This window comes from Cuculus canorus, chromosome 16 (genome assembly GCF_017976375.1).
Source record: "Cuculus canorus isolate bCucCan1 chromosome 16, bCucCan1.pri, whole genome shotgun sequence".
NCBI lineage: Eukaryota > Metazoa > Chordata > Aves > Cuculiformes > Cuculidae > Cuculus > Cuculus canorus.
This window is the reverse complement of record NC_071416.1, coordinates 15,323,600-15,611,957: the sequence shown is the minus strand read 5'-3', so window position 1 is coordinate 15,611,957 and position 288,358 is coordinate 15,323,600. Positions and strand designations below refer to the sequence as shown.

At 43.0% G+C, this 288,358-nt stretch overlaps 4 protein-coding genes and 1 long non-coding RNA gene across 14 annotated transcripts; 2 read left to right on the top strand and 3 right to left on the bottom strand.

The window, feature by feature from the left end:
• The first annotated feature begins 64,371 nt into the window (after positions 1-64,371).
• Positions 64,372-112,903, top strand: LOC128853808 (uncharacterized). Of its 4 annotated transcripts, XM_054081483.1 has the most exons (6): positions 64,372-64,482; positions 64,563-64,644; positions 74,742-74,900; positions 76,018-76,211; positions 82,937-83,053; positions 112,598-112,903. In XM_054081483.1, the coding sequence occupies exons 3-6, from the start codon at positions 74,779-74,781 to the stop codon at positions 112,762-112,764; spliced, it is 600 nt and encodes a 199-aa protein (XP_053937458.1). In that variant the 5' UTR covers positions 64,372-64,482; positions 64,563-64,644; positions 74,742-74,778; the 3' UTR covers positions 112,765-112,903. The 4 variants fall into 4 exon arrangements, 1 of the variants encoding a protein (XP_053937458.1); XR_008452588.1 differs by lacking the exons at positions 64,372-64,482; positions 64,563-64,644; positions 112,598-112,903 and adding exons at positions 78,890-79,008; positions 109,814-110,793 and having other exon boundaries at positions 74,747-74,900; XR_008452586.1 differs by lacking the exons at positions 64,372-64,482; positions 64,563-64,644; positions 74,742-74,900; positions 76,018-76,211; positions 112,598-112,903 and adding exons at positions 76,405-76,472; positions 78,890-79,008 and having other exon boundaries at positions 82,937-83,036.
• NFATC2 (nuclear factor of activated T cells 2) lies at positions 85,336-179,835 on the bottom strand. 6 transcript variants are annotated; one of them, XM_054081477.1, is made up of 11 exons: positions 171,899-172,287; positions 162,034-163,060; positions 160,496-160,664; positions 143,587-143,789; positions 141,274-141,446; positions 130,759-130,899; positions 116,228-116,283; positions 115,217-115,343; positions 112,929-113,624; positions 89,783-89,870; positions 85,338-85,474 (listed from the first exon to the last, which is right to left on the bottom strand). In XM_054081477.1, the coding sequence occupies exons 1-10, from the start codon at positions 172,035-172,037 to the stop codon at positions 89,827-89,829; spliced, it is 2,775 nt and encodes a 924-aa protein (XP_053937452.1). In that variant the 5' UTR covers positions 172,038-172,287; the 3' UTR covers positions 85,338-85,474; positions 89,783-89,826. The 6 variants fall into 6 exon arrangements, with proteins under 6 accessions (XP_053937453.1, XP_053937457.1, XP_053937454.1 ...); XM_054081478.1 differs by lacking the exons at positions 89,783-89,870; positions 171,899-172,287 and adding an exon at positions 179,768-179,835 and having other exon boundaries at positions 85,336-85,474; XM_054081482.1 differs by lacking the exons at positions 89,783-89,870; positions 171,899-172,287 and adding an exon at positions 179,768-179,804 and having other exon boundaries at positions 85,336-85,474; positions 162,034-162,543.
• LOC128853809 (uncharacterized) lies at positions 171,795-180,907 on the top strand. Its single transcript, XR_008452589.1, has 4 exons — positions 171,795-171,914; positions 173,123-173,314; positions 173,758-174,066; positions 180,741-180,907. It is a non-coding gene; the product is annotated as an uncharacterized LOC128853809 (long non-coding RNA).
• Positions 180,908-194,222: 13,315 nt separating this feature from the next.
• ATP9A (ATPase phospholipid transporting 9A (putative)) lies at positions 194,223-254,232 on the bottom strand. The gene is made up of 28 exons (XM_054081348.1): positions 254,086-254,232; positions 243,345-243,489; positions 242,900-243,013; positions 239,488-239,596; positions 232,902-232,960; positions 232,250-232,301; positions 231,574-231,668; positions 230,302-230,382; positions 228,877-228,952; positions 225,717-225,793; positions 224,995-225,155; positions 224,082-224,224; positions 223,220-223,332; positions 220,187-220,399; positions 214,772-214,933; positions 210,423-210,515; positions 209,703-209,786; positions 208,711-208,881; positions 206,693-206,791; positions 206,319-206,408; positions 206,036-206,180; positions 205,457-205,521; positions 204,549-204,704; positions 203,162-203,226; positions 202,233-202,341; positions 200,914-200,971; positions 198,797-199,000; positions 194,223-197,621 (listed from the first exon to the last, which is right to left on the bottom strand). The coding sequence occupies exons 1-28, from the start codon at positions 254,151-254,153 to the stop codon at positions 197,485-197,487; spliced, it is 3,144 nt and encodes a 1,047-aa protein (XP_053937323.1). The 5' UTR covers positions 254,154-254,232; the 3' UTR covers positions 194,223-197,484.
• An 11,445-nt stretch (positions 254,233-265,677) lies between these two features.
• On the bottom strand, positions 265,678-280,234 carry SALL4 (spalt like transcription factor 4). 2 transcript variants are annotated; one of them, XM_054081939.1, is made up of 4 exons: positions 280,082-280,234; positions 269,802-272,336; positions 268,863-269,170; positions 265,678-267,767 (listed from the first exon to the last, which is right to left on the bottom strand). In XM_054081939.1, the coding sequence occupies exons 1-4, from the start codon at positions 280,149-280,151 to the stop codon at positions 267,345-267,347; spliced, it is 3,336 nt and encodes a 1,111-aa protein (XP_053937914.1). In that variant the 5' UTR covers positions 280,152-280,234; the 3' UTR covers positions 265,678-267,344. The 2 variants fall into 2 exon arrangements, with proteins under 2 accessions (XP_053937914.1, XP_053937915.1); XM_054081940.1 differs by lacking the exon at positions 280,082-280,234 and adding an exon at positions 279,380-279,468.
• Positions 280,235-288,358: the final 8,124 nt, after the last annotated feature.

The following is a 288,358-nucleotide window of genomic DNA, read 5'->3' as shown; positions in this document are numbered from 1 at the left end:
CAGTGGGATCCTCTTTCTACTTGTTGGAAGGCATTAAAGCAATACTCTGACTTTTCAGCACATTCGCATCCTAGCCAAGCTACAGTTGCTGTAATCAGTCCTTTGTGTTTTAAAATTACTTTCAGACTTTGAGTGGATAAAAACCTGCTTTTTTTTTCCTTTCTGAGCTAATATACACAATCAAATAGATCCTGACGCCTTTTCTGTTGGTGCCTGTTTCATAGAACTGTAGAATGTCCTGAGCTGGACGGGACCCGCAAGGACTGAGTCCATCTCCTGTCCCTGGATAGGGCAACTCCAACATTCACACCACGTGTCTGAGAGCATTGTCCAAATGCAAAATATTTCAGTGCCCTGGGAGTGCTGGGTCGGCACGGAGCTCATCCCAGGGCTCATCAGGAGCTGCCCTCTGATCCTGAATGAGTTGAAGCCTCCAAATACCAACAAGGAATATCCTCTAAAGGTATAGGGATTGCTCATTTCCCTTATTTCATCTGTGAAGTGTATGGAGAGTAAAAAAGTAGACATCTCTAGTGCTTCAAAACTGGAAAAACTGACTCTTAAAGTAAGTGTTCAGCCTACCTGGTCTGGGGCTTTCTTCACTGTTAGTGCAGATTTCAGACCTGTGATAGACCACCTCTCTTGGGAAATCTTCCTTTCGTGGAAAGAGCTGTTTAAAAACCCAAGATTTGGGGTGGGGAGCTTGCTTGCCAGTTTAATGAAATCTTTTGGTACTGGGAGATAAAATTTATTCATAGGACTTGAAGGAAATAAGCTGCAGGATTCTAAACAGCTTTGTCCAGGAATTGTGAAGTTACATCACACCGGTGATGCTTGGCTGATTAGAATAATATCATGAAAGAGGAAAGAAGCTCGGCTAGAAATGCAGTCAAATTGAGGGAGAGCTGTGGAGTCTGGTGGGAATTGCAGTTTGGTGTTAGAGTAACTGCTGCTTAGAAGGCAAAATAATTGAAAATTGGAGGGAGGAGAGGAAAGCTCTGTAGATGGATGCTGGGCTGGAGATGTGAAAAGCATTAGGCATCAGAGTGGAGGCAAATGCTGCTGTTTTTTTGCCAGGCAACTTTTTAATATGGGCCTTTATATATCTGAAATTGCAGAAACAAGCAAAATCAGGAAGCCTGAATTATGAGGATAAAAGCAAAGTAAGTCACTTAGTGTTAACTATGAGTTTCTTTCCCTAATAAATGACTTCTGCACAGGAATAAAACTTTTTTTGGCACCAGAGTGAAAAATATCTGTATTTGCTGTAAGAGCAATGAGGGCAGAGAGCAAACAAATGAGGTATGCGATGTATCTCAAAGGTTCAGTTTCGGTCAGTTGGCAATTTATACTTCTTCATTTGGCTTCTTTGTCCTAATCGGATGAAATCTGATGAGAACTGGCTGTGCTTCTGCAGGAAAACCATGTCTGTCTTGTGAATCTCTTGTTCAACCATACCAGAGGACAGTCTGACCTGCCGGGAGCTTTCCTGCAAAAACCTGCGACTCTGCCTGGACTTTCCTAATACGCCGCTTTCTGTGCATGAGAATTCTGCTCTGGTTATGTAACTTTGTCCTAAGAGTTGGAGCCTTGGCTGATACATACAAGCTGATTAAACATCTGCTTTTTTTAAAAATAAGTTATTTGCATCCTGTGAGCGCATTGCTCTCTTATAGCACCAAAACACATGGACATCTACAGAGGGTGATGCCGGGGTTTGTGGAGGCTGGTGTTCCTGCCAGCAGAGAGCCTGCGTGTGGCCTCTGCAACAGCACTGGCTTATAAAAATGGTGACGTGGCTCTACTCTTGGGTGTCCTGCATGCTCCTGGATAAACTGAGCCCATCCGGTGGTGATTTGTATAGGATTTCTTGATGTTTGCAGCCCTGGGATGTGCTCTGTTGAAGGCCTGGAAATCCCTGGCCTTCAAATGATCAGATGCTTCTCCATCTGCGTGGACAACTTTTTCTATTGGAAGAGAGGCTAAATCAGGCAAAGCGTATTTGGATGCCTCTTTTGGAAAAATGGTTTGGTCCATGCGTTTCTAAATGACTGAAGCTTATTCTTACCCACCAAGCTTGCTGACAGAGGACATGAGAAATGCTCTGCCATGGTTCTGTGTGAAGCTGGACACTTGATGGATATATTTTTCCTCAGATTTTTTCTGTTTTGGCTGTTTCTTAGCTTACCCAACAGCTCTTCTTGTACCCTGGTTTTAGAAGTGAAGGTGTGAGAGTGACGCACTAGGGTGAGCAAGGGGACCTTCAGTTCAGCAAGTCATTTAGACTACATAGGGATTTATTTTAATATATATCTTAAAATGTAATGATAATTGTTTTAAAAACATTATTAGACTTTCCAGTTAATTGTTTCACATGTAAACTTTCTCCAAATTATGCTGATATTTTTAATAGAAAATTCATCAGCCTCTGAAGTGCTGCATTTCAGCATCCACTCTCCTCCCAGGAAGGAGGAAGACCCATAAAGAGTAAATGGTCCATCCACAAAATGCAATCTGTCAAAGTAAATGGAAGCACAGAAGTCTTGAATCAGAGCATATGGTTTTTAGCCTGAATATCTTTGTTTCAACCTTTTCTTGGAAGCTGAACCTTCCTATAGGTAGCAATAATTTTTTCAATGCATATGTGAATACAATTTTGTGCTGCTTTCCACTAGGAGAAGGAATTTCTTTCTATGTGGCAGAAATCTCCCAAGCAGCAGCAGTGGCTTTATGCAGTTGTAGAGGCTGATGCAAGACGCAAAAAGTGGAAGTATCAGACCTGATATGTTGAAGTCATCAGATGAAAATGACCTTCTCCCGATGTAGCGGTTGCTACTATTTTGAGGACTTCATGTCCTGTTGGAAATTTATTGTGACAGGAGAGACACACTCCTTCTAAAAGGCGTGTCTGGAATGCTGTGAAGCGCACAAACTTTAACGGCTGTTCACCTGAGTTATGTTTTCTCTCCAGAGAGCGATGATGAAGAAGGCAAACAATCTCCCAGTTGTACCATTTTTGATAGGGCTCTGAAGTGTATTCTTGTTTCTCATCATAAACTAGCATCAAAAGGTCACAGGAACTACGTAGTCCTTTTGGTATTTTAGACAAAGGTTTGCTGTCAGGTTTTTCAAAGCAACCACCACCATTCTGTTTCGGAGCCGCCGTTGTAGTCACTGAATTAAACAGCTTTCTTAAAGGGAAACGCGTATCTGGAATAAGGATGCAGAAATCAATGACTAGGTGTACTTTGACTTAAACCTGTTCTTGGAGATTCTTGCTCAAGAGTTTTTTGAGAACTGACTGACTAGCCAGGAGTTCCACCTGCAGAGACAGGTAAAGGCACCCACAGAGATGGGGATAAATCAGTTCTCTACAGGTGACAGAAAATGAAATGATGATCTTATCTTCCTTTACTTTGCTTTACAGAGGTTTTTTTTCTGAACGAGCTTGGTAGCCTCTGCACATACAAGCTTTTGTTAAAGGTAAAGTGTTTTCTGTTGAACTAAATAGGTTGTCAGTATTCCAGGTAGGAGATGAATCCGTTTTCAGCTATCCATGGGAAGGCTATCTTGATTTATTTATTTAAGTTTTGACACATCCATACCATTACATTATTGTGGTTTGCTACTTCTCTGTCCTCATTTACTAGAAGACTAAGGAATATTCACTAAGCAGTGAGTAAGAGCTGGAAGTTCTATCTTTATAATTAATTTGCATGAATTCACTAATTGCAGCAGCCAAGCAGAACGATAACATTTGAAGGACAGAGTTCCCCTTGAGAGAGGAAATACGCTGAGCTACAGGCTGCCAGTGATGGGGAACCAGAAATACTCACACAGATACCTAAATGTGCATCTTCTGGGGAGTCTGCATTCAGAACTTGTAATTTTAGGTTTGTGCTCTAAGTCCTGAGCATATCCACAACACTTTCCACTGCTTCTCCTGAAACCAGTGTTGTTGGTAGCTGCAGTTGTAAGATCCACTGTATTTTTCTGATGAGTAGTCTTTAATGCTCTTTCTGTAATGGTTTAAGACCTATTCAAATGAATAATGTTGTATAGGAGAGGCTTATTCAATGTTATATAGGAGAGGATAATTCAATAATATAATGTTATATAGGAGAGGATAATTCAATAACGATTCAATAAATAACATGCTCCATGAGAGGGTGGAGTTTGCACAGTGAAAGGTCTTTGTCTTTTTGATGAACACAAATTACTTAAGGTTTACTTCATTAAAGAAAAATCACCAAGAAATTGATGCTAGTGAGGCCTAATTTGGGGATGTTTTCCATCTGTTGAGCAAGTTATGACTTACGCATACAAGTTTTTTATATATGTGTAAGCAGAGAACAGAAAGCACAAAGTCCTAAACCTTTTACTTGTGCGGTACAGCCCTTCTCACTGAAATCCCAGACCATGCATCTTCTCTTGGAGGTGTATTGTCAGATACTGTGTCCTTTCTTTCACAGAGCTTTCAGTCCCCAGGCGCATGGATGATTAATGCCCATGGATTGTAATCTATCTTTCTTGGGTTTTGACGTGCACACTTTAACAGTGGTATACAGGGTAATCACTAGACTCGCAGGACTCTTGTTAGTTGCAAAATGTTGTGAAACCCAATATTGCTACTGAATTGTGACAAACCTTTTTGGGCAGTAGATCGTGCTTACTGCCTGGCCGCGTAAGTCTTGATGGTGCTGGGCCACTCTCCTGCCGAGGCTGGAGTGGGGATGGGACTTCCCTAGGCACGTCATCTGCAGTAGTCAGTTTGGCTCAGCGTGTGAAGGAGCTCGTGGGAATGGCTCTGCGCAGTGTTACAAGCTGCACTATCTTCAACAGCCTGGTAGGAAACTTGCAGCAACGTTCTCCTCCAAGGGCACTGATAATAGATGCGTAAATTATCCTTGGTAGCAGATGCCCTTTGAAGCCAGGTGGTCAGGAAATATAAGAAGAGGACACAGGGAGCCACAGCAGGTCTGTGGTGTCCAGGGCACTATTTGTGAAAATAATTAATTGCAACTCTTTCCCTAACAAAGTCTTGCATGGAATAGAACAGTTCTGTCTGGAAATAAATCTGGTGCTTTTTGATCTCTTCTGGTTAGTCAGAAGAGAAAAATCTCTGATTTGGTATGTTCTCGGTTTCCCCTTTATGCTGTCATGGTCGTAAAAAATCACTGTTGCAGACCTCAGCCTTTCGGTACTTTCCTTTTCATTCACTCATACTTGCATCTTTTCTCACTTTCATCTGTGTGTTATTCACCAGTTTGAATACATTTAGCACCCTCCTTTTTCGCTCTTGAGAATGAACCTTTACAGAATAATTACTCCCACTCATCTGCAGAGCAATCGATACGGTGAATAAACCTGGAGGCAGCCAAAGGCTTAATTCATTCCCATTTTCTAGAAAATATTTTGAAAGTAAAATGAATGGACATAAAAATAATACTTAGCTAATGAGGTGCTGGTGTGGAAAGGCAACAGAGGGTTTGCTTTTGAAGTAGCACATGGCACATATCATTAAAAAAAAAGCAACCAAAAGCAGTGGGATGTTTTGTGTGCGAGTTGCATCTAAGTGTTGTTCATCTTTAAGACTGCATGGAAACAGGAGAGGTAGCAGCCAAATGTCTTTTCTGCTCTTCCTAGGCCAGGGATAACCTCTCAAAATTACTATCAAGGAACACTGCATTATCTGCTTCTCACCAGAATTAAATTGGTTTGGTGGATCATGGTTGATGTGGAAATTTTGTCTTACCGATGTCTCTGCTTTTCCTGCTTTGCTACATAAAGACTTATTTGCCCTCCTAGATTGCCTGCAATGTCTTTTCATCACCAGTAAATACATGGAAAAGAAAGTAAGTAAAAAGAAAAAGAACATGCTGCGAAGGAGAAAAGCTCCTTCTGAAATAACCACTCTATCTTTCCTTGCAGGAGATTTTGGTGCAATTTGGTGACTGAAATATGCCAACTAAACTAAATCAGATGAATTATTAATGCTTTTCAACCGGCTGAAGCAAAGCAGGCTTTGGTGGGGCGTATGTTACTTCAGTTCTCAACATAAAAATAGACTCCAGGCCTCAAAGGAAGGGGAAGCTTAAGAGACTATTTTTCTCAGTGCAGTTTTAGTTCTGTTATGTGTTATTTTGTCAGAGTGGATAGGGTGGATTTTTATTTTGGACATAGTGGGTGCTCTGACTGAAAAAATGCTTCTGTTTCCTTTCTATATGTCACAAGCTGCCTGAAATTAGAAGCCCTATATTTCTCTTATTACATCCTCAACCAGAAGAAAACCAATGGGTGTATATATGGCTGTTTTGCAGATTCAGTTGCAGATTATTATACTTCTGCCAAGCAACTACGTGTCCTAGTGAGAGGGGTTGCACTTCATTAACAACTCAAAGTGGTTGAAAATCAGTCTCGCTCTTTTTTTTAATAACTCTTATCACTGTTGATCTTTAATTAGCTTAGTTAATTTGAACATAGCAACTCATACCCTAACGTTTCAAAGTCACTCTGCTGCACGCCCGTGCCGAAGGGCCGCTGTCAGCAGCCGTCCCGCGGCATTGCTGCCTCCCTGTCCCGTTTTGGTTGTAATGCTTCCCCAGAGCTCCTCAGGCGGTGCAAACCAACCATGTAAATTCTGAGTTGGATGGAATAACACTCTTCCAGGGCCTTTAGAAGCATTCCAGTCTTAAATAGTTTTTTTCACCGGGACTCTTTCCTGCATAGGTGTTGTGGTTCAACCCCAACAGGCAGTAGATAGTTCTGTTGGCCAGCAGTTAATCTTCTAAAGAGAAAGGAAGGAAATAAAAGGCAGTGTAGGACAGTGGTGTTGGAAGTTATAAATTGCTGCTCCTTGGACAAATTCAGGATGTGTTTTCTTTCATATCATTGTAGCTCTTGATGAGATTACTGCATCACACAACAGCAACAGGGGTTTATATTAACAAAGCAAAGTTATTTATTGCTCTGAATGATTTTTTTTTTTTCCTTTGGTTGTAGAATGTCAGAAATCGATCCCTATCATACCTATTGCGATCTCTCCCTCAGTACATTTTCTTGATTTACATTGCTTTTCAATTGGGGAAATACACATTTACTTATTTTTTCCATGGTGTGCTAAACAGATCTATTGTTGTGTAGAATGAGACTTAACATTTATTTCCATTAAAATTTCAGATGCTTTTTTTTGGAACTAATAGGAAGAGTCAGATTTTGTCAAGTTCTTTGCTAAGTATAATTTCTTAAACTAGGGATTTTGCTATCAGCGTTGGGATGTGATATAAATTTACTCATACCTATTTTCTGTGCTTCCATAGTGACATGATAATGGGTTCAGCAAAGCCAAAGGAGACAGTATTTTCTAGTTATACTGAATGGCATTTTTCATATAGGATGTGTTGTGTGGAGGACACAGTGAGCGTTTTATGTACGTGTGTGAACAAAAATAAAGGCTTAGGTATTTATGCTGTTGGCAGTTTAAGTAACTGGTTGGGTCTGTAGAACTTGAGAGTGATGGTAAACATATTGACCTTATCTGTGCTCAAGTGAGATCAGATTTGCCATATATATTTTATTAAAAGCTGTCTTTTATTGCACAGTCCTGCATTTTGCGGCACTCCCAAGATGCTGGTTTTGAACACATTCATTCCACTTGAGGTAGATGATGACAGGGAAAATCTCAGTTTGTTTCATCTTAAGTGTGTTTTAGTCTTTTCATTCTAAGACTCTAAGATTTATGGAGATTAATAGTAGAACTTCCTGATATGCTGTGCAGTCGAGTGCTGTTGTCAGCCTTGCCCTTCTCCCGTTTCAGTCTATCCTCACTCGCAGGTTTTGTGAGGCGACTGACATATTTTGAGATATTTCGAAATTCCACATGAATGACTTTATTTGCTTCCTTATTGTTTTGAATTTACCATCTTGCCAGATATGCTAACATTTAAGTCCTCTTTCAATTTACACTATTAAGCCATAAAGAAAACAATCAAATACAGCAACTAACAGTGGATTGTCTTTATCTTCAGCTTCTGTGTTTTGCTGATATATATTATTTAGTCTTACAACCTATTCTAGTCCAGATATGACCCTTTTCTTTCTCTGTGCTTATTAAATGCAACAAATAATAAACATTCATGAACCCCTGAAGAGAATTCTGCTACCAGGTTTTATTTTTTTTTTGTGATTAACAAACAGCTTTGCTCTAAATGGAGGGACACTGATAACAGGAATTACATTCCGCGCATGAAGGAGCTTTGGATCAGTTCTAGGCATATGATCCACTTATAGTGGTGACTTGTCTTGCCCCAAGTAAGGAGAACTGTGATAACAATTAGACAAAAAACTTGTTTCCAATTCCTGCACCTTTGTTTTCATCTTCACCTCCCACCTTTATTCTCTCTGAATTTCAAGGCTTCACACCTGGTCTTGTGTTAATTGCTCCTAAAAAATATCTCTTTATTGAAGGAATCACAAATCTTTGGATCTGCCATAGCTGCTAATTAAAGCTGACTCTTGCTGTTAGCGTTGTGTTACAGAATTAAGCTTTTTCTTTGATTTTATTGTCTCTCTTCAAAACAAAGTAAGGATTAGTCCTCGCAGAAGCATGTTTCAGCTGCAAAATGCTGTGGAATTGTTTTACATGAAAAATGTTTATTTTTAGGGAAAAAGTGTAAAAAGTAAAAGCTTTACTTCAAAGTAAAGTAGTAGAGATGATGTGGAAAAGGCTACAACAACCGAGTCACGGCAGGTCACATATGAAAAAAACAGCCATTTACTGCATAGCAAATGTTGCATTAAGGTTTGTGAAAAGCATTTTGGGGATGACTGTGAAGACTGTATCCTGGTTATTTTTGCATGTACTATGGGTAATAGAGTTGTGCATTTCTCCGTGTATACCGACTTCAAGACTGCAGCTCTGCTCTGCAGTCCTTCCTTATGAACCCCAACCATTCCTGGGTGTTGGCCAGGGGAGACTGTACACATCGATACGCTGGGCAAGTGGTAGTTTCACTGTGCATTTTTATATGTACAGGACATGTATGAGATGAAATAGCTTTCATTCACGTTGGTGTTGTCTCATCCCTACTGAGATTCCAGGGCTGCTTCTGATCCAAGCGTGCGATGCCAGCACAGAAACCCCAGGCAGATATCACGTGCACTGATTTAAAGTCTGGGATCAAAGAAAGAGGCAGCTAAGGTTGTATGTTTTATAACTAGTTGATATAACAAGAATATTAATTTTTCAAATCTTAATTTAGGTCTAAAAAAACAATTGTCCCATGGTTGTTTTCCTCTGTTTTGTTTGGGTTTTTTTATGTTGTCTTCATTTTGGGAGAAGTTAAAACTTTTTGTTTAGAAAGTTTTAAAATACCTCTTCTGCCCACTGCCTTCTGCCTTTCCTCAGTCGTCTTCTGTTACGGTTTCTGTTCCAAGTTGGATGTTTAGAGACAAATCAATATTAGAATATTTTACGAACTTCGAGCTCTAAGTTGAAAAGAACTCTTGGTCTCATTACCAGTGGTTTCGCAAAATCGAAATCTGACCTTGATTTTACTTGTTGCTAATACTGATCTGTGGAAGCTTTTGCCTTTTACTTTTTTTCAAGCTCTGATCCATAGTTTGTGAACTCTTTGGGGTCTGATAACAGTTACCTACACTATTTTTAGCACCGTTTTCAGTTCACATATCAATTATTTTTTAGGGATAACTTATGCCGCTTTTATAACAGACTTCGATCATGATGTATTTTTCTCTCCCTACAATAATTTTTCTTGCTAAATGTATTTTTTTTAATTCACTCACTGGTGTATATAATATATATTCCTTAAATAGGTGTTTTGAACTTTACCTTTCATCTCTATTGATTGATATGAAATGAGATATAAGCTTTCGAGTGAGCCAGAAAGTCTGTGAAGGAGGAATTGTTGATGAAGAGATTGATCACTACAGCAATTGTAAGAATTCATTTCTTACATGGAAAGGGGGCTCAGGAGGTCAGTTAGAAGGGAGTTTGTTGCAGCACATTAACTGCAGAGGCCAAGTTTGTACCATATTTTAAGGAGGCCTCTTGAAGAAGCCTCTTATTTCTTATCAGGGGACTGGCAGAAACTTTGTTTAGCTAAAAGGGTCACTACCTAATAGCTTGTAATTTTGCTGCTTGTGCCCCTGAAATGCTGCGCTTCAGCCCCCAAATGCAAACTTTTATTTTGAAGAATTATCTATGAACAGAAATGTTATTGAATGAAGTGGGATGATAATTATCTATTATTTTGGCAATCTTTCACCCAAGAGTCAGCTGCCAGCTAAGCTTTTCCCTTGATCTATCCCCTAATCAAGAAGTTACATTAACTAGAAGTACCAGAGGATGGAGGCAGGATCCTGCAGCGCTCCCACTGAGACGAGGCTGGGTTCCCCACCAGAAAACAGGGAACCACAGAGCCCGCCCTGCTAGTGAGCTGATTTAGCTCTGACTTAAAGCTGATCTTTAAAGTACTTAGACCTTATGTGGGTCTTTAGGCAATGCAAGGATCTTTTGGAAGACCTATGATATTAACCCTATGTCCTAGCAATAGATTTAATTGTAATTCTATTACATATTACACATTCTATTACACAACATATTCTGCCCATACTTTCTAAGTGTCTCTTACAAAAATGTGTAGAACTTCAGCTCAGAGATCGTTTCATTTTAGAGATACATTGGTTTACATCACGCTATATATCTTGGAAAAGCTCTTTTTTGGGATGAAAATCTCTGAGTATATAGAAAGACTTGCTATTGCTTGACACGCTTTCAACTCCCTTGACTTAGTTGGCTTTATAGGTAAGTCAGAGGTTACCGATAAAGTTCTACGCAACCTGCAACTGCTTGAAAAACAAGGGTTCAGATTTTTCATGTGCATTAGTGTTATTTCCTAATGTACACATACTCTGATTTTTCATGCACTTTGACAGTAAAACTTATGCATAATGTCTTGCTCAATCGGCAGGCACAGCTCATGGGCCCGCATGTACCAATTGTGATGCTCTGGGTAACAAAATAAAGCTGTTTGTGTGCATCCAGAGAAAATGGACACACAAAGGAGATGCCCTATCATGTACCAATATTGTGCCCTCATTTGAATGCCTTATGGGTTCAAAATCAGCTGCACAAAGCCCAGCAGTCATCTTCTTTGAGGCTGAACTTGAATAGCTACTGCCCTATAGTCACAGGTGTTTGTCATGATACGTGTTTATTTAGACTCGGATTAAAGCCAACGAGATGACTGAATGTGCTGAAAACATAATTTGAAAAATATTTAAATGAGAAATGAGTTTTTAAGAAGCTGGTTTTGTCAATTTCCTAGGCAACTTGAATATGGAATGATCCAACTTCTACATTTATTGGATGAGATTAAGAGAAGAGTTTGAAATGAAATCGGTATAGATTTCAGAGGATAAAAATATTATGATGAATGGAAAACAAATCCAAGAATGCCAAGTAAATAAAACCATTAAAAGTGGAGCAAAAATTCACATTGCTATGGATGTTCTGCCAGGGGTTTTTATCTTTGGCTGACTAATTGTATCCATTAATTACATTCAATGATGGTGGCAAATGCACCATGTTGTTTATTTTAAAGTTTAGCCCAACATGACTAGGATTAAAATGGCTGCAGGAGTCCAGGAGTATATAATAGAGATGTAATTATGTTCTTGGGAAGCTTTATCTTCATTTATCTCAGTGTGTTATCTGATGCAGGTGAGACTTGACTCTGGAGAAGAGAGTTATTAATCATAATAGAGTTTGTTATAATCCCAGTTAGCACATGGGCTTTGCTGGTAAGAAATATGATCTGTTGTGTGAAAAACAGTGTTGTGGTCTATAGGCCTGGGTAGCGTTCATGACTTCATCGCTGGGTGACTTTACTTGTGACCTGCTGTGCCTCTGTGCCTCAGTTTCCTTCTCTGTGTCCTGTGGGTTGTGACACTTGTCTCCTCCTCAATCAGCCACAGTAACAGAAGACCTTGCTGTTACTCTGGTGGGGTTTGTGAGAGAAAGCTGGGGAGGAGGGAACCGAGGACACTGTTTTCATTCACGTAATGAAGTAATTTTAAACAGACAATAAGATAGTGTCCCTTGACAAGTTTTACTGGGTTTTGATAAGAGTCATCAGACAACCTCCCAGATTCGGGATAGAACAGTAACCTGATAGGATGGTCCCCAGGTTTCTGTAGTGCCTTTGTCTAAACCTCCAAGTTGTCATAGGAGGTTTAAGATGGTGATATTCACTGAAAGGATGTGATAAAGGTCCTGCATTGTACTGCAATCAGAGGAAGAACAATGCTGTGTCTGAGAGCTGTGCTTACCATGAAGAATCCTCTGCTGCTTTCTTCCTAGAGAAATTGCTTTCTTATCTGTGGGTCTGATTATTTTTTTCGTGTGCATGTTTACAAATAAGTGTGACAGCCCTTCTTCCCTATCTTTTTTAATAGTTAATAATAAATATTTCAAGCAGTTTTGGTGTATTCTCACCAGACAGCTGGAAGTACTAACGCAGGCCACGTACCTTAGAAAAAGTCTTGCTTGGCACAGAGGAGAAATAGAGGACCTGGGCCCTCTTTCCATGGGTACCACAAAACTCGGACTGACCATCCTCATAGCTTGGTTAGCCACACAGTTGTAAGTGCTTCTGACTATAGTTCTTTTATGAATATGTATGTATTCATTAATATATATTCTGGGTCTATATGTGTGTGTATATATAAAAATATATATAAGAGGCAAGTGCATTGTAAGAAGCTGGAGTTAAATCTTCTCTGCCAATATGACATCCTGCTGGCAGAAGATATTCTATTTATGGACATTTCTTATGGTTGTTATGGTAACAAGACTGCAGTGAGTGGTCCATTTTGTGGGCAGTGCAGGGAAGGCACCATCCTCCCCTGCTTCACCTCCTGCATCCGCGCTTCCCTTGTGGCCACAGGGAACGTCCGGGTCAAACACAGGAACCTGACACTCAGTGCAGCTTTGTGCCTTTGGGCAGGGCTCCTGCTGAATATCTGGTACGAGCTGTGTTTGAGTGGGATTTGTTTATATTCCCACTTGAGAATTAGGAAATTTAATTTTATGTGGTCTCCTGAGATCCTTCTCTAGCTTCTTATTGTGGCTTCTCCTCCAGCCACCAGTTCAAAGATCTGCGATGACGTTCCTCTGTGCTCCTTCAGCTTGATCCTAGCCTTCTTGATACTGTGCTCCCTCCAGATATTTTCTTCCTGGTAGCCCTTTATGAGTTTTTTCTTCCTTTGTATTTGCCATGTAGTGGCTTTCTATCACTGATCCTTCTGGAAGACATTGGCCCAAAACGCAGCTGCAAGAACACTTGCTTGGACGCTGACCCTGGGACCACCAGATCTACAAGAATCAATTTCTATAGCTTTGAGAACAGCATGGCCTTTGAGAGGAAGGTTTCAGCTGCCTCACGTGGTCCCACAGGTAGAAAGGGAACAAGAACAACTCTTCCATGCCACTCGTTATGAAGTAAAGCAGCCCTATAAAGACAAAAGGCCCTCAGCCTCCGGAAGAACTCTTCTCCAAAAGAAGCAAATGCTGAGCATAGGCAGTAGCTTTGGCATTTAAACAAGAAAAGTGTGCTGCAAACCCTTGAAGGGTTTTACAAGGATCTGTCTGGCACCCACACAGGCATGAGGAGGAGAGTGTGTGGAAGGTATGATAGAAAATGGATCCAAGCTGCAAACTTTTGCATTGTTTTCTGGACATTATCCTTAATGTATGAAAACTTCAGAAAGTGCCCGCTGCAGGGTTTTTAAGGAGCAAACAGTGTTTCGTGGATGCCTTCTTACTCAGATGTGTTCTTTTTATCCTTTGTTTTCAGTCATGTTCTTACTATGGTTATTTTCTAGTTAATTTCTCTCAGTAGCTACGGGATTACATCCAGTCGGAGAGCCAGCACACAGCAGTCCTAGGTTTTTACTGAGTAACTGTGGAGCTGGGCACGGTTATTTTCTTATACAAATGACTGAGAGAGGAAGGATTTGCTCTTGTAATGTGCTGAGAGGGGGAGAGAAGAGAGCAAATAATCAAATAAGGACTGCAGTGTCCCTTCCATTTGGTCCTGACAGAGAGTGGGGCTTTCTTAGAATGGAAATTTCCCTTTTAGAATCTTTCTCTGTGCCCATCAGTGGGATCTCTGATCATCTTCATCATGGGTGGTGGCTGTTCATGCAAAAAAATCTTCAGTGTAATTACTGCTACTACTTAGCATCATTTGCCATGAATGGCACATGCTCATTCTTTTTGCTCCGCTGTTATCCCAAGGTCTGTGGTAGTGTAGAACTCTACGGGTAAGAAAAGATCAAAAATTTGATACAGTTCTGCCTGGGACTTGGTGACATCTGAGCTTCCTTTTGCTCTTCTTTCCAAAAGCAGAGCAATTGCCAGCTCCTCCCTTTCCTCCTCCTCCTCCTCTTGGCTTGGCTGCTTTCCTCTTCCCTATTTTGGAATGAAGATCAGCCTGAGTCAGTGTGAAGTTTGTCAGATTTGGCAGAAAATAACTCACAACTGCCTGGGTCTGCTTTTAATCACTGCTGGCTAAACTGAGTCAAGGAATAGCTGGGACAGTGTAGGGAGTAGATATATTGTAGATGAGACCTCTTGACGTTCAGCTGAACATTATCTTTTTGCTTCACGTCTGAGGTTGAATCAGAGTTCAAATTCAATAGCATTAAAATCTCGTAAATCATCTTGTACAATTTCAGTATAAGCTAGCCTGAAATCTTTTAGTTATCTGTCTTAATAAGATTCCTTCGACTGTACAGATTTGGAAGATAATGGGGGTTTTGGATTGATGGTGGCGTTAGGTCACTGAATGCTGGCTTGTGTCAAAGGCTGCAGGTCAAAACTTCCTGAGATATTGAGTAGGTTTTTACGGTTCTGGCTTTGGCCCTCACCCAGACCTGCAAGTAGGCTTTTGGGTTTCTCTTCTATGTAAGCCAGTGGCTGGATGTGCCCTGGGCTCCTAGGGAAGATTTAGAGGCTGTTCTGGACTAACCCTGCAACTGGCAAATAAACGTGGCTGGAACAGTGCTGCAAAGAACCTGAATGGGAGTCACTGAAGACCAATTCAGTGCAAACGTACAATTCTAGTGTGCCACTGGAGGAGCAGTTGAGCCCTTTTTGTTCAACGTTTCAATTAAAGTGCACTGTGACCTCCTACCTTCTGCAGATCTGCAACATTTCTTAAAGTCTGAAAACATTATGGATTATACAGATCAGTGGTGTTGGCAGAGACTGTAGTAAGAAGTATAATTTGTTTTTAATCTGCAGTCATATGCAGTTTCCAGTCTGACTTGAACAAAACGTATAGTTTTTTGTCATGTTAAGCGTAAAGGCTCTTAATCATGCTTTGCACCATCTTTCATCTTTTCCACATTAACTGTACAGCAGAGCTCATTATCATTCTTCGTCAGTAACCACAGTCTGAAATGTCAGTTTTAGTTGCTGCCCTTTATTTCACCAAGACATCCCAAATTGTACACATTTGTTCAGTGACCTGTAACAAAGTCCTGTAAAATAGGATATGAATGCAATGAAGTTCTGTAGTCTAAAACTTGCTGTATGTGATGGAGTTATCCAGGATTTCTGAGAATCCCACACAGAGAGTGCAACCTTCCTTATGTTCTATGGGAAGTTTTAAAGCTCCTGAAGTGCATTAGTTCCCCAGGCTATCTTTGACTCTGCTGTGAACGGACACCCTCTAATTGCAATGTTTTGAGAGCAGCAGGTGAAGTGCCACATGGTTCAACACAGAAAAGCTTCCCAGTGAGTTCTATTCCAATTAGAGCTCTGACACTGTTCATGCGTTTGGGATCACCAGCATGGGCTGCTCCAGTGAGCTGTGCCTCAGGCTTGCCTTGAAGATCTCTTAGACAGTCAAGGTGACAGCTGCCCAGCTTTCTGCTGTGCTATGCTGATATAAACCTGCCCCTGACCTAACTGCTCAGTTGTGCATGGACCTAAACTCGCTGCAGTCACCTCTAAAATCTCTGCCTGTGGCTTTTGGAGAAGTTGCCGTTGTCTCATCCCAGGTGGTTGCTGATGGTGATGGCTGGTACACTACTACAGTGCTGAACAGAAATGCCAGAACTTATTAGATGGAGTAATCTTTCCTGTAGATCCAGTTCTGTAGAGCATAATGTGAATATATCTGCCATGTGCTTTTTTTTTTTTTTTGAAAGATATTTTCAAGTAATTGTTTAAGTTCCAACAAACTGAGATGCACTTCTATTTGATGTGTTCCCAGTTTGGAATTTCAAAGAATAGCCCTAGCTATAATTACATTGAGTCTCTATATATTTATTAAAAAAAAATAATAACTTCATAAATAATGAATTGCGCTGCTACCTACAGTACGCTTTGCTTGATGGCGATCTATAAATAAATTGATAGAAATTAGGTGATTATCACTGGTGGTATTCATGAGAATCTCAAAGCAGATAAATAATGAATAGGAATGTCATTTACTCACTCGGCTTCAAAACCTAAGAACAGTCTCCTCATTATTCTATTGATTCAGTAAGAGGGAAGAGAGATATAAGGGAAGAAAAGGAAACACTTAAGACAATCAAACATTTCAGAAGTATCCTAGGCTCCCCAGTTATACCAATTTAGGGATAGAGAGCTCGGAAGAGGAATAGTAGTCCTTGACAGGTGGTTTAGCAATACTATCACAGCACACAGATTTATCTGGTTTAAAATTCACTGCTATGTTTGCAGCTGTGCTTCTCGTTATGCCCCTTAAGTCATCCCTGGATCTTCTGGTTAAGGACCAGATCTCAAAGACTGTAGAACAGACACAGTCCAGCAAGGTGGTCCCCTGCGTCCTCGTGGGCAGAAGGTCTCGGTGCTGGCTCTGGTCACGGGTGACAGCCTCTGCAGGCTACCTCTACTGACATCGGTCCTTTTCTGGTGTGGCAAAAGATTTGTGTTCCTAAAGAGTGCGATTGCCGTGGGTGTGAGCCTGTGCCTGGTGAGTGCAGAGTTTACTGGGGCATGGGGAGTGGTCTGGCTTTTAAAAATCAGAAGCACTAATGACTGGGTTGACTATTTAATTTTAATATTGCCATAGTTCAGACTGTATTTAAGACAAACAGTTTCTTACATTTATGTTAATGAAAGAAATAATTGGGAGAAAGGGGAAGCAGAGGCGTTCAAAGAAGAAAGGTATTTTTGTTTAAGTTTTACAAATGTGTTGGGGAGTGGGAAGTGTTTTCCTTCTGTAGTTGCAGCTGCAGAGGGCAAGTTGATGCCACTACAAGTGTGGAACTCATAGGAGAGGGATTAGATGAGAAGAGGAACAGGGTATGTTTGGCCAAGTTAGTCCTGTGGAAGTATGAAGTATTAAACTGACCGACTTTAGAATTGCTGAACTAAGAAGCAGCTTTTAGAACATAAAACCTTATTTCTCACTTGCAAATCTTGCCCTCCTAGCTAAAGCCCTCCTTTGAGCTGCTTCCCTTTGCCAGTGGTACACAGGCTCCCAAGGCAACACCTCATCGATGTTATCTCTTGCTATTGCTCCTCTGATTGTTGGTGTTGATACGCAATATAAAAAGCAACCAGTAACTTAATAAGCATAAGAGTTGTCCGTTCTTGGAGGTGAGACTAAAACCTGGATGTGATTATTGTGTATCAAAGCACAGTAGGAGGATTTATATTAATTTTGGATAGGTACTGGGTGAAGTGTGACTCTTAAGAGTGGCAAAGTGTCTACCAGTTCAGCCGTTTCTGAGTGGCTGGGAGCCAGGGGTTTTGAAGTTCTATTAGTCAAACACTGATAAAAATGCCGAGCTCTGTAGCTATCTTCCATCAGGTAATGGGTTTTTGCTATCTCCCTTTCTTTCCACTGTTGATTTCTGACTCCTGTTTATCCAGATATTTGCTTTATTTTCTGAGTCCTAGCACCGGTGGAAGAACCTCCGAGAGAAAATCAGGACAATAATTGTGCTTTGCCATCAATTCTCTAAAATGCATTTTAAAACACTGAAAATGGAACTAGATGTTTTACTGCAGAGTGTGTTTGTACATTGCAAAAAACCCATTTGTGAAGGCATGTATACCTCTAAAAGTCTGTGCCTGAGTTAAAGTGAGGACAGGAATGACACTGAGCACTTTATTTGTATTGCTTATGCTCACCTATCAGCAGTCTGGAGGTAAAAGGCCCTGATTGATGCTTTAAATTTCATTGAGGTCTTACTGCAGTTGCCTGTGTTTATTTTGGGTCAAACGATATCAATAACTTTCTCCTATTTTTTTATGTACATGATTTTTCTTATGAAGAAAACAGAATTTCCTTTTGGAAGAAAGAGTCCTTTGTTTTTGTGGTCAATGACTTTTCTCTTTCAGTCAGGGCTGACATGTCATTGCCATCACAGACTGCATAAGATTTAATACCAGAGTTTAGTTTGTTGGTAGTGTTACTTTCTGAAGATAAATAAAGAGAAAATAAAAGACATGCTCTGTGGACCAGTTTAGAGCATGTAACAAAAACAGTGGAAATTCAAGGAGGAAAAGTGAGGTTTTTTAATCTTTCATCATAAATTAAGTATGAGTGTAAATGCACCATTCTTTCAGTGTGGCCAGGCTCTCAGAAAGTTACTGGGCTTGTTTATGATTAAAGGTTGAATAAAAGTTTCCATGGTATTGGAAAAGGTAACGTTTACAATGCACTATTTAAAAAATAAATATACCCATTATATCTGTGTTGAAAATCCATTGTGGCCCTTGGAAATGAAATATCCATGTGGTGATGGCTGGCTGGTTGTTTTTGCGCAGAGCATCAATCCTAATGTGGTAAAACTGCAGTGTTAACCAGCTCTGTCTAGTTAATATTCTTCTATGCTTTGCTGCAGAAAAAAAATATTATTCTCAGTGTTCAAGCATTTATACTTTAACAGTGACGCTACCTTAGCATCTGGGAATTGAGTAGTCTTCAGTTAAATATTTCAGAAAATTTTGTCAGGCTTCCCTGTCTTCTTATGGAGCAACTCCAGATCCAGTAGAGCAGCATCACAAGTAAGGAACCCGTGTTCAGGAAGGTTCCCTTTGTTGCCTTTTTGAGCAGGACTAGTTAGACAAAATAAAAGATGTCATACTGGTAATTTTGTTCTAGAGATTTTTCTTGGTTTATCCATCTGAAGGAACTGTCTTTCTGGAAGAAATTAAGAGAAAAAGGGGATGGGCGTTAGCTGGTACCTAACCTTTATCAGGGGTTTGCATACTATGAAGAGCCAGGTGTAAACTGTGCCCTGTAATTCTACCCAGGCAGCGTTGTGGCTTTCTCCTCTTCCAGTGCATCCGCATATCCCAGTGTGACATCTCACAAGGCTCTCCCATAAAGAATTTTGAAACTCAGGGAAGCCTCATCTATGTTGGAAGTTTGAGAGGGGACACTTGGTTGTCTTTAGTGCTCTCTGCTGCTTGGGATGATGGGTATTTCACAGGATCAGACCTTCATTGAGTCCAGCCGTGTTTACACCCACTGGTATCCATGAAGCCTGGAACACGGAGCCTGGTTATCTGGGACTGTGATATGTTCGTGGAGTTTCCTTCTTGTAATACGTGCTCTGTATAGGGACAAAGATAAAGCCTCTGTGATTAGCCTGGCGCAGCAGTTGTGACCCATCAGCTATGTAATGTGCTCACTGTAACTTGAAGTTTCCCAGATATTCTGAGATCCTCTGGATGCAGAGCGCTCCCTGCAAAGGAGCACTGCTCTGGCAGTCGAGATGAGCGATCTGTAATCACAGAGTGGAGCAGAGCAGCCAGCGGAGCGGTCTGTCTCCTACCATTTTGCTGCACTTTCAGTAAAGTATTTCCTCTGTTTTCCCATGCAGCATAGATTTAGACGCCTTTATTTCTTTAAGGTTTGAAGGATATTATCTTTCCTCCTGGCTGAAACAACTCATCACTCAAATCATGTTTGGGTTCTGACATAGAAATATTTGTACTGATGTCCTCATCTCTTCCATTGCTCTAAACTGACAGAAACTTAACAACTCATTGAATGCGTTTTCCTACTTGTTTCCAGGAAAGGCACTCTTAGATCACTTATTTCAAACACTTGTGTTATTTGTAGTAAATTTATCACATGGATATGAAGCTGTCCTTTCCTTTCTGAAGAGCTGCTGGCTCCTCTGTTCCAGGACTCTTTGACAATCAACGCTCTCAGACACCCTTGTGACCATGTGCTCAGGTTGGTTGCCCCTTCTTCTCCAGGGTCTTTTTGGGGTGTGTGTGTGGGGGGGAAACACCAGCAAAGAAAGCAGACTATAGCAGCTGGGTGAGAGTGCAGTCCCAACTTCTCCTCACTTAGACAAAGATCCCAGAACTGGGTTTGTGTTACTCAGGTGTTATTTTTACCATTAAACCTGACTTTTTCTGTGGATCCAATGTTTCCATTAGAAAGCTGGAAAATCTAGGTGGAGTACATTAAACTGGGAGAAAATAAAGTTGGGGATTGATCCTCCAGCCTTCCAAATTATTGCTTAGGTCATGCATGATTTGTAAACTGGAATACGTGCTGAGGCACTCAGCGGTGCAAAGGCAATTTAAAACCTTCTGGTTTTCCATTTCTTGTAATAGTATATTTGAACCCTAGAAAGAGGTTTTCTTTTGTGTTTTGCAAGTGATGTGGTGACTTACAAGTGTGGAGTATATATTTACCAATTTGTAAGGACGTATGTGACAGCACGAAGGTGACAGTTGCAGAAAAATGGCCGTATAAATTTATACTGCAGCTTGTTCTTGAGTGGTAACCTCTTAAACTTCACCCCTTTCATTTTGTCAGAGCCCTTTTCATTTGGTCTCTTCTGTTTGTCTGGGTAGGATATTAAAGTAAATATCACTGCACAGCCATGATTACACGGTGTTGCTTGCATCCCCCATTTGCGACGGGCAGAGGCTTTCAATTCAGATGTTATTCACAAGTTGTGGCACTGAGATAGTATCCCTACAATGAGACAAATGTGAAAGGGAAAGATTTATTGTGTTCTTTTTTGGAAGCAAGGGACTGGACACACATCCTGTTTCCCTTCACAACAGCAGCTGTTCTGACAGCCAAGAATATTCTCCATCTCTCATCCTATTGAACAGCATGTGTATATATATATATATTTATTTTTTTTTACTGTCTTGAAAATTCCATTTGTAGACTGGCTGGCACAATCCTGCTTCCACTTATCACAATCTAGCTGAGCTGATAGTAAATTCACCAATCTTTAATGCACACTGGGAGGATAATAGAACAAGGCATTGTAATGGGTTCTTTATATCTTTTAACCCAAAGGAAACCCTGTTGATAAATAGTGATTTTGTTTAAGTTAGAGAAGTGCACTGCTTGTCAGTGAAAGTGGCAGAAAATCAAAGCTGCTTGCTGCAGCATTTCAGAACTAACATCTTAATCTGGGATCTTATATTGCAATTTTTATTCACACATGTGATCATCTTTATTCCCATGGAGCATCTGATGGAAGTAAGAGTTGCTGTAATTGGATCCTCTTACCCTTCCTGTTACTGGCCATGAATTTAATTGAAATTCTGGTCTTTTTAATAATTATTGAGAAATTATTATCTTTTTTTTTTTCCCTTATTGCTGCTCCTAATGTGAATATGATGTTCTTCATTTAAAAATTAAATTGAAAGAAAGCCTTTCTGGAGCATGTCTGAGTTAATCAATTAGAACTATACTTTCAAGCTGAGCAGAAGAAAATACACTGCTGTTAAAGGGTAAAGCTAGGGTCCAGCGCTGCAGTTAAGCAACTTAAAAATTCTCAGTCCAGAGGAAGGATAAAGGAAAAGAATCAATTTGATCTCAGAAATAGTGGTTGTCTGACGGCGTGGATGTCTCTAAAACATTGAAAGTAAATCCTGGTTTTATTAGCTTCTGATTTCATCCTGAACAGTCAAAAACATGTCTGTCTGCCAAATAGTGCAGTGAGTGGCAAGCTAGGGTTATGGATGATATGACTTTAATTTGCTTCAGGAAATACTCTGAAGCAAAACTTCACTATGGGAAATAACTTACTTATTTAGTGGTTACTTGTTATTTTTTTTAATGAAGTCTGCCTGAAATACGGACTAAACTTCCACGTTTGACAGGTGGGTGCCCTACTGAGTAGTATGACAAGTAAGCAGAGAAAGACATTCAGAGACGTGATTACATACCTTGGGGGCAGGGTCAGTAGATAGCATATAAAGATGGGAAGGTCAAAGGGCCCAAGGAGGATACCTCCTTGGTACATCCCTGTTTGACTGTCGGTGGAGATTTAGTTCTCTAAGGATAAATATGCTCCGCACAATGCATCTCAGTGAAGAGATAACTGAGCTGTAAAGTTGTAAATATTCTAGCATTGATGCCAGAATTTGTGGAACTGTGGCTGCAGAAAGTTAACTTGCCTTGGGAAGGAGAACAAACATTTCTCTGTAAAGATACATGAATATACACCACAGCATGGGAATATCTTCAAGGGCCAAACGTGTGCATAGCTATGAACTATTCCTGCCCTCTAGTCTATTTTAAAAAAAAATTGTCCTTCGTAGTGTAATTAACGTAATTTAAGTTTGAAAGACAATTCAGTGCTGAGATTTGACTGTGATCTGTCTTTCCTGATGTCTGAATTTTCATTTTAAGGAAGGCTTATGTCACATGAGGAACAGCCTGATAGCGATAGTGTTACTGCTGAGAAATTTCGGAAATTCAGCCAAAAAAAGGGTGACAGCAAACAGAATTAAAAATTATATTATATTTGTTTTCTGAAATGTGACTGGTGATGTCATGCTGATCAGGTGATGACGTATAGAAGAAAGCAGAGGGGAGATGAGGCTTGGACAATGCATTGCCTCTGAGTGCAATGCTGAAGAAGTTGGTGACGGGGCAATGTGTCAATATGGGACTCCAGGGAAGGAGTGGGGAGAATCAGACTGTTTTGTTCTAAACATGCCAGACGCTCTCTGCAGTTGTCGGTATGTGCATTCACATCTTATACTGACCAAAAGCAATGGTGTCAGTGTGTTGGCCCAGTCTCCTTGGCTTTCTGTTTTGTTTTCTGAAGCTGCAGAGTGAAGCGATCCTTACCTTGGCAGGTTTACGTGCAGAGGTCTTGAGTCTGTTAAGAGAAAGACACTTCACTGGCATTCTCTGTGGTTTTTCTTCCTATTTCATGTATACTATTTTGATGTAAATGCACTTGGAAGGAAGAGGGACTGCGAGTGTTGAGGAGAGAGTCAGAAAAAGAGGGCAAGGGAGAAACTAAAAAGAGTAGTAGAAACCCTAAGTTCTTGGGTGCGTTATGTGCTGCTGGAAAGAGGCATGAAACAGGGTGGCCAAAGTCATCTGTCATTGGCACAAAATGCTGTGCTGCACCTGAATTATTTCATCCTGATCAATAGAGTCTCATACACCCTTCTCTGCAATCGAACCAGGGAATTACACAGCCCCCGATGATGGAACAAAGTGTGTAATCAAATTAGGCCCAGTGTACATGCAAATTGTGAGCATTAATTAATAGGAACTGCACAGTAGTCGTTAAGTGCTGCAAGAACGTGTACACGATCCACAGCCCCCCTGCAGTGCTGTCTTTTGATAGTTAGGTTTCTTAGAGAGGAGAAGGAATTTCAGGAGGCAGCGTGTGCTGGGGATGGAGAACAGCCCTGACGCGCTTGTCTCGCCCTGTAATACCCTGAGTGTAATCCCTCTGCGGAGCGAGGCGTTGGAGCCATCCCTCTAGCAGCCCTCGCCAGCTCCTCGTCGCTCCGGAGCTCTGGCCCTGCAGGAGCTGAGCCGTTCAAACAGCACCTGGTGTGCAGAGCAGAAAGAAGGCAGAGGTGTTATTAAAGTATACGCGTAGATTTTTTTTTTAAAGGCTTTTAATGTTGCCTGCAGCTGTGTAATTGCCAGCTTTCACGTAGGCTGGAGGGGGCTGTACCTCTACTATGTAGCATTTAAAATTCTTATTCAACAGGAAGCTTTGAAAGGCCCAGAAACACAACTTGTGAGAGCAGCTAGTCCCCACCAAGAGCCGACACAAATTATCCTGCAAAGTGGTTGGTTTCTTGTAATTATTACAGCTGTCCTCATATCTTCATTTTAAAAAGCATTTAAGATTCTCATAAATGGGTTTCATGCAGAAGAACAATGCTGCAAGATCAGCTCTTGGGCTTTTAGTGCAGTGGCGTATAATTGGATCCCAGATGTCACTGTGGATTGATGCTCTGGGCTGTCTGCGCTGCTGAGTTAGAAGGGATGAACGATGAGGTACTGCTGGAATTCACTCCTCTTCATGAAGCATAGCCGTCATCTGCAGTCAGGTATCGGTGCTGACATTTACTGTTAAAAAGGCCATGGGTTAGGACACATGGAAGCCAGCTGCTTTCTGAGCTGAGAATTAGAAGCCACAAAGTGTGAATACCTTTTTAGTTTTGTCCATGTCTTCATGCTTTCTCATCCCTTTGTTCCCCCAATTTGCCAATCTTCTACTTTCTCTAAGTTGATTAAATGATTGGATTCAACAGGCCATCATTTTTAAAGCCTTCATTTTATTCTGAGGATTCTCTCACATTACAGAATTTGGAATTTTTGATACAGAGAAAAAATAACGTACTACGCTGTTAGGAGCAGGATTTATGGTATTAGTGATGGTAGATAACCCAATACTGCCACTTTTATTCTTGTGGAGCTCTTTCTATGTTACCCTCTGTGATGTGCTTTGAAAATATTGATAGTATTTCCCTAAGACAGCTAAACATGATCCTCATTTTACTGAGGTGGGGTGATTTAGCCAAGTCACTGGGTCAGACAGGCAAAGGACCACTAAAATCTATTTTCTCAGCCTGTAGTTTTAACCCTTCTTTTCACATGCTCTGCTTGCCTGCCTCGTCTCAACAGCATAATTAAAGGTCTCTGCCTCTAAAATACATTTTTTTTTTGGCTTTCTATGGATATAATTTAATTAATACCTTTTTCTTCTCAGTAAAGGGCCAGATTAAGACTCAGAGTACATAATTTCTAGCTGTCTCTTTTTGTGTTTGAATGCATCTGAGTTCATAAGTATGTTGGGAAGCAGAGGCAATGTTACTCTGATGGTAAGCCTGTCTCATCCTCCTGCATGATTTGCCACCTTTTCTGCCAGGAAAGAAGCTGCTTTTGCCTCCTGAGCTTGTGACTGTGTGTATTTGTATGCAGCTGGGTCAGTCAGCTACTGCAATCGGAGCTAAGTACACTAGAAAGCACTGGCACCTAGTGCTTTGCGTAAAAGAAGTTAATTTTTTTTCCAAAACCTTAGGCTTTTGGAAAATATTTTGCCTGCACTAGTATTTGTCTTGAGTGGTTTACTCTTGAAAACCTCCCTGATTTAGAGGACGGTTGTACCAGGTGAGCAAGGAAGAGCAGCAGAGATGAGTGAGAGGGACTGTGTGAACTCAGTTTCCTGACTTGGAAAAAACAAACGTCATCAAAGTGAGATTTGTCTGTACTCCACATCTCACTGTAGCCTGTAATGATCCTATTAGTACATTAGTGAGGTGGCTGTCATTGCAGGTTGGCTTTCTAAAACTCTGTTTTAGGGACATACCTGTGTGCTAGGTTGAAACCCTAATGAACTCTGTCCCTGACATATTCAGTTTTCTTTCATCATTTGCTTTGCTTTGAAGACGAAACCTCAAATTTGCTTTGGAGGGCAATCGTTGTGAGAAGCTGTGAAGCAGCTAAAAGCTGAGGGTTTACAGGGCTGGAAACTTGCGTTTCTTTCATATGTGCACTCCGTGAAGAGAGTGTTCCACTAGATCTCCTGGAAGGCATCCTTCCATCTCTTATACTTTTCCTTGTTTCCTGATGAAGTCCTTTCTGCTGGTGTTTGTCTCCTCTTCCAGCACGTGTGTCCATACGGTCTGTTCTTCACCGTGTGCCCTGGCTAAACCTCCCTCCATGGGTATGAGTAAGCAGTAACAGCGTTTTCTGGAGCTGCATTGTTCTGCTCCGGATAAAGATCATCTGACTTGAAAGATCGTGCAATCAGTTCTCACTCTGAGCAAGACGAGACTCATCGTGCCTCTAAGTGCAGTGTCTGAATGCTGGGAGGGGTGAATTTGAGCCAGTGCAGCTTGTGCTGCGTGGTTTTAAGTTGCTTTTTTCTTTTCTGGTGGGTTTGCTTCTTGATACATTGGAACCGAGCTGTATTTGCACAAACTGGGGATGAGAACCAACTGGGAATCTGAAATGCTCAATGTATATTTACTGCTAATTCCTGACAAGGCGCTACGCCGTTTATTTAGTTATTGCTTTTTAGACTGCTATACAGACAGGCTTAATTCTCTCTTTGCCTCCCTTGCCATTAGGTACAAGTAGAGAAACTGAGGCAAAGGCTGTTCCAGCGGCTTGTCAAAAGCCAAAGAATGAGTCTGCTATTAAAATGTTAGCGATCAGGTCTTCTCATCAGGAATTAAATTCATTAGTTCACACTGCTATTTGCTGAATTTATACCAAGATGCATAGCAGAACTTTACATAAAATCATATGTTGAAAAGTATTAATAATAAGTTGCATTACTCGCATAATTCTAATGCCTAAAGGGTGAGATAATGAAGTGCTTAGTCAGGAAAAGTCTCCGTTAGCATTTATTTACTGGAATTTTGCCTGAAGAAAAGATTAAGAGAGGGACCACAAGACAGGGTTTGACAACGCACATGAATTTATTGAAAAAATGAATGGGACACAGTGGGAACAGAACTTGAGCCTTCTGCAGCATGCAAATGTCATTAATCATAGTAACAAAAAGCCATAGCGCTGACTAATTTGAAATATCCTGCCCACTGGCCCTGTGGTGTACCGTGTAATGGGTCTAGTGCTGTTGGGTAATGACTGTGATGAATATAGTATTTAATATTTTACTTGCTGAGCTTTTTAAGAGATTTATGATCGATTCACTCCCTGCCCTAGGAGTTAGCAATCTGTATAGGGATGATTATGCAGATCTGCACTGATCTATCCAATTCTACTCGGCATCATCAGATCTATGCCAATTTATCCAATTCTATTGGGCAGATGGAATGGTATAGTTTTAGGAGAGGTGAATTTAAACAGATTAACAAGAATTTTATTGGCGACCTTTTGTTTTTTGGTTTTTTTTGGTTTTTGTTTTTTTTTTTTAAGTTTATAGACCATCTTTGACTATCTAGCGACAGTGGAAATTGCTTATAATTGTTAAAGATGCTGAAATTGGGATGCTAAATTTCATCCTACACTCTCCCTGGATTGGAGTCTTTTTGACATATGACTCATTCAGCAGCCCTCGATGTTCAATCTCCTTTGGTTTTGTTTTCCTTTTTTTTGAAATCTTCTAATTGTAATTCCGACTTCCAACTCTGAAATAAGTATTTGCTTTCCCATCTACTCCTTATTCAAGTGAAAACTGTTTTTCGTGAATCTGGGCTGCCAAGTGAGTGATCTCACCTGGAGGGTCATTCAGATTCTTATCACTTATAAATTTATAACTTATTTATATTATTTCTCATGAGACCCAAAACCTCAGGGGCTTCCTCTACACTTTCTGGGTGCCCTGGGTGCTTCTGTCTCATTTTTAAAAAACTTTCTCTTGGGATTTTAGGTGCAGAATTATTCATCCAATAATTATGTATACTCTTATCTATTTTGTCCCGTTCAGTTGCCAACATGAATGAGTAGTAGTTCCTTGACTAGCAGGTAGCAGACTTAATTAATTCTCTCCCTTATCTCTTGCCAGAGGGAGTCTGATCTTCTAAAGCATGTTTTACAATATGCCTCAGGTGCCATATCGTGAAGAAAGGCTGACAATTATTTCCTGAAATGTGCACGTACGTTCAGGTGGTTGCACTTTTTAGGAACATGGGATTAAGTGAATGTGCAGCATGATTTGTGCCCGGTGGCTGGAGCTGTGTGTGCAGACCAGGGCACATCTTTATAGAAACAGTTGACAACTCACCCAGCTATCATCTAGATGCAAGTTGCCCCAGCTAAGCTGAGCTAGGGTTCCTCGATGGGCTCAACAGAGAAGTTAAGTCCCCACGTGGTGATCCGTCTACCTGTCTTAGTGCAAGATGAATTACCCTTCAAACGTGCCTATTTTTCTTTTTTTTGAGTGCAGAGAGAGCTTAGACTCACTGCCAGCCCTAGATGAGATGTCTAAGTTGTCGATGGCTGAAGATCAGCTAGATGTAGCAACATTCTGACTCTTTGAAGCTGAGACCCTTGTAATAAGTGCCCAAAGCAATTTTCTCTCTTTTTCACTCTCTCCCTCCAGCAGAGTTGAGAGAAAAGGAAAAAAAAACCACCAAACCATAATATGTGTGTGGGTCAAACCAGGCTTGTGCCTCACTGAGGAGGTCTAATGCTCTGCGAGATGAAAAGCCTGTCTGAGGCTGGCAGCTAAATGAATTTTGATGGAGGTGAAGTGCTCGAATTCTATGAAATGGCATGGGCAAACTGACGAAAAAAGTTTCTAATGATGAATTAAAATGTTTCCCATTTTGGAAATCCTGTTTTTCACTTCTAAATCTGATGACTTGCTGTGTGCTGGCACATATAAAGTATAGTTTAAAGGGGATTTCTGGAGCCTGTAGATCTGAATGAAAAGGGCATCTCAGTCTTTTTTTCTTTTGAGAGACTTCCAATAGCCGAGAATTTATCTTCATGTAATGTCTTCTGCTTCCTGTGAAGCAGTGGTTATAACTGGAACTGTATCTGTCTAAAAGGGGTTGCAAATGCAGTAGCGGCTGGGGCTGTCCTAGTCCTCAGCAGCGAGCCCCCTTGCTTCCAGGTCCCGCTGGACTGTCCTAAGGCCAAGCAGAGGCAGAAGCCCATCAGCACTCACTGCTCATCAGTCTTTCTCCGGTCAAAACAGCCTGAGGGAAGGCTGGAAAGAACAAACCTACTGTGTGCTGGTTCTATCATAACGAACCAAGACACGATAGTAAGTAATGAGGGTCACAATGCATTGAGGCGTCAGCCGACTCAAGTTTACTGTTTGCTTGTCCAGGTCTACCTTGGATTTTGTGGATGATTACAAAAGAATGTAATGGATAGAAGGGCTCAGAGCCTTCCTTTTTCAGCCAGATAGGGACAAATCAAGTATGGAGTCTATGCATTGTATTTTGAAAATAACTAAAATATAAGCAACAAAGACTATGAAAATATCTGACCTCAGATATGTGCATCACCATCAGGAATGTTTTTGCTGAGGGTGATGCTTTAAAACCACAGTCACATTGGATAATGAGCCCAGCTGGAATTTAAAAGGTAACGAAAGCTTAGAAGGAGCGCCACATCGAAGATATACATGAAGTGAATTGGTACAAACTGTGAAAAATAAGTCTGAATTATTATCAAAGTTTTAAATTTGCTGGGATCTCTTTCCTGTTAAACCAACTAATTGAAGGACACTGGAGTTGCTCATGGAAATAGGAGTCTATTCATTAATAAATAATTTCTCTTTGTTACTCATACATATGTAAAGAACCTTAGATGTAGGCAAAGAATGAAAATCTATCAGACCTGCGTCTCATACATTGCATTTGTTGAAACCTCATCTCTGTGGGTACACCAAACAGCTCCATCTTTCAAATGAAATATACTCCTATGGCTGTGTTCGTCAAACAGTGAGAGAATGTAGCTCAGATAGAGGAAAGTGCACCCTGGCTCCTTAGATCACCTCTGACAACTATTGGGCTGAGCAAGGCTTTAAATTCAAGCAAGCAGTTTACGTTGAAGTTTCTGTTTTATGGGTGCCGCTGGACACCCAGAACAGAGTTTACACTCTTAACACTTCATTTGTCTGGATTTGGGGGTGTGTATTGTGTGACCAAGAGGACTCTGTGGCTTTTGCTCTCCAATTATACTGTGAAGAGTCATGGTTCATTTCAGGAATCTATGAAAATATCATTCCATCTTCTCTACCTAAAGCTATGTTGTCTGTCTTTGGGTTCTGCCTCTATGCTGAAGTGGACTTTCTTTTTCTTGTTTTCCTTTTTTTCTTATACCAGATTGCACTACATTTTAAAAAATAACCTTTCAAAGGAGTATATGAAAGGAAAAGAGATGAGACTGTGTAGAGAATTCTTCAAGGAACAGTGCTCGTTCCCATTCAGAATTACAATGAGGAAACATCTCTTATACAGCTAATGATGTGTAGCATAGAAAAAGCCAATGTTTTTCCCCTTACCAAAACCTTTGAACACAGACAAGCCCCTTCTAATTTACAAGTGCTTTTGTCAGAAAATCATGTATTTTAGGAAAGGTCAGTGTCTGAACTTCAGAAGTTGTGGTTAATCCTTAGTTATAAATGACATCCAATGGTTTTCTCTATACCCTGAGCTACCAGCACCACTAAGGTAGGGGAAGGAGGGCCGATGAGACAGACAAGCAGCTCTTTCTTTTTCCATCAAGCGTTCTTGGATGTGCTTCCTATAATTTTTCACAACCAATAACACTACATCCTCAGCTCTTGTGAACAGCCATGCACAATCTTAGTGTTCAGAGCCTCTCAGGGTCAAATCTTTTTGGCACGGTGTTAATAGCTGAGGTGATGAAGCCACAGCAGCTTGGTGGCGGTGAGGCTGTTGAGCTCATGGCAGCAAGACTGCTTTTTTGGCTGGTGGATTTTAGGCTACTTCTCAGATACATAGGATCAGAAAAATGGCAGCCAATATACAAAGCTGGTTAATTGTCGGAGTACAGGCTGGAGTTTCATGTAATCTAACGCTCTCCAGGGGTTGGGTTTGAATAAAATAAGAACTGATGACTCATCCCTTCATCTCAAACTGAATGAAATTAATCATGAAATTAAAACATGAGTAGCTTTTCCCCCTGGTTTTATTATTTGCACGTTTCTCTGTAAACTGTGATTCCTACTCAGGCTGAAAGCGGAGATTCTCTTAAAATAGCAGAAACTGTGCTCCCAATCCAGCTGGAAGCAGAAAATTAATAGAACTTGATAAGAAAGTCTATTTGCATGAGAATTCTGCTCCATTTAGTAGGTGTCAGTGTCCACTTTCCTCTTCCATATGTAGCTCCATTCTCATAAGCGTTTAATCCTGGAAGTACTGAAGAGTTGTTTTTCAAAGAGCCTGGGTCATTTAGTGCCCCTGCTGTTAACAAATAAAGCAAATGTATTTATTTAAATATAATATGCATGGCGTGACAGGGAACATGCAGCCGGAAGGACCGCCAGCAGTGCACGTACAGGATGGCACAGTTAATTGTGTGCTTCAGAACAAAGAGCTCACATCATAGCCATGCTGAATAACTTCATCTTGTAACGAACCTAAGCTAATTCTGAGGCCTGCCTGAACAAGAGGAGTGTTCAAAATGTAAGCTTTTCAGACATGCCTGGATTTCAATGCGTTTGAAATCTTCATCTTCATGGTACAATGAGTTTGTCACTAGGTTGAGTTCAATGCAAAAAAAATTGCTATTCCAGACCACTGCAAATCATTATTGCTTTGAAAAGGGAACAGCCACAATGAGTCTGTGTTCAGAAAGGCAGAATGAAAACTCCAGGCACTAAGGAAATTTTTGGAAGTGTTTCTAGTGATCTGTGGTAAGAATACATTGTGTTTTGCACAGAAACAGATCTGTCTCATGAAAGAGTGAGATCTTTCATAGTAAGTTACCAGAAAGGTTATGTCATTTTGAATTTGATTTAGGAAAGGAATAAAATGTTGCATTAGGGGTATTTTATCATTTCAAATCACGAATGTAATGCATCAATGCCAATGTAAATGGATTTATCGTAATATTTCTTGCACTGTTGTGTTGGAAAGTATGTGATTTAGTTCCTGACAGACCACAGAATGATTCAGACAGCAGGAGGCTGCAGAGGATTTTATATTAAATCTTAAAAAAAGAAGATTTTAAACTTTAACTGCAGCTTATTTAACCTAGGGTGCTCTTCTATTTACCTGGAAGCCTTATTGATTATGCTTGTCTCTTTGCTGGTCAAATTATATTTTCTAAATTGTGTGCTCCACTTTGGGGTTCTTTTGGTTTTGTAAAATATCGATGAGGTACAGTTAAAAATATTTCTTTACTGTTTTCTGTTGATATTTTGCAGGTTTAATGAATTGATTTCTGTTTCAATGGGGTTTCCAAACATGCTTGAGTTTGACAGCTTTTGGTTACCAGTGATTTTGTAGTTAAAGTGGATAAAGGTAGCTACTAAAACCACATGGATTATTATACTTGATAGTATTAGAAGCTGATCAGGATCAGTCCATCATTTTTAATAATGTAGAGCTGCAACAAACTCCAATCCCATCTCAAGAGTTATTCAAACAATATTTCTTCTGATTTTATCAACTGTTTTCCTGATTAGTTTTGATTAAAGAACTTGGGGATTAACTTCAGTGTTAGAGAAATACTATCTGTTTTTCTGGCCTCCTCCTTTTTATACCTTGATAGGGTACATATGTGTTAATACTGCAGCGGTGATCTATATTTTATAATTATTTGGAATTAAATGAAGTTTTCTGTGAAAGGAAGCCATCCATGCAATTACTGAGTAGAGTTTAATCTCCTTTAGAGGATGATTAGACTAAAAGCAAAGTTTTAGTGTCTGCCCATTTTTTGCTGCTGTTCTCGACTTTCCTTCCATTGCCAGTATTGCTCAGAGTCTGAACATCTTGCTGTCCTAAATTCCTACCTTCACTACGTCCTGGATAGAGATTTAGTTGTGTCTAAGAACACTGCCGATGACTATTAGTGCTTAATTGAAACTCGTGCTTTTCTTCACATAATTCACGTTGTTCCACCTGTTCCAGACATGCTGTAGGGATGCAGCCACATCCCACTCCAGGCTCTTTTTTCACCCCCGAATTACCCTGGCTGTAGGGCTTTTCTGTATAGCTTGTGAATTTTTATTCTTATTTTTTTGTCTGCGCTCCTCTAATCTACCGTAAGATTTGTACAAGAGCCTTTTCTAATATGCAGAGTAGTTCCTTTACACTGAAATGCTTTCTTGGCACTGCTTTTGATTCCAGATCTCATTTGAAAATCTTTTATTACCTGTTTAATTTCCTTTTTTCCTTCTTTTTCCTCTCGTCCTCTTTTGCTACTATTATGTTGACTTTGTAACTATTGTTTAAGCATGAAGAACATTTTAGATAGAATTTTATGAAAGGCATTCCTTGACGTGGCTATAAAAAAATGCAACTTACAAGCAAGATACGTAGTCTTTGTTATGCCATATCTTATACACTGCATCTAGATTTGAATTAAGATTATGAATATCAAAATGAAGAGGAGCCAGAAAGTGCCAGAGGGAAAGAATGGAAACCCAGCATTGAGAGCAAAGTATGAAGTTTATGATGAGAGCAAAACTTTATCCTTGTGAACAGATTTGTTATTCCTCCTCTGGCTTTGCCCAATTTAATAAAATCTTGGAGAACTTTCAGGCCTGCATAGCACCTGATTTTTAATGAAAACTGAAAGAGATTAGATGTCTACGTGCTTATCTCTTTCATAAAGTGAGCAGTTTTCTACACAGCAGAAACTGCTCCTGCATAAAAATGCCTGTGAAAGGCAGTTTTTAAAGATGTGCCCATAATATTTGTCCTTGTTTTATAGGATGTAAAGCTGCTAAATCTCATACTCACTGCATGTTCTTGGGTTCATGTTTACATTGGAAAACGGAGATTTTCAAGACATCTATATTCTGACTACTGTTGACATTGCTGTTGTGTCTCCGTGCTACAAGAAGAGCATTACCCCTCATGCCATGTAGTTTCCTCTCTGTAGCACCGAGATACTACTCGGCTATCACACAGTGAGCTGTAGGTAGTGATGCTCAGGTCTGGGAAGCACCTTGAGCTCCAAGGATTTCAAATCTCTGTGGTGCAAAACTATTAGTGTCTTTTTTGCAACTGACAGTTGGTTTGAGGGTAGGGAAGTCAGATTGTGATGCATTCAGTGATAAATGTGTGTAAACATGTTTTCACCACTTGTGGATTGGGAAAGTATTGTTTATTTAGTACTCACTGCCCCATCAGTGGCACATAGGAATAATCCTGGAAAGACCCCTGGCCTTGTGCACTATCTGCTGGTGCAATCCTGTCTTTTCCTACTAAAAATTCCCTGCTGCCCACTGGGCTCCACAGAGTCCTTTCCTGTCCTTCAGGCTGTGAAGCTCCAGGGCTGCGTCCCCCTGTGCAGGAGTCCCTGTGCTTGGCCCATAGCAGCTGTTTGCAGCCAGGCTTTGCCTTGGCTGGTGGACGCGAATCTGTACACCCGTGCTGGCAAGCAGGGGAGACGCTGCTCCTGCAGCATTTCCAGCCTCCCCGTTTCCAGTTCGGTTACTTCTGAGAGCTCCAGTGTCCCAAGGGCAGCTGTAACGAGAAGGTGGCTGTTTCCTGACAGTTTCTCAATAGGTGCAGAAAACTTCTGTCTTTTGTGATGTTTTCCTGCGGCTGTAGGCTTAAGAGTATGCACAGAGTCAGCTGCTCTGGGCATAGGCTGAGGTCCGGCACTGTGTCCGTGAGGTATGGGCAGTCAGTACTTGGCTGTTTGTGGAGTTTCCTCAGCACGTGAAGGCTGTTGCACAGAAGCAAAGTTTCACGGCAAAATATGATCTCCCAGATGAAACATCTTCAGTGACGTTTCTCTGCTTGTTTCTGACATCTGTACCCAAAGCCCCGCAGCGACCTGTGTGAGAGTTCCTTCTCTGCTGGAGTCAGGGGGACTTCTGTCTCTGGCTCCATCATCTTTTGTGGAGAAAGATCCTTAGATCGTGTATTAATGACAAAATACACGTCAGAGGCCCTGTTTAATCTCCTTCAGTGTCCAAGCGGGTGTACGTGTCCTCACCAGCGCGATGACTCCTGGAACAGGATGTTACTCAGATTGAGGATGACTGGACAAAACCTTACATAGTTTTATGTTGTTTGATATTGGTGCTCATAGCTGGTCATCAAGTTTAATTGAAAGCACTTGGCACAATCCTAAATAAAATATTAAAGCTTAAGGCTAAGAGGCAGAAGCGCATAAGTGATGTATGAAAATGTTGATTGCCAATTTCCATGTTCCAGGTGTGATTCATGGAGATGCTGTCTGGGAAGCATTTATATCCAACCGTAACAAACATAAACAGAATGACACAGTTTATTAAGCCAGAGGCAAATGTAAATGATGAAAGGCTGCTGTGTAAAACCACACTAAACATGTACCCACTACATGATGTAAACCACATTTGGTAGCTGCTTAAACATAATGTTCCTTTCATTCCTTTAATCCCTTGGTGATTTAAGTTTCTGAATTTTATGAGATAGGAAAATAATAAAATATGAATTGCACTCTTGCATGCTAATGTTCTGTTGCCAATATAAAAATTGGAAATAAAATAATGTCACCCGTAAGGATGCAGATCTCTAAATATTTATTGCCAGAAAGAGAGAATCATTTTTCCCGCATAGCTGAAAGAGGAGGACTAACCACACCTTCCTGCTTGTAGATCCAGTCACACTCTCGGACCTCTCAGGGATGCGGCACAAATGTGGACAGAGAAGGTGAAGCTGCACCAGCAGAATGCTGTGACGCTGGAGAGTCTTTCTTAAATAGAAGGGGTTTTTTTTCCAGTTTACAGAAATCTAACAATTTAGGGTAAATTTTTTTTTCAGTACGTGTGATTCTAAATGCAGAAATCATCCTGGCAGGGTATACAGGCTGCAGCCTGGCACCTGCTGTGTGTGCCGGTGGCCTTGGTTTGGGTGGGATCGATGGCCCTCTGGGTCCATCCGTGCGAGGGATATAAGGAGTGGTTTGATTTTTCTTTGCTACCTTGCTCTTTCTTGTAGGCAGCTGGCCAGGCTGTTGTAGAAAGCATAGTCTTGTGCCATTACCTTCTGATTTCTCAGTTTTAGTGTGTATCTGAATTGCAGTTGTTGTAAGATGCAGAGGAAGAGAAGCCTCTGCAAGCATGAAGGAAGCACTTAGTAGGTGGTTTTGTTTTGAGTTGCTGTTTAAAAATGGCATTGAGAAGGAGATTGGTTTCCTGTCCTGAAAAAATATTTTTACTGTGGCATAGAAAAAAAAAAGGAAGTTTGAGCTGTGTTATAGGATGAGGCTGAAAACCTTCCCAAACTTTAATGGAGACCTACCTGTTTGACCAAGGGCAGCTTCCCAAAGCGTAAGGCACTCTTTTAGGATGATCCAGAGAGGGCAGGAATCTAGATCTGTCTTCCGGACGCTCCTGGGCATCAGAACGAACATTTCCCACTCCTGGGTTTCTCTGGAAGTTCTCCCAGGGTCTAAAATGGTTCCAGATGAAACAAAAATTGATACATTACTTTTCTTTTTGAGAAACTGGCATTTTCTGAGGCTTTTTTTTCCTAGATAGGATGAAGACAGTTTAATTCTCAAGCCACAGAGGGGAGAGACTCATTTTGAAGAAAAATATATTGCTTCTGCTGTGAAAAGTATTCCCATTTATTCAACTGTATTTATTGTACTCTCATATCTCAGTTCTTGTTAGTGTGTGTTCAGCAGAAACCATCAGCCAGTTTCAGTGACAAACTACTGATTTCAAAACATATGCAGTGCACAGCACGAGCAGCGTGAGGCATAATTCATGGCACCAATTAAAAATATTTACAGTGCCGTATTTCCTATATGAATTTTAAGCATAGCTTTTTCATCTTTTTAGAATTCTGTTTTGCATAAATTTGATTAAAATTTGCAGTTCACAAATGTGGGGAGTAGCAATGTTGTCTATGAAGTGCTATAAGGGATTTGAAGGCACCGCAGGTCACCATTACTCATTTGCCCAAATCTGTTCTCACCTCATGCTCTTATTTTTCAAGCATTTGGGCTCTTTTTGTGAGTAAATGCTGTTAGATGCAGTGGGAAGGAACTGTTCCACCGAGCACTGCACTTGCTGATTACCAGGGTCCCCACTCGCTTTCTTCATGTACAAAAAAGAACATTATTTAGATTTCAGGAATGGCAAAGGGCTGAATGAAGGAAAACAGAGTGCATCCAACTGCCTTTTGTGTGAAGCCCTACTGGGCCTTGTGACAAAATGGCTTTTAAAGAGAGCTTTCTCAGAAATGGAAAAATTTAAGTGCATTACAGACAAAGGTACTAAAGCCTTAGAGAAGACCACTACATTCACAGCACTTGCAGCTCATGTTATAAACTAAGGCTATTTTCTCCAGGATTAGTAGAGGCAGCAACTCTGACTGCTGAAGAGTGACTGTATTCTCAGCCACTCAGGAGTTGTGACACGAGCACAAAGGGTTAGGGCAAAGCTAGTCAATAAGGCTTTGGATTCACACACTCCTGCTTCTTAAGAGTAGTTCTTTTAAGGTTTCCGTCCAAAACGTCAGCAGGGTTTTCAAGAACAGCTAACCTGAAGAGGTTTTTCATAACCTTGGATGATACAAATAACAGAAGAACTCTTCTTTTTAGCAACAGCTAAACAGACCTAACAACAATACCTCTTACAGCATTTTGGCTACATCTAGATCAGACTTAGAAAACAAACTTCCTTTCACTTTAACTCCCCTTAAAATGTATAGCTGCAGATCCTTTTTAGGCCATTTTAAGGCTAAGCAGTCTTCCTTTCAGAATTAATTGGACGTTAGCAGAGCGTAAGCCGTAGTTTTATGCCTATCCTTTCATAAGCCAGTCCCTCCTACTAGGGGAACCACATGCGCGGGTATTTCATTCATGGTTGTGCAGCACCTTTCCTGGCACCTGCCTTTCTTGGCTTTGTGGGACTGCGGAGCATCTCAGCGATACCAGTTGTAGGAGTACATAGCTGCCTCTGTGACTTCTTTGCTATCTTTGCCCGTGAGACGTAATGAGGGGTCTGGGAGATGTTATGTTTGCAGAAACGTTCAGAAGCTGATTATGCGCAGCTTCTTTTTCAGTGAGTATTTTTATACACCTCCCATTATAGTCATTAGACTTGTGTGGCTGTTCAAGCCCTACATGATACACATTTGTGTTTTCCTCCTACGTTTTTAAAAATAGATGTTTTGGCGTTCTGCAACATCACATTTGTTGCTGTGGAGACAATTGTGATGTTGCCAATGGAGATGTGACTTCACTGACAACTTATGAAGGAGGACAGAAACATGAAGATGCAATGTCGCCTTGCTTCTCTCCTGCTGCCCGTTTCCTAACAACCCTGTCCTGCCATTGCCCCTTCCCTTTGCTTCTGTATGCTGCATCCTGAACTTCAAGTGATGCACAAATCTCCCTTGTCTCAATCTGGGCTATATTTTGGCATAATTATATACATGTAGCGGATGTAAATTGCCTATAATTAGAGGTAGGACATAGTGGTGGTGTAATGATTTGTTGGTTCTTGCGACACTCCCAATCTCAACTGTGCTGTCCTCTCTGCCTAACAACACCCTTTGGCCTATAATTCTGTAGGAAGAATCCACCAAAAGTACAGGCACGGAGAAATTGTCTAATATTAAGGAAAATGAAAACAACTTCCTAGTTCTTTGTGTGGTCAATCCCAAAGAAAAATGGCAGGTTGAAGGGAGGGAAGGAGATGGACAGAGTGATAAGCCATTATTGCTCACGCTGCTTATGCTAAATGCATGGCAAAAATATAAACGTGTTTTCCCACCCTGTTGCCTATCCCATGGTGTTTCTAAAGAGAACTGGTAAGAGAACAGATGTGACTTGAAAGTGGGGAGAGCGGGAAAGTGTAAGGGTAGCATCATGTGGTGGTTCTGCTGCAGGAGGCCAGGGGCAAACTCTCACCTGCAGTGGGAATGTTTGTTTTGCTGATGCTGTGACATAGTGCCACGGTCAGAGTTCTCTGAAGAGGAAAATTCCAGGTCCATTGAGTAGTCCAGACCCTGTATAACCGTCCACATAGTTTTCAGTTGTGCAAAGTTTTGAAGAAGATTTTCAAACTGTGTAAACAAATGAGCTGTATTTGCCACTGGGGAAAATCAGCGCGTTAGAAGTACGGCGGTATTTCTTCCTGGCAGTGAGAGAGTCCGCATCAAAAGTGGTTTGTACTGTGATGGTAATTGGGTTTCAGCTGATTGCAGCAAAACTATGAATCAACTGCAGCCCATTTTTAATAATGAAGAACTGAAACATAATCAGAAATATATTCACAGCACTCAGCTTTCAGTGATTATCTGCAGTCACTGGTGCCTGCAGCCTCTCTTTGGACTCATGTCATCTCTCTTGGTTTTTGTGGTTTTGTTTTTTTTTTTTAGTTTAAGCATTAGAAAAGAAAATTCAATATTTAGAGCAGTTGATTTGGCATGAGATGGAACAGAATGCAAGAATTAATATTGCTCTTTTCTGTGCTTCAGTGCAGTCTTATTTCTGACGTTCTCTTTGAGAAAAGCTTCCTTTGCCTGCTCCTACCCCAGGCCAAAGTAATCAGCAGGCACTGCCAGTAGTACAGAATTTGGCAAGCCATGATGTGCTCTTGAAATCACTTGTGAAAATGGTGCAGTAACCTTGAATGCTGAGAATGGAAAACTGTATTTTACCTCTCCTGGATAAAGTAAGATACCGTGTAGTATTAACAGAAGGATAAGTTGCTATGGTGATGGAGGCTATATAAATAGATGGAAATAAATATACGCATAGTGCCTTTTAGGTATGATCTGACAAGAAGATTGTGACCTGTTTCTGTGGGACTTTATGGGATAATAGCGTGTGTGCATATTGATGCTTTAAAAGGATTCAAAGTGGTATATAAGAGGCTTTATTTTCTGTCAGAAAAAACATTGTGGGGACAGCATGTGGTAGAGTCGCACTTACTGAATCTCAGTTTTCTCCCGTATTTACTGCAGGCCTTGTGCCCCCTCATCTCCAGTTCTGAGAGCTGTGGTTATGGTATTCACGATTCCCCATTCATTTTTCAACTTCTGCCTGCAGACACTGGGCTTTGCTTAGGTCAACTCGGCTTAATAGGGTTCTTCTCTCTATGACCTTCTTCCTGGGTATTGCAGTCAGAGTTCCAAAGGCTTTTGCCTTTCTCGATTCCTGCTGTTTCTTTTGCTTTGGCTCTGCCATGCGATGTGCCTCTGCTCAGGATGCGCAGTTGTCTCAGCTGTAAGCTGGAGAACATGATATACTGTCACCAAGAGATGGAAAAGCAGTGAGCGTTTCTGATAGAGCGGCTTCTGCAGAAGAGCGAGGCCGTGCCAGAGCCCAGTGTAAAACCGCGTCCTGGGTTGCAGCTGGATTTGTAACCGCAGCTTTGCAGACTCTCGGGGGATGTGGGCGTAGCTTGCTTAGCGGGCCAAATAAATGCTCTGAAAACAGAAGCGTTTTATACAAATAATGCAATCTTGAATTTTTATGGCTTGCTATCCCCCACCCCACCACCACCCCTTCTTGTTTGGATGCTTAGGTTTCAAAGTAGACAAATATTTTCTGGGGAAAAAAGCAATGCATTCAGTTTTTTCCTTGGCTTTCTCCACATCTCCCCCCAGGTCACTGGATCATTTTCAGCTAAACCTCAGTATTGTTTTGCTTTTCTCCTCCGGTATCCTCACCTATAGGCTAAGTAGCTTGGTCAGTTGGACTCCTTACGTCCCTTATCTTTATCTGTAAAACACCAAACTGAGTTACAGGAAGGCCCTAAGCAGCATTGATGGTAATGTGATGATCGCTGAGATTAATTTTAAAGCCTTATTGACTTTCAGAATTCTGTTCATGACTCATGTCTGTTCACAGGATACAATTATAGAAGTTGCTAGAGCAATGGCATGTGTGCAGATTTGGAAGGGCTCTTTTGTTGATGTAAAGGAGACCTCTCAAATGAGAAAGTAAAAATCAAGCCTCAGATGAGACATCAGGACTTGATTTTTCTACCAGCTGGTATTTGTTTGTCTGCGTCTGCCATTCCTCAGAAAAAGCTACTGGCAGCAAGAGCTGTGCTGTGTCTTTGTGGTGCGTGCAGGGGAATCTGCTCCCTGTATTGGTTCTGCAGTGCTGAGAAGGTGGAAAACCTGCTTTCGTCAATAAAATAAGAAGATGTGACTCAAACAGCAAAACAGGAGCTGAGTAAGGGTGTTCAGCTCTGTTGCTGTCAGAGCAAGATTTAAAGTGGTCTGTGAAAGAGCAGTGAGAGACTTCGCCGCACCCTCAGAGCCCAGTGCTTGGCCACGCACCCCTCTTGCCTGCTTAGCTTTCCAGAGCTCCCCAGGAGAAAAACAACCATGAATTACTTTTCCAAAAAGGAGATGGTTGAAAGGGCACATGTCCTCTCCCAAAGTAGCTAAGCTCCAGCTCTGCTGATCCACGTCCAACGTGCCACCTGTGGGCACATATTTATTTGTGGATATAATCAGTGTTTTATTTACCCATTCCAAGTTATTTGTTCTCTCAGAAACGCTACCAGTGTGCTCGGTAATCAACTTTTTGTTTGTGTGCTTCAGCCTGGAGGTACCTTCTGCTGTAACTGAGTAGCTAGTGGCATCCGCTAGCTTTCTGCTCACCCCTGGCTGTTCTGGGATTGCCAGCAGAGCCTGATTTTCACAACCCGCATCCTGCCAGTTTCTGAGTCCTGATAGGATGCGCTATTTGCACCCAGTTTCATGCAAGACTCCTGAATGCCAGATGGGTTCTACCAGCCCTGTGCTGAACTTTAGCAAACTGTGTTCCACAGTAAGATTTTGATTTAAGACAAAAGACTTCAAGAGACATTCAGCTTTCTTTTTCAGTAGTACAGAGCTCAGTTTGATAGAAGATATTTGTTCAATGGTGCACACAGCTGCTGTGATTATGTACGCAGACCGGTAAACGGTCAGTGTTTTGGCTCCGTTGTAGCTGCGTTGGCCTGAGGTGATTAATTGATTTATTCCTGCACCAGCAGTTGTTGGGCATGTGAATCAGATGCATATTTGCATTTTCTAAATTTAGCATATGCATCCATGTATCCAGTCTGGGTGCACAATTTAGGCATATTTTCATTTGCATTTTATCACATTTAAGTGAGGGAGGTTTAGATCATTTTGAGTTGAGCAGGACCTCTAGTGGGCCGCTATGTCAGAACACTGGTATTTCCACACCCTTCAACCATCCTTGGAGGGCTTGCCTGCAAGGGAAAACTTCTCCAGTTATGCAAATAAAGTTAAATGAGTCCAGGAAAATATCCCTGTTACAGAAGTGTTTGTACATCATGTACCCTCATGGAAGGCTACTCTGGTGTTACCGCATCAGCCTGAATTCGCAACATAACCAGTGTAATTACCCCTGGAAGCAGCCTTTAAAAATCTCTAATATTGCGTTTCTAAAATATCTATCAGTATTTTTTTCTCATATCTTCCACTGAATGTACTCACTCAATGTTGAACAGGTTGTATATTATGTAGCCATCAAATGTCCTCCCATAGAGTTATCTGAGTATGTTGAGAGATCTGGACCAACGCAGTGCTGTACCTGTACTAAGGAACCTTACTGCATGTGCATTGCTTTTTCTTGTACGCTTTTGATGTTTCCATCCCCACTTATGTCCCATGTCTGCGACACCGCTGTTCCTTGCTGTACTCCTGTGCAGTGGAGCAGAATTTGGCCTTCGTGCTTTAAGCATGAGAGAGTCCCAGGAGAAAAGCAGAACATGGGTGGCAGCAGTCAGGTGCTGGAGCTCTTATTTCATATTTCAGTTGTTACAAACTTTTTTCTCAGTATCTGATTTCATTTGCACTCCTGAGAGTAGAAGAAAACTCGTAGGGGTACTGGGTTGTTTTTGAGGAAATTAATACCCAATTTCATCCACGTTCACTGCTGTGGAAGCTATTTAAGCAAAGGCAGAATAAATGGCAATGTTTGGTTTCATCAGGAATTTACTCCACTAAAATGAAAGCAAGCCTTTGGGGTTTAGTTCCAAATTGGAGCGAAGCGAGTTATGTTACTGCTTTTGGCTGTTGATGCTTTTTGCATTCCTCTGTTTTATTTCCTGATGGAAAGAACTAAACAGTGGCAGTGTGTATGGCACGCGTCTAGGAGGTTGGGAAGCATCACTCTATCCAGCTAGTGAGGCATTAGACCTTAAAGAAGATGCTAATGAAGCTTGAAATCGCATTTGCATTGCAAATGACACAATTTGTTCAGCTTCTATATGGAATTAATTTGAACTGTTTGTTGTTTTGTTCCAATTGTGCGGCTGAATAATGCAGCTGCTTTAGGTGGCTCAGCGCCGTAAAGATCTTATTCATAAGCAAGGCAGAGTAAATTAAAAGTGTGCTATGTTGGACAGATCATCTATTCAACTTTCTGACATTCATTTGTCAGCCATCTCCAAATTATCAAGCAACAGAGGAGTCCTGCTCTCCCTTGAAATCGGGAGTATTGATGCATATTCAGTTACAGGCAGATTTTTAACTAGGGCTACGTTAGGTGATGAGCCTAAAGGGTTAAACCACCCCCTAAAGTGGCTTCATTAGCTCTTTTGAGGAAACATGGGCAAGTGAGAGTTTTATTTAGTAACTGATTAGCAATAAGTGAAGTGAGTGGCCTTAGAGGAAGCAAGCCTAGGGTTCCAGGGTTTGTAGCAATCTCTTTCAGGACTGTCTGATTGCTCCAGCCACCGAGGAAAGAGGTTTTGAAGACCTCTGTGCAGCGACTGCAGGCAACCAGCCCTGGATTTAGTTAGTCCTGAGACAACGGCATCCACAGTGACTTTGTTGACAATACCAGGATTTTCATAGGTTGGAGGGCTGTGGAGTTATTTTGTTGAGGATTTTTTTTCGCTTTTAGTTGTATTTCTTATATGCTTTCTTTAAAGATAGAGGTTCACATACTTTAAGACGCCTATGAGAAATACCTTAAGGCTTTACTGTGATGCAGTTGTGTAACAGTGTGAAACGGAAGATGGATAAGTTTTCAAGAGATTGCAAAGGGAATATGTTTCGGTTACTTATGCGATAGGCAGGCGATAGGGATTCAGATGTTGGTAGCCTTCACGCTGGATATCTAGATACCATTGGACAGTTTCAGATAAGCTTTTTACATAACAGTTTCAAGTGGACCTGTTCGTATATTAAGTTTTCTGCTGCACACACATAAGAAGGTGAGGGCTTTGTGTGAGTGTATATTTTTACTTTTTTACACGAGTTTTGCATCTTGTTGAAGAAGGAACTTACTTAAATTTCTCTGTGATGTATAACAGCTTTCTTTTCCTCAATGAAAAACACTAAATAACAAAAACAAAAATGAAAGAATTACAATACTCTAGAATGATGTTATTTTAATTTATTTTCAAAGAAAAATCATTAGCTTGCTCTCTTAAATATTATATTTGGACAAGTAATCATTTTTGTTATATACTTGCAGTAACTTCAGTCCACCTTTAAATAGTGTTTTATACTCTCCTCATAATTTCCGATATCTTCATCCATCTGTACACATAACGATCTATCCTTGGACAGTGACCTTCCCAAACACGGTGTGTCTGGCTCAGCTGGCATTTCCTGTACTTTCTGAAGAGGTTTTTTGATAAGTTTATAGTGGTTCAGCTCTGCGTACAGAGACGTATATTTTTTTGGCTCTGTGCAAACAGACACTTCTGAACAGTCACATCTAGAAATTATTTAACTTCCAAATGCTCATTAAATCTTCGGTTCCTTCTGCAGGCTGTGCAAGTGCCACATACAAAATTCTGGAAGCAAGGGAGGAGGAGGAGGAACTGGATATAAATTGCCTTTCCTTTACACAGTCAGACTCTGCCATGTGTTTCTGTCTGGTCAGGCACTGTCGCTCATCCCAAGTGTCCTGTGCGATGCTGGAATGCCGCCCCATTATTAAGTTCATAACAAAACTTGCCCAGCAGAAATGTTGAGCAGCACTAGCGAGGAATTCTCATTCAACACTTTCCACATAAGAGCAGTCTGAAAGGAGGCTGATGCTTTAATGCGTTTGTGTGCCTCCCATGGCTAAAGCAAAGAGAATTGGTGTGGTGTCTGATTTAAACCTCAATTTTCACCATCTAAATCTTTTTTTTTTTTTTATTCCTGCTGCATAGTTTTAGCAAGAAATGCAAGTGAAAAATTGCTGTCATAAAAGACTCATCTGCTTTCCATTATACTGACATTTAAGGATTGCACACATTAAAATGCTCCTGTGTGCAACAGAAGAAACAGGAGGTTGAAATTTATAACAAATGGGAGAATTTTTAATTCAGCCACCCTGGAGTGGGCATGAAACCAGGACTGAGAATCAACAAAGATCTCTCTGCTCCTAACCCTTGCCATCCCTCCTTACATCTGCATATCAGGGAATTCAATTGCCAGTGCATAGGAAAATATTTTCTCAAACCGTTGTTTACTCTTTCTCTCCTTCAGATAATAAAAAAGGAAGAAGTATTGATATTTTTACCCAGTGTCAGTGTGCTCTACTCCCTGCAGGCATAACCCTGAGGTCACTGGTTTAATGTGATCTGGTTTATCGATGGCTTTTGATTGGTACTGGAACGCAATTGTTAAGAACTATTTTCTTTGAATTAGGTGATCAAATTCCTCCTTTCCTTCTAGATGGTTTCCACCTGCTGATATCTTTTGATTTCTCACAGGCTGAGGAGCTGCGTTTTTTGTGAGTGTGGTTTCTAAAAATACTGGCTGTTTTAGAATTGTGTGGCAGACAAACAGTTCTACGTTCCTTTTCCTGGCAGAGCTGGGTACAGGAGTGTTAGCATGGAATGTGGTCTTAAAAACTGCTGTTCCTGATATCTTCAGATGACCCCATGAAACCACAAGAAAATTCTTAAAGTCTTGTTTTTACAGCAACATCTCATGTCTGTCTTGGCAATTGAACCACGTAGCACAAGTCCAGGCCTGGGAGGTTTGATGCAATTCTGAATGATTTTCTTCCAGATCTCTCTCTCAAAGTTTCAGATAATCATAAAACACCTAAAACCTATTTTTAGAAAAGCTTCTTATGGTCAAGACACAGAGTGTAAAAGCATCAACATGAGGCTTCTGTCTCTTATTTTCTAGCAACCGCTTCTGTATGAAATTTATTCAGTTTACAATTCAAAGCAAGTTTATTCTTTTCATCTCCGTGACTTCCTGCTCAGCTGTTTCTTGTAACTCAAACCGTGTTTACTCAGCTCCGTGTAACTCTCCTGCCAGCAGTGGACCTGGGCTGGGGCTGTGCCTGGCGCGGGCGCTGCTGCCCGAGAGCAAAGAGAAATGCTCTCCTGCTAGGATACCACTTCCAAACAGAGTCAAACCTAAGGATGGTTAGTAAACTGTATGTTTTGTCTTAAGATGGAAACTAAAACCAGATGCCATCAGATTTTACAGTATTCAGCTTGCGGTGTTCTTCCTGACCCTTAGGCATCTTTAGCATCCATCTAACTTGTGTCAAAACCCGACGTTTCATGTTTGGTAATTACTGTCCTCTGGTTGTGAAAAGAATGTCTTTATTGCTTTGTGAAAAAAAAAGAGCAGAATACTGAAATACCCATACATATTTCTGTTTTTCATAAAAATAGAGCTGTGGGTTTCCGATTTCCAGCTCCTGTCTACTTTTCAGAGTTGAAGATTCCTATCTATGCTGAGGCGCATTGGGGAAAAAAAATGAATTGTTTCAGGCTCTCTTCAGAGAGTCACTCATCAACCCATAAAGTTCTACAATATAAAGTAGAAATTAAGCCAAATACTGCACAGCAGGATCAAATATTGAGTCCCAGTATGCATGTGGGTGAACTTTTTCATCTGCAAATGATGATGCTCCAGTTTATCACCCCACACAAGTGATGGGTTCAAGCACGTGCCACTGAATTTATGGCTCTGAAATCCTTGACAGTGGGTAGTGGGAGGAAGCGGAGGAGGGGAAAGGAAGACGCTCATAAGGAATAAAAGTGAAAGGAATGAATACTTTCACTGAACCACAAATTGTTGGCCGTTTTTGTCTTTCTGATGCATTAACGATCAATACCAACTTCCTCCTTATAGCGTGTACCCCTCTATGCTGTTGCCTATTGCTTTTCTTGCCCTGTATTCTGAGGGTGCACAACAGGAGCTGCTGACAAGGACTTGGGGAGCCATAATAAAATTGATCCACAGGATGAGTTATGGCAATCTAGAAGAGGGTAAACAGCTACCTATAACTTTCATGATAACCCCCTTCCCCACAACAAACAGTCATGGTTATGTAGATAAATGAACAAAATCAGACAGGGAAAATGCATGTTGTTGAGTGTGCTACCAAAAAAAAGTATTGTTTTTCTAGTTTGGGGTGAGTCCAGATAAAACCTGGTATGTAGGTTAGTGTTTGAACCGCATAGCAGATCGAGGGTCCTAATTCTAAGCTTGGGATTAATATCAATGAATGAATGCAGTGTAAGCCTGATGTGGGATAGGAGGCGTAGATTTGAGTTATTTAGTACTTGAAGAGGTATTCAGTGAAGGAAGTGCTACTTTAACCATTTGACAGAGGCTGTGCTAGCAGGTTTTTACAGGTTTAATGAGTTTCTCCAATGAGAAAGTTCTCAAAAACAGTTTTTCTGAATATTGACTTTGCCTCTCTAGAAGACTTTTCCCCTGGGGATTGTCAGAGGGAAAACGAGGCGCTCTCCTGACATCCATTAATGAAACACAACGGCGCTTTTGTGAGTGGGGTCATTTGCAATTCTCCTGTTTTATAGGTTGTGTTTGTTGCTCAGAGTTGCCCAGAATGAGCTTTGAATGGGTTTGCTTTCCAGTAAAGCAGGATGTTATGGAAATTGTTTATCTTCCTCGAATTATTCTCTCTTTCTTTATCGTGATTGCTTGTTGCATCGTTGTAGTGGATATTGCTTGTGAGCGAGTTAGTTATAAAGGCAGGATAGGTTTTCTTCTGGCCTTTTTGCTATAATAGATTCATCTTGTATCCCTGTCATCATAGGGCTTAGTATTGGCAATATAACCTAGGCTGTATAAAAAACTCAAATATATGTGGAAATTATATAACTCTAAAACACGTGGACATCAGCTTTCAGTGTTTTGGACACAGGATGACTTGGAATAAATAACATCAATTTTCTCTACAGAAAGGTATTTTTAGTATTTTCTTTATGATTTTATCCATATCATCAAAGCTAAAAAATATGAAATTTACCCTATGTTAAAGCTTTGAGGGTACATGAAGGTTTCATGTAAGTAATAGTGTACATATTGCTTCTGCTATTTAAATACTATTCACTAAGATTTATTGCAGAACTGTAAATGTTAAAGGCCAAATTTGTCCTGTCGCGCACCATGCAGGTCTTGTTAAATCTGTCATCAGAATCTGACCCAATAAAAAGGCTTTTGTCCAGTGTTCCAAACCCCAGCTTTTAAGACAATTAACTTGGCTCAGTGTTCTGCTCTGTTCTTAGACAGGAACCATATCACTTTGAAAAGGATTTATTGCATTCATTTGAATGAATACTGCTGTTAAAATAACAGTGGGAAAGAAAACTAAAAACAAGATGGGAGGTAAATCGGTGAAAAAAAAGATAATAAATTTTATAGGAAAAAAATAGAAGGCAAAATTGATAATCAAGAACTCTGTTCTGGTGCAGAGATGGGAAGTGTAAGTGTTTAATCAAAGTGGCTGCAAAATCTCCTGCAAGACATAGATCACAGTCAAGTCTGAGAGGAGGCAGTGAAGGGAAGGAAATCTCTTGACAGCTTCTGAATGCCTTTAAGCGCACTGTATGCTAACGGTCTCACTGCTTAAAATATTTATAAAATGTGATACTGAAGGTCTGAGAACAGAGGCTCCTGCGGCAGATAGACACATCCTCCCTTGGATCCTGTCTCGATGGAAGAGGTGACAGTTCCCAGTGCTTGTCACTGCCTCTCGCTGCCAATCCTGAGCTCTGGACGAAGGCTCCCGGGGAACTTTAGCCTGTTGAGCTTGTGCCTCTGCTGCACAGGGCTGGGCTCACCTGGCTGCCCCCATCGGCTGCACGCAAATTGCTTCAGCTTTGGATTAGCAAGAGGGAAGAAATTTAAAAGGAAGGAGAGGGGGGAAAATGTCCCTGGAAGACAGTGACAGACAGCTTAGGTGTGTCTACGCAGAGGGATAATCATGGTTAGAGGTATAACCTGAAAAGGAAGACACATGGTTTAGCAATGCCAGTCTGGGGCTTTGCCTTTTCCTCTGCAGGAAAAGATGGGAAATTTATTTCACTTTGCAGTGAAATTTTCTTAATCTTTGAAAATGTTGGAAATAATCGTTACTAGTGCGTGGAGTTGTTTAAACTGTGAGGATGAAAAGCTTCATATGTGAGCAGTGAGATGGTGTTACTTTTTTTTAGTAATAATTACATGCCATCAGTTATTGCTAACGGCCACTTGGACCCAAAGTCTTTTCCATGTAAACGCCTGCTCCACGAGGTTCTACTGGAATGAAACAACTCTTGGCAACTTGCTGTGCCGCACACTCGTGCCAAACTCCAGCTCATATGCAGGAGGCACGAAACAGGATAAAACCTCTAAGGTCCATTGCAGTAGTACAGTTTTGCGGTTCCCCAGCCCATGCATCCAAAGGCTTTGCAGTACGTGAGTGTTTGGGTTTGAAAACCCTTTGGATTCGATGAAGTCCTCTTGATTTCCTTAGCTGGCAATTCTGAGCACGCAGGAGAGGCAGGAAACTGTTGGTGGACTGTGTGCAGAGCCCTGCTGGCGGTGGCAGCCTCTTCATTAGGAGAAAGAGGGATGTATAACAACATCTCACAGTACTTAACTCCAATTAACTGATTAGCTTGAGGTAAAATCGTAGCAAACATAAGGTTGTTTGAGGTTTTGAAGTCAAAGAATGCCAGCTGTTTTCTGTTAGGAATACAAACTGTCTTGGAGGTTGTGGGAGGGATTGCTAAGGAGGAACCGCCTCAGCCCAGCCATGGCACCACATGCTCTGGATTGTGTCCAGGGAAGCTGCTGCACTAAAGTAGCAGCAGATCTGTGGGTACTGGATTCCCATCTTCTTGTGACACGTGTGCCTGAGGATGGGTACGTAACCGAAGAGAGTTTAAAGGCCTTCCCTTGTGTTTAGAAGAGAAAGGTTGGAGAAAGCAAACAAATCCAGTTGGACTTTGTGTCTGGCAATGCTGCAGACCTCTCATTTGGCTCCGGATGGATATAGTGTAACTTGGGGGTGTGAGGTGTTAATTAAAGCTGCAAAGATCATAATTCTGATCATTGTTTTCCTTATATTTTTTAGACTTCTAAGTGTGTGACTCCACAACATTGTCATCCAGCTCAGCTGTTTTGCAGTTCAAAAAGCCCTACACGTACGTTTGTTCTGCCTTGCGTACCATTAGTAAAAAACTGTTGCTCATTTTGGTATACAATCAGAGATGGACCATGCAATTACTTATACCAAAGCATTAATATGATAGGTCTAATTTCTCTCTTTATAGATAATTGTCACATCTCCTGTTAACTTCAAGAGTGCTGCTTGTGAGCCTCTGCATGAGATCCACAGCATGAAATTAGTGTACTATAAGCAAAGAATGACTCTTGCGGTATTAACTTTATCTGAGTAGATAACTGATCAATAAAATCCAGGTGCTTCTGGGAGATTTTTCAATCACTTGTTTTATTTCCCTATTCTGTTTTATTTAAGTCTTTCCTCACTTTTTTCCAGTCGATCTGCTCTGGGTTGTTAGTATAGATAATGTCTTTGATGCTGTCGGTGCCCTGTATCACTGCTGTGCATTACAAATGCAGGATGGGAGAGGACCTGCAGCCTGCTGTGAGTGTCTTTGCTGCTTCCATGCTTTCTTAGGGAGCTAAAATAAAGCTGTAGCCCTTTCATCAGAGGAAAACCTGCCTTCATGTGAACCCTTGAAAAGGTAACAGCTAATTTCTGTGGATAGTGGTTTTCCAATTAGTCAGAGGATGTCAGACGGCAGGCTGTGCAGCACAACCCTGGGGGTGAAAAAGGTGATGATAATGTTTTTCCATGCAGCAGTTTCACTGTCTGAGGGGAGCGTGGGGGTGGGAGGGCAGGGCAGGACGCAGGTGTTCCCGCGGAGCCCTCGGTGGGACAATCCCCTCTGCCCCCTTCCTCTGATGCTCACACAGATGGACACCATTCAGGCAATCCCACCTACGCTTTGCCATGGCCTGAAATCCACTGTGTGTCTGTAGTGCTCTCTGAGACTATTGGTTTGGGGTTTTTTAGGAAGACCAAGTTAATTAAGAAATATAAAAAGAATGGAAATAGGTGCAAATATGTCAATTTATGCATTTAGCATTACTCCTGTCATTTTTGTTTTAGTCTTCTTTCCCCTGCCCCCTTGAGCAGCTCACAATTATAATGTTTCATTAATAGTTCAAATGCTTGGTGAATTTTTTCCAGTAGAATGGCCTCACAAATTTTAATTTGATTCTTCCAAGGCACAACTGGATTTTAAGTGTAGTATCTACACTTAAGGGTTTATCCTCATTTAACCACCTGTCTCACAGTTTTTGATCTCTGAAGGTTGAGATTTTGATATTGAGTATGATTAAACCCCTTTGTTTTTATGAGGTTTCAAAAGCTCCAAAATATTTGTTCCTTTATTGTTCGTCGCATTGAGATCTACAGCCTCCTAACAGCCTATGACAGAATGCATGCTTGCAAATGGTAATTAGAGGCACAATTTTATTTTATGAGCTACATGAATTCAAATGTCTGTGCTTATACCCACCCCTGAGTCACTGAGCAGGGAAGGGCTGGTGATAGCCTCTGATTAATCCCATCCGGGCTGCCAGCCAGCAGCAACCCGGGGCTGGAAACTCCATCTGTAATTTCCAGCCCGCTCAGCCATGCACGACCCCCGGGATTTCGCTTTGGGGCTCTGTTATTCTAGGCAGAAGGCAAAGCAATCCATGGATTTCATACTGGTTTGAGATCCTTTGTATTTTTATTTTCCCAGATAAAATGCTGTCCAAGTACAGATGTTATTTAAAGATTTTAAGCATATAAATTTGCTGGTTTTTCTTTGTGTTTTTTGGTGGGTTTTTTTTTTTCTTATCTGCCTCGCAAATGAGAAGTTCTGGAGGTCGCAGTTCTTTTTGAAGTTCAGCTTACTTCTGACATCTAAGAATGTTGCTTGACCAGTTCTTTCAGAAATGGTTCTTTAATAAAGCTTTATTTCTAGAATCTTCTCTTCACCTTTAATCCTAGTAAGACGTTTTAGGCAGCTAAGATTTAAAATTAAGCATTACTTAATTTGGTAAAGTATAGAGTAGCAGAAGCATGGATGACAATATTAATGAAAGTAATATAAACAGATTAATGACTAAATCCAAAGAAACAGAACCCCAGCCTCCCTGCAGACACGGATATTAATGAGCTTTCCTTTGTTTCTCTCTGAGGGTGGGCAGTTTCTCCTGCTCCACCAATCTCTGCATGCTCCAAAGGGTTTGTTTACTTTGTGCCTGGTTCCAGTTAGAGCCGCAGGCAGAAACTGGTAAATACAGTGAAATATTGTTAGAAGCTGGAATTTCTGACCTGACAATGAATGTGAGAAACCAGTAACCTTAGTGGGATTTTTTTGCTTGAGGTGACCAAAGAGGAGGGAGAAGCAGTTCTGCTTTGGGGTATATATGCAAACTGGAGCCCTGAGATTGCATTGCTTGAATAGGAAAGACACTCATACTGTTTCCCAGAATCTTTCTCACTTATTGGGGGAATTTAAATATAAGGAAATGGACAAGGAAAAGGAGGTGAATTAGGGAGATTCTACCACACCAGTTCCTGGCCTGTTTTTCTGCTCAAATAAATGGGACCAACAAGTGTCTTGAGGACAAATTAAATAGAATCTTCCGTTAGATGTGCGCGGGAACAGCTACCGGGTGTTTGGCACTCTGGTGTTTCCTAATGTCTCACAGTTTGTGTTGAGTCCATCCTTCCCTCTCGATTTCAAAACAGAGACAAGTCATAGCCTCTTACAGTGATGCTGAGGCACAACCTCTCAGTATGGACCAGCCCAGAGCCTTTGTCCACTGAAAGAAAGTGGTGACGGACTGAGAACTAAAAAAACCACTGTAGTGTATAGTTCTGTGTCCATGTCTGAGTCCTGGTCAGAGAAGCAGAGAAGACTGATTTACAAATCCCTCCTATTAATGGCTTGTGATCCTATAGCAAACTCAGTCTGTATCCAAAATGAAACCTTGGGATGTCAGTGTCAGTTTTAATATCAGTGTAATTAATAATACTATTCATATCATCGAGAGATAGTCACTAATTACGCGGAAGATAATGTCCTCTTGCTAAGGCAATGGTTTGAACTTGTTTTCACCCAAGTAACTCATGAAGCGCAGTGCTCAGAGGCATCACCGCAGGGGGAGAGAGTTGCAGCAGGAGAGCAACTGAAATCTGGACATTGTCAATGTGCAGCATCGTGAGGTGGGAGAAGTCTTAGTGCCAGGGTTTCCGTAATTGAAGTAAAATCAAATTACACATCTAAATAAAGCGCTCTCATGCTTCTGAAAGGGGACCTGGTTCTCAGGAGTAAATCAATGTGTGATCAGCATATTTATATTCAAAATTGTTCTTTCCATTTGAGTTTGTCTGATGCTGGATTGCTCCTCAGCTATAAGTAAGGTTGGAGTAAATAGTCGATACCTTTGTAAAGAAAAAAAAGCGATTTATAGAATTAGGAACAAGGAGGTTCAGTCATTCTCAGTGAGTACATTTCTCTTAATGGAGTGGACTCCACATGAGTGAAAGCGTATGAACTTTATTTTTTAATTTCATTACTACTTGTATGATACTTGTTTTAAAGACTCCTCAAACAGTTTAACTTGTTGAATTTCTCCTCTATGTTTTTTTATATCAGGTCCTTTCTACCTAGATGACTGCAGAACTAGTAGGATGATGAAGCAAGAAATACTGCGTATATAAAGGTTGTTACATGGTACGGATTATAATTTTTTTCATACTATTTGAAGCCAGGTTGGATGGGGCTTTGAGCAACCCGATTCAGTGGAAGTTGTTCCTGCCTGTGGCAGGGGGTGGGAATGGAACTGGGTGATCTTTAAGTTCTCTTCCAAACCATTCTATAATTCTTCTCTGAAAACAATGTACATTGATAATAAAAATTAGTCCTTCCTTAATCCACGAATGCTGACAACTCAGCAATCAAGGGTTCTTTCTTCATCCACAAGCTTATGATTTATACTCCACAAAGGGTTACAGTAGCTGTGCAGTGCATGTCTCACACCCGTTTGCTGCATAAAAATGATGTGGTAAGAAGAAAAAGGGGTTCCCAAAGAGAATCTGGAAAGCCATCAAAGCAGCTGCTGAGTCATCTTTTGGTAGGAGCTGGCTTTCTAAAGGCTGCTTAAGCTGCTTAGGATAACTTATCCTCTTGAAATTTCAGTCAGTGAAAACTTTAAGTCTCGGATATTTCACCAGCTGTGCCTTTGCCTTCTTCCTAGCAGCCAACAGTGTATACTAAAAGGTAATGGGCTTTGGAATAGATAGTCGTGATGGAGGCAGTATCACCTGAAACCAATTACAGCTTGATTCAGACTGTTATGGAGACATCTATTAGTGCTAGATCAGCGCTCGGTGCTCTGTAGATAACAGCCTCGTACAAAGGCAGAGTTATAGATGAAAATCCCATTGTATCCCTTCTGGTACTACGTGTTCTCAGATTTTTTACTGAGCTTATCAAATCTTATGGTAGCACAACCACGCTCTGACTCCACAGCTTCGGGAGGGAGGGGGGAAGTGGGATAAGAGAGAAAAGCTGTCCTTAAAATCAAGAGATTGAATTGTAAGTAGAATAAAGGAATATAATATCCAGATCCTTACACTGGAGCCCTTGAACAGCAAGCAAATGATCCCATTACAGGGACACAGCTGGAATGAAAACACTGCGGGCCAAATTCAGCCCTGACTCAACCAGAGGCAACACATTTGTGCCTGAAGCCTGGAGCCTCACTAAGGCTCTTTGAGAGGATTCAGGTCCCTGTGGCACACTAACCTCTGCCTGGCTTCACAAAAGCCAGATGGGTGCACACACAGTGGGAGGCAGAGAGCTGCACCCTTGACCCAGCCCTTGAGGATGATGTAGACCTTCGAGTGCTTCCCAAGGACCGGCAGCAGCTCTCAGCGGAGTGGCAGAGCAGTACCTGCCAGCACCTACTGCTGCCACTTGCCTTGTGGGGAGCCTGTTCGATGAGAGCTTAATTTGATTTTAGGGTTACATTTTTCAAGGAAAATAGACTGCTCTCTTGTAGCTGGAAGCAAATACACTTGCTGTGTGACTAGCACCCAGTGCAGGATCAAACTCTTGCTGCTCTTCATCCTGAGAGACTGAGCTTAGACTTGTTCAGGGATACAGGCATGATTCCAGGAATAGGAATGTCAAGCTGGGTCACCTTCACCTTGGAAAATAAAGATGCATCTGAGTTACAGTCTGTTTCTTGAATCTGGCAAAGGGTATAGCTCACACTTTCCTTCCTTGTTTATTGTTTCATATTTACACCTTGGAGCACCTTTCATCTCTCTTCTTGGGCCTTAGTTTCACATTCTCCTGCAGAGCTGGTGGTGTGACTATTTAATCCTCCTTCACCTCCCTCTAGACGAGGGTATCGGCCCTGCAGCGGGGAAGGCTCGTCTGCTGGATGAAGTAAGGCAGGTGTTACTGGAGGCTTCTTACAGTACATACATATGAAAAAGAGCGAGTTTCCATATGATAGCGGTCAACCGAAAGATTTAGCTGGCTCTGATAAGTACGGATCCAGCCCTAAATCATTAATTCTCAACAAGGGAAAAATGCATTATTGTTCCTGTACGTAAGTGTAATTCCCACTCATCAAATAATTAACCCGGCCAGGTAAGAGAAGAACACGTGCAATAAACTGCTCGGGTTTAATAGCAGGGCTTCACCTTTGAACCTATAATTAATGAGCTCCCAGTCTACAGCAAGCTCATCCTTTGTCACCAAAGATTTAACTTAAAATAGTTTGGCCTTTCAGCAGAAAGCCCTGGATTCCCCCAGCGACCACAGTGCGCTGAATAACAGTGCATTTTACACACGCTCTCACACGAGGGAGGAAAAACACTGCAGACTTCTGTATGAGCTAATTTTTCGTGTAAGAGCCCTGGAACAATGAATATTCAACATGTGTGTATAAATTATTAGTGTGGTTATAAGTTGGCTGGTTTCTTTTTAATTGACTGTATGCATGTATATATTGACTTGGAAAATCATGCCAAACTTTTCTGCTAAATCAAAGGAGTTGACTTTCCCTCTTGCGATGGTTTCCATGTGGTGAAGTTTATTAACGGTCTTTCCCCACGCTATAGAAGGAGGAGGCTCCCCTCTTGTGGCTGTGAAGGAAAATGACATTTTTTACACTGCTTTCTCCACTTTCTTAGTTACAAACAAACATAAACAAGTAGTAAAATTCCAGTTAGTTTCTCGTTCTAGCACAGCACAGAGCTTTGCCACTTCTGATGTGCTTCAGCAGTCTCTTCAACAGATGCTGTGTTTGCTTCAGGGTAAGGGGAAATATTTGGGGGAACTGCTTTAAGCTATGCAAATTATAGCTAAAAGTCAGCAGCTATATCAACAGTCAGAAACATTAGATTTAAAGAACTGATTTAAAGCTGTTTAGCATTTGTATGCTGTTTAGCATTTTGCATCTTAAAATGCTTTCTTAGTAGATGTTGATTTTTACGTGCTGGATTTACTTTGCTCTATAAATTCTGCTCTATGAGAGAAGACCTTTTAGATACATATTTAAATATTCCGTAGCTCAGTAGACATTCATTCAAATCATCAGGTTCTCTATTACATTAGAAATAGCGAAAAGCATCTATTATATACAAGATGGTTGATTTAATTCCCAGTTGTTGTGAAACTGCTTTTGAATAAAAACTGAAATCTAATTTAAAAGTCACAAAAGCAGCAGCTTAAAATTATGAGTTTAAAGTTGTCTTTAAATAGTTCAGATGCATCAGAAAGAAAGGCAGTAAGTTTGCTCCAGTATGTTTGAATATTAAAATTCATTAATTTATGAACAAAGGGAAGTTTTTCTCGAAGCCCATAAACAGAAGCACTTTATTGTCAAAGTGCCTCACAAAGTTTTGGATCCAGTGGGACTCACACCTCATTTCTGTGTATAAATTGGAAGAAGAAAAGAAACTTTCTTACTCCTTCAGTTCCTAGTTGGTTTCTCAGTGTTGAACGGCTCACTGAACACTGAAATACTGAAGTTCAAATACACCACATTTTCTTTTCTCTGTGTTCCTACAGAAGAAACAATTACTACCAAAGAAGAGTTCATTTACCCTCTTAACTCTCCAGCTTCTGGGAGAATAACTTCCTTTGATTCACTTCCTTAACTTTATTTACATCAGCAGCAAAGATGTGCTCTTTGAAAAATGTATAAATAATTTATATAAAATATGAAATAGACGATATTGAATGTATGCCTCAATGTAAGTTGTTATTTCAGATTTCTTTTTAAATATGTTTATTTTTAAAAACCCGCATATGTTAAATAATCTGCTGCTTTTCTTAAATCTGTATTTCATCTATTGTAGAGACACTTAAATTCCAGGAAATAATTTGATCTTGGGATTTGAACTGGACCTACAACAAAACAGTAGAAGTTTGGGATTCAAGGCTGTGATCTTGGACAACTCTCAAGAGGAAATATAGAAAAATGTAGCTCAGGAAAAAGGCAGCCTGAAATTAGAACTGTTGTTAACACAAATATAATGGAACAGATTTAGATTTTAGTTTCAATTGGTGCTATTTTTATACTATAAAGAAGCTAAAGTGGGAAGTCTTTTATGTCATGAAAGTCCAAATATAAACAATACCTTTTTGATTTCTAAAGTAGATTTTTCTATTGAGGAAGACTTATGTTATGATTTTCAGATTTGCTGCATCTCTGTTATTAGTATTAATAATAATCTTTAAAATGAGATCTATTTGGCCCAATATTTTGACACATCCAATAGAACCGTTCACTTTTAATTACTAGTCTGTGGCACTAAACCCTGTCATTTTCCCTGTGTTGAATAGATCTATTCAAAAAGACCTGAAAATGGGATGGAAATTGAGTTGATGTATTGTAGGGCAAGAACAGAAGTTGTAGCACTTGTGTCAGTTCTTGTATCTGATGAGAACATGGGTTGCTCTATTTCTGTATCCCTGCAGGGTGCAGTTTCCTATCACGCTATCATCGGTATCGTTTTGCCTTTCACTGACTTTCTGGTGCTGAGGTACCTTCGTGGGGCAGTGCCACCAGGGAGCCTCTGAGCGTTCCTGTTCGTTTACAAAACAGAAAAAAATCACAGCTTTTGGAGCTGGAAATCTCCCTAAATTGGTGCGATGTGCTTAGCCCACACGCATTATGCATGTCCTGAGCTGCACTGAGGGCTTCTCAAGAGATGCAGCTATAACCGTAGTGTAGCAAACTATTTATTTTTCCCTCTGATAAACAAATGTATTCCAGAGAAGGCGATTGCAGCTTGCTCCCTTTGGACTCTCAACCTGATCTAAACAAACGCTCCATGAGGAGTGCAGGACACTTGAGGGCTCCATCAGTGAGGTTTGCAGCTCACCGTGGAGACCTGTGGAGTTCTTGTCTTGATAATCCCCTGCCACGCAGATTAAGAGCTTTTCAGATTCTTTGTAGATTTTAATTTTTTTAAGAAGCAACTTGTAGAGTTCTTTAATCGCCACTGGAAATAGAAAACAGCAGCTTTTAGTGATGCGAGAGGTTAGAATGGAGGCTGTGCTCTTTCCTTCCGCTGTGCAGAGAAGAGCTCGTGCGCAGACCACCCTTGCAGGGCAGATCCCTCCCTACCCATTCCTGTTGCTCAGCACCCCCTTCAAAGGCATTTGGGGGGGTCGTGGGATGGGGGTGTAAGCTGCTGTATTTAAACCTTCCAGCTTGGAAGATTGGTTTATACCATTTCCATAAGTGAATAGATTCTGCAGAAAGTTCCAGACAATGAATGTGCAAAGATGCCAGAGGTGACGGCGCCTGCATCTCAGCCTTTATCGCTCTCTGTCGCGTCCTTCCTATGCGTTGCTCTTGCTTCGACGCAGTCGTGCTGCTCCCAGCACACATCAGGCCTCAGCATGAGCTGTGCCAGCCAAAACCTGAGCAGGAGTGCGGTGAAGGGACACAGAGGTGCCCGAGACTGCAGGAATGCCTGAGGATGGCACAACCTGCAGAGTTCAGCTTTGGATTTGCCTCTTAATGCTTTACAAAGACTGAAGGTATGCATGCGTGCTCTCTCGTTATTGTGCTTAGGATAATTAGGGCTTCTCTGTGCGAAGTGAGCTTCAGAAATATATGCTTCTTTCCTGCTCTACATTTAAGCAATAATTATTTATGAATCTAATTAGGCTCTGGTTTGGAATAATGATGAATATTCACGTTCTACATAGCTGAGAAATATTAAAAATGTATGACAGCTTTATTTGTTCCAGCTCTGAGGGTTATGGATCAACATTTTCCTGAATGTGCTGAGCTTTCTCAGCATCATTCAAGTGCTGAACTAAGATGAAAGGGCATTCAGCTCGATGCGGGGCTGCACCTGCCTGGCAGACCCGTGTGCAGCGCCCTGCAAATGCAGCAGAGGTGTCTGCTTCAGAAATAGCCCCGACAAAATTGCAGCTTTGTGCGTTTTACAGTCTCTGTAACAATTTGTTTCATCGCCATAGCTAATCTCCGAGTCATTTTCTGGTACATGTATTTTTAGGAAATGGGTTTCTTAAAAGTGAAGTTAAGAATAATGGTTTCCTGATAACCTCTTCTTATTTCTTATCTTACCAGGAACTTTGGAATTCATGTATTTGAGCTGGTAGATTTAAGAACTCCTTTTGCATTTCACCTTTAATTTTACACCTTTTGCTCTGGCTCCTCTGCCATGCTGAAAGCAGATGATCAGGAGTCTTGCCGCCCTCAGTAAGGTGTTTAATTCACAAATTCTAAGTTGCCTATAGAGCTTTGTATAATAGGGAAAGTATGTCTTTTTCTTATTTTTTTTTTTTTAGATCTCCTTCTAATTACAATCTAAATGTTGCTTTGCTAATACACAGGCACAGGATTTGCTTTGCTTGTGCTGCAGTGATCTTTATGTAAGACCAAAACATAATTTTACCATCCAAATGACCAGTCAGGACTAAATTAATACCATCAGCCGAGCACTAGTCTGTTGGAGAGCCCATCCTATGAGAATTTAATTTGAAATGGATGTTCGTATTGGAGTTTTTTGGCCTGTGTTGTTTGTGAATTTTTATATATATATCAGTATAAGTTTCAGGCTCAAGAAACTGAGAAACAAAGACATAAAAATCTTCTCTAGTCTGTTGTTCCACAGGGATTACTCTCTTTTTTAACACTGGTATTGAGTTTGGGGAACAGCTCACATCGAGGTCACGTTATCTATCATGCTGAATTACCAAGTAGCGTGTCTGCGGTTAGCCAGGATATAAAAGTGTCTGTGTCAGCATGCAGGTTTTTTTTGGATTGGATTTTGTTTCCGGTGATTACTTATGTACATACAAAAGGAAAACAAACATTTCTGCCTTGCAGATCATTGGCTGGGCAGTACATGTTCAGCAGCCCCGGAGCTCTGAGCCTACTTCTTATGAATGAAAATTAGGTCAGACGACCTAGAACTCAGTATTTATAAATGTCACGTAACTTGGACTAAAAAAAAAATGACAGTTGTGGAAACTACTTATCTGCAATTTGAAAACAGAAAAATCACAATTTCTTTTTACTCTGTTGTTCTCTGTTCTAGTTTCTGTTTTACTGGCTTTGTCCATCACACGAACCACTTTCTCTCACAACAACAATTTCCCACTGCGGCATCTTCACTTCAGCACTCTGGTAAAGATGCAACAGCCTTCCCATTACAAACTGCCTTTCCAGTGTAACACCACTGGTAACAAGTCCTTTGCAAGACAAAGCTTGGTTTATAGAGTCTCAAAGTGGAGCAAGATGCTTCCTCCAAAAGGGTTGAGTAATCTCTGAAAAACATGTTATATTGGACAAATCATGTTGACAGCTGGTCCTGAGCTTACCAGTTCCCACTCAGCTGGTCAGCGCTGGCTGGTTAGTGTCTGTGGAAGGGCAGGCGCTGATGTGGTGAATTTTTCACCTAACTAGATCACATAGACAAAATGGGAGTGTGAGGATGGGTCATTACAGATGTTCTGTGGACTGAGAAATGGCAATGGAAAACAGTTGAAAATCACACAATAGGTGCATGGGTGCCAGATGCTGTAGATGCCAGAGGTGAGATTTAAACCAAGATGTCCTGAGTGGCAGCTCAGCACACTAAATTCAGTCATCCATCCTTTCCAAAATCCAAGAAAACTTTCTGGGTGATTCGCTATTTAGAAAATTTTGGCTGTCGTAAAGTGAAATGCTTCAGAGAACCTTACAATTTCCTAAAGTAGAAGACAGTTTTTGCTACCCTGTTCTTCTCCTTTAGAAATGGATGAGTTCAGGCTTCTACAAGGTAAGAGAATAAATATTACGTCCACTTTTCAGAAGTGGATGTTGCAGCACATTTGAAGTGACTGCCAATAGCACCTGAGAGGTATATGTTAGAAGAAATAATTCTGATTTCACTCTGTACTGCAGTGGTTTCAGGTATCTTTTGTTAATATTTCATTCCTTAGTTCTCCTCCGTTCTTCGATATAATATAATTAAAACTGTATCATTTTCAGATTGATAAAAACACTTCCCGCTGGTGGAATAAACAGAGCATCTCTGGTGGATACGATTGAATAGATTTACTCGAAAATGAAACAACAAAACAATTTAACAAGGAAGCCACTACCTTAAAAAAAATTGGGGGGAAAAAAATCCGTGATTTTGAAGAGTGGAAGTTTTGAAGCATAAATGACAATGGAAGTTTATGGAGCCTTTTGGATTAAACCAAAGGCCAACTCCATTAAACCTAATGGAGCATTCCTAATCTGACATATCAAAATGTTGACAAGGACACTCCTACCTATTCCAAAAGTCAGTTTCAAATGAATCCAGATTTATCTTATGTTCCCAACAGGGGCTGGGCTGCCTCCAAAGGAAGCTATCCGGGCCAAAAATAAGCAAGATACACATGAAGCAGTTTGCACCACAAATCTTCCAGGGAAAATATAGAAAGGAGAAGGAAAGATGGCAGAATCACAGCTTAAGATGTCTTTCCTCCCTCCTCAGTATGTCCTATCTGTTCCTTCAGAGAATATAAATCAAAGTTTCTTTACCGTGAGACCCTTTGCCCTTATATTTGCTTTCCTCATCCTTGTCTTCCCCCAGAATAGTTCCATGTGCTGCTTCTCCCCAGCTGTCAACCCCCCTGTCCTGCAGTTGCGAGGAACCAGCTACAGAGATGCTCAGCACTGAAGTGTTGATTTTGCATCTGCTAGCGTTCATACTCAGTTATGGACTCTTGCAAGAGCAGGCTGGAGCCAGGAGCTGGAGCTTTTCCCAGGAGCGTGTGTGTATAATTCGAAGTATGTAATTCTAAAAAGCGTATCAGCCTTCGCCAAGTCCTTTAACGGTGACAGGACACATAGTCGCAGTAATTGCAAAGATTGGGACAAACATCTTTTGCATTTACATTTTGTTGAATTGGGACCAACTTTTTAATTTGCTAAGGGACCTCAGGAGATGTGTCCTGGTGGCATACATTGTTTGCTGCATCGTGAGTGACCGGAGTCTGCCAAGGGCTTTATAATTTGCTGGAGCGGAGTCACTAAATTACATGCTGCTACGAGATATATAATCCTATGAGACATAGAACAGCTCCTTAATACAACAGCCTTCGAAGAGGCACGAACTCAAATATCGCTGCAGAAAACAGAGCTTCCCAGTGTTAGGTATGATATTAGAAGTTCTACCTCATGAAACATTATAGACTTGGTTTTCAAAGGAAATCCAAGTTTGTGCTCATAATAATAGCATCTTCAGAACTTCTGCCAAAGAAATAATGTCTATCTACATATAGTGAATGCATCAGTGAATGCAAAAAGGAAGGCTGCAGGGTGTCTGCTTTACAAATACAACTCTGGAGTTTTAGCAGTACATGCTCGGCACATGCAGGATGGAGACAGTTATAAGCTCTTTGGCAGTGAGGGCCAGAGTATAAAATAGGAGTCTCAGGAGGTGGTTTTATAGACTGAACTGTAGATTTTGCAGCAGCCTAAGTATTCTGCTAGCTATATTTTGGAAATCAGAAGCCGGTTTCATTGGCATTGATATTTAATGTGTGTATCTCTCATTGTCAAAATAACAGCAGCCCCACTTCTCCATGAATTGCGTCGTTTGCTTTCCTTTCCCCAGCGACAACTGGATGACATTGGTCATATTCTTATAAAGTTTGATACTTGAAGGAGATATGCTAACAGAATTAAATGTGAAAAATAGATTGTGTCACTTGCAACAGTATAAAAAGTTGTTGAAAAATAGATTGTGCAAATGACAATCAATGATTTTATGTGTGCATTCACCACAAAGTCACATTGATTTTAATAGCAGTTGTATGTACGCAGCCAAGGAAGAGTTTTTCTCTTAGATCTATATAAATATTTGTCTTTCTATATGTCTCTCTGTATGTAAGTAGGTAGATCTGTGTGCATATATGCATAAGACAACACAAAACTATAGCTGCTTCATCTTGTCTTTTTGCTATAATGATTAAAAGGTCTGATTCTTTTTCTGATAATATTACAGTATATTTGCTACATCTACCAAGTTTTCTTTTGTTTGATTGGGGTTTTTTTGTAGGCACTGAGGAAGGTCATAGGTAGGTGGTTTTGGATGTTCAAGCAGATGCAAAAATCTGAGGCTGGCGAGATCAAGGTTTCAGCTTGAAAAGTGTGAACTACAGAGCTAGATTGCTCCAGTGGTTCTGGTGTGATGATTTTGCTCGTCTGTTTCTAAGATGTCTTTTGACTTGCTCTTGATCTTGGCTAGAAGCTCACACTTGAGGCTTTGGCTCTCCTTCCAAAGAGGAATACTTAGGCTGATACAGACACTTGACTCTCCCAGCTCTCACAGGAACTGATAAAATTATGGGCAAATTCCATTAAATGATACAGGAGAGGTTTTTTTAGAAAAAAATTACTTAGAACAAGGTCGTGCATTTGGGACTCAGGCTCTGGGTATTCTGGAGGGGAGTGAGGATCCTGGGTAAATGAGCTACCTGGTGGATTGGAGACGGGGGGAGCGTGGGGGGACACCGCCCCTCCGTGCACCATCTGCAGCCCAGGCTTTACAGCGTGTTGCTAGCTTTAGCCAGTAACATATTAGCCTCTCTTAGGGGCTGATTATGACTCAGAGGGGTGTCTGAATCATCGGGGCTTCCCCTGGGCGAGGCAGGGCTTGGGCACGCTGCCCCGCCGCATGTCCAGGCGGTGGGGATGGATGGGGAAGCAGCTTCTTGTTCCATAGACCTGCAACCCCAGGAACAATCGCCCTCCTAAAGGACTTCGCACCTGTAGAGTGGCCACAGGTGACAAACAAGATCAAAGTGACACATGGCATTTGTAAAAGTCATTCCTGTGATTTTTTTGTGTGTGTGTTTCCTTTCAGAGTCTGTTTTCAGTTCGCTGGAGCTACAAACTATGGCAGCTTCCCTGCAAAGTCTGCAATAACGGGAAAACAGAAATAAGTGGTGAGTGGTTGTTGCAAACTACATTGTCATCCTGGCATTTTCTTCTGTTTTCCACCCACCCTTGAAAATCATCTCTGACCCAAAATAGACCTATGAGCTGTACCACATGCTCTAAATGAAGTGCTAATTAAATACTTCTACTCAACGTAGACAACATTTCTTTGAAAGGACTGTAATTCGTTGCAGATGTCATGAATTCCCCCAGAGAGTGACAAAGGGAGCAATGTACACATTGCATCCCTCTCTGGGAGGTTGGAATGTAGCCCAAGTGGTTATGACTGATAAGGCCTAATGCTGAAACAGCACTCGCCTGATCCACATTCCCAAACAGCATTCTCTCGCAGCAACCCCGGTGTCAGGAATATTGCAGGTGCTTCCATTTGGATGCATACTTTGACATCTGGGAGATCAGTGGTGGAGCTGTAGAGCTTGATGGTTACTTGGAGACTAAAAGAAAACCGGTAAGAACTGGCAGATATTGCAGAAGGGGACCTAAATCTCTTTGGGTGGAGGCCCCAGCCATAACAGAGGGGCTGGCAAGTGATTTCTGGCTCAGGCTCATCCCAGTGCAGGACAGAACTCCACAGCAAAGGAACTGAAAGGTTTTGGTTTAGCACATATGTTAACATCCTTTCTGGCAACAGGAGAAAGGCTGAAAATCTAGCTCCAGAGTAACTGGAGCTGCTAAAGCTGTTGCCATTGAAATTATGGTCAGTCTGTAGGTTTCGGGGGCAACAGCCATCAAGCTCAGAGAGCACGGTCACCCAGCTTTTGAGATATGCTACTGCTGTTAATGGACCACATGTTCAAGCCCATTTCCAAGTCCAGACTTGCCCGTGAGCAGCTTGGTCTCACGCAAGCGCTGGCACGGGTTCAAGTCCGGCTCTAGCTCTGTCCTGAGGGAAGAGTGTGAGCAAAATGGGTGTCTTTGTACAGACCGGGGCTCTCATTAGTGCAGTCTCGGTAGATTAAACAAAAGCTGGGCTGTGCATACAAGGGTTCAGTTTTCCAGCATGAATCCCAAACTGGGATTGAAACACTTTATACGTATACCAGATCCAAATTACCACCAAGCCAATTGCTAGCCAAAGGGACAGAAGCTCATCACGGAGCGCGTCCCCACGTGCCTGTGCTCATCACACGCGTGGCTTCTGTCCTCGGGCAGGCTCCGAGATCAAGCCCTCCTGGGTCATCTTCCGGGGAGAAGAGTTTTGTTATAATCCAGAGGACTAGAAATCCAGATTGTCCTTTCTGTACAGTTTAAACTTTTGGATATCTGAGGGGCTGTCTGTGAGATACTGGGACTTTGCCCGAGCTTGAGCATGAGGGCTGGGTCAGAGAGAGACCCCCGCTGCATGCAATGGGGCAGGAAAGGGACCTTCTGCGGTGTTCCAGCGGCAACGGGCTGAACACACCGCACATGCAAATAAAGCAAATAGGATGAAAAGAATAAACTAGGAAATCTGGTTTCATGCAGTTACGATTACTTACAGGGCTGAGAAAGATCTCTGATACGCCAGTGTCAGGATGGGGCAAAGAGCCCGATTAGACAGAGATTCTAGTAGGGAGAGGAAAGAACACAAGCCGGGATTCCTGACTTCAATTAGTTTGTGCTAATGAGTTGTGTCAGTGCCTTGCTTGCTGGTGCACCAGTTCACTCTTCAAAATGGATTATACTGTCCTATCTCTTTGAGATCGAATAACTAAGGTGCGTTAGTACAGATGAAATAATATTTGTGTAAGACTTTCAGGCTCGCAGATGTACATTGCAATAGTGCTTGTGTTTTGGGGTATCGGTGATAATGAATTAACATTGACATTACACCGGGTGTGTGTGGGTTTGTAAGTACAAAATGGAGAAGGAGCTCAGCACTAAAGAGTTAACAGGTGGGGAAAAAAAAGTCTAGTTCTTTCTGGTTTGATTCTGACACATTTTGCTTTGAACTGCAGCCAGCATGAACCACCTCGCAGTGCCTCCTCGCTGCAGTCACAGAGCTTTTTCCCCCTAGAACCATGTCCTGCAGGTCTCTCCAGCAGAAACAAAACTGGGCATTCATAGATCCCTAACTACAAATTGAATTCCCTCTCTGTTTCTTTTGAAGATTGCAAGCTTGTAAAGATCTGAAGTTGGTTTAGCTGTTCTCTGCAGCAGGGTTGTGATTATGGTGCAATGTTAAAACAGTTATTTTTATTAAAAGAGTGAAGCCAACATGTTTCCTTGGTGGTAGAAGGACCAGCGTGGGGCCACAGTATAGGGAGTTCGTGCCTGCCATGCCCAATGGCTGTGGGCAAAATTGAGTTGAAGGGTGTGAAGAAAGGTATTGAGTCACTCTGGCAGCACTGCTTGCGCCAACCTCCACACACTGTCCCTGGCCTGTTCCCACTCAGCAGCTCTTCCACACTGGGCAGTTAGGTCTTAGCTATCTCCATGACCACTTTCACCTTCTTATTCCCAGGTGCTCTGAGGGGAAAGGTATGTTCTTGTGCCATTGGCAGCAGCTGGTACAAGACATGGACACCTTGGCATCCCAATGCCAGGACAAAACCAACCTCAGGCAGCCCCACACTTTGGGCACAGGGTGCAAATTGCTCCTTTGAGAACATCTGGGGATGCAGACAGCTTTCAAACAAGTGACTCGTAAGGTGCCTGGTGGCCCTAGGTGAACAATTAAGAGTAGAGCCACCGTAGTCAATATTTTGGGGTAGCACAAATTATTTATTTTTTACATCTCATGGGTGAGAAGGAAATTTCAAGGTAGGGTTTGAGCAGACAGAGAGATCAGGGGTGTTCTGGTAGCTGCAGTATGGACCTGCATGAACTTGCAGGGAGCTGTGGTTCTTGCGGTTGTACTGTGTGAAGATGCTCGAGGAGATACCAGAGTCAAAAGCAGAAGAAAAGTCTACGTTTTCAGAATGACACAGCAATTAATTAATTAGTGGTATCTATTAATTGGGTACTGGAACAGGCTGCCCAGGGAGGGGGTCGAGTCGCCTTCCCTGGAGGTGTTTAAGGAACGGGTGGATGAAGTGCTGAGGGACATGGTTTAGGGAGTGTTAGGAATGGTTGGACTCGATGATCCAATGGGTCCTTTCCAACCTTGTGATTCTGTGATTCTGTGATCTTTGTTCTTCTTTTGCTGAGACTGATAATGGTGATGATTGAACAATACGAAGATAGCTTCAAATAATTTCTTTCTAATAAGAAAGATGCAGCATCTTACTCTGTGAAGAGTATGAAAGCTGCTCCTGTAAAAATTCATACAATATTTCCACATTTCTTTCAAGATGATTCTGAAACGTTGTCAGTGCTTTTTGGGGTTGAATGCTCTCTTGGGGAAAAAAGTAGGTAGGAATCCAAGATGATGAAGAAACAAGGAAAACAGTAAAGAGAAAGCAGATGGCTAGGTGGAGAGCTTCCCTTATTAAAGTATTATACATTGAGGATGTGAATTCAGTTGCCTTTTTGCTGTTCATCATGACCACGTACAATTCAAAGCACTGTGGTATTTAAATAGTTATAGATTCAGAGATGAGTCACGAAGCAGAGCTAATATTTTATCCACGGCCATGTTGGTGAATTTTTTTTTAATGCAAGGATCTTATTTCCATTCTCTCTAGTGTTATTTCTGTTCTCAGATTATTTTGTTGTAGATACACAGGACAAACTAAAGAAAACTAATGTTTCTGGGGCTATCTATTATTAAAAACGTAATTATTTTCTTTTAAGCACAACACTGCTACACATTATTGCAGAGCTATTCCAAGTTCTCACTCTCCAGAGAGAATTAATCAAGAAAGATACCTTCTGGCTCTGCTTCTGTAGGAAATTTTGAGGGCAATTTTTGCTGCTGTTGGTGTGCAGATCTCAGAGTGAAGTCTCATTTTGCACATCTTTTTGCCAACAGACAATGTGTCAGTTATGTGATGGGCACTGTTAGTGTCCCGCACAAGGGAGTGAGTGTTTGGGAGTGCAGGGGACTGTATCCACTGGCATTAACTTAGAATAACTAAAAGAATACTGCAAAGTTCAATTCTGCACGTGGAGATGAATGTGATTCTCGATTTTACAAGTTTAATTCTTTTAGTATTTCCGAGTATGGCAAGTTAGAATGGGCTGAAATTTGTACAATAAATAGGATGATTCACAGGAAATTTATTTTGATACAAAATGTTCTCTCTTGCTCTGAAGACAACTAAGTATTCAAGCAGCCCCTTCACCTCTAAAATAATTTGGGATTGTGCAGTGGCAGTTCTCTCTTCCCCCAAAAGAAGAGTTAAGTTTGGGAGAAGGCAGATCCTTGTCCTAAGGAAAGTATTGCTGCTGTTCTCGTCAGGGACCCCAAACAGAGGCTGCTTTCGGAGGGTGCGTGGTGGGGATTGTTACTGCTACAGAGGGAACTGACTCATCACATTATCAATTCTGCTCCTCTGCCAATACAGCACAAAACTTCTTTTATCATCACACTGTCTCTTTCTTCTTCGTTTATTTTTTAAAGGAGTTTAAAACCGTTTAGCGTTCTGGTCCTCCCATTTCCCAGCCCGTTGCTGTCCTCTGGCTGGTGGTTACGATCTGGCGTGACAGAGCCGACGTTTGCCCCATGCAGGAGGGCTCTTCCCATCCAGGCGCTGTCAGGCACAAGCCAGAGAATGAATTTCTTGGCTTATGCTTTCACTCCTAGCACTAAGTTGCACACATACCCCTTAGTGGTAACAAAACTAAGCTTTCCCATCTGAGTCGTTTTTTTCTTTTGCTTGCCTTAGTCCCCCCTTTCTCTTTGTTGCGGAGAGCACTGTTTATCTTAACGGGGACAGCGAGAACGTTCTGGCTGTCTAATTGCCACGAAGGCTACAGCGTGGTCCAGACGGTACCAGTTTGCACTGATATTTTCCTGGAGCGTGCCAACAACAAGCAGCTGCTGTGCGAGCTGAAATTGCTGCTTTTTTTCTGTTCACATCTGCAGTTGATTTTCAATCAAGACTTGGTTGGTGAAAAGCCAACTAATCTACAGCGCTTAGGATTTTTTGTTTGTTTTTAAGGTGCTGATTTGAGCCAAGTTTAGTACCACAGAACTATTTTTTAATAGATTTTTTTCCCCCTGAATTATAATTACTTTTGGATACAGCCTGTTTCAAATGGATTTTATGGGGAAAATATTATTCACCTTTATTTCTTTGTATTAATATCCTGTCTATGACTGTTACGAAAGGCCAAGACCTGTCTGTGCATAGGACGAAATGGCATATTGCATACCCAGGTCCTCGTGGTGGTAAGGATGCTGCTGGGGAGATGGATGCCTCCAGCTTCGTGGGGTGGAGCCAGGGAGTCAGGAAAGTTTGAGTTCTGTGAGAACCAGGGGAATTTTCACAGGTTTTTCATGAAACGCCTGGCATTTTGCTTGGGCTGGTGTCACATCCTCTTCTATTTGCTGCTACCATTGCAGATGAAGGATTGATTTCGTATTGAAAATACATGAGAAGTCACTGTTTAATCAGAGACTTCAAAGGAACTGAAAAAAAGGATCGATCTGTGTGACTCAAGCATCTTAAGTTTTGGGTCCCCAAAAGAGGGAAAGATCTTTGTTCACAGAGTTTTCACCTTTTTAATGGCAATTTTTCTGTGCGTTAGAGTCACAGAAAGCACTGATCTGTAATTAACACAGCCTGCAGAAGGGCTTCCAGTATTGCTTGCTGTCCTTTATTTATCCAAGGCTCCACTTCATACGTAACACGCTTGTCATAGAATTTTTAAAGCTGAACATACAGTTACTGTTGAAAGATGCTGAACCAATAACCCCCTGAAATGACAGGTTCCTCCTAACATGGGGAAAATGGGTTGGAGGCATGGGCTGGATGTGGAAGAGAGCACACTCATGGTACTGACAAAGAAAAACGTACATGAAAGCTGTAGTAGTACTGCAAATTGTTAACAGTTGCATCTCAGTGCTTTGTACCTGTATTTGAGTGTGTGCTAGTGCAAAGCCAGTGTGAAAGGCTACCTCAGTCAGCCTGCTTGTGCATCACATCCTCTGTGACCACACCACGGCCGCTTTGGGAACCTAAGGAACTTTGCAGAGGCCCAGAAAGTACATTGCCGAGACCTCTGAGCCCGTGCAGGCAGAGTAATGTGGGCCATGTTAGGAATGAGGCTGCTGGGGGGATGCTGCAGGGATGCTGGGGGGGATGCTGGGGTGGGTGCTGCAGGGATGATGGGGGGATGCTGGGGTGGGTGCTGCAGGGATGATGGGGGGATGCTGGGGTGGATGCTGGGGTGGGTGCTGGGGTGGGTGCTGCAGGGATGCTGGGGGGATGCTGGGGTGGGTGCTGCAGGGTTGCTGGGGGGATGCTGGGGTGGGTGCTGCAGGGGTGCTGGGGGGATGCTGGGGTGGGTGCTGCAGGGATGCAGGGGGGATGCTGGGGTGGGTGCTGCAGGGATGCTGGGGGGATGCTGGGGTGGGTGCTGCGGGCTCCGGGTGCCCTGGCCTCCCTATGAGCCCGCTCCCTCTAGCGGCCTCTTCTACCGCAGGCATTGGATCTCTCAGGCTGGAGAAGTTTTGCTCCTTTATTTTCTTTTTTATTGTTTTATGCAGAGTTTCTAAAGCTGGTGATTTTTCAATTAAAAATGTAGGCTTCAGTGATGAAAATCCAGGAGTCCTATCCCTCCTCTGCCTTCCTCTGCTAGCGGGCTTTGCTGCAATGATTTTGGCTTGTTAGGGAACTGGTTTAAATAGTTGAAAATTACAGCTGTGTGGTCGCAGGGCCAAGTAGCAGTCCATGCTTTCTTCTGCTATATGGCCAAAGATCAAAAAGTCCCTTCATAATGGACTGCCCAGAGCTAAAATCTATCGTTCTTTTCTGGTTAGTTCTCCTTTATCCATCAAAGACATTCACTACTGCCTCTTTATGGGAAACTGCTAATTGCTCACCTACCTTCAATTTTTTTGGTCAGTCCCACTGAATGTATGTTTAAAAATGTGTGATAGTTGGAGGCTATGTGGCTGCCGTGTTTTTTAGGCAGCCAGCTGATGAAAGCGTTTGGATAGGGTGTTAAACACCGAGGGGAGCTGGATGCACCAATTAACGCTGCCAAGAGCAGTGGCTGTGCGTGCCTGGGGCTGACACCATCCTGCAGTGCAAGAGGCTCCTCTCTGCCTTACGTGGAAAGTAGAAAACGTAGAATTTTTAATTGCTACCTGTTTCAGTCTTTTGGGGACATTTTTAGGGAGCTTGGACAGCTTGATTTGCCTTCTGTGGTGTACGTGGTGCCATCGATTGCTGCCTTCCCTGGGTGCTTACACGCCTCCCCCTTGATACGGTTTGTGCTTATGTCCATCTGCGTATCTGACCTATGCACCGATATAGGATGAGCAATTTTAGGTTTTTAATTGACATTTCTTTCCTTCCTCTATGCTTGGCCTTCAGAAAATGGTTTTCTTTTCTTTTTTTTTGTGGAAGGAAGGAAGGAAAAGCATTGAACTTCTGTTTACCTCATTTTGTTTGAACAGGGCCCTGTGTGTTAACCCTCCTCTGCACAATGAAACTCTGTACGGTGAAAATTGGCCAAGTGGGTTCTTACTCAGGGCCGTTCATCACCACGGCGTGGCCTAGTGCGTACATGGCAGATTTACATCAGTGAAACTGAGGAAGAAAAACACACGGGCCATCATCTGAAGGAAGGGGTGGCGTTATTTATGAAGCGCCAGCAATGTGCTGAGGACTGGGTGAAGATCTAATCGGTGCTGGTGGCAGGGTGACGTGCTGCCGAACGCTGCAGCGAGAAGGACGACGTGTTTGGCAATACAGGATTCCTTAGAGGCACGTTTTGGTGTGCATTTTGCACGCTAGACTCACCCCTTTGAAAGATGGGACCTGAATATGGCAAGTAAATCGAATGGTGAGTGCAGACAGTAAAATTAGTTAAAAGAAATAGCGTTCTTGTTGCGCTTGCTTATTTGAAACCTCGCGACCTTCCCGAGGCTGTGAAGTCTCAGTGATAGTTTCGGATCCTGCTTTCCTTGTTTTGACCAAGCAAAATAAATGGTAACAAGTATCAGAGGGGATGCAGAGATGAATGGAGAACGTACTTCTTGCAGTCAGCAATTCATCCTTCTTGAGGGGCTCAAATATATACCTTCCCTTGTGTTTCTCTGCTGCGTTTCAGTGAGGGAGCAGCAGCAGCTCTGAAGTTGTTACCCAGGAACCCAAACTTGCGAACCGGGCTCAGGGTGACTGAACAGGAGTATTGTTGGGGTGCTGCTGGGCGGGGTGCAGGGGGTGCAGTGTCAGCTGGCACCTGCTGCTCCTTCACATAGGCTCAGCTTTCTCATAGCGCTGGCAATGCTTCCTCAACAGCCAATTGCCAGGCCATGAGGAAGCCTTCTCCCACTCCCTGTATCCTGGTGGTTTTCGTTAAAGGAGAAATTGCATCTCTTGGCGCTGGTCGAGATGAGAGCTGTTCTGTTTCCGAGGCGTTGCTTTTCTGTGAGTGTCTCCAGCTGCTGCACTCCCCTTCAGTCGGGGCACTGACTCATGCTTTTTGCCATCACAATAAGTCTGTTTTCATAAACAAAATTAAGTGTGCTGTGTTTATTCATTAGGGAGATTTGAAGTCTCTCAGCAACCAAGAAATATGCTTCGTGGGATAAACTCTCCCTCTCTCCCACCCCCTTTTCTATTTTAACAGCTAAGGGAAAGAATAGGTTTGGGCAAACACCGGCCCGATGCTGTTCAGTGTGCTGATTCCATGTCTGCTGATGTGCAACACCACGACTGAAGGGACTGTACTGACTGGGGTCTGTGCGTCTCAGAGACTCAGTGCGATAGAGAAGGATGTTGTAAATTGTACAGAGATGAACAGGGAAAAAATGGGACAGGTTAACAAACTGGGCTTTAAACAGTGCTCTGGATAAGCATGCCGCAGTTGATGGGTTCCAGACTGGTAGCCAGAGAGAGCAGGTTCTCTGCACATGGATGGTGCCCTCTGCCCGTACTCCTCCCTGGCAGTGGCTCGTACCGATGGTTCGGGGCAGGACCGGCCCTGGGCACGGGCAATGTCAAGCAAGGAAGGTTACCCAGTGCCCCGGTGCCAGAGCTCTGCACAGCCCTGTTGCTGTTCTGCCTGTTGTGTCATCTCAGGCTTCTCTTCTCCTTCCCACAGCAGGAATCCAACTGGACACGGCCCTTCGTGGGAGAAAATGCGTTTTGCCTACCGTGTTGATAGGTTTTGAACTGGATCTAGGGCAAGGTGAGAGGCTCGTGCACCTCACCGGGCTGACATTCCTTACTTTTTGAGAGAAAAGAAAAATCTTCAAATAGTTAAGCCTGAAAAAAAATTAAATCAGATGGAAACTGTATGAGTGAGTTCATGGCAACGGGATGGATAATATATTGTGACTGAAACAAACCGTGTGCTCTCACTTAAAACAAGTGTAAAGGCCAGTAGCAACTGAGAGATGGTATGAAACACGTGAAGAGTTAAAATCTGGATATACTAATTAAATAAGCCACTGTAGTTCATCCAACTTTTAACCCAAGCGTCCAGATCAACAGATGTGTCAGCACGATGGGGTACCCGTTGCTGCCTTCGAAATTTATGTTATGGAACTCAAATCAGAGACTTGCAAAGCGTCTCACATATTGAGTGCACGCTTCCATTCAGACAGCTTTAATTCTGTAGAAGAGAATTTAGAAGAAATAAGTAACCCCTAAGCTAGAGCAGCAAGGGAAGCAGTTCAGTCACCCAGGTATAAAATCAATGTACAGAGTGTAATCCCAGCCTCTACGATAACGAGATCTGGGATTGAACACTGATTAATAAAACCATGTCATTACAGGATGGAAAATATACCTTGAACTTCTACTCATAACAGCTACCTAGTCGCTTCTTTATTAGTATGCAAATTTTGTACCCATTGAAAAGGAAATAAATGTTGAATTTGCTGTCCTTGCAGCAAATGTAGAAGGTATTTTGGTCATTCTTGAAATCCCATGGTATACCGCATACTATAAATGAAATGAACACCTTTCGTTTGTACTTTAGAGGGATCCATAAATTAGAAACAAAGGACAGCAGAATAACAGAGTGGTGTTTCTCCTTCTGGTACACCAGGTACCCCGCGCCAACAGCAACACGTCAACATGAACTGTGGTTTCCGTGCCAGACGATTCTATGGGACTCGAGTGCAGCGGTTGGTTACGTTCCCGTGTGCAGAGCCAGCCCTCCTTCGCAGCACCCAGCCTTCCTCGGGGCTCAGTCCGCGGTAAGAGATGCTGACAGACACCTCATACTTCATTAATTTGGTGGGAGTGGGAAAGTTGTTATTGATCTGGACTCAAACTTTTGATAATTGGATTCTGTCTGCAGTTATCGCCTTTGCCGGAGCTGAGACTCTGGATGAATCCCTTCTCTGTGCCTCAGTTTTGCCATCTGTACAAACAAGGTTATAATATTTCCTTGAGAAATTTGTGCTGTGCGGGTGAAAAACATTGGATAAGACTGAGGAATTTTGTAATTTTAAAAATGTTTAAAATTTTGGAACGTTTTGATTTCCCTATGATTGACAGTGAACACAGAGGGGCCTCTGGCTTAGGTTCCCGTGTGGAAAACTGGATATATTGATAGGTACCCAAGGGCTGCTGGGAGCGTTGCAGGATGCACCGGCAGCGCTGAGCGCTCCTCCCCTGCAGATGGCACTGATATTCTGTGCTGCTGCAAAACCTTCCCTGTGTTTCTGTATAATTTTCTCCATGCTAAGGGGAAAAAAAAAAATAGTTGTAATCCTCCATGCAGCCTAAAGAACAGTTTTTTTATAAACTTTGCTTTGGCTCCAGGCAGCAGCCGGAGGGGAGCAGTGCTATCCTGAGGCGAAGGATTATATAGTCCGTGCCCATACAAAAGCCAAGAAAATATAAGATATGTGTATTCTTTCCATTTCTTTCTTACGTTATATGGACTTTTTAAAGGTAAATAAAGCCAAGGCAGTTTCTTGCAAAAGCCCTGTATACATAGCTATCTATTTCTATAAATCCTAATTTACAGAAATGTTTAAGTTTACTACTGAGTAAAGGGAAAAGCGTAAGGAAAGACAGGCACTCTGCGGTAATGGCAGACGGAGCTACTCGCTGGAGACTCCAACTCGAAAAAGAAAGGTCTCTCTCTCTCCCTCCTTGTGTTTTCCTTTTGCGAAGCCTAATATGAAAAAGCTTAGAAATCAAACATCTCTTGGGAGTAGATTTCTGTGGCTTATTTGTGCTGATATAATCAAGCATCTGAGAAGGCTTTCACGATGATACTTATCTTTCAATAAGTTTATATAAAGAGTCCGTGAAAAATTTACTCAGGCTAACTTAAACCTTCAGGACTATTTGTCTCCCCAGAGCAGAGAGATTGTGGCTGATTTGTGCCACTTCGCAGCGTCCAACAGCTGTGCTGCTGTTGAGGTCCCCGTACACACCTGAGCAGGCTGCTGTGCTGCTGGTGGAGACGTTAGGAATGCCTGTGCTGAGAAGCCACGTTATAAAGAAGCCTGGAAAGTTCTGGGGATTAACAGCAACACTCCACAGCTCTCACAGTAAGTAAAAGAGATCCCATTTCCCATGGATGTTTTTCTTATGATGGAAACCCTTTAATTTTAATTATGGATGGGGGAGATTTGCTGGTAGTTGCAGTGAGCCTGCAGTGCGCAGCCCCAGAAAATGGGTAAAAACAGTCCAGCTCCTTCCCTTCACACCAGTCATCACCACTGACTTCTCATCTTTCCTCAGCCGATTCATACTTTTAGTTTCGACTCGAAGATGATACGCGTTTTTGGGAAATAAAGAGCAGTATTAAAGTAAGTGGCTTTCGATGCAGTAGTATGGGGCAAACACTACACAGAATCAGGCACTAGGATGTGAGGAGTACTGTTGTCATAAAGCTGGGTGGGACACGCACACAGAATTCTGAACCTTTGTTGGCTTTTGATGCTTCAGGTTCACCGAGTGTGAAAAGTTAAGGCACGTGGGTTTGTGACAATTTCTGACATTGCAAATAAAAGTAAATTAAAGGGTGAGGGGAAGTACATAGCTAGCAAAAAAATCATCGATACTCTGTCAAAACTAATAAGACTCACGCTTGACTCCTTCTGTGATTACTCCTAGGCTATCATTAAAGGCCTGCCACAAAATCACAGTATATATCTCTGTTCTGCTCTGCAGGGACAGAGGCTGTAATATTTTCCCCTTGGCTGTACCACACACTGCTTTGCCGACGGCTCCCACCAAGGGCCAGGAGGGGATGTCGGTGCAGGCACTCACTGTGGCTTTTCTGGAGGGAGTTTTCCAAAAGCAGACATTCTAATCCACTCTAAACCTTCGGCAGTATTTTAGGATAGGCGTTGGTGGTTGCGGCTCTCAGAGGTGGTGGATGGACCGGACTGATCCTGGGGGAACCTTTGGGTCATTTTTCTTCTGTTATATTTTTTTTTGCAGCACTGCTTGAGCAGAGGGCTCAGGGCAGCGGTGGGGCTCCCCACTCTGGGCAGCACCAGAGGCAGAGAGCCAGGATAGGTGCCAAGGTCTGAAGGGTTTAGCTGCAGTTTCTTACTGCTGGTTTGATTCTATCTGGAGCCCGAGACACAGCCTAGCCCTTAGAGCAATTAATAACACCTAGAATTAACTTCTTTAGTTGCACACGCTCCTATGGTTATGCATAAATACTGTAGTTGGCTGAGGAAGGAGTGTTATGCTTTTAGCTTGGTTTCTGAAGAGAATAAGGCTGGTACCATAAATGCTGGCTTCTTGTTGCCCATAGCCCACCCCTGGCCTGAAAGCCCGTTTCATCCAAAAATCCCAAGGAGAGCTGGGCTCTCATAGATAGTTAGACAGCTAATAGACTGCAGCGCACGAATATCCTTTTACTAGGTATATTTCTTAAATCTATAATATATCTGAGTGGTAGATTATGGTCATTTTTCTTTTACACGCCTGCCTTTCTTGCCTGGTCTGCTTCTTTGCTCTCCCACTTGATTTCAGCTACAATTTCAGCCCTACCGTCTACTGAATAAAGAGGTGCCTTTGTGTTGCAGTCACCTCTCGTGCCTTTGGCCGATGCACGTGCAGCGCAGCCCTGTCAGCCTCTCCCGCCTCCCCCTTTCCCTGAGCTTTTTTTAGGTTAAGTGGTTCCTCACAACCTCAGCAATTTTGCTGTGCCAGCAGTGTTGGAGCTCAGGTCCTGAGCTGTGGCCTTCCCTAAATAAAAATCATTCAAGCCCCTTTACAGGATGAGCTCACGGAGCCGATAGCCGCTTGCGTGAACAGATGGTCCAAGTCAGGCACCGGAGTGAGCAGGGGTTGGGGAGAGGAGGAGGGTGCTGGGTGGGAGCTCACCTCTCCCGAGGAGCTCCCTTAGCAGCAGCGCAGCCGAGCGCGGCCGCCTGAGGAACCCAGTGATGATTGATTGAGAAAAGAATCTGGTACAAAGCTGAAAGGCAGCTTCTTAAATGGAGTAAATTACGTTTGTAATAAAAAGAAAAAAAACAACCAAACTTGTAAATCACATATTTACACAATGGAGCACATGAGGAAGGGAGTTCTCTTACGAAACCCAGATGTTTGTTAGAAGTATGATTTTTTTTTCCCTTCCTCGCTGCTACCGTGAAAAGGAAAACTGGGAAAAAAAGTCAGCTATGGTCAAGGAGTATAAAGGAGTGAGTTAAGTCTACCAAATCCAGGAAATTTCCTGCTAAAATGAAAAATCTGGGGTACTATTGTTGTCTCTTAATTTGAACCCAAGATGTAAATTAAAGCCAGAGTATCAGGTCAGGTGCTCAACTTCTCAGCCGTTAGCTGTGGAATTTCCAGGTTAAGTTACTTAAATTTCCCCGTTGCTGAATAAAGCTAAAATCCTGTGTGCCATATATTTGCTCATCATAAAATATTCTCTCCTAGCCAGTAACAGCTTCTTTGTTGGCGAAGCCTGTTTGGTTTATGAGCTTCGAGCCCTGGTAAAGTGTACTGGGAGTTAAGGACTTCCATATGACGCTTGCTCTGTGGCTTTTGTGAATAAGCAAAGCAAAGCACTTGCTCCATGTCCAACAAATGCATCAAAGATGGTTTAAATTCTCTGTTTTTAAATGCAAAGGATAATATTGATTTTGTTAAGGTAAATGTCTTTAATTGTATGCTATATGAACTTGACTCTGAGACATAATGGGCTCTGGGCATTTTTCCAGCACAGAAGTATGAAAAAAATGTCTTTTGGTGCCTCCAGGCAGAGAAACGCAGAATTAAGATTTAGATGAACAAAAATTAAGGAGAGTACATCCCCAGACTCCAAAAATCATACACTGATTGCAGAAGGACATTTACACAGATGGATGTTGTATAAAGGTGAGAACTCTGTGGAATACTTCTTGGAGTGTTTTGTGCTTTGTTATTGGGATGGTGCTGGTGGGAATAGAAAAATTAAATGAGAGAAAATAGACAATAAGAGAAAATTAATAAGTCCATAAAATTGTCACTGTACAAATCAGTCTATCTCATCTACCGAATGGGAACCTGATGCAAAGAGCTACTGCGTATTTCTTTTACAAAATACTTCATATTCTGAAATCCTTAAGCACATCCCGTTTGCAAGTGTTTAGGAGGGTGATGAGGACAATACTATTGACTTGACTTACTCACTGATATTAGCCTAAAAGAGGCAATAAAGGTATTTAAGAATAGACCAAACGCTCTTGCAGCAGGTGATATCCTTTCATTTATTGCTAAACTACCATAGTACAGGCAATATATAAAAATATTTTACAGACAGCAAAGAAATCATTACATTGAAAGTTAACAATGTTGTAGGAATGTGAATGATATAAACCCCTTTTCAATTCTTAAAGTTAGACTTTTGAACAAACAGTCTGATTAAAAAGACATCTGTTAGGATGATTTAAGTGGTAATTGCTCACTTGTGTATCTATTAATGTGCTGTTTTACCTGAACATTCAGGGCAGGGCTTCAGCAAGGAGGCCCGGCTTTTAGGGAGGGGTGGATCACTTCATAATCACACGCACTCACACACACAAACCTAAGTCCCAATTAGGACACCATCATTAAGACTGAGCTGTACATTGACTCTCTCTTCCCAGGTCTCACCACACTACTCGCGTTGTACAGTAGGGATCAGCATCAGTAAAATGATGGCAGTTTAATCCTGGAATAACCGATTAGTCCAACAGAATATCTGTAGATTTCTGGGCTATTGCAAAAACATAAATCCTTATCCATTTTGTGACTCAGTCATTCCAGAACTTTCTACCCAATTTTGCTATTTTATGAGTTATTGAAAAGAAACTCAAAATCCTTGCTTTTCCCCAGATAACCACTTGTTTGCAGCCTATGTGATCTTTTACAATACCAGCACCTTCATTTGAAATTTATTGCAATGTGGGTCAGGTACCAATTTAGGGGCTTTTTCGTACCCCAGGAACAATGAAAATGGCTAAATAAATCTTAAACAGATCATAGTAGATTTGATACTGGCTGGCAGTTACACAAATTGCTATCAGCTGTCACCGGCTGCAGTTACGAAGCAGCAGACATTAAAAAACAGACGTCAATCTTATGTCAAATGTTCAAAAAGGTGGATTATTCATTCTGAACTGAGATGAATAAAGAATTATAACTTTCCTTGTGTGATGGCAGATAGATACCTTACATTTACAGGTAAGAAATCACTGCAATGTAAACAATGAGGAAAACAGTTGATTTCCAGAGAATCTGCAATTCATCTGGTTGAAGCTCAACGTTTATGTCTCTTCCTATTGCACAGGAATATGTAATATAAATAACAAACATTTGGATTACAGCTAAACTGGAGCATCAGATGACTTTAAGTGGTGAAAAATTTATGAAGATCTGAATCAATTCAAGATTTGAAATTAAGACAGTAGTTTTCCTGAATGCCATATGGCAGATAATTGTTCCCTATTAAGTAGCAATTTGGAAAGAAATGTAGGGGAAAAAGTTGGATTAAGTATTTAGAAACGTATTTCTGAAGTGTTTAAAGCTGTCTTTAAGTCTTTGGAAAATTTATCAAATACATCTTTTTAGGACAATAACAATTCAACAACTATTGCATAGAAAATTAATACACTCAGAAAATGAAAACCGATCCTTTATAAATACTATTCTTAATCCAAAAGTTTTTGCATATTTGGTCAGACAAAAAGCATAGACACTTTTGTAAAGATATAGATTATAAAATATACTTCAAAAAAACCATGCTAGCTAATTTGAGAACTGGTTTAGATATGTTATTAAGCAGCAGCATTTTATACAATAGAGAATAACATAGTGCTGGTTTTGGAAATATTCTACATTCAGAAAATGTTGTATTCCTACAAGAAGAATGGAAGTGATACATATTTACATGGATACAAGTAAAGCAAGTGCAAACCCCATGATTCTTCTACGTTCTTGCTACCAATAAAGCACATACATTAGACACTTTCATTTCATCACTGTTGTTCAGATCTTACATTATGCTCATTCTCATGGAGAAAAAAAAATGGGACTTCATATTTCATTGCAAGTATCTTCACAAGCAATTACTCTCCTGGCAAACTGTACTTCCAACACTCATATCTGACAAAGAAAAAATCTTCCTGATATCCGTCCACTCCCACTCCACTCTCGGACTGTTTACATATCATGAAGGATGATTTTTATCCTACGCATTCATATATTTGATGCAGAAGTTTATAGAAGCTCATCCTGTATTTGCAGCCAAAGCTTGCATGGAAAAACGGAAGCAAAAAAGATGCACACATACACAAAAAATCAGAGATGAACTTTAGAGTTCCAATGCACGGTATAACTTTGATGGAAAATGCATTAGAGTCGTTCACCCTGCAGATAATATATTTGGAGGCCTTTGGTACAATGGCAGGAAGGCACTGTGGTGAAACATTCAGATAACTGAGGAAAGACAGAATTTCCTCATGTGCAAATATGGCTATCTTCCAGATAAAGTGAGAACAAATTACTCACAAAATGGTATTAACTCTTCCAAGACTACGCTAATGCTTCTACAGAAAGAGAGCAAGCTCTATTAAGTAACAACTGGAAAAACACTGCCCAGCAAGAACAGGAAATAATTTAGTACTGTAGATTTTGAAGTTCTTCGTCGTAGCTATATCATTTTAACATACCAGTTTTCTTTTTAAAAAGAGAAAACAATGCGCAACGTTATGTCTGAGGATACTCCTTTTCTCTGGAAATAAATATAAAGTTAGTTAAAGCTGCATTATTTAACTAACAGTTGCACGTAAAAGCAGCTAGAGTAGCACAGCCTGACCTCATGGAGCTGTAAATAAAACCACTGAAATGTAGTCTATGTTATATACATCTTATGAACCCTCGATCCAGTAGCTGGCTCCACGTGCCTGCACATGTCTGGCTGACTGGAGCCAATTATAGGATCGTGACCCAAGTTTGTAACATGGTGTATGTGTGTGTGTTCACATATAATCATACGTATATAATATATCCACACATCTATATGGTTATAGTATATAAATATACATGTATATGCACCTACACGAACACACATACAGATTAATACCTATGCAATAAAAATGAGGAAGAAATACAACTAGTGCGAGCATGAGTAAAGCACTTGTAGCACATTAAAAAAAGAATATCCTCTCCCCCCTTCTAAAGTGTCAAAAGGAGCACGTAAAAGCAGTGGAGATTTTAACCTTCAGTTAAAGAGCACATTTCATGGGTGCATCCTGCAAAGCAGCTTTGATGGAGCACTGCATGGACACAGGGCTTTGCCTGCCTGGGTCCCTTTGAATGCTGAAAAGCCTTTGATATGAGACTGTATTTCTCTTGTACGCTATAAACATTTATGACATAGTACAAAGGGGTGAAAGATAGTTAAATGATCAGTGGGGGGACAGTGGCAAAAAGTAAAACTATAAAAATAAAAACCCGCATCATGAACATGCATTCAGCAACCGCGCACTGCAGGAGGAAGCGTGCTAGTAGATTTGGTGTGTAGCAATCTGACTTCAAGGTCAGCCGTTCACCTGTATAAAGAGGACTATTGACCAGCAGTTGCTATGGACAATCACCAGATATGCAGCAATATACTTAGACTGCATCAGCACATCTACATGTTTGAAAAGAAGTTCATGTTCTTCTTTGATAGTCTATTTAAAATCCAGCAAGAGAAAACGTTTCTGTCAGTTATTTTGGATTTCTGGTTTTCTGTGAATGGGTCTTTGGTTTGTTTATTTAGAATTTCTCCTATGCTTTACAGGTTGGATCACCGAAATCTGGATGATCATTTCTGGTACTTCTAAGCTTGAATTCTGTGAAACCAGGAGACACATTCGGTCTATTCTTTTACTCAGCTGCAGCACAGAACTTCCGACAGGTAATGTTCTGCCTTTTGACCTCAAGAATTTTTCAAAGTTTCCAAACCATCAGATTGCATTAAAAATCTGTAATATACGTCAGATTCTGGTAAACTGGCAGTTCTAAAACAATCCAATGTAGCTTATTTGAGGCATGCAAGCTAGTTGAAGTACTACGCGAGTGCTCTTTAACAATCATTAAGTCTCCTGTGCAAAAGTTGTTATATCAACTAGTCTGAGCTTCAGTTTTGTTTCTGTAAAAGCCAGCAATAATAAAAGGCCATTCTCACCTCTGTGGGCAACAGGCTTGGCTGTCTCGCCATTCACACTGATGCAGCACGCAGAGCTCACAGTATGAGCACCAGAATGAAGGCATCCAGTGGCGCTTCGGTGTTGCTGAAACAGGAGACTCATTTTGTGACAAAAAACTTGAATCTCACAAAGTGGGCTAATGCCTTCCAGGTGGATGGCGTGCCAGCACTCACCATCTTACACCGGCGCTGCTGCAGCGTGGCAGCAGTACTTCAAGGGGAACAAAAAAAAAGCAAACTCCTCAAGCCGTGTTATTAATGCCAGTTTAGGATGTGCAGTAAGGAAAGGCTCTGCTCTGGATCTAGATCCAGACTCAGTTGAATGCAGAGCTTAGAGATGCTCTTGTGACATTCCGATGTCAGTTTAAGATCCAAGATTATAGCTGAGACCTGGTCAGGTGTTCTGGAAAGTCTAACGCTCCCATCTCCCACTCTAAATCTGAAGACCTTGCAGAGTTTAAGCACCAGCTCTAAGTGGCAGAGAAGATATTACATGCAATAATTCTGAATATATTTCTGTTCAGCCAAGCACATACTCTGCAGGGTTTGTGCAAGATCTTTCTTTTGATATTGGGGAACCAATCACACAGCTGCTCTGCTAGTGTGCTGTATTCATAGAACCTAATCCCTGCTGTGAGCATGCATGTGGGTATTCAGCAAAGGTTACTGTGAAACAACTGAAAACAGGATAGATTCACTGTGTTTGCTAGAATAAAGCTCAGCTCTGCACTCTTAAAAACATCAGTATTCCTCATTTACAAAACCAGAAAAGATTACTATATATTTCCTATGATACTATGGCTATCTTTTACTGTATATTGATTATCCACACATGACGCCTTTTTATCACACTATGGTAGCAATGACAAACCAAAATGTTATAAACTTCCTTGCTGTACAACTGCAGATGGCAGCGGTTATCTTTTATCATGATAAGCAGGTGTCGGTACAGTGTATTCTAACACATGAAGCAAAACATAACAAACATACTAACTCGCATGGAAATTTAACCTTACCAGAAATTGCTGGTAGCTTTGCAAAAGCTAGAGACATAGTGAATATAAGCAAGTGTATACTTTTTCTGGAACATATGGTTTCTGTAAGACACAATTGCTTTCCTCTGCAGCTTGTGTATTTAAATGTTACAGCTCCTAAATGAGACAAGCTACAAGCCAACAGCAGGTTCTATATGAAAAGAAACAGCAACAATTTGTTAAGAGATAAAAATACCTAAGATGTCTTCATACACTGCCCAAATATTAATAAGGATCAATCATAAAATCTTTGGCTTTTTTGTGACTCATATATTAATCTGTTTTATCTGGTTTAATTTTACCTTGGGACAGGTGTTAACACCTGTTGAATTGCTCTTTCCACTGGTTCTCTGTGAGCATCTCTCTCCTTCAAATTCTTATCCAGTCTGACAAGAAAAATGAAGAAAACTCCTGGATTCAGCAGACATCTACGGTTTGAAATACTGATCACAGTGCTCCGAGTCAGAAAAAAATGGCTTTTGATCCCAGGTCAGATAAAGGCTGAGCAAGCTTGGGTTGCCTCAGTTTCCTACAACAATAAAATTTCTCAAAAGGGCTTTGCGACCTGGAGGGCAAGTCATTGTTAGTGAACTGCAAAATGTCGTTATTCTTTTATGGAATATATTACTCTTTCTTCCCCCATTTCCCACCCCACCCAAATAAGCACTAATATATAACCTCCCTTGCTTTGTGAGGTGTTCAGGAGTGACATATCTCTTCTCCCTTATTACTAAGATAGATCGATACATAGATAGATATTTTGCAGCAGGCTTGAAGAGCTTCCTCAGACAAATGCTCTGTTGTATGAGAACAATATGATCTTTGGTCAAAAGGAAGGGTGTCCTTCTCGATGTTTACAGCGAGAGGTGGCGAGTTGCTTAGTCAAGGCTGTCAGCTTGATGCCAATACATTGTTCCTTGCATTGAATTGGTGCCTTGAGATGAACAGTTAAGGAAGCAGGAGGTTGCAGGGGCATTGGAAGGATCTAAGAGGTCAGTTATGGAAGGATTCGGCAAAAGTTGTCTCACAAATCTCTTCTTCTATGTCTGATTTCTGGCAGGCAGTCCAGAAAATTCCTTCCTAATAATTTCGTTAACTGTAAAATAAAAGAAAGAGGAAGAAATGTTAGAACAAAATCATAAGTAAAAGCAATCTTTGGGCAGTTTGCTGTTAAGCTGAAACATCCACTCTGTATTCATGATACAATTTTATTGAAATCTAAGCCTTTTAGTCATATTTTGCCAGACTACATGTTTTTTTAAAGCAAGGGGAAGGAGTGGAGAGAGGGGATTTACACTGCCTGTATGTTGAGCATGCTTCAAGTACCATAAAAGCACAACTGAGAAGCAGTATCATGTGTCCAGTACATGCAACATCCCTTAGGTACACAACACCTGCCCTCTTTCACAGAGATCTCCTTTACCCAAGACAAAAAAAGAAAAACCTCTAAGTATCTAAGCATTTTAACATTTTCAGTACGCTGAAGTAAGAATATTTTGAAAAGAAAAAGGCCAGACTTGGAGGAAATACAGTGGGCAGTGCTGAAAACACAGAGACTGCAATTCAGGTGAAAAAGTAGTGGCTTTTTTTGTCTTTGTTTTTTGAGGGGTTTTGGGTTTTTTTGTTTGTTTTTTTTTTTAAATCATTATAGACTCTCTTTACGTTTTTATTTTAGTTTCTTTGTAGGCTGTAGCATAAGCAAACTTTCAATGCACCACTGTGATACTTCTGACAGGCTGGGAGAGGCTTGTCAATAAAGCTTAAAGGAAGACATTGAAGAACTTTGTTCTTTGTGTATAAAATCAGAATATCACGTTATATACGACAGCCATTCCCTCCTATCTACCTTTCACACTTATTTACCTATGGCACCTTATGGTACCTCCCAGAACAACAATTCTCTCTAGGCTGCACTTTCATTAGGAGACACCTAAACCATGAGACCCTGTTCTTGTGGTCCATTTCATACGCAGCTCCTTGGTGCTGTATTGACCAAGGGGGTCCATGGTTTGGAAACTGTTTTATTTTGATGAATTTGCCTTAAAACCAGAAGACCAAATTTTCTAAGGTTTGAGACCCCAGATCTAAATTATTTCTCCCTATTGATATTTAAGGGTCAAGACAAGGACTAGCTCACACCAAAGATGACCCTCACACAAGACTGATTAATCCTCAGATGCACAGCTGTAGAACTCCATGTTTAGGTACATTTCTAACAAATATTTCTGAAAAATAAAATAATTAACACAGTTTTGAACCACTTCCCTCAATTTTAAAAAATAGTGTCCAAAAAAATATTGTCTCTGGGAAGTGGAACATCTTTCATGTTATGACTAGTAGTTTGAAAGCTCCCTCCACTCTACAGGCAGTGGAATTTATCTCTGAGAAAGTAAAACCTATATTTTACGCAAGTCTCCACCTTATTACTGTAGGGATGTCTGCTGCGGTGGGCTCTACTCCTCAAGAGTTCAGGATTCACAGAGTCCAGCACAGGAGGAGCAGAGAGCCAGTCCTCTGCATATCCGAGTACAGCAAACCCTCCTGAAGGGACACATAGCCTGTGCCACACAAGGAAGTTTCCACCTGTCCATGCTCAAAAATCCCATCGTTAACACCCCAAAGTATAGCTCTTTCTAATTCCAGCCAGTAATTGCCCGATAATCGGATTGATGCCTCTTGGAGAGGGCACAGGCAAGAAAGCATGGCTGGCAGCAGAACTCCTGTCCACCCCTGCTGCCCAGCTTCCGACCTGCCACTGTCTCCTGCTGTCTTCTATCTGCCTGTTGAGTGAATTCTTGCAAATAAAGCACATAAGTGGGGTATTTGGTGTGTTGCTGCTCTGCAGTGCAAGCAAGCAACCAGTGGGAGGTGAGGCTGGTCCACTTTCAGGCAAAAATCCTCCTTCAGCTCAGCTAGAAGAGCTTCCTGTTTGCTCTACCCAGGAAATGAGAGGAGTAGGTCTTCAATGGAAATTTTTCACAGCCTCAGCTAAAAATAGCAGTGAGGTAAAAGAAGTGGGCACCCACTCTTACAGGGTCATTTCCTTTCTAAAAACAAGTGGGCTGAGACTACGAGCTGATTTATTTATCGACACGTTTGTTTGAGCAGCCAGCGTACCAAAAATACCATCTATGAGTTTCTTTTACTTCATACAGCCACGACTTGTGGAAATATCAGAGCAAACAGTCATCTTCATCTAGAAAGGGTTAAACATTAAGTGAAAAATGAGTAGATAATTCAATGGAGTGTACTAAACCTACAATCTTTCAAGGGGTCTGGTTTCGGTTCTGTTTCCCAGGCTGAGTTTTAGGCAAAGCGCAATCCATCGTGCAGCACCAGCAGTGTGCAGGCGCGAAGCTCTGCCAGCGTGGGGACCTCTGCTCGCGGGCTCTGGGCAGGTTGGGCAGCGCGGTAACGCGCTTACTCAGCCTGCAAACTTCACTTTCCTTCCTGTGTGCTGCATGGGAGGTCAGCCGTGAGTCTTGTGGGCTGAGGTCATAGGGGGACTACTATCTGAAAACAGCTAAAAAGTTGCAGGGGAACAGTATGAAACACTAACCCCACAGCGGGGCTGCAGGGCTGTGCTTGGGCACAACTGGTCTCTGTGTGAGCTCTTACAGGTGGCAAACAGGATTTTTGTTGCAAGCATCTGAATGACAAGAGTTTCCTGTTTTCAGTTGTCCTGAATGTCCTGCAATCACCCTGAATTTCACCTAAATCTGTGTGTTGGGGGGAGTTAGGTGCAGTTTAAGTGGGGCAATACTAGACTGGGAGCTCTAAGGGGAGGATGTATAAGTCAATGATTGTCCCAGCACAAAAAGTCCCAATCCACAACAAAGCCCCTAAATCTAACTGATATATAAACATAACAAGAATGGATCCCAAGGCAAATACCTTGGTGTCACCTCCAGACTGACTCTAGCGAAATGACACATCTTTGGTGATCTCTCCAGATTTGGGAGCACACGGATCCAGATGCAGGTGCAATCTCAGTGACTTGGGTTTCAACAGTAGGTTGAACAAAATCAGCAAACTGAAACGTGTTTAAACTGCAGAGGAAGCTGAGATCATGTGCTGAACCTGCTGTCCTGAACTCGCATCTATCTTATTTAGGTAGCCTAGTTAAAATGTATCTCAAGCATTGGTTCTCATTCTTTGCTCATTTCTAGCCCAGAGGAAATGGAGATTATGATTAATAAATGAAGAATTATTATTTAAGGTGCCTGACATGCTGCAACTCTGTCACACTGCTACTGATCCATTTAATGAGAAAGAACTGATTAAACAGGGCCATGAGGACATACAAAACAATAAGGAAAGACTAAAGCATGAAAAAAAGATATTGAAATAGCAGCTGATGTCAGCCATCCAGACCAAAGAAATGCCTAGCTAGGGCTGAATCCCTTCAGCACATCCTCTGTTAGATACTGCTGTTGTACGAGTATCACAGCAGCCCGGGTGCTTGGAGATCCCCAAGTTAGCTGAATGCAAGAGGCTGGCTGAAATCATGGGAGAACGTCGGCTTTGATGGGTGAGATCCAGTCACTCAGGCTCCAGCCCTCAAAGACATTTAAGACTCTTAATTCACATCCTCTCAGATAGAAATCTGGAGCATATTCACTCGCGGGATGATGGTTGTATTAAATACCAAGCTTCAACTACTAGTCCAGAGACAGAAAACAGTCTCCAGTTTTAGCTGGCAATGAGTCAGGCTCCTTTGTAATTGATTATATACACGCACACACACTCATATGCATGCGTGCACACACATCCACACACGCATCGGAGCAACAACTTTACTAGCGCTATTCCATGCATACATCTGGAGTAACACTGATGAAGTTGATGTTGTCACAGCACTACACCTACGGCAGTGATGGGGGTCTTGTGCCCCTTGGGGATCCTGCAAGAGTGAGGGTCTCTCTGGAGGAGGCAAAGCTCCTCCCTGCACCAGACAGGGATCCTGCAATATTCCATGTTTGCTCCACTGATGTGGCCAAGAGGCATTTTTACACGCAAAGCAAAAACAAGACATGCAGGGAGGAACTAATGGCATAAAAGGGACTGAGGAAGAAAGTTTAACCTTGAATTTTTAGTGTGTCCTCAAAGCTTGACCACGCAAAGCCCGGATCTAGGGTGGTTCTAGATGCTGCCTGGAAACCACAGGATGCTTTAGCCCAGCATGCACAACCCCATCTCTCCTTCCCTGCCCACCAGGCCCCAGCTACTTCAGGACAGCTTTATGGTACACAAGTGGGGAAGAAAAAGAATGAAAAAAAATTAAAGTAAATAAACCCTTTAAGCCAAATAAAAAGGGGCATGACTTTTTAATTGAAAAAAAAAAAAATAAATAAAGGTTAAGAGAAACACACAGCTGGAGAAAAGGCAGAAAAATACCAATTACCTTTCTTTTTGATTGCTTGGATCAAAGATCACAGTCATTCTTTTTCATATAATGTTTTGTATCCAGCTAAGGTGTGTATCTATCAGCTCTGAAAAAGATTTGCAAAACCATTTTTGAGAAAAAAAGGTAACCTTTGACCTATGTTGCAAGGTCAAATGTTACAGTTTTCAGCTACCCTTTCAGTTTGCGGTTTAATTTACTAAAAGGACATTTCAGCATATACAATACACAAGGCAGAACTTAACCCCTGACCCTTCTATTTGCTCAGATAGAGCACTAGATTTTACTTTTCCCCCCTCTTTTCTCAACTGATATTATCTAAAAATAAATGTGAAAAAAAATTACACTCTTAAATTGTTCACAAAACATGCAAAATGCTGACAAATTGATCTGAGACTTCAGAGGCACCGGAGGTCAATGCATCTCGCAGTCAGGTCAAAGACTAGCCACTGCCTTTTACAAAATTCAGTTATATTATGATTTTAGTGGCCCAAATAAAACATGACACATTTATGCCAGATCAAAAGTCAGTTCCTTTTAAATAAGAGATCTAACCACAGTGGCCACGTAAATTAGACTTTGCCTCAATTGTAAAGAATAGGAAAGATATGTGCAAAGAAATTACAAAAGTTACAGTCTTTGCTTCAAACACAAATAAGGTGATTTTTTTTTTCTCATAAAATGGCAATACTTAAAATTCTGTTTCATTTTTTTCTGTCTGATCTTTTTAGATTTCTTCTGAATTCACTGTGAAAGCATTTGGCACTTCTGCAAAACCATGTGGAAAATTAAAAAAAAATAATTCCAATATTAAGGAGGAAAAAGGGCTCCTGAAAAAGTAACTTTGTTTTGAGTGCAAGATTCAGAAGTGTCTTTGCTGCTGGATTTCAGGTGACTATATATAGAAAAGAAATATTTTACTTGGCTCCCTAAGATTGTGCAGCCACGTGTCGCACACTGGAACCTACCTCCAAGTACACAGCCTATTTTATATTCTGCATCCTGGAAAATGAGCTTTCGCGCATGCAGGCAGAGCAACTAATTGACTGGTAAATACAAATTTAGGTGTATAAGGCACAAGGAGCCCAAACCCAACAAACCATGTTGGGTAAAAATACCATGTATGGGTAATGGGGTTATTTTATAAATCAGCAGCAATGAAAGGCATTTTTCTGTAAAAGGGGATGCATGACCACTAAGAGCTTCTTAGCTATAAAGCTTTACTTTAATTATATGCCAAAAAATTATGGCATAATACCAACAGATGCACCCTGCAGCTTTTCTTCCTTGTCCTGTCTGTAATCCATGTAGTCTGTTTAAAGAATAAACCTCTTCAATGTCATCCTGCCCAACAGCATTCAGGTCATCTCAGCTAATGAAGTAAACTCTTGGAAGAAGTTACTGCTCTCAAAACTAAGGGGTAATTCCAGTCCCATGATGCATTTTTCGCTAGTAGTTTCAATAGGCTCAAAACCCATCGGCATCTTTCCATGAATTGAACATCATAAGGCAGATATGCGATGAAAACCAGAATCTAAATAAAATGCATATTTTTGGCTAAAGTCTGTCCCAACTGCAATCAATATCCGAACTTCTCGTGATTCACAGGATCTGGATTTCACTCACAACATTTAACTATCCTTCCCTTATATTTCAATATAGATCCAGAGTGAGGTGCAAAAAGAAAACCGTCAGTATCTATGGCACTATCCTACCCAAAATCTTTCACAGGAAGCTGGGTGTGCCTGCAAGAAAAGCACAGAGAACAAAGATAGCATTTCAACTAGAGAGAAAAAAAAAAGTCAGTGTCCTAAATGCACTATAGATTAAAGCTATCAAGAAGGAAACACACAAAATACAAATCTGTCTGTGACACCACCCCAGAAATGTTAGGGATTTTCTAAGTACTTTCATGACTGCCAGTGGGCTTGGAGAAAAGATCAACAGCCTGCCGCTACACAACAACTGCGTTAAAATGGTCAGGAAAAAGCACAACCTAGTGGTTAAAGCAGAAGACTGGGCCGTGGGACTCCAGAGTTAGGACCTCTGTGGTATCATCCTCTTGCCATGTGGCCCTGGCCAAGGCCAAAGTAACCCTGAGGGATGAGATTTGCTACAGGTTTGCTTTGGTCTGAAAAAACGCGGAAAGATTATGAAGTTCGCACTCAGAGAACCTAAATAATACCTGCCTAGCTGACACAAAAAAGCCTGAAATAATAATGACCTGCATAGAATAAACCCGTACTGTGTGTGGATGCCGTAGAGAGCAATGATTTTCAGCAGTCCCTACAGGGATGGTTTGAAGTCTTTAGGTAGTTTAGGTCTCAAACTGCTACAGGCATGAGATGCTGAGCTCACTTAGGCACTCTAAAAATCCTAATAGGCAACGGTTTCAATTACCAACCTAAAATCTTTAAATTAGTAAATGTCAGTCAACGTTGGAGTGCTCAATACCTCTAAAAATCAGGTCCTAAGTATTTCTATCAGGAAATTGAACCAACATAGGTAACGGAGAACACTTTGAAGAAATGTTTTTTGCCTTTGCTCTATAGCATCTAAAATCAGGAGACCAAGGAGCATCCCTCAGTCTTAGGGCTGACTTGCCCTGGGACACACTGGGGTATCATTTGTGATAAGCTGCATAGATGCTCTCTCCACTGACTGTGTGGTAAGTCTGGAATTGGTATCCCCTAACAGTTGGTAGCCTGAATCATTTTTATTTAGTCAAAACAACCCTCTGCTTTTGTTTATTCATGCATTACCCTCAGACAGAAGTTGTTACTCTGCAATTCCCTCCAGCAGTGACCAGTTAGAAGGGAAAGAAAACAGAGCAGTTTGCAGAGTGGCGACACTGTGAAACCTGTGCTGCACGCCCTGCACTACCTGCCATGCACAGAGCTGCTGGGTGCTTGTCCTGTTTCGCCACGCTTCACTTCAGCTTGTTACACAAATGGTTAAAATCTTGTAAATCAGTAATAAGTTGCACCTGAACCTGTAAGTGATTAGTAAAAAATCATTACACTTCCATGGCCAGAGGACTTTCACACAGTTAATCAGTTAAGAAAAGAACTGGGTGTTAACTGGTTGTTTAATTCTCTGCAAGACCAGTTTATTGAGACCCCATAGCAAGAGGACTGAAATCTGAAGTGCAAACATCATATGGGAGATTATATTGCTTACAAATGGCATACTCCTCTAGAGAAACAGGTGCCAAATGTTGCTCTAAAGTGAGCTGAATGGAGGAATTCTGAGGCTGAGCAGGTGCTGTTCGTGCTTTCAGTTATTTCATCCATTTGATTCCTGTTCAAATCTATTGGAAATCAATGAGTTAAGTTTTCTAGACACCTTCACCATGAAACAGGAAACTGGGGATATGTGATATATGCAAACACACACGCAGGAGCTTTCTCATCCTGGGTTGTTGACTGGAACAGCAAGAGAAAGAGTAATTTTTACTCCAGAGTGTGATTTCCTGTTTGCTTGATGGATTTCAGTATTTAGTCATCAATTTTTTATCAGAAGATTTTAAGATAGGCACAAACCCTGCCCACATACATTGACTGGAGGAAGAATTCACATCAGCTGGTGATCTGGAAAATGCACCCTCAGGCAGAATTTCATGCTCTTTCCCTCCCGCCCTCTTAGGATTCAGCACATCACCATAGGAAGCCTTTGGAGCTCATCTGGAGGCTCAGTCTCTCTTATGTAAAAAAGCTTTAAGTTAGAGGAGTTGCATCTCAGTCACTGCATGAGTGCAATGGGAAGAGACACCCCACTGAGCTAGGGTGCTTCGTTAAATTTCAAGCTTGGAACCCTTTTCCTGCCCCATCCATAGCGCTGCACATACTGAAACTGAAGCCAAGGGATGGTGCTCAGGGTGGCACCCAGCGCCAGGCACTGTCAACCCCGTTCACAGGTTACCTGACAAAGGACTGGCACTGAATATTAATACTGACACCACCGGGAATTATATGAATATGAAGCAAAATACTTGTATTATTAAATTTGCTGAGATTATTATTAAAATCCTGTTTATTTATTTATTAGATAAAGCCTTTAAGTCTGTTTATTAACTACATGTAAGGCATAAAGGGACTGCAATGAGATGTGATAACTTTATGCAGTCCTTCTATGAGTGTCAGCAGCCACTTCGGAAAGCATACCTTGAAAGTGGAAAACTAGATCAGCCTGGGTGTGATGAGGAACTCCAGGCCACCGTGGATTTGGTTTGTAGTAGCTTTCCATAACAAAGTCTTTTTTTAACTGACTTTCTTTCTGCTCAAATATATTTAGATATGACTTTCATTTTGCAGTACTCTGATGCCAGATAGTTTTGGCTGAAATTGTACGGGAAGAGACACATGTTTGAGTCATGCAGTTGGCTCTCTCTAGTTGATAGAAAGTTACTGAGAAAAGATGAAGTTTGTATTTAGTTTTAGTTAACATGCAATGAGACCAAGTAAAATATTCCAAGTGGAATACGCACATAATAAATAAATATACAAAAACTTATACCAGAAAGGGATGGAGTTCATTTTCTTAAACCACATTCATTGGCTAAACCAACCCAGAAATATTAGGCTGATGGATTGAACCTCAAGAAACACGATACAAGAGCCTTCATTTTGTCACTCCTAGCTCTCGCTCTAACCCTGCAGCAGCTGCTTCTGCTGCAAAGCACAAGGGTGAACTGTGCTCGCATCTATTCTCATGTGCATGGTATGGACCTTATGAATTTGGTACATAAGTGCTGAGATAAGCAATGCCATTTGGTACTGAGACATATTTCTATTAGATTAAAAACAGCAAAACCAAAGGAGGTTGGCAATGATCTTTTTCTTACAGTAGTTTGCACCTCATGGTTTAAAAGCTTATGAAATTGGTAACAGATACCACAATGCCTCTAAAATAGTAACTGCCGGCAGGAAAAGCACACAAGCGATAGCACTATTTATTCACATGTCACTTTGCAGTTTCATCATTCTCCTCGACTTAACCTATTTACTAAGAGGCAATGAGTCATTCAGCGAAGTGTTTCAAAAATGGAGAAAAGAGAATGGACGGGAGAAAGCTATTTTTTACAGGAAATAATTGGGGGGTAGGAACCAAAGAACAGTTACAACATGTTCAGGATTAGCTGAAAGTAACAAGAATAGGCAATGCTGCTGCTTTTTCCATTTCTGACACAAAGAAACTGACAGATTAAATATTTAAGCAAGGGGAAACAAACTGTATTACCCTTCTTTAGGCAGTTTTGCAGGGGATGAACGGTCGATAATGTAATCTATTTCCTTCCCTTGAGCACTAGCGCTTATGTCTATTAATCCACAAAACTCTTTACTGGATCTTATTCTCTGGCATCTTATCTTCTGCTGCATCTTAACTTCGTACACGCCCCCGTTGAAGGGCTTGTGGATTCTTGCAGAACCCATCCTCTCCAGCAAACAGGTTGCCCTCCAAACACGTCTGAACTGAATTTTAGCCTGGTTTTCAGGAGAAAACAGCCAGCAGAAAATCAGTGTCCCACGGTAATAGGGACAAGTGACCTACGATCAATTTCACCAGACAAATCAAGCTCTTTTCTGGAACAGGCATGCAAATAACCTTCTGCTTGCAATTACTCTGCTTTCACAAACCACTTCAGAACAGCGAGTGCAAAGCAGGCATATGTTTCTTACGTGCTTTATTTTAAAGAGGACCATGGGCAATAGGCACACTGTCCATAGTGAAAAACACTAAGCAGTGGAACACATGAAATCACTTTTGCGCGGAGATTATTTTTCTATCATGACTCCACATCCTTCAGTAAACGATTGTTTGAGACCAGATTCTTCCCCTCTGTGCACCAGGCACTGAATGGCAAGCGCTGTTTTAGGAGCCCTGGTATCGGGAACTGCTTTTGCAGGTGATGGAAAGCAACAGGCACAGCTAGAGAGGTCTAGAGGTTTGGGCAATTGAGTCCAGGACAGCTGAGCACCCAATTTTGGGGCTACAGTTACAAGTTAGCTGGAAAGAATCCAGACCATTACATATTTAAGTGGTTATTGACAGAGCGTTACAATTCACATCTAACAATGTCAAGGAGGTGCCACATACAAGATACTGTGTGCCTGCCCACATCCATCTGTTTGCTTTTATTTTGCACTTTGACTGTAAGCCCTTTGAGGCAGGAACTGCTTTTTTTTTTTCTTCCTTTGGAGTCAACGCTGCATCTGCCACAACGGAGTTTTCATCTGTGTGTGGGTTTCTAACATAAAGTAATGTAATAATAAAAATACTACATAAAACTATGGAGTGGGTGTATAAATCAGAGACCATTTTGAAACAAGATCGCCAGCTAATTATAAGAGACACCTATAACTTAGAAAAAGGAGTGCGAAAGACTATGGGGTGCAGATACTGTAACTGACTTGGCATCTCGCCTTAAGAAGGCCATGAACATCTGACAGTAAATAGCTTGAGAGAAAAAGAAAAAGGTATATGCATCATCCAAAGACTTCAAACTTTCAATCTGAGTCAAGACACAAGTGAGAAAACTTTTGTTCTCAGTATGAAAAGAAAAAGGGGATGTAAATTATCAGAAATAGACCTGAACTCCTCAGCGTCCAATTTGTTGAGGTGACTATCTTTAGCTGAAGTGCAGCCAGTGCTATTGAAGCTGGGCAATTCCCAACCTCACCACAATAACAAAAACCTACATTTGTTCGGAAATCAGCCCTCAATTATTTGCAGACCTTCCATCCCAAATTCAGATCAAGATGTAGGAACAACCACCCAAAGAGCCTGCCTCAGGGAATCCTTCCCAGGATTTAATGATGAGCCATCCCAAATTTTCCAGCTGTGAGGTCTGAAAGCTATTCCCGTGCAACCCAGGCAGGAGGCGAAATACTCTGCTGATTGCAGTGTCTCAGGGGCATGCTGCAAGACAGTGCAAGTACCTAGCAAGACCATCCTACTCACTCCCAAGTTCTCATCAGCTGTATGACAAGGTTATCCTTTATACACAAGTTTGCAAGGCCAGCTCACGCGCTCTGCATCTGTAGCTCATATTGAATCTATTAGTCTGCATTTAGCCATCCATTGCTACACTTCCTGGGTGAATTCCAACCAAACCATGAAGACTTTGGGAACCACATCATGTTGAAACACCCTCTTGCCTAAAATAAAGATAAAACTTGCTTATGTTTGATATGATCTCATCTGACTACAGAACACATTCAGAAGCAACTGGCAGGCCGTCCTCTCAGCTAGGAATACAGGTTGAGTGGGAATATTGTTTGTCCTGCAGTTGAGGAACTAGCCACAGATGCAGCAGTAGCAAAGTCGAAAGCCAAGATTACCATAACTCTTTCTGAGTGGTTCTGGAAGGAAAGTGACTGCTAACACAAATGAAATGCCCCAGTAACCGATGCAGCGTAATGAAACTGTATGAAGCCACCAGGTATCTTCCACAATAACAAACTTCTAAAGGTATTTTGATAGCTAATTCTCAACTAAATCACTGTGGAGTAGACATCTAGCCACTCTTAAAAAGATCAAATACACAAAGAGACAAGCATGCATCACCTCTCAGAATCTAGCCTAGACTGTATCCAATGTTTCCCTGGCAGATTAGATAGAACGAGTGTTGGAGATCACCACCAGCAGCTGTCCTATGATAGGAACTGAGGGTTGTCCTTTGGGAAGCCGAGTAAAGAGTGGAAGGGTTTTGTACTAGTAAGGGCTGATTCATTGGTGGGGAGGTAATGCCGACCCCTTGCATGCTCCGTGCAGCACCATCGTGAGGAAGGCTCACAGTGTGTCTATGTGGCACCACAATGCAACACCATCATGATGGAGCAACACTCCACAGTGCTGCCATAGCCTCTTCTCTAGGACACGGGAACAGCTCTGATGGCTGACTACTACCAGCTGCTGTGCTTTGCTGCAGGCTCAGCGTGGAGGGAAAGGACAGCGGAGAGCCGTGGTTGAGAGAAATGAAGCTAACACAACAGGACAGCTGTCCATCCTAACCTGCACTCCCTCGTGACTCGTGAAGCTTGAAAGCTTGGCTGTGGGCTGTAGCATGTGCTGCAGAGCCGTCCCCATGCAGCCAGCTCTGGCTCCCACAGTGTTCCTCGGCAGTGCAGGACTGCAGCGCCTGGCAGTAAGCGATGGTGCAACACTTCAAAACACAGTGGAATTACCTGTTGGCCACAGCATTGTTGGGCCCAGCAGCACCAAAACAGGCAGGTGCCTGGTAAAGAAGAGGAAACACTCCAGGTACTACAAAAATACCACATCAAGAGACTTAAAAGTTAATGTAATTTACTGGTGGGAAAAGATAAACTATCCAAAAGACTGGGTCTTCCCCTTTTCAGCCAAGAAGTTAAAATGTGCTCTAGTTTAAGTGGGTGGTTAAGCCATGGTGACTTCAGAGCTGGTCTATGTGACAGTGGATACTGGGAGAGGGCAGAAGGAGCATCACAGAACTAAAACCTTCCCCATCTTGTGCTGACAGCAACCAACAGCCTTGGGGGAGCCCTGTCAAGCAGAGATTGGTTATGTTTCACAGCCAAGCCAGCAGCCAACATTGCTGCAGGGCCCGTCCCAGGGTGGAGTGGGAGTGCGCTCTGCTCCAGCTGTGCTGCAGGTCACAAAGGGGCTTTCCTCTCACACAGTCCTCTTGACATGACTCTAATCAACACTAAAAATAACAGTGCAGTTTATATCTGGGCTGGAAATCACCACTGTTCATAGTCACAGCCAGCAGAGTCTCCAGAGAGAGTTTGGTCACTGCTGACCCTGGCTGAGAACTGAAAGATGATCAAGATACAGGGGGCTGCAGCCTTTTGGCCACAAAGGCAGAGGCAATTTTTATGGTTCAAGAGGGTGACCATCTCCAGTGGCACTCTCCCACCTCTCATCATCTGTGCTAGGTGCCCCAGAAACATGCCTCAGCTGTCATTTCTCCTTCACCTGCTCATGAGATGCACTCAGCCTGGCCCTGCTGCTGCATGGGGGCGAGAGAAACATGAGAGCGGCTGGTTTGGTTTGATTCAGAAATGTCATCTGCATCCAGCTGTCAGCATTTCGGAAATCTGCTGGGATTTGTTTTCCTCGTGTAGTTTAGTACGGCTGATGCTCCTGCTGCAAAACCCTTGGCAGCCAGTGAGCCTGCTTAAATCAACTATACATGAAAGCCCATGTCCTGACCTGCACCTCCTCTCCTGGGGGCACCCTGGGTCTCCCCTTGGGCAGCAGCCTCAACACTATAATGGGAATGGTGCTTAATTCCATTGCAACCACACCAGATGAGACTGTGGTGATCAAGAGCTGCACAAATAGGTATCTACATCAAACCATGTGGCAGAGAAAATATTTTAGTTGCAGCCAACAGCATCCTGACTCCAACTCTGAATGCACAGCAATGCTTACACTGTGAACTGCAGCATTAATAAAACCACTGTAAATCAATAAACTACCAAAACACTACAACATTGCTACCCACTGCCAGGTTTTCTGCTTTTTTGTATTTTTGGTTTTTAAAATCCCATGTTGTCATGACTATAATCTGTTACCTACAAAAACACTGTGATTCAGCAACAGGGCAGGTTATACATGAAGAATGAGGGTAATGCCTTTACCCCTGCACCTCTTCCTTGCCTTCTCTCTAGGCCGAAATCATCTCCTCCTCTTTCCCCCTGTCCCAAAGCAGACACCCCTTCTAGAGATGAACAGCCAGATCCAGAGTGCCTTGGAAGAGCAGGAGAGACTGCAGCATATAATAGGAAGGTGAGGGCTTGCAGGGACTTATGTCCAAGGAACAAACATCTGATGGGGTGTGGAAACATGGTGATTAAGTAAAGTTAAGGGACAGGGCTTTATTACTTAAATAATTCTTCATTCGACAGCTGATTCCCAAGTGCCCCTTATTTGTCCACACAACTCTAACTCCATGCTCAGTTACTCAGTGACATGGTCAACATCATCCATTACTGAATATTCAGGTAAATACAAACCACTGCTAAATGTAGCCTGATCACATAATTGGCCTTTACAGGTCTTTCCCCTTCCAAGCAATGATAGAAATAATATTGGGTGATTAATAAGACCTGGTGATAATATTTACCAAGTAAGCTACAAAAGGAAGTATAAGCGATACGAAAGTGTATTTGCTGCAGCAGAGGCGTTCGGTAGCATGCTGGGGGGGTGTCCCTGGCAGGGGTAGGACAGTCCCTGCAGGCAGTGATGCACTCTTGTGATCCAGCCTCTGCCTGCCCAAAGCTCGGGGGGGGAAGGGGTAGACAAAATCCTTTTCAGAGGATCCCTAACTCCTGCAGGTGATAAGCACACTGTAGCTGAAGTTAAACAAAGAGGAAAAGAAAATATATAGTGTGGGCTGCTTGTAAGGTCACTAAACCAGTGGAGAAAGGGTTACTTTAATTTCCCTTTTACCTGGAAAGGAAAATAAACTGCAAAAAAAAAAAAACCAAAACAAAATAAACCTACCACCTCTTTTAACGGTTGGAAAAAACCTGTCTAAGAAGGGAGATAGTTGAAAACACCTCGTTGAACACGTGCCGTTTTCCATCCCCCAAAAGCAGGCCTTAGTATGTCTTTTACCACGGCTGGCCTGGATGCAGGCATTTCACAGAGCGGGAGAGGCGGGGTGAGGAGCAAGAGGACGCGAAGTTTGCTGTGCTGTCCAGAAGATGAAAACACTAGTGCTGTTTATAGAGGGAAACCCAATTCGTCAGCCCAAATGAATTCCTGTGCTAATCCGTGCAGGCTTCATGTTTTCCACCAGCCCCAGCCACTGTAAAGACTATCTTTAGGAGGCAGTGTATTTGGAAAGGAGCAGCTGGAAAGACGGGACGCTTATGCCAGCTTGGAAGGCTTTCTGGGATGGAAAAAGAGGAATGCTCTCTTGGGTCTCCCCGCAAAATTAAAGCATCTTCATCCAGAGCAAAACGATGCCAAGCACAACAAACAAAAGCGGCTTTCCCCAACTCTCCTGGGCAGCCTCACTCCAGGGTTCACAATGGTTTCCATAGAACTTGTTTTGCTATCATAACAAATTCGATCTATCCAGGCGTGATGGCGATCACTATTTTCTAAAGACAAGAAAATTAATTTCCTCATTTATTTGTCTGCCAAAGCATTTTTGTCTAGGTGCCACAGCCAGGGACTCCCCAGATATCCAGATAAGCGGTGCATCTGCCTGTCGGCTGAATGCAGTGTACATCTCGAAAAACCCTTGAGAGGTTTTGGTCTGTGTGGTACCTTCACTGCAGAGCCTCAGGGAGAAGCTGCCCTTGGGTAACCACTCTCGTTCCTCAGCCTCTGATCCGCTCAAGCTGAGCTGGCCTCGGTGCAGCGTGCCTCTGTGCGGCAACTGGAGCTTCCTGTCACAAACCAGCCATCAGCTGTGTGCAACTCTCCTTGCATACAAAGGAGGAAATGAATGTCTTGTTATATTGACCACAATCTGTTGAAATGCTAGTAAATATTAAAGCCTAACTGTGATTAAGGGCTAGATTATTTGCACGGCTGGTGTACATTCCCTCAGAGCAAGAGCTGCACTGGAATGTCACACACAGGAGAGATTTCTTTCAGCTTTTCTGCAGAGACACTTGAAAAGCAAAGATGCTTTCCTGCATGACAGATGAAGGGGCATTTAATGCTACATCTAAACCACGACCATTATCAGAACAACCTAAATTGTTGGAAAGTAATGACCTTGATCTAAAACTTGGGATGGGAATATTTATGACTGTAATCAAGTATAAAACAAAGGTGCACAGATACTAATTTATAAAACAACCTATAAAATCTGTACTGAAGAAAAATATGTATGAAAAACAATTACTTTTTTTTTTAAAGGAAACATATCTGAAAACATAGTAGAAGTTATTTCAAGACACGAAGTTGCACGATGACCTTAGGAGAAGAGCTCTCACGTAACCCAATCTACCTAACCGAAAATCTCACCCTAGGGTTTGCCTGCTGGAAATCAGTATCTTGGGATGCTTTCCAAGGAAGAAGACAGCACCCCGCTCAATGCAAATGAACGTGTGCGAAGAAAAAACGAGCAAAGAAAAAATTAAACACAAATTTAAGGAATAAAGACCCACAAAACACAATGTAATTAAAAAACACAGCTGCTAAATGTCCTCTTCTGATTTGCCTAAACTTTGGTTTAAATCAAACCAGTTTGCTCACTTGACCTGCCCAATGCCTGGGGTGGCCGGTGTTTGCAGACCATTTCCAGCTTTTGCAAACATCAATTTGTACAAAATTATAATCACTTCGCATGCAGTGACTGGAACTTGCCCCAAGTCCCAAAGACAGCTTCCTAAGTTGGTGACCGCTTACCTACAGAAATGCTGTGCTGTATTTTTGAGCGGCTTGGGCAGACCCGCAAAACATGCGACTAAAGCACTGGCACAGCAGTGCGCCGTGTGCCCCCAGCAGTGCCCCTTCCCCTGGCAAGCAGCAGCTGAAGGCACTGCCCGTGGGCAAGCTGGGAGCACCACAACCACACAGAACGCCTGAGGGTAGGTGCCTTTCAAAGTCGGGACCTTCACAAACACTTTCGGAGGAGGCTGCTGCCTCCTGCTAAGACTCAGAAACCCAAAAGCGGCTGACGAAGACTCAGCACGAGCACCAGGAGTTGTTTGACCATAAAGGGAATGCAACGTCTAGTACATTAGCCAGCTTCCTCTGGCCTTGTGGCTACAGAGTCTCCTGGAACCAAGCTCTTACAAAATAACCGATGCTGCGTTGCTCATAATGACAGATATGTAACCCATGGAGGTTTAACTCTCACAATACTTTCGCCATTGACTCCCATACTTCTGAAGTGGCTCCCCCTTCATTTAGTCATTATTACTCTTTCCAAAGAAACTTAGAAACCACCTAAATAAACCAGCACCGATTGAGACACTGCAAATGTCATAAGAGTCATTCAAGTGTCTCACTATTTGTCCTACATTTGACTCGATTCATTCATAGATGATGAAGTCATCCATCATTAAGAAACCAAACCACACCACAATTTGGGAATCTTTGACAAGACTCCCCTTGGCAGAGATGATCAGAGGGAACACTGCAAACGCTCACTCCTCTAATTTACTGCTGCTTTCACCCTGGCCCAAATTATTCTTTGCATGTTAAAAGCAAAGGTTCAGAGTCCTTGCACAAAGGCAGAGTGAGTCAACACATAAGCACTGAAAAAGGACTAAACTACGCTCTCACTTTGCTGCGATATCCTCTGGCTATTTTCGCAGGACCTCAAGGTTTCCTGGTCATGCAGTGCGCAATGCTTCGGTGCACAAACAGATCTGCCATATGACTACTGCAATGCCAGACCCTCCCACCACCCATGAGTCAAAGTGTGCTCAAATGCACACAGCTGAGTGGAAGCAGGGGACAGTCCACTTTGACCTTTACTTCCACATCTGACAGTTATCCAGCAGGTGCAATTCTCCCTCAGATGCAAACTATCACTCACTTCAGCATCCACAGTCAGAAGCCAGTAATACTTCCCTCACTAAATCTAATTAAACTACGATTTCACTCTAAAGAAATTACGTCTGGTCAGCTGAGGGCAGCGTTTAGCCTGTGTTTTGGAGTGCAAAGTTTCCAAATTAAAAACCCGCAGAAGGACATGGCTTGATTAAAATGGGAACTGCGTGAATCAGGAGAAACTGCAGGAAGATGAAGAGCATTAGGCCAGTTTCTCACCGAGTAAAGTAGTGTTGCTCCACTGAGTCACACGGGCATCACTGGTGAAGCCCTTTTGATCCTCACTACTTAACAGTAGCTGAAGATTTAACTCTACTAAACCTAACACCGTTTAAATCCAGCTCAAGACCAAGTTTTCAAAGTCACTATTATCAAACTATTAGTCATGCCTATCATGAGATCAGAATTTTAATTGCCAAACAGACTGTAGTATTCCTAGTAGATGTGCACCTAAATTGGAGAATATTCGTGCAAAGCTGGAAGTACTTGGATTTAGGATTTTTGTGCAGACCTCTTTCAGAGAAAGGATCCACCTGTGAAATTCACAGCTGGATGGATGCCCAGATTTCTGTGCCTGCAAAACTGAACTGTGGGGACTTGGAGTGATGATTCAGACACAACTGTATTGTTTATACATTTCAGGTTGGCTTTTACTTTCCTCTGGTTTCTTCTTGGTAAACGCAGAAAAAAGTTAGATTAAAAAATGAGATAGAGTGTGAAAGCCAGTAGCTGGTTGAAAATTCAAATTAGGAGCTAATATGCTGGGAAGGGAGTTTTACACTCTTCAAGTATTTGCTCTTCTTCCCCCATCTCTGACTCTCCCGCTGGCACGACTACAGATGTGCTGCTTGTTTTTCAAATCATAGAAGTCAGAATGACCTATTAGGTCATCTAGCATCTCTTATAGCCAGTGCAGGATTGTCTCCTTGTACATTTGTCCAGCCTGCTTTTAAAATTCCTCTGCAAATATACGGCATCCAAAGCACAGGAGCACAGAAAGCACCAAAGTCTCTGGGAACTGGTAAGTAAGCAGCACTATAAAATGAGCAGAGAGCATAAGGCCATACCAGCTTCTGCTGGGCAGAAAAGTGGCTCACAGTATTTAGAGTTCTCATAAGAAAACTAACTTTGATGGAAAATTCAGATGATACGCCCTCAGTTTTTAATTTAAAAATACCCAGGTATTTATAAATAATAATATTATTATATTTTTCATAAGAAACAAACTATGAAAAAAACAGTGGAAGAAAAATGGATGTAAAATTTACCACCTACAGGTGATTCCTGTGAGGGAAAAGATTTATACGAACAAAATGTCCCCCACCAACATCCACGCAGCCTGGCAGGATGTGACCTTAACTGGAAAAGTTCTGCTTGTGTGAATTATATTGACAATCCAGCCATTTTTCTGTAGTAGAGGACTTTATAACTGGCTTTCAGTTTACACCGTAAACAGACTGTATATCTTTAAGATGGTTATTCTTGCCAGGCATTTTATTTCACAATAGTTAAAGAAATGTGCAGATGTTGTCCAAACTTTTCCAAGCAGCCAGGCTCTTTGCAGCTGCTTGCAAGATTTCAGAAGTGCAGTTTGAAAATGGCTCAAGTTGACTTTTCACTAGCCTTTGCAGCAGGAGCTGAATCCTCCCCTGCAGCACACTGTGCTTTAAAGGGAGAAAAGACCCCTTCCCTTTTCCCACCTTAGGACATTCTTTGCACAAATGAAACTGTGAAGAGCAGCAATGCCAAACCCAAGAGTCCAGAGTTCATGAGTCGGGACTCTAATAATCATGAGATTGGTTTTAAAATCCTGCAGCCAACCCCCAATCCCCTTCAAGTTGCATCATTTTTGTCTGCCTAGATTTTGAAAGACCAAAACACCAAGGTTTGTGTTTTCAATGGTTTGGTTTTTCTTGGATTGGACTTGAAAAGATCACTAAGAAAAGAAGTTATTCCTATTTTGCTGCAGTCACCTGCACAGGGACTTTTAAATAGCTATAAATATTGCAAAACTCACAATGAATTTGTAAAGAATTGGCAAAAGCTTTGAGCTGCCATGCGGAGGTCAGCCAGTTCACTAGTTATACTTATTCAATTACACTGTGCTAATTTTAAAGGGGAGATAGCAGGGTAAACAGTGAGGACAAACAGTACATATATAGCTGCAGGTTCCTTATAGAGTTAAGGACTGTACAACTCCTCTTAGCAAAGCATCTTTGTAATAAATGAAGCCAGCACATCGCATCATCTTTGATGGAAGTTACTAACACTTGGATTCATTTTGAGGTGGTCAACATACAAACCAATCAGGCTGAGCTCATGCAATTATTACCCATGTGAAAATCCATTATATTACACAGGCTGTAGCTACCCATACAAGTTTAGCCAGCTTAGCCGCACTGGCATTGCTGGTGAAACCCTTCTTCCAACTCACACAGAGTCATTCCAGTACAAAAGGACTTCAATGAAACAGCTGCTGGTGGTTCCCTGACTTGGCATACGCTGTGCTGATTCCACTGTTTTTACACCAACAGAGCTGTGTCTATACAAGGGTTTTTACCATAATAGCTGTGTTAGCAAAATAAAAAAAAATAAAAAAAATCAACCACCTCAACCAGCATAGTTACGCGGTAAGCTGCCCGAGTGTAAAACAAGCCTTGTTAAAGGCTTCCAGAGAACGTTGCTCTGGTTCAATGCAAAATGGTGAATTTAGCTCTAGAAGGAATTAACCTCCTTTCCTGCTCTGCACAGTTTTGTTATAAGCCATTTCCTACACACACATTTCTTGCTTCTCGTGGCCAAAGCCCCCATTTTTGAAAAATATTGTCAAAACACTTATGATTTCGACTGAACTGAAAAAATTTCTGCATAAAATACCCAGCGTCACCCCAAGCTGGCAGGAAGCCCACTGATTCATTTTCCTTACATCCTGTGCTCATACAACGGCTTTGCTCTGCCTCCAGAGTTTGCCCTAAGAAATGAGGGTGTTTCTAATAGACACTAGATACACCTGTTCTCAGTGACACATAGCATATCACTTGCTAGCAATCAATTGTTCACTTCTAGAAAGCAGATAGTATTCTTTGAGATCCACCGAACGAACTAAGAGAACCTGGTGGAAAGACAGAAAAAGGACAGAGTAGCTCTGCCAATCCCCTACTTTGCGTAACACATGTTTTAACAACCTACAACATAGCCAGTGCTGTCCCAGCTCCTGCACACCCAGGCAACAGCTTCACATGCCTTTGGTACCCGCACATCTGTGTGAGGGATGCAGCTGGGGAATCTGGCAGCCTGGGATCCTATTGGCAAGTTACAGCTCTACCAGTGACTTTTTGCATCACCTGGCGCAAGTCACTTAAAAGCTCTATGCCCTGCTTCACCCATCTGTAAGAGTTAAGGGGAAAGCTTGTTTGCTTCTTTCTGCAACTGAGTTATTTTAATTCACTACTGTTTCTCTGTAGTAGATGAAGAGTGTCACTGGACTGAAAAATGTTATTGTTGTTATCCCTTTAAATTGAAAGTGGATTGAAGGAATAAAAGTAAATGTATGGTCTATTTTGGCAGATGTCTTCCAACAGATGGGTGTCTATGGTCTTCTTTATAAGAGCTGTCTGCTGTCTGTGATTCAGACTGTCTAAGGAATGCCATGAGCGCGGAGTAAATGGACAGCAAGTCTGGGAAAGGACTTTATTGTGGTTTAGAAGCTTTCAATTCCCAACTGCATCAACTAGTTCTTTTTTTTAAGTAACTCTTTGCCAGTATTTCAAAATGATCATTGAAAATTGTTTGATGCCTTCTGAAAACTGAGCACTCTCTGCTGATAACAGTCTGCTAGTTCAGCCTTCAAACGGTGGCACGCCTTCCACCAGCAAATCACTAGAATTGGGGTTTATTGTCTTGGTGCATCAATTCGTGGTGGGACCCTGCCCATCGAGGCACCAAGACAGCCTTCACGTACCCATCCTGCAGTGTCAGTTCTTGGCAGCGGTGCCAGTGGTCTCCTAATGGAGTCTGCATGTTCTTTTGAACAGGAAACGCTTTGTAACACGACTTGCCTGTGGGCACTTACTGCACCAATTAAAGATTCCTGAGCTGGAGAACAAAGAGGTGCCAGTGGAACTATGGTTTTAATCACTTGATTCATTTTCTTCCTTCCTCCACTGCTGATTTTAGATGTATGGGTTTGTCTTTTTCTTGCTTTGTTTTGTTTTGCATATTTTTAGGCAGCAGGACAGCCGCTGAGAAAGACTGCTGGGGAAAGAGCAGTCTTGAAATGGGTCTGGATTTGTCTGAATTTTCAAATAGCAAATTATTTCTAGAGGTGAAGAAGAACATCAGATGCCAGCCTGCCATGACAACACAAATACTTATTTCTTATTCTACTATGCAACTTTCTTTATAAGAATTCACATGAGATTTAGTAATACAATTAATTAACTAAAGGGAAGTATAACAAGACATGTTTTAATTATAGTAAACTGAAATACGGGTAAGTTATACTTTGCTGAAAGGACAGGCTCAGATGCAACCCAGAAGACCTTCCTCCTGATTTACTGACCTTTCTGCTTCCTGCCAACAGACAACAGGGAGCAGAACCATCTTTTTGTTCTCTTTTCATATAGCCTCTAGAAAAGCAAGACTGAGATATGACTGGGGCACTTAGATCCTAATGCAACACAAACCCACAGTAGCAGTGATCCAAAAATAAAGCTCGTAGTGTACCCACAGAGTGCAGTAAGGTCCCAAGAGAGAACAGAATATCTGGAATAAAGTGAGTCAGAGCTTCAAGAATGAGTCTGATGAATACATAGATTCGCTAAAGCATTAGAGCAAAATGTTTTGGAGAACATACGTGCTTCGCTCTTAGTCAAACTCTGCCTGAGCAGAAATGACCACACCTATGAAAAGTAGTTCTAATTAAAAACAGAGCATGGCTTTTTTTTGATGCAAATTGCTGCTCTAACTGAACCACAGACCATTTGCAAGATTCAAATTCACTCCTGTCTAAAATGCCAGGAAACAGGAACACTTCCCCTCCTGCCCTGAATTGCTATTTTACTCCGTGCATGGACATATGATGAAAACAACTACAAATCAAACTAAAAATGTTCCTAAAGCAACCATCTTCTGTGCTTTCTGGGGATGAAATCAATACAATGTTGAGAGAGAAAAGCAGCTTCTCTATAGCCAGGCAGGCAGCTGGACTCGTAGCCCATGCCAGTGTGGCACTGCTGCCTAAAGCACGGAGGGCTTAAAACTGCCCTCACTGTGCAGCTGAGGCTCCCCCAGCACAGGGAAATCCCCAGCTGGCTGCAAGCTGACAGAGCTGGCTTTCTGCCGTCCCCTCCATCCGCTGTGCAGGGGCTGGGGACAGCAAGCAGGATGCTCATAACGTGCCAGCACCCGAGCCAAAGCCCTAAGGACCACGTCAGCCTGCGAGGGGGGCCCTGTATCCTGCCTTCCCTCCTGGCTAGACTGACCCTCTCCTTTCACCCATATTCGCCACCGGTCTCCCCGAGGAGCATCGTGGACCAGTGTGGATGCAGAGGCTGTTGTGCACTGTGGGGAAGGCGGTGAGAGACCAAAGCTGGTAATAAAGAGCTCAGTCCCCGACTGCTGCTTACTCACAGCTGACACAATTGCTCTCCTTTGGGTCCCCAGGAGACCCGGGGTTTCCTGGAGGTACACCCTGCTCAGGCTTACATCTAACAGCCATCAGCCTAATGAGAAAAACGCTGGTCAGAAAAGATTGTTCCTGAACACGGAGGAAAGAAGGGATTTGAATTTCATTTCATGCCACTGTGGGGAAAGACTATGGATTTTGTTGTTATTGAACGAAACAACACAAAAAGAAAATGCAGGGACCTATCACACCCCGAATGATGGGGAACGAGACCCATGTTTGGAGTGATGGTTACTGCGGTGGGGAAGCAAAACATCAGAAATTAACACATTGCTCATAGCAAAGGTGATTGAAAGTGCTGGTGATTTACAAGCATCACACTGCACACCCTGCAGATCCTTTCTCTAAAGAAATATCTACTGTGTCTGAAATTTTCTGTGCAATACATCAGTTCGCTATAAAACATCTCTGCTGATCAGCGGTCTGATAAACCACTACACGACCATCATCTTTGCTTCTCTCCTCCCCATTAAAGATTACTGGTGCACCAAAAATAACTTAGCGCTGTTGTACCAAACAGACAGTTCTGCGTGTCTGATGTGGTTAGATAGTTACTATTTGAATAATGACAATAATTTTTCTTTGTAAAGTTAAAAACTACACAACACCACAGCTGAACTGAAAAAAAGAACTAAATATAAGGCAGGCAAGTTAATACCATTCAAGACAACAGCTACACATTCATTATTTGTATGTGGAAAAAGCCTAACACCATACTTGATACTCAGTCTCTTAAGGCACTTCTAGATCGTGTCACATCTGAGTGCTTTAGTGCCTGTGATGCATTTATCCTCCTATTGCTCTTGTCACACAATCCTCATATCTCTGTGTTGCAGATGGGGAACTGTGGCACACGGCAGCTGAGCAGCTTTCTTAGGGCTACACAGGAAAACTTTGGCTCTGCAGCATGACCATGGGCAGTTCAGGGCACGACCAGTACCCCAAGCTCCGGGTCCCATTCTTCCTCACTCCTGCCTCACCAAGGGATTTTGGATGGTGCTGCAATTAACAAAATTTTCAACTGGGTTTGTGCTTTAAAGAGCTAATCTGATTGCTCTGAAGGTCCTGGAAGAACTAAGTTCTATTCATCAACGTACTTCGGTGCACGTTTGTTTAACTTTTAACATTGTGGGTGGTTTTGGTTATGAATAATATTAAGATGAGTCCTCGGTGCTGAAATTTGCTGAACACTTTCTCATCCTATGGCTTTCACTTGCATGTGAAGCTAATCCCTGCTTGCCAGCATTAGCCCAGACACCTGATGCATCCTGGCTGTGGCTTGTCTTCGCTCTCAAAGTATTTCCAACAGTAATGAATCCCTGAGACAGAAGTGTGTAACAAAGGTTTCTCTGGCTATTTTTCATCAATAGTCTCTTCCTCTAGGGATTCATCTTTACACTATTTGATATCAAGAAGTTATGGATAAACATATTTTTTTGACAGAGAACTATGGAGGCATATGTAGATGAAGGTATATATATGTGTGGTGATGTCTAACCTGCATCAGTCTCCCTAGTGGCTGTATTTCCAGATCCAGCCTCTATGACCACTTCCAGGACAGCAAAAAGACTGGGACAGCATACCCATTCTGCGAGGCAACAGCTTCAGGAATGAGGAACCAACAGAGCAGGGCTTGTGCCAGGTCACTTAAGAAGTTTGTGGCAGAGCTCAGAATAGAAGCAAAGTCCAGAACACCAAGGCTGCATGTTAACCACGAAGGCAGAGGACAAGAGTTGACGAGAGACAGTCACAACTGTAGAAAAGGGACGAAAGCTGTACTGTCAGCAGAAATATGGAGAAAGAAGAACAAAGAAAAGGGAGGAGGAAGATGGGGGAAGGGAAGAAGAGTGAAGGGAAGCGAGAGATGCAGAAACAGTGATTGCCTAAGACTCTGTGCATCAGCGGCAGTGGGGCACACTCACGCCAAGCTTGGCTGGGGAGCCCATCATCTCCGTGCCTATCCATGCAAATTCACAGCAAGACCTAACAGCTCACTTTATCTCAACAGAGTTTTCTGGACAAAAGGGATTTGAGGGTAAAACCGCCATAATCCTTTGGGTTTGCTTTCTTTTAATACTATAAAGCACAAAAATAAACTTTCTAGTTAGGAAAAATATGGCTTTTGTTATGTTCTGATTCACTTTTCCCCAGCAGCAAACAAAGTGGCTTTTCAATGCAAGTCCTGAACATTTCAGAATGAAATGTTTTGCAAAGTCCTAAAGTAAATCACAGTTCTCCAAGTCACTCTTCTAACTAATGTAAACTCACTGTGGCCAGCAAATAGACTGCATGTGACCAATCTCGCCTGGCCTGACTCGGGTGGCATAATTGAAACATTAATCTCTAATTGAAAATCAATTCAGGATGATCCAGTCAGCAAAGCAGAATCCTGGAATTCCATTAACAACTTGCTGGGTTTTTGCCTAATGGCTCCTTTTAGCACAGAGGTTGAGCACATCCCTTATGAGCTATGCTACAGTTGGAAGTTACCGTCTGATTCAAAATTCAGTGAAATTAATTTTGCAGTTCATTTTGGGAGTTCATTTAAGTGGACTGTGGCTCAGTTCTAAAGTTTGCTAGCTTTACCTTCAAGATTCTTTCTTTTTTATTTCTTTCACATGGTTTGCACCAAGGGTTCTCAGAAACATGGAAGAATCTCTATTTTTCATATTAAAAGTACCTTAAAGCACAGTGTTCAGGTTTACTATTAGAAAGATTATCTTGCTTTGTTATCATGCCCCATTCCCTGAATGGGAAATGGATTTTGTTTAGCTATTTTCTTGCAGATCCAGCAAACCTCCTATATCAAATTCACTGTTAAAACCCAATTCAACATTCCTCTTCAGACAAGGGGACCAATAAAACCTCTCTGGATTTTACTGTGATGGCAACAGCGCTATCTCAACCACATTTCAAACACAGACGAACAGAGAAAACCATCCAAACTCAGTACCATGGGCACAATTTCACAACTCCAGGTGAGTAACTGCAGTAAAGATCCCAAAACTACTGGGTGCTTAAAAAGCACATAACAGTGCACATTCACAAGATCAAACCATGCATGCGATTGCCTAAACTGAGAGGACAGCAGCAGTGAATATAAGTGAAAATCAGGTCGGTACATGATGCATACATGCACCAACACCCTATATTTGCAGCAATGTGTTCAGCAACCTCACTCTGCTCCCACTAAAATCAGCATCAGGTTTGCTACTAGCCTACATGATTGCAACATCCAACTGCACTATTAACTTTGATTTCCTCTTGCACGGAACATATAATAAAAGAACCAATCAACCAGATTGCCAATAGCTGCCTACCTAAGAATAAGCAGGATATGTTCAAAGAAAGCTTTACTCTAACTTATATTCATTCCTAAAGGCTAAATCTGCTGGGCTCACAACAAAGAAACAGCGTTGTTTGAGTTATCAATGTCCTACTGTTCATCTATAACATCTGCAATAGTTTTGCCTGCAGCACTACCCCATTCATTACAGGCATTGATACACTGTTCAATGGGCTTTTTTTTTCGGTACAAAATGTACAAAAGCATTTTACAAAGTGGACTTTGCCCTGATATGAATAATAAAAAAATAATAAAAATGTGCATTTTGTTTCAGATTCTCCATTTTCCAAACTAACCTTTGGCAAATGGAAACAAAATGGCAGCAGCTTGAAACCTGACAGCTCACTCCACGGCACAAAGCAAGGCAGAGGGGTTCTGCAGAACAGTAGGTTTTTTGCTCACTTGCCAAAACACATTGTCATCTACCAAAAATGCAGTTGATGAAAGACCAAAATGCAGCATAAGCAAAGAGCAAATATCCACACTCATCAAATGGAGGCCACATTGGTTTTGTACTGAGAAACAAGTGGGAGTTTTAAGTCCTAAACCTCCAACCAACTGACCCTCCAACAAACTGACCCATACAAGAGAAAAGCATTGCTTACCATCATCCAGATACGCTTGGTCCAGATTCTGTTCCTGTTTAATAGTGACTCCAGCTGGTAACACTTCTTTCTGGTCACTAACTGGTGGTCCATTTTTTGCTGCTCTCTGGCCTGAGGCTGTTTGCTGCTGAATCACGGTAGGATATGAACTCGGACTTAACCTTTGTGCTTGACTGACCTGGGGCTGGCTGGACCTTGCAACATTCGACGTGAAATTTTCACAGCACATGATGTGCTGAAATTCTTGGTGACTTCCACATCTCAGCTGCTGGTTGGTTGGAGAATAGTGAATCACTGGAGAAGACTGCTGGTTGCCTGGAGAGTGGTGGAGCACCGCTGAAGTTTGGCCTGGAGAACCAGCGTGCACCAGCACCGACCTATGGGCATCTGAAATAGCAACCGGTGTAGCCATCAAATTGGATTGCTGGTAGCCCAGTTGGCTTGGGCTAAGGCTCTTGCTTCTTTGGTATATTACAGCGGCAGGATTCTGCTGATGGTATCGAGAATCAGGAGAAGAAAGGCCTGAGCGCAACTGCTGGCAAGGAGCCATAGTGGCCACAAGACAGGAAGGGGATTCGGTGACCATTGTATGCTGTGAATAGTAAGGCTGTGTTACAGTTCCCAGACCACTGTGTACTGTATTGCAGATTAAGGCTGGATCATAGTCATCAATGGGCTCTGTTTTGATTGATGGTACTAGAATAAAGCATGCAAAGGACATTATTTGTAACAAGCTGATGACAAACAGAGAGGTTTTCCTTGAAGTAACAAGAGATTTAAGCCATTTACAAGATTTCATTTGCAAACTTGTATCTTGTTGGCACTGAGTTTAACAAGTCACGTACATGAAATCGTGACAGTCTTTCTTGAAAGAGGTTCTTGAGGTTCTTGAAAATCCTTAATGAACTATTTAACCACAAATTTCTAAAAATTGAAAAATTCAGTACTATAGCCCATATTTTAATTCATTTAAGGCCCATTCTGGAACACAAGCAAAATAAGAAGCTATAGATAGGTGTATCGTGTAGTAATTCTATCTCAAATTAAAACTGAGTAAATTGAAATCCTATGACATATACAATTCCACATTTCTCTGTGAAACATTTAACCAGTGACTAAAGGCAAAATAGAACTTTTCGGGCTTTCTTTTTAGTTCCTTTGCTGCATGCAAATTCCTTAGTACTGAGAGCTAAAGACCCTTCTGACGCCATCATTTAAAAGACCATGATTTAATAAGAGTTGTGTGAGTCTCTTGGATAAATGACAGTCCTCAACAAAAAACTTCTCACATTTCTAATGATTTTTTTTTTTGTCAAGTCCTCCGCAAAACTCAGTACAGAAATACCATAAAATGGAAACCATATAATGGAAACCATATAATGGCCATGAAACAGGGTTATTTTTTGGAAGCGTAAGGATTCCTTCTCCAAAGTGGTCTCTTTTGGGGATCGTATTGAGATAGTATTGTACTTCTCAATACTATTCCATGGCAGAACAATTTAGCAACTGTACGAAACCTTCCCACTGGTGATACCCTATACAGTTCATAAATTCAGAGAGCGAACCAGAGATCTGCAAGCTGGAGGAGACTAGAATAACAATCAGAATGAATGTTTGCCTGTCCTTAGATACTAGTCAAATTAAAACATCATTTTGAAGCTTGCATAAAATCTGGTACTGTTATTTTATGCTTTCTGGTTTCCACAAACATAATACTCTGATTTTCTCACAATAATTTTCTCCCAGCCAAAGCTGAAAAATTCCAGGAATCTCATTAGTAATCCTATTGCATTTATTGTGACACGGTTCACCAATTCCCAAGAGGAAGAACATCAGAAAAGCATCCATATTTTTCACAACCAGCCTCATTCTGAAGACTATATATAGCTCATCTTCCTCCATACCAAGCCCTTGTTACTTTCCTGGATCTGATGTTATCTTTCTGTTGTACATGTTAGCTAGGGAAGGCAGTGCTCATGGTTTTCACAAGGTCACATCACGTCACAGACTGAGTCTGCTCCCTCTGAGGCTGTTGGCAAGCTTCCATCAAGTGAATGGGGCACCATCAGCCCATTGCCAAGATAACTGTCTCCTCAAATTTATGGAAATTCCTGATCATAAATCACATGCATCCTATAAACCAAACAGTTGTTGAGTGCTTAGCTGCACTCAGCTGAATTAAATTACTAAAATTTAGATCGCCAAATAATGCCAGAAAACAACATAGCAGACAACAGAATCTTGCTCAGCAGAACCAAGCAACAACTTGCTCTGTCCTTGAGAATTACCTGGGTGATAGGTAAAATGCTGGGGTTGGCTTCTTTTTCTTTTCCCATTGATGACGTAGAAATTCACCTTCACAGCTGTGCGAATGTGCTTGTTACGGTACTCCGGTATTTCTACAAAAAGCATGCTCTGAAACAAAAAAAGGTGACAATATAGAATTAGTAACTCAGGCTGACTGGAGATCATTTCTCCTGTTATGTGTCCAGACATGGAGGAAGAGAAATCTTCTATAAAGAAGGGTACGAGAAGAAGATGATGAAGATGATGAAAGACTAGAAAATTTCTGGTACTAGTAAGCTGGTTGATTAGATTCTTGATGTCCTGAAGTTGGGAAGAGAAGTTTCAGCTACAAATTGAACACACTGAATGGTGATAAATGCAGCAGCACTGTTAATCGCACTGTGCTTGATAAACAAGTATGTATTGCAGAATTCCCTTCTTTTGTTAGAATAAATTTGACTATTCTGTAGGCTTTTTACTTATACACAGCTAGATCCCACTTCCACAGAAATTTATAGTGAGTGTCCTGTTTTTTTCCACAAAGGCAGGCATGGCCCATGGCAATGCAAGTGCTAACTCCTAAATGCACTGAACAACTACAGTAAGGTCCCATTAAGCAAAGTGGACAAAGAGGCTCATTCCCTTGAAAGATCAACGTTCATTTTAAATACTATAGTGCAAATCCTGTCCTTCAAAGTACAGCGCACCCAAGACTTCCATACAGGCAAAAGGAAGTCAGGACAGCCAGCATCCTGCAGAGGACTGGGCTGATACAATGGAGTCTTCTGCAAGAACACAAAATCTAGCAGTTATTCAATTTTCTCTGGGTTACTGCTAAATGAATAGTTTCTTTTTGCAATACATTTACTGCTGAAGCATTTGACATTTGTTCATTGCAGCAGTAAGATAGCTACTCTTTCTGCTTTTGAGATGCTCTTTGAAAACTACTCCTTGAATAGAACTTGCTGTCTAAGAAGCTCAAGGCGAGGACATCCAATATTTTGCATACTTACAGGCTGGCTCTTATCTTTGTCCACTGTTGCCTCCATTTCCCAGATCTGCTGCCCATCTAGAAAAACATCACAATATTAACCTCATGGCATTTCTTTTAATCATAAAGCTTGACTTTAAAAAAGCAGACAAATTAAGGGCATTAAGTTAGCAAAGATCTCAAAATGGACTTAATTTCAAGCACTTTTCCAGTCCTAACTAAAAGCAACAGCACTTACTTTAAACTCATCATGGAACACTTCTCTCGCCAGGAAAAAGCTTACAAACGTATTAAAATTAAATGTTTATGTAGAAATTAGCTGAACTGAGGAATAAAATATTTAGCACAGGTACAACATCTGCTTTTTACCAGACTTGATTTCAGCCAGCTTGACTGATGGAGGGCAAAAGAAGGTCAGATAACTTGTTAATGGTCACATTTGGTGAGCAGCTCAGCAAACTTTCCACGATTTTAAGCTAAGACCACACTGCTCCCCACCAGTGTTGTAAGTGCTGGAATTGGCGAAGAGGTGGAGGAAGGACTAGCTAAAAATCCACATCTCATATGGGGTGCTTGGAGTTGTAAGCAAGCAAACAGAGCCACTTTAGGACTGATTTTCAGAGCTGCTACACAGCAAAACTAGCAGATGCTCTGAATTCTCATGGGAGCATAGGTTTTTCTAGAAGCAGTTCAACACGGACAGATTCTCATCAAAATTGGGAACCCAGCTATACAGGGTGCTTAATTTGTGTCATGCATGGCTTATTGCTACTTGTAGTCATTTCTCACATGTGCAATATGGAAACCTCAGGACATCATATCTAGCAATGTATTTCCTCTGACTGAGGAACAGGCACAACTTCTCTGACGGTGGATCAGCACCTCAGCGCTGTGGGCTGTGACACCCAGCCAAATATTCACTGTACTCAGTGTCAAAGTACCTCATTGCATGTGTGACAGCTTCTACCTCTGAACCACTGGAAGTCTTTCTGCTCTTAATTACATCCATGCAGCACATCTCCATTCCGTTACACAAAGTTGTACTTATAGAGGAAAATAAAATCTGATCCTCTTGTATGGAATACCATCAAAGTAACCCCCAAGCTATACAACAGTACATCAGTAGTGACAGGACATTTGTACACAGACTGGGTGCTTCATCTGGCTACAAATAGTTCTTAAATCTACCGTCGCCCACACTTCCCAGAAACATCTTTTAGCAATGCTTTCCTTACTCCTTTTTTTTTCTTTTCAAGATTTTAATCTCTACCCCCTTTGATTTTTATATTCTGCTGAGCTTTTTAGCCAAGCAATTTGCAGAAGAAAAATACTGATGGGAAAAAAATTGCCTCATACCTTTCCGAAAGCTTGATTTTAAAATGAATAAGGGACACGTATCCAAATGAATCGATGTGATTGAAATAGTGCAGCCACAAGGCTGCTGTTTGCTTTGGAGAGGGGGAGGCAGCGCCCGGGCACGTTTCTGCAGGGGTTCCCCGGACAGCACGCCCAGGTCTGGCAGCACAGGGGTAGAAGTCTCCTAAAACCAGTCCTTCTCACAGGACTTTTTATTTTTCCCAATTCTTGGAAATTCTGCAAGAGTTGCTTTTGTCCTCTGTTATTTAAGCCCTTCTGCTTCTGGCGAAAAGGGAAATGAAAGAGTATTTTTAAATGCATTTTGCATTTTTTCTGTTGTTTTCCTCTTTGTTCTCAGCTCCGCGCAGACAATGAGCTGACAGATGTGCCCGGCTCTCTGGGCAGCGTCTCCCGCTGCCCCAGCTCCACGGGCTGCAGCCCAACTTCCCGCACCGCGTGCCCACTGCTCCAGGCAGGACCTCGCCTCCTCCCGCACCCCACACCTCAGATACCCGGGCTATGTTTTGTCCTCCAAACAGACACAAGGGACCGAAGGCTTTTCCCACAGTCCATCGCCAACAGTGTGGCCCTTCCTCCTCCACCATGGGCTGGCCCCAGCGTGTTTGGGCAGGGTGCCTGGCTTGCGGTGAAGAAGGAATGGGCACACCGTGCTGCTTGGGCCCCCTCACCCCAATCCTTCCTCCTGGGAAAGAGGAGGCAACTGAGGGAAAGCTGGGAGTTCGGCTCCATCCACTCTTTACCTGCGAGGAAGAGCCTTACCGGGGCAGAGAGGGGACAGAGAGCCCAGGTCTCCATCACCTCACATCGCTGCTGCCACGGCATTCTGGCACAAGGAGAAAATGCTAAATAATTCCAACTTTTTTGCTGCTTTTATTAAGTGTTTCAAGTTCCTCTACAGTGAGTCAGTTGTCTTTTCTACACTAACACGTGGATTAGCGACAGACTGCCGGCGCAGAGACGGCCTCAGCAAGCTGTGTAATTAGAGCCAGCAAGGCTCTCGCCTGACGTGCTGTTTAGCCCTCACATCCCAACGGACCACTGTGCAAAGGAATGGAAAATACTCCATTATTTAACAATAAGCATTTGGCTTTGGCTACTGCTCTGAACTTCTGCAGGTTAAATCTATAACCCTATCAATGCAGCTAATGCCTCACCGTGGTTGAAATGGTAAATATCTCAGGGAAGGGGGAAGCCAGCAAATATCTGGGGTTTAATCCAGCAAATACTAAATGCATTGTCTGATGACAAGGCAGTAAATACTTAATTCCTCTTCTAGGTGATCTTGGTGAAAAGAAGCTATGACAGCATGTGTTAAGGAACCTCTCCACATCAAAAAAACCAAGAGATTATTTTTTATCGTTCTCTAAGAAAAGAAGGAGGGAAAAGGAAACAACAAAATATGTCATAAAATAAGAGCTCTGATACACACACACTGGGAACTGTCTAAACAATGCAAGATGAAGATGTCCTGACAACAAGGACAGCCAAGCAGGAATAACTGACACTGGTTTTCCTCCAGGCAGAATGCTTTCATCTTTGTTTCTGTACTGCAAAATTCAAACAGTCTGTGCAGATACAACAGCACTAACTTCACAAAGAAGGTAGAAATCAAAAGGATTTGTTGGTCCAAAACACATAAAATAAAGGAGGAATGGGCTTCCAAGTCGTCTGCTGTATTCAAGAGGCCTGTGAAGCACATGCAACCACAATCATGGTGGATTTGATTTAGTAACCAAGCCACTGAGACGGCACTAAAAGCTAATGAAGCCAACCATAAAAATCAAACGATGTTTAGGCTGAGTCCAAAGTCTGTAGGGATTAAGAGTAAGAATCAGAAAAAAACTAACCAAAAAAGAAATAAATGTATTTGGGGTTATCATTGTAATGATGATAGATGTCTCTGTTTGGACATATTCAGGCTCATGGCAGCTAAACAGGTTTCTAACAAATCTGTCAGCAGCGGCAAACCCTGTTCTTTAAGCACCAAAGCCCTGTTGAATATAATCACTCTGCAGCTCACTCTCTGACCTTTATGCTTAAATATCATGATGTGGCTCCATCTGTCTCACTGCTTCACTTTTATAGTTGCAAATGTACAAACTTTAGTTCAACACAATCAATATTTGCTTTTCCTTAACCCCTCTGGATATGCACATTACGGTGAGCTTCTGGCAGAAGGATGAGGGAAGCCATGAATAAAATGAAAAATACAACCACATCCAAAAATGTCTCTACTTCAACCTGTCCTTTTTCCTGGTAATGAAAAGAAATCTTCTGATTCTGTACAGTCAGAGTTAACGAAGAGCAGGAAAAATAAACTGAGGTCTAAGGCCCATCTGTAGGAAAATTGGAGCAAATTTGGAACAGAGAAGAGTTGCACCAAACTGTCAATATATTTATCATCTTTAGTATGTGCATAAATGAGAAATTTTTGAGGAGGAATTTAAAGTGGATGATGCTTAAAGAAAGTAACAGCAAAAATGGGAATTTTATTTTAAGGATACACTAAAAATCTTAATGCTGATATGATGGTAGAGCACAGCCTCAACATAAGACACGTGTCATGACCTGGGTACTCAGAAATAGGCCCTTTTCTCCAGTGCCAGTGTTGCAACCCAGGTGATGCCTAAACACTTTTCCGTAGAGGAGGAGGTTGGCTCAACCCCCTGAAGTTCCTTCTGTCCTTAAATACCCTGTAATTCTACCATGCCACAAATGGGACAAATAACTGGTCCTCTCCGTGTTTGCAAACTGAGAAGCTTAAGCCCCAGACTGACTGATAACTCAATCTAAAGCCTCCAAATACAGATATGCTTATTGCTTATAATTAAACCTGCTTTGACAGTGGAGAAAAAGAAAACCGAAAGAGCAACAGCATCATTTTTGCAGAAGTATTGTAAGAACATGAGCACACAGATGTGGTGAGCGTGTGCTCTGCAAGTCGCAGTCAGTGGTCAGTGCTGGGCTGTCCCAGCAGTGATACACAGCAGCCAGAGCACTGCAAGGATGTGCCAATACATGCCTGGATCACATGGGAGCTTGGTGCCAGGTCCATGCATGTGGCATGTCTCAAACTCTACCTTTACAGTGGGGGATTCAATTTGTGCCCCTGAAAAGAGCAGTAGTTCCACAAAAAATGATAAAATATTTTTTTTTTATTTAGACCCTGAGGTCTTACCAGCCACGTCTGCCTCATGTAATATTTTTACTGTTGTGGTTCCCTGCTCATTTAATGGTTTGTCTTAGTTGGCAAGTCTTTAACACCACAGGTCAGTGAAATGTTCAGGAAATAGAGATTTTTGTGCTGCTTCAGGGCTATGAGACTTAGCATTAAACCCTGATGAGAGATCTGATTGTGTCAGCACTCTTTGGAGAAATGAATGAGTTGTTGGAAGAAAGTAATTCTACCCTCTCTAACTCAAACTGAGACCATACCAAAGTCTTGCTTGAAACTTTGGGGAAAATCAAAACGTCAGTCTGCATTAGGAACATTTTGGGTGATTCTCTGCAGCCCCTTATAGGGCTTTTTTTAATTAGGCAATTAAAGGTTTTCTGAACCGGTTACAGCCTTTACACATTATTCACGATCCCTTACTCATGACTTTGGGGTCAGTAACTAGTAGAGAAATAAACTTACTACTATATTTGAACAAGCATGACTGATGGACTGAGAGTTTCTGGAAATTTTCTTTGCAGTTCTCTCCAGCTGAAGACTAAGCGTACTATTGTGCCAATTCTGTGTGTGATTCTGTGCCTGCATGTGATTTTATGCTTGAAAATCTACTTTGCTTTTCAGTCAAGCCTTACACAAATTATTTAATGAACAACCTGTTACCTTTTTCCCAGGCAACAAACCATGCTGGTTCCCCAAAGAAACTGAGCTGGGAGCTAGTAGGACAGCTGGCCTGACTACACATTTCTGCAGTTCCCCTCCGGGCTTGCAATGAATTGTCCCTATTCACTGTGTTTCTTGGAAGGTCTTCCAAAAAAGCACAACAATCATCTCTGTAAGCTTTTATCAGTAGTTGATGGGCATCTCTGGAAAACAGTCAAGGTTTTTTAGAGCCACCCCAACAACAAAGGAAACAACAGCGAATGCTTTCCAGCAGAACAGACACCACTTCTGGGATGCAGAAACCTCACGGACAGGGGAATATCCACACTAAGTCTCTGTCGCTCTTTTGGCAATGAATTTTGATTTCAGCTGGGAAGTTACTCTGCTTCACATCGGTGCAAGTATGCTCAGCATCTGGTCCTAAGCAGCTGCCTCCTTCTAAGTTTTTACTTCAGAATAGTTTGCAAACTTTGGAGCGAACACAGCATGAGTGAATTTACAACTCACAAAAGCAGAGCTATTGACTTTTTCACTGAACTTGATTTCCATGCATTTCCATGGATTTCTTTTTCTTTCTGAAGCAAGAATGCCCACTGCAGTTAATAAAGCTCTGTTTAATGATGAGCTGAAGCCAGTGCCTTCATTTCACTGAGGACAAAAGTTTGAGTCACCAAGGCCAAAGATACAAGTCAAGGTCTGGGAGGTAAAAGGCCAATGGATTAGTCATCAGCCATCCAGCCCGGCCCCAAATCTGACATTTTGTACAGTGAGAACAAGTCTAGAAGATATTTCTCCCCATCTATTGTGGAGGAATTCAATTCACACTAAAATAAAACATACATACAGTAGTTTAGTAGTGAAGCAGCAGGGGTAGTCTGTCATTACAGAGGCCTTCCAAATGATTCCTTAAGTCAATTCATCAAAGTAGATTTGTTATTTTTTTAAGATTAAATGTGTGTGTGTGTGTATGTGTGTATAAATTATTAAACAAAAGCTCCTCTCAAAATAAAACCACTGGGAACCTCCATGTAATAAAATGAGTCACACCAGGATGCGATGACTAAGTGGGAGAATAGGGAATTCCACTCCTCATGCCAGCTTTCTACATGATCGATTTTCTGTCAACAGGTGATGGGAGCTTGTTTCACTGCCTTTTGTTTATTCCAAGAATTATTATTATTATTATTTAATATTCTCTTTAAACAATTAAGATTGAAAGCCAAATAATCAGGACCAGGCATACTTCCACTAGGCGCCCCCATAGTAAACAGTGAGCCAGGGAAACGAGGCCAGTAGTGGCTGCCTGTGTTAATAAGGATTTACCAGCTGTAAAATTCCAAAATCTTGTGTCATACGGGGAAACCTTCCAAAACACTGGATTCCACCCTGTCTCACTGCGTCTCTAACAGCTATGGCAACTCCATTTCTGCAGCCACACTCTTTTGCATTTTTGTGTGTGTGATCCTTAGATTTTTTCCTGTTTTGCAGTGTTTTTCTGGGATCCCCAGTTTAAGGTCTACCAATTGTCCCATGGGATTACAAGAACACCTAAGGCAGGAAGCACACTTCAGCCAGGGGGTAAACTTGTGGGCAGAAAGGTTCGCTGGGTTTGCAGCAGCTGTAATGGCAAGGGAAAGCAGAAGGTGTCCCATTTACTCTGAAACTTTCTAAACTGCACAGCAAAAGATGGCAAACTCTAATTCTCCCTATTAATCCTTGTTACCCTTCAGTTTTCACAAATCGTGGGATTTGCTGAGACACCTTCCTCTTCTGCTCAGAATGAGGAAAAAAACCCCAGAAACTCAAAGACAGCAAAATCTCCCTGATCCTCCCCAGTTCTGACACCTTTTTGCGGAGAGAACTAAGGAGCAGGTCCTGTGCTCCACTTTTGGTCCCGTCTTACTGCAAGGCATCAGGAGGGGAGATTAACCTGGAAGGTGATCACCTTGAACTAATGCAAAAATCAGGTGGGCCTCCCAACAGAGACGTGTGTAATTTATTCCCCTGGTTCATCCCACGGCTCGGGAGGTTTAGTGGAGAAGCTATGCATCCAGCTTTAAATGCTGGACTCCAGCCACAGACCGCGTGGAGCAGAGAAAGTGCTCTTTCTAAACTATCAAGAAAATAGCAAGAGAGCAAATTTATTGCCTGTACTCTCTGCAAAGCCTCACATGTTGCAAACAAATTGAATCACCTAAGATTACAGTACAAGTCTCCATTTTGCTAACTCTATAACAATTCCCACGTATTTGTGCCTTCTTCTTTAGCCTCTCTATTTTAAAACCAAACCAAAACAAATAACAGTTTGGGTTCTTTTCCCCAGATGCTGGGATTTTGTCTCAGGTTAAGATGCCTTAAAAACCTACACTGTAATGCATGTCCAGCAATGAATTACATCTGTGGCTGAATTATGATCCTAGTTCTAAGAGACATCCTGGTTTTCTCAGTTCTCCATAAATAAAATTTTCTATTGCAGTTCATTAATTTACAAATCCAGTGAGAGAACTGGAGCTTATATTAAATATTTGAAGATGCTTGCTGGGGTCAAATAGCAAACAACTCTTTTGGATGGATCTGGGAAAAAAAAAAGTTTTTTTTAAAAAAAATTATCTTTTTCTTAACTTGCCTGAGAAAATGCCATCATTGATTTTCCATCATTAAGTTCAAAGAGATAATTGTTGAAAATAATTAACTATTTTTTGCATTTCCCAGGAGTTTCGTGATCATTCATGAAACTGTCAGACTATGAACAGGCATTTAGGTCCCCGTTTGGGGTATGGTGAGACACTTCAGACTTGAAGCAACAGAAAAGGGGAACATTGCTGTAGACAGTCCTATAATTTCCTTTCACACCTCCAAGAAGGGACCATCATCCTTAGCCCTAGAACCTCACTACCATCCCAAGCAATATACAAGCCCTCTTCTCTGAACATTATACATGCCATAATGCCATCCCATCAGAGTTTGCTATCTGGCCAGAAGACTGCTTCAGGTTTCAAGCTGTTTGGCTGATTTTGAGCAGCCTATGGGCTGTAAAAGGTATGTACTGTGCAGAAGAACACTTGCAATAGCGTCTTTACTTACAACAAAAAGTCAGCCAGTATGTGCCTTGGGATTCATGGGTCTGAGGCACCACGTACTGTGGACTCAGCCTCCCCAGGAGCTTTGGCTTGAAGTAAAGTATCACCCCTTTACCTTCTTGCTTGTCAAGGCTGCCTCACTCCTCCCACTGTCACCTGGCAGTGCATAGCTGTTCATTGCTCCAGAAGGGATGGCTGAGGACTCCCTTTAACTCCCATTTCACTGAACTCACTGCCTGCTTTTCATTGGCAAGTCCCATACCCAAACACCCAGAAGCACTGAGCTCTTGCTGCAGTTGCAGGCCAGAAGGGAGTGATGTAAGAAACTATAAATTCATTATTTTTTTTATATTTTTAAAATCCACTGTGCAATTTGACTATACCTAGATATATCTTTAACAAACCTCCACTCTCTCCAGCTACAAGATATGAATATAAAACCTTTCTAGAGCACTCTGATTTCCTTTTAACTTTTGCAGGCAGAAGTACAGGAAGACTGATAGCATCATTGGGTCCAACTTACTGTGCTTTATATGAAAGACTTTTTTCTAGAAAATAGAAATTCTAAACGCAGAAAGTGTTGCTGTGCTTATTTGCTAGCTTGTGATGCAGCAGCAATACTGAAAAGTGGAAGTCTGAGAGCAATACCACTGTACAGCTTGCTTGTTTGCTTCTAAAAGTGAGAGTAAGATGTTCAAAAGAAATTAAATTAGCTGCCCAGAGTTAAAATAAAGTACATCTGCAATAAGAGATGTAAAAAAATGCTGGGAATCAAAGAGACACTGTGAAGCAGTACAGCTGGCATCAGAACAGTTGCTAACATTATTGTTACTCCAGGGACAGACAAGCTGGCTGTATAGGAATATATTGGGATAAAAGAGGTACATGTGGCCATGGGTGCTTCTGAGTACAGGAACCACTGCAGTTAGCATAGCTGGATGCACAATGAGAGCCCATCTCCTACAGCGATCCTTAACAGACAGCAACACATAAATGTATACCCAAGAAGCAGAGAGCCCCAAGGCTCAAAGAGGATGTGCACAGGTTGGCTACCTGATGCACACCTCAAGCAGTGCGGTGCTGCTCCTGCTGCGCATGAAGGCATGAATGCTAGGGCCCTACCTGAAGCAACAAACTGTGAATAATATTTCAGATGTTTTTGTAAAGCTGCCAAGTATGCCAAAGAGGGTACAGGATAGAACCAGAGGAGGTACAAGGTGCAAACTGAGGGAGGGAAGAAGAAAAGCTTGTGGGTCTTGGTATCCCGGCACTGGCAAAGGCTGTCATTCATTTCTACGGTAGAGGCAAGTGCCTCCATTCAGATACAGCATTTCAAGTACTGTGCCACCAACACACTGAACACAGTGGTCCTGATCCTGCCTTGTAGTGTGCTCTCCTAAAACTGGAAGACATTCAAGTATGTTCAAGCTCACCTGCTCTAGCTATTAGCATCCTAAGAAACTACCACCACAAAAAGTTCACCAAGGTGACAGATGTGCAGAAACTCAAGTGAAAAAAGAAACTATAACTCCTTTGCTTGAATCTAGAGCTGGAAAGATTTATTTTGTCAAATGGACTTTGAGTGTCCATGCTTCAGAGGCTTTGACAGCTGCATCAGTTCAAGGGGCAGAGAGAGCACCACCCCCTCTCCTTACACTGCATGGCCGAATTGAAAGGTTTGTGGTGGATCTACTCCAAATATATACTCTTTCTGTTTGGGTTGTTCCTCCACCACCCACATTGTCCTAGCGATGATTCATGGTATCCATGTGGCCACCATAAGAGTTTGGCAGGGGAAAGCACTGTCCATTTGCACTTTTCTCCCAGAGAAACATGAAACTCCTCTATCGCTCACAGCAGAGCAGCAGTAACCAGTACACAAATGGGAGTAAACAAAATGCAACCAGCAACATCTGACTTGCAAATTATTACATGACAATTAAAACAAATAAAAGGGGGAATTCCAAACCTCTTCTTTTTTTAACTGCACTGTAAGATCTGGGCCCCAACCAAACACTAACATCCTTGACCTTTAGTATATTCCAAATCCTTGATGGCCCAAAAGACTTCTTTTCAATCTCTTCCAGATCAAAATTAAAAGAATACATGCACTTCAAACATTTCTGTCTGTACAATCCAATCTAGTTGCTTCCCCTGACCTATTTTTTTTTTTTTAGCTGGGCTCAGTTATATTTCTTTGAGTTCAGATCTCGCAACTCCTTCAGCCAAACTCTGCTTCTGTGTGCTGGACTGCCTATACCAAATTCGTGAGTTGCCCTGGCTTACAGTACCTCCAGATTAGAATCTTTCATCAGGAAAAGATAACCTTAAAAAAACCTCAAAGCTATAACACTCGCACATTGGTAACCCTTATCATTAAGGGAATGGATGCTACTTATGCATCGCCATTTCAAACGCAAGTGCTTTATTCCCCTCGCTTGCACACAGAGCTCAGAGCTCCAGCCTCTTCCGTTCTCTTCTTGCTGCCATTTCCTGTCACAAGCCTAAAATAAAGAGACTTTTACAGACTTCTCATTGGTGAGCTCATTGCAATAGTTTGTAGTTCACGTAATACAACCAAGTAATTATTTTCATAATGAGATCCCAGCATGATTTGGGGAATATTCTTTATTTTCCGGGTATTTCTAGGAAAAAATATACATATCTGTAGTGCTGTGTAAGAGAGAAATAAACCCCATTCATTATTGTCCTTACAAGTATGTTGCATTTCAGCCATGAATATGAACAGTTCTATGTTTCTCTGTGTTGCTAGGAGTGAGTGAAGAATTGCCTAGAAGATTCAGAGGAAATAGATTTTGAGTGTCTGCTTCAAGGAAAAAGCCTAATTTACAATTGTGAGCCCCAACAGCATTTTCCTCTGTTTTGTAAAGTACATTGCCTGCCACCTTCTCAGCACCTGCTTCATTGCAGACACTGATCCAGATGCCACATTCCAGGTGCACCCAGATTCTGGATTCTGTGAAACAATTAAAGGCGAGTATCTCACTGCATAAAGATACCTGCACAAAGTTTATCAGGGAAAAAATTGCTTTGATATTCTCACCTTAGACACTGGATAAACAGGACAAGTCAAAGAGCTCTATGGAGTACAGCATGCTGTAAGCTATAACATGGTTATCTACACTGCTGCTGTTAACCCTTCTTGTTACTAGTAGAGCCAAACTGGTGGCAAAAGTGGGAAACTGAATATCACCCACTAGCACAGACTCTTGAAATGAGACCCAAAGAAAAACATGTTTCGCCTGCAAGCTGGTGCATCTTCCTGCCTTCACAAAGGTGTGATTCTTTCACAGGCTCCCCCAGTAGTGTCATGCTCTGGAGGAGGGCAACGACAGGGTCACGCCAGCCATTCACCAGATATTTATTGTGGCTTATTTTGTTTCTGAGCAGCTTATCAGTGCTTTTTGTGAGGGGCTCTGCAGACTGGATCTGCAGCAAGCAAGCTCCCCAAGACTAGCGCAGGATCCACCTCCTCCTTCCACCAAGTGACACTTCTAATTGATAAACTGGACTGCAGAACTGGGCCTTTTTGTTCTGTGTTCAAGCAGCCTAATGCTACAACAACTAAGCATGGACATGGTAATGATAATTAAAATCATCTAGAGTTTATAAAGAGGGAAGCTGAAAGTCACAGGTGCATAAGATCCCAATTTCCAGGCAGGTTGGGACACTCATTAACCTCTGACAACCCAAGTAAAAAGGCTTAATTCTCAATCTGCTGCAGTCAGCCAGAGTTTGATCAGCCCCTGCACGATTTGCACATCCAGCTCAGCTCCTTGACCTTCCTCACCTTAAGAAATACCTATTAAAGAAAGTACTCTTTACCTTAAAAGCACTTCAGGGCATAACTGTAAGAGGTATTGCTGCATTATAAAACATTGCATGGATACACAGAGAACAAGCTTGCCTTCATCACTGAGCATAGCTCCCCAGATAACCCACCGCAAACTACACAGACTTCTGATTCAGACCAAAGATTTGACTCTGGGCCTCCCATCCCCTAAATTCCCCCTTTGCCAATCATTTTTCAAAGTCCAGCAGACTCAGACCGCCTGCAGAGGCTGAGGGGTGGCAGGGGAAGCAGGATATGGAACACTAGCATGCAAATCCCTACTCCAGACTGGGCACTGCCGCTGGATTAAGTCATGCCTCTCCACTACCAGTACATAAAAAAAGAACTAACAAAAAAAACCCAGTTTCCTCAGCAGTGAAGAAAAGCTGTAGATTTAGTGTGGAAAATGTTGTTGTTCATTTTACTTTCTAACATCTATTCCAGCCAGAGCCTTCTCTGCTCTTATATGGAAATAGGGGCAGGGCATTTTGGATGTTTCCTCGAAATGGCATTAAAAGCTACCTCCTTTCAATGTATCATCTCCTTTAGTTACTGCAAAACATTCTCGGGACAGGTACTGTCGTGGGCTGCCAACCATGTTCCCATGCACCTTCACAAATCGCTGACACTGACGGAACAGCGGCAGCACAGTGGGAAGGAATTAATACATAGGCTTGAAAGGAAATAAAGAGTGCCAAGAAAATTGCTCTGACTGCACAGGCTCGTCTGAACCTTCACAGTTCAGAGGCCCAGGGCCTTTCATTCTTGGTGTAAAATGGCATGGCTTGCTGATGATGTGGAAAAAAACTAGGACCCACAGCATGCTTTTTCCCCTGCCGCATCACCAGCTGATGCCCACATACATTAATTTTTGGCTCGATTCTTACTTTTGCCAAAGGCACTACCCTAGAAATCAGGCAGATGCTGCTCACTTGGGTGATGCAATTTCTGGATGTACCACTTAATCTGCCTCTACCTTAGTTTACCAACAGAAACCTTAGGAGCAATATCTTTTCTTAACTGCACAAAAGGAACACAAAGTTTATGTAAAACAGGCTGCTGCTTTTTCATACTGCAGAACCTTTCATTGCACTGAAATCAACAGGAGCAAAGGATGACAGAGTCTGGCACTTCGTGTGCTCTTTTGATCCCTAGACATTTTTATTATCCTTGCAGTGCACATTATTTAGAATACCAAAATCAAGCCTAATGAAGGGGAAATTAAACAAGTCAGTCCATTTGCAAAAGCCTTAGAAAATCCAATAAAACACATATACTGCTTAAGTGAGCTTAAGTAAGCTTAAAAGCCTGCATGTGTACGATATTAGAAAAGAAACAATTCAGCTCTGAAAAAAACAGGTAACTAATTAGTGGAATGCATTTGTTTACATATCCTCCTGTAAAGAAAAAAATCTGAACTTCTGTCACCCATCTTAATCATTAGATCATGCTAAGCACATTTGCTAGGATCGGGTATTCTTTGCATTAGAAATCAAGTCATGTTTATTATAGCATGCCGTTATGAAAACACAGTAAGAGAGCGCAGCAGATGCAGTAAAGGTGATGCTAGGCAACTAAATAACTCCCAGTAACCATCGTTTATTCCTACTCTTTATATTCATCCAATACCAGTCAGGGTCTGGGACCACCTTGTACCAATTCTACGCCAGTTAAGCAAATAAGCAGACAAGATGAAAAGAGAAAAGAGAGTATCTACAATCTGCCACTTGTTCCCCTTTCACGATTGCTCAAGAGCTAGCAAGATTATCTGAAAACTTCTGCAGAAGATGCTTTAAAAGAAGCAGCTCTACTGGAAAAGTAACATCGGGCTGTAACAGGGGACTTTTCTCTTTAAATTGAATTTGGTTTGCTGCAGTCTGAGCCTATATAAAAACATCTGAAAAAATATGTAATAAAGTGATGTATTCTTGTATTTCAATATGTGTATAATTTACTTTGATATAAAAATACATATTATGCACATTTCTTCCTCATAGATTTCTAAAGGGTTGAAAACACAACCTTTGTCCATAGTTTACATCGATAAAAAAATTCATTTCAGTTATGATTTCTACAGTAGTGATCCCTAACCGTGAGATTAAAAGAGTATAGAGGAACATGTAACAGCCATCCCATTTCTTTGATAACATATCCTGCTAACACTGATTGCCAGTGTCTGTATTCTTGTGAACCTTCCCCATGCCATAAGTCAAATATTTGCTCCCAAGTCTAATTTTACTCGCATGGTTAAGTCAAGTGATTTAGTTTTACTTGTGTGAACTTGGATGAGATTACTCACTTGAGGAGAGTTACTCAGAAGCACAAATCTTAGGGTGAGACCAAGAGACACAAGAGCACTACAGATCCGCCTTATTCCATTAGGAACAGTTAGAAAAAAATTGCATTACCTGATGTTTTCTCTGTGAACACCACTTTGGACTCTGCTGTGAAATTTTGTCCAGTCAGGATCATCTGTTGTCCTCCATAAACGAGGCAGCTATCAATATCTTGTCTTTCAACCATCGGAAGTTCATGGGCAGACCTTTGGGCTGTGGACAAATTGCAGACATGAATGAAACCAACTCTGTTTTACCAGGACTTTCCAAATCTTCCCAGAACTATCCACAGATAGATCTTGTCATCGTTACCATCTGTTGACTGCCAAAGCAGCTTCTCCAGGGTGCTAAATTTAGGTTTGAGAGGGAAAAATAAACTTACTCAAGGCATTTTATTTGGAAACATTCAGGAGCTGGCTGCAGCGTTTCAGCTGTGCTGGCCTTACTCCTTGTCCTTGAGAAAGGACAGCTTGGATGAATGAACTGGAACTTGCCCATCTCTGTTTCCAAAGAAATGGCCAAATTTTCAAGTGCAGGCACACTACAGCCCTGGAGCCCAAAAATTCCACCTGCAGAGAGGATTCCACTGAATAACACTGAATTCCTTCAGAAAAAAAAATAAAAATAAACCTCTTCTACAAAAGTCCATTTCCTCCTACAGAACAGGACTATGCTGGGCCTGGAACAGTCCATTTGCCAACAAAAACACAGTCTCCATGTGCAGCCTTCTGCATGCAACAAGAGGTAGGATCACGAAGATGTGTTTGTGAGCAGGAAGGGTCACACTGGGACCCTGCTGCAGCTTAGGATACTTGCAAGTGTATTTTGCAGAGGCCTGAATGTCTGAGGAGCACAACCCTGTGTTGACTTGATTATAAAAGGCAAAAAAAGAAAAGGTAGGCTGAAATCTAGATGGACATGTATGCGATCAAGGATTTCTAAGGTCTTGAATGTTCCTGGCCACAAACTTGTAGCGTGATTTTGCTAAGTTATGCTCCTTTTCCCAGCTAGAAAGCCAAGACAGCACCACCTCCCCACCTATTTTTCTCTCATTCCATTTAAACAGCCATTTGCATGGTCAGAAAAGCTTCAGAGAATCCTGGTCGCCATCCCTGCACGCCCATTCCAACTGTTTGCTAACAAGTAGCGGGAGACTAAGAAAGTGAAGATGTGAGAATTGCTCCCTACAATGCAGACAGCTGGAAAATATCAGGAGCTTCCCTGCGACCAGACCAGGTGGGCAGCAGTTTGGGTCTGGTGAACTGCGAGTTCACGACCTGCACTCAAACTCCTCCAGATTCATCCACCCCAACTGGAAAGGCCTCTAGAGGATACCGCTCATCTATTTAACAGCTGTCTTGGCTGGATTTTAACTTTCTCTGACAAAGAGCCTGCTCCAAGAGACCCTGAGCACTTGTGTCTTCCCTGAGCACCATTGGCTGCTGAGCCAAAAATAAGGAAATGTTATCCTCTATGTTCGGCGCTGGGTCTCCACTTGCACACAGGCAAAGCTGTGCTTTTTGTGACCTGCTCCTGGCACCCTTTTACTGCTGTGCATCCTTCAGAAAGATGAAAACCCAACAGCTCTTGGCTGCAGTGAGAGCTGTGTGGATTCTTTTGCTGCACAAAGTTAGAGACTTTGGTGGGAAAACACAAGCGTTACACCTTTCAGAGAGGTGTCTGTAAAAGTGGGGAGCAACTATTCTACGAAGGGCAAGGTCTGCTGAACCCCTTCCACCAGGCACAACACAGAGGTTTTGCTTTTATCAAAATGATAGATAATTCCATATTTATAACTGTCTTGTGCTGTTTGAGAGCCATTTTTAAAGCCTGTTTAGAACAATCTTATGACTCATTGTTCCCTTCAAATATAAAACAACCGCTGTGCTATGATACTGCCAATTAAGAATATATATTCAGATTATTTTCACAGAAGCTGCTATTTTCTTTCACATGGCTGTATGATTAAATCCTTTCCCCAAATACTCATTTTTTTTATGAATTCATAACTGGATTTATCACTAACACAGATTTGTAACCTCAAAGGCCTCAATAGCAATCATCAAGAACATAGCTACAATTGTCAAGAGATTTAAGCTTTGCCCTGGACGCAGTTTATTCCTATTCAATCCCCAAATTTCACTTCCAAAGCATCCCAAATCATCAAAATTCCAGATTAACCTACATCTCACTTCAGTGTAGAGAGCTTTGTACTTGACATCCCACAGATCAATGGTTTTCAAGGCTTTTTACAGGACAAGGAAGGACAAATTTTAGCCTGGAAATAACCGTCTGACTCATCTTAACTACATTTGGATCTCGGCAAGTTGGAAATCGCTGCTGAAGACCAAGCCTCTGTCCAACTTCCATAGTGCACAGTGTTTGTGTACGCTGTGACCTACCAGGGAGCCGGGAAGGACAGCTGGTTCATCAGGAATGCGCTTCCCGGCTCTTAGAAAATGCCAAAAACCCTTCTGCCATCCTCAGCTGAGCTGAGGCAGCCTCAGCAGTCCTGTCCGGAAGGCTGCCACGGGCAGAGGTGTTCTGCGGGTACCCCAGAGCAGCTTTGTGCTGCCACGGCCCCATGGCCAGCAGCAGCCAGGCTGACGGAGAGCACGCTGTTCAGGGATGGATACGGCACCAGCAGGCCACAGGCAGCTTGCTTTCACCCTGACCCAGACTTGCTCACGCCTGTAGGTCTACAACACCCACATGTGCTTTATATATGCTGCAGAATAATATCGTTGGGAAGTGTTTCAGCTGAGTTCTTCAATGCAAGTATCGTGCTAAACAGAAAGCTCGAGTAATACAGATACCTACTGAGCACTGGGTTTCCTCTGCCCCATTTTGCCTGCACTCTTCTCCTCCAACTAGGTGGTTTGCAGACCATTTCTTAAGAAAAAAAAACACTTTTCATTTTCCAAGATCCTTCTTTGTTTGCACCAAGACCTGTAAGAAGGTTTCACCCCATTCCCCATTTCCATCAATAAGCAGGCTCAAGATTGTGTGGAGCTGCCTCAACAGGATTACTTTTTTCCTCTGCAAGAAATATTAATTGACAATAAATCCCCTTCCTCTAAGGCCTATGATGGGTGGACTGCATGCAATAATTTCACACTATTCCTTCTCTTCCCCCCGGGGCTGGCACTTCATAAAGTGACCTACAGCTACTGGAGTTTATGAGCTCTGAATAAACAAAACGCTGTTGATTTAACCAGTTGGGGTGTTTACTCTGAATAGCAACAGTTACTGACATAAAGCAGCAAAGCAAATGCTATAGAAATACTCACACTTGGCCTGAAGCAGTGTGTCAGCCTATTAACAGGGGACATTATTTTTCTATTTTATTTGACTGTCTGCAAATCAAGATGTCATGGATGCATGGTGCCAAGAAATACAAGTCACACAGCGACACGAGGGAGAAAGGGAGCTGCTGTCTTGGGGTGCTGCACCACCTCCAGAGAGCCTCAGCCTGGGAGGGAGAAAGCCTCTGCCCTGTGTCCTCTGCCACAGTGCCCGGCAGGCCGGCTGCAGGGACACGGGGTGTTTCACCAGGGGGGAGCCTTCCCTACGCCAGCAGGTGGAGGAAAGGTTAAGACAGCCTAAACCTCTGGGCTAGCAGGCTGAACGCTTCACAGGGGATGCACAAGCCTGCAGGCTGAATGAAAGGAAGTGTGCTAAGGCAGGGCTAAGGTGTTTCTTACTTCCCCACCTGTCCACAGCATCTATGACTCCTCCTTTTCCAGCAGAGACTATCTGGTTTCTAGGGAAAAAAGGGATATTTTGAGACAACCGATTACCTGAGTTTGCTGCAGCTCCAAATCTCCCCCAGGAGAATGCTGCCCATAGCTGTTAGCGGATTCCAAGTGACAATCTCAGCTGCATCCCCTAATGTGCTCCTTAGACAAGCCCAGCCTCACCTGAGAGCCTTCCCTCTGGTGCTGCCCAGCCCTCCCCAGCAGCACTGCTCCTGCACGTCTCTCCTGGGACGAGCAGTTCTAGCTCTCCCTGAGCATCCCGTTCCTTCCACCAGCTTGGAAGGCTTCCAAGCACTGCCTTGTCTTGCCCAAAATCTGACTTATTTTATGAGGAGCCTTGACTGAAGCTAAATGTCTCTTAACAGCCTCCAGAGAGAAATGATCTCTGCAAGCTGTCTCCCTGCATGTGCAATAACAACAAGGGCTGGATCAGGTAATGTAGGCAAAGAAAAATGCTAACATGATCTGCCTCTCGGGAGGAACAGGCTTATGAACTCTGACTGACACTTCCAGAGCAGAGATATTCTACATCCTCCATGTATCAGCACACTATCTCACCTTCTGCAGAGTGCCTGGTGACCTCCATGCAAACCTCTGTGTAAAAAGAGGCCGAAGAATAGCTGCTAGAGCGAAAACTGCTCTATGCCATCTTTCTGCCATCTGGATCCAGAGCTTAGGTTTATATCTGCTGTCCCCACAGCTGACCACAGTTCAGGGGAGATCTTATCCTGGGCGGTCACAAAAAGCAAGATTGAGACTCACCTGCAGCTCAGTGAGGACAAAGCTAGTGTCACATCTAATGACCTGTAACTGCCATCACAAGCCAAGTAAACTAAACAATGGAGCTACTTAAAAGAGGTGGGGTCATGACTTCTATCCTTAGAGCAGCAATATCCCCAGGCCAAAAAGTCCAGGTACTTCCTTGGACCCTCCCTGTCCTTATCCTACTCGGGGGAGCCCCAGCTCACCCCAGCTTGCTGAAAGCCTTCAAGCTGTAACTCACCACCCTTGAGATGTCTCTCCAGACCCCCAAAGCCACTTGGCTCCAGCCACTGATTTCTGATGGATTTGAGAAGATCAGATAGATTTGGGTGCCTGCTAAAAAAAAAAAAACCCCAAACACTAGTAGCAATAGCAGAGACATAATTTGTTGTGGGATTAATTCTTCCACCTCAGTGCAGACCTTCATGAGCCAAAGTAAACATTTCATTCCTCCTGTCACACCGTGTTTATTTACCATGAGCTGCCTGCCCGAGGTAGAATTGATAGGAGCAGAGCTCCTGTGCCCAGTGCTTAGCCAACACATTAACATCCTGAGAGACTTTGATCCCATCCATCACACAATGTAGTACCCTGAGCTCTCTGGTGGGAGGAGACGCAAAGGCTGGGGAGCTGCAGCATGGGAGCTAGGGGAGGATCAAAGGCAGAAGACACGTCTAGCAGGCAGGTAGAAATCATTAAGGCACCCTAGAGAGCAGCAATCTTCAAAGCAGAGGGATGAGAGGAATTACCTCCTGGTAGGAGTATGGGGCAGTGGAAGACTAAAGTGTGAATCAAGTAAATAAAGCAAATTTCTAAGCCTCCTGATTATATTGTAAACCTTGAAATTGAGATCTAAATGCTATGAAAAGAAGAACCAGGTATGAATGACAACAGTTTCCAATTTGTTGCCAGCAAGAATTAATCAGCAGTTTGTGCAGAGCCATCCAAGAAAAAAACACTAAAAATAGAGGGCACTCCTCCGCCTCCTTCTCTGCACTGATTTGTTTTATGATGTCCTCACGAAGGAGTGACAAGCACTGATGGCAACAGTGTCAGATAAGTATCATACTTTCTATGAACTGCAGCCAGCTCACCAAACCAGCGTGTGATTAATGACAGGAAAACCATGGCCTCGGTTCACTTCTCTGTCAATCATCTCTGCGGGTATGCACAGCATTTCTCTGTAATCCTTTGTGGAGGAGATCTGCTGAGCTTAAATTATGCTCAGAATATCATGCTCTCTGTGATTCGCCGGGGTGCTTGCTATTACCAACAGCGGTATTGCAAATGCGAAAAGTAAGCAGGATTTTATCCTTATAGTATGTATTCCAGCCTGCAAAAAGGGTGAGCGTTTTCCTCCTATCTGGCTCGGACTTTCCAGACTGAAATGATAAAAGTAGCTAATGTTGTCAGAATTAAATTTTCAATTCTGTGCCCCAGCAAAGAGAAAAATTTTTCCTTTACAAAAAGCAGCAGGTTTTGTGTCAGTTGTTTTTCAGACAAATTATGTGACTGTCTTGAAGTTAAAATGAAAGCGGGGAAAACTTCCTTTCATCTAACTGCTACTCTCATAATAATCATAATTATGGTTAAACTTACAAATTGGTATCTCCCAAGAGCAAAGATACTGTTCATTTCTGCTTCTTGATCTTAATAAACTAGGGCTCTCTCTTGCCTGCTATTGTATCCCAACCAGCGCAGCTCCCGGCTGAGGAAAAGCACTCACGGGCTTGCCAAGACAACATTCTTTTACATGACTAGCTCTTTCCTCTGTAGTTATTAATGTGTCACATATCATAGGCTCAGATTGTCTAATATTATGGGAAAATCTACTAGAAGGAGAGAAAAATAAAGGAAACTTCCAGGGAAATTGATTAAAGGGAAATAAGATATTTGACCCAATTTAGTGGAACAAAATATGGTCAATAATAGAAACTATTTAAATTCCTCAGATGAACACATAGTTCTTAAGTAATAAGTTTTGTTTGTTTTGTTTCTTTTACCACCTTGGAATATCTATTATAAGAACAAGATTTTAGACTCCCTCTCTTGTGCCAAGTGCAATCACTTGTGTGTTAAGGCACTCAAGAGCACCGCCGAGTAGTAGCAAACACGGATTATTTGAAAGAACAGTGAGACCCTTTGGCAAGGTTTAACCGAGATCCATTAGAATAAAAACTGTGATAGTGTGGCTGATCCTCCTAAGCCTTACACTTGCACCTTGCAGACACTTCCATAAAGCAGTTTTTGGGTGCTGACAGCATGGAGTAACACAAGCTGCCTCCCAGGTGCTTATGTGGCTACTCTGAACTCCTTTTAATACTGCTTCTTCTCCATGGATGCTTCAGCCAAGGACTAGAAACAACTCCAGAGATCAGTCACTCACCAAGAAAAGAGATTCAGCTCATAGTAAAAGCTAAATCAAAGCAAATGAACGGAACCGATGTTACAGAAATTGTCTTAATGGTTTGAAAATAATTATCAGTCTGGCAAGTATCAAAGCCCTGCAGGGGCAATTTGCCAAGTGGCCTGTTGTTATTAGGGCTGTATTTGAAGGGACATGTTAACTCGGTCACATTTCACATCTGTGATTTCACCACCTCCTGTGACAGCAGCTCCGCGACAGCCCTTCCCAGCTCACCTACATGTGCCCAAAGCACAGCCGTGCACAAGCAGGGACAGACACGTGCCCGTGTGTGACTAAGGGCGCCGAGGGGCGCGAGCACGCGCAGGCAGAGCGCCGGGCCAAGCAGCACGCTGCCAGCTGTGGATCCTGGGAACGTCTCCCATTGCACCTGAGGGGCATTCTGCCATTTCATGGCCTCAGCCAGGAGCAACACCCAGGAGAAGGGATTTTTCTCACCTTTCCTGCACAACACCTACAAGAGTGTAGCTTTTTACCTCTGTGTAAGAGATGGCCTGTTGCGACAATTATCAGAGGACTTCCAAATGCCTTTGCCTCCTCAGTGTCTTCAGAACTAATCAACGAATAACAGCAGAAAAAAGCTGCAAGCTGCTGAATGTGCAGGCTTGTCTGGATACCCGGTCCATTTTGAGGCATAACTGATCATTTAACAACATATCACCTCCTTGGTCCTCCCACACAGCTGCCTGGGGAGGAACTTGCTCCGGATGATGCTTTGAACCTGTGAAATCCCCTCCTAAAACCTGTCAAGTGCTGAATGTGACACAGATGAGGTGGAACCAAATCGCCCCCTGAAAAGGAGATACTTCACAGTTCTTGCTTCATTGCAGCTAATGATCTGCTGACACCGGTGGGAGTTTTCAGCCAGGATCAGCTTCTGCTGAGGAGAGCACTCAGCTATTCTGTTGGTAGCAACAGTGCTCTCGAGGGAACCCCACTGGTAGGCAAATAGCCAGTTATCTTAAAGCTGCTACTTACTAAGGCTTTCTCGGTGGGATATTATTAACAGCTACCAGACAGGAGAGAACTTAAAGGAGGGTCCCTGAGGACAAGGGTTACCAGGTGGCCATGTCAAAGAAAGAATGACAAGCAAAGGAAACAACAAAGAGAATCACAGCAGCACACGAAGGTGGGAAGTGGGACACAAGGAGAGAATGTCACAGAGCCCCAACACGCCTCTTCCAGCAGAGCACCTGAGCTTACCTGAGGCTCTGAGCTCTGTAACGTGCCCAGATTGTCTGGAAGAAACTGAGATTATCATCTCTAGTGCAACTGGGTCTGCATTACTAACGCTGGCTGAACCAACTACAGTTTTTAACCGTCTTCCCAGAACTGGGCTGAGATCAGGAAGTGCTACTGAAATGCAAAAATGTTGCTAAATATGCAATATACCTTCTAAATGGAATAGGTCTATTAGACCAGATCACTTTTTACTCTATTTCCATGAGTTCAGAAGAGCACCGTATATCTCTCCAAACTGCCAGTATAGCAGTATTCCAAAAATAAAACTTTTTTTTTTTCCCTTGGGGAACTAACAGATTTGTTTCTTGTACGACCTTTGCTGTCTGCTATGCAGCCAATATCTTCATATTTTAGTTATAAAAAAAATACATATGAGCCACTTATACTATTATCTCCACTCTTGGCTTCTTTACGCCCCAAAGACTCATCAAAGCAAATACACCTCAGTACAAATACCTGGATATCTTAAGAAGCAATCGCAAACAGCAGTCATTGCACAGGCAAATTAGGTGTACCCGTACAATTCAGAAAAATGTGATCTTGTTCTGTAAACCGTGACTGGATTTCAGCTTGAATGCTCTTTGATGATGGACACAAATACACTGTGAGATTGTGGAATGGTCTTAGAAATGCCTGGCTAACTCATATTTGCTTTTCCCGAAGGAGAATTTGAGTAAGTGGGCAGTGATCTGTGGGGGCCTGAAGACCACTCACCTTCTGCACAGGGCTGGCGCTGCTTTTCTGTACAGTGGATGTAGGAGTTACACCTGGAGTTTCCCCACCCCAATAACTCTCCATTGCACACAAGAATGGGCTGTTTCCACTTGGAAAAGAAATTCAGGGAGAAGCCAGGTGATCCTCTGCCACAATTCCCTTCTTATCCACAGAAGTTGCAGATTGCTGAACGTTTCCTTTGGCAAATGGGCCTTTGTTTCAGCAGGGACACGTTTGGGGTGGAGGCCACTATTGTTTCAGCCACCTGGTCCCATAGAGGAGCGTAACTGTTTCCTATAGAGAAAGGTGGTGGCTACTCCCACTATTCTCCCTTTCCCATCACAGTGCCCAGAGACTTCACTCAGCTGCTAAAATGCTCTGATAGTTGGTATCTTCTCATAAACATTGCCAAGAGACTGTACATATCCATCATCCTGTCCTTAGCCTTGCTTTGTTTATTAATTTCTACTGTTTTATTCAAAACTGCGATCAACAATTCACTAGCCACAATTTCTATTTCCCATGCAAAATTGTCTTCTCTCTTATTTTAAGCAGTTGTTAAGTAAAGCCTGCATCTCAATAAATAAAATTCACACAATAAACTCTTCAATGACTTTCTTAACATGAGTTATGGCAAGACAGGTGCTGCTAAACGGGTGAGTCATTCAGCAAAGCGAGAGGAGAACTATTCAGTATGTATTCGTGAAATCCCCAAACCGCTGAAAAGGCACCATTTACTAACAAAAAGCATCACAGGATGCACATGAACCAGCAAAGTAGGTGGAGCGCTTCCAGAAATGACTGCAACATGGGAGGGCACCCCACAGGAGGCCTCTCTTTCTCAGGATCCAGTACGTTAAAATGAGTGGGAGGTACAGCATTCTCAGCTTACACACTTACAGGATTTGTCCCCCAGAAATCAAAACTGCAAGTTTTCGTTTGTCCCTCGGGGGAACACAGAACAACCTGGGCTTTCCCTGGTTCAGCTGCAGCCTGCTAGGCTGCAGAGCCCTTAGCATCAACATCTAGAAAAAAACATAACCAGGATGCACCCGAGCCTCAAAAATCAAACCAGTTTCTCCATTTCAATTGTGTTCCTGCCACAGCTCAAACGAGAGGACTGTGGTTACTCCTTCAGCAGACAGGACTGGCCATAGTGCTATGATCTGGCCCAGGTTTGAATTAAAAACCTCTAACCATCCACCAGCTCGTGGCCAAAAAGTTCTGGTTGTGCCTCCACTCAAAATAAAACCATTCCCAGGAAGGCAGGCAGCTTGCACGCTCATGCACAAACAGCGACAATGTCCATGCACACCTATATGCACACGCACGCTGGCTCCCCGCTCCCAGAACACACCTGCTAGCCGAAAAGATCCAGCAGCAGCACACTAATAAATAAAACTTGCAAAAGCCCTGAGGACTCTCGTCATCCTCACAAGCTCTAAGCATCATGAAGATCCACCCGCTACCAAAGCTTGTTTCAGGAAATGGAGTGCATACAGGTAGAGAGTCACAGGTCACTCAAATGGTGGCAGAGACCCGGCCAGCGCAGAAAGAGCACAGCACCTTGCACTTGCCTATCCAAGCACGGTGAGTTTTTACCCCGCAGCACTACCTTGGTGCAGAGGGTCAAGACAATCATTGTTGCAAGACACAGAAAAGGAGAAAATTTCAGGGGCTACTTACAGCATTCAATGGGGTTTGACGCTGCTTGCAGAGAAATGATTCTGCCATTGGACTCGGGGATGTGCACACGGAAGACGAGCCGGACACGAGTGTTCTTCCTGCCGATGTCTGTCTCTCCCTTGCGCAGCTCAATGTCTGCATTCCTCAGCTTCAAAATCCCTGCACAGTCAATGCTGCCAAACACATACACCATTTAATTTAACATTTCTGCACTCAAACAGTTTGGAAATAGGTGACGGTCAAAAGGATTAAGCTGTTTTGCTTCAATTTCTGGGTTAAGCTCCCAATACTTGCCTTGTTTAAGATCTAGATATTACCTTTTCAGCAATTACAGATCCCAGACACACAGTAAGTGAGGGATGCTGCTGGCTCCCCCCCAAAGAGTCTGGGCCCAGTGGCTCAGCATGTCCCAGGTATGATCCAGCCGAGGACTAGGGATGGCCTTTACTCTGGTGACAGCCACTCTCCAAACATTATAACCCTATGTTTTATTTCCCTCCTGGGCAAAGCATGAGAGTGCACATAGCAGAGCCCACTCTGGCACATCGGGGCAGGGAGAGTGAACCAGCACAAGCATCACACACTGGGACAGGCAATAAGCTGAGCTTGTGCTGCAGCCCTCTGTGAGCTAGAGAGCATTAAAGCCTCCACTGCCAGTTCTCCAAACAGCTCACAGTGCACAGATTGCACAGCAGCTATTGCCTGCACATGGGCAAATTAGTTCAGAGCCATGGGGAATCACAGCAGTCGAACCAACTAATTGCTTGCACCATCCAGGCACATTTTCTCCACAGTCTGTAATGCAAGCATTGAATTCCACTCTGAAGCAGGAACTATATTGCTCTCTCCTTCTTTCTGACAAAGCACGTGCTTCTGCTAAAACTGCACTCTCTAGCCCTGGCCTGGGTCACCATGTCATACTCAAAAGCCCTGGGATGCTGTTCCCAGCGACGGCAATAGGGCATTGGAGAAAATGGTTCTCTGCTCCCATTCACTGTGCCACTGCACAAAGGGAGGATGTAGGGACCAGGATAGGGCTGAGTAGCAATGAAAGGATTAGGGTCACTTAAATCACCATTGTAATTAATATTGGTATAAGTTCAAGTTAACTTCTTAAGAGCCCAGTGTAACTTTAGTAAACACACCTGACTACACAACAAGAATGTGCCAATTAATATTTACAGAATCTGATATCTTCAGCTCAGCAATAGTTCTTGAAGGGTGCAGCGAACACAGTTATTAAATAGGCACTGCAATCCACTTTGGTATTAGTTTTAAAGATATATACCATTTTTCTTCTTTTGATATGAATTAAATTCACATTTTGGGAGGCATAAGCCCCAAGCTGTTTTCTACACCCACGCTGTTCTTTGCCATTGCATGTGTGCAGGGGTTTATTATTCCAAGGTTACTTGTAAGGAACAGACAATTGTGTTCCATTCAGCACTTGGCTGCTTAAGTTTGAGATGTGGACTTTTATTTATTTCCTTGGGTGCAGAGGGAAGGAGAGGCTTGAAGGAAAGGGAAGAATGAGGTATATTTTCTGGGAAAAAAAAATGTAAAAAGAAGGTGGATTTTGTGATGAAGTAGGGGGGCTTAAAAACATAGCTGCTTTGCCAATTTTGTCAGTATCCTCTGAAGGATGGAGATACAGCTCTTCCCTCTGCAGAGCAATCACTCTCATACTGCCTGGCATGCAGTCAAGCCTTAAGTTTCAGACCGGTGCCCACTTCATCCCTCTGCCTCCATAAAACTGGAAGGAGTAATACAGAAAAGATGTGCCTGTACTTGCTTTTCTGTTAACCTATTACAACAAGAGAGTGTAATTTCACGGCCAGAGCAGTTGGCTGAGTTCAGAAGAGATGATTTCTATTCCATTAAACGTTATAAAATGAATCGTACACCTTTACTCGACTGTCTACTGCCCCTTGTTTCACACTGCATCCCTGAAGCATAGGGAATTCAGATCCAAGTCCTGTTTTCTGTAGTGCCACACCAGCCCATTCTGACTTTCAGGACGACAGATGATTACAATACAGTCACTGCAGCAGTTGGGGTAAAGAGCCAAAATGCCTGCATGGTCAGCTGATGAATGTCAACTCTTTAAGCAGCTTTAACCCAGGTGCTTGTAACTGCTGCTTATGCTTTTGCAGAAAGGGTCTTACACTCATAGATCACCCCAATGCTTTGGAAAGGGGAGGCCGTCCAGAGCAGGCATTATTATCCATTTAAGTGACTCCTTTCCAAAGAGAAGGAACTTCACATGTTCATTTAATCCTCTTTAACTCTGCTAAGAAAAAGAAATATGCTTACGTTGCTTTCATGTTGTTTTTGGGTTCCAACGGGATCTCTAAAACTTTGGTGTTGCCAATGATTTTTTCATAGCTGGTGGTGGTGACAGTTTTTCCTGTAATACGATGGACTTGATAGAAAGCATGAGGTTTAAGTATCCGTTCATCTGCTGTCCCAATGAAGATCTGAAGACCCAAGGGTTTGTTCTCCATGTAACCGTGAAGCTGGCAAAACATTAAAAATCTATTAGCACACACAGCTCTTGCAATGCCTACGTGTCAGGAAACCAAATACATCTACAGACACATATTCAGATATGGAGATATCTACAGATAGAAAGATATGTGTAGTTTCCTGCTGTCAGAGACAGACATTCTTTTAGGAGTACTTGCTGGAGCCCCTGATACGTAGGGAGGAGGGCTAATGGAAACCATGTAATTAATGGTTATAACACTAAATATAGCAAGAAGAAGAAAAAGAATATTTCAAGAAGAAAAAACTCCAGACAAGCTCACCATTACCAGAAATTTGTTAGTTGTCTCCAGAACACATTAATAAATTCCCTTGAAAGATACATTCTCATTGAATTCACAGTGACTGATTCCTAAATGAGGTTCAGAAGATTTTTTCCCCTGTGGGGTACATAAAGCTGCACTGACTCCTCACACCTGCAGCCTTGGGCAATGATTCCTGCCTCCCATCAGCTGGAAACACAGTAAGGACAGAAGAAAGTCTCCCACTTGCATTCCTGCAGAACTACATTCTACTCCCTTATGCACCTTCTCCAGACCTAATCAAAGCTAATGGGAAATGCCCATTGACACAGGGGGGTTTGGATCAAGCCCTTTGTCATGTCCAACTTGCAACATTAGCTTCTGTACAGCCTAACATTCAGTAAAATGTTTCTCTCTCAGTTAAGCTTGTGATTCCTACTCCAACTGCAGTTGAAAAATAAGGTGGTTTCCCCCCCCCCAAGCAGGAAGTATCTGGCGAATGCGCCTGCAATTTTGAGAACTGAACTATGTACAAAGGTTTCAGAAATTATTGATCCCTATCACATCCCTTTCTCTGGCCTTAGCACGTGCAGTCCTGCCCAGCTCTCAACCATTTCAAACCCAGCTAGAAGGATTGTCCTTCCAACCCCTCAGCATGCTCAAGCCACTCTGAGCTGCAGCTCTCTCCAGCCTCCCCTGCATCCCTCACACCAGACATAAGCTGCATGCCTTTATCTTCAAAACTCCGTTATTCTCTTTACTCTCTCACCTCTCATTTTCTACACATCTATTATAAACCTCTATTCCCAAACTTCCCAAGTTCAGCCCCAAACACCAACATTAACTTCTTAAACACTTACAAAATTGTGTGCCCATCACCCTCTTCCTCCAGAGTGGATGTTCCCTTTTAATATCTACATCTCCACTCTACAAATCTCCCTGTCTGCAGAATTCTTGAACAGTCTTAAAAAGAAATATATTCTTGCTCTCCTGAAATCACTCTGTGGACCAGTGTTGACCCACTGCTCTTCGAAACTTGTTGGTTCATCTTCATCCCTTCCTCTCGCTTTCCATAAAAATACTATCTGTATGGGAAGAGGTGGCATCGTTGGTCTCTGACTGTGCAGAACCTGGCACAAAGAAATCTTAGTTGACTTTAGAGACTGGGGTCTTTAAGGACCAAGGACATAAACAGAATCTTCTGTACTAAATAACATTTTTATAAACAGCGTTTGCTGCAAGAGAAGCAAGAAAGCCAGAATGCCTTCATAGGCCAAGACACAAGGAAATTTCTCCTTCTTTATTAACATTCATAATTACAAGTCAAACCATTCTAAATTTCTCACATAACCAAAAATAAGAACCAGGCATTTATCTACCACATAGCCAGTGATCTAGCTTGAAGGGAACTTCATGGTCTGAGACATGCTAAATTTGTTTTCAATTATTTTGTCCACACAGAAAACCTTGATGAAGCCATACAAAGCAAATGGTAGTGGAAGATCAGAGAAAAGGAAGATTAAGCTCATGGTATTCATGGCCAAACCTTCATTTTTTTTTTTCCTTTTTTCTTTTCACCAGTCAGCAGGAGGGATCTTTGCATAGAAGGATTAATTGCCCCCTGGAAGGGGACTACATGCAGCATCAACACAATCCTGGCAACCTTTCTCCAGTATGGCAAATGTAAAGCGACACTCACTCTTCTGAGCTATCATTACTCATCTAGCACATATTTGCAAGGCATACAAAGACGGGGCTATGCCCCAGGGACCCTGCAACCCAAGGGCCTGAATTTGCAGCCTCCGCTTACATGAATAGCTCCATTGAAATCAACAGGCCCCGAGAATCACAGAATCCAGCCCAGCCGCAGCTCAGACACCTACGATAACTCACTCACACAAGCACGTTGGGAGATTGTGAGGAGAGAAAATAGGGTATGAGCCTTTGTGCAAATACGACAGTTGGCTCTGGGAGCGAGATGGAGGAGGAGCGGAGCTGGACTCCAGCACAAAGGTTGGTACTAGAGAAGCAGCATTGCCAAGAACGTGATAAATATGACGGCAGCCATGGGGAGATTTAGAGATGTATATCGTGTGCAGAAGAGTAAAGGCAACAGAGGTCAAAATGATAGATCTGCTGGGAACAGGCAAGAATGTAGGAATCACCCTCTGTTTATCCGTGGAGCCCCATTAAACCCAGGTCCTCTGGGAGCCCTACTGAAACTCATCCGAAGTATGGTACTTCCAAAATCCAAGATTTCTTGGCCTTCAATGAAAAGCTATTGTATGACCAAAAGCCATCTTGTCTTTACAAGGGGAGAGGGAGAAGAGAAGAGTAGTTTTTAAATACTGAGCGTGTTTATTGTCATGTCTGACAAAGTAATTCTTCATAGATCCAGCTAAGATGATGAGAGGATCCCTTGGACTGGAACAGTTATTACAGTGCCAGCAAAGCAGATTTTGCTCTACCCTCTATCCTGGCAGAACAAAATCCCAGAGTTATAGGTGGGAGACTGGAATGGAGGAAAACAGATAATAAATTACAGAAGAAAATTTGCCCCCAGTGAGCACAGTGAGTAGCAGCTGTAACAGAACTGGCTGCGTACACAGGTTTTAATACTGGCCACCTTTAAAAGTAATTTTACATGGTGTTTGCTCATGTATAGAATGAGTTCCCAAGGCAAAACTATTCATGGTCTTCTAATACTATGTCTGTCTGTGGGGGTGTGTTTGTATAAATGTATACATACTTAAAGAAGAGAGGAATTGATTGCCTGTTCGTATAGCAATGTTTGTATCATCTGATGGATGAGGGGGTATAAAACACATAGTAAAAAGCCTTCTGGTCCTCCACAGGACCAGATTTTAAATCAATTATTTGATCAGTGGAAGAAAGTTGGTAATTTATGGCATTATGGCAATGCTTTGGGATGACATCATTGTAAAATCTAAACAGCATTATAAAATGCAAATACAAGGAGAAAAACACATATATATGAGTCAAGTATCCCTGCTTAAAAGTGTGTGTTTTTATCTTAAGTTAATTGATTTCATTTTAAGGGATAATATAGGTAATCTTTTACCACAAGCATTTCCATCTACTTTCCACTTGCTAAGAACACATCAGGATTACTTCAGAACGAAAAAATGACGGTCCCACAAAAATGCTTCAGCAACTTTAAAATTGGAGTTTTACACCCAGCTCTGTCACCAACTTTACTACATAGCTTTGGGCATGTCATATAAACAGAGAGTTTATATGTAACACAGGAACAGTGATGCTAGCCCTACTTTGCAAGGATAGAAATGAGTTAATATCTTGTGCTGCATTTTTATATAGAAAAATTCATTGTGAGGTAAAATGAAAGAACATATTAAAGGTATGTTTCAGATATATGTCCCTCCCCAAAACTGAGTTACTAGAGACTGCTACTCTCAATAAACACATCCACAAATGCTAGGCAGCTACTTTAGTGTTTAACCATAATGCTGAACTTTTCTTTGGTGGAGCAAAGAAGGAGAAAAGTGAACCTTAAAGAACTCTACAGGAAAGTGAAGACTTAGAACACTTTTTAAAATAGTAACTTTGAAATGAATTGTCTCCTCCCTTAGCAGCAACCAACATGCTCAGAAGCCTCAGTATTCCAGTCCTACTCCTCTCATGGGAAGCGACACAGCAGCTCACCCCGCAGCTGCCGGAGGCAAAGGTGCAACAGACCCTGCAGCAGGAGTCTCAGCAAAGAGGAAAACAGAGGATCAGCCCCGCACCAAGGTGTTCCTGTGCTCTTTTTCACTCTTCTTTCCATGAAGAAAACAAAATCATCTGGATTTCAGTTTCAGAAGAGTGAGAACTGAGAAAGATTTATGAATACAGAACTCTGGAAGGAAATAATTTTGTGTATTATAAGGTGACCTATTCACAATAAAACTCCCCTAAACTGTATACAGATCGAGCTGGAAAAAACCCAAGTCTTTTGAGTCACATTTGCCACAAGGGGAAAGAGAAGCCAGACATGATGTGTACCTTTCCATACTCTATTTTGGGATTTTAAGATCCTATTTCTTTCAGTTGAAAGATTTTTCTTAAACTTTGCTTTTGCATAACTCTTGTAATATTAACACGGCCAGACATGGGCTGGCCTGTGACCTGAGGAAATGCAAAGTACTTTGGCAGATAAACAAATAACATCATTCAGAAAACAAGGAGACTTTTCTTGTTTGGTTTGCTGCTATGATTGGGTTTCTAAACAAAATGGAAATGTGTGGCTTGATTAAAATCATCAGCTCACCTCTGCATAAATAAAGTTCATTCATTCATTCTGCACTCTGTCTGTGGATCAATACCAGTCAAATTTGGGGAGAGAGGGTATTTAAGGGCCATTTTCAGGAACACACATGTAATTCTCCACATAAAAGGAGCAGATGTACCTTTAGCTGCTGTGTATCGGCAGTCCAGTCACCCACCTGAACCCAGCTCTTGGGATGGTACCAGCAGCCACAGCCATCAAGATCACACATTGCGGAGATGAAACAACACAGTATTTTCCTGCAGTATTCGAAATCTCAGGCCGTCTTACAAGCTGAGAACCCAGCTCCAAATACACAAGCATTTAAAGCCAGAGTCTTAAATTCACATCTAAATTAGTCCCCACCCCAATGTTCCGGTGAACCAAATCCTGCATCTGCACAGCTGGCACTGCTTCTGGCCATGGGGATTTAAAAACACAGAATCACCTTTTCAGTGCTGCATAAATAGCAAATTTCTTTACACAAGTGAAGCCTGCAGCACTGCTTAGTTACACTGTCTGGTAACCAAGTGATAAATTGACAGCAGAGTCAGAAAGAAAGGCACGTTCCCTTAAGTAGGTATTCACTTATAGATAAAACAAATGCATATACACAGGAAATTTAGTGAAACTTTTGGAATTTAGATCTTTGCATCTAGGACGTGTTTACTTGAGTTTAAATATTATTATATTTTATCTAGAATTACATTATTAGAAAAGAGGATTCAGAGGAGATAAGACACTTTTTTTATCTTAAATAGGGAAGCCAGGGCAGAGAGGTGCAGTGATTTGCCAGGTCCCACAGGGGACAAGCAGCCAAAGCACAGTGAGAAACCTGAGATTTCCCCACCCCCCAAACACTCTGCCTTGCCGCAGGGGTGGCCAGCTTCACTCTGCAAATAGCACAAACGTGCGAGAACACCACTTATCTGTTGCAGCACCTCAGTTTCCACTAATATTGCAAGCTTCTGCCTTTGCCTTTTCAATTGATGGGTTTCAGAGCCAAATTTTCTTGGCAATTTCTGGTTTGGGTGTTGCATATCTGGAAGTCTGTTTGCAAACACCAATGAGCTTTGCTAAGCAAAAGCAGGAGCACCTGCAAGTCTTACAGGCACCTTTAAAGAGCCCCACTGAGAATGATGCCCTATGCGATACAGATGTTGACTTCTTTAGAGAGTAGAAAGGAGTAATTTGTTTCCCATTTGTCCCAACACAACTTTGCTTGTCAGGAACTTAGGTCTTTCTCTCCTGGGAGGTATAAAGCTGCATCTTTAAAGCTGATTGCACACATCTTCCTGTCTAGACAATGCAAGCTACTGCCAGAAGGAAAGTATAAAATTGGGGAATTAGTTCACTGGTCTTGGTCATTTTATTTGCTTGAAAGTAATCAGCCCTCTTGCTTGTTTCAACTCGCTGTAACATGAGGTTTAGTCCATTAACTGCTGCATATTAATTGCTATCTCCCTGTGGAAGTCACTCCAGCTTCCCCCTGAATGGGGTGTGCATGTGTGTGGTCAGCTTTGAGAACAGCACTGGGGTGATTCAGATAGACCATCCCTGGCCGGTAGTGAAAAGTGAGAAAACAGAACTCAACTGGCAACATTTAATTAGAAGCAAATACAAAGCTGCCTGAGAAATCGCTTCCTCCTACTGCTTCCCTTTTCCTTCTGTACTCAAGAAGATAAGAAAGCACTGAAAGGCTCACCAAGAGCGGCACGCGGTTGCGGCATCGGCTGCCCTAGGATGGAGCTCGCCCAACGCCCACCTTCCTCTAGAAACAGCGTGAGGCTGTAAACTTAAAGCCGTCTCTCAAACCTTTTCACACCACAAACTATTCCCCTGTTCAGACCCTTCATCAGTCCTGAGGCTGCTTTCCGTGACAGCAAGTGTTTTCGGACACTCCACAGTAGGCAAGAGGAAGATGTGCTTGTCAGAACAGCCCCTGCTTGGCACAGCGTTTCTGTGGTTTCTATTCAGCTCCCTTCCTGGTGGAAGGAACTTTGCATCTTGGATTCAATCATTAATTGTCATCATGAATACCATTTAACTGCGACAACTTCAAGGACTTTGGGGGGGGGGGGGGGGGGGGGGGGGAAAGTCTTTACTCAATAATACTCCCTCCAAGATGGAAAAATTAACTGTATTGTCTCAGAAAGAGTACCCTATCAATAGCTTTCTGTAATTAAGACAAAGACCACATCGAGAAACCGTATCACGTAGCAGCTTGCCTGCCTGTTTCAGTTAGAGCTGACATGGAGCAATAAAGCTGAATCTTGTCACATGTTTTTGTTCAATTTAATGTACTTGGAACATCGCAAAAAGAACGTAAACCAGAAGGAAACCTCTCCCTTTATTCTTTTTTGCTCCTTACCGAAGCAGTCTAAAAAGCCTCCAAAGATAATCCTCTGAACATATGATTCTGCTAAATGAGGATGTTTTATTATACTCAATTTGAAGTGTTTCTTATTTTGGTGACAATTTTGTCAAAATTCCAAGGACTGAATCTCATTTGCTCTGCTGTTCCTTACAGTGAATGACAACCAGACTCCCAGTGTCTAACCCAGATTTCTGCTATCGTATGGGGTTAAAACAGAGATCTGGGACAGAGATGGCAGCTCTTGGGAGAAAGCAGCTGGGAAGCTTTGTTCCTGGCTGTCATGAAACTGACTTTACATTGCAACATAAGCAAGTTATTTCCTCTCTGTGCCTCAGTTTCCCCACCCATATCAGAGCTGATCCTATTTTCAAGATGCCTTGACTATTTCAGCTGAGAGTTTAAAAGAAGAGTCACTATGCATCTCACTACTTCACACATACAGATATGGGGCTTTCGAGATCACATTTTCATAGCTGAGTGAATATATGAATTTTTTTCCTACTAAGAAAACCAGATGCATAATTTAAGAGCTTCCATGAACATTCATGACAAAAGATTTAAACTTCCCCCAGCACGACAAAACTCTCTCTGCCACAAGTAAATTAGAGGGTGTACGTTTGCTTATTTTGACAGACTTGCACTTGGGGAGTTCCTCAGCAAGGGGCTCTGCCACTAGCTCTTGAACTCGTTCCCTTGCCAGCTGTAGGAGGCACTATGGGAACCAACCTCAGCCCAGATGGAACAGAACAGAGGGTGGCAAACAGGGCTGCCTTCTGATCATCCAACCTTGCACCTTCCTCTGTCACACTCAGTTCATCCTTCCTGGCAGACAGGCAATGCAATGATGCTTCAGGTGCAGACCTAGGAGCACCACACTGTGCAACCAAGATGTGGCTCAAAGCTTGAGAGCAACCATGCTGAGAAGGGGGAAGAAGAGACAACGGTAGCAGCATAAGAATCTTGGAGTTACTCTAGTTCAGCCTGAGATGATTGATTCAACTGCACTGAAACAAATTCCCAGAGCTGAACCCTCTGCCAGGGCTAAGTGCTGAGCCTCCTTCGAGATGGGTTTGGGGTCCAGGAACCAGGGCCTTTGCTGAATTTTGACTGAATGTCAGCCAGATTTTGAAAAGGACTTGACCAAAAAGCATTTTTAGGAAAAACAAAAAAATGAAAGCAAAAAAGAAAAAAGACAGAAAAACAAGCAAGACCCAGGAGCCCCTCTCCTTCCCAATTTCTTTCTCATGCTGAAACCCCCAGTGTGAAGTACACACAGGGAGATAATAACTCGTGTCTGCTTGAAGCATCAACATTTCAACAGTTGTTTCAGAGTGAAATAGAGACCCTAGAAAATTTTCACTGAAGAGCAACAGGCAGGAGGAGTCCGGTCCCTTTCCCCCTGAACAGCCATTACCCCAGCAAGGACAGTGGTCCCCTGGATGCAGGAGACCCAGCTGCAAGTCCTTGCTTGGCATAAGACTCTTCCAATTAAATAGATGTTGGTTTTAAGAGAGGATGTGAGGAACTAGAGGCTTAGTGGAATGGTGAAACCCATGAACAGAGAGTTCAGATGTGAGTTTACAAGACATTATACACCCACTCTGAAATTCTCCTATGGACGTTTGAGTGCGCCCAGAACAGGATGAGTTATGTCAGTATTACTGCTGCACTGGAAGTGTCCACATTCATGGCAATAAATTTGAACTCTGATTTACTGCGCACTGACTACCCCATATATAGTCCTGCAGGGAGATCACACATGAAATAGCCTAACTCTTGCATCTGCCTAATTCAGGCATATTCCTAATCTAAGGAATAATTCAGGTTGCCTGCATCTTAGAGGCATCACGCTCAAACCGGTTGGTATAGTCTCCTTCCTCTCACCTCTGCCAAAACTGCTTTCCACCAAAAGCAATGTACTTGTATTTTGAATTGGGCTCAAAAGTTGCAACGAGAACTTTTCATTCATCTCTAACTCAAAGCAGGTTGGCCTGTGCGAAAATCCCCCAGCTCCCTCGATGTATATGGTTCACTGATTACCTGCCCTGAACCTCTGTGCCCCAGCTGCATCCCAACTGTGACATCAGCATCCAGCAGTTGTCTTCCTGCATTAGTTGGAGAACGCATACAGGTTAGCTCTTCCTCTAATCTTGGTTTCTTAAATATCATAGTTGATATTCCTGTTTTTTCAGACCAGTCTTGCATATAAACAAAAGCACATTCCAGGCTCATCTGTGTTTTCCTACACTACTTTTGATTCACCTAGCAATTTAATTTCCTTAGTGGCTCCACTGAGCTTTCAGATAGACAGATCCCAAGGTACAACCACGCTACCAGCACACTAACAATGCAGTGTACCCTCACATTTGATTGGATATCAGTTTTGAAGAGAATTTCCAGATGTACCTAAAATCTGCATTTTCAGCATTGCACACCTATCCCTGCATCAGCACGTGTAACGAAAGTAAATACATCCATGATCCAGCAGCTCAAAGCTCAAGAGGCGCCTACAATCATCACGGTTGCGCAAACAAGCCCAGTAGTCCTGCAGGTAAATCAGGCATGAAACGTGCAGTTTGTCATATGCTGCTCCCGAGATGGGGGCAGAAGTCCCTGCAACAGCCAAAGGCTGCCAAGAACCTCCCGCTCACTGGAAAAGGGAAGTGAAGGCCACGAGAATGGTGAAAAGATGTTGCACAGCACAAGACAGCTTCACAGCACAAATCCAGCACAGCCTGCCCACGGAACTGGAAACATGCAGGGCTTTATCCCAGACCTTGGACTTCCCAACTCCCCCGGTTCAGTGAAGGGGAAGATGGGCAGAAGAGGACAAATTCAACTCCTCCGATGTGCCCTCAATACTAAATCTTCCTGGGCAGCCTGGTTTTGGTTTCAAAAGTGCATCTCCAGCCCAGACCTACTTGTGAGAGTGTGAATCACGGCATTAAGCTGTGATTTGGTTTTGAGTTTCCATCAAACGTTCTGGTTTTGCTAATAGGCAAAGGAATTAGTTGAATGTTGGAAATAACATGTAGTTAAAAGTCAGGGCCCCATGGGAAGCCTAGGTTAGAAAACAATGTCTCCTTTGATTTAGAAACCGCAAGAAAACACGTATGGCAAAGTACAAATACAAAAGGAAAGTAGAACATATTTTTTATGTTGTAAAGCAGCTCCTGTCTGTTACATTAACAACTCTACCATTCCAGCTTCTTTTTAGTTGAAAAAAAAGGCAGCAAAAGTCACCCAAATTCTAAGAGCTAAAACCCAGGGGAAAGTTGGGCCAGCTGTGCTGAATAGGAGCTCCTCTCTGTACAGCTTTCCTGCATTGAAGAGGAGAAGTGAGGAGGAGACTAAAACATGCAGGTGCATGGTACGTCGAGGGAAGCCTGTGCCCTCCAGGAGCACTGGGGTTTTGTAGACCTGGCCTACATTTGGGTGTTGTACCAAGTTAAACAGTTGGGTAATGTATTTTATTTTTACCATCACAATCAAGCCAGTAAAGGAGATGCAATTACAGCCCATGGGTATGGATGATAGCTCATATCAGAATTATCCCCTTCTCTTTGTTTCTGAAATTAAGCCCACAGGGAGACATAATTTTTCATGTTCACTGTTGCTGAAGGCCAGCTTGTGCCCAGTTTGCCCGTTAGTGCCATGTTGGAAGACTGCTCCTGAACCTCTGTTAGAGGAACCGTCAAAGCTTTTGATGTGACATATGCCAAGAACAGAAGAGAAAGACCTCACTGATTTCCAAAACACCTGCGTTGGCAAAGCTTTTACTAAACAAATCAACTCCTCAGGTGATTTTACCATAGTGGCAGCAAGCAGGGACTGAAGTTTCAGTCTACTTGTGGTATCTCCTCCTCCCACTACAGGGAGGAGATGTGTAAAAAGGAACCCCTGGCGCTCTGACTTGAAGGAACTATTCCCTTCTCTCTCCCAGCCTGTGTTTACTAAACAAAGACCCCAGAAGGCAGCAGCAGCTGAGGCAGGTCGCAGGGACCTTGCTTTCCTGTCTCCAGGAAACCATGGCTCTGGCATGGGCAGAGAAAGATGATGTCCCTCAGTGCACGGTGGACGGGGAGCCTGTGCAAACCACAAGCGGAGGCGAGCCTGAACACGCAGCTACGGCTTCCTGGGGAAGTGGCCAAGCCACCAAAGTGTCACCTAAAGACAGAGGGCAGAGGTTCCACCAGCCACTCCAGCCACCAAGACTGTTTGAGCATCGCCCCGGATGCAGGCTCAGCCGTCTCGATGCTCATCTGCCCAAGCATACGAAACCTCCCACTGCAGGAAGGCGCAAACTGTCTGGCTGAAGAGTGAGTTTTAACCACACCAAGTCAGCAACCATCGATGCTGGGTGTGCTTTGGGAAAGGTGCTACCTTGGAAGACTGGGGCTTGAGTGACCAACTTCGTCAGCTGCTTTTTTAACATTGCAGCCTCAGTTTGTGCTGAATGGATTCAATTACATGACACAAGCAGTGAAAAGAAGAGGTTTGCTGATGAAGAACTGAGTTAATGCGGTGGAACTGAGAGAAACAAAGTGAGACTTGCAAATGAGCTACTGATTACTTATGGGCTGGTTTTCATTCAAAAGTATTTGAGTCCTTCGTAGAGATAAATTAGAAAAGCAATACATCAGGGGAAGGATTTGCTAAGTTGGCAATAAAAAAACCCCAAAGTGCCAGTTAGGCACTCTCCTTTGAGAAAATAACTACAAATTACTGTGCTGAAGAGCCATGTAAAAAAACAAGTTTCCCAAGGATTGTTTACAGCAAGGCAAGTCCAAAACACACAGGTTATTGGGGAAAAAGAAAAAGGAGGAAAAAGGCTTATATTTACTCTCTGACCCCAAGACTTAGCCAAATTCTCATAAACGGATTTTTAACAAAATCATGTAACTCAGCCTTTCCAGAGTCTGTGGCAGATGCACATCTGAAATTGATGCCCTGTGTCACTGCTCTCAATTATATGAGATGAATGTAGCAGTAAATCACCCACTTATCTAGCACTGATTACCTACAAGCACCTCAGAGGACTTCATAATGTGGGAAGATTATGATGTGAAATGGGTTTGCCTCATTTATACCCATGGGCTGCAACACGTGTAAATGTAGCCACTTCTAATGAAACAAGTACAGATTGGCTATGTGGAGCATGTGGACAATCACTGCATAAATCAAATACTCATCTTCCCTAAAAGCTTTTCCTTTCCCTTCCACTTCCTCAAAGAGTTGACAAGGGTTCTGCTTAGAACTCCCTGAAATATTACACAATCCTGCAAAATATTATTGCCATCTTGAAAAAAAGAAATCTAGCTTGATGTAAAGCAGTAGGACAAAATCAGAACCAGTAAGTTTAATGAATATCTTTCAAATAATATATTTATGGCTTTCAAGAGATCACAGACTCTGCTTGATCATCAGGTGAAGCTCATCCAAACCCAACCCTTGCTAATGAAAAGGCCTTTCCTTCTAATGACTGCCTTAAACAATTCAAAGACGGGAGAATCTTTGTTGGTTCTGAATATCTGTCACTTCCTGAAGCCAAGAGGTTCTTATTGCCAGTGTAGACAGCAGGTGAAAGACAACTCTGCCAGCACCCAGTGCTACTCAAGCAGTACCACACACCCCGTTTGTGTTTGGATTGTCACCTCTGTCCTGATCATAACTATAAGCTCGCTGCACAGGAGCAGTCACTGCCTTTCCTAATGGACAGTCTCTTCCAGACCCTTGATCAGAGCAGCTGGGAACAAACAAACAGCTGTCTATCAACATCAAAATGCCTTGGAAAGGAGGAAAACAATCATGTCTACCCTTCCTCTGTGGTCTCAGTGACCAGACAGATCTGCAAGACAGTATATGTCCAGCATAAGACATTAGGAAGGATTTCTTCCCCATGAGAGTGGTGACACACTGGCACAGGTTGACCAGGGAAGCTGTGGCTGCCCCATTCCTGGAGGTGTTCAAGGCCAGGTTGGATGAGCCTTGGGCAGCCTGAGCCAGGGGGATGTCCCTGCCCATGGCAGGGGGTTGGAATTGTACGATTTTTAAGGTCCCTTCCAACCCAAACTATTCTATGATTCAGTATGCATGCAAATTTAAGTTTTGTCCTTGCTACACAGGATTTCATAGCTGTTTTCAGTGACTTAACATCTAGGGGATATTCACACCAGTGTTCAACCTATATCTCAAAACCAGAAGCCTGAGTTTCCCTATAGTTAACAGCAAGCTGCAGTTTTCTCCCAAAAATAACTCAGAACATCTAAACCCAGAGCCTACACTTTTCTATGTAACTCTAGATGGTGTCTGAAGTTAGTAGGCATGAAAATTATGAGATGCACAGCTTCTTTCTTCCTCCACCAGGCAAACAAAGTAAATGCCCTTTTTGGTGTGGCTCATCTAGACAGAGGTTTTGATTAACAAGACTCTTCTCCTGTCATGCTTGGGGTGCATAACTGGTTGCAGAGTCTTGTGCACAAACTCTCAGGGCTAGACACGTGAAGAAGAGGAAGCAGCATCAGAAAGATAAACCACAAGATAAGGCCTGGAGGATATGAGATCTGCTGGTCTGCAGCTTCAGAGCACTCAAAAGGAGAAACCTGCAGGCAAAATGCAGTTTTCAAAAAATAAATATTACAGGCCGACAGCACGATACAAAACTAGCCAATATCTCTTCCTCCAGAAGGTTCAGCTGGGTAATTAGTCACATGGAGGGTTAATTTAATGGGAAGTAAGAAAATTCAGAAAATAAATCAAAACTACGTTATATTTTAGAAAATGTAATCAAAATAGTGGAAGAGCACTCTATTCAAACTGGTTGTAAAATGCATGGGACATGAATGAGACATTCAGCCTCAGTATGGATCCCATCACTTTGGTGGGCGGCTCACACTCTGGGCTAGCTCGGCTTCTCAGTATTTAAGTCCAAGTGTTTTAGGGACAGTACTGGATTCAAAAAAATTTGCTATGCATAGGTTCCAACGTTGCAGAAAAATCCCACGTGTGGTGTGTTCACGTCAGTCATTTGAAAAGCGCTGTGGGTCTCCAGCCCTGTCACCCCTGGCTCAGCACTGCCATTCCTGCTCAGGGGCCAAACACAGATAGCACTTGGTGAAAACTAATTTAAGTTCATTTCCTTACAACCAGTTGCCTTTAACTCCTGCAAACTTTCCTCAACACATCATCCGCCTTTTAAACGTATCTCCTGCTTCCTTTTCTCTTTTTCTGTACTGTTTGCATCTGACACCACCACAAAAGTTAAAATTCACTGAGGGGAAAGAAGAAAAAAAACCTTTTTTTGAAGCCAAATAACTTATGACATGAAAGCTTTGGATTTTACTAGCCCTCCTGAGTTTCAGATGTCATAAACCATACAGGCGCAACTATATCACTGCTCTGCACCCATACGAACCTTGTTAAAGTGAGCACAAATCCAATGAATACTTCCAGGTTTACAATAGCCCTGATACAGAAACTGTCCATATTTTCCGCATATGCAGGCACAGCAAAGGCACATCTGCTCGAGAAACTAACATGGATCTTTGAATTTATAGTTTAAGATCCTTAAGCCTGATGGCAAATTATGATAAAACTAGGAATATCAGTTCCTGTCTCCAACTGAAACTATAAATCCTTCTTCAATCGATATCGATTACAGGAAGGAAACAAAGCACTTATATTTCCTCATGTCATGAGTAATTTCTTCATTGCAGTAAACATCCAGTTGATAGGAATACCTCGGGAAGGTAAATGATACTGTGTTTGAGAGCAGACTGAGAAATGACAAAGTGCTGATTGGCCATATAGTTCATACATCCAAGTAGCTTCAAACACACCACAGCAGGCTATGCGTCTGTCAGATTCATAAACTAAAAAGATTGCATATATTAAAGTATGTCAAATGTGATTACTATGTATTATTATCCTGCACCTTACTCAAATATCCATGAAAGTTCAGCTTAACTGAAGTAAAAGAATTCATTGATTTAACAATCTATGGCTTGATTTTAAAAGGGGGTGAGCCTGCAGGGCAATATCTAACATATGTTTGAAGTTAAACACAAATCAACCCAGTGAAATTGGTGGAATTGATCACATGCTTAAAATATTTTCCTGGTTCACACTTGCCATAGCGAGTCCTGAGCACAACTGGAACATCTGTAGGACGCACCCCGACTTCGCTTAGTGAAACCTGGAGCTGTGGCTGACCTGTACAGTTGCCATACATCATCACCAGCTACATCACACGGACACCTTGCAACCATGACCAAAACCTTGGCTTTCCTTCCTGAATGGCACTGGTTGAAATTAGGAGGAAATGAATGAAAAGACCAATATGGCCCTGCATGGCTACAGCGTGGCTACTCAGCCATTATCTTACACTGCCCTTTGAAAGAGGGGGGGGAAAAGCCCTTTGCCCTCTACAACAGAATAAGGGTTAGGCTCATGCACCCCTCAGGTCAGCAAAGGGACAAATTTTGCTACCTCCATCACTGTTGGCCTCGATTTGGTTCACTGGTTTCAGCCAGGTGAATTCCCTCCTCACAAGTATAGTTAGGACCAGAACTGAATTTTTTAGGGCAATATAAAGAGAGAAAATTTTGTTTCTATAGTAACACTAGCTCAAATCACAAGGAAGCTCGTGCCTAAACCCATTCACTTCTTTTCTATAGCATTAAAAAGTTGACAAACGTCTTCTGTATTTACAGCTCTATAGAATCCCAACTTTTTCTTGAAATCGTCCCTACTGCTACATAATTATCTCGCTTGCTGTCTCCTTATCACACAGGTATTATAGTACAGGTTTCCTCTTGGTGGTGTACATCCAGGACGAAAAGGCAGCGTCACTACAGATGACAAGCAGAACCACATGCAATGTGAGACACGGCGTCAGCAAGTTACATATAAACCAGGCACTCGACTGAAATGGATGTACTGAGAGCTTGAATTACACATGGGTGAGATTCTCTGACCTAAATTTAAATGGGTTTAAAATTAGAAGTTCTACCATGTAACCAGAGGACAGATATAAAAAAAAAAAGTGTAAAATTGCTAAGGAAAAAGCAAATGCATGGAAAAAATTTCTAACAAAAGGCAGTTGTTAACTCTGGGAAAACTCCAGTCACCGAGGTTAATGAAGGTTGCTTTTCTTTAAATCTCAAGTGAACGCGTAGGAGCTGTGTACAGTTTGGCTGTACAGACCAGAGAAGAGCCCAGGTTAGATACAGCCAGAAAGACAGGTAGCAACTCTGCCGCATGGACTTGCTCTGTGGGAACCTGGGGAAGTACAGCTCTCAAACCTTCCTTCACCGCAGGCAGGAGGACACGGTAGTGCAGATCTAACACAACACACTAGTTATTTTAAATCCGAGGTTGGTAGGTCACTAAGCTACACTGAGTTTGAAAGCCAGGCTCGGTCTTCGCGTTTTTACAACCTCACAAAAAGCCCTAGTTTACACAGAAGAGTCTGTTGTCAAGATAAAATGGGCTCAGCTGGACTTCAGGACAGCTGGGAATCTTATGACAAAGTTGGGTCACGGGCAGTTTAACATATAGCCCAGAAAAGGTGCCAGATTTCTTGCCTGAGTTTCTAATCTTTCAAAAGACCAACTTTCCACACATCTAGGACTTCATCACAGCTGAATTTCAAACACTTTACGCACATCTACAAGCACACCCAGGTTCACTTGGTCCTCCTCTTTTAGAGTCAAGATGTTCAGAAATGAACTCACTCCCCACCTTTTCTCCTGGAGTTGTTCTCCAGTTCCTTACCTGGACGACAGGGTGGCCTCCGGTCGGTGCCTTGACGGCCCCTCGGCTTCCCTCTGTCTCGTAGTGTGCCCGGTGGTGGGGCTTCGGCTGCACCTCGATCCGCAGCTCGTAGGAACCAGACTGGCTGGAGAGCGGCCACTCGAGGGGTGGGAGCGACTGGACGGGCAAACTGGGCAGAGAGAGACCACACCAGCTGAAACCCTTTAAAACTTTATTTCTCAAAGCCCTGATCCGCTCTTCCTCCAAGTGCCCGACTGAGGCTGCTCTAGCTGAAATGTTTAAGGGTTTGTTATTAATTTCAATGAATATGCTGTCCTACTCCTGTTTGATTATAAACTCTGCTGAACTGCAGGATGAACACAGTAATTTCTGTGGGTCCATCTCCTTGCAGAAGAGAACAGAATATTTCTATTTCTTAAACATTTCTATTTCCTAAATAGAAATATCTGTAGTAGTTACATATTTTTCAAAGATCCCCCTCTTTTATTTAGCTTTTGCTGTGCATCTTAAACTTTGATCACAAAACATATAAAGTTAAATATTAAGTCTATTTACCATTACTTACCAGTTGTGTGAATTAATAATCTTCATGATTTCCATAAATATTAAAATGCATACATATAAAATGCTGAATAGTCTTACCCGATGCTAGTTTTCCTGTTACTAAAATACACAAAGGTTTATAATATTAAATTAATACACTGAAACATAAAACTAAAGCTTCCATTAAATTTTAAACAACCCTTATGTTGTTAGTGTACAAACTGCTGCAGGACCAATCTAACAAGCCAAGAAAAGTCACAGCCCACGTTCTCTCCATCACAATCTGTGTTTAGCAGGTCAGGAGCAGCAGGAGATAACCTTGCTGCTGAGCAGGATGGCAGAACTGACAGAGTGCCAATGGTGACTGCAACTGGAGTCACACATTTGGCAACCTCCATCCTGGCAGATGTGCACCGCCAGGGTCCAGACCTGCATGTCGCCAGCGCCAGACAATGGAGGGAGTTGATAAGGACAGTGCGAATGGCTGCGATTTGTGCTGAACAACAATTAACAAATTAACAATAAGGCACTTGGAGTTGACTGAATGCTCAGTCTGACTTGGAGCAGCGTACTCTATTTTGAATCTGGAAATGCTTCAAGCATTTTCATCCTTGATGGAAATTAGTAAGTGAGACATTCCCTGAATTCAGGAAAGCAACCAAACCATTTTTTCTCAAAACTGCAGGGTGGATCAAGAATGTTTAGCCTTTGTCAAAGGCTGTTTGCAATCTGCTTTTTAGACCAATAATTTGGAAAACTGAATTTGCTGTATGCTGTGCTATTGATGAATCACTTTGATGATGTTTCTTCCAAATATAGAGTTTTTTCATCTCTTGGAATCATAATGGGTTGGGCTTCCATTATCCAGCCCTACCCCTGAGCACTTGGGTCCAGTTTGCAGCCAGATCTGCCCGAGGAAACACTCCCTAGGGATCATCTATGATAAAGCACATCACGCCATGAGAATACACATGACCACAAGAAGCACTACATACCTGCAGATTGGTATTGCAGGCATCAATTGCTTTGTCCAAGACGGAGGTACCAACAAAATTGATTCTGGGGCTGAGTTTCTCCTTTCATCCTGCTCACAGGGCCCATGGAAGTCAACAGTCTGAAAGACGTGACATGGAATGCTGTTTTTGTGGGAAGGCATTGATGAAGGATCAGGGCTGGTTTTCCAAATTTTCGTGGGAACACCACAGGAAGGATCCGTAGGAAGGCTGTTCATAGCATCCATGGAAAGAGGAGTGCTGGGCAGCTGCGTGTAAGTAACTGAAGAGTTGTCTTCTCTCAAGGGGATGCGAGGAGAGGATTGTGGAGAGGGGGTCCTTGACTGTCGTGGAGAAGTGGAAGGCAGCTGAGTACTGTAGAGCTCAGTGCAAGAGTACCTCCGTTTTGCACCTGGTGATGAAGACCTTGAGTTGGGACAGGGTGATGGTGAATGTCGTCCCAAGCAGGTTTCCTCCGTGATGCTTGTTCGTGGTGACATTATTGGAGAGGTTCTAGGAGAATAATGAGTATGGATGTTTTGAAACTGTGGACAAAGGTCATCACTAGGACCATTATTTGGTGAAACACATGGTGATGTGCAAGGAGATACATTTGTCTCTGAAATGAAACTTGCAGAGGAGCCGCTACTAGCTGGGCTCAAACACAGTGGTTCTCTGTAGCCCTCAAAGCCAGGGACAGGCAGGGTAACCCTTGGGCTAGCGGTAGCCGAGTTTGACTGATGTTCTACCAAAAGAACATCTGTGTCTCTGCTGCGGAAGGGACCCCCTGAATGAATCAGTTCATGATATGGAGTAATTTCAATCCTAGGGCTCGGAGCAGAGGCCCCTGCATTGTTGATAGGGTGTGTAGGTGTTGTCCCTATGCTATCTGGCTGTCCATATCTGCCCATGGGATCTGCAGAAAGGCTAGAAAAAGGCAGGGGGCATGGCTTGAGGCCACAGTCCAAGACATCATGAGCGTATGTAACTCCAGAGGGTGGGCTGTTGGTTTTATGTGGAGTCGGTTCTTCTGGAAAAAGAAGGGTCTCTTTAAGACTATAAATATTATTACAGAAGCTGAGCAATCATGGATTTAAAAAAATGCATATTTATAAACTGATTGTGATCTGATATTAGGTAAATATTTGTTTATTTCTTTTTAACTGCAATTAACACTTGTGAAAAGTACTGGATTAACAGCCAGGGAAGCTCAAGTGCTCAGAGCAGATGCAGCATGGACAGAAGCACTGCAAACACGTCCACACCGCCTGGCCCGGCTCCCGCTACCTGACCCCTGAGCTAGAGGGCTCGCCTGGAAGGGTTAGCGCCACATCAGCCTCTCTGCCCATTTAAATGCTGGCCTTCCTCCTCTTTTGCGCCAAATATACCCCTTAGAGCCAACAGAGGTGTTGTGACTTTGGCCAGCTTTTGTCAACTAGGAGCTGACTGAGACCATTACGTCACAAAACCACATCCAAATAGCTCTACGTAAAACCAAAAGATTGAGGAGCAGCTTTTGCTGAAGGGAGAAAAAACCCTTTCTTTACATAGCAAAGTCCAGCCAGAAAAGGAGTTCAGGCTGAGTTCAGGCTCTTACATTAAAATAAAGTCAGTTCTGTGTGGTGATTTGTTTGGCTCCATATCACGTCAACAAGTTTCACATGAGAAAGCACCAGATGATCAGAAAACACATTCACAAATACTTGTTAGAAAAGAAGGAGACACACAGAAAGGATCCAGCCCCATGGTTATAGGCAATCGCTTTCCAATTTCAGCTCAAGGAAGGTTTTGGGCAGAGAGGGATTATAAAGTACAGTATTACAGCTAAGAACTCAGTGCAATCCTCTCGCCTAGTACAAAAATTCCTCGATTTTCAGAGATTCTTGGGCTTGCAAACTGTCCCCAGGTTGCAGAGTATCGGGATGCTTCTAGGCAATACAGAATTCCCACCAGCATTGCTGAGCCCAGTTCTGACCTCATCCCAGCACCCCATCAGGTGCTTAATGCCAGCAGCATCCATCAGAGCAGAGTCACGCCAGGTATTCTCAGGACAGACCTCAAATGTAGATCAGCACCTGGGAGCTGAATAACTTTGTCATTACACAAAAGCATGCAAAATACTACTAGGATTTTTATCTGGTTTTTTTTAAGATTTCAATGTATCCAGCAGGAAATATATGAACCAGCTTCATGGTTTCAGATTAATTCACACTATCTGCTCATCCTTGGGCATGGATGAGTATGTGTCACAGGCAAAGTTCGTAGCGAAACTTTTACAGATATTGTGATTTAATTTCAGAGGGCTTCAGTTCACTTTCAGTTTTAATGGCTTCTTAGTGCGAAAGCAACATCCTCCACTGATTTTTGACTACTATGTTTTGAGCTCAACGTTTTGGACAACCTGGAGAAAACTCCACAAAAAGAAAAAATGTACCAGGGACTGCAGAGCATTTGTGTTTAGCGGGAAACCCCGACAGCCAACCAAACAAACCAACACACAGAATATCTACGTGACGGGATGGGAGACAACTGGGAGACAGCTTGCAGATGTCTTAAGGTTCCCTCTGGCTTTTAATTCCAGCACTTTGGGGGATGGGGAAAAGAGCAAGGAGTAACTGAATATTGAGCCAAACATACTTTTAGCATCATTGATCCTGGAGATCAAGCTTTGGCAGTCACAGGATTAGCAAGTCATTCACGTCACTCAAATTCTGACACATTAAGCTTAGATATTGATGCTACGATTCTCTTTGAATAAAATTCATCACTCCTTCAAACTCAGCAAAGAAACACACCCCTCTGCAGCCACACAAAATATCACTCCCACTGCTTTCAGAATAATCACTCTCATTTAAATTGATTCAAGGGAGCAAAAAAAGCAGCACCAAGAAGAGCAAGGTTTGATGCCAGGACTCAAGGCAGGATTCGTACAGTGACCAGCAACTACATAAAAGCTCTCCAGGCTCAACAGCTTCACATTAAGGAACAGGCAACCCTTTCAGTTCCTCATTCAACACATCTACAGTAAAAGCCGCCCCACCATACACATTAAACCACGTTATCTGTGCCCAATACACAAACATCAGGTAAAGAACTAAAACTCCTCACAATACATGTTAGGCTGCAAAGCTAATGTGTATAGATTTGTGTTAAGGGGTATAGGAAGAGCAAACATATTTGTATACGCATGTGTCACTTTTAAAGCCTTCTGAATAACAAACACCCACCATCACTCACACTTTCTGCCTATTAAAAATTGGGCTTTATAAAACAAATTTTCTTTGCTTTTCCCCTGAAATACGATGTTTAAATGAGCGCTTTCATCCTTGGCATTCACTCTCCAAAGAGAATCCATGTTTCGGATATTAATAACAACGTTTACGCACAACAACAAGCTGCAACATGCCCTTGCCTTCACACAGCACTCTCGCAGAGGGCTCCTCTGCAGCGCTTTATGGGCCGCGCACACCGAGATTGCTCACCCAGCACTCACAGGCAGCGAGCGAGGCAGGCGTCCCTTGCCAAGCAGACAACACCCACAGCCTTCTGTAGAGCAAAAAATCCTTAGTTTCTACCCCCTACATGGCAGATTGTCAATAAAGCAGGCAGCGGCACAGGAATGTGGGCAAGACTGCAGATGAGAAAGCCTCGCCTCACTCAAAGAGTGCCTGGGGAAGCACGCTGGGCAGAGATGCCCAGAGGCTGATGCAGCGTCTAGGGCAGGGGAGAGGCTGCCGGCCCTGAGTCATGAGCACAGCTTCATCGGGACCCGTGGCTTGGGGAGATCTCCCAACTGAGGCCCAGCCCTGCATAACTTCGGAGGTACAATGAAATCACTGTCCCACATGCGATTGCCCACGCCTGCGATGTCACGGTCTGTCGCCATGGAAATGCCAGTGATGCTCCAACTCAAGGCTCTGACCTCACCGGGGGAAGGAAAAGAGGCAGTTGGGTGAAGCAGTAAATGCTGCTCTCTGGAAATAAATGGCTCTCCCATCAAAATCAGGAGAAATTCTGCTTTTTGCCTCAGGAGGAGGGGACTGGCTCCTGGCCAACTTGGCTAAGGAAGGCTGGGGTTTGGAATCCTCTCAAGGAAGGGGGCAGAACAGAGCCAACATCCCAGCTTCCCCAGGCAAGAACCACAGGAGTTTGGTTTTGTAAACAAACGTCAAGCTCCTGCCTTTGGCGGGGTGGGGGTGACAGGGAGAGGTTGCTCCCCAGCAGCCCGGGTGCTTTCTCCCTGCATTTGCAGGTACCGGCGGGAAGACAGAGCAGCCCAGGGCAAGGGAATGGCTCCAGGCAGTTTGGTTAGGGTGGCAGAGGCTGAGGACAGAAAACTTCCCACCACTGGTCCTTTGCCACCCTGAGATAGCAGGGAGCAGCCCAGCCACCCATTAGCTGGGCTCCCCAGGGACACGAAAGGCCACTGCACCCCCTCACAAGAGAATAATTACGTGACAGATCAGACTAGAAAAGGTGTTTCTCATGAACTGAAGCAGCTCTGAAACTTTTGTGAAGATGCCCCAGAGGTACAGCTTTGCACCCAGGGCTGTGCCACCTTCAAGGGTTCATTCATTCCTGCATTTTGCATCCCAGAACACAGATCTAAATACTCCTGTAAAGGACTGTCCTCTCCATTGCTTTTCTGATGGATGCCAGGCAGAGCATCACAGCAGCTTCAGCACAGCTTCCCTGACATCCCCTGCATGGGTAACTACAGCGCTTCCCATGTCCCTTCACTTGAGTATTTCACAGCGTGAGGTTTCACTACTGAATCATCCTCTGATTCAGTACCAGAAGATCCTTCTTGTTTGAAAGAGAGTTAAAAGAAAGTGAGCTTCACACCCAGACAACACTGGCACATCCCCATGCTCTCAGTCAGCTTCACTGTCAGCAAACAGCCTACTTCCCTGGGTCACCCAAGCCTCATGACTAGGGAAGTTCCACCCCTAAGCCCCCTAGGATCCCACCCAAACTGCCTTCAAGATGCTAGCTCTTATCTCCCCCTTTTTTCCATAGTCTTTACCCAGTTACTCGTTCACAGGAACATCTCTCCTCTTCTCACAACAGGGGATGAAAGTAGGGCTCTTCTGTGCTACCGTAACGCGAGCAAACAGCAAACCAGCTCCTACAGACACACCAAGCACCTGGCAGCCGGGCAGCCTCTCCAGGTGGGTCCCTTCAGCACTGCCATTAGAACCCATTAGTAAGGAGAGTTAAAACACAGGTGAAAAAGATCAAGGGATTTAAGTTTCAAAGGACTTAACCCTTGATTTCTTTTAAAAAAAACCAAAACTTTTCACACACCTCTGAAAGGCAGAAAGGAAAATCCACAGTGGGCTCTGCTGGGCTTCAGGGATTTCCCAAACCAGACAGGATGCACACCAGCGTGTGTGTACTTGACTTTGCAGGGGCCACCCTCCGCTGGTTTTTAAACAAGGCAGTAACTTCAAAGCCATTCAGCCAGTCAAATGTGACCTTGCCAATTAGCATGAAATCAGGGAATAACAGATCACCCCAGCAACTGCATTCCACAATGGGTTTATACAAATCATCATCTAGGAAAAGCTAAAGATAGTCATGTGTGGGACAAAGGAGCCAAGGGAGGGCAGGGGGAGAAGTTTGGTTTTGACCTCACATCTGTTTGCTGCAGTGCAGCTCCTAGGATTTAAATGGAGTTCCTTATTTGCATAAGTGAGTTCAATTTTTTTTTTTATTAATTTTCTTATTATAATTTGAAGGGGCCAGTCCAGAGCTTTTTTGTATTTTCCAAAAGCCAGGTCATCTGTTATTTACACTGGCTGCTTGGAAGCTCAAAGTGAAAGTTCGTTTCCTGAGTGAAATCTGGTATTCGCTGTTACATGTGCATATTTGTTTCTTCACTTCAGAGCTGCTGCTGAACACTGCCTCCTGTGTTACTGAGCCAGTCCTCAGGACCAAGCCGCAAGCATCTATTTATTTTATTTTTTTATGTTTCAGTAGCTTTGTACTGGAGAGAAAAAAAAGGAACAAGGCAAATTATACAGGGCTTGACACCTACAAGGCATGGCAGTGTCCCTGGGAGCCTGTCTACATGCAAACAAGCATTTAGAGGAATATTAATATTAACTGATGCTCCCTGCTTCCCCTCTCTACATTATATATGCATAGACCTTGTAGATTCATATCACCAGATGCAATGCAAGAGTCTGCCCAGCTACAGCAATGGCTTGAACCTATAAGAAACTATTGCCTTCAATACCCGTTCTCACCTGTTGTCTCAGAGAAGGATTTTGTCTGAGATCTTATTTAAAGGTGGATTTTGTTTGGACCTTAAGTTTCAAAACACCCCTCAAAGGATCAATCCTCAGAAAAGTAAACCTCAAATATTAAAGATTATGTGGCAGCTTTACTTATCAGTGGATAATTGCACAACAAACACAGAACAAAAACACATGAACCGAGCTGCTGAAGGAGAGCTATTGTCCGGCTTTTCAGTATTTTGTCTCTCATCGTGACCAACAACAGGTATTATGGAATAATACCCAAAGTAGTTATCAGAACCCACTCATCTGGGAGCCCGGTTAGGAGAGCTAGTTCAAATGCTCATTGACTTCCCATCAGTCTCCTCCACTGAGAAACAAGGATATTCAGCACCTTTCAAGTCTGAAATAAAGTAGAACTTGGGATACCACCCAGCAATAGCTCCACATGTATCTCTCAAGGGAACGCATCTAACAGATTTTTTTAAAAGAGACAGAAAACATCTTCAATGTCCAAGTGAACTCACAATTCCAACCTTACAGTGCAGGGTATGTGCTTTGCCCTAACCTCCCAAAGCCTGTTCACCTGGGCACATCTCCCCTGAAGGCAGCTGCTTCTCATTTACCAATGCTGAGCAGAAGACAACTAATTAAAGTCTGGCAAGTAAGGGTGAAAGTAAAAGGCACATGGAAAAGGGCACTTTGTACAGCACTCCTGCTTTTGGAAATGGTTGGCTTAAAGAGGAATATCTAATATTAATAATATTGACTGTAGGATTTTTATTTACCCTTTTTTCCCCTGTTGCTTTTATAGCAAGCCATGTTCCTGTTGTCTCAGGCACACATAAGCACCACTGAGTGCCAGCTGCTTTCAGTAAGGGTATTTCTGGCATTTCCATGGCAACAAGTTGTGATATAGATCCTACTCTAAAAACAGAGGCTTAGGAGAACACTGTCAAATCCCAACCTTTTTAAAAATTGTTTATCAGACAAACTTTCATCTCAATCCATTTCTAGAGCCCCGAAATGTACATTTTTTCCCTTAAAAAAAAAAATCACTTTTAGCATGTTCATAGAGATTTGTTATTATAGGGCTTGTTGTAAGCGGTGGGTGGAACAGGCCAGACTCTGCGGAAACCAGAGCCTCTTTCAAATGGGCTTTGAATGCAGGAACCAGATTGAAGTGCTGGGATCCACAGACACTCCTATGGTTTTGGTTCCTTTTTGAATCCTCCACTGAAAAGGACTTGTTTTCTCAACTGCAGTTCAGACGAGGCCAGAATCGCACAACGAGCATCATTTACCACCGGCATGTGCATAAAGCCCTTTCTCAAAATTTGAACATTTTCTGTTCTCCTGTAAACATGCTTTAATCTTTTGAACATTAAAGGTCACAGATGTACACTGGATTGCTTACAGGCTCTAGCTGGTGCCTTTTCAAAGCAAGGGAGAATGTTCTCCAGATTACAATGCTAGTATATACAGTTGTGATCTTTTTTTGTTTATGCTAATGATTTCCATCTTTGGAACAAATAAAATTACTACTAATTATGGTTTCCAGTCATTCAAATGTGGAGAAAGCAGGCTCAAGAAGGAAGTTACTTCTACTACAAGCATACACTGCTCTGCATGTATGCGGTTTGAAGACTAAACTTTCTACCCCCACCTACGTACTATTATATTCTGTGGAACTTCCCACTTAAGGCTTCACAGCAGTACTCTCTACTATAAACACGTGGCGGGGGGAAGGCTCAGTATCTGAAGCTTTTGCTGAGTTTTAATGTATTTTCTTTAAAATCACTAACCTCTTCCCAACACAGATATATTTTAGCACAGTCTGATCTACATTAAGCCTTGTAAGAAAAATCAGCTTTGTACATTTGGTGACATTAAGCATCCTCACACAGTTTTGATGCTGGTGCTTATCTGTATATTTCAACAAGTATACCAAGAATAAATCTCAGTAACAACTCTCCATTTCACTAATGATACCACAATTCGGGCCTAACAGGTCTCTTCCTGCACTGTCCCCTAGGAACACAGCTTCTCTTCCTTCAAATGCCCCAGAGAAATGCCACCTCTCAACTGTGCAGAGTCAAAATGAATGTATCTTAGAAACAATATCCCAGCAGTTCTTTTCTCTGGGTCCTGTCTCTTTTGGCTTTGTCTGGTTTACACAAATCCATTTTTTTATGGGATCGGAAATATCGCATTTTAGTATCATCATTGGATGCATTTCTAATTTAGAAAGTCAGGGAACACTTTCACAGTGCTTTTAGCATCATAAACTTGTGTAAACTCAGAAAACAGTCTGCAAAGATTTCCTTTTTATTGTTATCTTAACTTAAGCTTATGGTGTTTGGACCCAAACTGGATCTCATCAGTTCCTCGGTGTTTGGACCCAAACTGCAAATTACATCTCCCCAGCTCCTCAGTGCTTGGACCCAAAATGGATCTCCCCAGCTCCTTGGAGTTTGGACCCAAAATGGATCTCCCCAGGTCCTTGGCATTTGGATCCAAACTGGATCTCCCCAGCTCCCTGGCGTTTGGATCCAAACTGGACCTCACCAGCTCCTTGGAGTTTGGATCCAAACTGGATCTCCCCAGCTCCCTGGGGCTTGGATCCAAACTGGATCTCCCCAGCTCCCTGGGGCTTGGATCCAAACTGGATCTCCCCAGCTCCCTGGGGCTTGGATCCAAACTGGATCTCCCCAGCTCCCTGGTGTTTGGATCCAAACTGGATCTCACCAGCTCCTTGGCGTTTGGATCCAAACTGGATCTCCCCAGCTCCTTGGCGTTTGGACCCAAACTGGATCTCCCCAGCTCCCTGGGGCTTGGATCCAAACTGGATCTCCCCAGCTCCCTGGGGCTTGGATCCAAACTGGATCTCACTAGCTCCCTGGGGCTTGGATCCAAACTGGATCTCACCAGCTCCTTGGCGTTTGGATCCAAACTGGATCTCCCCAGCTCCTTGGCATTTGGATCCAAACTGGATCTCCCCAGCTCCTTGGCGTTTGGACCCAAACTGGATCTCACCAGCTCCTTGGCATTTGGATCCAAACTGGATCTCACCAGCTCCTTGGCATTTGGATCCAAACTGGATCTCACCAGCTCCCTGGTGTTTGGATCCAAACTGGATCTCACCAGCTCCTTGGCATCCAAGCAGGATGACGAGACCCTTCACAGGTCACAAACTCCTTGGGGCTCCTAAACTCGATGCTCGAGATGCCTTTTTGGGTTCCCAGAACGGCCTCTGCCGCGATGACGGTCACGAGGCGCCCAACCCAGCTGCGCTCTTCTCTCCCCGCGGCGCACCCGCACCCGGGGCACAACTTTGCCAAGAACAGGACGGTCCCACGGCCTCTCCGGTAACTCCATCACCAGACGGGGACCGACCCCTCACCTCCCGGGCCACAGCGAGCAGCCCGTCCCACCAAGCACACGGCCCGGGCGCCGCGGGGGCCGGGCGGGCACAGCGGGCACAGCGGGCACACGGTGCTCGGCCGCGGGGGCCGGGCAGGAGCCTGGCAGAGCCGCGGGGGTCGCTGCGCTCCGAGCAGCCCGAACCGCTCGGCCAGAGGCAGCCCCGCCGCCCCGTCGGGGCGCGGCACCGGCTCCTCACCAACCTTCGATCGGCTTCAGGTAGTCGTAGTCGAAGAGGATGGAGAAGTCAAACTCCTCCTGCGGGCTGCCCTCGCGGGCCGCGCCGGGCCCGGGCCCCCCCTCCTGCGGGTCGGGCTCCGCAGCCTGGGCGGCGGCGCTCATCGCGGCGGGGCGGGCGGGGGCTGCCGAACGGAGCCCCGAGCGCGATAACCGCCGCGAAACCCGGCGGGATCCTTCCAGGTGCAAGTGGGGAAGAGTTGAGGGAGGGAGTAAATAGCGGGAAAAGCGGAGGAAACGAGCAGAAAGCTGTCCCGAGGGTCGCTGGGGCGGGCGCGGCTGCCCCCGACGGCGCGGGGTGCGGGCGGCGAGCCCCGGCGGCGCCACCCGAGGGGCTCCGAGCGACCGGCGCGGGCAGCTTCCTGCTCCGAGCAGCCACCTGCCGCCGGGGCCGCCCCCGGGAGGAGGAGCCCGGGCCGCACCGGCCCCGAGCGGGGCTGCTGCCCGCGGGGAGGGCGGGGAGGCGGCCGGGGGGAAAGCGGGGCTGTGGGGGCTGTTGACAGAGGCGTGTGGTGATAGGGCGGGGGGCAATGGGTGTAAACTGGAGAGGGGCAGATTGAGACTAGACGTAAGGAGGAATTTCTTCACTATGAGAGGGGTGGGGCACTGGCACAGGTTTCCCAGGGAAGCTGTGGCTGTCCCATCACTGGAGGGGTTCAAGGCCAGGTTGGATGGGGTTTTGGCACCAGTGGGAGGTGTCCCTGCCCGTGGCAGGAGGGTTGGAACTGGATGATCTTTAAGGTCCCTTCCAACCCAAACTATTCTATGATTCTATGAAATGACCTTGCACAAGGATGGGAGCCTCCAGAAAGCCCATTCAGCCCCCGTTCGGTGAGCAGTCTCTGCCCTATTACCCTAGGTTGAGCATAGCTTGCTGTCTTACACACAGCTTCCTTCTCCCAGCAGTCAGGCCTCTTTCTCTTGAGGTTTCCAGGGTCTCCAGCAGCTCCAGGCAGCCCAAGTGCTGCCCTTGCCTTCTCCAGGCTTCATGTGTCCTGCGCCACGTGCTCCTGCCTCCCTCACCGCAGGTGGCTGCTAAGGCAGCAGCGGGCATGTTTCTGGCTGCATCTCATTCTGCAGTCACAGGCCAACCTTTCTCAGCTGGAGCACCTTTAGAAACATCAAGTCCATCATGCACAAGGCCTCTGTTCTCCTCCTGCCTTCCTCACAAGCAGTGTTTCACAAAACAGGCTCTTGCCACGTTCCCTGCTGACCACACCGCCAGTGCTGCCAACTCCCCCAGGTGCCCTCAGCCACCTTTGCCACATTGACTCTATTCATCGAGATCTTCCCCCGGCCTTTCACGGAATGCTGGTCACTGCCACCCAACAGCCTTCCGTCCCTCCAGTGGCTGCTGCAACCAGCAATGACTTCACTCACGGGTAACTGTGATCCTAAATGTGTGTGTTTAGAGCATCTGTGGTTAGAATACTCTGTTCCCTCGCTTACCTGTTTGTATGGTCCCCTTTATTAGTGTACGGATGGCTGTCACCGGGTCTGTGAGTCTGAAAAATGCTCTTAGTCTGTAGACAGGGAAGGGAGGCAAAGGCAGAGGGACCAAGATCATTAAAAAAAAGTGTTTTGGTGTTTACTTCAACTTGTTTTTATTTGCTAAGCCTGTTAGCACAACAGTATTAACTATGTTACAAATCTGACCCCAAGTTACCTCACTAAGGTCACAGAAAGTCTGTTTCATAGCACACATGAAGCAGGACCTCCACCTTAGGCTTATACCCTGTCACCTTTATCATTAATGTGGCCAGCCAAGTAACGACTAATCACTAATCACCTTCTCATCACACCCTTCTGCTTCATCCTTTACCAGGGCAGAGTGCAAGAACTCAGACTTTTCCTGTGCTTTGAAAGGAGTTCCTGCATTGAGCTTCTGAAGAACCCCAGCAGCGAGCTGCGTGCCAGCCGGTCACCCAGTAGCAGCTACTGGGAGGTGTTGGAGGCACCTATTGGTGAGCAGAAACACTGCACAGCGCTGTTGGGTGGGAGATTGCCGGGAACTGCAAACACTGCTTTTGTGGCTGCTTGAAGGCAGGTGGGAACAGACTGGAATTAGGCCTCTATGGCATTGATTTGTCACTGGAAGGTGCCAAGAGACAGAGAAAACACAGCTGCAGAAAGGGTAGGTGATCGTGCAGAGGGGTTGTGCCCTGTTTTTTACTGAGGTATTTATTGAAGGAGATGGGTAGCTGGAAATACTGGGAACCCTACTGGTGTATTCACTCTATAATAGCTCCCGCTGGAGCACAATTTAAATGGAGGGGGGAAAGCCATTATTCTGTATTCACAGCCACTAGATTAATGAGTGATTTCACTGCAGTCAAAGCCTTACTTTAACTCAGCAGAGACTAGAAGAACAATATTTTTTCTCGTTAACGCATAATATACATAGTAACACAATAGCTTCCTTGGACTAAGCTATTTGAACTTTCTCCTGCACGCACTGCCAAAACAACCAGGAATGGTTCTTTGCTGGGTTTCCACGGGGTCAGCACACAGCCCTGTGTGCGTATGCACACACGTGTGTAAGCGGCATGAAAAGGTCAAGGGCTGTGTCTATCTCTTCTTGTGCAAGAGGCTGCTGCTGCCTGCCGCGATGCGGCTCCTTACTCAGAGCAGGGACCACTGAGCCTGTTTTGAAAAGGATCCAGCGCTGACTCTGTGGTTGAGCTGGAGACCACAGTTAAAGTCTACCTCATCTGCTGCAGTGATTCTTAATACTACACGAGGCGCTTGCTCTCTGTAGTTTCCTAGTGTCTGGTTCAGCCAGAGACGGAGCTCTGCTCAGCTGGGCACAGACGAGGAAGCCAGAGCAGCCGGTGATTAGTGGTCTTGGCTACCAGTGTTCAGAAACGCGGCCACCCCAGAAAGCTGCAGATGGAGTTGAGCTTTTACCCGCAGGAACGTGCATGGGGAATAGAGACTGCTGGCCCTTGGGGAACATGTGCTGCTCTGACTGAGGGCTTGATTCATTCCAAATTGTTTAAATGTGAAGAAACACATATGAAATTGGCTTATTTATATATCTGTTCTAAAATGATGCTTACTGTTTGCTGGAGCACTAGCATTTTATCATTGGCCCTTCTATTTAAAATTCATTAGAAAAAACAAATATACTTGCTGATCTTGGCTTAGCAGTAAAGAGAGCTGTCATCCTTGTAGCTAACAACACATAGGGCATGATCAGATAGTATCATTTGTATTAGCCACAAAAAGAAAAGACGTGAACAATAACATTGGCCTTTGTAAGTAAGACACGGGTGACTGGCAGAGGACCATGGGGAAGTGACCCCAACTTCTACTAAATCTTTATCTCATCCTTTATCCTTTATTTCCTAGCTCGCCTGCAATCCATTAAACATGTGAAGTTTCAAACTTATTCTTAACTACTCCTACAATTAGTGATACTTACAAATGGAAAATGTACCTTTAGCTTTCCAAGATGACTGTGGAATTCAAAATAGTTTCACTGCTAATGCATGTAATCATAAATTCTGACACTGGCGAGGAATTAGAGTGACAAGGCAGCAATGACAAAAGTGTTAGAGAAATGTACAAATTAGCTCAGCTTATAGGATTCAACTCCTATTTCCTGCAGAAATCAGTTCAAGTGACAGCTGTAGTTTTTTGATACCTGCAAAGGCTGACCATAGTTTAGTTCAGATCCAAAACATGCTCTTGAGCCAATAAGAAGAATAAAACATCACCAAATGTTTAAGTTTTAGCTGTTATACCTACATAACTGACAAATACTGCCCACAGTCTGTCATTAACAATTAGTGATGAAGAAAAGGCAGAGAAACTACTAGACTTAAATAGTCTGTGGACTCATCAGCTCAATACATACAGTCAGGAAAAAAGCATCCAGTCACTGCAAATAAAAGGAAAAACCCAAACAATGTGGCAAACACTTCCCAATGCTTATTTTCCATTAGAGCTGGAGTGAAAGGCTGGAATACAAAGTCCAAAGACCAGAAATACTAGATTGTTCCCCTAAATCTCAGTCTTTTTCATGTCAAAACCACTTTCTTTCTACAAGGATCCTCCATTTATTTCTCCTTTTGCCATTGTCGAAAGGCCAACACAGCCACAACCCCAGCCACTGGTGACAACTCCGCTTGGGCTCACAGCATCCGCATTAGAGATCTAGCAGTCAGCATTAACTCCTTTTTTCTTTTTTTTTTTCTGTAAAGCTGCTTTCATGAGCCAAAAAGGTGTTTCAAGAACTTAAGCAAAATCTGTCCTTGGCAGCATTAACAAAAATTGCAGCCACGTATACTTGCAACAGCCTCTACAGAGAGCATAACTGGAAATACATTGTGCTGCCATTTCAGGGAACTGGAGAATGGAAGCAGTCCTTTTCCAAATAGCTGGATCAGTGCTTGCCTTTGGCAGGGCTTTGCTTTAATAAACTTTAAAAATATGTGAATACTGAAATACCTAGGTACTAGGGGATGAGGAATCCAAAAGCTAAGGAAGAGTAGTTTCTAATGTAATACAAACTATGATTTTAGAAGTGCTTAACATATTTCTCTATGTTTAAATTTACTGGAGATATAATTTATCATTTACTATTTTCAATTTCTACTTATGCCATCCCGTTGTATTCCCTGTACCAATAACTTCATTAATGCAAGTGATCAGGTGATGGTCTGAGCTGAGGAAAGTTTTAGATTATCTTCTCAGAAATATGGTGACTGTGCTAATTATTATGTGACCCACATGACATGTAATTTACACTGGATCTGTAATACCGGAATACACACATATTAAACTCTTTAAAAGAAAAAGAGGTAGAGAAAAGTGGATTAAAAATGCTGCACCCCTATTTAGCAGCTAAAACCCAGAGAAAATCTGAGCTGATGCAGTCTTAAAAATCTAAGTGTTCTAATGGTGTATGTGGCAGGCATTAGAAATTTAACAGGCAACTAAAACTTGCACATGGACTTAATCCAAGGTCTTTAAAATGAGCTCAGACTGTGAGTGAGTAGTTGCTTGGTCTGGAGTGTGGGGAATGCTATTAGAAAATAAAAGAGAGAGAGAGATGGCAGAGGAGGGAGAAATATTCTGGCACGTCCTTCGAGGGGCACACATACACACATGCTACTATTCAATTTTGGGGTCAGGTTGAGTTAGAGATATTACCCCCCAATTTCAGGCTTAAAGTGGTTTGGCAAGAAAGGACAATGGAAAAATTGCTCATATCTCCATGTTCCCATTAAGTTCTAAAGTCTGCTGTGCAAACCAAAGGAATGCGCATATCATAGTTTAAAAAAATAGATTAAGCCAGTAGTGGAAAAGAAGTTCTAGGATATTATTATCCTTGGCTGTTTTTGAAAAATGAATGATGAAACATTTGAGTTAGAATATCTATTGGAATGTTATAAAAGAGTGCTCCAATTATGTCAGTGTCCCATCTGTGAATGTGATTCCTGTCCCGTAGGAAAGACTCTGAAATCATTTGCCAACTGTTAACTGGTGTAACTGTGTCCTGCAGCACTGGCTGACAGATAGAAAGCGGCTACCTGGAGTGACAGAACAGGAGCAGATATGGGGCAAGAAGATAACAGTGACTCACGATCCCCTGATGAAACAGTCTGCCATGCCAGTGTCTCGCTGACGCTTGCAGAAGCATAGCTCGGGGAGCAAAGCTACCAAAGCATCTCTGCTAGCAGGGTGTTAGGCTATGCTGTCTTCATTCTCCATTCTGAGCCTGCTCTAATCATAAAAGGAGGCTAGGGCCCAACATTGTTAACACATCATCGTTTACACACCCTACATTAATGAGACTCTTGCACTTTGTTGTGGGTGCAGAATTCCTCTCAGAGACAGAGTCTGATCCCCAAAGTGCCATTAACCCCTATAAGTTTCATGCAGCTCTTTCTGTGTGGAATGGTTATGAGCAGACTTGCGACACAAAGGCAAGTCGGTGCCAGTTTCTGCTCCGATGCCATCGGCAGGAGCAAGCTTTTTGCAGAAGGGAGAAATACATGTTGGGTACCAGGAACATATTCTTTTTGGAGTATCTCTGGGCTGTGTTGTGCAACTGACTGTGCTGCTGTCTGGCTACTGTGATCTCAAGCGTTTGATCTGGGAGGAAGAAAAAAGAAAATCAGTGCCTTTCACTTTGCTCTGTGACTGCAGGGCTCTGGGAAACATCTACTCATGGGGAAAACAGTGTGCAGCGATATAAGGAGCTGTGGTAGGTGCCGTGGGAGCCCTGCCTTGTGCTTTGATACTCTGCTGCAGGTGAGAGTAGGACCCTGGAACACTGAGAAGTGCAAGTAATTTCCTGTCTTTCCCTTTCCTGCTCTCTCTCCAGCAAAATAACTTCTGTGAGAGTGACTAAGAGCAGCTGAAGCACTCAGGAGAGAGTGTTTTGTCTGGAGAAAGCCGGGGATACACGAGGCAGGGCAATGGCCTGATCCTAAGGCGGTATAAAGCCACCCAGAGCCTTTCCATTGGCTTCTCCGAGAGTCGGAGCTCTCGGCTGATCCCTTTGCGGGTGTACGTGTTAATGAGTGTCTTTTGGCAGGTGCTCGGGCCGCTCGCTACGGCAAGAGAAAACAAATAGCTGCTACCAAGGGCCCGTGGAAGGGAGCCCTGCGGCGCCCGCCTCTCCCCGCACCCCCTCCGCGCAGCGCCCGGAGCGGCTCTGAGTCAGCGGGCGGAGGGCGGGGGAACCCAACGCGGATGGAAAAGTGCTTCCCTTCGCCGCCTCCTGCCCCCCCCCTCTCTCTCTCCACGCTGCTCCCTGGGCCGGTAGCCCCTGCAAAAATTGCAGCTCACCTACGCTTCCCGAGCAGCCCCCGGGCAACGGGCAGGTCTGGGCCGGGGGGCTGCGGGGGGAGCAGCTGGGCTCGGTGGTTACGGGTGCTTTACAAGAGCCAGGCAGCGGGCGCAGAGGGATTGCCCCGCGTGGAGCATCCTCCGCCTGCACCCGCTGCCGGTGGCCGTGCTCGAGAGCTCCAGGCACGGCTGTGCCCGGAGACCCCCTCCCTGCCCGCGAACATCGCCCGGAGCGATGCCGCTGCCCGCGGCTCCTCGCCAGCATGGCACAGACGCTGCCCTGCCTGCAGCCCCCTGCCCGGGGCGAGCGGAAAGAGACGGCGGATGCCCCTGTTAGACGGCCGCCCCCCGGCTCGGCGGAGCTCTCCCTCCGAGGAGGAAGGCGATGGTTCGGGTCGGAGCGGACCCGCGGGCTGAAGCGCTGACAGCGGGGTAGACTCCTCCTCTCGCCGCGCTTAACTCTTGCCTCCACCGGCAGCGGCGGGCGGGGAGCGCGCCCCCCGAGCCCCCCAGCCCCGCGGCACGGCTGCCTCCCGCCCCGCGGGGGGTTCTAACCCCGACGGGAGCCGCGGGCACCCCCGGGGGCGGCGCGGCCGCCCAGCCCCAGCCTAGCGCTGCCCCGAGCTCCGCCGCGCCCGGGGAAGCCGCCCGCACCGCCCCGAGCCCCGCACGGCAGGCGGAGGAAGGGTTAAACGGCCGGGAGGTTACTCAGCGGCACCCGTGGGGTGATGGCTTGGAAGAGGAGAGTCCCTCTGGCTGAAGTTTAAAGGACTTTCTCCAGACTGAGCCGTATCGCCTTCGCGGAGCGCTTGAAATCGAACCTAAAGGCAGTCCGATCCCTTCCCCGAGGGAGCGTCTCGCCACGAAACCCTTCCTGCCTGCCCAGGAGCTGCCACCCCGCGGGGAGGGCGAACCCGGCGGGATAAAGCCCCCCAGCAGTGACCCACGGGGTGACCCACAGAGACCCCGGGGGAGGGAAACGCGCGGGGGGCGCACACGCGGCATAGGCGCGCAACGCAGGAGCGGGACCCTACCTTGATCCATAGACCTCATGATGTGGTGGTAATGTACCAGCCTGCAGGCAGCTTCTCTCTGCATCGGGAATTAAAAAAAAAAAAAAAAAAAGAAAAGAAAAGAAACAAAAAAAAAAAAAAAAAGGAAAAAAAAAAAAAAAGAGAAAAATTTAAAAAAAAAAAAAAAAGAAGAAAAAAAATCTTCTTTAAACCATGTTCAACCAGTGCCGCCCAGAGAGAGGGAACCCCTCTTGCTAGCCTCCTCCGTCAGTGTTTGGAGGTGCAAAGAGGGATCCGAACTGGGCTGAGCTTGTTCCTGAAGTGAAGTCAGTTCTCTGCTCCGAGATGAGGGTTACTAGAGAGGGAAAGGCCACTTCCTTCCCTGCTCCGAGTGTTTATAGTCTTTGAATGCTGTAAAATAACGGGATTCCCTCACTGTTTCCTCCTGTTTATCCCACTGCCATGGAAACCCCTGGATCGCCTCCATCTCCCAAACTGAGGGCTTTCCTGCAAACTTCACACTCAGGAATCCATGACGTCTCCCAGCTCTGGGCCAAGGCAGCTCTGCGGCTTTCTCAGTCTGCAGCACAAGCGCTTAATTGTTGAGCAGAAAGTTAGAGAGCGAGAAAGAAAGAAATATGGATGATGTTAAAAATCCCAGTGTGTGCTTTTTAAACAAAACTCGCAGGCACTGCAAAGCCTTTCAAAGCAACGGGGCTTCTGTGCAGAAGTTTTCCTTCTTCCCAGCAGAGACAAGCTTGGACTGCTGCTGCTTTTACCTTTGAATAAATCATTCAGAAAACCCGAGTCCCCAGCTTACATTCATGTCTTTTAAATTCGCCAGCACCCTATTAATACCCATCTTGTTACTGGCACGGGTTTTGGCTTCTAATTACCGCTGGCTCAATTCTTCATACAGAAGACTAAAAGAAAAAGAAAATATCAGTTAATTTGTTTGGTGGCATTTCACAGACCTCTCTGTTTCTATTTTTAGACCCATTTAGAAGAGAGAGGAGCAACCCCATGGATTTCCATTGATACACGTGGAGCTTAGCGAGAATAAAATAGCCAAGGAAGCCTCGAAACCAAGACAACCCCCGTGTGTTTACATGTGCTATATATAAACAGGAAAATAAAGCAAAAGAAAACAGGAAAATAAAGTCAAAGATGTCATGAACTGTGTGCTGCCTTACAAGGTGTAGCTTTCATTAATGTGTTAATCTGCCTCTCGATATCGTGCCGGGCTCGATACCTCCGTGCAACTGGACTTGGATCTATTTTTTCCATTGGAGATGGAGAGTTCTCAGGCACAGGCGCTGCCCGGGGGCCGCGGCAGCCCTCGGAGCCCCCCGGGGGGCGCGGGGAGCAGCGGGGCAGCGGGGCTGCCTGGCACCCGCACCGCCTTTCCATCTTTCACTCGATGACTCCCAAAATCGACTCGAAGGAGGTATCACAATCAAACTTTCTGCTTCTCGAATTTGTTGTCCTGCAGGCTAGCAACTGCAGGCAGGCCAGGGAAACTCAGCGCACCTCACTTTCCTTAGCCTTTGTCATCTTTGGACGTGCCGAGCTGGAAATACCTTCCCCAGCTCCGCCGGCTCGTTATACAACCGCCCCCCCTCCCCGGACCCCGAGGTGTGGTGGGGAGCCCCGTCCCCGTAACCCCATGCCCCTCGGGATGGATCCCCCTCGCCTCTCGGGGGCTCCTGGGGCGCTTAGGCTCGACCGAACCGCTTCACCCTTTAGCGGCTCTCTCAAGGGGGGACTTTGAAACCTCAGTGTTCGGGAGCGAGATCCTGCGACACCCCCAAGGCTGCTCCCTTGGGATGGTCCCAACCCCACGGCCCCCAGCAGCTCCCCGGCCCTTTGCAGAGGTGATGCCTAATTAGCTAATTAGCGTGATGCTAGGACCCACTCTTGGCATCAGGTGAAGTGAAGTCGGAACCACTCGATTTCTGTTTCAAAACATGAAAGGGAAACCGAGGATGCTGCTTTGCTTGGAGAAAAAACAACTGTTGATTAATTATTAGTCTAATTAACTAATTTCTCCCCACTGCCACCCTAAATCCTCACCGTGGCACTAACCGGTCACCCCAGCATCGCTTGTAATAATTGCACTGGGAAATGCAGAGGAGGGGAACGCAGAAGGGGTTTTAGACCAGGGAGAAGACTAAAGCAGGGCTGGAGGGGGCTGAGGGCAGGCAGAGGGAGCAGGGGGGACACACAACCCTGGGGGTGACACACAACGGGGGGGGCCGAGGGCAGCACGCTCTGCCAAGGGGGATCCCAGAGCAAGCGGAGAATGGGCGATCCCCACGGAAAGCTTCGCCTCCTCCCACGCTGAGCTATAATCGGGGGAGCAGGCACAGCTCCGCGGTTATGGCACACAGGTTGGCTTCCCTAGTCTGGACCGTTTAAAAATACAATGTCTTTCTTTTAATAGCTCAGTTTGATCGACTCCCGCTAGTTCACATGACAGGGTTTTCCTAAAATATCTTCTTCCACAAAGTTTTTTTCCAACTTAAAAATGCTGAATCCTGCTACCCAAATTAAACTCAGTGCAAAGCGCAAAAAAAAAAGAAGAGAAAGTGGGCTGGCTGCTGCCTCCGGACTGCTAGCATTCCCCAAACCAGCATATGACACAACTGTAAGATTTCCAAGGCTTTTGGAGAGTTCAGCGAGAGAATCGTGTCCTCCACTGGCTGCAGCTTCCCCGCTGAGTTAAACTTTCCTGACGGAACCTTTCTCCATCTGGCTCCGGCTCCCAGAGCGTTGTGAGCGGCCGCAGAGGAGAAGGGGATGTCGTTCCAGTCTTATATAACTGTGCAGGCTGGATGCGGGGGCAGAGACTTTCCCTAGAAACGAGAAATTTTTATATATATATAGTTATTTTTAGCTTCCTTTTTTCAAAGGAAGGCCAAATACCTCCGACTTTCCTTTGCTTTCTTATTTTGGTATCACTAAGGGATTTTATTTTTGGAGGTAGGGAGCTATTAATAGCTAATATTTTTAGCTATTTATTCCCTCTTTAGGAGAATACTTCCTCATCCTTTCAGGGGCACATTCTGGACCGCATCCCTAACCCCCAACAACACACCCACCTCCCCCTCTGCCCACAGTATCCTCTGGGAGATGCCAAGAGGATGCTCGGCTTTTAGGGACAGGGGCAAGGGCGCATCTCCCTGATCTGGCCCCGGCTCTCTGGCTCAAGGGGTAGGTTTGGAACTCGGTGTTCTCCCCGTGATCACCCCAGCCTGTCCTCAGCGCCAGGCTCCCAGCCGAGGAGGCCGATCAAGGATCTCCCTGTCCCTGCCTTCCCTGGGCAACCACCCTCAGTCACCAGGCAGTGTCCCGCACTCCCCGCTGGAGAACGAGCTCTCCCCGTCTGGCTCCAAGCTGTTAAACTGGCATTAAAACCGAAATAATATGTTGTTTTTAAAATAATTTCTCACGTTCTCCAGGAGATAAGACATCAAGGTTTCCTGAGGATGTACTCTCAGGCCACTGGGGCAGCTGCCCGGAGTTTATCATCATAGACTTCATGGAGACATCTCTGTTTTCCACTTGCAAAAGGTATTTCAGGCTCACAGCAACAATAAGTATTCTTGACAAAAGCTCCTCACCCTTCCAAAGTAAATACCGCTCTCCTCGAACCTGGCATCACACACAATTCTCTCCCAAGCTCAGCCTCCGTGTATTTAAGATGTTAAGTAAGGCTGTGCCTAAACACCAGATTTACACACTCCGGGTGTGTCTTCGCTGCACCCCATCCAGGGCTCCCAATCAGAGCCCAACAAGGACCAAACAGTTCCACATCTGCAGCTCGGACTGCTTAAGCGGTGCAAACTGGCACCTCCCTCCCTTATCATTAGAGTTCTACAGCATCGTGACTACGTGTTACCAACTCAAGCTTATTTCTGACAATGCATTTGTCTAAAAAACATATTCACTCACTTCATTGGGTTACAAACTGAGTGTCTGATCTTGTAATAAACTCCACGTGGCCCGGAGAATCCACCCACATGCAGCTCTCTGAGATTGGAGCGAGAACTGCTTGAAATTTTCCCATCAAAACATTTTTTCCAAATAAGAAATAGCTTTTCATCTAAAATGAAAATTAGTTGAAATTTTCTGGGTTTTGTTTCTTTTTCCTCAACAATACTCAATAAACTTAAAGGTTATTTTAAAAAATTAATGTAGTTTTGTTGGGGCTTTTGTAGGCTTATTGTTAGTTTGTTTGGTTTTTCACTAAGAATTGGCTTTTAGTAAACAGTCAGTGAACATTAAAAATTATTTTAGTAAGTGAAGAGGGATTTCTTTTATTAATTTTAATTTTTCCTCAACAAAGGCAACCCCCAAAACCAACTCAACAAATAGAAAAGATATTGAAGAAAGTGCAGGGGACATTCTTTCTCTTCCTCCTCCCTTCAAAAATTTCCTGTAAAGGAAAAAATAAATGTCTTTCAACTCACTCATAGAACAATAGGGCCTCACTCTCGCTGTCTTTAGTCAGGCAGCTCTTGAATTAGTGTCCTCTTATGGGACCAGGAGGATGTAATTAATTCTGCTGGCCTTATACAATACCATCCTAGGATGCAATTTGCCCTTTTACCATGTCTGTCTCCCAGAAATCTGTAGGACTGCAGACAGTGAAGCACATTTGTAAAACAGTCACACGAGTTCATAACCACTTACGCACAGAAATGTCCGACGCCCTCCTGTCACGTTACATGTGAAAGAATTACCAGATCTGCACCTGCAGCTGTAGGAAGACCTATCCTGAGCCTCAGCTTCCTGAAATCCCAACCTGCTCATTTTTTTTTTCTCCAGGGAAAAGCCAAATGGCTCAGCCTGTCCTGCAGCCGGAGGAGCTGCCGGGACTTGCAGCATCCTCCAGCCCCGCAGCATCTCCAAACATCCCTACAGTGTTCCACCGTCCCATCGCAACTCCCACCTCGCCACTGGTGCCGAAATCATCGCTGGCACATTCAGTTTGCAAAGAGCCCACACTAAGTTCCAGACAGGGAATTTTAGAGGCATGGAAATTCATTTTAGAGCGAGGAAGTGAGGCAGGATGGCCTGTGAGGTACTACAGAAGGGGTGAATCTTCCTGGAGGACTTTTTTCACACCCAGGCAGAAGGCAAACCTGATCATTCAGCTGAAAATCTGAGTTTATATATGTGTGTGTGTAGACATATGTGTATGTCTGTGTGTATATATATACATATATATGGATATATATTACCCATATCCATATTGGGAACGAGATGGTTGAAGCATCACTCTGCTCTCCCATTCCGGGCTGGGAACAGCAATGTATGGGCAAAGTGCAATTGGATGGTGACCTCTGCAAGCGGGATTCAGCTGTCACAGCTAGGAAATAAAAGCAGTACATTGGTCTACTGGATTGCAAACAGCGCTTGGTCTACACTGAACATGAAATTCGCTTAGTGCACTCCGATTAAGCAAACTTGTGCAAAGAGGGTTGTTTATACACCATGATTTATGCTTTTACCCAAACATCAAACATTGTTTTCAGGGAACACTTAAGCCCTTCAGATTGGCACTGCCTTAGAGACTACTACGAATGACTAGGTTAGCAGCTCTGAGGCTTTTTCCAAATGAGCATGTAGGATAAAAAATTGAACTATAACCCTTTTTTAAAAGCAAGACCAATTAAACAAATAAGGACTCTAGATGGGGCTATAAAGATGTTGGTTTCTTGCCAAAGATTTTTTTTTTTTCTTTCAGATTATAAAACCATTGGGTGTTTTGTTTTGTTTTGTTTTCCAGGATTTTAAGCTGAAGTTCAGGGAAGAAAAAAGAGAAGAGACAGCCAAATAGAGCAATTAACTGCTGGAACCATTAGGAAGAACATTAGTCATGCTTTGGAGTTGGAGAGGTGCAAGGCAAGTAAATGACATGCTACAATTAACCTGTTTCTCGTAGAGCTTAAGTTACTGTAACTGCTGTCGCCAGATCATGTCATCCCTAACAAACAGCCATGCATGAGAAATGTCAATTCTTCAGCTTCTTAACTCTGGATTTTTAGCCCCATCAAAAGTTGCTACCTGGGAAAGTCTCATTATTGGTCATATCAGGATTAGAATTGGCTTTTGAATCTCCTTCCCTTTGCATAAGACCAGAAAAAGAGGGAGAGGAAGAACCACATGTGCTGGCAAAGCCCAGACAGCGCGGATTGAGAGGCGCCTGCCAGCTCAGCCCAGAGCAGCCCTTGAGCTGCTCCGTCCAATGCCCTTCCCTGGGGCAGATGAGCACCGCTCATGCTTCCTGCCTGGTCTCCTCGCTGAAGCTGGATACAACAGAGATCTCACCCCCTAAATTACAGTTGTTTCAACAGTACAAGGAAATAGCTCGTCACTTTTGCACAGCGCTCCCAGCTCATGGAAGAGTTTGTGGAATAAGAATAGCATCATGAATTCTTATTATCAGCTATTAACGTCACCTTCCCCTTCCAAGGGGTTACTGTAGAGAACCAAGGTAGGAATTTGAAGAGGTCCCTCTGATTGCAGGTGATTATGACCGTTTCCCCACAGTTGTCCCTTTCAGAGGGCTGTAGGTTCAATAACCCCCAAGTACACATCTCCACACACCACTGGCTTCACAGTCCTCAGCATGGACCTTCCTCGAAGCCCCACACAGCAGCAAGGGCCTCTCCAGTGGGACTGGGTGGCTGTTGGCCAAGCTTTTGAAAAGGGAAAGCCTTCATGGTTGAAAGCTATTCCAGAAAGCAAACCCAGATTGAGGCGATGACTATGAAACCCACCATGGTCACAGGCTGGTTGCACTCAAACACCCACACCGATCAACTCCTGAGCTCAGCTAAACAATAAAGCTATGCTGGTGAATAACTCCAAAACACGTCAAATCAAAGTCACACTTCTTTCTCACTGTATAAAGTGATTTTTTTTTTCACCCAAGTTCTGAATGAATTACAGTTTAGAGTGATGTTCTTGTATCTAAAGACAGACTACCACCCGCTATCAGGCAAAAATGCACGTTTAAATAGATAGCATTAGTTTCAGTTACATTAGGATATAAGTTGGTTTATTAGTAACAACAATAACAATGAACTAATCCATTTAGACACCTGTACATTGGATTCAGGATGGAAACACTGATACAGTCATTCACTATATCATATGATGGCTAAAATAAATAAAGATTATAAAGGTTCTGACTGTTTTGAAAAGGTGCTTTTTTATCCCTTTAATATCACTGCTAGGGCAAGGCAATCTGATATTATATCCTGAACACAATTTACAATTCATTACTGGGGCTCTAGCCACACCCAGCAGCTAATCTAGAATTTCACACATTTAATGAACTTCATACTTGAAATATGTGGTCTGTAAAAATCTGATTTACACCGTTGTTAAAATAGTTGGTGTAGGAAAGAAAAAAACATTTTAAAGTACGTATTTGCGCACAAAGTTTGCTGGGCTTTCTTTTTCTAAAAAACCCAAACCCGACCATTAATTTACCCCAAAGCATATAAAACGTTCCCTACAGCGTAATTTCTAGTGCAGTATTTCTTTCAGCACCTCAGATTTACTTGCTACTTTTCTTCAGGAGCAACTGCGTTCAGTTACAGAACAGAGCGGAGAGCCCCCGCCAATGTAGCCGTAGGTACTTCAGTCAGTAAGTTAACTTGACAAGTCAGCTCGTGATGGAGTCCAGGGTCTATAATTAGTCCTTACCTGCCACCATCATAAAACCGCTGCATTAGCTCAGGCCTTGCTTGGGCCATACGAGAGGTACCGCGCAATCCCAGTTCATTCAAGCGTGTGAGCTTTTTATTGGATGTTAACACCTGATATTTCCTCCAGGCTCTGGTTTTACTGAAGGCTTTGTGGCATTATGTTCTTCGGAGCTGGAATGGCAACAGGAGCTGAAAGAAAGGAGAGTGAGAGCCCCTATAAATCACTGCCCTGCATGGTATCCTGACGGTGAAAGATCACAAAAGACACCTACGCTGTTGAAGGAAATAGCTGTCGTTCACGTGTGAAATACAAGATGTTTCTTTCTGTTGGAGGCTATTTATGGTGAACGCTGCACCTGTAAAGATTAGTTCCACAGTTCAGTAACAAGAACTTGCAAGAATTCAACTCGGACTTGAACAACACCCGAGGATTGTGTGAAGGTGTGGATGAGCGTGACCTGTTCACTTACACCAGCCACGGGTCTCCCTCCGAGACACCAATACAATGCACTCTCTTTCACCTGATTTTGGAAAGGTTTTCTTCTTATGGATTAGTGTTGCAAATAGAAATTTTACTTAGAAAATTTGTTTTCTGCCTCATTTCTCCTTGTATATGGGAAATATCAGCTATCAAAATCTGATCAGCAGGAGGCTTGAGACTTTTCTAGAAGCAAAACTGGGCAGCTTTGAATCAAACTTTAATCTAGAGAAAGTTGCCTGAGAAATTCTGGCACCGGTTTCAGTCTCAAATTGTAAACTGTGACTTTGTTTAATTTATCTGGATCCAGCTAAAAGGCAGCAATGCATCTCGACAAATAAATAAAAGCATATCAAAGACTGGAAAGAGGCATGTCTGGATAAAGCAAGATAGATGAGGGGCTGGTAACATCTAACCTTGGTCTTTTAGACATCTCTTTTTCATTTCACAGCCCAGCTGTCAGGGTGGAAAAGGTCCAAGTCCCTACTGCCACACTGCAAATAATAATCGATAAATGCTTCTTTGAGGTAGCTCACAGCAGACAACGGTAGTGTAGATCCTGTTTAAGATTAGTGTTCCCCTTTCCTGGGTATTTTACTTACCTTGGACACAAACAGAGGTAAAGAGAACCACCAGTGTGAGTTTTTGGCTCATGCTTTAGGCAAAAAAATTTCCTTGGTCTTGTTTAATTTTACCCACCTTCAACGTCAAAATCTCTTTTCTGTTTGTCCAGGCCAGTAATTGTTCCAGGCTAGAATGAAGCCAAGATGGCATACTAAATAATTAAAGCTACATTAATAAACAGCAGGATGCAATTGCTCCAGCTATGTTTAAGAATTCAATTAAGGAAAGGATCCTACGTGCAAATCAAGCCCTTTGTAACTACATCTACATGCAAAGGCAATACAGACACGCATGGAAATGAGGCCGAGCACCGTGACTGCTGACACCCCGCAATGACCCCTGACACCCGCAATGACGCCCGGGGGAATTCAGGAGGTGACCCTCGGCCGGGCAGGGTGGTTCCCGGGTTTTCCTCGCCTCGCCAACCACCAGCGCAGCTCCTCGCTCACGGTGTAGGCTGACGCCAAAGACGCTTTGGCAAGACAGCGGTTAAAACGCTGGCTGCTCTTCATAAGGGCTCTGAAATTTTACAGCTCTTGGTGTGCTGGTTGTCAAACATAAGGACAACAGGATTCAGGCTAATAGAGGTGCAGCTGGAGAACAATAAACATTTCCAGCAACATCTCCAGGGCACAGATCCTACTCACAGGGCCAGAGAGGACAACTGGCAGCGCTACTGCCCTTGCAGCAAGAGGATTAGCTGTTCACCATCTGCTGCAGGGTCCAGAGGTCTCTCCCTCGAAGGTCTTATCCTTTAACGGCATGGAACAACATCGAAGCCAAAGGTAGTAAAAGCATTGTGAGTGTGACCATTCGAGCTCCCAGCCCCAAATCAGCAACCTGGCCTGCGCGGGAGAGCCAATTCACACATGGGACCTTCCCGTCCAAACTGACAGCAGCATCTCTGCTGCGCTGGTCCAGGGCAGCAGCCACAGCACCGGCCGGTGGAAGGCACAGCGATTCTCTGGAAATCACCACATTGGAGCAAAGACGCTGTCTGGCAGAGGGAATGCTGGTCCGTATAGATGAGCTTTTCATTCCAAATCCTAATCTCAAATTTACAAAGGGTGCAGAGGAGCCCTGCCTCTGCGCTCAGCATCCCTTGCCTGGCAGCTACACCACTGCTGCTGGAGTAGGTAACACGGTTCAACGAGACCATTACGTGGCATTTTATCTAATGGTGTCATTGGCAAATGCTTTGTTCACATTTTAACTAGGAATCCCGATCGATAGCAGTTTGCATCACTTTTTGAGAAGTCACGCATTGGTGAGATCTGCCAGTGCACAAAATGAATCTGAAGTGACGTGTCCTAAAAACAGAAGAGTCAGCACAGGGCAGACCCGTGTCTAACGGCACAGAAACATACAGTAGAACTACAATACAGCTTTTTTTTTTGAAGCAGATGTGCAACACATGAGCAAATCTCCTGTCTGATGAAATCTCAAGCCCAGGAGATACCCCCTTCCCACGTGCCCATCCCCGTGGGCTCTGGGCATACCTCTGGGCTGACTAAGCAGAATCGCGCAGGACAAACAATTCACCTCTACTCATGCTCTTAATTTATATTGCGGGTAATTCTACTTTTACCCTGGTAAACAAGTTTCTGGATATGGTTAAGCTACTCAGAGTGTACATTTAAAATAAAATCTGTTTTACATAAAAGGACAAATGAGAATGACTATTACCCCCATCCTTAATGCGCTAAATTCTTTTGCACAGATTGTTCTTGTTACTACTTCTTTCTGTGAGAGAAGCTGAACAGCACACAATATTCCTCCTTACGTGCACAATTACAGCAGGCCAAGAGAGGGAGGCTTTAAAGTGGGAATGCAATGATTTTAAAGCCCTTTCTTGTAACCCACTCAACAGTTAGGTCTCAGGCCAGAAAGGGAGGAAGAGCAGCTGAGGGAAGGATGTTCTTCCGAAGGCCAGATCGGGCAAGATACTGATCATGCGTAACTTTAATAACAAGCAGCAAAAATTCAGAGATTCACCATGTAACCTGGAAGGCCCCCACACCACCCAGAGAGTTTTAAGGCCAGGAAATGCTGCCTTGCGGCCGTAGGAAACCACAGCATCAGTTCTGAGACGGACCTGAAATAGGTGCTAGACCAGGACTCGGTGCTGCTAGTAAGTGCTCACACACTCAGTTTCTTCCCCCAGCATTACCTTTCTACGGTTGCAGCAATGCTATTTCCGCAGCCAGCTGCTCCTCACGCTCTCTGAAACGCACCGCTTCCACTTGCGGTCGCAAGACATTTAGCACAGATGCAGTTTGGACCCGCAGCTCCAGGTTCAAGATGGAAGAACCTCGCAAAACTTTCAGATTGAGGTTTATTAATACTCCATATAATAAGGACAGTTGTTTTAAGCCTGCAACCACATTCCTAATTTAAAAGCAGACATCCGAGTACTCTGTGGAATAAGTACCTTTCCTATAGATTGACTCCAACGTTTAAGGTAGGGAGAACGCATAATAAAACAAGAATATTGTTCTACACTCCATGCTCTGTCATGGACTTTGGGTGCAGCCTGGAGACCACGGATCCACTCTGCCTCCATCTCCTACCTGTGAAATGGGAACAGGAGCAGCTGCCTTCCCCTAGTGAAGTTATCCCGACAATATTTAATGCCATGGCAATGCAACAAAGAAGAGGCTGCCATGACTTGAGCCTTCAGAAGGCAAAGACAGGGGCATGTCAACAAGGCTTCCTTCTCTCCAAGGAGTTCAAGGTAAAGGGATCATTCTGTACATCTTCATAGAATGGCTCAGGGCCATAGTAAGACACTAAATTACCAGCCAGCACCATTTTTTTTTTTTAAGAAGGAAAAAAGGGAAAAAAGACACACTAGTGTCGAATACAACCACAATTTGAAAAATAAAGCCAAGCATTCTTTGGTAAAGCCCAGGCTGAAAACTTATCCCAGGATGCACGATCTTCCAAAAAGCTGCCAACCCCTGCAGTGTTCAAACTTCTTGTATGACCACAGCCCCATGAAGAATGAAATTAAACCCCATGGAAATCTTTGACATTTCTACTCTTATGCAATGTTTGGGTGAAAAAAAATTGCAGAAATTCTCCTTCCCTTTCCAGAGTGAGTTTAGAAAAACTATTTCTAGCTTTTTTTAATTACACATTTCACCATTAAAAAGAAACCATCCATAAATTAAAAGAACCACTAACTAGGGCTTATGTAACCCATTTAGAATGGGAAATTGGTAACACTTGGGAGAGGAGTCTGTTACTGTAATTTCTGCAGTCTACAGCCTTCATTTGATGTGTGCAACATCACAAAAATGTTTATTTAATAATTGCATTAACTATTTTGTATTTTAAAAGTTAATAATGAAAAAGGGATAGTTTATCATTGCTTTAGTGAAATAAGTGCCCAAGTTATAGATTTACTTTATCCAATTGTTTGGTTTTTTTCTCGAGATTATTTATGGCTTTAATACATTTTTAGTAGAAAACTGTTGTACTTAATCAATGTCACCGAAGCTTCCCCTCTGGAGAATATTCTGTGCTAAACTGCTGCCCCTTTCTCCCATTTCTGACCCAGCAGCAGCGCAGCCAGCCCTGCCGTTGTGCCGAGCCACTTACTTAATCAAACATTCAAGTGATGAGACCATTCCAAAAATAGCTGTTCCTAATGCTGTTGCATCACTGCTTTTCCAAGAGCAGCATATATATGTTTCAAACAAAACACTTCCACGTAAGTCTCAGCAGTGGATACCAGCAGGAATGACCATCTCCCTAGTTGAGGGTGCACCAAAGATTGCGAAAACGATTTGACTAGAATCTTCCTGAACGAGCCAAGTCTCTCAAAACTTAATTTACAAATTACAGAGTTTGTTTAAAGTCCTCGGGACAGTTTGGTATGTTGGGACTAAGTGGCTGTAGAAAAGGCAGCAGTGAAGCGGCAGCCTGTGGCACTCACAGCAGCCAGGTCCTCTTTGCTGGGTTGGACTGGAGCAGTGGCAGGATGGCCGTGGGGCCAGCACCCTGCCCATGCTCAGCAGCAGCTTCTGTGCTCCACACGGAGCTAATCCATATCCTTAAATTGCAATGAAGGACAGCGAAAGCTTACAGCAATAATTTAAAAAAAAGAAAAATGAAATAAGAAAAAAAAAAAAATCAGCATTCAACACCCTCCCCTCTCCCCTTCCTGTTAATACTGTTAGAAAACTGCTTATAACAAAGAAATTAATGAACACGATGATCAGCAGGAATTACTGACCACTTCTTTGATGTGCATTTCCCACGCAGACAAGTTAAAGGGCCACAATGCAACGTAACCTATATGCTTACAATTCAGTTAAAACACACCTTAGACTGATCAGGCCAGGGCTAACTCAGGTTCATCATACATGGTCTATACGGATGAAGTAGAGAAGTTGCATAAAATTTATTTTTCCACCTTGTTTTACATTCCCTTTTCAGTTTTTACACATCTGCAACATAGAACTCCACAGAACAATAAATAACCGGCATTCATGTTTCTCTTGAATCAAGAGTATTTACATGTTGTTTAAACTAGATGACAGGTACAAAACATCGGCATCACAATAAATATCATGTTGACACCAGAATCTATTTCCCCAATTAAAAATTAACTAACTTAACATTTTTTAACAATTAAAAATGTTCTCAAAGGCATATAAGTACACGAGTTGTAGTAGGCAGTAGTAATGGACCATACTGGCAAAGCTGTAGAACCCAGGATTTCGCACAAATCAAAGAGCTTACTAATTATGAAATAACTACTGACAATAATAATAAATAAATAAAAATATAAAAAAGCCCATCCAGCTCACACTGAAGATTTTAGTCGGCTTAGGATTGGCCCTGGCACCTGGGGAGATGAGTTAAACCCCATCTGACCAGTTGCATGCAAAGAACTTGTGACGGTGAGCTGCGCGCAGCAGTTCACGTACCTGGTTTAGAGCACTGCTTGTGCAAACCAAGGATTGATGACACATCGGATGGTGCAGCAGCTTTCTTCAGAAGACAAAGCCAAAAAGACAAGATTTAGAGATTCAACCATCTAACTCGGGGGCTTCTTGGCAAACTCTGTTCAACTAGGACAAAGTTTTCCTCAGCAGCTGCAGAGGACAAAGGGTTTGTCGTAGCGTTTAATTGTGATAGTCGGGTGGACCACAGGGCAGCAGCGCCTTCGGGGCTGCTCAGTTTGGTCCAGCCACAGCTGTAGCTCTCGGCACGCAGTTATCAACGTGGAAGGGACACTAGGGACATCCCTCATCTGATAAGAGTCTGCACAGACTGAAACTGCTGCAGTTGAATAAAGAACATTGCATTTTGACTGCACTACAAGCGGAGCAAAACAAATGTTTGCAGAGATAAATAAGCTCTATGGAGGAAACAAACACAGAGTCAGAGAAAATAAAAAAAAAAAGGAGAGGGTTGTGACACCCCTGGAATTACTGCAGAGATATCAGAAGAGGATGGTGCTTGTCACAAAACCTCCACGTTAACTAAATAGCACAGAGTGCTGGCTTCTCTAAAGCAGCCACGGGAAGCAAGAGCACACCGAGAGACAGACACCGCTACCCTAGAGCACCACATGGAGCGCAGTCCCAGAGCACACAAGTTATATGAACTGCTACAGTACATAAAGCAGAATGAAAAAAGGAATAAGAATTAAGTAAGGCTACAAACAAGATACAACATAAAAAAACCAGTGCTTCATTCCCAATAAGCACAAATTATAAGCATACTAGAGGAAAAAGATTAAATTTTCAGCAGAGAATCCATTTATTCAAATGTACAGTAAGTATGAACATATGTATTAAACTTTCCTTTTAAAAACATTTTTTAAATAACTTAAAGAGAAATAGATTGCAGACATAAAGTGCTAAATTTGAAAAAATACAACAATCATTCCTCTTTCCTGCTGTTTGTTAGATGGCAGTTTTAATTTTCCGATTGCTTTAAAAAAAAAACGCAGTGCATACCCAGACAGAAATGACTTCCTGGATTTACAACCTTGTGTCAAAAAAATAGCTGCAAAGGAATATAGTTCACACCCCAAAACACAGCTACAGATTACTATCAATTCCACTAAATATGAGTTCCTTATTAAAGTTACGACTCAATAAATGTAACCAAAATGACAATTCATTCCCTTTCTTGGTGTAAGCTAATGTTTTGCAAATATGGTCCACTCAGTGTAAACTGTATTGACTTCAGGAAACGGTGAACTCTACCATATATACGTCTCAAATATTTACATACAGTAGCATGGCACTGTTATTCTTGCAGGACGTTAAACTACTAATACACACTCGATAGGGACAGGGCTTTACAAAGATGCGTACTGTGATGTATTTGCCAATGGACAAGGAGACTTGACTTCTCGGTCACAAGTTGCCAAAAGAAAATCTTGATTTTTTTATTTAAATCTATTTATATATAAAACGCTGACTGGGGACTCCAGAACACCTGCATGGCCAACGCTATCCAGCAGCTGTAGCAAGATATGTTAAAGAAAACATTAATTATCTTTTGGCAAAGTGGCATAAATGAAAAAAGGATAACAGCATGTTAAAGGCTGTGATCCCAGCTCCCCCACAAATGGCTGTTCAGGAACTGCTTTTCCTCCATGAGACAAAGCATTGAGCGGTACGGGACTTCCAGGGCCTTTTCCAACAGGAACGCGTGTGTCAAATAGGTAGAAATGCGTATTATTATTATTATGAAAAAAAATAACAGAAGAGAAGGGGGAGAAAGGCAAATTTTCATAATACTATGAAAAGGTGAACACTAAGAATGAGTTTTCCTTAGTCAGCAGGCTGTTTCTGAAAGCAACTGCTATGTAGTGAGACTTCAGAGAAGAGCTTCATCAGAAGACTGGCACAAAAGAAAAACCAGCAAGTTACATTAAAGAGTACTTGCTGTTCTTATTCCTGAAGGATTTTGAAACAATTTTCTAAATTAAGAGTTTCCTCTACGTGAAATAACAAGGGCACATGGACTCGCACCTCCTCCCGCCAAGCCACATGCGTTACGAAGTGCATCCAATTTTTCTCTAAATCTTCTGGAACTTGCTTCCCCCTCCTCTTTGATACTTACTCACAAGAGCTGAGAGCAAGGAAGGCAGGTCAGATTGTACAAAACATTCCCTGGAGCAACTGCCACACATTGACCACACAAGCCATGGCCATCTTACCATCTTGCATCCGAAAATTCAAGACGCACCACAAAGACTCAACACAGACTCCAACTCTCCTTTTAAAACACCACTGCCATTTTCCACTGACTTCCAGCACTGTGCTCCTTGCAACAGTGAAATGTCAACAGAAGCTGGCAGCCCATTAAAGATGTTCAGCATGGCACATAGATGACCAGGGACCTTCTGCTCCTCACACCAGCGTGGCTGCCCTGACCTGGAAGGGCTGCCTTGAGAGAAGAGAAGAGAAAGGGGCTCAGGCTCTGGGCTCTGCTGTTCCTGGTCCCTTTGTGCGGCCAACTAACAACGGCGCCAAGCAGTGCCAGCTCCGACGGTGGTTTTTATGATGTGGGAACAAGACAGCAAGCAACTAATTTAGCACAGTCTAAACAGCCATTAGATGAGGTGGCTGCCACGAAAAGCTCATCCATGTTTGACGCATGGACCCAACAGTAAAAAGTTCCTGTAACTCTGTCCTTCTCGTGAGCAGCCAAAGCTCTCCTCACAGAGTTATAGTTTGGGCCAACGCTCAATCTAAAACCAGAATTCATTGAGTTTCACTTTTGGAAATGAAAAACAAATACATAAATTTGCTCTTCACATGAGCCTAATGCCTTTGTATGAACTCCACTCCTGTGACTCAAGTTTGGTTTTTAGAGCAAAGCAAGTGCAAGGTTCTCAAAAACCGCCTCTCTGCAGGGAGCACGTCAGGAACAACAACCACCTAAGGAGTGCCTCAGCTTACTTGCAGCTCATCTTCCCTGTTTCACCCTAACAGGAAACAGATTTCATGTAGCTGTGAGGAGTAGCAGCTCTGTGACCTTTCCTTTCAGTCTCCAAGGATTCAAGACACGTCTGCCACATTGTCTGCAGAACAGTACCAGTCTCTTCTCATGTTGTCGACACATTTCAAGTCTGATCAACTGCAAATTTCTTTTCCAAAGAGGATTTGCTTTAGTTTAGATAACTTTCTTCTATACAAATAAACACAGAGTAAAGCCATTATGTCACCAGCTCCTTTTAACAGGAAGCACAAAAGCTAAACAAAACGGAATTTCTTAATTTTGGACTATGTTGCTCTGTATTTATCAATGGCTGGATACCTCCAAAATCACTAGGGTGACCACATTTCAACTGAAGGAAAACTCAAACACGCTCGGATTCTCAAGTGTGTGTAGATCCGACATGCTGGAGCCCCATTACGGAAACAGCATGCCATAAATCAGGAATCAGCTGTCAGCGGGATAGTGCATCACCTACATTAAGGGATTTCCAAGATGTAAAAAGAATGTAAATACTTGAATCAAAAAGATAAATAATATAAAACAAAATAACACAATGCAAGGAACAGCACAGATACTTACAAGTAACTTAAATACGTCAAATGTAAATTCCAAGGTCAGTTAGCAGCTTTCAGATAGTTTTAACCATGCATGAGAAACCCATTGTCATCGCAGTTATATGCACTTGACCTCAGTTAAGTTGAACAAAAGTGACAAGAACTGGATGAACTAATAAGTGCTTCCACTCTCAAAAAAATCCCTTTTATCGTTAAGTTTCCGTTCAGGGCAGTTGTGAAGTCCTTTTCAATAAAGCAGCATGTAATAGAGATTACCACACGATCCTTATGCAAATATCAGACGTATTCATTATAGTAACAACTAGATGATTTTGTCTCTCAGCCATGTGCAATATTTGTCTCTGGTGTACAAGGAAAGCAGCCCTAGGACGTGAGCTTTGAATAGCTTGGGGGAGAAAATCTTCGTCTCAGGTACTTCAGGACGTAAAGGGGAAGGCAGCTCACCAGCGTGATGACGGTGACTTTCCACAAGAATGACAAAGTTGCAATGAAATATACATCTGTGTAAAGAAAAGAACACAAAGTCAATAAAGATGGGAAGTACGTTCTGGGAAGAGGTGCAGAAAAGCAATTAAATCTACCAATGCTTCTTAAACAGCCTCACCTTCTCCACATGCAAGTTCAAAGCCCATACAGATCCTGGTTCCTCACTTTTCTGCCTTTCTCCTCCACAAATGATACAGCTTTCTGCACAGCACATTTCAGTAAGGGATTCATCTCCTCACAGTCAAGCACCCACACATACCCCATCTGAAACAGGGACGCCTATCTTCTGCCAATACTAAGCTTCCTTTAAATGGACTACTTGTCTTCTGACTCTGGAAGTTGCCCTTCGCTACTCTGCTGGTGGTCCAGCAAACATGTGTCTCAACTCAGTTATAATACCTCAGAATCACTGCAAAAATAGTTGAAACATCGTTCAAAATGGAGCTGGTATACCCATATGAAAGCAACAAAGATCTAGCCCATTGGGAAGTTTATCCCAAGTTATCTGTCTTCAGAGTTATGAAAGCTTGATGGAAGTAGCAGTGACATCTTGTGGTTCCCAAGTGAAAACTGGAACAAACCCTACAGATCGGAATTTGCAACTAGACAGGTACTGGGGGAATGCTGAATTCCTCTCCCTTCTTCCTTTAACTAGGGAAAAGGAATAGCTCTGTTCCAGGAAAAGAAGAAAAATAAAACCAACAAAAACAACAACAAAAATGAAAAAAACAAACCAAACCCATAAGAGAAGAGTCCCAATGCCCCAGTGAAGCAGATAAAATAAAGTAAGTTTTAGGAGGCACCTATTTCACCCAGTTAAGATTAAATCTTACAACTTAACAACGGAAGCTCAAATATTTCCATATGAGAACTGAACTTGAGACTAAAAAAAGACCACTATTACATGACAGCTGATGTGTGGGGAGGTTCTGAAAGTAAGGATGAGATTCGCTGAGCAGAACGCAGGTTAATGACCAACGTAATCTCCTCTAGCATTTTGCTAGGAGGAGGAACCATAAAATGTCTTTCAAGTGCCTTCAAATCAAATAGACTGTATTCTGGCCAGAACCACTGACATTGTAATTATATCGGCTTCATCCACACCCTTCGAGTTCAACTCAGGTCTTTGCGGTCCTGTTACTATTCAGGTCATAAACAAACTGATTGGAGAAAAGGCATTTAACCTTACCAATAAACTCATGTAAAAAGACCAGAGAAGCTATGTAGCAGGAAAGACTAAGCAGCTCAGCCACTATCATGAGCCAGTGCCACGTCTGGATCGTCAATGCCACCATCAGTAACTCGGTGAGAATCAAGGACGTGAAGGAAATGGCAACAATGTGGACAAATTCGGATTCAAAGAGGAGGAGCGCTCCATACATGATAATGCTACCTGTAAGAGAATGGAACACTTGGGCATTTTATTCAAACACCAGTCTAAGCTCTAAACCCCACTGCCAGGTCTTGGAAAGGCTGAAACACAGTCATGTCTGGAGACTGTTTTTCATGAAACCTGATGAACATATTGACAGCGAATCAGTTACTATTTAGGAGTCAGAACTGATGAGAAGACAGGGAAAAGTTACAGCAGAGGTGCCCAGACTTTTATAACAGTCTATCATATTCACAGACACATACAGATAGGAAATTAATACATGCTTTTTGGCAACTGGAGATTTCTAACATCTTGAAACTCTATCCCCCTAGAAAGCAGTTGGTCACTTCTCAGAAGCTAAAGGATATCAAATACTTCTAAAACCTACTGCACTGCCTCAGTGCCCAGATGGAAGCAAGGTGTTGAAAAGCTCAGGATACAAGTTAGCCTCTCTTTGCATTACTTTGGCCAAGTTCTTTCTCCCTTACACATACCCCTAAAAGGAACACTTATTAAAGCACTGTTAATGATGAATTGTTTCGTGCTCCTATTCTGGCTAGCCAGGGAATGCTCACAACGCCCCGCACAGCCACCTGCACAAATAACTCATGTTAGCAGCATGAGTAATCCGCACCAACATCCATCACACTAGACTAGTTTCGGAAGGGAAAACCTGCAAGTGACTAGAGCTTGAGCCACAAAGTTCAAATCCAGCTGTGAACTTTCCAAAATTTGAGGCTGCTCAAGTTTTCGGTCAGGCTCATCTCTGCTAGCAACTAGCCCGATTGTCTGGCCTGCTGTTTTCTAGTTATTTAGCGCATCAGAAGTGAAGTCACTTTAACCAAATACTGTAACCAGATAGTGGTCTTAGCTAAAGAAAAAAATCTTTCCTTCAATGCATCACCCTCTGGCTTTAGCTTTTCACCACTTGTGAGTTTTCTATAAATGCCTTGGGTTTGCCATCATATTTGTACAGCATGAGAAGACCACCACCCGTGCCGCAGGGTTCTACCACACTACATCTCAGGAGATAATGCTAACAGAGCTTTTATATTCTTGGATCCACTCCCTACTAAGAATGGCAATACCAATTAAACCCATAAAAAATACCTATTATTTTGGCATATTTATTCTGACTCTTGTTGATAAAGGAGTTTTGGAAATAAAGTAATTTTTCACAGAACCATATTGCCATTTTAGCTTTATAGCTTCATATTATTTTCATGTTTTCCATGATTCCCTAATTTACAGTTATTGAAAGTCCTTGAGTTTGAGGTCACTTCACAAAAAAAAAGACAAACGGAAAGAAAAGGCCTTCTTAGACATACATCCCAATTACTACACTCATTTTTGGAAAAGAGATGCTTTTTAATTAAGGCATGTGTTTAACTGTTTCGGCAGCCTAGTTAGAGCGTAAGGGACATGATCAGGAACCTCCGCTCCTTCAGTACAGATGACTATGAAGTAACCAGAACTATTGCCACTTTTAATAGATAGGGTTTAGATAAAGCCCTCAATACAGCTTCTGTATTTTGCATGCTGACTTAATAACCTGTATAAATCCATAGGTCTGAAAATATTTTTCAAAAGAAGGGAAGAATCATGAACTCTAAAGATGAAGCAAATAAAGCATTAAAAGGAACGGGCATAAAATTACAAAGGATGGTCCCGATGGGAAGAGGCACAATGCTTTGAACTTCTACATCATTGCCTACAACAGGGTTGACCAGTTGCTGCCAATATTTAGATTTAGATAAATTCTTCCTCTGGTACTGCTGCCAACATTTTCTGAGACAAGAACAATATTTATTCATTATCCCAAGGATGCACTGCTAAATTCACTTCGTGCCTTACTTAACTTCCTGCAATACAAAAAAATAAATGTTCTGTACTCATTAGACATCTAAAGGCACAAGCAACAGATTTCTTACCTTGATAGATGCTTATTAAGACCCATATTAAAAACGTCTTGTATGATAATGGTCGTCCCTGGAGAGGAGAGGGAAGGCAGAGAAAAAAGACAAAGCTCTGTCGGGTTTTCTTTTAGGAACATTGACTTACAGATCAATCCAGCAATTAATAAAAGAGAATTTGTAGGTGATTTGGAAAGAAAACAAAACAACTCAACCAGCCCTGAGGTACTGCCTCTTTATTCTTATTTTTCATGATGTGCAAAGGAGGTCTGGGACGGTGGAAGCTCACTGCTAGCACAGTACAACCTCTTCCTTACTGCACACACCATCAATTCAATGCAAAGATGTCTCCGGAGTTTAGTCATTGTACCGTGAAATACAAGAGATGTGTGTATACACATATACATATGAATATATCAACATCGTATTTCTAGATGCATACAAATCACCATCATATTGAAGGCAGATAGATTTTTAAAAAGCATCTCCAGCCAAGAGAGCTCTACCAGCACAACCCCGCTATGTTTAGACCAGGCCTAAGGATGGTTGGAGAATTAGTGGTTTATGACATAAGAGACAACATACAAGTGAAACCAGATGGAGACTTATTCAGACTCTTGGAAAAACAGGCTTTGCTTCTGAAAGTATCTGTTTAACAGAAATCCTTGAGGGAAAGGATCTGTTGAAGAATCGGTCCACCCTTCAATTAAGAAAGATGTTCCCAGTCTGCATACACCAGTTATTCAAAAAATTTCCCAGGGAAAAAAAAGGAACTGACAAGAAGATTTACCTTCCTCCTATTTCTATGGTAAATATCAAATCAAGTTTTCTATGCCTAAGAAGAAGGATCCGACTTGCACACTAAAGCTATAGAAATGGCACAGCAACCTAACCTTTAGGTCCTTTAGATCATCCTCAAGGCAGCTTTCTATTCAAGAAACTGTGTGATAACCTGCTCCCCTCCATCAAATGAGCACATCCTTTCCCCCACCCCCTTTTCTGACTTCAAGATAGTCCCCAGTCCCTGACAATTTCTCTGTCCCCTTTGTTTTGGAACAAATCGGTAATATTAAATCCTTAGAATCCACAGAATGCAAATTCTATTTCACCAGCCATTTTTAATAAATTAAATTTCACGTAGCATTCAATAATAAACTGTCAGGAAATCTGTTGGTATCTGTAAATTCAAATTTGCCTTAAGAATAGTTTTGCTTGAAAACACATGATAAAGTTCTGTATATACCTATAATATATTTGACTTTACACATTTAGGGAGTTTCAAATCAAGACAGGAATCTTGCTTTGAACTAAAACAGACAAACAAGAACGTCCCACACCTTAAGAAGATCTTTGTAGAGCTCTGGGTACAACATTGCAACTTCGGATTTAACATCCTTGTCCAGGACTAGAGAAAACACTGGAAACATGGTGTAAATTGTGGAGTACCTGGGAGGAAGGTAGAACACCAGTAAGTCATCGAAGGTGTAGATGAGCAAACAGAAATCAGTCTTAAGAAAGGAAATACAGTATTCTTGGAGCACCAAATTATGTAGATATTACAAAATCTTGCAAACTGAACACACCAGAGTTTTGCATGTAGGAAAAAACCTGCAGGATTTGCTTTTTGAATGGCTTTTGATTAGAAACACTCATACAGATGATTGGTTCAAACATTGCAATTGGTTTCATAGGTCTATTAACGTAGCCAAGGACAGACCGTCCCCACCCCAAAGGTTTCTCTACAGTTCAGGCTTGATTCTGTTTGCATTAGAAGGCGATGGAGATTAATTTGCTGTTTGCTTTTTAATTATGTACTTGAAAGTTTATAAAGTCATTGGATTTCAAGTGCAATCCCAGTATATGTAAGGCAGGAACTGATTCCTCCTGTTAAATAGGTTGGGTTGTCCTCCCTTTCTGACGCTGTCAGGAGCCGGGCGCTGGCTCTCAACTGCTGTGCAGGCACCGGAGCCTAATGACTGTCCTTCTGCTTTTCATTAGGACCAAAGGAGTCCTGGAGGATGGATTGCTTCTCATGTTCTGTATGTAACAAACAAGTCCTTTTGGAACGGCTTCTAGAAGTACTTGTGCTGCCTTGATGGCTTTGCTCAGCGCAGAGGAGAAGAAAGAGGACAAGGATCACACCCATCTTCAGAAACAGTGTTGTGAAAAATGCAGAGTGGAGACGTGCATGCCTTGCATGTAATTAGCCCAAATCTATTAATTACGAACAGGTTTTCCACACTATTAGTAAAAAGTGAGCTCTTACCCAATGATGAGAAAGCCTTGGTAGAGAGGAACTGAAGCGAAGTAAAATACTGACGAGAAAACAGCCTAGAAAAGACAAGAAATAAACTTTTCAGGCATTAGATGCTGCACTGAAAATAACAGCTTGAAAATATACTCTGCTCAAACTGGAATGTACTTGCAGTGGGTTCTCCAAATTCCTGAAATGAAGACAGAAAATGTAATATCAACCCTTTTAATTCCTATAAAAACCTTGGATGAAAGCTATGTTTAATAGCAAACACTGGAAAGCTGGACTTGGAAAACTTTTTGTAATGTAATTCCACAGAAAAGAACAGAAAGAGTTTCCTCCAAAGCCCACTGGTTTGATGAAAGCCATCCACATGTTGTGGTGGACAGGTGTGTACTTTTTTATGTTTGGATAATGCCTTCACAACATAAAGAGTTAACACTCACTAATACAAACTCCAACGAGTTCAAGATGATTATTTTTTCCCCTAGGAGTTACAGCTTTGTTTTCTGTTCTTGTTCTCAGTTGCCGCATAAGCTAGACGGTCCCCTGAGTTTGAACCGTTTGTCTCTACACATCCCTCTCCAATATGTTTATTCTAAAAAGGGAGAGGGTGGAACCAACCTTCTCAAAAACATGGAAGTATTTTACTTCAGAAAACCTTAGTATTTTTCAGGAATATATCAGTGCACTATGGCACGGAAATGCCACTGGCAAAGAGTAACCTCTGTCTCTAACTGTGACTTTCACTCAAGTCACCACAGATAGGAACACAATTTGGCTTATGAACTCTTTAAAAAAAGAAAATTCGCTTTTGAAGTCTCCCTGCCAACTGGCAACTGCAGTTTTGTTACGCTGGGCCTCTGCACACACGAGCAACATAAATTTTGCAAATACTATATCTGTTTCTAAGGTTCCCTTTGAAACGGAGAGGAACAGACTGCCTGCACGCTGGTGCACGCCTCCACAGCACCCCAGACCGAGCTCTGGCAACCCCACCAGGGGCTCAGCTGGGCCCTCCTTATTTGCTTAACTTTGGTCTCGCTGTTTGAAGGCCTTGCTTAAAACACACCTGGAAATAAATGCACTCACTCAGCAGAGACTTTAAGAGCACTGCGCTGCTTCAGATTTTCAGTGTTTCGTAGCACTACTAAACAGCAACAACGTGCTACATCACAGCAGCGTTTTCTAAGGTAGAACACTGTTCAGGTTTGAAAAAGTTGCTAATATTTGTCCAATGCCAGGAGCTTTGTTATATGTTTTCATATCAAAGTAACAGCTTTAAAGTCCAGCCCATGGAAATTTTCAGAAGAAATAGCTGCATACAAAATGGACCTTTACTTTTGGATGCTGCTTTTTCACCTCTCCATTGGAAAAACCCTTATGACAGTCCATTTACCTGCATTGTACTGATGCATAGGCTCCTGTGGATTACAAACTGACTGAGAGCTGCAGACCGTTTGTAACTGTTTCTTCCATGCACCATTAGTAAACGACCCAGATGTTTAAACTGAGTGATAGAGAAATCAGCTGCAAGCGATGCCTGCTTTCCTTCCTGTGTACAACAGCAAATAAAAGCAGTGATATCATTTCATTATTAGAAACAAAGAAATATTGTATTATTATTTTTTAGTTAAAACCAATAGTATTTCCAAGAAAAATTGCAATACATTTGGTGAGGGAGAGTATTACCTCAGCACTTCTGCCTTCCACCACGGCTTTTAAGGATAGAGAAAAATATGAAAATTCCCATTTGAACCCTGGCCTCCAATTCTAAGCAGCCTTCTGGATTATGATTCACAATATGCATGTTAATACAACACTTTTATCAAATCAGTTTTGAACACAAATTTTCAGTCTCAAAAGTTCACTCAATTTTAACGTTTTGGCTCACTGCAGAGTCTTTACACTGCTGCCAAATTCAGTCCTGTCACTCCATGCAGCTCTGTATGCAGGAACCAGAGCTCAAGAGTTTGCTTTCTAAGTTAAGATAACCAGATTTTAACTGTACATGTAGGTTGTATGTTAGAGTCATCACAATTCCAACAATCGGAGCATCTACGTGTGTTTAAAAACGCCAAAATTAACTATGACAGTCCGAATTCAGGGCATCTGCCAAGCACCAAATAAAGAACTTGAACTCTGTTGAACAGTAGTTTCCTTTACAGCCAAATTATTTTTCATGAAAAAACTATTTGTCTGATGATTATTCTCGTGGAAGCTTCTCACTTCATTGCACAAACTTCTGAGGATTCATTTAACTCCTGAACTATCCATAGGAAGTTATTAAATACAAAGTAATCTCACCTTTCCTTCAACTCCAACACCACAGTCTGCCTCCTGAATCATGCTAACATCATTCCCTCCATCACCTGCAGGTCAGAGCACAGACAAATGACATTCGTAGTTAAGCAACAGAGGCAACTTGCAACCCTACCAAAGGCGTTTGCACCAGACTGTCACACTAGAAGAAACACTGAACACTATCAACAAAAGCAGGATTGCAAATAGAAATTGGGAAATTAAATTCTTTAAGAAGCTTTTTTATGGACACACAATAATTCAAGGCCACTGATCACTTCATCTGACTTGTAGCTGGTGCCATTATACTTACAATGCTGAAATAAAGTTCTCAGGTTAATGATGGCACTTTATCTGATTGTGTTCAAGCTTTGTTTCGCAAAGACACCACCCCAAATATTTGTGAGTAGTTTGTCACCGAAGTTGCCATATGCAAAGTTTCATCTTATCAACCATTAAACAAAACCACTGTTCCCTAATTCAGCATTTCTAGGTGTCATGAGATGACACAGGACTGTTGGCTCAAAAGAAGAAACAATAAAGACACCGTCCTACACGGTCTCTCGTACCTAACTAGTCCCTTACCTACTGCACAGGTGAGTTTGCCGGTCCTTTCCTGGAGCAATCGCACGATCTGAGCCTTCTGTGTCGGAGCGCATCTGCAGCACACGACGGCAGGGCACTGGCAAGCCAGCTCCATGAACTCATACTCATAGTATTTCAGACACACCTAATTTACAGAGATCATAATTGTCACCGATGTTCGTGCTACGAAAGTTTCTTCAAAAAAAAAAAACCCAAAAAAATCCCAATTCAGCCACAGTGTTTTGGGGCTGTTCCTGAACAGCCCAAAGTGTTTGGAGCCTACCTCCAGTGAGTCGCCAGAAATAACAAGAGCGCAGTCGTGTTTCCGGCGGAAGGCATTCAGCTCTAGATGGGCTTCTCCACGGTTAGTCACCTGGGGAAAAACATGGCAACCAAGGATGGGTTTGCTTCATTGGGGTGAAAAACCAAACAAACAAGTCTCAGAGGGAGCAAAAGTAATACGGAGAGGCAGCACAACGAGATATTCAGAGCACACAGTCAGATAAATAAAAGCTCCGGGGACAGAAAGCCAGGTCAAAAGAATATAACTATAATGGGCCTACTGCTGGAAAAAGGTCGTGATCTTAGCACTCCTCCTGCTCCAGAATTTGAGGTCCCAAACAAGTCTTGAGAGAAGGGAAGGTAGGTATTACTCACTAGTCTGAATATGTGGATGTCCTGTGTCCGTGTCACTAAATGGGCGTTCTTGGCTGTACACGTGGCTGTCTCTAACTTATCCCCTGTCAGCATCCACACCTAAAATCCAAATATTTAATGTATTAAATACAAAACTTGACAACCACATCTGCAGGACAGCAAGAAGTATTACCTGCCAGTTGAGGCATGCAAAAAGCCTGTTAGAATACACAAATCATTTTCCTAAAAAAGCCTTATTTTAAAACACACAAGTAAGTTCTCAGAAATTAAAGAAAGCAAAACTTTTAAGGAGGCTGAAACACAAAAGAAGTTACAAACCACATGTAAGGTTTTTCCCACCTGCAATATTTCAAGATTCTGCTGATAAACCCACAAAACGCAAGCTAAAGAATGTGTACGCGTGTGTTAATGTGTCCCACCCCAGCTATTTCTCGTACGCTGAAATAAGCAGGCCTTGCTGCAGAGAGATCCCTCATGGCCCTGCCTGAAATGTGGATGATGCAACTGGGGTTAGCTCACTGCTGATGTGTGCGTCTGGAACACACTAAGCTGGTTGGCTTTTTTTTTTTTTTTACATTTTTTTTTTCTTTCTAAATATACACTGCTCCTTTTATTTTGTGCTGGTGAGGGAAGGGGAATTCGAAAGAAATGTCAGCATCAATACCCTATTACAATCTGGCAGAGAACTCCCTCAACAGTGTACATATATAAGAGTTTATTTTGTTTTTTCCACTGATATTTTTATTCTTTCAAGACGCTGCTGAAGAATATTTAACGAAACTTAAAAAAAAACCCAACAAAACAACAGAAAAATGCACAAAGACTTATTTGTTTAATAATCTACTTATTTGTTTAATAAACTGAGGTTGGAAAAAGGTTTGACCTTAACAAGATGGTCCCTGTAATGAATTACAAGACGGCCTCCACTCTTGATTTACTCCTTGCATGCGATATCCTAATGAACATACCACTGCAAGGAGTGCTCCAAACGCTGCACTCGCTGTGCGACGATGCGCTCCACACCCTGACACGGACTCCAGCCAAGTTGAAGAGAAAAAACGAAACAGCTTTGGAATAGCTGGCTTGGACTACACGGCAGGGTGAGAAAGCCACAATGCTGCTAAGGAGCTTTGTCTGATTATGCTCATCTCTATTTTCTGCTGAAGTTCCTGTTGGGACAGGGATAGCTCCAAACAGAAAGCACTTTTGGAAGCCCGTCCCAAGTGAATTCCACTTGCTGCCTGAATCCCAAACACACAGCCTGCTTTGGATTCACAGCACGGCTCAAGATTTTTGCTCACTTTGTTACTCAAAGCAGAGAGGCCACAACCAGAACCTTTAACCTACTCTTCTTGCCCAAATCTGAACATTGAGTCCACTTTTTTTTTTCCTTTTGCAAGTCTAATATCTGACTGACAAGTTTCCAGAGAGAGAAACTAAGCAGGCATCACACCAGTGCCCCCACCGCTGAGCACATGTTGGGCTGTAGGTGCCTGACTCTCAGATGATGGTGCCCAGAAAGCTGGAAAAAAAAGAGATGTTCAGCCTCTGATTCTCTTGGCTCAGACCCCCTCTAGTGGCTACTGAAAAGATGAATACTCGCAGCCTAGTGCTTCAACCCCAGCACAGGAGTTTGTTGTACCAGGGACCAAAACATCCAAACCCATCTTGTTTCATGCAACCATCTGAAAGAAACAATTGCCCAAATGTCTCCTGTAGCTCTCCTACTGCCTACATGCTTGGTGTCTCTGCAAAAGGAGCCAGAGCACCTTGAGGGGGAGAATAGCAGAAGAGGTGACATGCTTCCATGTGTTTAGTTAATATTTACTACTTACAGCGCGTTCTGTTCCCAAAGTGATGTATTAAAATGCATTGGCCCCACTGTTCCCACTCGCAAAGGCCGCCTGGAGAAAGGTTTATCTTGACAGGGCCCCTAAACTGTCTTTAATAACTATCTGTAGGACAGTGCCACACACTCTAGACATTTCCCTCTAGGAGTAATGTTAGCTTAGGCAGACCTTAATGCCAGCATTTCTCAGCATCTCCAGAGTGGGTCTGACATCCGTTTGCAGCTGATCCTCCACACCGGTGAGACACAGCAGCTCCATCTCCATTTCCAGGCTCTCGATGACTGTGGCTACCTTCAGGGAGCGGTCGTGCACGCTTAGCTTTGCCTGGACGTAGCGTGCCTGAAGACAGAGCAGACACAGCCACAGTCACCCTCTCAGCCAGCTTGCATTTCTGTGGAACACGGGGTTAAGCAGGTAATCTCCCTCTGTTGGCTGTCATTTAGGGGTGCCACCTGTAACAGCTTATGAACACAAGGTGCACGTTACAGAGTGAGGCAGCAAATACGCCAGGAAGCTTTTGTTGTTTTGTCTCTGCTCCGTGCCAGCCAGGCACAGGGCGTGTGTGTCCTTGTACAGACAAAAGCACAGTAGCTGCTGAAGTGATGCCTGCAGAAAACCTGGAAGCAACTCCCTCGCATCACAGGTCTAACCACGGCTTCTGCAACTAACACATCTACAAACAAGGGCAATAGAGAACCCTATCACTATCTTTAAGTAAATTAGAGCTGTGTGTAGAGACCCATCTAACAAATCCCACACGTGAAGCCTGTCCTTCCATGAAGCCCAGTGGGGTTATAGTCCAGTTGTTTGTAGTTTCATTGGATGATGGAATGCAACAAAGAAAATTGAAAGCCAACACATTTCCACACAGAGACACAATTTGTCTAACAAACGATGAATATTCGCAGAACTTATAACCACAAAAGATTGTAAGGCAGGATTCAGGAACTGTTACGGAGGGTCTTGGCTGGGATCCAGTTTCACATACATCACTTGGAAACCACTTTGATTAAAAGAACAGCAAGAGGAATGACAGAATGAGGAATGACAATTGTAGCAGAAGGAGCAGGGAGATGAGAGGCGGTGTTATCACTAGAGGTCTGTGAGAATGACTTCAGTGACTGTTTGTTTAAAAACAAAGAAAAAAACCAAAAACTTACTTCAAAGTCTTGATATTGCTCTTCCGTCAGAGACTTCTTGGCTACGACAAGAACTCTCAGGCCTTCTCGAGCCATGTTACCACACTAGAAAAAAGTATCACATTGTAAACTATAAAGTGCATCTCAAATCAGATGATTTATGAATAGAATTGCAGAGATGGTAACGTAAGATAGCAACTTAAGAAAATAACTGTTCTATTCAAGCAACCCCAGCAAGTCTATAACACCTGATAGAGTGCACGATAAACCCAAGAGGAAAAAACGAGATCTGCAATGGTTTGTAATCTATCCCAATGATGAGAAACAAAAATGTCCTCTCTGCTATACCAGTGTGGCAAAACCAACCCCTGCAGTACAAAGCTGCCAAATGTACTTTTGAAATTAGACCTTTCAGTATAAAAAAACCCAAATGCAGGATGAAGCCCAGGCTAAATCTGGTGACCTCGAGTGGCAATTAGTTTTGAGCAAAATCCATTTTATTTACAGGTCTTATTCTGCACTAAAAGTGTCGAACTCGCCACCCAACTTCCTCGCTACTGCATATACATTTGGCTGAAGATTCTTCCAATGAACTGCCTAGATCAGTGACCTTCTGACTCACAGACGCTTCAGCAGTTATGTCCTCTCTGCCACACTGACAAGCTTTGTCAGCCTTTGCCCTGGAAGCAGAAGAGTGCTTGTGTAAGAAACCCTCCATAGGTGGAAGAGACAGCCCCGTACCTCCTCTTCCAGCCAGTCATTGTACTGCACGATCCCAGCCATCACCACATCAGCCCCTTTCATATAGAAGGTGATCTCTCCTGTTGATTCATCCTGCAGATAAGAAACAAGAGAGTCTAAACTGGGCCAATATTAGCGTATCTGGAGTGGCCTCAGCAAGTTAAGCAATGAGCTTTCTGCACAACAGCCACATAAATGCCTGCAGTGGGCCAGGCTGAAGGTTCATGCAACTCAGCATCTTGTCCCAAGACCAAAAGGAGATGCCTATTCAATCGCAACTTGGTTACTTGCAGACAGCAATTGATACTTTAGACAGGGGTGATCAGCTTTTCAATCAGCAATATGCAATTTCCACGCAAACACTTCTCAGTCCCAATGTGCGAGCCTTTGGAATAATCTCTAGCCCTCGCTCTGAGAATTTATTTCATACTTACCCGAAACAATAAAACAGGTGTACAAAACTTAACAGAGTAAAAATCCCTGTAATTTATCCTCTCTGTTGCCCTAAATAGCATAAACATAATTAAAGTTTATGCTTGCTGCAGAAAGGTTAGATTGCTGCCTGAATTATCTGATACAAGCTATTTGTAGGCTGCAAGCAAAGCATATTTACATTACCACAGATTAAAAAAATCCCTTCTAACCAGGCAGATACCTAAGGAGGTCACAGCTATTAGTCTTACATGCTAATGGAAACCCTGGCAATTTCCTCAAAGGAGACAAAACAACGAGTAAGGAACAAACTGCTCTGTAAACTAAGATAGCCACCAGGGGTAGGAAGAAAATAAACTTAACACGCAAAACCAAAAAGCCCAGCAAAGTCTGGAAATAGACAGCTGTGAAAGAAGGTGGAAAAGTATTTCAGCAAAAAAAAAAGTAAAGAAAAGAACAATGGACATATTTTTTCATTTTCACACTACTTAATACACCTGTCAATCTCTTCTGCCATTACAGAAACTAGGGATGAACGTTTTCACACTTGAAAAGTTTGAGTTGGTAGGCAAACTTTTCACGTCTTTTGGCACTGGCAAAACAGTTTACATTCACAGCAAAAACCAAAAAGAAAGCGGCATTTGATGTCAATACTAAAACTGCAAAGTAAAGTAAGTGTCTTTGCTAGGGAAATTAAGAAGTAGCCAAGAATAATGAAGCTCCTCTATGAGCATATTTGCTACGCTCCAAGATATTCACGAGGAAGATCCTTATAATTAAGTTTAAGCATGGTTTTCAATGTTCTGAAACGTCCAGCCTTCACATACTGATACCCACAACCCCCATATCCTCAAAGCAAAATGCGTGTCATTCAACCAAAACAACTAGGAACTGCTTAAGTAAAACACACCGCTTTTGGCAGTAGCCAAAAGGTAAAGGTTTATCTATTAAATTATTTGATTAAAAGTGTCTAACAACATCTCTGTAGGAAACTGAATAAAGACTCCACTTCCCGTGCTGCAGAACTGGCTTAAGATAGTTTAGATTTTTTGTCCAATATAAATACTGTATCAGCTATCTCCTTGCATTAGTCATTTCCTCTCACCGAGTTCAATAGGAGGTTAGCGTGTTCTCATATTATGGTAAGATCACACTATAAATCTACACAGAGATTTGCCAGTTATATTGTTTTGGAGAGGCATCTTTTTCCACCGTGGTCTGACTCTGGCCATGGTTCAAAGGCTTCTTTCAATTCCCGATACGACAATAGCACTATCTCTGCTTTACAACAAAGATCATTTCGCATGGGTAAGGGGAAAAAAGAAACACAAAGAGAAAGAAGAATGGAAAATATTGTGGTCAAACAAACAGGCCTTCTTTCAAGAAGGTGATAAAGTCAGTAAACAGTACAGTGAAGAGTGGCTACTTTGGTAGAAGACGACTTCTTAGAACTGAAATAATCATCTGCTATAGAAATGACAGTCGATCACGAGTAAACCAGCAGATATTGCAAAAATATCCCAAACAAGGCAACATCTGCTACTTGTTTTCAATATTAACTACTACTTTATTTACTAAAAGTTATATATTGAAGGAGACCTTTTTATAGGAGCCAGAGCGAACAGGACCAGCAGGGGAGATGGGTGTCTCTGCCAAGGATTTCAGTAACAGCATTACTGGGCTGGATGCATGAATCACTTGCTGAAACCCTATACCCAGACTGTACAGGAAGCCTGGCAAGACGATTACAATGCCTCCCACCAGCCAAAAAAACTGCAGTTTATAAGAACAGGCAATATCTGTATAGTTGAGCAGAAAATATCACCATTTCAATTTTACTTACTACAATCCTGAGTGCAGTTTCATTCTGCAGTTTCTCCCTCCCCTGCTGCCCACTGCATCTGCTCTGATGTCTTCTGGATATTTCATGCTACTTTCCCTCCCCTTCTTTCTGGTTTTCAAACAAGCAGCACAGTTTTACAAGATAGACCAACGAGGTGAACAGCTTGCAAGCTGTGGATCAAGCCCAAAGGCTGTGCCTACACACGCATACACACTTTTTAGAAGTTTTATTTGATAACTATTAAGTTATAAACTTCTTCTTCTTTTTTTTCCCCCCCTAAAAGAAAATGAAAACACTGCTTGAAGATATTATTTTGGAATATACTGGAACACGGCAAAGCAACACCCAAGCAGCCACTATCTGCTACTCAAAACCTACTTCTGCTTAAGGTACAGAGGGAGCTGATTTTAGTGGCTTAGCAGCAGCTCAAAAGATACGAAATAAGACACTCAATTGACAAGCACAATACAGAGGGGTCAATACTTCCATTAACAGTATATACAGGCAGGATCTGGGCCTGATGTTGCTCCCACTGACCAGAAGTGGGAGCTTTGCTGGGTTTGGTGGCAGTCAGTCTAAATACAGAAATACAAAGCAAACCCTTTTCTTCACAAGGGAGCAGAATATAGATCATTTTAAAAGTAATAAGGTTCAAATCAAAGCGAAAAGAAGAGATGACTCCTTTCCACTTATATGAGAAATTTTCAGGGCATCCACTTCTCTACTGAGCATATAAACACAATTTAATGAAGAATACACTGGCTTCGAGGGTCAGTCCACTTCTTGCAATAAAACAGCATCTCATCAAAAGTTTGCACTTATGGTAAGCAATGAGGAGGCAGGTTGTTTAGTCCTTCCTCTTTTATTGCTAATATTTTTATTCTAGGTCTTGAAAAAGGTTGCTTGAACTCCACATAATTTTCACTATAAAAATAATTAATCTGAAGAATTCATACTTCCTTTATTTAAACAGATATACACTATACTTTTTGCATCTATCCCATGCAGCACAAGACATTTGTGGGAATACAGAGGACTATGCACATTCAAATGCATTGTCAGATCTCTAGATTCACAGATTTAACACACTGATTCCTTTGTACAAGATCAGCCTATCAGCCCATCTCAACTAACATACTTGTCCTCGGTCATGTTTTAATATTCCAAAGCCCGGAACAACCCAAAATACAAATTTGTATCCTCTGCACCATACAGCGGTGTGTGATCCAGAACTTAAAATAAGTTCCTTGAGCAACAAGAGATCCAGGTCCGAAATGCTCAGGTGTGATAAAGTGAATACAGTCATTTGCATGAGCTTTAATGATTTTCAGTCTGTACTAAACACAGTTCGTCCTTCATGGGTTTGTAGAAATAATTGTATGCATGTATTACAGTTCCACCTTTATCACCAAATCTCTTGGTAAAAGGAATACTGAAGTTCTCTGTAATGATGATAATGCTGGCAACTGATTTCAACTGTTTTTAACGTCAGCACTTTCTTCTTTCTTTTTAAGTAAATATTTTTCTGAGAGACTGATCTTATATTGTATTTGTACACAGAACCACAACGATTTATATACAGCTTCAGCTAGGCACGTACTTACCTTGTGCAGTACCTCCTGCTGCTGCTGACAAAGGTACACGCACAAATGCACCCTTTTACCTTAACTCGGCGATCTTCAAACCCTGCTAGTGACTACGCGTTCTCGACATTGCTGCCAACCACGTCTCTGCAGAGACCCCCTCCAGAGTAGAGGATGAGTGAAAAATAGGAGTGGGAAGGAGCAGCTGGAGGAAGCTGGAAGCTTATGCTCCTCGTTATTTTGAGCAATAAACTAAAGATGTCTCAGGGCACTTACAGCGCAAATATGGCCAAGGCTAAGGATGTATTGCTAAAAGCCCGGCAGTAAGATGCCAGCAGATAAAACGGAGAACAGCTTAGAGTCTGACCTAGAAGCGACTGCAAAACTCAGCCAGGAAGAACAGCACAGCTGGGAGCAAACGTTTTACGTGTTTCACCTTGTGCCAGCAGGAGATTTCTCAAAGACGGGGGAGCTTACCCAAAGCCACTTACCCGCACGATGATGCCCATGCGCTTGCTCTCGTAAGTGAAGGGGAAGATCTGGAGGATGGTGAAGTTCAGGATGTGGCCACCCGGCGTCCTCAGCTGCACAGAGGACTGATCTCTGCCCACCAGCGTTAAGCCCACGCTCTCTGTCCACTGCACCAGAGCCACCTGAGGGAAGAAGGCCACGGTGAGGGCAACCAACCCAAGGCAGGGGCTGCAGAGATGGTCATTAGCAGTGCTACAGAGTGGATCATTCACACATGCAGGTGCTCCTCTATGGTTCTTTCTAAAATAAGAAGCTTATCAACAGCCTTTGCCGGATTTGGGCAGCCTTGCTCCCACCTGGTTCGGTTGCCAGGTTGTCCTGGACCCTCAGGAGGTGGTTGGGCTCCTGTCTTTTCCTGTCACACCTGTGGGGCAGCCCTTCAGCGAGCACAGGCTCCGGTACCCCTGCCTGGACCAGGGGTGCCCAAACCTCTGCCCGGGCACATCACTTACACACACGTACCTCTTTGACTCTGCTACTTCCCAGCTTGCTGTTTATGAGATCGAGGATTCAAAATGATGCATTTACCCCGGATTTGCAATATCAAAGCCAGAAACACTAATGCAGAACACGTTAAAAATTCATATTAAGAAAAGGCAAACAAACAAAATGAGCTCTGTGTTGTACTTTATCTGTTTGGTAATTCCATCAACAGCTTTCAACCTCTGTACTGATCCCCAAGACAGCTGAAGGCTGGCTCAGACACTTCCTAGCGGAGAATCCCTTCTCCCCAAATATTAAAACAAACAAACAAACAAACAAAACAACCCCCCCCCGATTTTTCAAGGCACGCATCAGAACTCATTTCATTGAGCTTATGTGGGTATCATTTTGATTGCACGTTCTAGTGTTTAAGGACCTACAACACTGAATTCTTCACAAGCTTTCACTAGATTATAACCAGAGTCATGACAGAAGACCAAAGCCTTTATTTTGCTGCCCTGATGATCCTCCTAGAATTCCCACCTCAGCTGACAGATTCAGCTAAGACTGAGCCTGCTGAGATACAAGGGTTTCATTCTAGAAGCTGTCTCGGCAGTAACGGATGGGAGCAGCAGCTGACACGAGCCCATATATCACGGGCCTCCAGGAAGGATCAAGGGATACTTTCTCCAAACAGACGCGAAATACTGCAAGTATTTACAATGACATTTTCAAAGGCATGACAGTGCTGGGCACGTGGTTTCTGCTAACTTGAAGGTTAATTATCACTTGTGGCTTCCAGGTTCTGCCTTAAGTCACCACAAATTCCTTAAGACAAAAATGGAATTTATTTTTGGAAATCACATAAACAAGACAGAAAAAAACTGAATCTATAGATACTTCTATTGAGTCAAGATTTTACCAGATGAATTGATACAGTCAAACTGGAGAATCTTTTGTGAACTCAGCTCCCCTTCACCCACTATTAGGCTTAAAAGACAACCTAAAATAAACTTTTCTTCTCATAAAGTAATCTTAAATTGACAGATTACAAAAAAAATCAGTTTGCCTTGAAAGACTTTTAAATCTATTTGAATCAATATTTGTTTTAATATTAGCAATATTTTTTGCAGGCTTATTCACAAAGATTACAAGAAATCAAAGGCTCTCTCAAGCTTATCTTTTTCAAAAGTTTCTTCAAGCCATCTTTAGCGCATTTAAGTATGCGGTTAGATAATCCTCCTAACACTCTCCCGGAGCAGAGATGGAGCTTAGGTTTCTAATACTCTGGTTAGTAAATAATTACCAAGAATTTTTCACAGCACTACGTGATGTTCAGTGTGTGCAGCACTGGCTGTTCATTTGCCAATGCTGGTAAGCTGCAAATATCTGCAGATACAAATCTTTGCTGCCAGCTCAGCCCTTCAAAACATCTCCATTCCTACTCTCTTTCACAGACACCTCCTCCCTCCTTCCCTGCTAGCATTTCATTTAAATCCTACGTCAGGAAGCATTTAAGCCTCCCGAAAGAAAAGCCTCGCGCAGAGGAACAAATGGATGAGCAGAGGTGCTACGTCGTGCACATGACACACTTCAAGCTAACTCCAAGTCCACAAGAAAATACATCAATGGAAGGGGAAGAATAATGAAAGAAATCCCCTTTTTCCATGCTGCTCCCAAGCAGGCGTGGGTCCTGTCAGCCCTTAATGGCCCTCCAGGTGAACCGCATTCAGCGCCAGAGGGGAAGTGGGGCTGAGCCCTTTGAACACGCCACTTCCCATCCTCTATAGTGCTTAATGAGTAATTACCAAGAGAGAAAGCGATATAATTTTGAATTGTTTCTATCAGATGTACCAAAAGCATTGAAATTACTGTCGCCATTCAACAGGCAACACAATGGCCCAGCCTCTGGGAAGTGCCGCAGCACCACTGGACAACACTGATGGCAAAAAAAAGTGCCGATGGCTCTTCTGGAAGGGTCCGCGCACCCCGGAATGGGGTGCACGTTCCCAGCTTGGTGCAAAACAAAAGAGGTTTACTCTGCCATAGAAACAGATAATTAGAGGTGCTCTTAGCCAGAGCAAAAGACGAGAAACGTTCAAGAGTCAAAAATATGTTTACAGCTTAAACAGAGGAGATTTAAAAGTAGGCTTGAAATCCCTCAAACGCTTCAAGGGAGCCCATAATCACTGATGAGGGGAAATCAATAAAGCCCCTGACCGCACTCCAGGAGTCTGCAGCTCCATCCAGGCCAAGTCCGATGCAGTTCTGAGCATTACGAAGCAAAGCAGCTACAGCAGCTCAGCACACTGTCCCCCAAACTTTGCTCTTTCCGACAATTAAATTACCCAAGTCACCACTGAAGTGGATATCGACTAATAAATTTCATTCTAAAGAGACAAATTGATCCTTCTATGCCATGAGTTGCTCTACAAATGTCCCATTTAGGGTTGCCTAGGCAGACAAACAACAGGCAGAAACCAATTGATCGGTGCACCCTTTCATGTCCTGGCAGCTGCAGCGGGTTGTCAGGGTTAAAGACTGTTTGCCCAGGAATCCCAGGCACTCTTATCTCTGATCAGATTATATCTATTTCATTTCCCCTGTTAGTTACTGTATGGCTACAACTGACACGCTTGCAGAGCCCCAAGGCTGTAACCGATATCTGAATAAAGATACTTCAAGACTTCTAAATGGCAGCATGCACAGGAAACAAATTTAGGAAATCCTGCTTTCTGTTACAGGAAATGAATCCTATGCCAACTGGTAGAAATTACTCTTGCTGTTAAAGTAAAGAGAATACAAGTTTTTGTACTCATTTCATAAACTGACCTTCCTTGCCATGGCAATATTTTATTGATATAGGATTTCAAAGGCTGGCTTTAACAGGAGTCCAAAGCTATTCCCCTACAGGGAATGTTATTTAACAGCACTGCTCTCCTCTCAAGGACTCAACTTGTGCTGATCCCACGTTTTGTACCATCTAGTATGACATACACAGAGCGTGTCTAAACAATATTTGTATATCTAAGACCTACAGACAAGATTTCCTCAGTGCAGCAGAGCATATCTGATTTCTAAACTTGCTGTAATTCTCTACTTAAGACACCACAAGAAAGGAAAAAAAGAATTTAAACAATAATCTTGGAAGGATTAGTTATCATGCTATAGTAAAACAAACAAACAATAACCCCTTGAGTATTTGAGACAAATTGCTATGTAAACATTTTAAAGACAGAACTGTATAAAGTGAAAAAGAAAAATCACTGACTTCACTATATACCACAGTATATAGGTAAATAAAGTGAGAATCTGTGCAAAAATAGCCTGTAAATGCTTTAGGAAAAAAACTTAAATGCAGATCACAAAAACTACCATCTGGAAATCGTTCAGAACTTGTTTCAATCCAAAGGCAGTTGATTTCTATAAGCTGCCTTTACCATGGAGAGCAACACATTAGCAGAGAAAAGCAGGTAAGCAAAACATCGACCTAGATTATGTGGTGGGAGAGGACACACACGTAGACACACACATGCACACTGCTTACCAGCTCTAAAGCCAGGGAGGAGTAAGTGCTTGTTGTCACTGCAGGCACATCAATGTTGGGGGGAGGGGGAAGCAAGATGCAGCTTTTATATAATACAGACAAGAACATCTTATATGCAATGAATAAACTGTCTGTATTTGGGAAAGAAAAACAGTAGAGTGGATATTTTGAAGGTACATGAAGTGTGGAAACTAACTCAGTATGCCAGTCTTTCATTAATACATACAATTTCCGAAGTCCTCACATAATAAGGCTAACGAATAAATTTATTTCTATGCAAATAATTTCTCACTCCTATGAGTGAAAATTCCTAACAATGAGGAAAGCCAGCTTCTCTTTTAATGTCAAAGGTGCAAGTGCTACTATTAGAGGCAAATACGTTTTATTTGGGGCAACACATGGAAGAACCCTTCCAAATGTAGTCAAGTGGGCAATATGATCTCATAGGATTCTTATGGGAAGTTTCAAACTTCAGTCTCTTCCAACAGCAAAGAAGTATAATTGTACCAATCAATAGAAAACAAACTCTTTTACCTTGGTTGCGCTAAAGAAGATGTATCCAAGAAGCATAACCAATACATGAAACTATACTCTATTCCTCCTGTCTGCATCACAGAAGGAGCCAACACTAATCAGATTTTCCAGATTTTGAAGAGGATGGCTAAGAACACTTTAATCATAGGTCCTGTATTAAACACCACCTCTCCTAGGTTCTGTAAAAGTCTCCAGTGAGTCTCTGGAGAGCCGCAAAGTTTCTCTCTCCTGTACCACCCTGCGTAGCCTTGGCTGGACTGGGTGCTGCCAGAGAACCGGCAGGGCACAGCTCTGCTCAGAGACAAACTCTTGTACACTATGGTTACTCTGAAGAATTACTTTGAGCTCCAGATCTGTTCCATCCACACGGGCAGCGATGTGTCCTGGGGTTAGCAGTGCTACCCAGCATGATTTACAACTTTTCACTTGGCCTGGAAGCTCGAACACTTTGCAGATCAGGGACAAGCTGACTCGTGGGAGCGCTCCAACCCCCTCCCACAAGTCATGCCTCCAGAAAAAGACAAGATTGCCTATAATTTACCAGATGTGGTCAAAGGGACTCAGAGTTGAACTGCGAAATACAGCCCGGACAAAGGGTGCAGAAACATGAGAAAAACTGTGTGATGTAGAGGCTGATACAACAGCCAGACACGAGTCACCATGTAGCCCGATAGCCTCAGGCAGAGGGAGATTTCGCTGAAGTATATCAGCTGAGAGGGCACTTACGGTCTGTTCATGGGTTATCAGTGCAATAAATGCATTAAGACATTATCCCCTTCGCTACACTGGAGTACATTCACCACATAATTTTTTTTCTTCAGGGACAAGCAAGGTCATATTTATATTTCTATATACCCAAATGGATACTGACCTCATCAGGACTGGAGGCCTGGTACACCCTGCAGGAGTCCTCATAGTGTCTCTCAGCTTCAGCCTGGTCCGTCACCCCATTGGACTCATACACTGGTGTCACGTTGTGGCACAGCGCGATTGCCTTGACCGCCTCGTGGACTCGGCTGCTCATGGTTTTACGCACCTTGGTGGCTAAGGTGAGGCCCTTCACAGCAGGTGGGTCCTGAGATTGCTGATAAAAAAGGAAAGCAGAATAAAGTCTTACTGCGGGGAAAAAAAAATTAAATTAGGTTTTTACTTCAGTGAAGACCACACAGGTAACAGCTGTACAGATGCTTACGCCCCCAGAATGAGACACGCTCTTCAAACACTTTAACTCAGAGCATCACTAGGAATACACCCCAGCGTAGTGCAACTTCTTTATATTCTTCTTTATATTTATATTCTTCACTGTTACTGGTGGAGTAAAATGCCACAAAAGAGCTACCTAATTTTGTGGAACAGCAAACTCAGAAAAAGACCCTTTGTTGCAGATCCACCCAACACCAACCGGCAGAAGACCAAAGTCAGAAGACTCAGTGCAACTACTTTTTTGCTCCAAATGGCTCTGAAAATTTGAAGTCAATTTGGTTTCATGTGCAAGAGAATATAATTGCTGAAAACGGAAAACAGATGACTCGTATGGATGTAGAAAACCTTAATTACATTCATTTAATTTTTAATACTATTTTTAGTATCAGAATGGGAGTCTTCACATAATTGCACAATTACTAAATTATCCTGGTTGAAGAAGGGACACACAGTGATCCAGTTTCCTGCTCTGTTAACCTTTAGTGTCAAGAGGACAAAAGTTTCACTTCCAGGTCAAAGGCCACAACATGGTAAAAATAAGAGCAAAGAATAAGAACTGCAGTTCAAAATGAATCATTGCCAGCAAATGCTTCTCATTATAAGGAATCTCACTTTGGTAATCATAAACGTTTCATGAGACGTATCCCTTACCAGCGTAATTCCACACTCCAGTGATTAGGACACAAGATTTTCAAATTAATATTGCTGCTCATCAGCACTGTTGCCACAGGTTTTAACCAAGTCAAATACCAGCCAATCCTCAGCTGAAGTGCATTTAGATTGATATACAGCACAAGTCACAGACTGGATCAGTCAGTCTCACTCCGATATTCTTGACAAATATTGAATATTTTGGCAAATAATTAAGCAGCAGTCACGTTTTCTCTTGAAAAGATGGAGCACAAAACGAGGGCAAATAGATCTGAAATTTGTGGAGTTTTTTAATTTTGGTTTTATTTTGGTAGCTTTGGGGGTTATGGATTTTTTTTTTTTCTCCTTTTTTTTTAAAAAAAGGTACATTTCAGTCATGTAAAGGCTTCAACATCAAGAGAAGAACCAGATGCTAAGAAAGCTGTGAAAGCATAGCAGGGAAAGATAGAGACAGCTTGAGGAGTTACAAGTTACCTGAAACACATGCCAGCAAAAAAAGATAATTACTCAAAATACCAGGTATTTATCAACTGTCATACGCTTAGTTAAAAGCACATTGCAGCCTGACAGCCTGCCCAGGGAAAAAGCTATGCCACCACATGGATCCCTGAGGTCAAGGAAACCTGCTGAGCCTCTCTACCACCACGATCAAAATCCAAAAATAAAAATCCTATTTACAGTACATGGTGCCTTTTTCCAGGCAAGAATGCTGGCTTCACGTTTCACTTTGTGGGGGGTTACAGAAAGTGCACTTCAGTCTAAAATGTCTAGAGCAAAGCAAAATCAGCGTGACGTCTAATACCCAGCTCACTGCATCGGGTGTGAACGCTCACGGAAAAGCACACGCTCTTTGAAAATTACTTCTGTGGTTTCTGTAGGATGAAGCAATTCCTCAACTACTGAGAACTGAAAATGCTTGACATACAACAGGGGAGTCGTAATTCATCACTAACGTCTGCAGATTGTGTTTGTGGAATCACATTTACAAAAGAGAAAATCTAGTTGACACTAAGTCACACAAAAAAAAAGTTATGCCTAGCTGCGGTTGAAAGAAGAGTTATTAACAGAAAAGGAAAAATAATGCTTCCATCATTACATAATTGGTGACAATTCTTAAATCCTTTACAAGCACCAGAGGCTGGAACATCAGCCAATGACAGCTGATTTATTTTTTTTTTAAAGGTAGTACTATTCTTAAGTAAAACCTCATCCTTTTTTTTAAGAAGGAAGCGTCTGTATCCATATGAAGCCTCAATTGATAAGCATCTTGTCTGCCGTGACATGCTAAGGAATGCAGTTTGCTAACGCAGACAAGTTACATGGCATTACCTGGTTATCATACAAAACTGAAATAAGAGTCTAAGAATAGAGATGAAGGCTTTTTAGATGCTGGGTCACTGTGATACCCAAAGAGGAATGCGAGGGAGAGGCAGCCCAAACCAGGATTTTCCTGCTCTATATTTACATGTTGACTTTGCTGCCTATTTCTCAAAGCAGATGTCAATTATGCACCACATAAGATCCTTAGTGTAAAATAAACCCACTTTCAATACTTTCTTTTTTAACAATTGGGCCCAAAGCAGCGATATTGGCACACTGTTCTCTGATTACTGCCTCCTGAATATTACTCGTCGTTGCTCTTCTTTTATTATTGCCCCAGCACATCGAAATTCAAACAACATCTTAATTCACTAAATATTACCAAGGTCAATTTTTCAACAAAGCAAGTGCTGTGGTTGCTGTAACGGTGAAAATCCAAATAAAAGTACGGTATTTTACAATCAGGCCTTGGTAGCAAGACAAGCACATACACGCACATACACGTACAAATCCGTGCATGTGCAGTGGCAGATAAAGACTTATGGATGTGAAAAAAACGCTGAATGTGATAGGCAATCATGATAATATTGGTGTATTAAGCGTCCAATGAACTTCAAACTTTTCCAGAAATGAGTAGTCACTAGAGGCAGATCCCTGCCATATTAATTCACCGTTAGATTTGGAAACTCTTTGTTCATGAAACAATTTAAGTAACGCAATGTAATTCTACCTGTGTGTAAATACTGAATATGTGGCTCTGCACTTCATCCATGGAATCTAAGCCATAAGCTACTGTTCCCAGGTGAAGGCGCTTGAAAACCATCTCATTCTGCGTAAGAGTTCCTGCAAGACAAGCAGCCATAGACACGGAGTGAGAACCAACATGCTTGTTCCCCAGCACACATTCTCATCCTTGTAGTACCCCAAAATCAAGAGAAACTGGGCCAGAAGCTGAATCAGTCCCAGCACAGGCTGAGGCCAGCAAAAATGACAATATTAAAACAGAGGGCTGATTCTCCTGGGAAGCAGTAGTGCACATCACCGCGCCAGGAAATAAGAATAACATTTACTCCAAAGTCAGTGCCAGGAGGCTTAATTCCGGTCTTACGGGAACTAAGGAAAACTTCCAGAAACAATGTCAACGGGACCAGGATTTTATGTCAGACCAAGCTTTTCATTACAGCTGAAGTCTTCCGAATTCAAGCTCAACTTTTAAAGTGTAAGGACAGCAGCAGACCGGCTGATGGTACGTTTTTGCCTCCTCATGTAAACATCCTTCATCTGGCTTTAAGAATTATAACTAAAAATTTGCTTTTAATTTTATTCTTATTCTCAGGTTTTGGGTTAATATCACACAAAGTATTCTTTGAAGTGGTATGATGTTCTTGTTCTATCTCATAGTGCATTCGGAACAAAAAAAAAGCAATTTTTTTCCCCCAAAAAAATGATTAAATCATATTGGTAAAGTGACAGGAAATACATACTTCTTCTAGTCTAAAGAAATCTTACATTATACTCTCTGGCTGGCCAAACATAACAAAATCCGAACAACAACATAGCATGACTCAAAACTGAATTTTTTACACAGATACCTGTTTTGTCTGTAAGCAAATAAGATATCCTCCCCAGCTGCTCAGGAATAGTGCTGGACCGAACCACAGTCCCAGGGATTTTGGAATCTCTACGGATCACCCAGCTGTAGACAATTTTCCCCATGTCCAGATTCACACGTAAACTAAGCAGGAAGAAGGAGAAAAAGAAAAACGTATCTCCAGTTAAACTTTGGAAGAAATCACTGTGGACTGACACAGTGCAACAAAAGGGCACATTTTCCACACTGAAAGTGAGCTGCTAAAGAAGGTGTTTTGGGAGAATTTTATCTGAAATCAGTGGTTGGGTAGCAAATGGGGAGGAGGGTGGTGCATTGCTGCAGTGGAACTGTAACTCAAAAGACAGAAGATAAAATTGTCTGGAGGAGAACAGATATTGTTTTAGGGGAATATGGACACAGACAAGTAAGGACAGCGTGATTGATACGCAGCCAACAGCTCAAAAACGGAAAAGAAATGAATCCCAGACCTACACTGAAAGTAGCAATCTACTTATTAATACAGTGCAATTAAATATTAAAGTTTTAGTCCCCACTAAAAGGCAATTGGGTCCTATTACACTATATGCTGTATAAATATCTCTCCTTTTCCATTTTTTCACTCTGCTCTTATCAAAGTAACCAGGCAGCCTGAACACTGAGAACAGGAGCCTTAAATGACCAATGCACAGCCTGAGTTAGAGTGGTGGACACGCAGGGTGAACACGCCAAACAAATGCAGCAGAAAAAACAAAACAATTCTTATGTTAAACAGTAGTTTTATTTCTATTTTTAAATTTCCTTACTTGTCAAATGGGAAATAGGTTAAGATTTTACATGCCTGTTCATACTAGAAGCATGGAGGAGGATGCAACAGAAAGAGTATTTTTGCTGGGAAAAATTAGCAGCCACCTTACCTAATGGGAATGATGTTTGAGAAGAGAAGGAGAAATCTTATGATCTGAAGATACCAACGGCCAGCAAAGTGCTGAAGGGCCACCATGACAAGTGAGACCACCACAAGGGCCCCAAACAGGATCTTGGTAAGACAGTTCACTTCCAAATCAAAAAGACCAATCTAAAGAAACAAAAGACATTTCAAACACACAAGAGAAGACATGAGTTCAATGTAATATTCACAAAAGGAATGAACTGCCAAATCCAAAGAGCTATTCTCCACTAGTCAACTTCTTTTTTAAAACACTACAAACAAATTTATAAGCAATATTGTTGCCAGCTGACTAAATAAGCTTTCCACCCTTTGGAAGCCAAGCAATGCATGAAGAGGTGTGAGAGGACTCAAGCTGCCAAAAGCTGCAGACTATATAAACATCCCTGCACCTCGACTCAGCTTTGCTATGATAAAAGAATGCAGAAAAATAAGTTAAGTTTTGTTCTTCTAACTGGGACCATCTCATTTTAACCATATAAACCAATGGTTTTGCCCATCTTAAGAGTGAGAAGATAGACATAGAGTAGGATCACAAAAAAAAGGTGAAATAGGTAGCTATTTTGAGTCATAAGCTGGAAGATGTAAATCGTTATTCCTATGGGGAATAGCATTTGGAAGGATTTTCTTTAAGAAATGATACAATTTTTGCCTCTTTTTATTTATTATAACACTGTTTCCTTACCATACCTTACTTCTTGGGTTTGAAGTATTCATCACACTGCGCAGTTCCCTTCCAGTGTAAAGTACAACTCCCACAACAGTACCTAAACAAAACAGAGCATGCATCAGCTGAAGAAAAACAAACTCCGTTTGTTTGTTTTCTCTATAAAAATACTGATTGGATCCAAAGCCTTGGCAACTGGAAAGGATTTTTAGCTGGTTAATTTCAGAAGCAATAGCAACAAGAAATTAAAAGAGCTGATAGCTGAAATAAAACCCAGGAAAACACAGACTTTGAACAAAAGACATCCTACAAAAAGTCAGTAAGTCTTTGAGCACACTATCCATATGGTTCTGCTTGATGTAGCATCACAGACTGTATCCACTAATGTGCATGGAAAGAGAAGTCAACTACTTTGCTCTCTTGACTTCCCCTGACTCCCATTTTCATGTCAGTTGTTGCTCCCCACTATAAATAAGTTGCTATAGATGGAGGATTTCTTGATTTTCCTCCCACCACTTTGAATCCCATTTAGGTGTGGATAAGTTTGCCTTAGACCAGAGAGTTGTCTTTCACCGTGTGTCAAAACTAAATCAGTGTAAGCTATGGTTCTTCTTTATTGGTGAAGGTTGCCACAATCAAGAGCAAAACCAATGAATTCCAACAGCTGTCAAAGACAAAATTACCTTATTTTAACATCTACAATTGACTTGAAGTATTTGTCTAATTGCCGTTCTCACTGAGAGGCATATCACGCCAACTCCTACTTTACTGTAACAGATGGAGCTGCTGGGAGCCTACCAGTATATTTTAATGCAATGTCCCATGGTTGCTAAAGAGCTGAGAGCAAAGTTCTCCCTTGTCTTCCACCAAAACATAATACAGTTGATCACTATGAATTTCCGGCTTTCTACAAATTCTTCTTAAAGGCTTTGCAAAAAGCCATGAAGAGGAAGCTAGCTACCACCAAGAGTTCAAAAGCTATTGCCAAAGTCTAAATTTCTACAGGAAAAAACAAGCACTGCTGCAAATACATTGCCATTTTATACTTTGCTATTTCCCTTCTTCCATTAACAATCAAAGTTTTAACAAGCTGCAGGGGAATTAATTATTTTTAAATAAATAAGAGTGATTCAAAAGACGTGGTTTCTAAAAATAAGCTGGGAAACATTCCTTTTAAAAACAAAAACAAAAAAAACAACAACAAATCACTGGAGCCAGATGGCAGGTGGTGGCAAGATCATCACAATTCAAATCAACAGATGGCACAGCTACTCCAAATTAACTGCAAACAGTCAGAGTCAGACCCATTCCTACTACAGCAGATGGAGAAAGCCACATAACTCTACTTTGTCTTACAAGCAAAGGCTGTCCCAGTGAGATGGCATCCCCACAACTTGACAGCTTTCACTTGCAGAAGAAGAAAAATAATATCCCCATTTTTTCATAACAGAAATAACCTAGAACATGCTATTTATTATTAACACAGGAGAAACAAAACTGAGTATTATATCGATCAAGTCAGTCAAAATAAGGGGGGAAAACCTGCCAGGACTAGAAAACAGCTTGAAAGCACACTGGTACGTATAAAACCAGTGTTTCTAGTTGTTTTACAGCTATTCAAAACAGACCTGACTGCAAAATCCATTTGGAATTATGAAAATATTTGCAAATATTATTCCTATTGACTGAACTCCAAGACGTCTATCCACAAATAGCGTTGTTCATATTCAGAAGGGAGGACTGGATTCAAACAGTAAGTTCATTTGGGCAGAGCGGAGGTCGTTGCGTGCCTTGATACAGACACTAAGACGACCCAGAACTTCTAAGCAACACTGAAGTAGTGAGCAGAGTGTAGGCTGTGCCCTCCTTTGGGGAAAAACGTCTGCACCCATGTGTGTATTACACACAGTTGAGCGTACAGCAGAGGAAGAGCTTTTTCCCTCAGCAGGCGGTGGCTGTGAGCATGCTGAGGGCAGGAGAGCACTCTCCTCCCACTTTAGCAGGACCTGTTCCCTGGGACACTCCCCCGTGTCACGATGCAGCCGTGGCAGCGCGAGATCCACAGTGGCTCAAGAGCTGGTATAAATTAAAGCTTCAATACAACAGGCAAAGAAAGCTCCCAACTCTCCAGAAAAGGGTGCAGCATGGAGTGTAGGCATACAGGACAGAAACACAAGAAAAATGGCTTTCTGTCTCTCCACCTATTTCGTTCAAAATCAGGATCAGCTGAGATCCAGGCATTAAGCAGCATGATGGGTATTTGAAGTTGCCAGGCTGATTATGTGTGTCTACACTTGCAGAGAAAGAAGGCAGGTTACCTACTGCATGGCAATTACTAATCTATAAACACAATAAACTTGATTAAACGGCATTCGGACACCTAGTTTTTTACAATACCTTGGTCACAGCACTGTGAAACACCAATACATTTCAAAGAAGAGTCAGAGCAGGATTTGAAAGAAACATACAGGAATTCATTGTTTTCTGCTTTTAAAAGAGCAAATCAAAATCTCTTCAGTGCTTAAAAAACACTTCTGAAAATCATGTTTCTTCCTACTATTAATTCCAGGTATAGCTTGGTACTTCACAGTCAAGTTTCTCCCTTTGACAACTTTAATTCGAGAACTGTACTGCAGAATTTCACCCCTCTCCAGCTATTGCCTTGCAAATTTTGCAAGTGCCCTGGATAGAAGAGGAACTTGGCTTTTATTTGACAAGCCTCTACAAGGGGGCATTGATTGATCTCAGGCCTTGGGAGATTATTGTATACATAACCCAAAATCTGTCAGAGAATTTATTTTTTTTCCCTTTTCAAAAGTATATAAGATGAACTCAATAGAAGCACTTACCTGGGAATCTTTCATCTTAACTGCTGTTACCAGAATCTATTTGACACCATTTCTGTTACAGATTAGGATGTCAATATGGAGAGCAATTAAGTGCTATTCTGGCCCTAGATGCTAAAGAAGTGCCCAAAGGCCACTCCAATTCTATCTCATCTAGGAATGTCCAAGAGGCAATTAGATGTCAGCTCAGGTCCCCAGAGGTGTTAGGACAAGTGGGAAACCTCATTCCAACCGCTAATTTCTCCAACTGACAGATATTATTATTCCATCACCAAAAGAACTTTAAAAATTGTTAACATATTCCCTTAAAAAAAATTTAGACGTGCCTCCATCCTACCTGATGCAATCACTGTGCTCGCCCATAGGGTGTTCTCTATGCTTAAACTTTCATTTACTGGAGGGTCACTGTCCTCCTACAACAGAATAAAAAGGAAAATAAACAAACTTGTCAGTAATGCAAAAGACCAGTGGATGACAAGAGTGAAGCAGAGGTGTTTGGAGAGGGATGCTGGGAGAGACCGGGCTTCTTGGCAGGATGGAGGATTTTTAAGCCCAGGTAAATGTCTGGTTGGATTAAAGACGAGCACTTTGTTTCAGTGCAACACAAGGGTCGTGGAGTGAAAAAAAAAAAATCTATTACGATATCTCTGCTGCTGAAGCCCCTAAGAATAATAAATTAGAAAGGGATTTGTCAGCAGCTCTCCAGGGACCACAGAAAAATGTTCCCTCACTTGGTTCATGCGGATTAATAGCATTTCTCCTGCTACTGCAAGATCTCACTGAGAACCTTTTAGGACTGCTCAGTGAAGTCTGGAAAGTTGTCTGATACGCACCAGAGAAGAGTTACAAGAAAGCACTCTTTCTCTTAAGCACCAAAAGATTAATTCTAGACAACTGTACCTTTGCATGAGAAAAGGAACGTCTGTATAGCTTTTATACAAGAACTGTCTTCCTGAGCCACTCAAACTCTTCTTTCATGCCAGCACTATTAAATCCGACCAAACTGAGCCACAAAGATATAAGGGCAAAACCTACAATTTTGAACTAAAATATAAGCAAACAACTTCTAAAAAGCTGTAATTGTCTCCTATTTGTTATAAAACCATTTGTCCTCTGAAAGCTCTCCAAGGGTTTAGATGCATCTCTCAAAAAAATAAATTCATAATCCCACTGAGATGGAAATGAACCCAATCTTTTGCCCAAAATAGACAATGCACCTTCCCAGCAAATCAAAAGACACACAATTTTTAACGGTGATATTTCACAGTGGCTCTGAACTGCTGCCCTCTGAAATGGCCCAGAAATCACTGGATTGCAATAGAAGGCAAAAATCCAACTGACTCAGAATTACGACTGCGACTATCTGATACGGTGAAGATTCCCTGCCCTTCCACAATTAAAGACTTTTAATCCTATAGAGTCCATAGTGGTTCAGATTTCAGGCTGAACAGGCACTATGAATACCTATCTACCAGTCTGTAAGTGCTCAGGTCTAATACCTTCAGAGTAAGGTCCTTAATCCCAAACAGCCTATGACATTGCCTCCAAGTAAAAGCTGTGATAACCATATTTTTGTTTATTTCAGATTTATTTCATGGATTTTATGAAGAAAAAAAAGCCCAAAAAACCAAAGAAGAGACAAGGAAAGGCAAGAGAGACTTCACTATTTCTCCTGAAGATGTCTGGCATCCTGGTAGCACTCAGCAGGTTTGCATACAAAGCAATACATATATGATTTCAGGCATATGTCAGCAAGACTTACCCTCGTGAAGGTCCCCACAAAGTTATGTATATCAATATTGGGTTCTTCTGCATATACGTAGGATCGAATCTGCAGTAGGTCCTGTAAAACAGACACGTTTTGGCAGACAGTTAGAAAATGACATTTTAACAATGTACAAATGTTTCTACCAAAATACTCTGAGCAAGAGTTACTTATCAGGTTAAGATAACTAAATTATACTACTTACTGGAGTCCAACTGTCTAAGAGAAACTATAATTGTTGTAGCAGCTTCAAGAGTATTTCTTGAACTGTTACCCGAGAGACTCCTGGGGAGCTACTTCAACATCAGTGCCCCATAAGAGAAATTTCAGCCTGAATAACCGAGACAGCCTACGGCACTTATTGCTCTGTAGCAAAGAAGGTTTGGACTAGTCTTCTAAGGCAACCAAAGAACACTCTATCACTCAATATTTAGTTCAAGATGCCATTGCCACTAGGAACAGTTCTGTGGTGACAAGAAAATATGCCAATTCTGCACAATGTTTTCACTGCTGACTCCTACACATGCATGAACTATTCACTCCATGGAGAGAACGCCTTGCTTCAAAGCCTCTGTAGAAAATAAGCTTCTTGCACTTTTTAAAGATAGATGATCAATAAAACAGGTACTTAAATCCCCGCCCTTTCCCCTCTCAACTGTATTTTTTAAAGAACTCACAAACGACTATAGCTAGATATTTCAGGAAATGGCATGTTTGATGGAGGTTATGTGCTTATTTCAGATCATGCAGTGGAGCTCCCAGGGTGACATTCCTCCTTACACAAAGGAAAGCAATGAAAACTGCTTCCGAAGCCATTTCATGAAAATGCACGAATTGTGTGTCTGAATATATCGCAGTGCAAGGAATGAAGGGGAGCATTTGAGAAGTATCACCTGCAACAAGACCTATCCTGCAACAAGTTACTGCAATGGTGTCTGGAGAGGAAAAAGAAAACAGGAGCATCCTACCACCAGCCACCTCCTGCTGCAAGACCATTCTCCAGCTGTGGTGACTGCAGGGCAGCACAGAGACATCTAGCTTCACCTGACCTGAAATTCTGCCTGGAGCTCAGGAAGAGCTGGCTTACCCCTATCTATATGCTTTGCTGCCAGAATTCATCTGGAACATGCACCAAGTCCTGTGCAGAACAATGCTACATTAATGTGTTTCTCAAAGCAGCCCATTAACCGAAACACCTGAATGTTTTTCGGGTAAATCAGATAACATGTGTTTACCAAGTAGAGTAGTTTTGTACAAAAGGCAGCTTACCGAAGCCGTTGGCAGTCTCTGAGTACAGGTAACAGGCAGCCGCAGTTTCCAGTCTGTCTCACCATCCAGCTGGTCAGTGCGAAGGAAGCAAGACCCTGTGGATTTTCAACACCAGTCAGTGCTCATTCCAGATCTGACTTAGGTACACCTACAGCTCACGAAATGAGGTATATGTCTAGGACACCCTTCTTTCTTTGGAAACAGTATTTGATTTCAAGTAACATTTGTTAATAACGTAAAGAATGATATTCTTGCATCACACATTCATTTCCCCTCACTAGTCCAGAATACAGTGAGATTTCGCATTCTGTCTTTAAGATATTTGAAATATTCTCATTAGCCGTTGCTTTTTAATATTTCTGATCAAACATTTCCTTATCCTACACTTAACAAAATACACCTGAACAGCATATAATTTGCATCTATAACACAAAATAATTTGCATCTATAACACAAACCATTGTGCAACCTGATTCATTTACCCTGGATTCAACTATCTATGTTAGCAAACAAGAACAAAGTACAACATCCTGAAAAGTGGTGGTCCATAAAAGCATTTGAATTCTCTATCTAAAATTTTGCTAGTATATTTCTTTCACATTTCCAAATGATAATTTTCTCTAAACAACCAGTGAAAGGTTAATGGCTATTTTGACAATTGGTTCCAGATGTTTACCATTCTTCTCCGACGTCCTCAGGAAGATCATGTCAGCAGGGACCCGCTGGTTCTGTTAGGAGAAGAAAGGCCATTATTGTGCATACAGCCCTGCACGCGTGTGCAGCCGCCTTCCACAGCCCCACCGTGACAAGCAAAGGGGGTATGGAGGAGAAAGAGGATTTCTTTGTGAAACTGAGGCTCGATATTAATTTTGCTCTGCATCTTTAACTTTCTTCCCTGCAGAATTCCAAGTGTGGAATAATAACCGCTGCCAGCTCCCACTGACCGGACTGACCAAGAGCTAGGTTTACAAAAGAGCTAGTGAGTAATTCTAGAAGTATGAAGAAATTTTAAACTAGTGCTGGTTTCCTTTCAAGAAGTCCCATGCTAGAAGAAAGCGCATATCTGTAGCCGACAGCTACCATTTTCCTGCCCTTTTTTTTTTCCCCTGAATATTTTCAGAATAATAGTTCTAGAGGACACCACTGCTTGCACAGTGTGTGACGAAGGGAACAGAGGGGAGGGTGAAACCCTGATAAGTGATTAAATATTATAACTAGTGTTCAACACTTGATGTTCTGAGCCTATTGTAAAACAAATGTGACTTCAAAATTTTCTATGGACTTGCAAAAAAGTTCTTTATAAAGAAAAGATACACATAAAGGCTAACCTTTTCAACAATGATGAGGTCTCCTACTTGTATATTAGAGCTCTTCACCTTCACAGTCCCTGCGAAAGAATGATATCAGTGCATTAAAGCAGCAGCAGGACAGGGTTTATGGGTGCTGTGCAATGCTTCCTTCCACTTCACTCTTCTGGAGAAAACGTGTAACATTTCTATCACAAGAATTAGGCAACGCTACCCTGCAAAGACCCACCAAGCCCACTGTCCCTCCTAGGCAAAGCAGAAGGTTTCAATCAGCAAGAACAGAAAAATTGCAATAGCGAACCATCAACCTCTGATTCTTCTGCGCAAAGTGGTTAAAAATTTAAAGGTCAATTCTCAAGCCTGGACTTGGGAGCCGTAAGTAAAATGGGCCCAAGTTAAAAACCAGGCTCCTTTCCTTCTGTGTCTCAGCTCTTGTATCTGGCTCAGCTTTACCACCTCCCCTTTGCCTCTGGCTGGACACAGCCTGAACAAGACCTGCAGAGCACAGGTCCTACAGAAAACACATAAATATTTATTTCTTTGCAGCTGTCAAACATTTCCCAGTTGCTTTAAAACAGGAGATTAATATAACAATTGGCTAGTAATTTCAAATCATTAGCCAGCTCTAGATTTGGCTTCTCAGACTAACTAGTGATTTATAATGAGTTAATTTGAACCCTGCCTCTACGTGTCTGTCTGTTATATTTCAACAAAAGCCTCTTTAATCTGCTGCGATTTGAGTGGAAATGGGGGAGGCACGTGGAGCTCACCCCAGCACGGACAACACTTCTACTGTACCTCAAAATTCACGGGCTAACTGGCCAGATAGCAGCTCAGGAGCCAAAGAGAAGGGGGAAGGGAGGGGGAATAGAAATTAGCACAAAGCACAAAGGTCACTAGGATTTTACTACTGGCAGTCCCTTCATTAGCATCCTTCTCAGGATATGCTTCAGTGTTTCTGCTCCAAATTAACAATGAAAGCCATTCTGGGCTCCCGGCAGCCTGCTGCTTTGGTGACACACTGTGTGCTTAACAACATGCTTCATCACTGCCGTTAATAAATGCAGACTTCCTCGCATGCTGTAATTATTCCTACAAATTATAAGCAGTCATGGCCCATTTCACAAATATCTCATAGGTCTTTTGCAGATTCGGGGTTTTGTCTGGCGAGATTTTTGTTAAAAGGGGGGAAAAGAAAAAAAAAGGGTAAACAAATTGAATGCTGGGCTAAAGACATCTCTGCCAGGGCAGGAAGCACACTGGGGATTAAGAGTCCATTACGCAGGGGCTTGAAAAGAAAAGCCGCGCTCCAAGAGGATCCAAAAAAGCATCCCTGGCAGTCTTCTGTATAGGCTATACAAAGTTAGGTGCTATGACACTAAAAGGGTCTGACAGATAACATCTCTTCCTCCCCTTTTAATACGGTTATTCACGAAACAACAAAAAGTGCTTTTGAATATTCTCCTGTGCAAAGAAGGAAAAAAACCCCACTCTCCCCACACAGGCATAGCAATTCCTAAACCACTGCGCAAGAGAGCTCTTAGAAGGAGAGGGGGATTTGTTTAGCTGCATTTTATGTATTTCTCTCAGAGATTGCAAGGGTTCATTTGCCGACCGACAGTATAGGAAGAACTACCTGCAGGCTTCAAGAATGGAAACTTATTTTTGCAGCACGTTCCTTAATGATGTCAATTCATGCTGGAAAAGGAAAATTAATGCCTGACAAAACTACAGCATGACAATTTCCTACCATTAGGCACATAAAAGCCTTTTTTTTGATCATTATTCTGAAAACAGTATCATCTGCTTTAAAATTTTTCCAGTATGAGGAAAAATCAGAGCAGCTGGAGTAGATTTGTCTTGTTGAATAACCCTCCCACCCTGAACTGTTTTAAGGTAAAATAGAGGATCCTTCTAACCAATACACATTTTTAGAACTCCTGTAGAAATGAGATGCCCTTTTTTAGGTAGCAAAGCTAATTCTGCTTTTCCAGCCATACTCCCGGCCTCTCACGGATGACATCTCTGCAGTATGTAGCATATGTCCTGCTAAGAAGGCGCGGGACCAGATGTTTCCTTTGACTCAGAACTCCCATAAAGCAACTTACTTGAATTAGTTTTATTTTGATCTTGGGAATTCTGTAATTTCTTTTTCTTTCTGTGGGGAAACTACCTCCTAAATATTAGATGTTTTCACACATACGCTTAAGGAAACAGCAAATAACGCAAGTGCTTAATTTACCAATACTGCTCTACTGTTAAAGCATTTTCGTAATAATAAATTACTGCATTTATACATGCGTCCAGAAGTGCTGCTTCTAAATACACACAGGTTTATTCAGCAATTACAATGCTTCCAGTTTATATTTTCTGAAGTTAATCAGAATATAAGTCAGTGATTAACACAATTTTAAAAAGCAACTAGTCTTGATATCTAATTTTAAAAAGAAAAGTTTTAAAACTTGATTGCTATTTGCTCCATTCTTTGCTGTGTATCCCGATTATTTTTTTAAAAGATAAAAAAAGTAAACAATAAAATGTTTGTTCCAACTTCAGCTTCAACTTTGCAATTATCACCAAATCTGCAGCGTGATGGATGTACCATAAAGCACATTATTTAGAGTATAAAATACATTAGCCAGAAGATATGACTTTCTCTACTACATGAGCACTTACGTCAAGATTTCAGAATAGATCTGCAGAGCTCCATTAAGGCAGAGATCAAAACACTTAAATTAGAATTAAAGATGAAGCCAGAGATTTGTTAAAACAAGTCAAATAAATCTGAAAACAAAAAATAAATAAAAAAATAAAATAATAAAAAAGTTGTTTGGATGTGCTGCACCAAATTTTGGGCTTTTGCAGCCTTATGCTGTATAAACTGTGGAGCAGGACTCAGAGGGTTTGGGAAAATATTGTTTTTATATGGCTGGTAAACGCCAATGATCTGTATCTTAAGTAGCACCCCTCAGTAGGAGGTCTCTTCCCATTTCTTTCTGCGGAGTTTCTCTCTATTATGCAGTGTTACCCGGGGAGCGAGACTGCAAGAGAAGAAAAACAAACCAAGAATTTGCAAGCACAGTTCTAGCTTTCTATCAAGCAGAAAGTCAGCACACAGGCTTCTGAACACAAAGAGGCTTGTAGGTTTATGAATAGGGGATTGAAATTTGATTATTTTTTTATTACGATTCAAACAACTGTCCTTTAAATGGAGAGCTTTCTATTAAAATAAAAATGCTTTCCAGAAATCTGCTGGTTTCATCGGTTTGGAACACAAATTGATCACATTGGCAGGAAGAGAAAAGGAGGTTCAGGGTACAATTTTTAGGGATGTTATGCAAAATAAAGGGATACAGAAAATAAGCTGATGTCTATGCTGCCCTCCAAACAAATTAGTCCCTGGAATTCAGCAACCATATTCATAAATAATGTGGTCCAGAGAGAGTTCTCCCTTTTCCTCTACAAAGCAAGCAGCTTAGTGGATCTTAAAAATCTTAGCAAGCAAAGTGCACGAAAAAAAGTTTCATGTACTGGAGCAAAGCTGCACATCCAAAATATACCCCCAGGGGTGCGAGACCAGGCTGGGGGGAGCGCTGGAGCCCCCGGCCAGCCGCTGCAGCACAGGCTGCCAGGGACTGCGCATGAAGACTACAAGAGCAAACTGATTAGGGAAAGCACTTTCATCTGTGCTCACTCCCATTCCTACTCAAAACTACATATAAGCATGTGCTTAAGTCTCCCCGACTTCATTCAGCCCTAAGTATGTACTTACATCTGTGGGGCTGCACTGGGAGGCCAAGACTGGAGATGGGAAAAACTGTTCTCCAGCCACCTTAACAGCAGCTTAGTGTGAGCACTCGGGGGAAATAAAAATAGCTTGGAGAAAGCTACAGCACTCCATTAGATCCAGTCTTCAAGAACAGCAGTGCTCAGCATCGAGCTTCACCTAATCTCTTTCCTACAACACTGGCTTTAGTGGTGAGGCTATTGAGAAGTTTAAAAGAAAAGAGTATATAGCAACATTTCAGAAGGCTTTTGCACATCAGTACCCTTCTGCACTGCCCCTTTCCAGTTCAGAGCTGTGCCAACATACAGAAGTATGAACCGCGCTAGTCAACCAAAAAATAAATAAAGAAACAGCCTGTGAACAGTCCAAGGCAAACCCTACCTGGAGTTTTGCCGGCTGCACTGAAAATTAACGGTTAAGATCAGGTGTTTTCAACTTATTTTTATATTTGCTGCTTTTACTTTTGACCTGATGAAGAGCTGCCTTGAAAGCTCGCTTACTTTTTTTAATTGTACTAATAGACACAACAAAGCAAACACAACAGCCACGGTGACCACACATGGTACGTCTCCGCTCCGAGGTGATTCGCAGAGGTGCGAAGGTTTATGAACCAGTGGGAAAGCAGAGGTTCAGGCCTCCTGAAAAGCTCACGTAATGCGATTCAGTGAAAGACAGGAAATTACTCTTCTCTACAAACCACAAGGCAAACATAAATAATTTTCCGTATCTTTCTACTCTAAACTATAGTTCTACAGAGTCTCATCCCTGTTTCCGCACCAAATTCATGTTAAATAAAGTGGCTTAAGACTTTTGGCTAGTGCCCAGCTGTCGATCCTCCTTGGTTTCTTTCACAAAATTAGAAAAGTTAAAGGACTGGGGGGAGGGAAATCGTTCATGGGAAACGTAATAGCAATATGAAAAGAACTAAAGGAAAGGTCAGGCCCCTTATAGATCATTGAATAGAATCCAGAAGGCAACTCTTTTATATCTTTAAATAGATGTAGTACACTCCTCTTGGATGAGGCTTTTGTTGGTTGCCAAGCATTTTAAGTGTTGTAGTAAGAACATGTTATTAAAAGGGGATTTAATATTCAGAAACTCACACTCCCTAGTTCAGAGTTGCCTCATAATTCCCAGCATGTGAAATATATACAGCCTTAAGCAATTACGTTTAAAAAGGAGCCTTAGTCTTAAAAGTGAAAGCGGCGTATTTTCACTACACCTAGTTCACTGCTTCTTAATTCGGGGGTATAAACTGCTATAACAAAGAATCTGGAAATGAAAAAAAGTTGCTTATGTTCAGTTCATTCCCTTTCTAAAAACAAACCCCTGGCCTCACCATCTTTGTCATGGTATTAGAAGTAACTCCACAGTGAGGCAGCATTCAATTTTTCAAACAAGAATTTAAATGTCTTTGTTAGGTACGGCACAGCTGTAAACAATGGCCAGAGCCAGGGATCAAACACAGCAGAGCCGCAGCCTGGACTCACTCACAAACGAGGTTTCCAAACTCCTCGCAGTTGGAGAAAGAACCTAAAGATGACGTCCACAAGAAAATACAAGGGAAGATATTGTGAATACTGAGGAACTGCCTCAGACACTGCTAAAAGAAACAAAAGATGTAGTATCATATCACACAGTGTCTTTTAGCAAAGGACTTTCATGAAATAAGTCCCTGTCTGGTACGATCCAGGAAAAACTATGAAACGCAACTGGTACTGCACCTTCAATAAGTGATGGAACGTGTTAGTACATCAAGGAAGTCACCTTGAATTTAACACAAGCTTTCACAAGCTCCTTCAGTAGAACACAGTTTACCTTCACCCCCATTATTTCAATCAACCTCTGCATCCCCTCCTTCTGACATTTTCACAGACTTATTAATTCTTCTACTAAAATGCTTTTGCAAATTATATGTCTAAATGGATCCTCCTCCCCTTTTTACACACACATTTGTTGTTTCCATTAAAGAATATGAATTGGTAGCTTATAGGAATCCTTCTTACATCTGTCTCTTTTACTGACAGGGTGAGCAACCAAAACACCCGTATGCAGGCGGGAAGACACATGATCCATCTTCATTACAAATGTTGGAAGAAGAACAAACAAAAAACCCAAACGACACATCACATCTACTATAGTCCTGTTCTTGGTTTCTCCCTACTATGCCTTTCACTGTATTTGCCTCTCCCTCCCTTTCTCCGCGCAATGTTATGAAGCGCTTCTCTCGCAGGAAGGAAAACACATTTCCCTTCTGGAAACATCCACCTCCACAAGCTAGAGCAATCCAGATCCAGTTTGATTTTCTTTGATGACTCCAATCCACCAAGAAGGTACAATGATTGGGAAAGAATTTTTTGGCTGACACTGGGGGTTTAAAAACATCGTATCTACTGCCTGGAAGTTCTCGCCTGCCTGGCGCTGGCTGCAGCGAAGCCCCAGCACACCACACACGCTCCTGCGCATGGAAACGTACCCACTGGCTGCTCTCAACACCTTGGCTCACAAAGATGATGGCCTGAAGCTGTTAGAGGCATTTAATGCTCCTTCCCCCCTCTATCAGCTGTGCATCTCCCCAGAAAACCCTCAGCAACGCCCATCATCCCCACAGCCCCGCGAGGAGCCACCCACGAGAAGCCACCCAGACCCCCGAGGCCTCCGCAGTGGCCACAGAGCCACGCGCCTGCGAGCCCAGAACCCCCTCCCCACTCCTTGAACTCTGCTTCTGCAACTGTCAGCAGCGTTTGATTGAGTTGCAACCCCCGGCGCTGCGGCAGCCGTGCCAGGATGCAGCGGGCGCGCTGGAGCCGCTGAGCCGACCTCTCGCTGTGAGCTTGCTGTAGATCTGCGAGTTCACTTCCTTGTCGCGCATGTAACATCTGATCTCCTCCGCAGCCTCTCGGATGACAGTAACAGCAAGCACAAATCCCTAAAAGGAGTGGGGGGGGAACAGAATGGATGAAAGGTCAGGAAAAATCACATCTGCCTCTAATAAGAGCAATATTTATCAGTCCCAATGCCAACAATCTGCATTTCCTTATTCTATTTTCTCTCACTAAATCATTATAGGGATATTATGTGGTGCTGTCCAGAACTCCCAATAGCAAACTGACCACAGACTCGTTGCTTAAAGTGTTATGATCGTTTCTCAGCTTTACCACGATGCTCTGTCAGTACCTCCCAAGCAAATCTTTGTGGAGTTTATCTGAAGAGTGTAAATAACATCTTTCATCTCGCTTCACAGGTGAGTAACCAAGATGGAGAGGGGTTACACAAAAGACCATTTAAGACAGGCTCTCTCAAATCTCAGTACTCGCTCCACCATGAAAGTTACCTCACCTAATCTGGGTGATGTCTTCATATAGAAATTTATATAATCCCTTATTTTATAGATAAAAAAATTCATGTGTATTCACGGGTATGTGTACAGACACAGCCTACGCAAATAAGCACTCTAAGCATACTAATGTGAACTACTCATGGAATAATTACACATTTGTCTAATTAAGCTTTCAGCCCTACTTTTCTAAGGATACGAGCAGTCATTTAATTTCCTCTCGTCATGAGGAAATGCCCACATCAGATCCTTCGCTATATAGAAAAAACTTAAATGAATGCAAAAATAATTCTTTGTGGGGCTAGGACCACAAAGTCATTTTTTTTTATTATGCACTATTCAGCTCAGACTCACCAAACAGCTAAAACAATCCTCATCCATTAATGAAGAAAAACGAACTTTTTACAACTGGCATTCTTGAACACTGCAACCATGTACTTACTGATTATCTCTGGCAATAAAAAGCTTTTTTATTTTAACAAGGGGACAGGAGATTTTGCCAGTGGGTTGCAATTTCTAACTTTATGTAGCTTCATTTCTAGGAAGAACTGCTGTGCACATATACCCAAAAACTGTGTGCGCGAGTTAAACTGAGCACAAAGAACTTGTGAACACAAACTCCACAACCACCTCAGGAAAGTCTTGCTGTGGAGCATTGCCAATGCTACCTGACACAGTAACAACTCAAATTCTCACATTTTTTTAAACTAAGAAAAATTATGAAGAATGACCTAAGGGCTACTAAGACTGAAAGAGAACAGTTTCTTTAATTATTAAAATACTGAGGGTACCCTTCACCTGATAGCTCTCTCAGTACTATAATAAAAATTAGTATTCTCTAATTCCAGTACATACATATGCATCTAAATGTATGATTCGGATTAATTAATATCAGTCTTCAAACGCAACGTAGCATGTTTCTGCAGTATTTTAAAACGCAGAGACTTACAGATGGGCAATTGCTTTTTAAAAAAATGCCTGTATTCAATCCCGCATTTACAAACACTGAAAGTAAGACGCCATTAATACAATACTTTCAGAGAAGCATTTCACTCCCCAGTGTTCAGGTCTGTTTTGCACCGCCATGGAAGACATCTCCTTCCCATAATACACAAATTAAGGAATGAATGAACATTTCTCTTCTATTTACAAATTGCACTTCTGTGTTTACCTATAAATCTTTATCTGCTTTCCAAAATAAAATTTAAAAAGCATCAGTTATTTTCAACTTATGTTTCGTCTGTTTGAAGAGTCTCCAAATTATTGCCCTAAAATATTCCCACATGTGCCAGCTCACGGTGTCATCTCATATGTCATTCCATTCCCAAACACTCCTATTAGAAGCCAGTAATGAACAAAGACCTTTCTTATTCTGCTTTCTGGCAGCTCATATGCCAAAATCTAATCGCTCAGCCGGCACAGACAACTCACAACTGCCTATAGATCCTCTCTGCACACGTACACTTTCTTTATGGGATGGGATCTTAGGAAACTATCATTAGATGCATACAGCAAATACAACACAGCACGCACTTGAGAGAAAATTCAGTGAGATCCAGGCTTTAATACAAACACAGTTTTAGCAGCCATGTCCCAAAGCTGCCCCTTCACTTCTTTCTTTTACCAGAGATTTCACTCCACTGGAAGTCCAAAAGGCAGGAAAAATTTCCTTTGCTCCTCTTTAGCTCTCTCCATGGAGCCGTCATTTTTTATCACCACCATTTCAAAATTAATGCACAAGTAGCATCTCAGAAAGGACCCTGTGCTTTTTAAATCAATTTTCATTTGATTTTGTGTTATTTCTTTAAAGTAAAAAGGATGTCTGTCCTTGGTGATTTTAAAAACTCAGGTAGATGAGTTAAACCAATCCAAATGTAAAGAGCAGACAGTTGGATCAGACGTCCCTCTGAACCGAAATTACTCTACAACACTACAAACGGAAGTACAGCAGAGAAGTTATTCACATAGAAAGAGAAATAATAGTTTTACTGGGATAAAAGAAAAAAAACTATATAGGTATCTATATTTAAGCATTAAAGCAGTTGTAACTGGCTCATGCAGTGCATTTTAGAGATTTAAGAAGCCCATCCATACAATTATTCCTCTTTCTGTTCTTTGATAGCACTGTTTCTGTTTCAAAACTGATGATTATAAATTTCCTTTGATCATGGCCATCAAAAGAAAACGGCAAATAATTTACAGGAGGGAGGAGTATCTGCACCTTGCTGAGTGTGAGTATGTCTCTATATATTTATTTTTATACGTGGGAGGTTTGTGGAGGGAGGGTTCTCCGTTTTTTCATTTGTTTTTTACAATGTGGTTAAACTACGAAGCAGCCTGCTGACCTATCCCAAGGCCGCGGGTCAAACTGTTTGGCAGGGGAGCATAATTTGCCATCGTTGAGCATATGGCCGCTCATTAAGGTCACCTCTGAAAGGTGCCCTTTGGTCCTTCGCTGCAGTTGCCAGGCTGGTCTGGGGTCCAGCAAGCGTGGATCACCCTGGCAGGGGCAACACCCCACGCACACTGTCCACGAGCACAGCCCACGCTCACAGCTGCGTCTGAACAGCACACACATTGCCCCGGTCTCTATGTTTTTCACAAAGCCCTGCTGTCCTCGCAGGCACCGCAGCCAGCGGCAAGAGCTCTGTGCCTGTTAACACCTCTCAGATGGACAAGCTGAGGGCAGAGTCTTCTCACACCTCCAAGAAGCCTCTACAAAATAAAGCTTAAGGCAGAACAGGCATTCACACTACAGCATGTACGGAGAGGCCTGAAGAAGCAAGCTAGTGACGTGATTTAAGGAGTAAACTCTAAACTCTACAGAAAGGGCCGCACAAAAAATTGCATTAAACACTGAAACTTTCTTGAACAAATAAACCTTAATTGACCTACCAGAGGAACCCAGTACGTGTAAAGCGCGCCGAGCCTCATTTCAACGACAAATTGAGAGCAGGCCAGAAGCAAGAAATAAAGGTTGAAGAAGTATTTGAACTGGTTAAACAACACCTGGAAAAAAAAAACAAAGGAAAAAAAAAAAAGGAGGGGAGATTAATGGAGTTTAGAAGTTATGCATATTGAACTAAGACCAGAAACATTTTTTGCATGCTCCTCTGGAGTCTAAATGCTAACTTAGCGCAGTCTTAAAGTAGTCCTGGACACTCAGGATGGATCTGTGTCTTGTTTTCTGCTGCCCCAAAGCAGCCTTTGCAGGAAGTCCATAAACCAATTACTAATTATTTCCTCCAGCTCCAGATTCTGGACCTGTCCACTGTAAAACCACTGAAATTGGGGAAAGCATTGGGGCAGGATGATGAAAAGTAACTTTCTTCACACTTACCCCAGGGAGAAATGTGAAAAAATTGTATTTCTGATTGTTGATCACATTGCGAGGGTATCTCTGCTCTCTCTTCTCTGGATGGCCAAGCCAAACAGTACGAGGCCTGGGGTCTCTCCTCCCACAGCATCTTAAGCACTCACAACACCTACAAAAGGAACGTTAATTAATGAGTTCATTTTTAACACATTTCAATGACCCGCACACGCACCTCAGACCCAAACCCGCTGAGCATCAGTTCATCCACAACTCACCACCTCTCATCTCTTGATTATCTGCTATATTAGAAACATCTTAAAATGCGGAGGTTGACTCTCTACCAAACACAAACAGTATGCCTGCTACAGCCGCTGCAGACCTACCGCGCAGCCCACCAAGTTACACGAAAACATCTCATATGGTGTTGGAACTACTACTAAAAGATCACAGAACCGCATGTTGAAAGCTGGACAGGCCTGTGGCAATGCCAGAGATGTGCCTGCAGCAGCCAGAGGTGGGAAGGCTCCTTGTTTTGCTTCCAAGAACACGATGCCTGGAGAAGCACGGACAAAGCTCATCACTACCATGAGTCAATGCCGGCTGCTGGGAGAGCTTCTGCCTCCTGTGGCTGAAAGGGCTTCAGGAAGCAAAGAGGTCTGGGGTAGAGGCAGAAAGGTCCCCTTGTATTGATCCTGGATTGCAGGTTTTATGCCAGAAAGCTCTCATGAATAAAACAGTTTACTTTCTATGCTTCTGTTTCCTTGTAGGTGTATGGAAGCTTCCTCAAACAAAAGAGGGCTTTCCCATTTATGTGCTGAACATAAATAGGAATGCATATACGTAAAGCGGTCTCATATGTCCTCAAGAAAATAAGAGGCCGAGATAGAGATCCTCCTCTGCAAGCCCTGCTTCATAGAAAGGTGCACCTTCTTAACAGAAAGGTTTAAATAGTTGCATATTTGAATTTTTGAACTTTAAAATAATCTAGCCAAGAAATAATAATCTATAGTTCTCTAAAAAATAAAAGCTTAAGAAGAAATTGAAAGTAGATCAATGATTACTGATATTAGTTTTATACAGTATTACACTCAGTAGCTCCGTTTATGTTAAAGGCAAATTGAATGTTAACTACTAATGAATAACACACATTCTCACCAACTGAGAACATACACTGTAGATCCAACTACATGGTCTTAGCTTATTAGTTTAGCTGTAGTAATGTGTATTTTCTGCTCCCGACGTGACTGTCCCATCGCAGCAGCCCAGCGGAGGCTGCCAGTTCGGCAGCCCAGCCAAACACCTGGACCCAGCGCCACAAACCCGAGCTGCCAGAGCAACGGCTGCCGGGACGCAAGTTCTTCCTATTTTCAGTCAGACGAGTCCAATATAACCTTTGATCTTATTGTTTTCCCTGCATTTTTGTCCATTTTGTCTCTGGTATCTGTTCTTGTTCCATTAACTATTGTCATATTTCAATTACCCAGCACACTTGCTTTTTATATCTTGCCATGCCAGTTTCTCCCAAATTGTTCAAAATAAATAAAATATGAACATGTCAGCATGCTGACCTTCCCCTTTTTCAATTCAGGCTTATATTAAAGCTATTTATTTAACAGAATTTCTGGCCTTTGATCAAAGTTACACGGGAATTCAGGAAAGCCACATCAACTTCACAAAAACTGATAGTCACCGAAAGGATTCCCTCTTCTCTCTCGGGCCCCTCACCCCGGCTGCCACAATCGGCAAAACCTCAGCTCTCACATGATTTTTGTTAAATAAAACCATGCATTGATCAGTGTTATGAATCGTTACTTGAGGCAATGAATTAAACAAAGCACTGGTTACTTTGTGAGAGATGCAAGGACTTACGAGTGATCCCTCTTGTACCTTGAAAAAGCCTCTCTGTTTAAAACTGAAGCATTGTACCCTCCAAAACCCCAAAAAGGGTTATTTTTCTGTTGTCATTGCTTCTTAGTGAAAGCCAATCCCTCCCCAGCCCCTCTTGTTACTTTAAAAAGAGACCTATTGAATTTCGTCGACATTTCGGAAAGCCAGTATCAGCTGGATTGATAACCAAAAACTTCAGAGCTCTTACAAACACCTTTCCAGAAATCATTGCTAACGTCTGTTCTTGAATCACAGCATTCTGCCACAAAAGTTCAATTAAAAACACGCCTAACCAAGAGAAATAACTATTTAAGGAAGTATACAAAGCATTTGGTTCTTGAAGTCACTGTCTTGCCTGAAAACACATGCAGCATGATGAACAGTTTACAGCTCACCCCACAGAAGATGGTTTCCTACAAGGACACCATTTTTTAAGGTTTTACACCCTGCTGGATGCAAATAAATTGAAGAAGTGTTATCAGTGAAGTCAGTTCCTTCCGTAGATAAGAGGAATAAAAATCAACTTTGCTCCAGAAGTCACCCTGTGACTCAGCGCTCCAGGAGCGGGTACAGACATCAGCTTCGCAAGACTGAGTTGTGAGATAATTTCTCACAAGCTCTTATAACCAGACAAAAGGATTTTCGCATAATCAAATTATTTTGACATTATGAGATTTCATTAAGCGCGGCAAATGAGCCCTGAAAAGGTGGATTTTATCTGGTTTGTGCTCAAGAACAACCAAACCTGCAAGCATACAGGTACCACCCAAACACACAGCAGAAGGTTTTGTCACTCAAAGCACCTTTCAGACCGAAACAGTGACAAGATAGCAGAGCACTACGTGACACCAACAAGTTAATAATGAAGGAATATGAAATCACCAGTTTCAGATGGTGCCAAATAGTCTCTTACCAGCTCCATGCAAGTCAAACTCTCCATTCCAAAGCCAGAATACTCGTAAGGTCTTCCAATTTCAGTAACAACCCCAGTGCTTTCACCTATACACATTTATCGTTGACCATGTAGAGGGCAGCTTTATCTAAGCCCCCCCAAGTTATCAACTCTGACTTGAAAACTTCATTCGCTGAAGAAAAGAAAATCAGAAGAATGCAGGAAAATCTGACAGAAATAAACATAGTAATGCGAACTGTTAAAACTGATAGCAATGCACACCTAGAGCAATAACCGGAATGAAATAACAGATGTTTTGCTGTTCCTGTACATACAAGAGACATCGGACTTCCAACAGACTCGCATCCTCCCTGTTGCCATCTGCGCTTACCTCTAGACAGGGACATTGCCTGTTATTCTGCATTGATAACTTCTAAAACCAGGGACTTCCATCTCTGACTATTCCCCAGGTAGATACATAAACCCATCATTAACATAAGTACCCTAAATGTAACCCACTTCAAAAAGTTACACTTGCCCCTGAAATCATCCTTTTTTGTCAAATCTACAAACTTTTTTTTCTTGTTAAGAACTAACTAGTAGATCTTTCTTCCTCATGCAGTTCTGTATAATATCCACATCTGAAAGACAGTTACCAACATGAGACAAACAGGAAAGTTGGTGTAAAACACTTCGAAATTCATAAACTCTACTTCAGAAGCATATTTTATTAGTTTGCTACCTTATAACTGAAGTTTTCTTTTGCGTTTGCAGATGAAGACCTTAGACAAATAGTCTCTTCCATTCCAAATATATTTTAATGGAAAAATAGTGGTATTTGGATAGCAATAGAAAATAGAAAAAAAAAGAAAAATGTTTTTCCTTCTTTCACCCTGGAGAAAACCACACAACATTAGCTTTGATTCCATGTTTTAATGATTGCAAATTCAGAATGACCCCTATAATAAGGCTCCAAGTAAGAGACTTTGCCCAAGAGAGTAAACCTGCTGTCCACACACCCCATTTCATCACAATGTGCTTCCCGGTTACAGAGGGAGTCAGTCAGTCTTTGTAATCAGACATCTGAAACCAGTTACCTTTGTTTATCTTTTAGGTTGGGCCTCTTCTAGGGATTGTACTCAACAGCAAAAATACCCACACACCTATATCATAATATTTACAATAGGATAAAGCTCAGAGAAGGTACTACTATAATTTAATACATTTTTTTACCTGTGCTGCAAATTGTTTGTGCAAAGTGAAATTCACCAATATGCTCCAAAGAACTTCCCAAATATCTGGGCAGATCTTTTAACCAATACCTAAATCTCCAAAGCAGAATTTCAGACTTTTCAATAATTTCAATGACTTACCACCATTTTTCCTTTGGGAATGCATAAGAAAACGGCAAACGACCTGCACAAACTCATCAGAATATTTTACCTTAGGGAAAGCGCACTCTGCCCAACTGTGTATATACAATTACATTGCTTTCAGTCTGGTCTTTTCCACATTATAATAAATTCACTAGTCTGTGAATGCCAATACCTAGGAATGCAAAATTGCTGACACTTGCATCATTCTAAAGGAGACAGCAACCCCCGATACTGACAGCACCTACAAAGGCAGGGAAGTAGAAAGCAATTGTGCAAAAGTGAAGTTACCCAAAATTCAGCGCACGCTGCAATCAAAGCCATGACCTCTCCTAGTGTTCCTGGCAGAAAGACACCTGTTGATGTAAGAACTTTAATTAACAAATGCTGTATTACTAAAAGGTTTGAAACACAACCTAAAAATAATGCAGTTTCAAGCAAAAAAGGGCACAGGAGAATCTGCTGTGTAAAAATAACAGTTTTGTGAGACTCCTGCCTGGTTGGAGTCACAGTTTTCGCAACCCCCTAAATTACAGGGAAAGCAAACTGAAAGCCTGATTAGACAAACAAAAGAAAATCTTCCTGCCTAGCAAGTTTTTGAAGGCAATTATCAGTAGTATCAGTCGTCAAGAAAAAATATCCAGCATTTCTACTAGGAATTCTCCCGCATAGCCTTTTAGCGCCAGGTTTCTATGCAATGTAAAGGAATTTGTTAAAAAAAAAACGGTCTGGCCAATGAACACAATACTACAACCGGCAATAACAGCTTAACAGTTGCACGTTGCAACACTTGGGAGGTTTATCAGCGCTCAGGAATCCCATTACGTCATGGGCTGGAAGCCTCCTCCAGAACAGGCAGCGCTGAGCGAGGAACTCACGCTCACGGCTGACAACCCTGAAAAATCAGCAAATGCTGATGTTTATCCCACACACGTTCAAAGATCCCCAGATCACCCCGTCGGTCACAGCGCCGGACCTTAATTCTTACCCATTCTGTGATCCGTTTTCCCCCCCTCACCCCACAAAGCACCCACATGCCTGTGCTTTGCCAGGCAGGCACAGAGCAGAAACCCACAATCCAAACCTGGGTCTAGCGCGGAATGTTAAGCGATGAAAGTTCCCTCCACACACTAACTGTGCCGGTGCCTGCTCGCGGCGTGTGGAAAAGGAGCTTTTGGCAAGAACGCAGACATTTCTCAAGCACAGCGCTCACTCTTAAAGGCAGATGTTTATCACCTCCCTCGCCCAAGGTATTCCATTCCATTTTTTTTAGACCTTTTAATGATGTCTTAAACTTTATCAAGGAAGAATACATTATTAAGCTCATTAGTTCTACTTTAAAATCCTCTATATGACATCTGTGATCCTTACAAAGCACTTTACACACAGACAGTAGTGGCCGTAATGGCAGATCACGCTTTAATAGACTAAAGAGCAAAGTTTCATTAACCTACCCAGGGTCACGTGCAGACGGGACAGATTCACTACCTGAACCTTTTCTGTCTCACACGTGTCGATGTTGCAACGCGAGTCAGCACCAGCCTGCACCGCTGCCTTTGTTACCGCCTGGGGCTGTGTTGGCAGAACACACGGTGTGCCACCGGTGAAAGCCCAGCACTAGCCAGGGCTGCACGGCTGCTGTGCCCTCGCAGGGGCCAAAGGAAAAGCCCCCAGAGCTGCCAAGGACCCGTACTGTGAGAAGAGACAGCCAAACTCCTGGGCCACACCGCTAAACACGCGGCTGGGGATGCTCATGTGCTGGGATGGCAAAACACGACTCATACTGAGAGCAAAAGGGCAACGACGCAGAAAGATGGGTGGTGAACCCGAGAAGGACCATTTCATTTAGTCTCCCTTTCCCTTTCTTCTCTGGAAACCGAATAATCTTAACTTAGGATTGAAAAAAAAAAACCCAAAAAACATTCTGACAAATCCATTCAGTTGGGTACCACAAGACAAAGTACAGACAAACACACAAACAGGTTCTGAAATTATTCTGGTGCTCATTAAATAAGAAGTCCTTTTGACTGGGGCAATTGGCTTTTTCCAGTTAACTAACTTGTTCTTCCCGGAAAATAAATTTTGCAGGCATTGCACAGTTCCGTGATCCGCTGTTTCTTTGAATAATATCCTCATTTGTCCACTTGTGGGTATCAAGCTTAAATGCCTGGATGATAAGGGGAGGGGCTGCTCAGGCCATCACATTCCTCTGGATTTTCTGCTCAGGCCATGGTCAGTGCTGCTGGAAGAAGCTGGCTCTTTCTGGCAGAACTACTGGCATTATTACGAATAATAAAATATTTTCTGTCAGGGAATGAGAAGACTATGCCCCGGAAAGAAAAAGAAAGATTGTCTAGAAAAACAGCTGCAATTTACATTGCTGCTTAGAGATGCTGATAAAATTAGTTTGCACTTTCCAGGAATGGGAATCACAAAGTTACAGAAACATGAGAAGTTGTATAGAAAAGTTTAGCAATATACATTCCTAAACATTTCTCCTTCTCTGTTTTGCAACTGAAGCGCTTAAGAATAGCACTGCAATAACCCCTGAGGTACACTAAACTGTATAGTCACTGTACACCATGAACTCGTAAATACTATCTTACAAAAAGAACATGAAAAATTCATAAAGACAGCTTACATGGGGAAGCTTATACAGCATTATGTTATTCACATTTTAAATCACAACCTGGCAAAAATAATAATAAAAGGCAAACTTACAAATCCCCGAACAAAATCACAACCACCCAAAAGCATCTCCTTCCATGTGAGCTGTATCCAAAACTTTTGAGTCCCACAAGCAATGTGGCCCTTAACCTGCACAGGGATCTACAGGAATAGGAAGGTGGGGAAGAGCACACAGGTCTCTCGTGTACTTCACTTCAGATGATATTTGTTTACAAAAATACATTCTTTGTGATGACATAAGAAGCAGTACTATGACAGGCTGACTGTCAGATGCCAGGTGAACAGCCACTACCGAGAAGCAGTTTTTATTTGTAAATGCTGCGCATTTGATGGAGAAGTATTTGAGAGAGCAAATGAGAAATGCTTTCATAATAATCTTTCACGCAAAACAAACCTATAGTGGGAAAAAAAGTGTGACGTTTGTCTAATACAGGGAGAGTGTTTGTCAAATGAATGCTGATGTTAACACATTTATTCACTCCTTTCTCAGTTTATGTTTCTGTTTCTCACAGGCTGTGCTGCTGAGCCTTTGGCACCTTTAACGCACAAATCAACCTTCCACATTTCATTATTTTAAAAGTATATCACGAATTTTCTATTGATTAAAAAAAAAAAACAAAACCCAACCCCCCCCAAGACAAGCACACCCACCCAGCCTTTTCACGCACCTGCACGTGATCCAAGCACTCCCCGGTTTGCAGGCTGCAGCTGGGGCGGCTCAGGAAGGGGTCCGGAGCACGGTTCTTCTTGCAGCCCACCCACCCAGTGCCACGGTGCCAACAGCTCACCTCTGGAGAGCCAACCCAGCTCTGCAGGCACCAAAGCACACCCGTATACAGGCAGATGGAGGGCAGGAGCTCCCATCTCTCTCTCTGTTGACTTTACAATGGAATTTGCCATTTTAAATAGAGACAAAGAGTACACACACACATGGAATGGCTGCATGAAATGCTACTGTAAAGCTCCTCCTCACCTGTCTCATTCCCCATTTTCCGCACCCCTCATCCCCATTTCTGGATCAAGGCCTTTTTACATCGCAGAGGTAGCATGAGCACCACAGTTTGTTGGCTTAAAAAAAATGCTTTGCAGGATTGTGGCCTGAGACCATAAGCTATTTAGGGAAAAACTTGAGAACGGAGCATCCAGGGTGCTTCAGGAATTTACTGCTCCCTTTCCAGCAAAGCTCAGCCCCTGGGAAGCTGAGACTCGCTTGCATCCCACTAACAATCCGGCTGCAGCTAATGCCATCCTTCCCTCTTAATTGGCACATATCTCATCGTAGTTTTCAGAGCGCTGCAAAGCATTTGGAAGAACACATCTGAATTCAAGGGATACAGTTGTAGAATTTAGAGCTCAGCCTTTGATTGCAGCAAGGAAGATCCACATTAAAGTCATGCTCAGGAACTGATAGCCACTTCTCCTACTGGTTTATTAAGCACGTGGTTTCTCTTCGATCTCAGCTGTCTGTACCATTATTCATCTCTGGAAGGTTACTGTGCGAGTTCCTCCCTGGCTTCTCTTCAAAGTATGATAGAGCTCGAGGCTGTAATGAAAGCCCTGCTTGGATGACACTTACCCTACCTGAGAATCAGGCATTTCTCACTTTTTTTGTTAACACACATGAAGATTTCTATGAAGACACTTGGTACACGAACAGAAATCTGCTCCCCACTCCAGAAGACCATAATAACAAAAATCTCTGCCTGAGAACCTGCCCCGCTGGTGGGGGAAACGCCCGCAGTCAGAACGGCAGTCAGGGCTATGCTAAGGTGAAGCCTTTCAAGACTGACTTATCCTTGGGTTTTCATATGTACCAAGCAACATAACTTGGAAAGATTTTGTTTGTTTTTTTCCTCAGAGATAAGAGAAGAAAGAAGGTTTTATCATGGCTTAGGATTCCCAGGAATCCATCCTGGCTGTGACAACAGGGGCTATCGCTGATTTGCTGGCTGAGTTCTTTGCTTTATAATACTGACTTGGATTTGCTTGACTTCAATAATTTTGATAGCCATCCAGGCTATCATTTGATCAAATTACTAACGCATCACAGGCTGCTTATGTATCAGGAACTCCTGTTTTACTGAGAAGTACCATCCTGAAAGAGAGCTACCGCACCAAACATAAACACTAAATCTAAGTTATTCAGACTGCTATCGAGAAAAAAAAAAAACTAAGCAACCTTCCTCCACAACTTCATGCTGACATCATTTCTTGCTAACGCTGGAAAAACCACCTCTGTAATTCCTTATCAGGTAGAGTCCACAACCAACGAGCCAGAGGTTTGGTTAGATGAAGGCAATTAGACGCTACTGACCACATCACAACAGGGTCTTTGTGGAGATTAGAGAACCTTAGGAAAAAAGTTATTCAAGAAGCCTTGAGAAATTTCTCAGGCATCCAGTTGTCTCCGATTCCTTTCAGTCACGTCACCAAACATAATGCCATGGTGGCTGCACCTCGTGGAACTTGCCCAGTGATGCATATGACAGAGGCATCAGGGAATTACTTGCAGCATCACACACACCTCCCAGCTTAGTATGAGCCATCACAGGTGCTGCTACATCAATTATTAGAAGCAATGTTGACAATAAGGAATAATCCTAATAATGAATAAACTACACAGAACAATTTCAGTTAAAGAAATCTGAATCAAAACCATCAACCAAAGCCATAACAAACAAGGGGGAAAGTATCAATTTCCTGTTATTCTAACAGTCAGGATTTCCCTTGGTGTTTTGGTTTATTTTGCTAATAACACTCACCCCCAGTTTAAAAAACAAATTACCCAGGGACAAATCAATACCTGACAGCCAGGGAACCCGGATACCCCGTACCCCCCACTGTGCGCGAACCACCTGTCTGGATAGCACCGTGACTTCCTAACAGAACAGTATTAAAGGATTATTTTCCTTATTTAATTCCCTGCATGGGAATACCTGTGTGTATATATACACATCCTTTAGGAACAGGTATGGCAACATCCCACCCCAAGGATATTGTATTCCTTGAACCAATACAGTTGAACAGAGCCTTCTGCCTTTGCGAGGAGCTTTGTTCCAGCCCTGCAGACCCCGTTTCTGGTGCGATGCGATTGCTCTGCCGAGGCCGAGCTGGCTAAAGCATCCCCCGCGGGACCCGGGGGGGACGGGACACGGCCGCCCCTGCAGCGCTGCCACCACCGCCCGCTTTGTCTGACGGAGCAGACGATGGGGGTAACGCCGCCGGAGCTGTTTTTCCCCTCCCGAGAGGCTGCGAGGGGCGGGCGACGGCCCCGCTCTCCCCAAGCGCAGCGCCCAGCAGGATGCGGGCAGGATCCTTCCCTCCTCCCGGGCGTGCCCCGGCAATGGCGTCAGGAACAACCTGTCAGCGCCTGCCTGCCTCCCGCACCCCTTCTCCTCCTCCTCCTCCTCCCCGGCTCCCCCCTGCCCTCCGCTGCGGGTCCGCGCCCCCGAGCATCCCGCAAAGGCCACAATAGCCCTGAGCACCCCGCAAAGGCGGCAATAGCCCTGAGCACCCCGCAAAGGCAAGCCCAGCACCCCGCAAAGGCGACAATAGCCCTGAGCACCCCGCAAAGGCGACCCCAACATCCCACAAAGGCGACAATAGCCCTGAGCACCCCGCAAAGGCGACAACAGCCCCGAGCACCCCGCAAAGGCGACCCCAACATCCCACAAAGGCGACAATAGCCCTGAGCACCCCGCAAAGGCGACCCCAGCATCCCGCAAAGGCGACAATAGCCCCGAGCACCCCGCAAAGGCGACAACAGCCCTGAATATCCCACAAAGACGACCCCAACATCCCGCAAAGGCGACAACAGCCGCGAGCATCCCGCAGAGGGGACGCGGGCCCCGAGCCCGGGCCGCCCGCGGGCCGGGGGTGGCTCCGCCCGGTGCCCGCGGCGCAGGGATGCAGGCGGCGGGCTCACCCGCTGCGGTGTTTGCTGTCCATCCGCTTCTTCTGCCGCACGGGCTGCAGCGGGATGTTGTCGGTCATGGCGGAGCGGGGCGGGATGCGCTCCCAGCAGCGCCCGGGCTGCCCGCCGAGGGGCCGGGCTCGCCAGCACGCAGGTGCCGCTCCGCTGCGCCCGCCCCGGTGCGCTCCGCTCCGCTCCGCCCCGCTCCGCCCCGCGGCCCTGCGCGCCGCCCGCCCCGGGAGCGCTCCGCGGGGGCCGCCCCGCACCTGCTCTGCCTTTATCCGCAGCCCAAGCTGCGCTTCCCGGCGGGGCTGCGCTCGCCCCGTGGCTGTTTCCCACGCGGGTCGCTGGTGGGGTACAGGCAGCATCGGCGTTCTGCACCCACCGCATCTCTGACCTCCTGCGCTCGGGACACCCACCCCGCGTGTCCTCTGCCTTTTGCTGCCAGCGAGGGCGGAGGAGGTGTATCTCCCCTGCCCTACACCGTCCCATCACCCACGATCCAAGGCTGTGCTTCCCGGGGCTGCTGCTCGCACCCTTCTTCCTCAGCGACCTTCACCCGCTCCTGGTGATGTTCATTTCTGTGTCCAGATTCAAATTTCCTCATTATTTTTAATTATTTTTAATAATAATTACTCCAGCGTTTTCATTCTGTTTACGACTTAAAGCTTTTCTTTACAATCACGGTGATTAAGTCTTCATGAAAACTAAGCGTACAAATCAGAATTCTATAAAGCACCAGGCTGGAGAGGCTGAGGTGCGTGCTTAGCCTGATAAACTTCGTGTTCTATCACACAGGGATACTGGATATCACTATACTCTTTCCCAACAGTCATTTCGTATTCCTATTCCAGCTGAACTCTGCCTAACACATCTTGGACACCTGTTCTGTCCTCTCCCTCCACTTATCTTGCTTCACTCCAACCCTACTAACATCAGTGCATTTTCATCCTGTCATCTCTGTATCTTCATGGTCTTCTTTGCCATCAACAAGAAAGAAAAGAAATCCCTTAAGGACCACACACCCTGCTCACCTCCAGCTCATGTGCCTTTCGTACTGCTGACCTTATTAATCCAAACATAAAAAAAATTCCCAGTGGCAAAGATTTATTTTGTAAGGCAGATTAGAAACTGCTACTGCAATGGTCCTGTTCGGATAAAGTACACTTCCCTCATGATATTATAGTGAAAACAATTGGTCGAGACAAATATTCATATAACACAGTCATCCTTAAAGTGTGGAATGTTAAATTACATCTAGAAAACCACAAGCAGGGAACTCTTGCAGCGTTAATGGCATCTGGTCAGACCCCAGAAACTATGATGACAGCCTGGTGGAAGCGTGGTTAAAGTCAGTAGCAAAAACCAACAAGTGATTGAGAAAATGTCAGTAACGAAGAAAAAATAGCTTTAGATTGTGTAACTAGTTAGGCAATGGCTCCGTGTCACAGTGTCACAGCTGGTCAATGACGATCCAGCCCCTACTGCTTCCAATCATTTCCTCCTGCTTCACTCTTCCGCTGTAACGCTTTCCTCTCTGGCTGGCTGTGCTCTACATCAGCTCTGCAAAGAGACTGAGTTTACAAAAAACATCTGTCTGGGAGCGTTCCTTTATTTATTTATTCTAATCAAATCCCATTAGGAGCTGGGCGCAGAGTACAGCCTGCGAATGGCCAAGCAGCATCAGCGAGAGTGCCACAAGCCTCCTAAGGGCGTGGGATTGACCAGGGGCTTCTTCAGCTGGATTCACCTCAAGGGGAATCACAGACATTTTCTGTAACCAAAGCCTTGCCAGCAGCGAGCAGTCGCTGCGCCGGTGGCTGTTGTAGGCTGGTGCCCGTGCGTGCTGATAGAATCCAGCCGCAAGGTTACTGTTTTGATAAGAGTGCTTTAGCTGCTGAGGGCTTTGTCCATCTAGGTTTGCTCCTGCCACCTCTATAGCCACAGCAGCCAGGGCAGCAAACCCGCTGCCGGCTGTCCTTCGTGCCTGTGTAGCATCTTCCTGTTAGAAACCACCAACATTTACACCGGCGCACCTCTACAGCTGGGGGGAATGCCCAGTGCAGATAGAGATCGGATGAAGTAGTCAGAGCTACATATCCATCTTGGCCTCTTACGCTGTAGTCCTGGTCACCACAAAATCTGAACCTCTTCTCATGGCAACCTCGTTTCTCATCCTTTTTGCAAACACTCTGCAAAATCATTTAACGAATAACCTGCTTGACCTCACCTGCCTGCACAGTCGGTCAAATCTGCTCATGGCTGTGGAACTAAAACACCACAATCACAGTGACCAAGAGCAAAGAATGAGTGGGTAAGCCCAAATGTCAGTGCAAAATCACCATTTGTTTTATCATACTAAAAAGTAGCGTGTACCCAACTGACTGGGTTTTAAGATGAGGATGTTTGCATGTGTCTTAAAATGAGCTCAAGGTAATCTTAAATAATAGTCAGTACTTTCCCAGCGAAAAATGAAGACTATTTAAAAAAAAAAAAAAAAAAAGAAAAGCAAAGAATATATGTTTAAAAAAAAAAACAAAAAAAGAAGAGCAAAAAATAGCAGGTCACATCAGAGTTTCTGCTCTCTTCTTTCCTGCCCCCACTGTGTTCTAGCTCAGGTTACACCAGCACAAAAAACTGCAATTGTATTTTTTTTTCTTTACAGTTGAAGCAGAGTCATCCTGACATTTTGTAATGAGGACATTTCAGCAACATAATTAATAGTTACACCGGTTTCAGGCACCAGTACTGAGAATGTTTAGGCAGATATTTTCCATGCCATTCTAACTAGGGCAGTCTTATTACAAAAACTGTTTGTACAACTGACTTTTAGACTGTATTTCAATTTAGTAATACCATGTTTTAATTTCTTACTTCTCAATCTACTGTTCTAATCCACTCATAGGGACAATTGAAGTAGAGACAGAAATCCCTGCTCCTCCCACAAACATTTTGGCTCATGGAACATATTTGCTCCATTTTTTTTTCCTCATATTCAACTGCAGAAATACTTTTTTTTTTTAATGAGAGAAAAGATAAGATGATAGATTTCACTTGAAATGGTAATTCAATAAAAGGAGCAACTGAAGAACCTAAACAGGATGTTGTACTTGACCAAACTGTGATAAGTGATAACACCATTGCCACAAAACCAGTGGCCTAACGCTGTAACTGGCTGAAATGATAACTCTAACCTCCAGACTTGGAGCTCAATCTGTAGTTAAAACAAAACTTGCCAAATGTCACTGTTACTTGTTTTGAGGTGGAAATGGCACTGGGTTTCAAAGTAGCCAAAATTCTTTTAAACACCACATTTTGGCCCTCTGTATCTTTCTGTTTCAGACAGAAATGAACCGCACCGCCCCTTTATACGGAGCAGCTAAACTTCACACCATTTCTGCACATTGGCCGACTCCGCCATCCAAGAACATGAGAGGATAAACGATTGTTGTACAGTCTCTCTCAGTTCCAGTAATCCTAAAAGAGCAGCAAAGGGATGCACAGCCAGGTGCAGCGGCGTAGTTGGGGATAATGAGTTTGGCAAATGGTGATAGAAATCCAGCGACGGTGACACTGCAGCCTTACTCTGGCAGCATCTTGGGAGTCAAACAAACTTTAAAAGCCTCCCTTATGGGCACTGTAATTTTCTGCCTTCTATTGTAATGTTTTTGCTCTTAAGTTAGAAAATCTCTTTGAGAGATCTAGACTAAGCTGTAGCCCAATGGGCTAAACCCACTCCTTGACGTATTTCTTGCATAGCATTAACTCTGCTATAAAGATTTTACATGTGATCTCACCATTCACCGCAGGTATGAGCTCTCCTGATTTCCAAGCCTTTGATTTTCATTTGCCCGTTGAGAAGGAATGCCCAAAGGAAAACTTCCTGCTTCGGACTGAGAAGTTAGATTTGTAAAATCAAGTGAAATAAAAGCTATTTTGGTTCTTCTGATGATTTTTGCAAGCACAAAGCTTGAGGCTCACAAAGGAGCCCTGCGAGCTAAAGAATCCATACTGCACAACAGCTAATTAGTTTATTTTCCATACTTTTAAATAATTACCTATGGTTTTTTTTCTCTCAGGACTTTTTTTTTTGCCCAGATGATAAAATTAACACCACAGTAAAACAGTTTTATTCCCCTCTCTGCTCACCCCTGCCCCAACCGATTTGTCATAGACCCAGTTTTGGGTCGCTTGGCCTCCTCTGAGGCTGCCTGTAGGGAGAGCTTATCAAATGCTGTCACTCTTTTCCTCACTGCACATTATCGATCCCATTTCAAAACCAGAAATCGTTTATGGGCAAGTCCAAGGTTGAGCCTCTGTTTTTAATGCAAAGGGTTGTACAAAACTACCAGGTTGTTGATTGGAATGATTTAATATCTTTTCTCAGAGCAGGCAGGACAAGCACGCTTGTTTTGGAAGCAGGATTGTGTCCTACGCACTGAATAGTCAGGATTCTCTTGTAGTCTGCCACCCGAGTTTGCAAAGACAAGCGAAAGTTCAACCTGGCAAAGCACAGCCTTTGGACACGATTGCCTGGCAGGGTGTGTCTAAATCAAACTAAAAATTTTTGTGTCCATGAGCCTTTTCTGTAGTGGCTCCTGGTGTTTTGGGAGCAAGCCTTCGTGCCTTATCTACGTCACCTTTCCCCCCACTCTCTATTGCACCGCCACCCCCTCGTCCCCGCAGCTTTGCCTCCTCCTCTCTGCCTCTGACACCGTTCTCACCCACAGGAGATGTCTCCCAATGCGCTTCACTGATCCTCAAATGCATCCAGGTCTCTCGGCTCCGTTGACTAAAGAATGTGCAAATAAACTGTATTTTGGGAGTGTGCTTATATTCCACCAAGAAGCAAGTCCCAGTGCCAGTTTCCCACTCAAACAATGGGTGGTGGTTTTGACAATGCATTTGCAAATTGTAGCCATTACCTATTTAGCACAATATGCTATAAATTTTCTTCCATTCTAGCTGTGTCACTAAACAAATCGTTGAGTTTTTATATGTAGGACTTACGCAGTGGTTTTGCCTGATGAACGCTGCGGAAGGTCAGAATAATAATGTTGTTTTGCTTTTTATATGCTGAAAGATTATTTCAATTCTGGGACTACATTTGCTTTTGCTTACTGTATTTATTTTTTTCCCCTAAACATGAGTATCAAATTACAGATAATTCTACAGGAGATGGCTCGGACTGTAGGTGTGTAACTCGTTGCACAAAATGCTTACAATTCCACAGGCAATTCCAGTTGTGACACTATCCTTTGTACCTGTTATTATCTGATTTCGTAAGTGCATGTTTTGCAAATAACAGGCTGCACCTTCTTTGTCTGAAACTGTAGCCCTTTGCACGTGGTATTTTGAGCTTTGTTTCAGAGCTGTGTTTGCAGCTGCACCATCCGTAAGGAAGATGAGCTTGCAGGAGTAGGGATTTGGTTGCTAAGGGCTCGCAAACTTGCAGTCGTGCAGTAACTGTGCAGCAGGCAGCCTCGTACACCACGTTATTTCCCCATGCTACTGACTCACTCCTACAAATGACAAGGAAAGGAGCGGGTTTGCTGTGGTGAAACATCACTCTTTCTCAAGGCAGGTCTGAAACAGACTCGGACTACCATCTTAAAGACGAACTTTAAGATCCTTTGTCCTCAGTGCCTCAAAATAAGAGCGAACCTGCCGAAGGAACCTTAGAGGCTGCACACACGCAGTCATTGCCAGGAGGGAGCATTCTAATAAGACAAACACAAACACGAAGCGGAATGCCAGAGCAAGAAACGTGAGCAATATGGTATCGTCGTACGTGTGCCCTAAGTCTACACGAGATGCATTCATCTTTTAAATTTATCTTTGAAATGTCTGAACCCAGACAAGACTACTGTAATTAATTGGCAAGTTAAACACTACCAGATTATAATGCACTGTTAACACCTGCAGCTCTGATCTGCACGGATGGCTTTGATATTATTTTTCCTTTTGACAAGTGGGCGATAGCGGATATCCTTTAAGCCTATATTTAATGAAGCCCTCCATAAATCCATCAACACTTGCTAAAGGAAACTACAATAAAGCTCCTACTGCCATAGGCTCTGGTATCAAGAGAACATTTGGCATTCTCATAATGAAGTTTCAGAACTGATGCTTCTCAGATTGATCTGAGGAAGTGAGTATTTTTATAGGATCTTCTTCCCCACACAATTATATGTTGCAGATCAAGAAGAAACAAACCCTTCAGTCCCCAATTTTCAAAACAATAATAGTCAAACTGTCATTCATCCAAGACAGCTGTCAAATATAAGAAATGAAGAAAGAAAATGGTGTAGCTTTCTAGACAAATAAAGTCATATTTTTATTTTGTTAGCTCTTGAAATGATTTTGCTATGAGCTGTAGTGGTTTTATGAATTCCTACCATACTGATTTTTATTTTTGTGTTGCACCTCCTGTGTGATAAAAATGTAAAGCCATAAACCGGCAATCAATTGGTACTTGTTACACATTTTACACTTGCAAATTATCAAAAAACCTCACCGTACATAAAGTGGTTATTTTGTCAGTTAAGTCTGAAAGAATTGATGGAGGAGCAGAAGAATAGATAATGAGGAGATTTTAGTTTTTCCAAATCTGGACACGATGAGTTGGAAGGGGTGGAGCATTTTAATACATACACAGATTTAGGTACCCCAAATCATGAACTTTAAGATCCTACGTAATCAAACTGGTTTTGCAGAACCAATTAGCGAGTGTAAAAAAAAAAAACCAAAACGAAAAAACAAGAAATCAAAATTCTGTTAACTATTCTGAACATACAGACTGCATAGAAACAAAAGTTTTCTGCAACTGATTTGCAAGGTGGATCTACAGGGACTGTAAAGGACTCTTCAGCCAATTCAGCTGATTTGATTTAAAAGCATCCTCTGCCACTGTGCACATCAGACTGCAAAGCCATTGAGGATTGAGATAGATAATACGCATAAAAGGTCTCAGGACTTATTCTATTTTACTACATCGAGAGTACAGATTATTTACCCCTTATCTTCCTCCTGCATCATCTTTCTGTTCACAACACACCACGTTTTGTACACCTGGCCCTCACATTCTCCTGAGTTCTTACACCAGATGCTTTGACTTTTGGCAGCTCATGTTTTGTTTTGCTTTTTCTGTTTGGGTTTTTGTTGGATTTTTTATTATTATTGTTTAAAAGCTTAAATAAGCTGATTGAGGTATAGACGAGATAATTTTTAATAAAAACAGCATCTTAGTAATGCTTTGAATCAGATTCGCCCCTAAACTTACATAAACAAAGCATAGGAACATCTCTACACAACAATTATCAAACTGTTTGTTGAAAAGGCTTTGCTCATGCTGTTCAACTCGTCCTGCTTAACCAGACTGAGGAGGAACGCGGAGGGGTCCTGCCCTTCCATGAGAGCTCAGGTGTGCTGTCTGCCCACCACAGCCAGTCGCTGGCATCAGAGCGGAGCCAGGGAACACCTCCCAGCAGGCAGATGGGCTTCAGCTTCCTCCTCCGCTCCAGCTGTCCCTTAGGGACCATCAGTTTGACAGCGTGTTTTCAGCAGAGATGGCTTTCGTGCTTCCAAGCCTACTGAAGCGGCGACTGCACTTCACTGTGAAGAGGTTCAAACACTTCAGAGTCGATTTGCATTTCCAACCCGGCACTGATGCCCATTGCTGCTTGAGGTTTTGCTCTTCATACTTCACCCCGTTCTTCCCTTTTTCTTCTATAGTTCTAGGTATTGTGTTGACATTATAGACAGTACTTCTGCTTTTCCTCTGTGTATTTAGAATCTATGTTTGACTAAGAAAAATATATATTAGATTTTTTTTAAAGGGGCGTTTTTATACAAACTTTTAGTAATATTTGGATTTTGCCTAAAGCGAGTATTGGAAAAATAATGCACACAATGAGGTCCACCTATTCTCATTCTGAATTGAGGCATTTTCTAATTTAATCAGAGACGTTAATCTTTGGACTGCAAGATGTGACAATCAGATAGGCTAATAAAGGAGGCTGAAAGAAGAGGGATGCTGCTTTAGATTGCCTGGGATGTCCCGCACTTAATTCAGTTATGACAGACATGTTATAGTTATATGTACATAAACTATAGATAACTATATATAAAAAGCATCTTTTCCAGCAAATCATCATCTGTCAGGCAGCTTCAAGTATAAGTGGTATTAACAGTGATCAAAATGTTGCAAAATATACTGCCCTTTGTAAGCAATTAAAGTAAGCAATTAAGTGCAGAAAACTGAAAACATGACAATGAAATAAATAATAAGAAAATAGGCAGGAGTGTGTAATTGCCATTTGTTTTCTCTGTTTCTGCATTAGGTTTCCTCTCCTGCTGTGGCTATGAGAAACACTTTTCTAGGTCAGTGACAAACGTGAGCTGAAGTCAAACATTCGTGAGTCCAGTGCTCACCCACCCCAGCACTAACGTAGAGCACTCACCGGTGAGTGTGAGCTGGGAGACGATGGGAAGTGCATGCAGAGAAGAGCCCTCTCATCTGAGCACACACCAAAAAAAACAGACTGAGAAAGCCTCAGCACTGCAGCAGTGACCTCGTGGGATCACACAGATACTAAGAAGGCTTTCTGCCTAAGTTGTTACTTTGCAGACAGAAGTCATCATCCTTCTTCGTTCCAAATGTCCTACAAACCCTGCAGTAAGCACAACAGGAAAAAAAAAGACAATTAACGCAATAATCATCCCTTTTCCTTTGTTTCAGCCTCTCCCTGCCCTCATCAGCTCAAGGACCTCAGCCGGGTCCTTTTCCCCTCTGCAGATCTAAGCCCAGTGGCCATTTACACTTTCCTCCACGTTGGGTTTAGCAGCAGCCCTGGGAAGGCTCCCACCCCTCACTGCCAGCTCTTGGAAAGGCCATCAGCCTCACTGAGCTCAGACCAGACAGCTGATTACCTACACGATTGTCAGACAAACTCACCCCTCAAAGCTCCCACTGACATTTTGGAAAGTTTTGAGCAGAAAGGGTAAGTCAAGAGAAATGTTTCTTTAGAGGAAGAGAGTTAATGCATTCAGGTAAACCTAACACACTTTTTTCTTTTTTAAAGCAATGCAACTTTTTAAGTTTAAATTTAACATTTTAAATAACCCAGTCTTTACCTTAGCTCATGCAAGTAAACATGCTGCTTTCACAAAAGCAACAGCCCGGGCAAATCGTCTATGCAATGAGCAAAGCAAGCAATAACAAATAGAACAGGAGAGTCCTTTAGGCAAGAACAGAGGCTAACGAGCAGAGACAGCACACATACTATGATCTCTTCTGCTCTTACACCAACGTAGCTCTATTAGCTTGGGTAAACTTGTTCTTCATTTACATCAGCATAGGGAAGAAAAGATTCAGCTGTCTTTTTTGATTGTTAAGATGCAACAATGCTGTAAACTACACAGACTTGCCAGTGCAGTGAGTTCCATCCTGCTGAGCTTCAGGTGGTGGTGGTTCAGCTCTTGTACGCGGGAGAGCAGCCAATTCCCAGTCCTGCTTGCTTCAGAGACACAGTCTCCCCTCCAGTTATCCCCAGCAGAAATATCACTCTGGAGCCCGTTTGCTGCTCCCGGGTCAGTGGTCACATAGGTCTTACCTGTTGTTCAAGTTTTGTGGCGAGATTCATGACTTGCTCACAGCGGCTTAGCTATGGATCCTGCTACGCTGCAGCCTGAAGCTGCCTCGTCACCAAACTGTGAGATACAGCTTTAGGCACAGCAAGAGCCCAACACCGTGATGTGGAAAGTAAAGCCTTGCAGCGACTCTGTGCCAAGTCCCATCGTTTCACTGTCACTGCTGCCTGGCCAAGGCGGGCCCCAGCTGCAGCCACCGGGTTCCCCTACGTCGTAGGATACGGTGAGACTATTTGCCAAAACCTCCCGCCCTGTTTCCCCAGCAGTTTCCTAGTATCTTATTTCTAGACCAGAGCTCGTGTTATAACAAACCGCTCCTCCCTTCTCATCTCCCTATAATTTCCAGCTTGTTGATCAACACAGTCAAAGGCGACGGGTCTAAATACATAACTACATTCTTACAGATTGTCAGGCGCAGGCAGAGCCCCGCAGCTCGGCATGCAAGGAGGTAAAGCTGTAATGCTCAGCCCTTATGGAACGAGGTCAGAATCTACATTTAAGACAGAGAGACACCAAACTTTAGGGAGGTGTTTTTGTGAGGTGATGTCAACAGATAGTACCAAAGCGCAAAGCCCCAAGACAGCAGCTTTTGACAGCGTCTTGATAGCAAACCTGCTCTTTTTTTCCTGCTGCTGACATGTTTTCATGGCACGAAGCTGTCAGTAGAGACCAGGCTCGTTACCGCAGGCTCCTTTGAAGCCAAGCCACTTTTTCATAATATCCAGTGGTTGGTCCATGCCGAAGAGTAGATTTCGCAGCTGTGATCCGTCTCTCCTGTAAAGCCACACCTCCTTTCACAACACACTGCTTAGTGCTGCTGCAGGTCCTGCAACAGCAGCATGTCCTGCACAGGATGTCCACCACCACTGGTATAAGGAACCAGCCAGAAACCCAGCCCAGCAGTAGCCCTGGCAACGAGCCGACCCAGGCACCCACAGCAACACTGCTCTCAAAGCAAGTTATAAGCTCAGTGACAGAGAACAATTTCCACACTAGCATGAGTGTATTGACTATCGTTTATTTTTACTTAATATCACTGAGGCATCTCACTATACTACTCACTCATCCCTTGATTTCCCTGAGCAACGGGTCACATCTTCTCTTGAACTACTTTGCCTTCTCCATCTGTACTGCTGCTTAAACAATTGCACACTCAGTGCAGACTGGTCAAGTGTGGTGTGGTTTCTACCTTTCTGCACATCTGCCACGTGTTAGTGTTACCTTTCCTTCTGCTCCAGTTTCTTTTGCCCACTTTCCCCGACCACCTCATACCTGGTCCTGCCCTCCGCACCCCTTTTTTTCATCCCACCAGAGCTTGTGGCAGAGTTAAAGAACAAGTGTTTCTGCCTTTTTCCCCCTCCTAGCTGTAAGCCTTATGCAAGGGGGACCATGATCAGACAGCTCTCACTGTTACCTCCCAAACACAAAATACATTTGACAGTTTAGGTTGCAAGTGTCAGAATCTTAATACTTTTACATTACATCAGGACAGTTTTCAGAACTCTGTTCTTATTTGCTCTTTGGAGGAAGTTCCTTATCCATTTTCTACACGGCCAGTATCTTTAGGCACTGGCAATTTGATAAGTTGGCATTCCTTTCCCTTTCTAGGGTGATCACAGTACAGGAATTACTATACGTTACTGTCATTCTATTTTAGTGTGGGAATCGACAACCCTGGCAAGTACCACTTCCCATATCAAACCCCAGCTGTTCCCAAGCAACTGATCCAGCGACTCCTCCACCGATACCTAGTTACTGTTGTTTTAAGTAACCAACTCAAGCTTAAGCCTAGATTGTGGATTTTAAAAGCGGAGTGAGGCAGCACGCTGCCTCTTCAACCTGCTCCTCAGGAGACAAATGCTTTGCCAGAAAAACGTAAGAACTAAGTGTGAAAAAGCCATCCCAAAATTTATTCTCAAAATGTCAACAGAAACGCATCAGTAGGTACTCGAAACTACAGAGTTCTTAAAAGTTATACATTCACAATGCAGAAACTTGACAATTGGGATGCCTTTTGCGTGGTCTATGTAACAATATCCATTTTACAGTGTAAACAGGTACTGGTATGTTCTTACTTACAAGTCCAGCAGGAAAGGCACAACTCGGCATACAGAGATCATAAGCAAGAATCAGGTGCAACAACATTACACAAACTTTCGGTAACCTGCATTTTTCAGGCCTTCCACAACGGAGACCGGACTTGAAGATCTCCTGCAGTCAACAACTAGAGTTCTTTTCCATCTTTCAGTCCTTCCACACCAAATGCTCACTTTCCAGTCTGGTTTAGATCCCATTACACGCACAGTTCCAGCAGACGTTAGAGGAATAGTGAAAGGTCAGTCCAGCAAGCCTTCAGGTGCTTCCACTAATACATCAGTTTTGGTTTCAGATAGTGCATGGAAGCATCTGCTTGAATCTCAGTTCATTACAGTGGTCATTAATAGAAAAATAGACACTACAACTACAAAAGGAAAAAATGAGGTAGATAACTTAGAATCCAGATGACTATCCCAGCAACCTTCATACAATACACATGGATCATTAATCACCATTTTGGTAGAATGCAAGTTCACAGACCACCAAGAAACTTAATGACCGGAGTAGGAATGCCATCCAAAAACCCACAAAACATTTAACCTAAGCATGAATACTTCATATTAAATACAGGTTTACACAGACTGATCTTCTAAATTACCCAAATGAAAAAAAAAAACCACAAAAATAAAAAGTCTCTTGCTGAGGAAACCAGTTCCCATGCCTAATTGCAACAGTCACCTGAGATTCCTTGCAGAGCTTTCAGACCTGACTTCCCAAGGCAAGTCTTCCCTTTCAAAAGAGGAAAAAAAAAAAAAGTATATACATACCCACCCATGCTTGTTTGGGGCTCTCGGTATTGAAATAAAACAACTAGGAAAAACTGCACATCTTTGGAAGTAGGAGGTTTGGCACTGTACTTGAAGGACTGTCCTAGTAGTAGTATTAAATAAGCAGCAGTCAACAATACAGAGAATTAATTCCTTAGGAGCAATGATTAAAGAAAAACAGCAACTTTCTTTTCATAGAACTTATGAGGCAAAAAAAAAAAAAAAATCTGTAGTTTTTATAGCTATTATAGTAAAAAGTACATTCAGAAACCACACAGAGCCAAAAATCCAAACAGAAAAACTATTTCTAAGAGGGTGGCAGACATTCTAGGATATTTACCCGCATTAATAGTTTTCATTTCTCATCAGTAAATAGAAGCTTTTCCACCAACAGTAGGTTGTTTCCACTCTATTCAAAACCATCAAGTATTTCACTCTATAAACAAAGAGGTAAATATTCTAAACCTTTGGAATTTCAAGTTGCAGGAAGTTCTGTAAGGCTGTACACATTAAAGTCACACGTAACAACTACTTTGCAAGACCCGCATCTTTCCAAATAGAAGGAAATCCTATCCTTTATTATTTACTATTTGCAAAGCAATATCATGATTGTACTCTGGGCAACTCTTACAAAGACAACCATAAAATCATTTGCACGTCAATAGGAAAATAGGAGGCTGAAGTGGAATCTCTTAAAAATATATGTTTGTGTATATATATATATGTTCTTTCTGTACGTCAATTTCACTAAAGTTTTTAACTAACAGCAATTTTGTTCTCCTCCATGAAGTGAGGGAACTGGTGTTTTGGCACGTTGTCTGCAGCAGCACCACTGGCCTTCTCTGTATCAGAACCAGTCCCAGACTGGGTCCCATCTATTTTGGAGACCGTAGCAGTATTTATTGCCGAACCACCCCCAATGGTGACTGGAAGGGTAGGTAAGCCACCGCTCTGGATCACCGAGATCTCGTTAGTCTTCATTGCTATGCCATTGCTGAGTACTGCTGCATACTGATTCCATACTGTAGGGTCAATGCTCACTGAAGAAGGCATCATATCCTTCGGAAACATCTCGGATACCTTCTTAGGATCATTCCCCAACAGAGCCATGGGGTTATCAATCGAAAGCCTTCTTCCCCGCCTGGCAGAATTATTCCACATGTGAGTTCCTACATGGACCTTCCAGAGGGGAAAAAAAGTAAAAAGAATCATTAATACTGTTTGGTTGTTCTATGGTATACCCAAGTTCTACTTCGCTTACAGATAAGTTGCTCAAAAGAAGTCATGTATGCTCCACTTGCATTCACATAAATATTTACGGTGGCTAGTTCTCATCTTTGTTCTCTTGCTGCTACGCGTAAGATGCAGTCATTCTACTGCCTGGCATCATCATGACTTTCTGGAGTTTACCACTGACACGCTCTTAGGACTGTGTATTTACACTTACTGTAAGTGGTCTTGGCAAAGATGCCTCTCTCCCTCCCATAATGTAAAAGCCACACGATTTGCTGTGAACAGACTACACTGAAGAAAAAGCTAGTTAACACAAAACTCACCAAGGAATTTGGAAGAGGGATTACACCCAAGCTAAAATCTTCCACGCCACATACTGCTAGTGCTTCCAGCAAGTAACTGTTCACGAACTGCAGAGTATTTTCCCGCCCCATCAGCGTTTATGCAAGAGGACCAAAGGGCTTTAATAGGTTCTCATGGGAAATGAGAAGCCTCTATGTAAGTGAGGGAGCTGCCAAGTCCCTTACAGGGCAAATGGATTAATCTAACAATAAAGACAGACTTGAAACACTTCTTCAGCAAGTGCTTATAGACACAATCCCCAAGTACTTTACGCTATCTTGGGATTATCCTCAGTTTTATCACTTCCCATTCTGCGTGGTGTTTCAAGTAGTGCAGTGTAACACGTGTATTCCATGGGCACTGTTTGGTAGCATTCAGTCTATGAAATGTTACGTCTCAACACATCCAAATCCAAATGAAAATAAAGCAACACGCTTAGCAAGGGCTAAGCCTTCCCTACAATCCAAAAAAGGAAAGTCAAGGACAGTAGCAAAGGCTTCTATGGGTGATCTCAGTACACGCTTAGCAACTTGTGTGAAGAAACCCAGGAAGGAGAGACATAAGCCAAAGATAATTATTTGAGGAACTAAAAGAAAATCAAAGTTGTCCCCAATGCCAGGACAAATATTAGCACAAGTCTTTCCTTCTCCGGCATGACTTTCCCTGACAAGGGAGATCACAAAATATGACACAACTTACCTTCAGGTTTCCTTTTGTTGTAAAGGCTCTCCCACAGATGGTGCAAGCAAATGGCTTTTCACCAGTATGTGTCCGTTCGTGAATCTGAAGGGCACTGGCAGAGGAGAAGTTCTTCCCACATGTAGTGCAGATGTGCTGTTTGGCAGGACGGCAGAATTTCGGTCGTGGCACGAGGAGAGGGGCAACACCAGGGGAGAGAGCTGGTGGGCCAATGAAGTGGCTGGCGCTAATGGGACGCTCGCTGGGCATCTCCATTTTTATGAGGGCTGGTGGGGCTCTAACGAAAGCAGCCGGAATACTACTTCGAACTGCAAAGAAAGCAAAGATAACATTTACCCCAACCTCTTCCTGCTACCAAGCTTAAATCTGGCTAAGATAGCAGAGGCTCTGCCTTTGGTGCTGCACGTGCCCGAAACCACTGCCTGCAACGCTCTCCGAAGACCCATGGCAGGGCTGCTCCTTCCCTTGCTAGGATACTCATCCCTGTGTTTGCTGGCAAGCTTAGCAATCGTAAGGTGCTGCTTTCACGTCAAATTTAGATCAATGTTAGACTGAGTGCTAAAGAGCACAAAAACTCTACAGAAGATTCCAGAGTTTTAATGCCACATTCTTGGGTGAGCAGTTTTCTGAGAAACACAAACGTGTCTGTTTAGAAAGCACTAGAGAGGTATCAGGTGAGCCCGGGAAAGGCAGCAAGCGCTCAGCCTCTATTTATTTTAAGGAACTCTATATGCTACCCTTTGCAGGAGGTGACAGCACTTAAAGTCTTTGAATTTTGTTGAATCAGCAAAACTTTACAGGGCACATATCCCCATCTTAATAGAGAAGAAAGAGGGGAAAGATAGGGAGGACTTGACTCCTGTTGAGCCTTTCAGCGATGAATTTCCTCCAGTCCTACTAACCCACCTCAGGTTATTGCCAGCATTTCCCGCTACTCACCATATTCTCCATTTGCGAAGTGTAACCCAGGTTCTTCTTTAATGACCTTTCGACCAATATTGCCGTAAGTTAAATCCAAAGCACCGACGACCCCTTCCATTTCTGCAGAAGTGTTCTCTGGACCATCCGATTTATTTCCCACGCCTGTATCATCTTGATTGTTGAAGCTAGGTGACTTTGACCTCACACTCTCAGCTTGGCTATTGGCCGGGGACAGAGCTTGGAGCGATGCAGACTCGGAGGCAGCAGGACTCCTGCCATTCTGATAATCTGGATCTCCTGCCACAGAAGACGAATCGTTTGTCATGCCATCACTTTCTGCTGAGCCATTGTCACTAGACTTAAAGCTGCTTTGCCGCTGCAAGTTCAAGGCAGAGTTGACAATCTTCATTTGAGTCTCCAGCGCTGCAATACCAGAGAAGGCGGTTGCTGTAGCTGGTGATTCTGATTGTGCATCGTACGGAGTAGGCGGTTTTGAAGAACTCCTAGGGCCATCCTGGGGGTCCAGGTCCTCTTCTATCTCCATGCTTTCCACAGTCTCGTCTGGGCGACTAATGTCTCCGTTCTTCTCAGCCACAGCAGGATCCACATCTGTATTATCGGAGGTGTTTTCCGGCATTGGGGTATTAGGTATTTGTCCTCCCATATGCATGCGGATATGCTGCTGCAACACAACTGCATTTGTAAACTTCTTCTGGCAAATAGGACATGAATGCTGCATCTTCAAAGGAGTATTGGCCCGGTGGACACCATAATGAGTTTTAAGGTTCCCTTTAGTGGAGAAGGCACGGCCACAGATTTTACACTTGAATGGCCTCTCTCCGGTGTGAGTACGATAATGCATTTTGAGTGAACTCTGGCAGCTCAGCACTCTGTGACAGATCAGGCACTCATTGGGGTCAGCAGTGGATTTGTCGATATTTTCAACCAGTTGCTGAAGCTTTGATGTTTCTGACCCTTGCTCGTTTGACCCACTTACATGGAAGATGCTCACACTGCAGGTAGCTTGTGGTGAATTCAAGCCCTGCTCTGTTCCCGATTCATGACCGACCACCCCTGATGAGGATGAGCCACCCTCACTTTCTGGAGAAGGCCTTGACTGCAGATCACTTGAGAACGTAACAGGTAGAGATTCCTTAATGCCTGCTAGGTTGGAGATGGTCTGAGGTGCACTGGTGGCCGCAGAGGTAGGCAGAGTTGTTAGGAGAGGTTTGCTATCCACAATTAGGTTAGACTCATCCAGTGGCACAGACATCCCGTATGGGATTCCAGTGCTAGTGGGAACATTGTCCAGGTGCTCAGGAACCGGGTAAGGATTCATCTTTATGTGGGGGTATTTGTCTTTGTGACGCTGAAAATGCACTTTAAGGTTTCCTTTGGTTGTAAAGCGGTTACCACAAATGTTACACTTGTAGGGTCTTTCGCCAGTGTGGGAACGGAGATGAATTTGTAGGGCACTGTCATTGCCAAAGACCTTGCCGCAGAATTTACACTTGTGTTTGAAGAACGGCTCTTCTGCATTCGGTTTGCTTTCAGACACGCTGATGTTGGGAGGTTTCCCCTTCCCTTTCTTTGAGGAATCTATTACAGAAGAAACAGCTGAAAGCGGATTTTGGAAGATGACAGAGTTTGAGGACTGAGGTAGCAAAGGATTTGGGAACCGAGAAATGGAGCCAGGGAGGCTTCTGCTTGCCTCCGGCTTCAAGGGGAAGGGGGAAGAAAGCCCAGCAGCCAGCGAGCTGGCGGCCGCAACGCCAGTGTTAGAATGAGGTAGTTTTCCTTGTTTCAAGGATTCCAGTGATAGGCTCTGGCTTCCAGCTTTTTGTCCGATTAAAGCAACAGCAGCCGACAGCTGCTGAGACATGTGAGCGCCCAGAGCTTTTAGTGGGTCAGTAGCAGCTGCTATGGAAGGATGCAGGGCATGGGGAGCCATCATGGCAATCTGAATACGAATTTGCTCCGTCAACTGAATTTGCTGGAGTTGTTGCTGCTGCAAACACACGAGCTGCTCCAGGATCATGGGGATAGCATTAAAACTGGCTGCTGAAGAAGAGATGGCATCAGAGGTCCGCTGGTTCACAGCCACTTTAGTGCCGCGTATTGTCTGCAAAGTCACATTAGTGTTTGGTACTTTGGATTTTGTTAGATAGCTCAGCCCAGGAGCTGCAGGCGTGACAGGGGGTTCTATTTTAAGGTACATTCCTCCTACCGACTCAGCATCCATTTTTCCTTCTCTCTTTTCCATAGAACCAGTGCAGCCCTTTGCCTGAATGTCCTTGCGTGTCCTGCTATCCATTCGATCACTTGGAAAGCTCCCAAGAGAAGCATCAGAGAAGCTTTCAGGGGGTACTGTTCCCTCACTGTCATTCATTATTAGGACAGGTGGATTTTTAGTGCAATTTTTCTTATGCTCAAGGAATTCAGACAGATCAAAGAATTCTGCACAGCATTTCTCACAGATTTTAGTTTCCTCCGTGCGGCACCTTTTGGAATTCATTTCACCATCTCCGTCACCTGGGACGTCTTGTGGACTCCCTTGAAATAAAAGAAATTCACATCATTAATAGGTAGGCTTAGACCGAGCATCTCCTATTCTTAAAGTCATCGACTTCACCGGAATTGCAAGTTAAAGACACAAGATGCTGCCATCAACTCTGCAGATCGATACAAGCCCTTGCTCTTTGTTTTGCTGCTAATTCACTAGCACCCCTAAGAAGTCTGCATCTTTAGTTCTGTTTTCAATACAAACAATAACATAAAAAGGAATCTCGCAAGGCCTGGTGGAAAAAGGTTTATCGCAAACCCCTTTATACAGGTAAGGAGACAGCACAGCAAGGCAGCTCGCACCTGGAAAATGGCTTAAAAGAAACAGCATGCAAGGAAGACGGAGAAGGCATGGTAACACTGAGCAAAACATTACATAAACCTATTTCATGCTCGTACTTCAGTTTGTAGTACTTACTTAACCATCTCAGAGAAATTTATATAAGACAGTGTACACAAAAACTTGAGAGCAGTTCTTAATTGTAGGCCAATCTATTAGAGGACATCTGCTCTACCATTATGGAAGCAATTAACTACTGAAGAGGGCTGACAAAAGCAAAAGTAAGTTCACTATTAGCTTTTACATACTTCAAAAAATCACACACAAAAACAACCTCTAAAAAGACACAGTAGTAAAGAAACCATCATTAACTTACAGAACCCCCCCCACAGGTATGAGCCTACATTGATGCTGATGATGATCAGAGCACAATGCAACAAGTCCTGCTCGCAAAACACAAAGTCATTTCAGACCCGCTCAGGACAGGGTGTTTGGCTGCATCCACAACTCACTCGCTTTTGGGGAGGGGGAAGAAAAGCAAAGCTGGTCTGCAAGTCCACTCCTGCCCTTCCTCCACCAGCACCCCGCAGATCAGACTGAGCAGAGTTTGCATAGGGACCAAAAAATAATAATAAAAATAATAAAATAATTCAGGAAAATATCAAAACAGAGTTTAAGAGATTCTAAATCAAAACAGGATGTTTTTGCTCACTCTTGCCATCCTTTAAGCAACAAACTCACACCCAGCTCAAGGAGGTGTGAGCACACGGGAGGCAGGAGCATTCAGGAGGTAAAACCGGAGGCTCGCAGAGCTGATGGGGGAAGCAGGAAGGCCTGCAGATGTATTACAGCCCCCGTCAGGTGCAGTGTCCTGTAGCTCACATTCATTGGTACAATTCCGGTAGCTGCCAAGGATGCAGTAACCAAGTACTTGACCTCCCCGCACACACAGCGGGGCACATGGCAGACCTCAACCACAATTGAGAATCTGTATTACAAGACCTCTTCTACTTGGGTTTTGCATCTCCAGCAGTTCATCTCAGGGCTCAGCTCTGGTTCCATGTTGCTAGCTCACACCATCTTGCAAAGGGAACCAAAGACTGCAAGCATGAGCTATTTGCGGCTTTCATTTTAAAGGTGTAACTGAACCACACATCTGATACACGTGTATATCCTGTACATTGCAGGGTTGAGGGGAAGCATGTCCCAAGCAACAACTCAGGCGCGTTGACTTACTGTTTTGGGGTAATGTAAAAGCTCTGAAAGGGATGATATTGCAAACCTTGACGTTTGTTAGGTTAACAAGAGTATTTATTCAACACATCAAATTTTAGCTGTTTAATGCTAAGTGATGGAAAGTGCACGGTGAAGGTCTACTTTTAAAGAAAAACCCAAACAACTCAATCAATTAAAAAATGCCAGTATCAGAGGCCTGTTATACTACGGTCTGCAGAGCAGTAAATCTAAATCTATATACGCAATTCTGTTAATCACGTACACTTCAGGGTTACACGTGCTTGAACCGGAGGGAAGGGTGTTCTTATAACAGCTGTTATCAAAATTGTTCGGATTCCTCATCTCTAAACAGGGAGACTTAAACATGGTTTTTTCCCCCTCCTTCAGCCTAAACAACTTCCACAAGTGAAGGAAATAAGAGTAAAGGTATAGTTTTGGCATACATTTCTCACCCTAAACATCATTAAATTGTTGCCTCTAAACTTGACTTGACTCTATGGAAAAATATACAGAGAAATCCAGTCTGCAGAGAATCACAAGTAGTAAATGATTCAGGACTTGGTCAATAAATAGGGTCAACTGAGGTCAAGAATGGATTTTTTTAAACTCATCTTTGCAATGCAGATACAATGGGGGAAAAAGAAAGCACTGGTGTTAGAAAGACAGGAAGCTTCGGTAACTACTCTGTACACTAACTCAACAGGCTCAAATGACTACTTTCTTAACTATGTACGTCCATCCAATACATATTCCACAGGCTAAAACATCAAAACCTCTTTTCCAAATCCTTAAACCTTTAGGGCTTTGACAGTGGGATCTCCCAGGCCCCACTATACAGTTTCTCTGTGCTGCAACACAACCCCAGGTTTTACTTTAAGAAACACAAAGCTCGTTCTTTCACAATCTCTCCTCTGAGAAGACATGCATGTCATGCTGCAGTTTGCACCTCTGCAGTGGCCGCATAACATATTTCCGTATAACATATTTCAAGTGGATTATAAATGCCTGTATGAACGACTGTCGCCCACCCCCTCAAGGAGATACTCCAAAATAACAAGTCTTCAAACTTGAACAGCTTCAAAGCATCTGATCATTTATCTCCCTTCCATTGATAGCACTTATTTTTCCACTGATGAGACCATAGCTAAATTCAAAGCCTCATTTCCAGCTCCAGCACAGCCCATGCTCTTTATTTTCATCATTCTGAGGAGCTCCGGGGGTAACTTTTCTACCATAAGCCCCAGGTGCCACCTCAGAGCAAGAAGCTCCAGCACACTGAAGGCAGCATGCAGGTTAGCAGCCCTGCCCTGATCCCACTGCCAATCCCACAGTTTAGTTCCCAGCTCCCCTCTCTCACAGCAAGGCACTAGCTCTGAATTCCAAATAAATTCAATTCCCAGTTTGTGGTGAGTTGCTGCATGACTTGCTTGCATGACTCTTGCTGCTAAGAATTATGCCTTATTCTCCCATCCACCTTAGCAAGAACATAATAGCTTCCCCCATCTCAAACAAGGCTGTTTTTAAATACAGTCAATAGAAGCACTATTTTGTAGCAGCTGGAGTAGCAAAGGCACAATTTACCTTTTCTTTAAAAGCCCCAACACCTTTTCTGAAACCGTTCATCTTGATTTCTGGCTGCATCCTCTCCCCAGTCTGGAAGGAGCATCAAGCCCCTGCAATCACAGCACCCCCTTTCCCCAAGCCCCTGACCCCCCCAGCAGGTATCACTGCCATGAGCTTAACGGTCTGAAAACGTGAGGTTTCTCTGCAAAGGAACCTCCCCCGTACTGTATGAGCATTTACCGAGGAGCAGAGCCCTGCCACAGCAATTGCTTGTGCACTTCACTTAACCCTCTCCAAAGGCTTCCCAGGGATAGGACTTCTACTGTTTTTTTTTTTATCTCCCCACCCCCGAATTTCAGGAATGTTATCTCTCAGCATCTAGTTATCCAATAAGTTAGAAGAATGCAGTAAACCCAGCAGGGGGGGTAGATTGAATCACTGGCAAATGGATGGAAAAAAAATCCACTATTGTGTAGGACAAGGCGGTCATCGACAAGGAAGGCTGATAAAATCCACACAGCTCGAATTAATTCTGAGGGAACCAGTAGAGGAGGAGTGAAATAAGTCATGTCTGGTTTGATGTGATTTCAAAACGGGTGCTGCTGACTTACCGCTCATCTGAGCAATTAGTAACATTTTTTCTCGACTGTGATAAAAATTATACTTCACTTACACCGGGAGGAAACGATCAGAGCTCAAACCTTCCCTCCCCACTACTTTTTTTTTTTTTTTCCAAGAGTTTAATACCTTGAGTGAGCTTATTTTTCCCCACAGACTACATCTGATCAACTATTTTCACTTTAACATAATCATTCACTTCCCCAGCTGAATTAACTCATGAAGGATGCAGCATCCACTCCAGTCCTGGATGTGAGGTCCTCAGCCATCAGCTCCCCGTTGCTCTTAGGCACAGTGCTTCCCTGATTTTTCTTTTCACGTTCCCAGCTGAAAAGCTAGGACTTTCAAGAACTTTAAGCTACTCAGATTTTCCCTTCTTTCCCCACTATAAAAGACCATTCAAGGCGTTTTCGTTAACGACAAAAAAAAAAATCACTTCCTTGAGGTAAGCACACGGCACACTTACGGAAATATTCAAGACCACTTGATGCTTTCTACATCAAGTTTATCAGCAGCATTTTTCCACCCAAGAATGAGCCAGAAACGTGCTACACCCAGCAGAGTTTCACGTGCTTTCAGGTGTTCCCTCAAGGCTTTATTATTTTATTATCTACCTACTGGGTCACCCTTTTGATTTCGACTATCCACCTCCCTAATCGAAGGGGCAGAACAGGGGGGAATAAACGCATCTGGAGAGCCAAGACCAGCGTTAAGACACGCAGAGCAAGTCAAGACCTGGCTCAGAGGGAGGCCGTCCCCGCAGCACCGACCTCCTGCCCTCCCTGAGCCCCCCGGTCAGAGGATGCCGTGCCCACCCCCTGCATTCGGGACCTCCGCGCCGTACCTGCCGAGGCGCACCCGGAGCGGTCACACGCGTCCCGGGGCCGGTGGAGGGCACTCCCGCCCCGGTTTGCCCGAGCCAGCCCCGCTGAGCATCCAAGGGAGGGCCCCCCCGCCCGGCTCAGCATCCCCCGCCACCGGTACCCACCTGAGTCCAGACACCAAACCTAGACATCACCCTACAACGATGGACTTTTTAAAGCGTTAAGCGCGATGCTCGAACGCGGATGGAGATAAACGGCCAAAAAGCAGTCCTCTCCCCCCCAATATCAGCCCCCCCCCCCCCCCGCCCCGACCTCCTCCTCCCAGCGCAGCTGCAAAGGCGGCGGCCCCGGACCACACTTAACACTAGTACAGTGTTTAAGACCGAGCTAAACGGCACAAACCCCGCTGCCAAGGTCAATTGCATGAGAGTCCTAATTGTAAGCCTGACATCAACTTACCACCCACAGCAAGCAGGAGGAGGCAAAGGTTAGAGCAGCAGCTCTGTCAAAACGTCACATGCCGCCGAGCCCAGCAAAAGGGCTTCATCACTACAACCGATATAACGTTTCACTTACGTAAAAGGAAAAACAAGCCAGGGCATCGCCCCCTCCCACCCGGGCACCCTTCACACCCTTCATCCCCCGAGGGATGCCCGGCTCCCAGCCGGCCGGGCCAGGCTGCCCCGCCCGCGGGACTTGGGGCAACCTAGCATCGAAATAAAATACAGAAAACCGCCGCAAAACTTCGCTTTCCTCGTTAAGCACCCCCTTCTCCACTTCTGCAAAGCTCAGACGAGCCGGGGGCTTAAATAAAGGAAATCTCCAATTTTACCCCGAGAAAAAGTTGCAGGTTGATACTGTATTTTATATAAGAGTGAATCAGATTTTTAATGGCAGCGATCCACCACAATGAGCATTTTCAACCCCTTTGTGAAAATGCTAATTTTCACTATGTAGCATTATCCTCCAGTGACCACCTGCTGATTTTTTGACCTGTTAATTGATCACCAGGTTAGCAGAACCGTTTCTTAACGCGCTGCATTGTTCCCAGGGGTGGGTCCCAAATCGCTTAAAAAAAAACCAAAAAAAAAGAAAACCAAAAAAAAACTCAAAAAACCCACCCCAAACATTTGCAAAAGAGGAGATAAGGGCTTGATTTTATTATAACGATTGTGTAATGATAACGTCCCAGACAAATCCCTGCAGTATTTCGACTTTTTGATGTAGTTCATGGCTCTTTCTTTACGGGCGCACCTGGAGAAGGGGAGTATCCAGCGTTATTTGGGAGATTTGCGGGCTCGAAGAAGCATCGGAGCCACAGCCGCGATTTTTATTGGTGGAAACCGAAAGGGAGATGCCGCTGGATGGGGTCTCGTTGCCCCCATCCCGGCGGAGCTCGGCCGCGGGGCGGCTCCCACCACCCACAAAAGCCGGCTCCATCCCAGGAGAAGCTTTGCCAGGTTTCCCCCCCCCCCTTCTCTCCCAAGCCTAGATGCAATCGCTGCCCCGGCTCCCGGAGGGATTTTCATCCTCGGTTTTGTTGTTAAAAGGGGGGGGGGGGGGGGGGGAGAAAAGGGGGGAAAAAAAGCAAAGCCCCCACAACAACAACAAAAAGCAGCAGCCGGGCACTGCCCCGCGGAGCTCGGTGTGCAGCGATGCTCCCGCCCCGAGCGCGCAGCACCAGCACTGATTAACCCTTTTGTTTCAGCGCGGCCCCGGAGGTGGCTTTCCAGCAGCGGGCAGAGATTTACATGTGGAAACATCACCTCCATCCCCCAACCTAACCATATGCACAAAGGAAAACAGTCATGCATTAAACATGGGATTTATTGCCTTCTGGCCAGCTTCGCTGTTTCTTAAGTCACCATTAACCGGACCCAACAATTGCACATTTCGACTCAAAGAAGGGGTGGGGGGGGAGGGAAAAAAAAAAATTAAGAGCCAGAACCTCCTGCGGGCCGGGAATAAGGAACTCCTGTAACGTGCAGTGATCAAGTCTAGAGACTGAAAAAAACCCCACAAACCAGTCCCTTAGGAAGGCTGAGATCCCAAAGAAAGTTCTGGGGGGAGTGGGGGGGGGGTGTCACAGAAGTGTTTGAGTACGACCACAACTGGTTACAACTGCAGTGGGGGTCAGGTCCCCGCCAGCCTCCCCTACCCCCCCCCCCCCCCCCCCCCGGGACGTGCCCCCCCCCCCGGCTCTCCCGTTCGGGAGCGGCACCGAGGGCGTCGCTGCGGGGACAGAGCCGCCCGGGAGGGGCCGCTTCCCCCGGCGGAGCCGCGCACGCTCCGGCACCCCCTTCCCCTCTCTCCTGGGGGGCACCGGCAATGCGTGCCCCCCCCACCCCCGGGAGATCAGGGCTAATTTGAGCGCAAATCCATCCTTTCCTCTTCGCTTAGGAAGGCAAAGGGGTGCGAGGTCCCCTAAAAAGGTGGGGCAGAGATTTGCGCTAGCGAAAAAATGCCCCCCCGCCCCAATACAAAGCGCTCCCGCACACCCCACATTAGCTCACCGGAGTTATTTTAGGAAGTCGGAAATCAAAGATGGCTGGAGGTCAAGCTACAAAAGGTCCAGGGCGATGGTGATCGCCAACAAAAATAGTCCGAGAGAATTTTTTTTTTTAATTTAAAGAAAAAAAAAAAAACCGCAAAAATTCTAAAAACTACCGAGAAAGTATGAAATAGATCGGGGAAAACAAACTTGAGCCCTTTCCTACCCTTGCGAAGGCTGCTCGCACCCCCCACCCCCGTTTTCCCCATCCTCTGCCGTAGGGAGGCTTTGGGGCTCCCCTCCCATGAGGACGCACCCCGCACCCCCGGAGCATCCCCGGGGCGGTCAGGCTCCGCGGGACCGGGGCTGCGGGGCATTGCGGGGCCACCAGCCGGGCAGGACGAGGAGTAACCCACGTCGAGAGGTGCTGCCCTTCGGGGAACACCGCGCCCCGCGCAGCGCTGCGCCCCGGAGCTGCTTCAACCGCGTTACACACCCCCACCCCCCCCGGCGGGGCACCCCGAGGGGTCCCGTGCCCCGCTCAGCCCCGCGGGGATTGAAATGCCTCCCCTAAAAAAGCCTTCAGGAAGGGTGGAGGTGAGGGGAAAAGAGCGAGGGGTGAAACACGAGGGTGGAAAGAGCCCCCCCGGGCAGCGCCCCTCGCCGCCGCCCGCACCGCCGAAGTTGGGACCCGCGGCGGCTCTCGGCTCCCTTCGCCTCTTACCACTTGCAGCATCTGGGGGCTGCTCCTCGGAGTTGATGTGCTGGGGCTTCGCCTGCTTCCGTCGCGACATGGTGCACCAGCATCGGGAGCAAAATAGTAGCAATTATTTTTCCTCTTCACAACAAATTCCTAGAGTTGGGAAATTACCCCCATTGGGCGGAATGCGCATGTCAGAGTAATTATGATTATCAATAATGCATTGCGATTTATCATGGGTCCCTGACAGCTGATTGGCCTGAGTCCAAGGGCTCACAGATTATTCAAATAAGGGCCATTGATCGGGGCGCAGCGGGGCACGACGGGCGATGTAGTCCCTGCGCGGCCACAAAGGCGTGCGGGCAGCGGGGGGAGCAGCCCCCGGCCCGGCCAGGAAACAAACAACCCTCTTTCCAGGCTGCGGGGGGACCCCACCTTTGTTAGCTCACCTGCGCTTTATTACGTTGGGCTTTAAAGACTTCTTCCCCCCACCTCTTTTTCTCTTTTCCCCCTCTCTTTTTCTCTTTTTCTTTTCCCCCTCTTTTTTTTCTTTCCCCCCTCTTTTTTTTCTTTCCCCCCTCTTTTTTTCTTTCCCCCCTCTCTTTTTCTCTTTTTCTTTCCCCCCTCTCTTTTTCTTTCCTCCCTCCCTCCCCTCCCCAGACAATGCTAATTCTTCCCTTTCTCCTTAGATAACGTGGAAAAGGGGGAAAAAAAACCAAACCACCGAAGGGACGAGCCCGGGGTCTCGTGGCGGTGTTCGCCTGCTTAAGGGGCTTTAAAAGAGGATGCAGGCGGCGAGTAATTACGCCCGGCGTTGGTTCATTTGTTTAAAGACCGCTTTTAAGTCTCGCTTGCTGGGAAGCCGACAACGTTGGGCCAATAGTGTTTTTTTAACAGCAAATAAAAACGTTAGGCGTGTAAAAGATCCATGTGAAAACTTGAAGCAAGTGGAAAAGCAACACTTGGAAAGTGTTTTTCCTGGAATCAGCTGCCTGTGTAGGGTACCCAGCAGTGACTGCCTCTCTGCCGCGGCCCTTGGGTCCCCCTGGCTGGGTGGCCCCGGCGATGGGAGCGGCTGCGGGATGAGCTCCGCGGAGCTCGGATTCCCTGGAAAGCCCCCAGTGATACAGAGCAGCCCTCTACTCCCCTGATCCCGCTGGATCCAGATAGGGAGCAAAAAAAGAAAAAAATGGGAGAATCCTCAAATAAGTGGGTATGTGGATTGTAAAATCTTCGCAGGACGATTGCCTTTGGTTTTTGTGTATGACCCCCACGTCACCCCCCACCTATGATTGAAAAATGAAATGGATTGCAAAAAAGACACCGCAGAGAGATTGATTTGGTGAAGAGATGATTTTGTTGGTTTGGAAAGGTTGGGTAAGGGGTTTGCATGTAGGTTTAGTTGAAGCTGTGCTCAGTACGCACTTGCCGCCTGCAGGCACTTCACCAGAGTCTGTGCCTCAGTTTCCCACTCGTGAACTGAAGGTGACGTTTCCCCAGCTGCAAAGCTGTTGTGAGGACAAACATCCCTCTGAGATGACGTGGGATTCAGAAAGGTGGTGGAGAGTTGAAAACCCAAATCTTCTTGAACAGCAGGAAGGTGGAGAGAGGAAGCAGTGGCACCTAATGAGGCCACACAGTTGCACACCACCACACTCTCAGTGCTTTACTGCTGTTTTTACCTTTGAAAAAACCATGGGTTTGTACTACATTTATTACAGTCAAAAGTTTGTGCCTGTGCGTACAGTCACGCCAAGTGTCCGAGGCACTGCTCAGGATTATTCCTTTTTTTTTTGATGTGTGTGGAAGGAGAGCTGTATTTTGCACTGAGGATCCATCAAAATATCTTAACATTGTAGACAGAGGTAAAGAGCGCATCTTGTTTTTCAGTCCACTTCCCTCGCCTTTTCCTCTGCAAACAAATAATGGTTTTACAAACCCCAACTCAAGGTGTACTTTAAGGGACCTGTTCCATGAAGACAAAGTTTGTATTTACTAATATAAAATAGAAGAGATTAACGGGTATTTAAAATCACTCTGAGCATTTTTATCTGGTGATTACTCCACCCCCACGTTGCCCAAAGAGCTTCTATACATTTGTTTGTTTAACCAGCATTTTGAAATGCTCTTTGTTTCCAAAGCTTGTCCTGAGGAAACAGACTGTTAAATAGGATCGATACCAATTGATCCGCAGATAGAGATTTATATTGATGAATTTTCTCCTTTTACACTTGATGTGCTCAGTATAACCAACAGATTTGCATTTATTACACAAAATGCTACCAACCCGCACCGCCGAATTTATTAAACACACTGTTTTATGTATCAAGCTGAGAGACAGAGAGCCCTGGACAGCAGATCCATATTTAAAATAGACAAGTCACATGGAGCATTTGTGCTGAATTTCAAAGAATATATTATATGAAATCAATTGAAGTTTTGGTATTGATTTCAAAGGATTGGGATTTCACTCGGTATGAATATAACATTCTGAAAGAACGGAAGACACGGAAAGTGTTTGCTTACGATGAAAACTAAAAAAGCGAGGGATGCTGCTGTGTTTAACTCTGGGAAGACAGAAAAAGTAGGAGAAAGCACAAGTGACTGAGAAAGTGTAGGAAGGAAGAGCAGGAATGTGACCAAGGAAAAACTCTCCTGATTATATTTTTGTGGAAGGTGTTCCCAGACAGTGGTGATTATAAATAGGCTACATCGAATGATTACATCACATGCAGAAGGCATGTTGCTTGGCTTTAGCACGGTCATACGGATTAGCGTGATTACAGCTTCTGGATTTGAAAAAAAGCAGGCTTCCTTTCCTGGCTTGACATTTATTTATTTTTTTAAGAAAAGTCCAGAGGAACAATCTTCTACCACCAACAGAGCCGAGGCATCGTTCTTGATAGGCATACTTCCAAGAGCAGCCCAGCCCCACCTTCCAAGCTGATAAAAGGAGGCTTTTTTAACACCATGTATTATGAGCACGTGGAACTCATTGCCACAAGAAACTGTTGCCGGCGGCAGGAACCACATCTCTGCCCAGCCATGGAAATTCTTGTCTTCAGGAATGTCACTGCAAAATGATTAGGACTATGGGAAATCTGATAATTATGTTTGTGGGGAGATACAGAAAATACATATACACACACATTTGTATATGGGTATATATACCTCCATACACACACATTGTCTTAAATCCTGTGCGGTCCTTCTCTGATCAGCTCAGTTTATTGGTGGGAAGAATACAACTTTAAAACTTTGTTAACCTTTTTTGCTAAATTCAGAATTAAATGTAAATAAAAATACCATTTCCTAAGTTACACTATGTATTACCTACACCTTTATAGCTTGAAGAGGGAAAGAAAATAAAAGTCTTAGTATACTTTGAGGCATACTAGCAGTTCACTTTCCTTCTTTATTCTTCCCTCTGTCCCTCACTGCAGCTCATTCCAAGGTAGATCTTCCCATGTAGGTTCTCAGGGCTTATCTTCAGTACGTGGAAGACAACTTGAATGTCACCCTGTTGGAACACGTTTAGGAAGCCTCAGGTTTGTTGATCTGAAGTTGACCATAGCCCTGTAGGTAATGTAAATCAGAGTAATTAACATTCATTGTTGGGCCAGTTAATCAAGATTGAATACAGAGACTCAGACATTCAAATTCAGAAGTGGATAATAAGTCTGTTAAATTGCATGTTGGTAAGACTTCTCCCAACTAGACTCTAACTGACTCTGAAGTCAGGAGACACTCTTTTTAAGCATTTATTTATACTGTTATAACTGTGGTAGTTACGGGATGTATTTTTTCTCACTTTGTAAGAAAATAAGGATCACATTTTTCCATGGTCCATCCGTCCATCCATCCATCCTCCTGATGACTTTTGAAGCTGCTGCCCACTTCACTCAAGCCTGATAATAGGGGAGCAGTTTCAAAGAGATGAGTCCATGTAAACTGTGTGAAAACCAACACCTGGATAAGGAAGAAAGGTAAAAATTAACGTCCTTATTGAAAAAAAGAATTATGATTCAAGCCTTAGCCACATGGCAGCCAGCAAGGCAGACAGTACGTACGCGCTGCTGACCCATCAGCCAAATGGTCGCTCCAGATCCGCATGCACTGGCATCAGCCACCCAACAGGCTGTGGGTATTGGATTGAGCAGGGAAAACATTGAGTGGGAGAATGACAGAGTGTGAATATTTAGAAACAGTCTTCCTTAGCCAACTACTCAGAGAAAAACTTGCTTCTTGACCGAGTAAATGCTTTTAGTACAGCTGCAGTTATTGCAGCCACAATATAGCTAAAGTACTTTCTACGTTAAATTGTTAATACAAACGCAACTATTCTCACTAGGGCAATGGTCCTACTTTGTATGTGTTTGCAGGCCAATATAATGAAGAGGCACACCTGCTCATGAATAAGTTTTAGGTTAAATTTAGAAACTCTCCCAAATTTTCTTCCATTTTTTTATCCCTGTGCTGAAATGTTTCGTGCTAATTCTTTTGAATATCCCAAAGGGATTTAGGCAGTGAATTCCCTTGGACACACTGTCCTAAACATTTAGGAGCCAAAATATTAAGTAAAACAGTAGTGAAGATCCGAATCAAAGGTAGTAACAGAGCTTCATATTTTCCTCTCATCACTAAACAGTGTCCATGTAACAGCATCACCAAACTGTTATTACTTAATAACTCGTTGCTAAGTGTGAGTAGCCATCTATATTGGTTTGGAGCTTTCTGACAGGAGCAAGTCCTCTTGTGTTAGTGCTTGGGAGACTCTTTAGTTGTCTCATTGCCCCGTGCCCACTGTTCACTCCAGCTCCCTTCGCTGTGGTTACTGTAAAGAGATCACATTATTTTACACCGTTATGTTTTACAATCAATATTCAGCCATTGATGATGGGACTGAAGAGTGGAGGAGGAGTTTTGGGGTGGCAAGTCGCACGTCTATTACAGTACGGCTGTGTAACAAGTCAAAGGTCGTAGTTACCCTTCCTTTTGTAAACACAGCCTCTTGGACGAAGGCCGACAGCGCTGCCAGTTTTAAGATTTTATAAATGCTATGGAAGTGCCACCTTCATAACGGTGCTGCTAATGCAGCTTATGGACTGCTGATTCTAATGGCTTCTGGGCTGTTACATCTAAAACACATTTTGCCAAAGGTGCGTCTGATGGAAGACAGATGAAGCATCTTTCAAACCTTAGCTCTCCTAAGCAAGTGAAGGAATAGGGTAGGAATTGTAACTTTTTGGAAGAACCACCAACTGGCCCCCCAGCCAGGAGGAATGAGTGGCATGTGGGCTAGGCAGGTAAACAAACACATCTCTGGATGTTTGTTAAAATGCCCAGGCGTTTCATCTAGGCAAGAGTAAACATTATCAGCTCTATTTCTCACAGCATGAGAAGTGTCATCGTGTAAAATCTTGTATCAGATGGCAGTGCAGTCTATAGAATGAGATCTAGCTTTGCCCAGGAATACAAACCAAGTATTTTAAAGAATGGATTAACTGTGAGTTAAATGAGTAGCATTTGCCCCTATTCTGCAATATTTGTTCATTTCCAAACACTTACTTGCTTCTGAAGAAATGGAAGATCAGAGGTAAGTGTAACTTGTCATTGCAGTGCCATCTTCACTGAATTTCATGACCTGATGGTAGATCACAGATAGTAATAGGAATCTTGCAAGACCATTTCCTTCCAGACAAGGTACACAAAACTTTTTTTTTAGCACTAAGCTGTAATGGAGCCTTTGGAGATGTTTAATTATTACCCATTTTTACAGGGGAAACATAGAGCCAGCAGCAGTGGTGTCAGGGAGTCTCAGCGGCCCCTGCCTCCTTTGCGGTGACGTTTGCCTGTGGTAAATCCCCTTGGGAACTGGGAACTGGGCTAATGGGGTTTGATTACAAGGTGAAATGTATTTTTTTTAGTGAATATCAAACCGTATCTGAGCGTGATCATGAAATATTTATCAGATGGCAATACTAAATACAACTTAGCAGGCAACAAATTAGGACAACCTCCCTCATATATCCTTACAATCTGATATAATTCACTGTGAGTGAATTGCACAGTGTATTGCTTCGTAATCAATTTGTCGATGCAGTGTGCCGTTACGTTATCCTAAAAAGCAGCTGATGAGAGGCACATAGAACACGTTGTCTGTCCTAGCAGAGGACTGAGCTTGGTTCCAAGCTCCTCCCAGGTCTCTGTTCATGGTGGTTGCACAAAAAATCTTCTATCTGGGCTCGAGTGGTCTGCAACTGCCTGTGCAGGGATGGCTTGAAGCAAGAGCTCAGAGAGAGAATTGTGTATTTCCTTGTTAGTGTCAGTGAAGAACCAAGATTGAAATTGAATTATTTTCAGATGTCAAAATACCACTTAGCAATGGTCTTTTACTTAGTAAAATCAGCTCTCATTTTCTGCTTTTACAAGTATGATTAATAAGATTTTTTTTTTCATTGTAGACCTAATTCCAATTCTTTTGCTAGAGCACCATTTAGTTTTATTAGTTACATCCCAGTCCTAGATTTGGCTAGTTTCCATGCGAGTGGATTTGGTTCCTGTCACACCTAATGGAGGACTGACAACCAATTATCAGTGGATACTCAGAGCATCAGCAGGTTTTGGAGGTGCCATCTGATCTTTGATAGCTTGGCTTTAAGTTTTTATTTAAAAAAAACCCCAAAAATTAACAACTAAAAAAATCCCCAACCCCCCTGCCTTCAATGGTTATAGCTGGAAGGCAGTAGAAAAAAACAAACCAAAACATTAACACTTAAAACCATGTATAGAACGAAGTCAACACAAAATTATCCCAATGACAGTCTGAAAGAAAAAGGACAAAAATCTATGAATTGCAATTTTATTGTGGTGTTGGCTTAGTTGCAGAATGATGACTTAAATATCTAAAATGATCAGGCTTAGATCGTAGGCTTTATGCCAGGAATAAGGGGGGAAACAGAGGGAGTACAATACTATGGTCACTCTTGAACAGCTGAACAATTTATTGTAAATGGTATCTTATCTTCACAATTTATGGATCTTGTACTGAGAATAAAGTTTGGAAGAAAGTCATCTCTTCCTTCTCCTCACTCCAACTTTTTACAGATCAATTCTTGACCAGGACTCAAAGATGGCAGTGTGTTCCCTGCCATAAGTAATGTTATTTCAAGAAATTCTGATTTAAACACATAGATCCATTTTGATGAAATTTCCAATACCATTCCGTTAAATGAATGATTAAAAGGATTTTGTCTGGCTTTTCATAGAGATACTGAAGTGCCGCAGTAGAATGAGCTCACTAAAATTAAGACTACACTTTTGGTATTATTCAGTATTGCTACTTAGGTTGGACAACTGAAAAATTACATTTGAATTTCTTTACACAAGAAGATTTATCACCAAAAAAAAAAATCAGGCTGCAGGTATGATGCTATAATCCCAGAGGGTTGATTCAGTCTGGATGCTGTATAGCCATGTAGCTACACTTGCAAATGCTTATGCCTTTGTAGATAAGTCTTAAATCAGATTAGAGAGTTCAGGCGAAACTGAGGTAAACTGGTATTTTCTCCAAGGTGTTCTCGCTGTCCTATACCACTTCCAGCAAGAGACAGTGTTACTACTCAATTTTCTTCTCAAACAAAGGAGACGATTGTTGAGTGTCAGTTCATACCTTGTCTCGTGAAATGGTTGAAGCAGACTTCAGTCTTCATCAAGGCAGCTTAAGTACAGCCCTTAGAACTGAAAGCGGGAGCCTGGAAGTGGTGGGTAAATACATTGAAACTGAGCAACTGGCAATCAGGACAGAACTAAATAAATTTAATAGCTGCACCCAAGTATGATTAAACACAATAGGACATCTTTGCCGTTTTGTTGGCCGAGGTAATTTCAACCAGGCCATTCTGGTATAAATTAAAAAACCCCAAACAACCGAACTAAAAGCCCACAACCCTAAACTATTCCCACCTATGAAGCTCAGTTGCTTCATTGCAACCCCATCCATGCTGGCTGATTGAACTGGTTTAGGACCTGCTGGTTTTAGCATGGATTTAACCAGAGCGATGTGTTTTCTAACGCCAGTCCGATGCAGCACAACTGCTAGCAGAGCTACCACTTTCTGCAAAGTTCCCCTTACAGCTCTTTGACAATCTGCCTGATTTTTACAACCCACAAGACCCTTAAGACTGTCTGATTATTCCCTGTGGTATTTAAAATGATGCAGCATGGTGCGTCGCTGATGTACGTCAGGTCATCTACCTGCTGCCCCTCTACGTCCACTGCACGGAAGCTCTTCGAGTAAGG

What these genes read in the sequence shown, in the direction of transcription:
- LOC128853808 (XM_054081483.1), top strand. Translation starts at nt 74,779, where the DNA reads ATGAACTGTGGTTTCCGTGCCAGACGATTCTATGGGACTCGAGTGCAG. An exon ending in TCCTCGGGGCTCAGTCCGCG is followed by an intron (nt 74,901 to 76,017) that starts GTAAGAGATGCT and finishes TTGTCTCCCCAG; the next exon opens with AGCAGAGAGATTGTGGCTGA. An exon ending in CAGCACAGAACTTCCGACAG is followed by an intron (nt 83,054 to 112,597) that starts GTAATGTTCTGC and finishes ATTTTGTTTCAG; the next exon opens with ATTCTCCATTTTCCAAACTA.
- SALL4 (XM_054081939.1), bottom strand. Translation starts at nt 280,151, where the DNA reads ATGTCGCGACGGAAGCAGGCGAAGCCCCAGCACATCAACTCCGAGGAG. An exon ending in CTTCGCAAATGGAGAATATG is followed by an intron (nt 269,171 to 269,801) that starts GTGAGTAGCGGG and finishes CTTTCTTTGCAG; the next exon opens with TTCGAAGTAGTATTCCGGCT. An exon ending in CAACAAAAGGAAACCTGAAG is followed by an intron (nt 267,768 to 268,862) that starts GTAAGTTGTGTC and finishes CCCCTCTGGAAG; the next exon opens with GTCCATGTAGGAACTCACAT.
- ATP9A (XM_054081348.1), bottom strand. Translation starts at nt 254,153, where the DNA reads ATGACCGACAACATCCCGCTGCAGCCCGTGCGGCAGAAGAAGCGGATG. An exon ending in ACCTCATCATTGTTGAAAAG is followed by an intron (nt 232,302 to 232,901) that starts GTTAGCCTTTAT and finishes TTCTCCTAACAG; the next exon opens with AACCAGCGGGTCCCTGCTGA. An exon ending in CAAGGCTTTCTCATCATTGG is followed by an intron (nt 202,342 to 203,161) that starts GTAAGAGCTCAC and finishes CCTTCCTCCCAG; the next exon opens with GTACTCCACAATTTACACCA.
- NFATC2 (XM_054081479.1), bottom strand. Translation starts at nt 172,037, where the DNA reads ATGAGCGCCGCCGCCCAGGCTGCGGAGCCCGACCCGCAGGAGGGGGGG. An exon ending in GTCAAACCCCATTGAATGCT is followed by an intron (nt 130,900 to 141,273) that starts GTAAGTAGCCCC and finishes ATTTGTCCACAG; the next exon opens with CCCAAAGGTCTGCCCATGAA. An exon ending in GCATTTTACCTATCACCCAG is followed by an intron (nt 113,625 to 115,216) that starts GTAATTCTCAAG and finishes GCTTTATTCTAG; the next exon opens with TACCATCAATCAAAACAGAG.